The 288,358-nt window shown below is 43.2% G+C and overlaps 3 protein-coding genes across 5 annotated transcripts; 2 read left to right on the top strand and 1 right to left on the bottom strand.

The window, feature by feature from the left end:
- The first annotated feature begins 63,960 nt into the window (after window positions 1-63,960).
- On the top strand, window positions 63,961-124,599 carry DLL4 (delta like canonical Notch ligand 4). The gene is made up of 11 exons (XM_077819986.1): window positions 63,961-64,014; window positions 64,135-64,398; window positions 64,990-65,047; window positions 66,215-66,484; window positions 67,933-67,993; window positions 68,076-68,206; window positions 69,752-69,921; window positions 72,807-73,026; window positions 73,622-74,330; window positions 75,129-75,237; window positions 124,492-124,599. Exons 1-11 carry the CDS (start codon window positions 63,961-63,963, stop codon window positions 124,597-124,599), a joined length of 2,154 nt encoding a protein of 717 aa, XP_077676112.1.
- Window positions 124,600-132,852: 8,253 nt separating this feature from the next.
- CHAC1 (ChaC glutathione specific gamma-glutamylcyclotransferase 1) lies at window positions 132,853-136,073 on the top strand. Its single transcript, XM_077820270.1, has 3 exons — window positions 132,853-133,121; window positions 133,634-133,669; window positions 134,593-136,073. The coding sequence occupies exons 1-3, from the start codon at window positions 132,918-132,920 to the stop codon at window positions 134,995-134,997; spliced, it is 645 nt and encodes a 214-aa protein (XP_077676396.1). The 5' UTR covers window positions 132,853-132,917; the 3' UTR covers window positions 134,998-136,073.
- A 17,715-nt stretch (window positions 136,074-153,788) lies between these two features.
- Window positions 153,789-284,959, bottom strand: INO80 (INO80 complex ATPase subunit). Of its 3 annotated transcripts, XM_077818869.1 has the most exons (37): window positions 284,721-284,959; window positions 259,491-259,676; window positions 256,639-256,805; window positions 256,446-256,513; window positions 253,605-253,643; window positions 252,851-253,012; window positions 245,942-246,062; window positions 244,389-244,603; window positions 239,729-239,782; window positions 236,906-237,109; window positions 235,216-235,411; window positions 234,933-235,000; window positions 234,375-234,584; window positions 233,619-233,699; window positions 232,546-232,641; window positions 229,360-229,419; window positions 228,743-228,885; window positions 227,099-227,183; window positions 226,265-226,382; window positions 225,109-225,194; window positions 222,308-222,475; window positions 221,724-221,857; window positions 219,164-219,231; window positions 217,136-217,229; window positions 215,091-215,268; window positions 206,097-206,237; window positions 197,832-198,057; window positions 185,022-185,149; window positions 170,552-170,646; window positions 168,138-168,210; window positions 162,813-162,971; window positions 161,417-161,519; window positions 160,731-160,819; window positions 159,445-159,600; window positions 158,028-158,187; window positions 156,962-157,177; window positions 153,789-155,859 (listed from the first exon to the last, which is right to left on the bottom strand). In XM_077818869.1, exons 2-37 carry the CDS (start codon window positions 259,631-259,633, stop codon window positions 155,642-155,644), a joined length of 4,722 nt encoding a protein of 1,573 aa, XP_077674995.1. In that variant the 5' UTR covers window positions 259,634-259,676; window positions 284,721-284,959; the 3' UTR covers window positions 153,789-155,641. The 3 variants fall into 3 exon arrangements, with proteins under 3 accessions (XP_077674995.1, XP_077674997.1, XP_077674996.1); XM_077818871.1 differs by lacking the exon at window positions 206,097-206,237; XM_077818870.1 differs by lacking the exon at window positions 253,605-253,643.
- Window positions 284,960-288,358: the final 3,399 nt, after the last annotated feature.

The following is a 288,358-nucleotide window of genomic DNA, read 5'->3' as shown; positions in this document are numbered from 1 at the left end:
AATGGGGTCTTAGGTTCTGAAAGAGAATCTGCATTTCAGCTAAGTTCTCTGATGCAGCTGAAAAAATTAGCAGACAAAATTTGTATCTTAGCCTCAATGTGTGTCTGTCTTGGGCTTGCTTATTGTTGTTTTCAGTTGCATCTGTTGGTGCAAATAAACTGTGGTGTTATATACATTTTTTGCTATAGTTTTAAAAGTGCAAAGTTCGCTAGTTCCAAATCCTAACTCAGCCAACTCTGTCCAATGCCACACCAGCCAGTGTGTCTGGTAGCCCAGTTCTGGTTCTGACAGACCCATGTGAATATGTGAGTACCCAATCTTTGCATGACACATGACCTGGAGAAAAAGGGGCTTTGTTTGAATCCAATTCTTTTTGAATTTCTGCATACCCATGCAAGTGGTTCAAATAAACATTTGTGAGGTGGTTTGGGGTTTTTTGGTTTTTGTTTTGTTTATTATCAAGTTTTGATGGGTTTGCAGAGCTCTCAATATAATGCTTTATATTCCTAAGGAACAAATTCTGCCATCCTTACTCACACTGAGTAGTACTGAACTCCATAAGTTGTCTCACTGAAATGAATAGGACTATTTGCAGAGTAACGTGCTATTCTATGTAAGGGTGGCAGAATCAGGCTCAAAATGTACACACATACACATCTAACTAATCTCACCTTTTAATTCTTAGACATACCAGTCCTTGTTTCAGTATCTCCATTCAGTGAATGGGACTGGTATCTCTCTTAGTGGGAGCTGCCATTTTGATGACACAGCATGGTGTTTCCCACAGGAGTCCCAGTTTGATGATGCAACATGGGAGTGAATAAATTTTCATGATCTACAAGTCTTGAATCTGGGTCTGCAAGAGCAGCCATGCTCCAACCCTCCATTTGGCAGCCTGCTGACACTTGCTTACCTGGGACCCATGAAGTCCAGCCCCAGTTTGAGGCTCCTCCCCTGCAGTTCCGTTGGCAGAGTCCCAGAGCAACTGATTGGCCTGCTGGCCCCACTTCAACCAGCAGCAGGAACAGGAAGCTGTCTGAACAACGAGGCTCTACCCTGTTCTGGACTGTGTGCCTTGAGCTGCCTGCTCCTGCTTTCTTGGCATCCTGACCTGGCGTGACTCCAGGTATCTGATTTGTGTTTCTGCCCTCCAGTTTGTCTCCTGACTCTGTCATCCTGGTATCCTAACCTTGCTGATTCCTGTCTTGGGACTAAGAAAAGGAGGACTTGTGGCACCTTAGAGACTAACAAATTTATTTGAGCATCGCAAAAAGAAAAGGAGGACTTGTGGCACCTTAGAGACTAACAAATTTATTTGAGCACAAGGTGCCACAAGTCCTCCTTTTCTTTTTGCGGATACAGACTAACACAGCTGCTACTCTGAAACCGGTCTTGGGTCTGCAGACTCCAGCTCTGAGTGCTAGATCTGGCTGCCCATGACCCAGCCATGACATGAATGGGATTTCTCACTGGAAATCATTGGGATGAATAAGTTTCACAGTTGTTATATAGTCTGTATTTATAATGTGGTTGGTAATTTGATAGACTGTTAAAATAACCCCAGTGTTTCTTAAAAGCCAGTTCTAGAGCTTACCTGGGAGAAGCCAAAACTGGCAGAGTGGATAATACAGAAGAAGCTGAAATCAGAGTTAGATGGGCCTTATCCGTGAGGCTCTTAATTATAGTAGTGCTATAGGCTGATCCGGCATTCCTTGCACACGCAGCATTCCCAGTGAAGGCAGGGAAAATGCGGGGAATGGCAGACATGGAAAATCAGCCTCATTTCTCCCCCTCTCTTTTAGATAACTTTTTCCCCTCTCAAAATATCACATTAACAACAAGACCGTCTTAGGCAACCATGCTTTGTGTATCCAAAGGTCACACAACCATGCGCTTTTCTGTTACTGGTTTTAGTGGTTAAGAACACACATGACTCGGTGGTTGCTTAACTGACCATGGGAGAGGGGAAGAGAGAAGCAGACACAACTCAGGTAGCCTGAGAAAACTATCCCTAGTTTGAGCTACTATTTCAGGTCTAATATTGTTGGTCTCCAGAGAATATCACTGGAGATTAACATACTGTGTGATGTCTTATGGAGCCTATAGTAGTTACCCTTCTCATGGAACCCAATTTACTGTACTGTGTGCTCTTCTTGGGGAGCATTATAAAATCTATCTTCTCCATCTTGGGGAATCATATTTACTGTAAGGTATTCTCTTCTTGGGGAGCTTTCTGTACTGTACATACTTCTTCTTGGAAAGGTCTCCTGTAATATAGGCTCTTTGGGTCAGGTTCCCAGGTCTGGACATCGTTCCCCAGTAAAGCTTGAGACCGTTTCAGCAGCAGCACATCTCTCCTGTGGGAGACAGAGGGCTCCACACCATTCAAGCGTGATCTTGCCATCTAGAATGGGAGTGGCACTGATGACCTCCCAAGAGAGTTTGGTACTTCTTGACCTAAAAGGAGGCTGCCAAAACAAGGATGCTTCACACTGGGTGTGTGTTAATGGGAAAGGGAAGTGAACCCAGAAAATTAAGCAGGTCTTTGGCATTCTGAGAGACACAACAAAGGTCTGTACTGAGCCCAGTGCTGTTCAACATATTCACAAAGGAGTAAACAGGGAGGTGGCAAAGTTTTCAGACAATACTAAATTATTTGAGATAGTTGGTCCAAAGCAGACGGCAAAGAGTTACAAAGGGATCTCACAGAACTGGATGAGTAAGCAACACAATGGCAGATGAAATTCAATGTTGACAGATGCAAAATAATGCACATTGGAAAACAATCCCAATGATACATACAAAATGATGGTGTCTAAATTAGCTGTTACCAATCAAGAAAGAGATATTGGAGTCATCATGGATAGTTCTCTAAAAACATCTACTCAATGTGCAGCAGCAGTCAAAAACACTACCAGAATATTAGGAACCACTAGGAAAGGTTAGTTAATAAAACAGAAAATACCAGAATGCCACTATATAAATTCATTGTACACCCGCACCTTGAACACTGCATGTAGTTCGGGTTGCCTCATCTCAAAAAAGATGTATTAGAATTGGAAAAAATACAGAGAAGGGCAGCAAAAATTATGAGGGGTATGGAACAGCTTCCATCTGAGATGAGATTAAAAAGACTGGGACTGTTCAGTTTGGAAAAGAGACAACTGAGGGGAGATATGATAGAGGTCTAGAAAATCATGAATGGTGTGGCGAAAGTCAATAAGGACATTTTATTTACCCCTTCAAATACCACACAAACCTGTGGTCACCCAATAAAATTAGTAGGCAGCAGGTTTAAAACAAACAGAAGGAAGTACTTCTTCACACAACGCACAGTCAACTGTGGAACTCATTGCCAGGGGATGTTTTTAAGGCTAAAGTAACTGGGTTCAAAAAAGAATTAGATAACTTCATGGAGGATAGGTCCATCAATAGCCATTAACCAAGGTGATCAGGGACACAACCCCATGCTCTGGGTGACCCTAAACCTCTGATTGCCAGAAGCTTGGACTAGACGACAATTGCCCTTTTCTGTTTATTCCCTTTGAAGTGTCTGGCACCAACCACTGTTGAATGATAGGATACTGGGCTAGATGGCCCATTGGTCTGACCCAGTATGGTTGCTCTTATGTAGGGGAAGCTATTATGAGATGTATAAGACAGACGATAATGTCTTTATGATAGGGCCAAATCGTTAAATGGTTACTCAGGCAAAATTCCTACTAAAGTCAGTGGCAGCTGTGAGTGCTTAGCATCTCTGAAGATCATGCCATTTAGGCTCTGATCCAGCTCCCTTCAAAGTTAATAGGAACCTTCCCATTGTTTTCAATGGGAACTGGGTCAGGCCATTATTTAGGCATCTAACTTTAGTGTCAGGCCATTATTTAGGCATCTAACTTTAGTCATGCAATTTTGAAAATGTTGGCCTGGCAGTACACATTTAAAATACATGGCTGCCTCTGTATTGTTGTTATTATTTCTGTAATTGTAATGTACTTAGTACAGTGCAGAACATGGAGGAGATGTGGTCTCTGACCCAAAGAACTTACAATCTTGTTGTAGCAACCAGGCAAGGTACTAACAAACTTCAACAGGATTTTATTTTTAAAGTAGAAACCTCTTTACCAAGCGGCTGCTGCACCCTCAGTAGCTCTCACTCCGTCTCCTCAACTTCCTCCCCCCGTTCCTGTTTCCTGTCCTTTCAGACTCCCAACAGCCACTGCTCCCAATTCTAATAATTACAAGCAGCATCTAAACACCACATTCCCTCCTCTCTTAAGAAACTCTCCCAATTAAAATAAACATTGTTGTTCTAACCACAGGAACAAATATGAAACAAGACACTATACTGTTGGCAGAAATATTACACTGAAAACACTGTAGATACTACATAAGAGAGTCTCTAGTCCAGACAGGTGGTCCTCTGGGTCTGACAGGCCGACTCTCAAGCCCCGGTTCCAGTGCAATGTCTTGTTGTGTTGATACTACAGTGAAGTCATCCAATGCAGACTGGGTGTTGGCATAATCTCCTCTTGGTGCATAAGCAGGTGCAAGATAAGAAGCATTCCATACCCGCCCATCAGAAAGTCGATAGGTGTAAGGTCTCTTCTTCTCTATGATTTTAAGAGGAGCTGTGAATTTATGGTCCTCTTTGCGTAAAATTCCAGGTTTTTGTATTCTAACGAAGGAACCACACAGAAACTTTGGTTCCTTAGCACCCCGCCACTTGTCTGTGAAAGCCTTATACTTTACTTGCTTCGGTTCAACGGTTTTTCTCACATCATCCTCGGTTGGGGCATCAGCTCATGCCTTTAATAATCCAGCAATGTTCAGTTTAGTATTCATCTGTTTCCCATGCAGTAACTCTGTGGGTGATCTGTGCATTGTGGGATGTCATGTTGCCCAGTATGCTTGCAAGAAATCAGTAGTGAAGGTTATCCACAATCGCCCTTCCAGTTTAGCCATTTGCAAACTCTCTTTCAAACGTCTGTTAAATGGTTCAATTTCCCTATTGGCTTGAGGGTAATATAGGGATGACCTTCTTTGTAAAATGCTTCTCTCTGCTAGAAAAGTTTCAAACTCCAGGGAACTAAACTGACTACAATTATCTGAAACCAGTTCTTTGGGGTTACCTTCCCTGCTAAAAACTGAAGAGAGGAACTTAATTACTGTAGCAGAAGAGATTTGCGGTGTAAACGCTACCTCAGGCCATTTACTGAAATAGTCTATTAAAGTGATGGCATAACTGCAGTCACTTGGAGCAGTATCAAAGGGTCCTACAATGTCAATCACCACTTTTTCCCATGCAGATTCAGGAAGAGGAACAGGCTGTAATGGAGGGGTACATGTCACTGCTGTCTTATCATGCATTTGGCAAGTGACACTGGATTTTATGAGTGCTTCAGTGTGAGAGTCCATCCCTGGCCACCAATACAGATCCCGTAGTCGTTGTTTGGATCTGACAATTCCTTGATTAGTATCGTGTGCCAGCTGTATGAGTTTTGACTGTAATTCTTTTGGCACAAGTAGCTGGTGTGTACCTCATAACACACAGCCATCAAGCAAAGAAAGTTCATCCCGAACTCTAAAATAAGGCAGCAAAACTGGGTGAAGGTTTTTAGGGTTACTGGGCCATCTCTTTATCAGAAATTCCCATAGTTTTTGTTGAATTGGACATGCTGAACAAGCAGCTTGAAATTGTTCTTTTGTAACTGCAGTAAGAGTGCTTGTAATAAGCACAACTACTACATCCCCATCCTCCGATGGACAATCTGGTGAAGGCAAAGGCAGGCGAGAAAGGCAATCAGTAACCACATTTTGGTTTCCAGGATTATATTCTAGTTCATAATTGAAAGAGAGTAGTCTTGCAGACCATCTAGCAATACGATATCCTGCTCTTCCCAGTCCTTTCACGGTGAGCAACGTTGTCAAAGGGCTGTGGTCTGTGGCCCCACAGATAAGTTCTCCATTTTTCAGTAGCCCAGACACAAGCAAGTGCATCTTTTTTGACTGTAGAATATTTCCTCTCAGCATTACTTAGTGTCCTTGGAGCAAATGCAACAGTCCTCTCTGTGTTGTCCTCCTGAAGTTGTGTGAGGACAGCCCCAAGTCCATAATCAGAAGCATCAGTAGTTACAATTGTGGGCAATGCAGGAGTGAATAGTGCAAGTACTGGATTATGTACAATCAAGTCTTTCACCATTTCGAAACTAGCTTGTGCATCCATTGTCCACACTAAGGTTGAACTTCTCAGTAGTAATTATCATAACGGTTCAGTGACAGAAGCATAACTGGGAATGAATTTTGCATACCAGGAGGTAAGACCCAAGAAGGAACGTAAGGTTTGCACATCTGACGGAGGAGGAGCATTTGAAATTGCCAGGATAAGATCTGGATCAGGTTTTAGTCCAGCCTGTGAAATTGTATGCCCCAGAAAGGAGAGTTCAGTTTGTCTAAATTTGCATTTGGACCGATTGAGCTTGAGGCCTGCTTTGCTGATGCAGTTTAGTACAGACTGCAGGTTATTGTCATACTCCTCAGAAGTATTTCCAAACATGATAATATCATACAGATAGCGCTGAACTCCATGTTGATTCTTCAGAATTAATGACATCATTTTTTGGAAGGCACTTAGGGCAGATGAGAGACCGTATGGAACACATTTAAAATGAAAAAGTCCCTCATGTGTAATAAATGCTGTGAGGTCTCTGCTATCTTCATGCAACATAACCTGGTAGTATGTGGTCTGCAAATCAAGAGTAGAAAACATCTTTGCTCCATGAAGTTCTGCAAATACTTCTTCTATGTGAGGAAGAGGATGGCTGTCAATCACAAAAGCTTTATTTGGCTCCCTTAAGTCCACACAAAGGCGAATACCTCCACCCTTCTTCTGCGTCACTACTATAGGTGAAACCCATTCCAAGGAGTCAATCTCCTCAATAATGTCATTTTGAACAAGTTTTCTAAGTTCCTCTGAAACAGGTTCCCTGACTGAAAATGGTAAGCACTGTAACTTCTGTCATACAGGCATCACATTATTCCGCATTTTAACTTTATGCAGAAACCCATAATCACAGCCGAGTTTCTCCTCAACCTGGTGTTGGGTCCCAGCTGAAACTGGTGTGTGTACCACAAGAGTGCTTTGCTGAGGAAGATCAATTCTTCCATTAACTACTCTGAGATTTAAAGCAGCCAATAAATCTCTGCCAAGGATAGGAGTGCCTTTGTGGACAATGTAGAACTCTGAAGTTACACAGCAATCACCAAAAGTAACTATTGCTGGCAGGCAGCCATGTACTGGAATATGGTTTTTCAAATAGCACACCAAGTGAAGTTTGGTTCAGTAAGAGGCACATCTTTAAAGTAATGCAAATAGATGGAAGCAGGTAGTATAGATACTGCTGAGCCAGTGTCCAACATTAGCTGAATAGAGTGTAATTTGCCTGAGGGTATGGCGGAAATGTTTACAGTGCACTTTATTTGTTCTGGAATATGTGCAGTAGTGATTTTGTCCACGCTCAGCACAGTAACATCTGGTATTGTAACTGCCTGCACCTGTTGATTGAACTGGCTGCTGCGACATACTTTAGCAAAATGCCCAATCTTTTTGCAATGATTGCACTGAGGTACTTTTGCCGGACATGCTATGTAGCTTGCAAGGTGTTGTGGGGATCCACAGTGAAAGCATGCTTTTACTGTATTTTGAATTTGCTGATTCGGTAGTTTTCCATTAGTTTTCCTCTTGAAATCGTTTATCTGCAGCGATAGTGAACTTTTCTGCAAAGGAGTCGCAGCCTGGACTGTGCCTCCTGTATCCATGCTCAGTATTTTGGCTTCAACTGTAGCTGACTCAATCTAAGTAGCAATGGTTATTGCTTTTTCTAGTGTAAGTTGTGGTTCTAGAAGTAAGCATTCTCTTACACGAAGCATGGTTGTTTTCTCAGTGAGCTGGTCTCTAATCATCTCATCTGCCATATTCCTAAAGTCACAAGTTACAATCAGACTCCTCAGGGAAGCAGTATACCGCATTATAGTCTCCCCTGTTTTCTGCTCACGCTGGTGAAATCTGTAGAGATTAGCTACTACATTCACTTTTGGCACAAAAAAGTTCTTTAATGCAGTGAGTGCAGTCTCATATTTATCATCTGCAAGGGGAAAAGTGTAAAATATATGCTGCCCTTCTGCTCCAAGGCAGTGGATTAGCAAAGCATGCTTTCTTACTTCAGAAATCTCTGTAGCAGTGATTTCAAGCAGATAAGTCTCAAGCATATGGATCCAGGCAGTAAAAGCGATTGGAGGCTCACCTGGGCTTTGCAAAAAGGATGCAGGTGGGTTCAGAGTCAGAAGATCCATCCTTGTTGCCAAAATGTTGTAGCAACCAGGCAAGGTACTAACAAATTTCAACAGGACTTTATTTTTAAAGTGGAAGCCTCCTTACCAAGCTGCTGCTGCACCCTTGGTAGCTCTCACTCCGCTTCCTCAACTTCCCCCCGCCCCCCCAGCCGTCCTTCCTGTTTCCTGTCCTTTCAGACTCCCAACAGCCAGTGCTCCCAGTTCAAATAGTTACAAGCAGCATCTAAACACCACAGATTTAAACTAACAATTCAATACAGCCACATAAAGCACAAAGTGACCAGAAGTTGAATTTATGATGCTGCAGGGGAACATTTCTATAATATGTATACATGATGATGAAGTAGTTGATAAAACACATATGATTGATCCAAGAGACTGCCACAGCTCCATTATGAGAGCTACGCTGGAGCCACTGCAATTTGTCTTGGATACATGTTTGTTTGTTTTTAATAAAATGTTCTGGAAATAACAGAATCTGTTCAGTCAGCAATTTTTAGTCAATACATCGGACACTCCTTGTCTTTAAAAAATGCCAAAAGCCCTTGTTATCCACTCTATGGATTACAGTCTGGCTAAATTACACTTAAGCAAACAAGACGGCACAAACCCAGTGCCCGAAAGGTGGCCTTTCACATCTATTCCCCCTATACCTTGGAAGCAGTGTTGTGTTGTTTTGAATTCATGAAGCAGACTTGGCTTAAGGCCCATAACTGATTTGGATCAGAGAAGTGGCCAAAAGTTGGAATGCTTTTCCAAACCTATTTCTGGTCTTGAATGGAATCGGGAAATTCAGAAGAGCATGTAAATAAAAAATAATGTAGGGCCAGGTTCAGTCACCCTAGCTTACATGGAGCAGAACTGTAACCCTATCATCTACCCTAAGTGACATAGCTGCATTGCCTCAGGACCAGGACATGAAGCAGCCTGTGCCCCACCCTATGGGAGAGATGAACTCCACCAGCTTCCCCATCTGTCCCAGTGCTAGGATACTCATCAGCAGTGCCCACTCCCTGCCCATGCCCACCCACCCCTGCATGGGACGAGGAGGAGCAGCCTGGCAGCAGCTGCTGTCCTCTTCATGGGGGCTCCGGCAATGTAGATAGCAAGATTAAGCTCTTCATGATCCTTTCTCCCCTGCATGGGTGTGCAAGAGAAGTCATGACTGACCCCGTTGAGGAATAATGCCACAGTGCCCTTGTCCCACTGTTCAGTCTAAGTAAGAGTGGCAGAATCTGGCTCTTAAAAATAACTTCCAAATGTCGCCAAAAGCTCAGTTTGATTCTGGGAAAGGCTTTGAAGATATGCGTATGGTCTGGGAGAGGAGGGATTCTTATTTTATCTACACTGTTTCCCTTAGGAATCCTCATCCACCCCAGCAATGTTTTATAGCTGAGTGGTAAATTACTCAAACCAAGAGTTTATCCTGGAAATACAGCCAGACCCTCAGCTAAAGCAGAGCTAGCAGCTGGCATTGCTTTCATGAATGAAACATCCTAGTGAAAAAACTGTTATTTAGTCTATTAATTAGCTAGTTACATAAACTGTTTATCTTTGTTGCAGGTTTTATGCAATTTCCCTAATTTGGAAAAGTGACTCTTCAGCTGAAATGCAAATTAGTAATTCAGGTTACTGGTTAGTTACATCTGCTGTTTCATTCCTTTTCAATGAGTTTTCATGGCCAGCTCCTCTAGCATTGAGTGTGTTCTCTTGTGATGAGGAAATACGCTCTCACCCCCCACTTCAAATCTTCTTTCTTCTCTCCCTTTTTCCCTCCCATGGAGCTTCTCTTCCTAGCAGACCTTAGCAAGAGAGCCTTGATATGAAATAACACACACATGCTAGCTAACAGAGTGATGCGGGTGAGGCAGGGGATAGCCCTTAGGCATTTCAAAGATAATACAAGAAAGTAAGAGGGCACCATTTGGGCTAAAGACCTGATAAACTATGCATTAATTGTGGTCTGATATAGTGTATCACATAATTCATCTTCTCACCCTTATCCTTTGAGGATCAGTAGACTGTTGATGTTCAAAGGCCATTCTAATTTTGTGAGCTATTCGCACTGCTGTGTTTATTCATTGCTCAATAGAATCCAGTATCCTGAGTCCAGCAGTGCCCAATACCCGATGCTCCAGAACAAAATAAAGCTTTAACTACATGTTACCGATGTTATAAAATTAGCCAGGCTTTTTAAACCTGACCCTGATGTTTTCCTGTAAAAAGCCTAGCAGGTTGGCTGCTGCAGTGTATAGCTAGGAAGTGAAATTGGTAGGGCCGGGGGAGCCATAAGGAATGGAAGACTCCTGTTAAAAGCAAGAGAGCTGTAGACTTTATAGACAAAAGCAAACAGCCTCTAACTCCTTGCCCATCTTTAAACCCTGTTCATTTAAACAAATGGTCACTATAACTCATTACACAGAATCATATAAATCCTAGATGAAAAAGATCTTTAGGTCAAACTAATTTTGTTCAGGGTAGAAGAGTTCCCAGCACTAGATTTTCTGATATATCACCCAGTCAAGCTTTAAGTAACGCAAATCACAAGCCTCCCACTACTCTTCTTTGGGAACTGATCCAGAGGCCACTTGTTCATAGTTAGGAAGATTTTTTTCATATTGACTTTCAATTTTCTTTTCCTCACATGTGTCCCATTGCTCCTAGTTAACCATCCTTGTACCACTCTGAACAAGTCTTTCCCTTTCTTGGGTTTATATCCTTTAAATTCTTGGAGACAATTGTGTCCAGCCTTAGACACTGTATAGACATAATAGCTAATTATTCTTAGTTATTATAACCATCCCTCAGACAGCCTGGTTCTCCGCTCACACTGGAATAAATCAGGAGTATCTCCACCAACGCCAAGAGAAGTATACTGGTGGAAATGAGCGAGGAATCAGGGCAATATCAGTCCCTTAATCATTCTTGCTTCAATTCTTTCCAGTTAGTCAGCATTTATTGTGAATTATTATTGTTGTTGTTATAGTAACGCCTAGCACTCCTAGTCATGGACCAGGACCCCATTGTGCTAGGTGCTGTGCAAATGCCAAACAAAAAGCTAGTCTCTACCCCAGTGAGCTTACAATCTGGTATTGTGGTGCCCAGACCTGAACGCAACATTACAGTTAATTTGGGATGGAGTCAAACAGATATGCTAATTAAACACAAAATGATTTTCAAAAATGTAACTACAGAGGCTAAACAACAGCTCTACTCTATGACAGACACTTAACGACATGGCTCTTTAGCCTCGGATGATCAGCTGGGGCTGTGTTGTCTCTGCAGATATGCCTGTGTAAAGGAAGGAAAGTACTACATCAACCTCTCAGTTGCCTATGTAACCCTTCTGCCCCTCAGAGTTGGCAGCAATAAGGGCCGGGTTCAGTATCTAGGGGTTCCGTTTTAATAACACAAGGCAAAACAGGCTCGAGCCCCCACCCAGTGACCTGGGACAATTTCACAGGAGGGCAGATTTCTCCCTTGCCACACACACCCAGAAGATGCAGATGGCTAAGCCCCCAAAACCATTGGCTCCTCCATCAGCCATCCAGATAGAGGCTCTGTGCTGTTTCTCTCATTGACTCCTTCTCTAGCCCTCACAGCCCTCTGTTAGCACAATGGCAGCAGCTGTGCTGTTCTGGATTTCCTTATCACCTCTGCCCTCAGAAACCCCCTCTTTGGCCATCCCCGTTTCCCACGTCCAAGGAGCCGTTCCAGAGGTGCTTGTGCAGTGTGAGGGGAAGGAGAGACCAGTGCTGTGGAGGTGGGTCTTCACCCACCCTGCCCCCAGGGGCAGTGCTTAATTTGTGCCAGGGTTTGCCAGGGCTGAGCCCTGGCACCTCTAGGCTTGGCAGTTCATAGCCCCAGCATCTCTGGGCTTGCTGCATCAGTTATGAAAGTACAAAAATTGCCTGAGCCCCAGCATCTAATTTCTTGAGCTCCAGCACCTCTTTCATTATAAAGTAAGCACTGCCCCCAGGGCACTGACAGAGGCAGAACATGCAGCAGGACCCTTGGTACAGCATTTAACTACAAATGGATGCTCCCTTTTATTGATATTTAAGGGATGCTGAAAGGTTAAAAATCAGACATATAAGAAAAAATAACCCCTGATCTACTGTACTTATAAAGCAGGAGTCAAACCACACCATCCCAAAGAACAGCCTCCTCCTTAAGAGCTGTGTTGGCATTGCCTTCTGCCCTAATCCTCTGCCCCATCCTACGGGGGATGGGGGGTGGGGATGGGAGGGGGGGAGGTGTCAAGAGCACAGAGCAGATTCTGCAGGAGAACGCTGAGGATGTCCAGCATTAACTTCCATGGGAGTGTTCCTGAGGGCTTGCAAAGACCAGCTGTCCCTGACCAGGTCCCCCTTTCACCTAGCCTATCAGCCCCTATTCTCACCAAACCCCAACATGCATTTCCACACAAGCTAGAGCATGTGCTCATTAATTTTACAGTAAGCCGCTTCCTCATTTCCTTTGTTTATTGTAGGTGGATTTGGTGATTGTCATGTACATGTGATGCAGAGCTTGGCACCTAAGAGCAGTACATACATTAGTTTAATCATGTAGGTTACTGACGTCCAGTCGATCAGACTCAGAAGAAGAGTCAAGAAGAGTCAAGTCAAGAGTCAAGTGGCTGGGTCTCAGTTGGGATCACGTCATTTCTCTCCACTTCTCTGGGCCAAGTAAGACAATTCTGTGGAAACTGCAGTCACAGGGGCTTCCTCCAAACAGGGATAGTCTGAAATGCAAGTGTCATGTTTACAGTCACACTCCAGTGCAATGTAGCTTGGGCTCTGAGCTGCTTCCCACTGCCCAAGAGCTCTCTGGTGACTAGAACATGAGCCCCTAGGGCTTCAGAGTGTCATCCCGCACAGTTTTCCCTCCTCATGCTGTTTAACTGGAAACCTGCATCAGCTCATCCTCTGTCTCCCTTCCCAAACAAACAGGCCAATTCTTATGCATTGGCTTTTCCCCCGGCCTCAGCCTCCAGCTGCCATAGCATGGGAGTCTAAAGCAGGCAGAGGAGAAGGTAACATACTGAATGTTGGGTCTTGCAGTTTTGGGGTCTGGGGGCTCAATCTAATTCCTTTGCAGGAGGCCCCAGATTTCCTTGCACTGACCCTGCCAATGATCTTTTCTGTACCTGACACATTCCAAGATCGTGCTATTAAGGCAGCCCTGAGAAGCAGCTGATGTGGTGTCTCCGAGGTGTGTGCCACGCATTAAGAGAGTGCAGCATGAACTCCCTACCAAGGGCAGCTCTGTATGCAGGGTGGCAGAGCTATGACCCTGCTGGCTGTAGGCCTTGCTAGCCCCTTTGACGAGGCTGGTACTTGCAGGGGCACTAGCCCTGGGCTCCCTTTCCGCTCAAGATAATAGGAGCACAGCAGTTATGGATGGCCCAAGCCCAGGGACAGATGAATTGGGAACAGGCCACAATCTGACCCTCTCTCCTACAGTAACAACCACATAGTACCAGTGGTACTATGACTTCTGGCTTGGCTTCTTGCACAAGGTGGGGCACCTTTGCCAGTTGTAATAAGCATTGCCAGTTACAACAATAGGATGATTGTCTGTCGGTTAGGGCACTAGACCCTGCTTTGCACTTTCAGTGTGATACTGTGGTAATGGCAGCCCTATAAATACAATAGTTAGTTGTGCAGAGAAGCAGGGCTGCTACTTTTCCCCCCCTCCTGCTCTCCCCTCCCCCCCGCCCCGGTAGGGGCAGAGAATGGAAAAGGCTTTGATTCCACTGCCACAAAGCCTTAGCCAGCAGTGCTGAGCCACAGATATTAGCATATTACTTCCCCGTAAAGCCAGGTGGTCATCAGAGAACAAACTGTGACTCAGAATGTATCCCCACTCTGCTCCATGGGCCGAACAGTGCACACGGTCCCTTTTCTCAGGACAGATTGTGAAGTGAAACCTGTCTAGCCCTGGCTGATCTTCCAGGGGGAGTTCTCTTTCCCCATCCCTCTTTTTGTCTCCCTCCCTTTCAAAAAGTGCTCAGAACACTGATCATTTTTGTACCCCCAAAGACTGTGAAGAAAGCCACAAAAGTCATCATGTTGCAAGTTGAAGCTGACGCTGTATCCTTGCCCCATCTCCCCCACATTCAGAGTCAGAGCAACAGCTAGCCTGCACTTCTTGAATTTCTTAACCTTTATGTTATTTCAATGCACTTTTTCTTGTGTGCTGATGAGCAGGCTTGGAAAGCGACACCTCACTATGGGCCATGTGTGTAATGAGGATCCTGCCATTCTTATGCCAGGCGCTTTTCTTCCTAACAACCTGGGCAGTGCCAGTCCCTCGAAGGCATCCATTGCAGCAGGTTAAACGTTGCCATGGAGATTTCAGCAGCTCCCTCCCCTTCCCCCTTCCCCTCTTCCTTTTATAGTTTTCTGTTGATTGTAAACAGCATCCTGAGCTCAGCACGAGCTGGCACATCTTCTCCCTTTTACCAGGTCACCTGCCCGTCCAAGTTGCTTCTCAGCCTGCTGTTGCCTGGGAGAGTAGCAATGCCACCCTTTGAAAACAACCCACACGTGACCGAGGGGGGTGGTTCTTTTCATTCCTCTTTCTTTTATTGGCTTTGCCTGGCTCTTTCATAGCAGCTGCAGGAACCACACTGCCAGGAGGGAAGGGGGAGCACTGTGGAAGGAATCAGCTTTGTGGACGCAGCCCCTGAGATCTGCAGCATTTGCCTGCTTTGTTGGGCTCCATGGGGGTTAGAGGACTCCTCTCACCTCCTGTGCACTCTGCCTGGTCTCCACCCCCAGCACCCACCCCAAACAATGGGGCATACAGCAGAAACTCAGTTTCCATCATGTTCCCCTCAAGGAAAGCAAGCGACAGAAATGCCGCAAGACCCTTGTGGGGTTTTCTGCTGTCTTTTGCTCCCTTTTTTAATTTTTTTTTTTTTTAGGGAGAGGGAAGATTTGGCCCCCCCCCCAAGAGATTTATGTTTGTTGTTTTCCCCTAAAATCTACTGTCCCTCCATTGGCCGAATGTTGTGATCTCACAAGCTGCATGGCTTGCGTTTGCCCTTTCCTGAAACACCAACCATCAGCATGGCTGCCTTGTTTCACTCACCAGTCAATGCCCTTTCATCTCCATTCTGATGGGTGCCAGGGAAACTTGCATCGGGGCAGAGAAGGGAGAGAGTAAGTTAGCAAAGAGTCTTCTCTTTAGAAATTTTGGAAAAAATATATATGTTAAAGTGCTCTCTGTTTCTGCCCCAGCTACCACCTTTCCCCACCCCCCACCCCCATTTGGTACTGGTGTGACTGCTGCTGGAATACTGTGTCCCTCTGGTGACCACAATTCAAGAAAAATGTTGATAAATTGGAGAGGATTCAAAGAAGAGCCATGAGAATGATGAAAAGATTGGAAAACATGCCTTATGGTCATGGACTCAAGGAGCTCCACCTCTTTAGCTTAACAAAGAGACAGTGAAGAGAGTGACTTGATTACAGTCTGTAAGGATCTACATGGGGGACAAATATTTAATAATGGGCTCTTCAGTCTAGGAGAGAAAGAAATAACACAATCCAATGGCTGGCAACTGAAGCTAGACTAATTCAGACTAGAAATAAGTCATCACATTTTAACTGTGAGGGTAATTACCCATTGGAACAATAGCCCAAGGGTTGTGGCGGATTCTCCATCACCAGCAATTTTAAAATCGAGAATGGGTGTTTTTCTAAAAGCTCTGCTGTAGGAATTATTTTGTGTAAGTTCTATGGCCTGTGCTGGACAGGAGGTCAAATGATCACAGTGGTCCCTTCTGGCCTCAGAAGCTAAACAACTGACACTTCCATGGAAGATCACCAGAGGTCTCTCTGTTTTTGGCACTGTTGTAGGGGTCACATTTCCTCATGGTTGAACTGTTCCTGAAGAATTTCTGTAATGTAAACAAGCTTTTCTTCAAAGTCAGGCATACACTGCTGCAACATCTCATATTTCTTGTACACAATGCCAGTAAAATCCAGCACTCACTTTCAATATGAAGTCCTTAACATCCCTTCTTGCAACATCTCTGAGCAATAACAGAGCGTGCAATCCCATTACCACACACTCTTCCTAGAGTAGGCCAGGGCACTAATGGAGCTCAGACTGTGTTCCTCAAAATTCCTCTTTCCGTATCCTGTTGGGGTATATGATCTTCATCCTCAGGTTGCTACTGGCCTGCTAGGTGTCCTTGAGCAACTCACATCACCTCTCAATGCCTCAGTTTCCCCAACTGTAAAATGAGACTAACCTATTGACCCATGACCTCCTTTGTAAAGTGTTTTATGATCAGTGGTTGAAAGGTGCTTTAGTCCTTGCTGATCCCACCAGCTAGTCTTAGTCCAGGATCCTGGGAATGTTCCAGCTGAGACTTGAAATTGATGATACAGTCTGGTATTGTCTTTGATGCAATCTTGTTTATTTACAAGAAATGTACAAAGTCCTGCTTCTCCTAATGCAGAAGGACCCAAAGGCAAAAGAAGTAGTTTTGTAGCTTATGAGCCAGAATGCCCACCCCAGAACCTCTCCCTAGTTTTCTCTCAGGGTTGGTCGGTCAGACTACCTTCCCCAAATACTATTCAGCAAAACCCCTCTCCCCCCTCGGACAAAACTCCTGGGCAGGTTCACAACCCCTTTTGACTTAAGAGAGGGTGTGTGTGCTTGTGATTAACTTATCCTGACAGTTATGTTAATTGAAGGGTGCATTCACACCCAGCCTCAAAGAGCTTTATGATCCATGCAATCACCAGTACCTCTCAGCTTAACAAGCACTATATATAAAGCACATATTGTAAGTACTTTCGTTATCTAGAGGATCCCATTCGCTCAGGTTTCTCTTATAGTATCCCAGTGCCATAAAGCGGTGTGGAACCACCTCACCTCTGTCTCCTTGAGGGCATTCCAGGCATAGGCGCTGACTCCTTGGGTGCTTGAGCTCTGGAGCACCCACGGAAAAAAAATGGGTGCTCAGCACCCACAAACTGTGGCCCCGCCTGTGCTCCACCCTGAGGCCCCATCCCCGCTTGGCCTCTTTTCCCATGGCCCCAGCTATGCTGCGCCTCTTCCCCCAGGGCCCCTGCCATTCACTCCTCTCCGCCCCCCTCCCCCCATCACTCACCCTTAAGGCAGGAAGGGGCAGAAAGGAGCAAGTGACAGGTGGGTGGGACCTCTGGGGTGGAGAGGAGCAAGCTGCGGATGGGTGGGAGGAGCCTCAAGGGAGGGGGTGGAGAGGAGCAGGTGAGAGGCACTCGGGGAGGGGACACAGAGGAGCAAGCAGCAGGGGGGGCCTCTGGGGAGAGGACCAAGAGGCGCTCGGCGGGAAGGAGCGAGCAGCAGGTGGGGAGGGAGCCTCGGGGGAGGAAGCGGAGCCTTGGAGGAAGAGGCTGAGAAGGTGTGGGGCTTTGGGGAGGAGCAGGACTGGAGCACCCATGAGCAAAACCAAAAGTCAGAGCCTGTGATCCAAAGGGAGTTATGTTGTGCAGAACCTTGGTGTATTTGAAACCCGTTTACAATGGCCCAAGGCAGGAACAGCATGCAGGATTCCCCCTCTCCCTCGGCCCAGGTTCACAGCATATGGTATTATCCAAACAGCTCCCAAGAGGCCTTTATTGTGTCTAACTTGCCTTTGGCATGTGCATTTACTCACTCTGCATGTGTGACTGTGGGAACCATGCCGAGTCACAGGTGCATCTTTGCATGAAGACCTGCACTTCTGCCTGTGAAATAGTTGGCCCAGAAAGAAGCAGGAAGTGGTGACCTTATAAATCCACTATGTATGTTACATGCACCAGCTAATTTAGAAAGTACTTCTCAAGAACATGTAGAAAGCACTGCACAAAACATGACTGAACTAGAACGATGACCATGTTACAGACCCATAATGGGGACACCACTTCAAAGTGGTTTTGAATTGTGATTTGAATAGGAGGAGAGATACCCAGGGGTGAAGGAAATCAGGGCTCAGGAACTGAGCAAACAGAGTTGTGGTGGAATGTTTTTCCTGTGAGAGATTTCAAATGGATTGGAGGAGGCTATCAGCAGCCAGAACCTAGTCCAACTTCCATTATAGTGAGGCCTGTTTGACATGAGAAAATTAGGTTGGTTTAACTAAGTCGGTCAGCGGTGTGAAAAATCCACACCCAGGTGGCATAGTTAAGCCGACCTAAATCCCACTGTAGACACTGTTAGGCTGCCAAAAGAGAATCCCTCATGTTGGCATAGGTAGTGTATAAACTGAAGCACTACATTAGTGTTTTCAGTGTAGACAGGCCCTAAAGGGAAACATTTCTATTGACTTCAGTGGGAGTTAGAGCAGATCCTTCATGATCAAAAGGATTCTGATGGGTGAGTATACAGTGATAGTAATTTAGGGCCATTCCCTGAAAGCCAGGAAACTTGGTGGGTTCAGTTCACAGCATTTCTTACAGATCATCTTAATCTGGAGGCAGGCACTGGACAAAGTTTTCCTCCACTGCTGGGAGGGCTTGGGGTAGAGCCTTACGAACCTGTCAATATCTACAGAGTAACCAAGGGGAAATGCCACCAATCTCAGCTGTGCAACACCACCATACTTCCCAGACCCACATACCTCCTGGCTAGGGCCCTATCAAATTCATGGCCATGAAAATCGTGTCATGGACCGTGAAATCTGGTCTCCCCCCATGAAATCTGGTCTTTAGTGTGCTTTAACCCTATATTATACAGATTTCACAGGGGAGACCAGCCTTTCCCAAATTAGGGGTCCTGACCCAAAAGGGAGTTACAGGGGGGTCACAAGGTTATTTTAGGAGGGTCGTAGTAGTGCCACCTTTATTTCTGCGCTGCCTTCAGAGTTGGGTGGCTGGAGAGCAGCAGCTGTTGGCCAGGTGCCTAGCTCTGCAGGCAGCAGCGCAGAAGTAAGGGTGGCAATACCATACCAGGCCATCCTTACTTCTGTGCTGCTGCTGGCGGTGACTTCAGAGGTGCCTTCAGAGCTGGGCTCCAGACCAGCAGCCACCGCTCTCCAGCTGCCCAGCTCTGAAGGCAGCACCGCCGCCGCCAGCAGCGGTGCAGAAGTAAGGGTGGCAGCACTGCAACCCCCCTGTACAATAACCTTGCGACTCCCTCACAACTCCTTTTTGGGTCAGGACCCCAACAATTACAACACTGTGAAATTTCAGATTTAAATAGCTGAAATCATGAAATGTATGGTTTTTAAAATCCTATGACCGTGAAATTGACCAAAATGGACCATGAATTTGGTAGGGCCCTACTCATGGCAGTACAACTTCCTCAGCAGTCACTGCCCATTGATTCCTCGACAACGTCTGCCACTCAAAAAAACCTCAAAAAGGGATTCAGAGTGCAAAAAGAGGAGCCACTGTACAATAATATGGACAGGATCAGCATTATCTTATGTGGGATGAATGCTGCTGTGTTGGGGATTTTTTTTTATGGTGGTGGGGATGCTGCTATGGAGATGTACAATCTCACTCATTAGCTCTGCCTTCCCTACTATGGAGCCTCAACCACAGAAGAACGTCCAGAGAGGCAGATGTGGGGCACGAGGAATGGGATGACATCTCAGGCTCCTCACCCTTCCAACAAAATTTGATCCCCACAACTTCCCCCACCATACATATAATTTTTCAAAAGACACAATCTGGCCCTTAGCCAGTTATTTCCAGCTGAAGTTATAAAGCATGATCAAAATCTTACAATTAATACAGTATTTTAACACTAGCCCATGAGCAGTTTTGTGTGGAATGTGCTGTCTACAAAGAAAGAGACCAAAGCCCTATTTTCTCCAAGTAGCGTGGTGTGGTAACATGGAAAGTCAAAGTGCAGACCAATTGTAACAAGTGTTCATGACCAGAACTGCAACTGGGTTTAGACCCCTTGTGTGGTGTCTCACTGAGTGAGCTTCACTAGGTGAACACTCCTGAACTGCTCACTTTAAGTTTGATTAATTTGATCCTCCAAGCTCAGCATGAATCTCAGAGGTTCACAGAGGCTGTGCCCCTCCTAGTTTCCCCTAATCCCTTTCCACAATGAGGTCCTCCTCCACTTGCTGCTGCCCTAGAACCTCCCTTCACAGGGGCAGCACATGATGGAGGAGATAGGAAGAGGGTAAGACTGTTAATAGGCTCAAACATTTAGGAGTTGGCCAAAATAGATCCCTAAATTTTTCACGTGGGTTCATTAATACAGCTACCAATGGAAGTGGAGCATTTCTTCGAGCAAAAAGATATAGGAGGGACAGTGACACAGAATCAGCCTACACCGAGCTGAACAGTGATGCATTCTACATAGCTCCAATCCACACGGAATAATCCCAACTGCTGTTCACTGGGGAGATGAGAATAACCAATTTCAGGCAGAAGTTAAAATCAAAGGGATAAATTAAATTATAGAAATTAGAGATGGCAAAGGCCTGTTATATCATCTAGTCCATCCCCTGCCCTTACCCAATGCAGGATTGTTCCCTGCCTTGTGCACATGAAGAACAGAAAGAGAGAGAATGAGATAATATGAGTTAATTCATTTCCTGCAATCGAGCAATCCCAAGGCTCTGGTCTCATTCCCGCTTTGGCTGAAACATTCTCTGGGGCCAGTCCTTCAGTAAGTAAACACTGTGCTCTCAAGTAAGCTGTTTGTGGAACTGAAATGAGCTAGAGCTCAGCAAAGACATTAAAACAGTATTAAGAAATATTCTTGCAAATAAAACTGTATCTTACCATCACAGGAATCCACAACCCTGTTTATTCACAGACATTCTGGGAAGCAAGGTTTATTTCCAAGAATGGTCATGGAAAGGAACTTCACATTTTATGACTGTATAGACTAGACTAGCTCTTTGCATGACCATTTGCACAGGAAGTGGCCAGGTGGCCAAGGAGAAAATTGGATAAAAAAAAATCTATCATGATTATAAACAGCCATAGCTTTGTAAACAGTGAAAAGGCCTCCTTCTGTCTATGATGTTTAGGCTACTCAAACAGGGAGCAGAAACAATTCAGAGGTGGTCAGAAAATGGAGTTTTAATCTTGTTAAAAATGGAGATTTTGGGGGAGGAGGAAAATCTCAAATCGGGACAAAGCCAAAATCTTGAGATTTTTCATTAAAAAAAAAAATCACGTTGGGTCAATTGAAGTGTTTCCTTTTGATCTATGTAAAATGTTACATTTCAATTGTTGACTTTTATACACACACACACACACATTAATCTTCTTATATTGGAAAATACATTTCAAAACAAAAAATTGTTTCAAAATGAAAAATTTTAATTTAGGAAAAAAGTCAAATGTTGAGTTGACTTTTCTGGTACAATTTTTTTTTCTAAACAAAATTTCATCAGAATCAATGTGATTTTGCAGTTTTACCAAAATGGCATTTTCCAGTAGAAAACTGTTTCACTGAAAATGTTCCAGGCAGCTCTAGAAAAAGATGTTCATGTTGCCTGAAATCACCAAGTAGAACACAATGAATACTTATGGTGACCCAGTCACAATCTACCCATTGACTGAAATCCACGCAAACTATATCTTGAACCGTTGCAAGTCATGAACAAATTGGCAAAAGCATGACCTGTTTGAGAATAACTTGTGACTGGAATAAGAAGGCTAAATTCCTTGGATCAATTAGTTACAATGGCTCAGTCAACGCTTCATAGCAGATGTTACGGAAAAGGATTAAAGAACACTTCCCCAGCATCCTTTGTGTTTCCTTGCTGTAACTGCCTGGGGCAGTGAATTTCTCCTCTCATCCTTGTTAAAATGCTGCTCTGATGAAGACAGGTGGGATTTCTTCACTATTCTACATGCATAACTAAGTTTAATTTACAAAACAACAAGTACCTACTTGGCGCATGTTCACACTCACACAGCTAGTTCACATGCACACATGCATAGCTGGTTCACGCACATGTGCAGTGCTAGTTCACTGGTACACACTTGCCTGGCTGGTACACAAAACAACTTCAGCCACAACTTGGGCAGCAAATATGAAAGTGTAGTCCCATACTGGACAACAACATGCAAAAAAATGTTTGCAGCATGTGCAACATCTTATAAACAGGGCCATAAGAAAAACAAACAAATACACATTGTTTTATCTAGGTCACAAGTTAACACACCATGTACTTTCCTTTCTGAAAGAAGAAAAAAAGAACCTTTATACACACTGAAATATACTTGATCAGTATTTCCTGGACTATTTGTGAAGCGATCTGTGGTTTTAAGGGGATTTTTGTTGCTTCCGTGGCCAAGATTTTCTTTCTGCTTGATCCTGCAGGAAAGTCACAATCCAGCAGCTGCAAACACTACACCATTAAAATTTATGTGATATATGAACTCACCATTATGACTTTGCGGCAAGAGAAGAAGGGCTGAAAAGAAGCTTGCACTTAAACAGAACCATCTGTATAATCAAGGAGATCTGAGGTTCCTTCCATGTCCTCCATTTTAACCTTCTAGATCCTGCTTTGTAGCCACAAGTCTTCCAGTAGAGGAGTGGACAGGTCTCCACAGGGAACCCATTAACACTGTTGTTCTTGACTGGCTAAAGCGGTAATACTCATCCTGTGTCTCAGACACACACACAGCTGTGTGAAGTCCTATGAAAAGTTTTCATGAAGTAGATGGTTTTGACTGAAGCTCCTCTTGCTCTGTTTTGTCTCAGAGTGAGCAGAGAGCTGATCATAGATATGAGCCACACACTACCAGACATATGCATGGTATGGCTGCTACAACTGAACAAAAGAACTGGGGAATATAGCCCCTAAAGCAGCTATAAGGGAAATCATAATACCTAGTTCTTATCTAGCACTTTTCATCCATAGATCTCAAAGGGCTTTGTGAAAGGAGGTCAGCATCATTATCCAGATTTTTCAGATGGGGAAACTGAGGCACAGAAGTGAAATGACTCACCCAAGGTCACCCAGCAGGCCTGTGACAGAACCCAGGTCTCCTGAGTCCTAGTCCAGTGGTCTATCAGGCCACACGGTTACCCCACTTCTGCCCCTGCGGCTGAATGGCACTACAGAGAGTCACAAAATCATGTCCTGACTTTGTGATTTGCATCAGGGCATTCATTGCATGGATATTTGTAGCCACTGTGGTATGACAGGACACACATCACCATGCAATGTTAGGGTCAGAGATGAACCAGATCCCAGATATGACACCTGTCCCCAGAGCTTTGGGAATGTTGGGATCCAGCTCCTGAAAGCATGGTAAAGTATCTACTACATGTTTGTGGAGTGAGCTAGGGGATTAGTTGAAAGAGGTTTCCTTTTAACCAAAAGGAGAGGGAAAGATGTGATGCTCCCAAGGAAGAGAGAACCCATACTCCACATCAACTAACACTGGAGCATTCATTTAAATGTACTTATAGGCATTTCTACAGCATTCACCATCATATTATTTGAACACCGCTCAGACATTACCAAGTTTCCTCACAATAACCCAGAGAGGCAGGCAAGAACCAACATCCCTATTATACAAAAGATGACACTGGGACACAAAGAGGCTAACTGACTCATCCAAAGCCACGTGCTAAGGACAGAGCTGGGGACAAAAACCAGATCTCCTACCACCTCATCCTGTACCTCAAAATCATCCCTATTCCCTTGCAGTCACCTTCATTCCAGCACTTCACCCTGTCCCTGGGGAGAGGGACTCCCAGTGCTGGGGGGCACACTGTGGCTGCCAGCTTGGCAGCATGGCTGACCCAGCCCTGCACCCAGCGGACCGTCACACCTCTTGTCTTGTCACCAGGGTAACATACGTATAGGATGTTTCATCATTTCCCAGCTCTGTTTCAGGGCTCACATCTAAACCGCACCAGAACCCTTTGGGTTTCCTTCTGATTCGTATGTGCCTGAGGTGCTCCCTGTAGAGGTTTCCCTAGTGTTTAACAGAATGGCTTGTTTGTCTGTGGAAGCGTCCTGTCACTTTACAGAGTGCTTAGCTACTGTTTGGTTTAGGGATGGGAAATTGGTCCAGGAGAAATCTGTTAGGCTTTCACCTCTGTCAGGGTTCCCTCCCCACTCTGACTTCTGGGGTACAGATGTGGGGACCCGCATGAAAGACCCCCTAAGCTTATTTCTACCAGCTTAGGTTAAAAACTTCCCCAAGGCACAAATTCTTTCTTGTCCTTGGATGGTACTGCTGCCACCACCAAGTGAGTTACACAAAGATTCTGGAAAAGGACCACCTGGAGTTCCTGTTTCCCAAAATATCCCCCCAAGCTCCTTCACCCCCTTTCCTGGGGAGGCTTGAGAATAATATACCAACCAAATAGGTAAACAAGGTGAGCACAGACCAGACCCTTGGGTTTTTAGGACACTAAAACCAATCAGATTCTTAAAAGCAGAACTTTATTATAAAGAAAAAAGTAAAAGAAGCACTTCTGTAAAATCAGGATGGAAGGTAATTTTACAGGGTAATAAGATTTAAAACACAGAGGATTCCCCTCTAGGCAAAACTTTAAAGTTACAAAACATAGGAATAAACCTCCCTCTTAGTGTAGGGAAAATTCAGAAGCTAAAACAAAAGATTATCTAACGCGTTTCCTTGCTATTACTTACAATTTTTGTAATCTTAGATGCTTATTCCAGGTAGGGTTTTAGGCGAGGTTTTTTTCCTGCCTCGTCCCTCTCTCTTTCCTGAGAGAGCACAACAAAGAATTTATTTTTAATTCCCCCTAAAGCGTGGGATGCAGGGCATTATACATACATAGTGGATATACCCAACTGCAGATTGCTGTAGCTTCAATGCTCAATAGCCAGAGCTGCAAGTCAAGGCTGCACTTTGCCAGCAAGAATTCCCATTGCTGCTCTGTGCAGTTCCTGCAAAGTTGGGAAAACGGAAAAGAAAATTAGAACAAAATGAACAGGTTGCTATAAAAACAAGGAGCCACAAGCCCTGTTGTCTCAGAAGTCCAGCTGGCAGTCTTTTCTTCAAAGAAAGAGGAAAAGAGCTACATTCCCTGATGGAGGCAGTTTACTGGGGTCAGGTGGCATGTGCAGACCTCTAATATTAGATCTTGGTGCCAAGAAAAATATCTTAGCTGAGCATTCTCTCTGTTGTTGGTGGGCAGGACAGCCCAGCATTTCCTCCAGATTGGCGGGTGCATCGATGGATAGGAAAGTTTGTTGTATTTGGATCCTCTCTCGTGCCCATGTATAAAAGGTTTTTGGTTCACTGTGTGAAGCTTACCAGCCAGCCACATACTGTAATACAAATGATCTTTGCTGAGGGCTGCCTAGATTAATTCTTAAATTAGTGCATTCCACACTATGAAGGCAGAACACTCACAGTGGTCTGAAATCAAATGGGGTTTCCTACAAACTTTGAAGTAGCGGTCCTTGAACCCTCCAGAGCCATGAAACCAACCTAATTTTAAGCCCTGTTTTGAGTGAAGAGACTGTGAAGCTTTCTGACTTGTGGTAGGCACAGTTTTCTCATGTGTCTAGAGGCAGCCCTTCCTTGAGGTGTGAAGAGATTGCCTTATGTTGGTTAGCAGAGACCCCCCTGTAGGCTGTTTAAGAACAACTTCTAGAGACTGCAAAAGCAGAACTATCCAGGCCTTAGCTAGAAGGATGATGGCTAGATGAGTGGAAGGGGTTAAAGCAAAAGAAAGGTAAATAAATTAGAGGGATGCGGAGAACTCTAGGGATTAGAGGAATATGAAGGACCACTTCTACCCAGGAAAGAGACAATTAACATAGAGCAAGCCAATAGGCTTGGAACTTAACTTATCAGTTATAGCAAGGCAAGTGGTAGTAACCAGGACATGGGCAGTCATGCCCGGGGCTAGAGCAGGAGCCAGACACCAGGAACTGGAGCCAAGGGCTAGGAGCCAGAGTCAGATGCCAGCTGCCAGAGCTGAAGTCAGAAAGTAGAGCTCAGGATCAGGACCATGTTACCTGGAATAAGGCAAGGCTGGGAACAAGCAGGCACAGAAACTCTCACAGCCATAGGCAAATGCTTTAAGCAGCCATTGAACAGCTGCTCCCTGCTGGGTTTATGAGCTGGCCTGCTGACTCTTCCAACCAATCAGGCAGTGTAGCCAATCAGGCAGTTCATTAGGTTGCCCAATAAGAGTGTTTGTAACCTTGAAAACCAAAAGAATTTGGTATCTACAAATGCAGGAATCAGGAATGAGCTACAGTTTAAGACAAATAAATATAGGGCCTTTCCTCTTAGGCACTCCTATTGCACCTTGAGGAAGGGCTGGCCCTAGACACACGAGGAAACTACGATCCTCTGAGGCTGATCCAGTCTGTTATTTTTAGCTATGCTATTTTTAGCTATGCTAGCTAGAATAAAGCTGGTGTGGGTATGTCTACACAAGCTGCAATCACACCTCCAATTGCAGTGTAGACGTACCCTGAGTCTCAGTCCAGCCCCTTAACCACAAGATCATCCTTCCTCCAGTTTCAAGGGTTTTGATTAAATTAAATGGAGGAACAAATGAGACAGGATCAAATTAAGTGGAACAACATGTACAGTAGCAACTTCTTCTAACGGATGCCAAGTATTGTCTTCAAAAAAGAAGCACTGCCTTGGCTATAGTGATATTAAATGGTGATGGACCTCTTCCTATGCTCTTCACTCATGCAATATTCCTAATAGTGCCAATGACCATTTTTTCTGAACAAGTAAATCAAGGTTCGGATCCACCTTTAGTAATTTTTCCATCCCATGGTGCCCTGGATCTTGAACCTTCCCCCTTTCCGTCCGTCTCTCTTTCTAAATATTTCCTTCAAACACACTTTCAAGAAGCCTATCATCTTTAATAACCAAGAAGCTCTGTTATATTTTTAGTTTAAACAAACAAAATAATACTCTATCACCCTGTGTTAACTTCATCTTCTGGTCACCCAGTGCAATTTGTGTCTGAACTTCGCTGTGTACTTGGGGCCTGATCTAATAAACATCTGTGAAGTCACGGGTTTTTTGTTTGTTTTTTTCATTGACTTTAGTGGACTTTGTATCATGACCTTATGTTGTAAATGCCATGGGACAGAATTTAGTCTCTTGTATATAATACCAAGCTGCTAAAAATAATAATAAATAATCATATCCAATACAAATATTCTACATCCACTGCTATTCACTCTTGCCAGTTACTATTTATAAAATAGGTAAGTAGATAAACAATAATACTGATAATGAGATGAATATTGATGCATCTGAATACAAGTAATGATTCTGATATGATCATTTTCATAATCCTAGTGCTTATCTTTTGTATCCCATTGACTTATTCATGGGTAACAGGATGTGCTGGAGAAATACCTTGAATTGCAGGTAGAGAAGGCTGTGCTGTGGATATCAAGGAAGGGGCTGGGGAGGGAAAGGAGCCAATCAAACAAACACTAAACCATTCCCGCCTGAGTCCAGATGCTATGTTCACCATAATCAGCAGTGTGGAAATCTCATTAGTACAACAGTGCTATCCACACTATAGCTTGCTTGCTCTTTGGTAATAGACTTTAACCTCCATAAAAGGTTTGCTTTTATTGGCTCCCAGCTCATCTCATTTGGGCAAGTGGAGAAATTGTAAAGAAACCTGTTTCCTTCTTGAGATGCTCTTTAATGTGTTTCTTTCTACTGAATATGTACTTTCTATTTTTTTTATGATGTTTTGGTTTAATGTTGCATTTCCGCTAATGTGTCAGTGTATGTCACATCAGTGTATGTTACTGCTAAACAAACTTCAGTGCCTGTATATTGCTCTAATGTCGTTAGTTCCAAGCAGTGCAATGGCTGTCATCACCATAACACTAGATACTACTGCACCTAGATATGGGGATGGCTGGTCTTCTACAGGTTAGATAGGTAACTTCTATGGTCCCTAAGGCCCACATGCAGTAAAGCACTTAAAATGGCCACCCTCTCATTATTTTGTCCACCCACTAGGCCTAATGCCCCACACATCAATTCTGGATCATTAATTTCCAGACCCCTATTGCCATGTTTACCAGGCCTGATCTACCGTGGGCTATGAGTTTCAGCAGTTCTGCTTGGACTAGTTCAGCCCATCGCCCTTTCACACCTTTTCCCATCAACTTAAGTGCTTTGCTGGATGAGGACCTAAGTGAACAAAACTTCCACTGAGCTTATTCCACTGCAACACAGATTTTGGCCTGTAAATAGTGTCGGAGGTGCTCGTTATTAAAGATACGACCTTACCAGATACTCACCTTCATTCTTTAGTGAGGTCTTCAGGAGCAACCTGAAGGATTGACCAGCTCACACAACCTGTTTATTGGACTTAACCAGGAGCTGCTCTATTTCTTCTATATAGACCTGCCAGGAGAATTTCTCTATAAAAACACATTTCCTAGCTCCAGCTCAGTAGCTAATCCCTGACCATGCAATTTAAAAACAAACAACGTACACAATTCAGCACAGGGGATGCTCTCTTTAAATCTCTTTGTGGCTGTGTTTTTAGTGGAGCCATATATACAGCCACAGGCTCTCAGAACAGAATTAATGCATTGCTCAAACAAATAGAAAAACAGCACTACCTGATTCAAACAGCCCCATAAATAAGAATGGGCACTGAGCAGAGATTGGGGAGAGGGGAATTCAGATTTAGCTTCACACTTCACATCTTGAGTCTCTCACTCCCCCACCCCCAATGGGCTGAACTGGAGAACCAAATTCCAACAACACCAGTCTTTGGGGAAGTTCAGATCTGGATCCAAATAATAATACTCAGTGCTTTAAGGAATAAGCCCCTCCACGGAAACCCCCCGTGAAGCAAAGCCCATGAGAGCAGTTCTACTGAACTGAGTGTGGGTGAACCATAACCAGGGGTGGGCAACCCCTTTGCAATGCAGTACCCTGCTTTGTGCAGGCCCCCTGTACAGCAGGGCATAGAGGATAGGGCATGGGGGGAGATGTACTGCTGCAGGAATTCTCTTCTCCCCCACAATAGGGGAAAGGGTGCATAGATATGCTGCGTTCTATCTGACAGGAGACATTTCCTCACTTACCTCTCGAGCCTGACTAATGAGTTTCCTAGCTGGCCCAGCTACTTGGTACATTATATGCTCATCCCTAGATCTCAAAGCACTTTACTAAGGAAAGTAAGAATTAACCTCCTTTTACAAACTGGGTGACTAAGACATAGAGAGGTTAACAAACATGTGGCTTGCCCAAGACCACACAGCAAGTTACATAGCAGAGATAGGACTAAAACCCAGAGCCCTGGTTCTCCATTGCCTTGCACCTTGTATTATCTACGTGAGGGTGGACTAGAACACTACCATTCAGACTGTATAGAGATTTGCATTCACTTTGGAAAGGAGTAAATGATACCACAAAGTGCAAGGCAGTGGCAAATCAGCACACAGGTGTGTTATCTCCCAGTAATGCGCTCAAGGTACTAGCTACCCCTCTGCAGATCTGAATTTCATGACTTGAACCCATTTCTAAATAAATAAAGGTCTGAGCCCGGACATTTGAATGAGATTTAACATTAGGGCTGGATGCACTTGACTCTCTTGTAGAAGCTTATTTGTATTTTTTTAACTGACCCATTGTCCCACTATCACAATATAAAATAGAGATTTTTCACAAAAGTTATTGTTACCCCTATTCTGCAGCCACCAATACATTGTGCAGCGGAAATTTAGCCCACACAATTTTTTCACAAACCCACAGAATTCTATTAGATAAGAAACCACAAGCAAGGCAAAAACAACAAGAGAAAATTCAATTCAAGGTTTGCCCCAGGATGGACGTCTTGCTACGATAAATTAAGGTGTTTTCCATTATTAAAAATAAACAAAGCAACGAAAGTGAACCATGTCACCATTCATATACTTAAAAAACATCTTTAATCTGCTTGGGAAAATCTTTTTTCCCCCCTAACAGGAAAAAATATTAGTTGTCCCGATAACAAGCAAAACAAAATCAACTAAAGGGCATCAAGAGACTTCCTGAAATTGAAAAAAAAACAATGTTTCATGTTACGAGTTAAAAAAAAGCATACACAGCAGAGCAGAAGGATTCTTCCAGCGTTCTACAGGTCGCTTCTGGTTTCAGGAACATGAGGAGGAACCATGCAAATTTAGGAACCTTTTTTTTTTAAAAACCTTGCAGCATTTTATAGCTGTCTTTTCCCAGACTTGAAAAAACGCATGAAACCGCTTGCCTTTTTGGGGGCCTGATATTATCACCGCAGGTTAGCCATTAATAGATGGTTCTTAACATAGCAAAACCAACAAAACCTGGCAACATTTGGGCTCCCTGAGGCTGAACTAGCAGGACTGTTGCCAATGAGGCTGGAGATTCATTGGCAGAGCTGAGTGGGGCCTAGTAGTGGACTAGGAAGGATTTGGAGTAGCTGATCAAAAGTGAAATGCATAGGTGGAGCTGTGCATGCAAGGAAGTTTGCACAGCCTCTGACCATGCTACACCTGGCTCCGAGCCAGTGCTATTAAACCTTCATTTTCATGGACTCACAAATGTCATCTACAAATGTCAGATTAAGACAACTGTGGCCATGGCATACACTCATTACCCGTTAATGTCTTTTGGCTACCCATGTATAGAGAAGCATGGAAAGTATTAACCCTGGCTACTAGCAGTTACTACAGCTGAACGAATAATTCACAATGAATAATGTATCTGATTAATTGAGTCTCTTGCAGCTTCTAGATATTTTGGGTACCCTCAGATTTATTTGTTTCAGAATGTATTCAGCAACAATCTTTTCATTTTTTTTTACTCTGTGGATTGATCACAAATATGCTTCAGACCTTTCTGAAGTGGGAGGCATTTGCATGTCACCAGAGCGAGTTGTGAAAATGCCACTGAGGTACCATCTAGTAGCTCTGGTGCTTTCTGCATACCTAGTCACTTTCGCTAATACAATATCCTTCTGTTCAAAAGGGTAGTTTCCAGAACACATGAACTGTACCTCAGAGGGAACTACAAGGATCTTGTTTCATTGAGAGTAGCATGTGACTTCAGCAGCTCTCTGTTTTTAATGTGTAATGTTTCAGTTCTGTGCATGTTTTGATGCTTTCCCCATCTCTTGAAGGGCAGGCTTGCTCCCACTCTTCCTCCTTCACCAGACACTGCAGTGCCAAGTGTCCACACACACAGTATCTCAAAACACTTCACAAACCCCTGAGGTGACATTCACCTTTGTGCAGGGACAGCACAAGACTTACGTGTGAATCACTTAATTCCCATTTAAGCCCTATTTTGGCCCATTGCATAGACATGAAACGGATACCAGTAGTGCAGTGACTAGGCAGACAAATGGAGCAGTGCGATGGGAACCAGACATTTTACCTCTGGATTCTTCTCTAGTCTCGGATTCGTATACTGTATCCAATCAAGTGCTAGTTCCTCCAAGTTAATTATCTTGAGTAATAACTTACATAGCGCCTTCCAGTCAACAATCTCGAAGCATTTTACAACTATGAAAAAATTATACCTCAACTACTAGGTGTGGTATTACTATTTATACCAATTTTACAGATAGCCAAACTGAGACACTGAGCAATTAATTGAGTTGCTCTACAAGCCTACACAGCAAGGACACAGAAGTCATCACACCAGTTCCCTTACTGTAACCACTAGACAACACTTCCTTTCCAGCTCTTGGTTTTCACTACTGGAATTACAGTGTACGGCACCTTGCATCTGATTAAGTGGGTTCTAGCCCACGAAAGCTTATGCCCAAATAAATGTGTTAGTCTTTAAGGTGCCACAAGGGCTCCTCTTTTTTTTTTTTTTAGTGTACAGCACGTGATAGTGCACGTTAGACAACTGGCGAACTTCTACCCTCAATTATACTGGTGCAACCCCACTGAGGTCCATAGGGTTGAAGTGATGTAACAGTGAAGAGTTGGCTGGGTAGAAATCATATTGTTTCATAGATTCCAAGGCCAGAAGGGACCACTGTGATCATCTAGTCTGACTTCCTGTACAACACAGGCCATAGAACTTCCCCCAAAATTATTCCTACAGCATATATTTTAAAATTGTCAGTGATGGAGACTCCACTTGGTAAATTGTTCCAGTGGTTAATTACTCTCATGGTTAAAAATGTACACCTATTTCCAGTCTGAATTTGTCTAGCTTCAATTTCCAGCCATTGGATTGTGTTATACCTGTCTCTGCTGGATTGAAGAGCCCATCGTTAAATATTTATTCTCCATGTAGATACTTATAGACTGTGATCAAGTCACCCCTTAATCTTCTCTTTGTTAAACTAAATAGATTGAGCTCCTGGAGTCTATCACTATACAACATGTTTTCTAATCCTCTAATCATTCTCGTGGCTCTTCTCTGAACCCTCTCCAATTCAAATCTCTGCAAAACATTGATCTGCAAAATAAAAGTCTAATAAATATTCCTTGTATACAGTTTAACTTATTTAGTTCATCATGCAAAGCCGCAGGTGTCCTAATGAATCAAAATTTATTTACAAGCACGTACTATATCCAGAGGGCATACTTAATAAAACACAGTATGTAAATAATCACACTTTATAGTCAGTTATTATTTGTTATCATTAGAGATGAGCCATAAAATTCCCAGCAAAAAAAAATGTACATAATGAATTTAGCTTCCTTTTTCTGCTGATGGGATATCCATGAGCAGATCATTTCCCTTGTTTTTATTCTTCATACAGAAGTGCTTGATGATTTTTTGGTGTCATTTTTTGATGATTCTTTTTGAACTCTGTGGACTGATAATGAACCATTCTCTGTATTTGATATTGGCTGTTTAAGTTGTGTAGCTTAGTTGTGATTGGTCAGAAAAGTCATATGGTATTGTTACGGTCACTGATTGGATGAGTGCACAAGCACTTCTAGTGTGAATACACACACTTACAAATTTAAAAACCATTTTCTGCAACTACTCACACATACCATTTCTAAATGCGCTTTCTGTAAAAATGTGTGTCAAAAAACCTCTGCTGAGTGAATGCTAACAGAAAGCAAACACAAGAGGGGCTGTAGCATGACCCAGTTCATTTAAAAATCCAGACAGATATTTGCTGGAAATTGGTTGCAGTGTTTGCCCTGCTCAGGTTATTGTTATGAAATATAATTGATATGAATGTCTGGGGTTATCTCGCCTGATTGTATCAGCAAAGTATGGTATCACTCACTAATTACTTTTAATGTGATTTTAGCAGGAGGGCACTGGATGCTGGAGAACAGAGTTGTCTTTTAAAATACAGCAAAACACTGTCTTATTATAAATTAAACTCCAGACTAGGAGCAGCTAAAATTCTTAATGGCTAACTTTGAGCAGGTAGCATTTTACCATTGAACAAGTAAAAATTCAAATTTTGTTTCTTATGATCATCTTACCCATCAAAGCAGCATTTTTCTAAAAAATCATTTTGTTGCCCTAATGAGCATTTAAATCATAAAATAGCTGGCTGCCTGGAGTTCACTCACCACCTGCTTTTCCTTGTTTTGTTTTCTAGCCACTAATTACTGAGCAGAGTCAATTCCTAATGAGGCAGTTTGATTTCCTGTTTTTCATACTTCTTGGGCCACTTAAAGAGCCAGTCCAACATAAAAGGAATCTTTTGTAAACAGATTTTAAATGAATTATAACAACCTTGGTGGTTGTTGCTGTGTATGTGCGTCTGAGTTTTCCACGGCTGTATTTCTCGTGTAATTCTTCAGCACCAAACAAACCCCTTCCCCGCACACACACACACACAACTCTCTTATTCTCGATCAGGAAATTGTAGCCACAGAAACACTGTGTCTGGAGCTGAGGAGGAAAGGATGATGATGTCATAAATAATTGGATTGTGAGAAAAGATGGAGCACAAATAAGGAGGGAAATATTCTGACGTCGGTCTTAAAAGCAGGAAGATAAACACTTGTTGGGTATAGTACATACTAGCTTCCAAAGGGATATGTAGGAAGAAGAGCAGTGTTTAGGGCCCCTGAGAAAAAAATATAGATGATGCCAATAAAGTCCTTGGGCCCTATTCTAAATCCACAGGATATGAGTAACTTCTGCTGCATTCGTAATTTAGGGCCCTCTATATACCTGTACAAAAATTCCAGTGGCTCTATAGATCCACTGCAACCCCTTGAATACATGACAGCTCAGTTTACTTATATTTATTAATCCACTCTCTTGTCACTTCCTACCATGCTCTGCCCCCATGTTCCCCTGCTGCTGTGAGCTGCAAGTCCTGGTTCAAGTGGTCTTTGCCATCAAGGCACTCATCGCCTTTGTTTGGCCTAAGGCTGGTGGACCTAACTAGACAAATAAAGCTAGAAATGCAATAAGGCATGGGCAGTGATGTGGTGTATGACCATGGGTATATCATTTCACCGCTCTGAGACTGAGTCTCCAGGGCAATGGCAAGAGATGTAGTCACTCGCACCTGTGCAAAATGGGGGTAAAATGCTACCGCATCAGAAGGCTCCACATATACCAGTGATAGCATCTTGCACCCTCTTTGCTCGAGTGCAAATGACGGCACAAGGTGCAAGGCCATGAAGAATCAGGTTCCCCTGCATTTCAGTTTCTCTGTCTGTCAAACTACTGAGCTCAATTCTCCTTGCATCTAAGCTCTGGGGAGTGGGAGGGCCATCAGGAAACCAGCTATGGCTCCTTGATTCCCAGCATGAGTTAAAGCAGGCTAGTGGCTGCTTAAATTTATGGCACCGGTGTAAAGTCCCAAAAAGCCTCTCTACACCTTCACCCCACAACCTCTCCAGCCCCCAGCACACCTCCTGTGCTGGGAATGGGCAGCTGGTGCAGAGAATGGCTGTACCACTTTAACACCAGTGGGGAGTTCACCTCCCCCTGGAGAATTCTCCGCTGTCCACTTACCACTAGAAGCCAGCCACTTTGCATTGCCTGAGCAACGTAAAATGGCCAAAGCACAACTAAGAATCTGGCCTATTATTCTGATGTATTTGAATAACAGCACCATGGAGGGACCCCTATCAAGGAACAGGGTCCCATTGTGCTGGGCCACTCTACAGCTATATGGTAGAAAGACACTCCCTGCCCCTGAGAGTTGGTAATCGAAATGAATGGGGTTACACCACTGTAACACGCTGTGCTCTTGGCATCAGCCAGCACTAGGTTTATAGTGTGCAGACTGCCCATGAAATTCATTGAAAAAACTTGTGCCGGAAACGTATCAAATGCCAGTGCTGTATCTCCAAAACTAAATTGTGCATAAGCTGGGGAGAGCTGCATTCCAACCCCACCCAAACCATAAAGCTGAGAAAACTTCAGTGGACTCCAGCCTGCAGAGTATTATTATTATGACAGGGTTTTCCTCTCAGGATTCAGACTCTCACTAAATGGTGGGAAAAAGGGTTTTAAACAACCTCCAGTCTCCACATGACAAAGTGACTGCCCGTTCCTACAATCATCTCAACAGAATAGACGGAATAAGCTATTGTCTGTGCTCCAGGCTCAGCCACTGCAATGGCACTTGATTGGTCCAGGAAGTAGAAGAACAAAAAGGTCATTGAATAAAAGAAGAACAATACTTTTCATGAAACAAATGAGCGTTTGCTAATTTATAACATGTTTGGTTTGGGTATCATATACATCATAATGATGTAATTAGTAAATGTCATTTTCTGGAGAGGGAGAGATCAGCAAACCCTTTAATTATGGGAATTTCCTGATCCCGCCTGGAGCCTCTGTACTGCAGGGACATCATAGAGACGCTGCATTTCACTACTAATTAGAATAGGTCTGAACCAGAACACAGTTCCTGCACTCCAGAATGTTGGGACCTACACCAGCAAAAAGACAAGGTTCACTCATGGGTGACACGAGGCTTAGTGGAAGGCTCAATTATTATTATTCAAGGTTTAATGCAATAAAGGTGCTAGCAGTGAGCCTGGTTAAGGACACTCTTGCATTTTCCATTCCTGATGCTTGCACTCTGCCTGTATGTTCTTTGCACTCTTAGTGAGCCTTTAATATCCAAATCTGGTTTTGAATTTTGCAGATGGCCCTTGTCTTTGTGAACCAAAGACTTGAAACAGAGGCTGAAGCAAACCCCCAAATCTGAACGTCCCCAGACTCTGAAAGTTCATGTCTGGATCTGAACACTGGGGCTGGTCCCTTTGTTTATAAGGGGCAGAATCAAAAGCCCAGATCAAAACGTACCTGAGGTTTGGGGATGTTTAGATTTAGATCTAAACTTTTGCAGCTTGTGCACAGCTTTGCTGGAAACATTAATGCCCAGAAAGTTTTCAACTCGAGATCCCAGTATACCTGATGCATTAGGACTGTGTGCTATTAACTCAGTAAAACAAGACCAGCCTCCTACCTCAAATCTTTTCTAGAACGAAACATGAACTTCAACTGTTTGAGGTTCTGAAAGTCTTAGTTAAGACACCACATACAATCTGTTTCAAGTTCACACACTTCTTCACTCACAAGAATGGCTGCTCTTAAGATATGTCGCACGCGAATGAATGTCCAAAGTACTAAAGATCTCACAAGGCAGACTTTTTCTCACAAAATTTCATTCCAGTTGGCACAGGGCCATCTTTTGGGCCCCTTGAAACCAGGAGGCACAGCTCCTTCAGCCCACTGCCAGAGTCAAGGGAACTAGAAATGCAAAGAACACTGGCATACTTTTCTTGGGAAAAGCAGGCTTGAAAATATAAGATGAACTATAAACTGTTCTCATTCCATCACTAGGAGCATCGGCTGGGCCCCAGCTGTGCGGGAGGCTGAGGAGGACATGAACGTTGCACACACATGCATACTTTTTATGTAAAGTGTGTCAGTTACCTTTGAAAGTATCCCAAATAATCAGTTCTCTATCCTTGCCCCAGATCCTTAGGCCAGTCCCATCCCTAGTGCTGTGATAATGATGGGCAAGAATCATTTGTGTTTGGGTGAAGAGGAGGCACAGTGAAAAAATTGTTTTAGAGGACTGCCAAAAAGGCTAGGGTCAGACCCACTTTTGCCATTCGAGTCCCAAACAGGAGACTGACTGAAGCCAGCTGCCTGGCCTCCGACATGCCCATAGCCCCTCCTCCAGTCTTTCGCCTTGCTTCCCAGGCAAAATGTTACCTGGTCACATCTTTCTCCTGGCTCTCAGGTTACAAAGGGTACCACCTATTGCTTATGTGCAGGCAACTGGGCAGCCTCTCCTGCCCCCGAGAGCCTTGGCAAAAGTCACACACCCTTATTCCCACCACATAGGCTTTGGTGCAATACCCAGGGAAACTGAGGCACACACAGTATTCATGCAAAACAGTAAGATTCACATGGAACATAACAAGGGGGTAAATACCACTTTGTCACAGAAGCCTTGGGAATTCCTTCTACTTCCCCGTTTGTCACCCCATGCCTCTTGTGAAAGAGCCTGCACCAGGCTGATATATGCTTCTGGACAAGGAGCTCCCTCTGCAGCCTGATGACACCACATGTGGACTGGCCTGAGGGCAATAGCTCAAGAGCAATATGGAGTCTTCATAGACCATCAGACCCAGCTGAAAGCTGCAAAGGGGCTGTAAACATGATGTGAGGGAGAGTGGAGCTGTGATATAGAAAGTCATTTCTCATGTGAAAAATCCAGTAAACAGATTTATGAAATGAAACCACCCCTGACAATGACCAGCTCATTCTCTGGGCTGTGTGATAAATAAGCTATATAAGTTCATGATTGCTCCTTTGCAGAAATTACTCAGATGCATGTGAAACAATAACATGATCCGGAAAAACTTCCTTGATCCTTTTCACTGTGACTTTGTTCTCTATGGCAAATGAACTCACAGCCTATGTGTAAACTCAGTTGAGATACCAAAGGGTCCGTGAGCTATAACCCTTCTGTCAGTAATGGACTTGTTAGAGCTGGAAATGCTCAACTTTTAGGGAATTTTATCTCCGCTTTGTGTAAAGGCAGCACACCTCTAAAAGTGACATTCTTCCCCCAGGAAATACCCTTACACTCTCCTTTCACTCCATAATGAAATGGCTGAAGTGTATATCGTTTAATTCACACCCTTTGCTTCCCTTTATTTGAAATGCCTTTCTGCTGCCAATGTTTCTATCTTTTATGAAGACTAATCTAGCAATGCCCACATTTGCAAACAGCTCCAGAGGAAATGTGTTCAATGAATAACCTTGAGGTGACACAACTGAATCCTCCCATGTCCCGGCTCAGTAAGGTATGTAAGCATGTGCCTAATTTTAAAAACTTGAAGAGGAAACGTTAGTCAAGTCACCCGGGATGTTAACTGCTCTTTTCAAAAAGTGAAATGGGACCATTAACTGAGATCATCTCACGGGGTGATTATGTAGCTGGAAGTTCACCATTTCCCCAAGAGAATGGCACCTCTAGATCCAGTCTGTGGCACATATAGCTTGAAACTGTTCTGCTTTTTCCTCTGTGCACTGTACCTTTAAATCTCTGGAACTCTGCCTTTGTGCAGAAAGCAGTTATTTTGTTCTCAGAGTTGCTCTACTCTACAGAGGAGCCTCAGATATGTGCTCCCTCATGGAACCTTTCCTTTTGTTCTTGTCATTGTTTTAATCTAAAATAAAATCCGCTCAGGCTGATATGGTTGTTCTCATGGCAGAACATGACACTGTGTCACTACAGTAGGAAAATGATCTTTGGTGGGCCAGGTTGAAAATTGTTTGGACATTAGTGTAAACAAAGCCAGACTGTTTTCAGCACTCATTACAGAGAGCATGCTAGAACTCTCCTGGAACAAGATGTCTAGTGTGCTTTCCATAATGGGTGTTAAAAATGGTTCAGCTCTTTCTACGCTTGGCCTGGTCTATACCTAAAAGGTAGGTTGACTTAGCAACGGTCACTCAGGGCTGTGAAAAATTTTGCACCCTGTGCAATGTAGTTAGGTCAACCTAACCTCTACTGTAGACACCACTAGGTCAATGGAAGAATTCTTCCATCAACCTAGCTACTACCTCTTGAGGGGATGGAATTACTACAGTGATGAAAAACCCCTTCTGTTGCTGTGGCTAAACCGATGGCAGTCTGGCTAAACCGATGTAGCTGCAGAGCCACAGCCATGCCGCTACAGTGCTTGTAGTGTAGACAATACCCTAAGACTCTGATCCTGCAACTTCGGGCACACGGGCAGAATGTACCACCAGTGCGGAACCTCTGATGTCAGTGCGGCTCTGTGAAGACACAGCAATTCCACTGCACACAAGAAATTGTAAGAACAGAGCCTCAGATTCCTTACTTTTATAGTTTAAAGACTTCATTTAGTCTCCAGATTTGGTACAGCAACTCTTCAAAAAACAACTGCATTTTCTGTGTACTCTTAAAGAACATGACAGTCAGTCTCGCACACATACAGCCTGCTGCTATCAGCCCCAGAGCAGACCAGGATTTGGGTGAACTCTTGGGATCCATCCAGTTCCCTTTAAGGACTTACGTGCATGCACCTGTCTTAATATCATACAGTGAACAGTCTGCATACCACATGCAGGACGTCGTGATCAAAAATAGAAGAAAGAAGATCTTAAGGAAGGAAGGCCACTTACTTACTTACCTCAGTGATCATCTGTGTATCCGGTGTTCCTGTTCCCGATCCTGTGTTCCTACTCCTCCTCCCTGTCGACATCTGCGTCTCCCCTGTGCCCGAGAGGTGGTACTGTAATTACCCGTACTCATTTCCTCAGTTTCCCTTGCAATTATAATGAGGGTTTTGGGACTCTGGGTTTCATAACCATATAATACCTGTTAACAACCAAGTCATTATTTACTATTGTTTACTAGTTTAGTTGGTGTCTTTGCCTTATTATATCACCTGTTGCTGTAATAAATGTTATCTTTTTGGGATCCTTATCCTGCCTACGTTTTCATTCACTACTAAACACCGTTGAATAGATGCGGATGGGGGGTAGTACTTGCAGATAGCCCTTCTTCTGACAAACAATTTTAGTTGTAATCTGTCTCAGGTTAACACCTCTAACTTAAAACATCAATGTCACACAGGCTTCGAAGGTCACACCCTAACTCATCTTTACAATCTCTATCTCATAAGCTAAGTAGTTAAACTTAAACTGGAAAAGTTTTAATGTTATTATTACTAGAAGTTGCCAGAGGCTGATGGACATGAGAAGTGACACCCACCACACCATAGATCTAGGCACTTACATACTGGTCCCCTAAGAAGTGAGAAGAGTCAGGCTATATTGGAGCTTGGGGGAGCAAACCAAAGTATGGAGGGGAACAAAGAGAGTGAGCCAAAGTCTGTGTGGAAGTGGGAGTGAGTGGTGGTGATCTAGGAGGAAGGGGCAGGACACAGGAGTTTGAAGGAGACATAGGATGTTGCTGCCATGAGGGGGGGAGTGACTATGGCAGTGGGTGTCGGGGTGAGCACAGGAGAAGGCAAAGGCAGTGCAGCAATGCTACATTGCTGCCTCCCCACCAGACAGACCTCCTGTGGCTCTCCTCTGGGAAAGGAATCCTTTGCTCTGAAACCATAGAAGTACTGTGGCAAGCTCTCCTCTTCCACAGTCTGATGGGTCACCAGCTCCTTATACACCAGCCAGCCCAAGAAGCAGGCTACAGCACCCAGGTACTGTTTCACAGTTGATTCACCTTCACAACAAAATCACTATCTCTTCCCACATCCAACCACCCCCAATACACAAATACCACAAGCTTCACTATGACATTGACTTGCTCAGAGGTAAGAACATGCTATACTCTCACAGTGAAAGTGCATTCGTCAAAGGTAACCTCCTCTCTCTGAGACTGTAGTTAAGCTTGTGGATTTGAGTGTGATTGAGAGGAACTGAAGGGGTGCATTGTGGGTAGCTGTGGGTTGGAAGCAAAAGGAAGTCTGCAGAGGGGGTGAAGAAACTGTGATTGCCTGTGGATGTTATGATGTTTGGGTGGGAGATGAAGCTCGTTCTGGGTGGTAATACACACTACACTGGTACAGTCCTTGATTTATTTACTGATTGAATTTGTAGAAAAAGCACCGGAGCAACCTTAACCTTAAGGTAACATAGATTTTGGGAAACGACCATATAATTTGTCCTCATGTGCAATATTTATTTCACTTCCTGCCTAGAAAATGCCACTGCTCTAAAACAATGGTCTCTCCTCTACATGGGAATTTGCCTCACACTAGGATCTGACATTTCTATTAGATGAGTTCTCCAGAGCCGGGACTTTTTTTTTTTTTTTTGCAGGGTGTCTGTTTTTAAAAAGGGCCTGTTCAGCGAGGCACCTCTCTGAATCATTGTGGTAGAAGGAAAGGGAGCTGGGGAGAGCAGCAAAAGAAAATAGCAAACAAAGTGAGGGAAGAGGAGGGCAAAGAAAGAGAATGGGAGAGAGGACAGCATGGAGTGGGAACATCAAAGAGGGGGAAAGGAGAAGAAACATCATGGAAAGGACCGGGGGAGAGAGAACCCCAAAGGAAAACAGGGGGAGGTAAAGCAAGAGGTAAGAATCAAACAAACAGAGAAAGAGGATAAGATAGAAGGAGGCTGGGGAGAGGGATGAGGACACAGACCAGGAAAGGGATGCTGTTCTTCTGGCTTCTCAAACATAAGGATAGTTTTGCAATGAGAGAAACACAGAGAGAGGACGAAAACAGGCTAGATATAAAGGAGCAGTAAAAAAAAGGTGTGGAAGATAAGACATGACACCCACCAACACCTTTGGGCTAGTGACATTTCTCATATGTATACATCTCCCATCCTGCATTTCAATGCGTTCCTCTGAAAAACCTCCTGCAAGTTCTGCTCATTTGGGGCAGGGGGGAGGGAGGTGATGGCAGAATGTGATTACAAATGGGACGTGGGCCAACTTGCTTCTTTCCATTGGGTGTGTAACTAGGTTAATGTCAGGACAGGTATTTTTAAATCCTGTACATGACAGCAGAAGTTTAGATATATAGATAGATAGCCTGTCAGACATGAAATTGACCATATTTCTCCTGAACTGCGTAGGTGATATTTGACTGTACAGCTATAAAGAAACATATGTAAATTTAAAAAAAATTCTGGCAGGTAGATGAATAAAAACTCTTTTGAGGGCAAATAGGGTGCAGAAGCTCCAGGAACCCACAGCCACAGCCTGTGGATAAAGCACTGGACAGGGTCCCAGGAGAGCTGGGATCTAGTCCCAGCCCTGCCACTGATTTGCTGATGGACTTTTGACAAGCACCTCCAACTTCCCATGCCTCAGTTTCATCCTCTATAAAATGGGGTTAATAATACAGACCTCCTTTACAAAGTGCTTTGAGATCTATAGGTGAAAAGGGCTATATAAGGGTTAGGTACAACCTGGGAGGCCCAAGGTCCATTGTTTTTTTTCACATTTCTATCAAAAATTCTGACTTGCTATTTGAGACATGCCACTTGCTCCCCATTCCAAGAAGAAACATGGAATGTGTTAAAGCAGCGGTGGGCAACCTGTGACCTGTGGGCCGCAGGTTGCCCATCACTGAGTTAGCAGCAGCAATCCAACCCCAATGAGGTGGAATTGCATCCCCTAACAAAATACTGCAGCATTCTTCAGAAATGTCTCCCAACCCTTCAACCATTATTATGCATTGTAGGACCACAGTACTTCTCCGTGGGCTTGAGCCAAAGTCAGCTGGAGCAAATGGGGGCCTTTCCACTGATGTCAGTGAGCTTTGAGTCAGGCCCTGGAAGAGCCATCCAATGGCAACACATCTGACATGTTAAGGAAAGGCCTTGATAAATTCCAAAGGGAATCTCATCCAGTGTGTCAGATGGGAAGATGGTGACTGCAATTTTGGCAAGGAAGGTACAGGCAAGGAAAGTGGTAGAGAAAAGTTCTTCAGGGTTCAGGCAGGGATGAAAATGGCCGCAAGGCTAAACAAAAAAACCCTGGATAGATTATAGATTCATAGATTCCCAGGCCAGAAGGTACCATTATGATAATCTAGACTGACCTCCTATACAACACAGGCCAGAGAATTTCACTCAGTGATTCCTGCATCAAGCTCATACCTTCTGGTTGAGCTAGGGCGTGTCTGAGGCTGTGTTACAGTCATTGAATCTGAGCAGCACTCCAGGCACTGTGCCAACCCAGGGCAGAGATCTGAAGTTAAAAAAAGCCAGCATAGTGTTCCAATCTGCCTCTGTCAAAGGCAGATTTTATTTTACAAGAGGTAATGGACTCAATCTGCAGCAAGGGAGATTTAGGGTAGATATTAGGAAAATTTTCCTAACTATAAAGTGTGACAAAGTCAGACCTGGCAGTTATATGAGAGTGGAGGAAGGAAGGTATCTCAACCCTAGAATGGTAAAGGCCCTTTTCCCTATGATCGGATGGTTGACTAAAGACACCAGAGTCCAATTAAGGGCTTCCTGTGACCTTTAACCCTCTCCCCTTTCTGCTATATGAGTGATAGGCAGGAGAAATGAGAGACCAGCTGCAGCAGGGTTAGGGGTAGCAGGAAGAAAAGGTGTCTTCTGGCTGCCCGGCTGCCCTCCTCTCTAGAGGGGAAGCAACCCAGCTAACGGCTTGTTTGGGGAAGAACTAACATACAGAACCCACCCTAATAAGGTAACACCCTGGAGAGTGGGGCAGGGAAATGTATTCCCTTTTTGTGCTAGGCATTTGGTTTTTTTATTTGGCTGAAGAGTACTAATTGGGCCTACCCTGTGTTCCACTTTGTAAATATTAAAAAATAAACCGGGGGGGAAGACCCCTCTGGAGTCAGACTCACTCCTTCTAGGTTCCCCCATTCCCAGAGGTATAGATTCTGGAACAAGGGGCAGCATCCCCTGGTTTGAAGTGGTTTCCATTATATACAGGCTTTAGAGTTTGGTTCGATGGCTCTCAGCACCCCCACTATAAAAATTGTTCCAGCGCCCCTGCCCAGAGGGAGGAATGGTGAGGCCAACAAGGTGAAAGAAGTGCCTTGCCACAAAGGATAGTTCAGGCCTGGAACAGGCTTCCAGGGGAGGTTGTGGAATCCCATCATTGGAGGTTTTTAATAGGTTGGACAAACACTTGTCAGGGATAGTCTAGATATATTTGGTTCTGCCTCAGTGCAGGGGACTGGACTAGATGACCTCTTGAGGTCCCTTCCAGACCTACATTTCTGTGTCTTTTAGGAAAGTAAATACATGGTAGCCCATACCAGACAAGTATGAGTATTGCTACTTTCTCTCTTTTGCCTCTCCTGCAGCTTGCGGCTGAATGGTGGGTTTGTGACATTAGAGACAAGTCACCCCCTTCTTCCTTGCCATCATATTGCCAACCTTTGTGAAGAACTTTGAGCTCCTCAGATAATGAGTGCTGTAAAAGAGCTAAGTAGTATTACTGAAGATGTATACATGGTGATGGAGGTTGGTATATAGGTTTTGGTATTAATAACAAATAGCAATCCAGTGATAGGAATTGCAGGCAGACAGCATGCTAACAAATGATCAAATTTCTATTAGCTTTTGCCAATTCCTGACTGATCAACATAACTTTCTGATTTTTTGGAATAAGACTCATAAATTGAGAGGAAGGGGGATCACTGTCCGAGTTGGGTAATACACACACACACACACACACACACACAGCATTTCCAGGTAGTAAAGAGTTCACTTCTCTCAGAACTTTCAAATTAATATCTTCCATGATTTGTGAGCTGCTTTCCTATGAGGAACTGGCACAAATGAACGGTTGTTAACTCATCTCCACAGAGATGGTCTCTTTGCCAGCAGGAATGCAAGTAGGGTTGTACACTCCAGAACGCAAGAGATTTTTACCGGGTATGGGGTACCGGAAAGACTTGGGGAGGCTAGCCATCCCCTCTGGAGGAGGGGTAGAGCTGCACTCTGCTCCTTAAAGGAGCAGAACTCGGCTAGGTAGGACATTCATTCTGTATATGAGTTTAACAGCACAATTCATATGCTGACAAACTTAAACAAAGCCTTTGTTTAAGTTTGTTAGCATATGTATTGTGCTGTGAAGTTGGTCAGGAGTCCTCAAGAGGGGACGGGTGGGGGGGATGGAAGGTGTTTAAACACTGTTTTTGATTCCTGCTCAAGCCTCTGGACTATGAACATATACTGATGGGAGCATTCGAACCAAGGGACTGAGGACTTTAAGGTAATCTGGAGCCTTCATATTTCCTTGATCCTTTGCAGACGGACTTATGAGTTGGATATGGTACAGAGACTGTTCTAGCCTCATTGATTGCTGATTTCTCCCTTGCAGCGGACAAAGATCAGATATCTGATGACTTTCTCACATGAGTCAGCAGCCTTTGATACCTGTGGTATAAGCAACATAACTCTTGCGTGAATGGTTTTGTTCTTTCCTCTCCAAATGTCAAAGCTTGTTCCCATTGAACTCAATTGCAAAACTCCTTTTGATCTCAATGGGAACAGGATTTGGCCCCAAGAGATCAGAGAATGTGATTTTGATCAATTGCTTATCTGTCCAGAGACAGTTCTCATGCATGTTCTGCCAGGCTGATTTTGATTGCCCCTCCTGTATGTCATGTTGAGGAAAATCATAAAACAATTTGGGCTGTAGTTCTATCAAGATGCACCTGGCACACACAGCTCTATGCCTCTTTTCCATCAAACCCAGATGGCGCAGCATCTTTGCTTTCCTAGTGCCTGGCGGAGAGCAATACTTAGGCCTTGTCTACACTGCCACTTTACTGCGCTGAAACTTTCTCACTCAGAGGTGTAGACAGTGCACCAGCACTGGGAGCCGCACTCCCAGCACTGGTAGCTACTCACCTCGTGGGGGTGGATTTTTTTAACACAATACTAAAGCGCTTCCTGCCAGCTGAAGTTTAGAGGACTCGTGACACAAGATACAGCTTTTCTGAGTTTGGGTGTTGGCAAAGGAGAGTTTTGGAAGCTACTTAGGCACACAGTTGGGACCAGTTATAAAGCATGGAAGCCTTGACCAGCTCTCAGTTACACCCATATAAATAAGTTGCATTTCCACAGAAGCCAATGGACCAGAGCAAAACTGCTGTGAGTAAGATCAGCTGTGGCATGTGATCATGGGTTTTTAGCAGATACTGCAGCTGATTCCCAACCATGCCTTTCAAAATAGCAACAGTCCCTGAGCATCAATAATATTTTTTCATTTTTAAACTGAAATGACAACGTTTGGTATTTAATCTATATATGCCCCAAAACTCAAATGTAGTATTTTCAGCAACAGCCTCTTTTTTGCTAAAAAATGTCCTTCTCCTTAAGTGTCCTGTTTTGATGGTGTTTTGTAGCAGGGCTATAATTAATTTGTGTATGGTTCCATGTGTGAAGTCCTTGTAATTGTCTTTGCTAACAGACTTTGAAGCATTGCTCAAACAGAGTTAATTTTAAAGATTAATGGGAAAAAATCAATTAAAAAAATGTGACTTTCAATTATTCATATGTCAGATAGCTGTGCACAAGAGCTGTTTATAGCCAGAGCTAAAGACTTGTGTTGAGAACTGGTATACATTGATGTACAAATGAAGAGGCAAAAGTTTGGGTTTCAAGTCATGACACTAGAGAGAGAGCAGACAAGATCCCATTTAGGTTTCACAAGATATTGTATGTCTCTGTGTTAAAGCTCATTTATTAAATAGTTTAGAATAAAGTGGAGAGAAACATGCACACCAAAGAAGAAATTAATTTCATAGGGCATACACGGGGGGTCTGGGCGTTGACTGGGTTTTTTTATTGTTTGTTTGTTTTTAAGATGTTTAAGGCCTAAAAAAAAAATTATGATCAAGTCTGACCTCCTGCATAACACAGGAATTTGCTTGAGATCCTTATTTGTGAATATAAGTCACTGAGTTTTGGGCATCAAGGACACTTTGGAAGCCTTTCTAATCAGGGAGCATTGGTCACCCTTTCTCCTCAATCCCTATCTCCTTGCTCTTTGTATATTGGTTTCAGTGTTCCCTAGTTAGGGTGACTCAGTCCTTTCCTCTTGCCCTTGTCACTTCCAGATGCCAAAATCAGCTGACAGCACCTCCTGTTTGTCATTGACAAGTGGTACTGTTTCTGGCCAAATGGCTCCTGTCCACATCTTTTTATTCCCTCTGTCTCAGCCTCTCCTCTCCTGCTTTCTGCCTGTCTCTCTCTCTGCACTCATCTTCTCATAGAATATCAGGGTTGAAAGGGACCTCAGGAGGTCATCTAGTCCAACCCCCATGCTCAAAGCAGGACCAATCCCCAATTTTTGCCCCAGATTCCTAAGTGGCCCCTCAGGGATTGAACTCACAACCCTAGGTTTAGCAGGCCAATGCTCAAACAACTGAGCAATCCCTCCCGCCTTTACTATCTCCCTCATTGTCTCTCACCTCCTTTTTTCTCCACCTCAGTACATTCTTGTCTTTCCTCCTCTTCCTCCATTCCCACCGCCCTCTCTCCCCCAGGTTTTAGACAGTAAGTTATTTGGGGCAGAGACCGTCAGTTGTAGATGACTGTACAGTGCCTAGCCCAATGTATGATCTCACTTGGGGCCTCCTGGCATTACTGCAGTACAAATAATAAAACAATTTTCTCTCTTTTTTTCTTCTCAGCCCCATTGTCTCTATTCTCTGTGCCTGTCTCATCCTGCCAGTGCCCTAGCTGCTGAAATGAGTCAACGGACAAAATACATCCTGCCACGGGGAAGTCCCTGCATCTGGGCTTAACCCATGGCCTCCTGACACTGACTGACTTGAGCTATGCCATCCAGCTGAGTCCCTTCAGCATGACACATCAGCAGGACAAAGCCGACGGACGGATAGCAAAGGTTTCAGCGATATTGCCTAGAATACCTCTGTAGATATAAAAGAAGCCTGATCCGGAGGCTAGAGCACTAGGTTAAAGATTGGTTTCAGAGTAACAGCCGTGTTAGTCTGTATTCGCAAAAAGAAAAGGAGGACTTGTGGCACTGGTTAGTCTCTAAGGTGCCACAAGTACTCCTTTTCTTTTCAGGTTAAAGATTGGAATTCTAGTTCCTGCAATGCCACAGACTTCCAAGTCACTTAGAGGCTCTGTGCCTCAGTTTCCCACCTGTAAAATGGGGATAATAGCAATTCCTTACCTCATCAGTGTATTGTGAGGATAAATATAATAAAGTCTGTGAAGCTGTCAGATGCTGTGATAATGGGAGCTATATAAGTACCTGAGGGAGATGGATTCCCTATTCTTATCCACTAACAACAGTAATATCTCTAAAACCACAAACAACTTTTAAAACACACCCACTGCAAAAAGTGTTTGGTGGGTTATAGGGCTCCTGGAAGCTTTACCATATGTGCGCCAATCGACTCTGTCCGCTCACATCAGGAATAACCCAACAGGAAAGCAAACAAGTAGTGCACTACAGCCTTATCTGTAGTAAGGTTCTGTCTTCTAAAATTTTCCATCAGTGCTATTCCCAGTCCAGCTTCACTGATGACAGCAACTGTGGGAGTGCTAGTGTATGCAGGGCATCATCAACCAGTGTTGACTGGTTCATGATCAACCAATCAAACACCAACAGTGGTGTTTTAACCTCCATGTAATGGAGGTCTGCTCTGAGAAAGGTCAGATAACACAATGGTTAACACACAGCTAACAGCACCAAGACTGTTGCAGCATCCCCACTGTTACTACGCTGTAAGGTGGTAGCTGTGGTGGTAAATGATGCAGCCAGAAATACTGTAAAACTGGAAATAGGCCTTAATTCTCATTATATTTGTTGATTTGAAAAATTAGCAAAAATATCATTAACCATGATTGTTTCTAGCAAAAGGCTGGAAGCAACATTCAACAGCAGAGGACAGCTGAAAATGTGGCCAACCTCTTTTGCAGCAAAATAAGCCAGCATTATAATAAGCATTTGTACAGAATTGTATGCAGAGTGACTTTGTCATACAGTTCATCATTAAGAGGCACTCATTTTCTAGTTTTGTACCTGCATGAGGTCATGCGTCCCAGCTTGGTGAGACACCCCAAAGACTTTCCACCACCTTTGTGTGAATTTTGGGCACTGAAAGCTGAAGAGTTTTCTGGATCTTAGACAATAAAGCCAGTGGATGTCTAAAGTGTTCAGTATCTTGGCATCTGACCAGCAAAACATTCATGTAAAACTGAATGCCAGGAAATCTGCCTTCTGTCCTTAAACTGATTATTCAATGGTGCACTATGAGATCTCCTAATAAATTAATAAAACCCAAAAATATTTCAGAAGCCTAATGATCCACCACCATATCCATTAGTGGACATTCTAAACTTATAAATGGGGTGATGGGTACTCTTTACAAGCTATTAGGAGTCAGAGGTTGTGCCATATATAATTTGAAAGGTGATTTCCTCTAGATTTTCAACAAAGTTTCAGATTTTACTAGAGATAGTAACACTATCAAGGTCTCAACACCCACAAAGTCGGGGGGTATTTGAAATATGAACCTAAAATGTGAATTTTGCAAATGGCCCCATCCTGTATAATGGCCAAATTCTTTCAGGTATTCAAGCTCTAGAACCCATCTTTAGGCTTGACCAGTTACTTCAGTTCAGATATTCTGGTGAAGCCATAGAGAGAGTGAAGGAGATCTACAGTGGAGGTAAAGTGAGGCCGTGAGAGATGATCCGTGAGAATGTTTTTCTTGCTAATTTCGGTGGTTTTTTACTAATTTTATATCAAGACTTTTGTTTACACTGCAATTGAGTGACCTTTGAGTCTGTCTCCAGTAGAGTCAACCAAGAATTAACCAAGGCACTGGACTAGGCGATTGGGTTTGAGAGACCTGACTTCTATTCCTAGTTCTACCATTGCATGACCTTGGGCAAATCACTTCACCTTTCTCCTTGGGAAAGAGGTTCTCTTCTCTTACTATGGGTATGTACATGACCTAACAGAATGGGTCCCTGATCTCAGTTGAGCCTCCAATTTCCTGTCTTCTGCAGTTGGCCTGGTGACATAAGGAGGATGGATCTGGATGGTCACACAGTTTACCAGTGCTTAGTATAAACAATGTCATAGTTACCAGGATGCTAGTTGACAACAGAATTCCAGATCCCCACATTCTGTGTGTGCACTGTCAGCACAGGTCAATGTGAAAGGAAAGAAAAGTCTGACTTGGTGATCCTGTGGTCACATAGTTCGAGAAATTGCTGTGTAAGTTTAGCAGACTCTTCCAGTCCATGGGCTTGTGGCCCCGGTAGGCTCAGTCAGAGCTGGAAATACTTTGTTGTACCAACAAATTCAACACACGATGCTTTTTGATATGCTAGGGTTTTGCATCTTTTGTCACTGCTGGGTGCAGTTATTACTGTACATTCACTTACTGAGCCACTACCTGCTTTCTTTAGTCTATCAAATTATTTGACAAAACTTGCAATATCTTGTTTAAAGAACATACCTGGGAGACTGGATGGGTCAGAGGCCTGGTAATGAAATGTAGAATCTTATACCTCCAGCTCTAGTATGAATCCAACCCAAGTTGGTAGTGCCTGAAAATTGCTACCATCTGCTGGGTATTCAGTGGTCTGTGTGAAGTGAGTTTGATCATCTCATGCCACAGGTGTCCACAGCACAAAATTCATCAGTACTGTTGACACTAAACTGGCCCCTGGGGTAACAGTCTCACCAGTGAGGCTAAGAGTTGACTGGACTAGTGGACACTGAGCAGCCCTTTCGTACCTAGATGTGGTCCCTGCTGAGAGATCAGGCACACTGACTAGGCACAGCTTATACTGCTACAGCTCATGCTGTACCTTGTCTGTGGGGAGATAGAAGACTCCCATCTCTTAGAACACAGTTCTCACCGGCCTAATGCTTCTAGCATTGCTATATAGTCGACATGAAGGCTCTGCATATTTTTTTCTGTACACAATGTATATATATTTTCTTCCCTCGTGGTGCAGGATTTAAGCCCCGGATACCGACATCAGTCACTGGAGTGAATGTTCATTTCCAGTTAATTGTAATGTTAATTACAGCGACAGTTTATTCCTTTGCACCCTAAAAAACAATGGGTTTCAGAGTAACAGCCGTGTTAGTCTGTATTTGCAAAAAGAAAAGGAGTACTTGTGGCACCTTAGAGACTAACCAATTTATTTGAGCATAAGCTTTCGTGAGCTACAGCTCACTTCATCGGATGCATACTGTGGACGGTGTAGAAGATCTTTTTATACACACAAAGCATTTTTTCATGCTTTGTGTATATAAAAAGATCTGCTACACTTTCCACAGTATGCATCTGATGAAGTGAGCTGTAGCTCACGAAAGCTTATGCTCAAATAAATTGGTTAGTCTCTAAGGTGCCACAAGTACTCCTTTTCTTTTTGCTAAAAAAACAATGTGCACAAAGGGCAAATCCAGCCCTTCCTCTGTGACTTGAGTAGGGCCCTTATAGAGCAGATCCAATAGAGTGCACAAAGGCTGCTCTGCACTAGCTCCCTGCACAGCAGCACAAACACATGGACAAAAAGCAGAGGCAAAGATGGGCCGAGGGAGGGGAGGGGAGGAAGCGGGGCATTGGATACACTGCTGCATTGATCATCCCAACCATAGGAGGAGGGGCGGGCTTTGTAAAGACCCACAGAGGCTAGTTCAGTCATTGTGCATCAGGTTTCATTGTTTTATTTATTTCATTTTCCTGAGCAATGCATTAGATATTTAGTTTCCTCTTACAGGGCTGATTCTAAAATAAAAAGGAAAACATTGTCATGTGAAAATGTCATCATGTCATGACGCAAAATCTCCATCAAGGTTGTCTCATGGGCCCCAGAAGATACCAAAGAACATCCACAAGCAATGTTTTCAGGCTGTGGGATCACCTTCTTAAAATAAGGACAACCCCAGAAATAATGGAACTGGTAGCAGTCCTAGTTCACGTCTCTCTTGAGTGACTCCATCTGGCCAATTGTTTCTGATGGATTATTAAGATGGCTGCTCCTTATTATAAATCATAAGAACAGCTGTACTTGGTCAGCCCAATAGTCCATCTAGCTCAGTATCCTGTCTTCTGACAATGGCCAGTACCAGATGCTTCAGAGGGAATGAACAGAATAGGGCACTTAAAGTGATCCACTCCCTGTCATCTAGTCCTATATTTTGGCAGTCAGAGGTTTAGGGATGCCTTGAGGATGGCGTTGCATCCCGGACCATCTTGGCTAATACCCATTGATGCACCTATCCTCCATGACCTTATCTAATTCTGTTTTGAATCCTGTTATGGTTTTGCCCTTCACAACATCTCCTGGCAATGAGTTCCACAGGTCAACTGTGCATTGTGTGAAGAAATACTTCTGTTTGTTTTAAACCTACTGTCTGTTAATTTCATTGGGTGACCCCTGATTTGCATGTTGTGTAGGAATAAATAACACTTCCCCATTCACTTTCTCCACACCAGTCATGATTTTATGGACCTCTATCATAACCCCCCCTTAGTCATCTCTTTTCTAAGTTAAACAGTCCCAGTCTTTTTAATCTCTCCTCATACGGAAGCTGTTCCATACTGCTAGTCATTTTTCTTGCCCTTCTCTGTACCTTGTCCATTTTTAATATATCTTATTTAAAATAGAGCAACCAGAACTGCATGCAATATGCAAGGTGTAAGCATAGCATGGATTTATGAAATGGCATTATGATATTTTCTGTTTTATTATCTATCTTCTCTCTCTCATTTTGGCTGTTGGTGGATCTACTTCCAATGCAAAGATTGTAACAAGTGCAGACACACACAAATATTCAATGACATTTTAAACCCCTGCACTATCACTTTTTGGCAATGTAGGGAAATGGAAAGTTACAAAAACACCTTGGTCCAAATTCTCCTCTGGCATAAGCAGGTGCAACACTATTGACTCCAACTGAGCTGTGCCTGCTTTTGCCAACAGTGAATTTGGCCTCCAAATTTCATCAGGAAATCAGTCCCAGGTGCCCAGCAGCTGCTGATTCTAATGGCTTGGCTACCCACAAGGCACAGGGAATGAAAGAGTACAGCAAAATCCCTGCAAAACCATGCCAGGCACCAATACATCTTCTAACCTGTAGTCCAGCGTATGAGTCTTATGAGTGTGGACAATATCAGAGATATATTGTGGACCCTCATTATGTGAGGGTCCCAGGCACTGTCTCCTTCAATACTCTGCTATATTTGACTGACTGAAGCTTGTTCAGTGCTATTTCGCTCCCCTCATTTGTATCCAAAGTTATGGCTGCTCAGAATGGCATCAGCTTGTTCTTTGTTCTGTATGATGGTGACAATGATATTCCAGCTGTTCTGGTGATGGGCCAAAATGTTCTTTGTGAATTAGTTCACTACCTTGCTCGTGATCATGTCCCATTTGGGCAGCATGTGTGGTGTTCGTGCAAAATTTGTGCATGGCTAACTTTGGGGGTTTTCTTGAGAAGGGTTTGAAGCCTTCTTTTATTAGAGATGAAACCTGAGCTCTAAATTTGACTCTGGAATCAAACTATCTCACATTTTCAGTGGGGTTGGAATAGTGGTATGTCGGGGGTGGGGGGGAGGGAATCAAACATACCTACATGACTTTCCCATAGACTTTCCCACTGACTTTCAATAAACTCAGGCTCCTACGTGTCCTGCTTTTGCAAAATTTACCCCACATCGATACTGAATCATAGAAAGATGAATTCCACACGTGTAGCTGAGAAAATAGATAGATAAGATTTTTGGATTTATTTCTTTGTATAAATTTCTTTAGATTAAAAATAATAAAGATGCCTTTCCAGCGTGCTGGGCATCCTAACTGAAATAATTGACACTAAATACAATTAAATGACATCTCAGCAGCATTAAAGTGAGTGGAACTCTTGACAACCAGCCACCAACCTCCCTTCATCGGCCAGCCAGCACACCCTCACCCTCGCCCTCCCTGTACTCCCTACTTGTGTTGGTTTCACTTGCTTGATAGCATAGCTAGATAGAGCTGTCTTTACCTATTAAGTAGCTTTGTCTTTCATCTCCACCTGAGTAAACTGGAGGGAACATCCTACATCCTTTTGTTAATCATCCCTTCAACATAATTCAGTCTGATTTTCACAGGTATGGGACGCCCTGCACAGACAATGCCAAGCTAAGCGGGTCTGCCTATAGGACCGGACTGTAGGACAGAGCTGCTTTCTGGGGGTAAACAAACAAGTGCCCGCTTCTTCTGCTCTTAATAATGTCAGCCGGCGGCACCCTTCACGGCAGCGTCCAGAACCCCCCAGCTCGGTTAATCCTGCTGCCCAGCGAGCCTTCCTTGCGCTGCATTGGCTCTGGCGGTGGTTGCAGCCGCTGGAGCAAGGCTGCACTCAGGAGCCGCCTAATAATCCCGAATCTGGGAGTGGGAAAAGGTCAGAGAAAGCCTCTGAGCTGCGGGGGACAGCCCCCCAGAAACAGCCACGGGGGGAGGGTGGCTGGGTTCTCCGCCAAACAGGATCACCAGCGCCGGGCTTTGCGGGGAGCGAGGTCCGCACCACCCGGGGCATTGCTGCTTCCCCGTTACCAGCAAACTGCACCAACCCATAAATCTTGCTGCCGCAAGCTGCCTCCGAGGATGTCAAAGGAAAGCTCCGCTCGCGGTTCAGAAGGCTCCAGTCCCCTGTGGGCAGGGTTAACAAATGCAGGGAACACATCGCGTATCTAACATGCCAACCTTTGGCAGCATGTCCTGGCGTTGGGGGGGGGGGGATCTATGCTTTGGTGGCGATATTGGCAAAGGAAAACAAGAACGACGGGTCACCCAGTCATTATTTAGGGACAGATTGCGAGCCCCTTGCTCATACTGGCCAGCAGTTACACACACCCGGGTAGTTCCACTGATTTCGCGTGTGTCTGTGTACACACGCACGTACACTGGACTTCTTAATTCCGTTTCCTTAAATCATGCAAAGTATCGGTCGTTATTAAAAACACACAAACACATGAATTGCCCAGCGATCGTAACCCGAAAACCAGAGATCAAAGTTGCTTAGACGGATGATTCCTTCTCCTTTAGCTCATCAGTGTCATAGAGTTTCGTGCACACACGCAGTGATGAGTTGTACTAGTCCAGCCATGGGAAAGGCACTTTACAGCCCCCACAGCGTTCAGAGAGCGAATATGATTGAAGGAAAGGGACCGTGAGGATGAAGCTCTCTGTTGTGTTAGCCTTTCAATGAAAAAGCCCATTTTTGGCACCGACTTTATATCCTGCGGTATCTGGCTACGGATTTCTCTTGATTAAGAGTCCCTCTTTTCAGCTGTAAACACCGCTGGGTAGTTGATGGTGGGGGCTGTGGTTTGAGGTAGGGGTGGGGGGAGGGGTAAAGGTTTGGAACTGCTGTGGCATCTGGCATGAAAAAATGTTCCGGGAAGCTGTTACATTAAATTGTAAATCGATTTATTGAATGGCAGGTGTTAGCTACAAACAGATGGAGAACATAAAGGCATAAGTAGGCATTTGTATGGAAAAGAAGCCATCGATTTGGAGCCAAAGATTCAATGGTAATCGTTATACCATTTAATAGAAATGTTCTTATTTTATAGGTTAAGCTCTGAATAACAATAGGTGAATTGACACACCCACGTGTTGTAACTAAGCCCAGCCCGAGTTATACCCCTTGGCACGAGAGAGCTGTTTCAATTGTTAGAATTGTCTTGCCGAATTTATATCTAGACGGATCGCTTTCTTCCAGCGGGCACTTTGGGGGTGCGCTATTTGTACCTATCACGTTATCAGCTAGAGTAGAAGGCACCAGGGCTCGAGTCCTGATAAGCGGATCGAGCCCCACGTCTGCAGGTGCGAGGTAGGGGAAGCGACAGCCGGTGAAATGCAGTCTAAACTTCCCATTCAGAGGCTGGTCACATCCTCCGTCCGTGTGATATTTACATGCCTTGCTTGCTGTTAGACACAGATCGGAATAAAAAACACAGCAACTCAAGCTGGGATGGCTTTAAAGGGGATAAGTGGCAAGTGTTAAAGGAAAGCTGGCTCCTCTTCTAAGGTTTGCTGTGCTCCCTGCAGCTGCCGGGTCTGCAGGTGCCCTTTGTGCCTCCTTCCCTTGCTGCTGCTGCCTGGTGTCTGCATGCCAGGCTGGGCTGGGCCTTGTTGTCCCAGTTGGCACGTGGCGTGCTTGGCTGGCTCGTGGCAGCTCCCCTGGAGCAGATGAGGCACGCGCCGTCCTCATTACAATGAGAATGGACAGAATGGAGGAGCCATGTGGTAGCAACAGTTTGCAAATCTCCCCTCCTTCTGTGCAAATCAGGAAACATTTCCAAACATTTGTACCCCAAATCGACCACATTAACACCCCTCGGAGCTGCTCTCCCCGGAGACATGCTCTGTGCTATGGACATTTAGACTGAAACAAAACAAGCAAGTGGGACTTTTCCCCCCGTCCCTCGGTGTATGTCAGCACTGAATAGATGTGTAACTTTCTAACTAAGGGGTTTAAAAGCCATTAGGGAATCCGGCTCACAAAGTGAATCTGTGCACATGGAACTTGGTGTGTGAGCACTGAATAGATGGGCAACTTTCTAACTAAGGATTTAAAAAGAGATCAGGAGAGCCAAACCACAAAATGAATGGGGGCATAGGAGAAAGAGAGACTGTTACCAAGAAAAACATTCAAGGTACATGACAAAATCTAATCTTCATAGGGAGGGGGTGCTGTATTAGATCATTATGACTAATTTGATTAACCACTGCTGAAAGAGGCTGCTTGGAAATAGTTTATTCCTTCAGATGTTGCAGAAACCTACAAAAATGGTATTTACACAAGTTATTAGAAAAGTATACTCTGTGCACCTGTTTACATCATTTACCTGTATAACCTTAACAGTCTGTCTGCCTCACTGCTTACTCACTAATGGACCTGCCTCTAATTACCCAGGTGAAACAGAAATAAATTATTGTAGGAAATAAATGTTAAGTAGATTTCTAAATTTCAAAAAATATATATTTTTAAACGTAACTGTTACATAGAAAGATTTTACAATTCTGGCAGGAGATCGTCATGTCCTACTTATCCATTATTTAGAGAAAATGTTGTACTAGTTTAGATAGCAAGTAATTCAATTTAGGCAAGGAAATGTATGTATTAGTCTGATTCTGACTTTTTCCATGGATAACCCCCACTTTCTTTGGGAAGAGATTGAAAATACTAACGATGTGTTAATTTATGTAGGGTCTGGTACTTTGGGTTAGCACTTTTCACCTTTGGAGAGCTGGGTTCAGAAGCCTAGTACGAGTGAAAAAGAGTTTGGTCTAAAACTAGTCCCAGACTGAACACATCAGAAATAAACACACAATTTTTGTATAGTTTTTTCTCAGGAGATTCGGAGGACTGGCGGAGCATCAATGTTGCAAATCAGATATGTAATGCAATGCCAGATTTTGCCTTCGGTTACACCTGTGCACCTTCTTTTGCAGCAGCTCGGTTTGGCTCTCGTCAGAGACTGGATACTGAACTAGATAGACCACTGATCTGGTATGGCACTTCCTATGTTCCTAGAGGGAACTTCAATAAAATCCATGAGGTTGCAGAGGGGTAACCAAGGGCAGACTGTGTCCCTGGAAGCATTTTCCAACCACATTCTGCTAGGGTTAACCACTCCCTTTCCCCCATACAATCCCATTGAGCTCAATGATGTACGTATGGGCGGTACAACAGGGCAGAACGTGGTTCTAGGTGAGGACGTTTGCAAAGCACTTGCCACTAGGCAGGTTCCTGGATCAAGACAGTGGTTTGAGTCCTGCACTCTCATAAGCATTAAATCTGCTCAAACATGGTGAAAAATGTGGAAAGCCTACATCCCCAGCGTACAGTGAAGTGGAGCAGTTGGACCTCTGGACTCAGTTGTGCCTTTTTTCTTAAAATGTGTGGTACCATAGAGTATCAAGGTTTAAGCAGCACGTTGTTTATTTCTGTATGGAATACTGGTCAATATAGTTGACACTCTCAAAGTCGCACTGAGATTCAAGCAGCCCACGTGAGATATGACGTAATTAATCTAAAGTTTGGTAGTCCGGGATATATAATAAAGAAGATTATGGCAGCACAATACGAATTTTGGTGGTCCACATAATGTGCAGTGAGAGTTGGGGGGAATGAAGGTTAGTAAACAATGTCTAGTCTAATACTGCTCTTACTTTCCACCTTTTATGTCATTTTTCCACTTCTTTTTCAGTCTCTCTCTCTCTCTCTCTTTTCTTCCGCTCCTTCCCCTCTCTTGTCTGTCCCTCTCCTCTTCTTTTTCCCGAAGGATCTCCCAAGCTAGTCCAGTAGATGAAGAGGAGACAATGCTCATGAAACTAACTTGGATAATCATACTATTCAATACACTTATACCAGTTTCTCTGAAAATTAGCAAAGGAAAAATGCAGACTTGGAATTCACATGGTCTCTCCATCTCATGCCAGAAGCAAATTCTGATGGGTCATGCATCCTAGAAAAGCAAAGACAAAACAAGCTCTTATCATGGCTACCCTAACCCTACCTGGTTATAACAGTACACGTTGGTGATATCACAAATTCGTCGGGTTTTGTTTTTCAAAATAATAAAAGGCCTTGCCCCATATTAATTATTGTTTTGTCAATTTTGGCTCAGAGGTTAAAAAATTCACCTGAAACCCCGAGATAATTATAAAGTATATAGCCGAAAACAAATAATACTGATCGGGTAATTCAGAATACTGGTACTGAGAAACATAATTTCTCACATCTAGGGCAGTGGTGTAAATTCTGCTGAGCGATCACAATGAAGAGGCCAGTAGTAGCCAGTGCCCAATAGTGACTAGAAGCTGTTTTTAATGGTTATTCACTGACCTATGTGAAATGAGTTGCTGAAAGAGTCTACATTACATAACACACCGAATCAGTTGGCATCATTGTCAGAGTCAGCACTGTACTACTGAAATGCCACTTAAACCCTCAACACAGGGCTTAACCTGGACTTAAATGATGCACAGGCCTTAGGCTTTCGTCAAAACAGAGGTGAATTTCCCCCAGAGAGAGAGAGAGAGAGAGAAGGAGGAGATGGAAACTGAACACAAAGATCCTTGGGGATGAGAAGGGTAGCCTGGGTAAAATTACATTACGTTTCTCTCCCATTACTATGATTACTTGTTCTGTGAATAGAAAATTTGAGCAGTCTGGTACCTTTCACCAGTACTAGATCAATTAAAAGAACAACAATAATTGTTTTGTAGGGTAAATGCATTTGGCCTGGCAACTAATATCCCAAGTTTGAAATTCATCTGATATAAAATGGCAGCTACTAAACTTTTAAAAGTATAACATTAGTGAACAGTGCTCTAAAACGGTGAATAGCTGAACATGCTGGATGCTGGAGCAGGACGTTAAAGACTGGTTACTCCGCCGAGCTTTAAAAATAATTAACGGTTGTACTTCGAAAGTTTTTTATATAGTGCCTGTCACAGAAGGATCTAAACGGTAAATTTAATCCGATTGGTTCCACTGGGATTTAATAGTTTACAAAACATTATATCCTTACGTAAACACCTACCCATGTATTGTGTAAATAACAAGCCAATTATGAAAATTAGTAAAAATAATGTGCATAATGTAGTTTCCTATATGCGTTGTAGCTATTTAGCAAAGTAAACATATCTGGCATTTCAAAGGGCTTTCCCCTCACCGTATTAAATGGCTCCAATTTCTTTGCATAAAAACACTGTCTGCAAAAATCTTTTTTTTTTTTTAAATTAAGGCCTCGAGCCTACAAACACTTACAGCATAATTAACTTCAGTGGGACTTCTGCTTAAAATCAAGCATGAGTGTAAATCTTGGAGGGATAGGAACTTCGATTTTTTTTTAAAATAAATACATACATTTGGGAGATGAAAAGAAATCCAAAATCCCTTCTTATCCATTTGCCTAGTCTCGAGCTTTTTAAGGGCTTGAGCAATAGATTGGAGAAAGTGGGGGAGGAATAATCCACCTGAGATGAAAAATGGCATTCAACGACCAAAGTTATAAACCTCTGAAATCAGAGTTTCTAAAAAGCGGAGACCAACCTATAAGGGTGCTATGAAAGATACCGTATAATGCACTCTAAAATGACTTAAGAATGCGTGTTAATAGGTATGCAGAAGACAAACAATTAGATAAAACTCTGCTTCTCACCTGCACTCTGTAAACTTTTAGTCCCAGCTGCTCGATACTATTAATGCAGCTTTTTTATCTAAACTTTTTTGTCAACATGCAGCAGGTGGTCTATTATATTTCGCATGTATTATTTTATGACAACCTCGTTTATGGCTGCAATCACAATAATCCCTGGCGTTTAGGGAGGATTTTACATCTGTTTTGTACCAAACAGGATTCCTGAAAATATTTATTTTGTGGGGACACTCGGGAAATATGAGCAATTCCCGTTTCTGGCAGTTGGAGAGAAATGAGGGAAAGGGTTGAAACTAAAAACAGTGGCGCGCTAAGTAGGTAAAGACAGACCAGTTACATTTCAGGGGACTGGAAAGTACACTCCCATCACAATATTTTGATCAATGCAGGGAAGCTGATGCCTAAAGCATTCAGATTCAATGTGAAATTCTATCTGCAAAGGTGCACGTTGGGAGGATTTCAGGGAGCTTTGGCGGGGCTGTGAAAAGAAGAGATCAGCTTGTCTTGCTTTAACCTACATTAGCTCAGAAGAATAGACCGAGTCCATATGGTAGATGCTGCCTGTGGATCTTCAGCACCAATGCGATGCCCTGTTCCTACACGCCGTCCTGCTTGTGCCAGATGGTGCCTGGGCCAAGTGGCCATGCGTGGGGTGGCTCTGGTTAGCCTAATAAACCTCCAATACAAGTCAAAAATCAAAACACACACATACTAACATCTGCTAGAGCCTGCAGTACCCAGCTAGCCTTTCAATAGTGAATTAAAGAGCCCCACAGCCCTTCTGTTCCCCTAGGTTAGGCACTCATTACCATTTATCAAGCACTGATGTTATCTGGCCTCTCATTTTATTTAGTACCGAAGCTATTAGCATCAGATTTGATTTTGACAGTTGAAGCTGCTTCTGGCGAAGCGGAGCGCTGCTGGTCAGATCGCTGCAGAATTCCGCGTTCATCAGGCGCCGGCACATTCCTCCTTCCGAGTTGTTTACTAGGCAAGTTCATCCGGAGAGACAAAGGCTTGCCTTCTTGCAGCCCCTCTTACGTGCCTATGTAAGATACCTGGTATATATCTCATCACAAATACGTCCTCCCTTTGCTTTGAGGTGCCTGATCAAACACCCTCCTGTAATCCTTGCACCATACCATAGCCAGAGAGTCCTTAGAGGATTAGAGTGTACACAAGGGGTTAAGGACAAAAAAGGAGAAAGTCGGTCTATAGTTCGCTCAAGCTGTAGGAGAAAGCAGCAGCTGGACCACGCTCGACTGGGGACGAGAAGAGAACAACAGTCTTAGATGCTACAGGTGCATGTAAAGCGGCTCCACTCCTGCAGGGCTAGTCCTTCTACTCGGGGATGTTTGTGCTGAATCATTCCGGCCTTAATTCAAGATTCGAATTTCAGCGTGTCTTTATTTTCAGTAGCCGAATCGAAACGCAGGAGAAGTTTACGCCCGTTTTTGAGGCGAGCAATTTTTCAGCACCCACCTGGATGCCGGAATTACAAATACAGTTCTGTCCATTCAAGGCAATTCAGCAACTCTCGGTTGCAGCTGGGCACGTCTAAATTGACGATTTGCCCCCCCCCCTGAAGATTTGTAATGTAGCAATGATATTTCTTCACAAAAGTTCTATCCCCCCGCTCCCCGACGTTTGCTGTTCCGAGTCCCAAAGCTCTTCTAAAAACAAGTGACTTGATGGAAATCTAAGAATGAGGTTAAATGATCATCTCAGTTTAGGTCGTATTCGCACATCTATATATCGGTTTCCTCGCATCAAAATAAGCGAGGTTCCGAGCTTTTCAGAGAGAGTGGATTTGGGAGTTCGAGTTGTATTGAAACACCTTTGTGTAAAAGTGTATCACCGATGGATAGAACATTTTTCAAATGATTGGACCAACTGGTTGTTATACAGGTGATCTGCAGCAGAAAGGGTTATAGCCTTATGAGCTAGGCCGCGGTGTAAAGGTGGCAAGACCTCATTATCATACAGCTGAAGGTTTATCTTCCCCCAACCCCCCTCCTTTTAACAAGCTGAAATAAAAAGCCACATGAAAGGCCCTCTCTGTGCTTGGCTTTAATGAGGGACACGCGACCCAACAATAAGCACACATTGCAATCAGGCGGCTTTACTGGCACAAGCCAGCCTTACAACTAGCAGGGTACACTCTTAGACCAAGAATAGCCACTAAAAATCCGTTTTACAAACTCTATAATGATTTGCTGGGTTTGTCCCCAAAGTAATCCAAGTCGATCTTACAGTTTCCCAGTTCCAGTTTGATTTAACTTTCCCTGAAGGTCTCCCTCACCTGAGTTTATCTTGTCAACATGGATGTGGCCGTGGGCAAACGGATTGCAGGCTTTTGAAGCAAAATGGCTTGCTTGGTTTTGTAACCGATTTGCCAGCATTGTGACCTGTTACAGGACCCTCCTTTAAACGGTTAGGCAGAAATTAAAGACATAACCAAATTGCTTTTGAGAGAGCAAATGAGAATGTGGATGTAGGTTTGTGCTTGTTTTTTTCTGCTCCCTCTCTTGACTGTCTTTAGTGAATTTCCTTCATTGTGATTAAAAATAACTAAAAGAGCGAATTCAGATGCCCAGAGGGCGTCAGCACGTGTACCTCAAGATTAACATGTGTGATCCAGGAGCACAGGGAACCGCAAAATTGCAGGAGTTTATTGCCGTGACAAAACTCTACAGTTTCAATTTCTTATACGCCCGATTTTGGTTTTACTTTCTACCTGCTATCACCACAAGTAGGCAAGGCAGGTAACTTCCTCACGAAAGGGCTGTACTACTTCCTGCAATGATTGTCTCTAGCGATCACGTGTCTCTGGAAGGAATTTGAAGCTGAATGGCGATAGCGTAAAATAAAAACCACATTTTTCACATTTTAGAATTCAGTGTTTGGATACTTTTGAAAGCTTATCTCCTTGGAAAAGCGTCTGATTTTCGAGGGACCTCTCCCAGTGTGAGTGCTGTAAATATCTCAACAGATGCTTGGCTTGTTAATAATCAGCTCGACTCCTTGGTGGTCAGCACGGCAGTAGCAGCAGCAGGGAATTAATTCTGGATATGAGGGCTCTCCACAACATTTGGTTCTTTTTCCAGAAAGGAAAGATGGAAAAGGGGGAGGGATCGCCCGTGAGTCTGACTGACAGTTTACATAATGAGCTTGCGAGGACAAGAGGCAACTATATAAAAGAGCTCGAAGGGAAGCAAGTTTTCCATTTACTGAGCGCTGTTAGCTCCGGTGAAGGAGGAGCGGTTCAACACTAAACACTCCCCCTGTGCGTCTCTCACCAAATCCACTCGGCTTTGGAGTTTATAAAGGCGACTAAAGCAATCACAGTTTGGTCGTTGGCTGCAGGATTAATTCCCAGAGGGGGATGGTTTAAACACCTGGATTATACCTTCCATTTTCTGCTGGTGCTTGGGGAATAATTGGAAGGACAGGGTGTTCTAGGTGAATTGCTGTGACGACTTTTTGTCTCAAGGAAGAAGCATTTTCTTGGTCCAATTGAGGAATACCGGAGGAAAATTAAACCCAATTCCCACTGTGAAGCCTTGAATAACAGGAGGATGGCAGCTTTGCGCATCTTTGGCTTGACGTTTCTGTTAATGATTTTGCAGCAGGTAATCACGCATTGAAAAAAAAGGGGGTCCTAAATGTAATTGGGTGATGGAAGCCAGTTGTATGGCAAAACCTGGGGTAAGCGCTGATGTGGCTCTTTTGTATGTCTCCTCTTTGTGCAGAGGGTATCCGGCTCTGGCGTCTTCCAACTGGAGCTGCACGAGTTTGCGAATAGCCAGGGGTCCCTGGCTAGCGGAAAACCCTGTTCGCCCCACTGTAGGACCTTTTTTCGCGTCTGTCTGAAGCATTTTCAGGCCGTGGTCTCTCCGGGTTCCTGTACTTTCGGCAGCATTGTCACCCCAGTCCTGGGAGTAAACTCCTTCAGCGTCAAAGAAACGGAGAGATTTGGAAGCCCCATTAAGTTACCCTTTAACTTCACCTGGCCGGTAAGATCCCACCTTAAACATGATTTAAATTGTATGGAGGGGAGATAAAAGGTTAAACAGAGTGCGCTGTTAATTTATAGTGAAAACAAACTACTTTCGTCCTTAGATTTATTTCCATAACTTCCTTTTCAAGAAGAAAGAGATGGAATAATGCATCCAGTCTATAAGGCAGTTAGATGTCAGTATTACTTAAAGGAAGAGAGATGTAAATACTCGCAAGCTGGGAAAATTTGCATTCAACAAAACTCGTGGGGCGGGGGAGGGGTTGAGAGTACCCTTCCGACCAACAAAACAGAAATAAAATGCCCTTGTCAGTGAAAGACAAGAGAAACGTTTTCCCAAGAGATGAAAACAGCTCTAAGGAAGCTCCATTTCATTGACTCGGACAAAGTAATGCTATCTGCAATTAGATTAATTAAAATGTATATCTCCGACCTGGCAGCGCTACGGTTTCCTGGTTTCACCCAATTGTTTCAGCTGCAAGGAAGACTCTGTGACAGACCAAAACCTTTTCGGATCAATCTAACTCAAGATCTCGCTTGTCTTAAATTCTGTATCTTCCAGTCACTTATGTTTTGTTTCCATTTGCAGGGAACTTTCTCACTGATCATTGAAGCCTGGCATGCTCCTGCAAATTACCTTCCAGAAGGTGAATATGACACTGCACTTAGCAATCACGAGGGGGCGACCGTTTCCTAAAATTCGGTGCTTGTCTGTAAACTAATCCGAAATAGTTAACCTGTCAACGTCACTAGAAAAGTTTTAAAGTAAACTAAATTGACCTTATTGAATTCCGATGTTTATACTATAATCTCGATGCTAGCTTTATCCTACAATCGGGAGCTATTCCCTAAATGATATCCATCAGGTTTGCTTTGATTTTGTCCCCTACCTAATCTCCAACACAATTGCGTTTCCTCCAGTTTATTTTTGGCGTGGGAAAGAAAGGAGCTCTTTGGTGAGAAAACTACAAGGCTGCCAAAAAGTCATGACTGCCTTTTCCTGTATTTTACACCTTTTTCAAATTCCGCCCTTTGGAAAAGGAATAATGGCTTTGGGATGTTTTTCTGACATAGAGGAAAAGGATATTTCAACAGCACAACTGTTCTCACTTTGAAAAGCTTTCTGCAAAGCCTCTTAAGTTCATGGTTAATAATCGTTGATACTGGAGACAAAAAAAAGCTTATGCTCAAATAAATTGGTTAGTCTCTAAGGTGCCACAAGTACTCCTTTTCTTTTTGCGAATACAGACTAACACGGCTGTTACTCTGAAAACTGGAGACAATAGCTGCAGTGCTGTTCCTGAACTCCACACTGGTGTGCTTTACATTAGCACATTGTGCCTTTTTTCCCCTATCGCATGCAAACAAATAGCAGACTGCACCGAGCTTCTTTGAAATTGTCCCTCCAGTTATTATCCCTTTATCTGACGTAGACAATAAGTAATGTTTATTTGTTGCTATGAATAATGCACTGTTTCCGGGCCCGACCCTGGTCCTTATTTCATTTAAATGGAAAAATAGTAATGTTATCACTGGGACCAGGATCGGTGCCATTACACTGAGAAAGTAACATGCATTATTTAGTTTTTAGAAATCTTTAACATTTTGCTAGTTAGCCGAGGGGGTGTCACTAGCTGCGTTGAGCAGTTTGTGGGTGGCACTGGCTGGGGATCGGAAGGCACTGTGGGATGTAGCACAGAGTCAGGGTAGATCACTGGGATGGCAATGAGATGCGTTGTGGGATGCAGTGTGGGGGAGCTGGAGGGGGCTGTATCGGGCAGCAGCACTGAGCCCGAGCTGTGTGTGTGCCGCAGGCTCCCACGCCCCGGCCGAGGAGTGGCTGATCAGTCAGGTGGCGATCCAGCGGCCGCTGGCCGTGGGCGAGAACTGGTCCCAGGACGTGCAGAGCAGCTCGCAGACCCAGCTGCGCTTCTCCTACCGGGTGATCTGCAGCGAGCACTACTACGGGGACAGCTGCTCCCGCCTCTGCAAGCGCCGCGACGACCCCTTCGGTCACTACGTGTGCGAGCCGGACGGCAGCCTGGCCTGCCTGCCGGGCTGGACCGGCGAGTACTGCACCGAGCGTAAGTGACACCGCCCGCCCGCCGCTAGCCCCCGGGCCCGGTCGCCACCACCCGCCGCTCGGGGCAGGGGGATCCCGGCACGCCCCTCCCCTGGAATCCTGTCACCCCACCTGAAGGGCGGGGCTGTGCGCGGGCAGCCGCGGCCGCCTCGCGCCCGTTGCCTGGCTGCCCAGCGGTGGTGGAGCTGAAAGCGGCGCGTGCCAGCGCCTGGGGGCGGGGAAGGTGGTTAGTTTTTGTCCTCGAGCCGCGAGCGCTGCAGGGAGTAAAGGGCGGGCGCGCGTGGCGCGCGCAGCAGAAGCCAGCGGGCTGCGAGCTCGGAGCCCGCGGCGCTGCCGTGTGCCGTCGCCACAGGGAGTAGTGGCGTGGCGGCCCTCGCGGGGCGGGGGCGAGCGCGTGGGCCGCCCGTGTCGCCTTCCCCCAACCCTGGGCTACCCCTCCCCCCACCCCCGCGCAGCCTCCTCCCAGCCGCGTACCCTCTGGGGCCGCTGATTCATCTCCCAGGGCGGCCATCCGCGCGCCCTCCCTCCTGCTGAGCGGCTTTGCCAATGCCGGCCCCGCACACCGGGGAAACCCGCGGGCGCCTCTTTCCAGCGGCCAGCCCGCCCCGCTCTGACTGGGGAAGCGGGGTGATCCTGCCAAGCCTCGCTAACCCAGTGCAGGGAGAGCCTAGTGAAGACAGGTGTAGCTCGCAGACGTGCTAGCGGGGCTAGGAGCTAAAGAGGAGGGTTGCTCTCGCTGCGCTGCCTTGTCTTCACGAGGACTTCCCATCCGGCCCCCTGGCCATGCCTTCGCGCTAGCAGCTGGTGAGAACAAACCCTTTTTTCCTAGCTGTAGCCAAGGCCTAACAGGTCCTGTCCGCCACGCCATTTACACAGTTCAATAGTAGAGCTACACCGAGCCCGGCCTCCCACTGACCCCTAAGCTCACAGCCCTGGAAAGAAAAAGACATTCTGCCCAGTGAGGCCTTGCCTACATTGGCTTCCCTCCTCCCCCTCCAAACTTTCAGCTTCTTGGTACTTCTGGTGCAATTCCGCCGGTGGCAGCAATGACGACAAGATACCAGCGTTTTAAGCACTGTCTCATCTATATTCTGAGTTGAAATGACAGCAGCTTGCCTATGCTCCTTCTTTCACCACTGCTACCCCCAGAGGAGAGGCATCAGCGGTAGTGCACTAGTGCCACCCCCTCCTGTTTTTTCTCAAGCTTAGAAAAGCAGGAGGCTCTGTTTGTTGTGTAAATAGAAAAACTAAAGGACACCTCTGTTCATAGCAAATGCTGGGTTTCTCTGGTTCACTTCTTCCTGCTCCAAAGATGTCTGTGATCTGAATTTTTAAATTAAAGTTTTAAAGTATGTTGTAGGTTTCAAGATATTTTTTTAATTTTTTTAAAAGTGTAAACTATACTGCCAGATGTATTTAAACCTTTGGGGTTGTTGTTGTTTTTTATAGCCATCTGTCTGGCTGGCTGTACTGAGCAAAATGGATACTGCAACAAGCCAGGAGAATGCATGTGAGTAGATGATGATCTCAACCTGAACTTGACAGCAACTTTAACCTTTTATTGTAATTAACGTTTTAATTATTTTTTCTAGCTGTCGCCCTGGTTGGCAAGGCCGTTATTGTGATGAGTGCATTCCTCATATAGGCTGCCGCCATGGGACTTGTAAAACACAGTGGCAATGTATATGTGATGAAGGCTGGGGTGGCCTCTTCTGTGACCAAGGTTAGTTTGTGTATTTCATGGTACTGAGCTAAGAAGTGTAAAGGCTTGTCTACAAACATTTAATTCGCTGCAAGCTGAGGAATGAATCTACCCCCCTGTCCGTCCGTCTGTTCTCCCCCCCCCCCCCCGCGGGTTCGCAGACTAACTTTTTCAAAGGATTAGAGCAGAGTGCTCTAACCAACTGTTAATGTGCCTCAGCAGGGTGCATATGGACAGTTACTCCACAGCAGGTTAGCTAGTGCAGGATAGATTCACACCCTACCTTGCCTTAAACTAATTGTTTGTGTATTTGAGCCCTAACCCAGAGCATCTGGAGTAAATCTCTTCCAGTGAAATGTCAATAGGCAACAATTTGTTGAACGTCTCTCTCATACTTTATACTTTCAGTATACATGAAAACATAAATGAACTTTTTTTTGGTAATTGTGGCTTTTTCTTTAAAAACTGGTTGAAATGCTGAATATGCAGTCTTTTTTCTTGTTCAAACAAGAACTGTAAGTTCAGCTATTTATTAGTAGAAATAAAGCAGTTTACTAACTCCAACAGAAGTAAACACCACCATTTGAGCCTTCCTTATTTTAACACATGAGGAAGTAAACTCGTGATGAGTTTGAGGTGTATGAGAAAAATCATAGAGCAAGACTGAAAAGCAGAGGTTCTGTTTTAAGGGATACCAGACCATTTTATTTGCTCACCCATTGAATCTCTGAACTTTAGCCAACTGAGTGCGTCCTCAAGGCCATAGTTATATTGTTGAAACTGAGATCATAAACTACGGTCGTGAAACAATGCAAATAGCTGCAGAGATGGTTGTGATACGGTTAGGTTAAGTGTGATTAAGTAGGAAAAGCAGAATTTTTGTACACGTATCTATTAGCCACCTGCATCCTAATTACTTCATTATATTTATACCACTTACAAAGATTTCCTACTTGTGTTCTATGGACTTATGTTTTTAACCCCATCTCTCAATTAAAAAAAACCCAAACATGGTATACATTTAGACAATTTATACCAGTGTCACTCTCAACAACATGCATATGGTAAATAAATAAACCCTCTCTCTTAGGTAGTTTTAAGTCTCTGAGTTTAAAGATTCACCTTTTTAGGCCCTTCTGCAATATGCCAAAGAGCACACCTATTTAAGGCAAGGCTTATTGTTAAGTTTGTCAAGGCATGTGTTGTCTTTCACAGGATGTATACTTTTCAACTTGATAAGTGCACATCTAAATCCCGTTAAGGCTAATGGGTTTATACACACACAGTGGGGAGAGTATACTAAGGCACTTATACAGTTAAAGTTTTGCCAGGTCTTCCACATTTCAGAGCTTAGATATACTGTGATGGGAGAAATAACAGATTTATTGGTGATTTGGAGAGTTAAGTAATCTGCGTTCATTCTGCGGACAACAAAATGATAGACCTCTTAGCTGAAACTATTTTTTTCCTGTCTAAAACGTCCATTTTCACTTTTTGTGCTGTCCTATTTTGACAAATGAGTGGGTTCTATTAGGTTGTCAAAATCTCTAACATTTGTCTTTGCAGATCTCAACTACTGCACCCACCATAAACCATGCAAAAATGGAGCCACTTGTCTGAACACTGGCCAAGGCAGTTACACATGTTCATGCAAACCTGGTTTCACTGGTGTTGACTGCGAACATGAAATCAGTGAGTGTGACAGCAACCCCTGTAGGAATGGTGGTAGTTGCACGGTAAGAGCTAATTTTAAATGGGAAGTCAGTCTGTGAAACAAGCACAAGTATACCTTTTAAAAAATGGCTTGTAACAACACAATGGGAATCTGATAGTTGACAGGTCCATTACTAAAACTCTGATATCATACTGAACCCTTTCCTGGAAGTGTCAGGGGAGGAAGTTTACTATAGGAAGAGCTGGAGTACTAGTGGCACCTTAGAGACTAACAAATTTATTTGAGCATAAGCTTTCGTGAGCTACAGCTCACTTCATCGGATGCAAGGAAGAGATGTATTGCCTATATTAAAACTAGTCAACTGAGCTTTAGGTTGCTGGGGAGGTTATTATGAAATCCATGCAAGATGCTGGCCCAGTAAGAGAATAGATATCAAAAATAAACTTCCTCAAACCAAAATGCACACAGAAATGCACTAAAACCTTTCTAGCCATCAATAAAGGAGTAAACCTGCATTACACTAGAGTACAATATCATACAATATGAAGCTGATTTATTAAAACTTCTGTACAACAAGCTTATGCATTTTAGAGTGTTCTGCTGTCTAGTATTTCAATATATTTGCAGAACCATTCACTCGTTAATTTGAAAAAGAACAATAGATCATGGATATCAAATGTGCTCTGTATCTTCTGCCTGAAGCCAGTGCATTAAGCCCCTCTGTTCACCCCCAAAGGCTCACAAGGATCACGCTCAGAAATAGCAGAGGGTTTCATTATGGTTTACAGGTGGGTTTTTTCACAGAGTAGCAAAATAGGTCCTCACCAGAAATGAGCTGCCATGCAGAAGATGAATGGGCAGCTTGCAACTGTGTTATGAGATACACACAGTGCAGGCCTAAGAGGGCCTAGGGGATCCGATTAAATAAACAGTAGTAAAGTTATAAGTGTCTTTGTTTAGCTGGCCATTTGGATCCCTGCAGTTGCACCTGTTCTGCTTGACTAATTCAGTGACTACCCCTGCTCTGAACGTGGCTGTGGATAAAAATCAATTATTTAAAAAAAAAATCTTATATAACTGCATGTTTTTAAAAATGCATGTTGTGTTTATATAAATGCTTTTTGAGGAAAAAACCTATCTAAAGATCATTTTAATTAGGATACATTATAGCTCAAAGATATCTCATCATGGAATAGGGATTATTAATTCTATAGTATGAGACAATATGTTCATGTAATGTTTAAGAAAAGTGTTGTAAATTAGTCCCAATAATTCATGGATTAGGGACCCAATCTTATGGGGTTCCAGGGGCTTCTGTATAGATTATTTAGGTTAATCTTTCTGTCTACCCACTTGGACTCAGTGTTCAGTCTAGAAGATACCATCAGAGATGCTTAGTTTTGCAGTTCTCAAACTGTGGATTTGTGTCTCCAGAGATAACATGCTTGTTAACAGCAAAAATGTTTTTAAATAAATATATAGAGGTGAGAAATAACAGACCTCAACCCTATTGTCCCTCTGCAAATTTGTGTACACCGAGTCAATCCCTTACCTCTCTCTAAAAGTGCAAAGTTTCAGAAAGTTCAATGAATAGAAGATTGTTGGGGGCAGAATAGATCTGTACAAGGAGAAGAAGTCTGGAGATAAATGTGGGAAGGGAGGCACAAGCAGTAGAAACAAAAGTGAAACTGTCTGAGCAGCATATTCCATAAATCCTGAAGTCTTTCTGAGTGTAGCCCTCATTGATTTGAGTTCTACCATACTATTCTCTCACTAGAAGGGAAAACCTATAATGGCAGCAGGCCATAAAAGAGACCCAGTCTGGGAATAAGAACCATTCAAGAAATATATGTTTGATGATGATGATTTAAAGAAAGTCACACCAGTGAACTGGTGGAAGTCACTTAAGCACTTGGGTTCAGAGACTGTTGAAGTGATAATCTCACTTTTAACAGCAGTAGCTTCTTCTGCCAGTGTAGAAAGAATATTTTCTTCCTTTGAACTAATTCATTCCAAATTGAGAAATTGTCTGGGACCTGGAAAAGCAGGAAAGCTTGTTTTTCTTTTCCAAATTATGAACAAATAGGAAAATGAAGGTGAAGATGACTGAGTTAGCTGCAGAAGCCAGTATTTTAAGTTTATCATGTTGACCTGGCTAATATAGTAGATTTAATCTATTTAAATACATATTTCATTTACCTATTTTAGTTAAAAACAATTTTAACAAAAACAAACCTGATTTTTAAAAACTTGAATGTTTAACTAAATTCAAAAATTCATATGTTTGTTTTGTTAAAATATTATATGTTTGCTGTTGAAGAAAAAAATCCAGAATACATAACATTGTTGTTTAGTTAAATAAAACAGTTTAAATGTCTGATGTTCTCCTCCTAATACAGCATGGCAAGAAAATCCTCCAATTATTAATGATAATTTACCTCCCAAAGACTTCATAAATATCTGCTTCAATTACCTTTGGTAAATGAAATAACCAACCAATCATTCATTTTCTGATATAGCTGTAAAACTAACCTGAATAGTTTTCAAAATAAATCACTTCAAAAATGTATAGTGTGTACCTTCTAAAAATGAAATCTACATCTATCTCCAAGTTGTAAAGAATATGTATTAAGGTTATAACAACCAACAAGAATGCACATTTATGTAGAAATCCACGATTAAATCGAGCCTTCCTGATTAGTGATTTAAATCAATTTGATTTAAATCAATTCCACCCTGCTGTCTAGTGACTTAATCCCTCTGAGTCCCATCTGCATTTTTTTCCTATAAACGCTTCACTGGCTGCAGAGAACAATACATTCCCATCAGGTAGAGGAGGAGGGATGGAAGAAAGTTTGCTGTTGATCAACAGAGGATACCTGAGAATAACTGCCTTTGAATAGAGTCAAATAGTAGAAGTCCAATGTTAAATTTTTAATTTTGCAGGATATGGAGAATGGTTACCATTGCCTATGCCCTCCTGGATACTATGGTGCTCACTGTGAGCACAGTGCTTTGACTTGTGTTGACTCACCTTGTTTTAATGGTGGTACATGCTTGGAAAAGGACCAAGGGGCCAGCTATACTTGCCGTTGCCCTCTCGGCTTTACAGGATCTAACTGTGAAAAGAAAGTGGACAAATGCACAAGTAACCCTTGTGCAAATGGTAAGTCTTCCCATCACGAGATCCTGTCTATCTCTGTATCCTTCACACTTTCAGTGCTAAAGTGATGGAAATCTTTAATTTGATCTCTAATCCTTCCTCTGTGCTATCAGCCTACCCTTCCCATTATATATTCACTTCCTACCCTGGCCTCTCAGAAGGAACCGACATTGTTATGTTGTACATAAATTACCAGTGCATTAGAGATTGCAGGAGATTTATCAAGGGAAGGAGGAAAGGGGAGAAGTATGCAGACTAAATTAAACTATCTATATATTAAAGGGACAAGGTGAGTGAGGTAATATCTTGTATTGGACCAACTTCTTTTGTTGAGAGATTTCGTCACCTACCTTTTCTCTCTATTATCCTGGGACCAATGTGGCTACAACAACATTGCATACATTATATTAAAGGGACATGATTATAAATCAGAGTAGCTTGATTAGGCACCTTGTAGAGCTTTAAAAAAATGCATGTTGTGTTTATATAAAACTCTTTCCCACCTGTTGCAGTAATATGAATTGCTTACAGAGGAAGTGACTTAGTGTTCAGGATTAAGTCCATTGCTGACTAAACTTTTTATTGTATTTTTTCCCAGGTGGTCATTGCTTTGATTTGGGTCAACTCCGTGTGTGTCGCTGCCGCACTGGTTTCTCTGGTCAGAAGTGTGAGATAAACATCAACGAGTGTGCCAGGAATCCATGTTCCAATGGGGGCTCTTGTCATGACCTGATCAATGACTATACCTGCACCTGCTTGCCAGGCTACACTGGTAGGAACTGTGACATTAAAACCAGAGATGAATGTGCCTCTGGGCCATGCCAGAATGGGGCCACGTGCTACGGTGGACTTTATAATGCTAACTTTCTTTGCAACTGTCCTTATGGCTTCATGGGCAGCCGTTGTGAGTTCCCAGTTTATACAGTGCCCGTTCCATATCCTCCTAAACCGGTTCCCTGGATAGCTATATCCATGGGTGTGGGACTGGTGGCTTTGCTTGTATTATTCTGCATGATAGCTATGGTCATCAGACAGATGCGGAGGCACCCAGAGCAGGACTTGGAGACAATGAACAATCTGTCTGATTTCCAGAAGGACAACCTTATTCCAGCTTCCCAGCTCAAAAACACCAATAAAAATAAAGACTTAGAGGTGGACTGTGGGCTGGAAAAATCAAACTACAAACCTAAGAACCATATACTGGACTATAACCTGGTAAAGGATCTGACCAGCAGAGGGACACAGGAAGATAAATATTATAAAAGTGAAAAGTGTTTAGGAGAGAAGCCTCCCCTCCGATTATACAGGTAAGAGTGCAGTTTTCCCTGACTGCTGTTAAGCTGCATCTGTCCAAGGTGCATATGAGAGAAAAGGCAGTTTTTCATTCAGGGAGCAGAAGTAGGGGGGAAAAAATAGATAGGTGGGGAATCTTCAGGTTGGAGCATGAGTTTCACTGTGCATGGGAATCTTTAACTGTGCCTGTCAATTAAACTCTGTTTCTGCCCAGGATGTGGCCAGCATGTGTAATGGAGTGGATTGCCGTCAGTCCACTCATGAAAATAAGTAGTTTCTTTCCTTCCCAACTAAATGGTGGAGAGATAAGAACAGATCTTTGCTTTATTAAGATCTCAATATAGATTAGGGCAACCCTCTCAAGAACGTCCTGTTTTGTGGGCGTGGGGAGGTTGGAATAAGAATAGAGGTATTCTAGCCAAAGGGAAAAAAAGACGGGTTTCCATTGGTTCAGTCTTTTGATATATGTACAGATCTCTCACTTGTGATTTCACATGTGATTTAAATGCTGCATTGTAATGCTGACATTGCAGGAAATGAAAAGGGACAGGAGATGGAGCTGAGTAGTAAATTATTAGGGCACGGTGGAAGTGTAGCAGGACAGTACTGAATCGTCTTTTCAATTGTAACCTCCTACTCACTGTAGAGAACACTTGATTATGGGTATTACCTCATCTTTTTACCCATCTTGCCCTTCCCATTCATCCTCTACCTTCCTATTTCTCCTATGGATATTTCTAGAATACTTTTATAAGGGATTTTATTATCTTCAGAGTCCTTAGATTTTTACTTTGTCTCTGTGTCTCCCTTAGTGAAAAGCCAGAATGTAGAATATCAGCAATATGTTCTCCGAGAGATTCTATGTACCAGTCTGTCTTTGTGATAACAGAGGAGCGGAACGAGTGTGTCATAGCCACAGAGGTAAGTGCACAGTTCCCTAAGCTCCTATCTAGGCAGTCATTGATTCAGAGTGACAGAGGAAGTCATACTTCAGAACTGAAGTCTGAGAGGGTGGCAGTTGTATTGCAGGGATTTCAAGCACCCTCTGGTTTTCATCTATACTATGATCAAAGGCTATGATTGGTGGTCCACCAGTGGTACATGGAACTCTTTCTGGTGGCCCACAGGAGCACCAGAACAAACAGAAAATCCAGAAGGGAGATATGGGAGGTAATCTCCTAACTTATTTCTTTCAGAGGTGCTGACTCAGAAGTGAAGTCAGTTGGAGCTGAGGGTGCCCAGCACTACTGAAAATCAGATCATAAAAGTTTAATGAGTGGAGGTAGTGGGGCAGTGGTAAATAAGATTCTTATATACATGGTCCACAAAATGAAAAAGTGATAAATCCTAGGACATAGATATAAAGCTAGGAGAGTCCCTCCAACAGCAAGAGGACATAAGAGAATAATCCATGGGTGGTATCTGTTCTATGGGAACACTAATATAGCCATGGAGTTCCGTCAATAGATGTAAGATAGCTGAATAAGCACCAGGAAGAGTACTGTGAGGCCTGGTCTAAAGTACCGCTTAAGTCAATGTAAGTCATGTCACTCGGGTGTGGAAAAAGCACCCCCCTGGGCGACGTAGCTTACTTCAACCTAATGCGCTGTCTACACAGCACTATGTCAACAGGAAGACGCTCTCCCACCGACTTACTTACCTTCCGCCACTTGAGGAGGTGGAGTACAGCCATCAACGTATCGCATCTTCACAAGATCTGCTAAATTGATGCTACTGCATCAATCGCAGCAGTGCCGGTTTTGCATGCTAGTGTAGACAAGTCAGGGAAGGGCACTTAAATCCCTTGCCACACAGGATCCCATTACTTGTGTAGATTTTGATGTGTTATCTGAGAGGCCAGGGGACAATACAGAAACGGATCTTTAGAGGAAGAGTTCAGCATGGGGTAGTGTTGAGAATTTAAACAAAAGCTGTCAAGGAACTGAATATTTATTAAGGAACTAACAACCATTTGGAAAAAAGGTCCAATGAGAAGTTAAGGGCAATTTAATGCCAACTGGTGGCTTTCTTATCTGAAGAAATACCTTGAACTGAGTTTGCTCTAGTTCTACTTTTCTGCCTATGTGCCCAGTTTAGTACTGTAGTTTGAGGACCCAGAGGAGGAGAAATCTACTGTGGCATTAACACTCAGTACAACAGAATTCTAGCTCCTCTAACATTCCTACTTAAAAGGCAAGCTGAAAAATAGTGGGAATGCAAATAAATCAGATAAAATAGAAAGCTTATGGCTAATGGAAGGAATTTTCAAAGGCACATATGGCAGTTAGGTGCCTAATTCCTACTAACAATCAGTGGGAATTAGGCCCTACTTGCTATATGTGCCTTTGAAAATCTCCCCTAATGTTTTCAGACCTGGCTGCCTAAAGTTAAGCTCTTAAATCCATATTTGGCATTTTAAATAAAAGTGGTCTGGTTTTCAAGGGTGCTGCTTGATGATTCTTAGCACTTTCAAAAGTCGGACAAATCTGGGTTTGGAAGCCTGACTTTAGGCTTTGAAAATTGGGAAATTTTAACCTAAATTACCTTGCATTCAAACTAGATAATTCACCTGTAGAAAGTGAGGCTACTTGAAATAGGGCAGAGCTGCTAGCTAGTGATTCTCTGACCTGCGAGACAGCCTCAACCCCTGGGTAATGATTATTAAGCTGCAGAAACCTCTGGCTTAAATTAATTTGATTTGGATGTACTTGGTTTTTTGATTTGCTTGTTTTATTTTAAATCTACAATATTCTACACATGGTGCCGCCTTCTCAATCCTTTTTAAAATTATTTTATTTCCTGACAGGTATAAGACTGAAGGGTCAGTTTGTATGCACCTCAGATTTGGTGATGCCAGGAGATGGACATTTCTGTTGCATTGTTTACAATTCAAAACTGGATTGGACTTTTTTTTAATTATATGCAACTTGCTGCTCTCAGAAGGAGGATGGAACTGGGTGAACTGGACAGACTGTGAATTTACCGAAAGATGCAATACACCTTTTTGGTTTTTAGTGTCCTTGTTTCACATTTGATACAAGGAATTTAATTCTCTATAGAAGAGGGAGGGGGCAGAGGAGAGAAGAATGAAAAATGTTATTTTGACTAGCTTTTTTTATGATATTGCGGCCAGTTCCTCCTGGACAGACCTGTGGCTTTCCAAACTCTAACTCTGAGAGATTCCAGTTGGAGCAGAAGGCACTTGACTATCACTTATATGTGCAGATGTTGCCGTGGGAAACACGCATGAAGAAAAAGATACATTGCTATACAGATATTGGATATAGAGTAAATAAGATTCTTAGGTTTAAAAGTGCCTAAAGCATGTCAGAATCTAGGGAGCCCAAACAGAGACTTGACTGCTTTCTTTTGCAGTACCTGACCAGTATTGGGCAGGGGTGGTTGACTCTTCCTGCTGCTCATTTATTTACATCTTCTTGTCTCCAGCTGCATTTATTTCAGGCAATTTAACGGGTATGGGAAAGGGGGATACTGAATTTACGTTTCTCTCACTTGGTGTTGCTTTGGAGAACTTTGGACTTGAGCAGTAATTTGGGACACAGTTCCATCCCTGAAATGATAGAGGACTCTTCAACTTTAAACTGCTGAGAAGGGGGTGGTGTAATGAATGAATGTTGGCTCTTTCCCCTTGGTATGTGGAGAGACATAATACCAGCCCTAACTGAAAGCCTTACAAATGCGTTTCAACTCAATCAGCTACTGGACCCTACACATGCTGAGCTATCTCAGCTCTTTCATGCCCTTTGCACTACCAATGATTGTGAATAGAAGTGAATTTTTTTCTTCTGACAACTTTTTTTTTGGCAAGGACTTGGGATTTTGTGTTATGATTCTGAATCAGGTGCCACCTTCAACTGCAAATAGTCTCAAAGTCCTAGCTGTTACTTTTCAAAGGAGGGGGAGGGGTTTATTTCCCTATTCTTTACTTCCCTGTTGTAGAAACCACCCCTCCTCTCCCTACACACACAGTCCTTTCATTCCTGTTCCACATGCCCAACAGAGAAGCAGCGTCTGAGAGGCCCTCTTTAAGGACAGACTCATAATAGAATTTGAAGGCTCTAAGCTGGTCCTCTTTGTTTCACTCCGACCCGCAGCAACAGGGAAATGGGGAAGCTACTCCTTGAATGCAGAGGTGCAGTTCTGAACTGGTAGGTTCACTGCACATAGACTCATATATATATACAGCAATAATATTTGACAGCCAAGTGGAAAGTGCTGTGACATACTGTAGTGATGAGAAAACTGTGAGGTGGGGCGGAATGAGGAAACAAGATCTCATACAAGGCAACCTGGGACTATGCTATCTACTACTGTTCCTGACCTTGTAAATCCTAGTATTGGACTAGACCATCTGCTGCCTTGAACTGTGCAGGCAAGGTCCTGTCCTAATGTCCACTACTGACTTCTGCTCTGACCACAGAGATCATTTTGAAGATGACCTTCAGAAATCAATAATATGGATTTTAGTTTGTCTGTTTGTAGTTTATTTTGAAGTCTAGTATTTCAGTAATTTAAAAAAATCAGAAGCACTGAACTTTCTACGTTTTATAACATTATTTTGTATATAATGTATATTTATAATCAAACCAGAAATGTAAATATGTTTATTACTTCTCATGTAATGTTTTTAATGTGATAAAGTTTGAATTTTATTTTTTTTTTCAAACAATGAAAATACCTTCCTGCTACTATGAAGTTTATGTCGTTTGTCTTTTTACCACTCAGGTTTCATGATCCTTTGATATACAGGGTAACTCCTTGTCCCAGAAGCAAGTTTGACTGTCAGCTCTCCACAGCCGCCCCAAATTTACATCTTACGCAGACTTGCTATTATCCCTCTTGGACTATTAACTGACATCAGAGAGGTTGTACTGTAGTATGGAACTGAACTGACAGAAAAGTTGCTATTGTGCATTAACTCTAAGCGTTTACATCCCCATACAAACTTCTTATGGATTTTATGTGCTTATAAAGTCGTAAAATTAACTCCTTGGTAAGGTTTGCAGTGCACTTATGGGGTAAGAATTAATGAGGATAGGTCAATCTCACATTTCTTTCAAAAACTCTTTGAGTAAAGACCAAATCTTGTCCTCTGCAGTTTATTCTTGCATAGCATCCACAAGTTTGGACGTGAAGAATTTATTCCTGCTAGTTCAATTGGGAGTAGGTTTGTCCCTCCCCTGCAGAGTTTCATGCCCCCTTCTCCCAACAACATCACACATCTCCTGCGACCTGTATTGGGGGCCTCTGCTTCTATGTGGTATACTTCCCAGATCCTTCTGCTCCAAAAGCATCACTATCCTCTTAGGATATCCTAATACCCCAAGGCCCTCTCAGAGGAAGCTTCAGCAAGCAGTGGAGGGAACTCCTGTAAGATAATGCTGACCGGGTTAGAGGCCTTTGAACATACATTATATAAAATTTACATGTAGGCAACTGAATCTCTTACTGTAGCATATAAGTTTGGCAGTAGTGAATCTATACTGGGTGCATAAACAAAAATTGTAACAGCAAAAACAGGAAAAAGTTGTTCCTCAGTTATAAGTGCCAAAAAGCATGTTAAATTTTATTCCAAATGACTGTTTAAAATATATGTTTTTAAACTACAACACATAGTATCACAGAATTTTTACCATTATTAAACCACTACAAGTAACACTTCCTAAAACAAATAAAGAAAGACCCTTAATGTATAGCAATGCTATTACTGAGTGGTTTGATTGTGTCTCCTGCTCTTCAGTTCCTTGCTTAGTAAAAGTAGCTTTTAAACCCTAATCAATTTCCTTGGCTACCACTTAAAAACATTCAAGATGGAAAACAGAAATAAAAAGCTCTCTCCTATCCCCAAACAAATATTCACCTTGTAGAGCAAATTATGAAAAACAAGCCATTGACAAAAAGCTGAGCAGATGCTCTCGGCTTGCAGCCCTTCATTGGCAATGTGAAATAAACCCAACAGATGCCTCTCTTAATTGAACACACGGATTACATACACACATGCACTCTGTCCTGTTTAAAACAAAACACACACAAAATCAAACAGGAAAATAGCCAGAGAGCTCTTCCTACAGCACTAGGCAAGCAGCAATGCAAAGACAAACAAGACCTAGTTTTGCCGGCTCAAAACGAAACAGGAAATAATATCTGTAGGCTGGAGGGAGCTGAATCCATTAAAACCCATGGAACAGATTATGTAGCTCCGTGGTAAAGTAGGCACAGCACATGCTTTTGTGTGTACCCACATAGGAGAGATGAAAAAGACATGCATCAGATCACAAGGAAAATTGTGTATACATGTTGGAGATACTACCACACAACAGAGTAGATCACAGATCCTACACAGGTAAGACAGGTGTGGTGTATGTATCCACAATAGACAAGAAGGAAAAAAATACATGTGAATCCATGCACATGTACACATCCCAGAAACATTACCAAAAACTGAAAACATGGACTGAATACACAATATGACCAGGATTTAACCTGATGTCTTTGGCCAAAAGTTCACCACCCCTACCGTGACCTTGCGTAATTTGGGACACAGTTCCATCCCTGAAACGATAGACAACTATCAGAGAGTGCTGTGCCTGGGCTGTTTACTTCCCAGTCACTAAGACATGGCTGCATCATAGCAGTGTTGCATGTCATTCATGAGGCACTTTGAGATGCTTCAGGATGAAAGCTCTATATCAGTGGTTCTCAATCTTCATTGCACTGTGACTCCATTCTGATAACAAAAATTACTATATTATGACCCCAGGATGGGGGACCGAAGCCTGAGCTCGCCTGAGCCCTGCCATCTTGGAGGAGGGGGGCTAAAACCGAACCCCAAGGGCTTCAGCCCCAGGCGTGGGGCCTGTAACATGAGCCCTGCCACTCAGGGCTGAAGCCCTCAGGTTTCAGGCCCGGGCAGTGGGGCTTGGGCTTCAGCATTTACCCTGGGCCCCGGGCTTCAGCTTTGGCTCTGGGCCCTAGCAAGTCTAACACCGGCCTGGCGACGCCATGAAAACAGGGTTGTGACTCACTTCGGGGTCCCGACGCACAGTCTGAGACTCACTGCTCTATATGAATATAAAATATTCTCAGGAGCACAGAGAAAGCACCAGTACCATAGGTGCAGTGATGTAACTAGTTTTAGGTTTGCCTGATTCATATGGTGAAGCTTCATTTAACAAACGTACATTTTTCAAACTAAATGTAATAGCCCTATGGACTAGAGAGAGCAAATTCATCCTGGGTATTACTCCAGGATCACCAACTACAGTGAGCTGTGGATTTCTCCCAAGGCTTATATCTAAACTTGTCAGCTTCTAGTTTTAAAAGACTGCAAGTATACATAGAAAACATAAGAAAAATATACTCTTTTGGTACCAAAAAGAACACTTTGACACTGTCAGTTTTGACACTGTCAGGCCAACTGATTTCAGCGGGGCTCCACGCAGTGTAGGAGTCTGTTTGAATGGATCCAGTTTCAGGATCTGGCCTTATCTCTGAAAATAGCTGGTATGTAAGGGAAACAAATGCTGGGAAATACCTCTAACTACGACGGTGCTAATGGTGCTGTTACAATATGCAGCAGCCCTGCATTCATTCAAATGGATGCAGGACAATTTACTTAATGTGTCAAGGAGGGGGACACACAAAAATGATGTACCTAAAATTGGATAAAGGGGATTTTTGGAGACGCTTCTACTGGATGCAATGTATGGAGGTAATAAAATTGAACCTTGTGCCTCAAAGTGCTATTGCGGGAGATAAGGATGACTATTGAGCAACTGCCACAATCTAACATATGAACATATCACTAAAAAAATAATCACTTTTCAAATGCTATTGTTATTATTGCTTAATGTATTTTTGTTTGCTTGGTTAAGGGAGACGTGGAAAGTGATTAACGATACCCATGCCATAAGGGTTATACTGAAAGCTGGCAAAGGGTATATGTTCGTCGGCCTCCCCTTATCTAGTCTGATCAATAAATATGTATTGGTTTTACATAAAAGATAAGATACTCCCAATGTATTTTGCTCAGAATCCAAATGCCAGATGTGAATATGTGACATAACTCAGTGGCCCTTTGCCATCGTCCGTGTTTTCACAGCCTGAATTTTTATAACCCATCCAGAGTCTCAAAAGTAAAATGGACACAACTGTAAATAAAGATTTTCCCCTTCCTCCCTGTCTCAGTTTCACTTTCGCTTACCAACATCTAACAAAGTGTTCAAAAGTCCGGAGACCCTGAGGGCAGATTGCTGTCTGGAGTACTGAGGTCCTCCTATGATCAGCTTTGTGCCTCCTTTGATGTTATTCCCTGGCCTTGGAACAGCATCCCACCTTTTGTCTAGGCACCACCCTCCTTCGCATCTATAAAACCACTCTATTAATCCTCCTAATATTGTCCCTTCCTTTCCCCACCTACGCTGTTGCCCTGTAGTTTTTGGTCTGTCACACTGTAAGCACTGCAGGGCAGGAACGTTTCCACGTCTCCCTAATGCCACACACTCAACTTGGTTAAGGAGATCAGAATGTCCCTTCCTTCCTCACCCCCTTATTCTCTGTCAGCCACCATCAACCCCGGGGAGGGGTTTTACTCCAGGTGGAAAGCTCAGACCTTCCTACATCTTTGCCAGACAGCTCTTGGGAAATGTGATGAATGAGAAGGACACAAAGCTGCTGTGTTTAGGAGGATCATTCAAGTTATTCTGGCAGGGTGAAATTCACTTCTTTGCAATAGCCTTTGCAGCACCAAGTCTGTACTCTAGTAAGCATTATTTTGAAGATTTATGTGGCGTTTAGGCCTTGTATAGACTGCTAGCAAAGGACTGAATTTTACCTATTGGTAAGAGGAATCCAAACAAACTAGAAACATCACTTAAAAAAAAATTGCGCTTGAAAATAAATCCTGACTCTTGGATCTCAATCCCACTTTCCTCTCTGCACCTCTGATTGGGTCATATAGGGTTCCTAAGTAATATATCAGCATCACTCATGGTGAAAGAGGAAAGAGCAGGAGACTGGAGGCAAGTACAGTGGCTAACACCTTGAGAAAATATAACCGAGACAGAGAGAATCTCTGGACAACTTTATCTGACCAAATGCACCAGACCTGAAAGCACTTAATTACCTCCTGCACCGGCTCACTGCAATTTTAATAGCTTTAACAGATCAGAGCTGATTTAGCCTATTCTCCCAAAAGCCTGATGACTTCATGCCAGTCCTACACTGAGTCCAAAACTACAGCACAATGGAACAAAGGCCATGCTAATTGTCAAATGATACCTGCTTTCAATTTAGCTGGGAAGATTTTATTTATTTATTTATGTATTTATTTAAACTCCAAATGGTTCTGTCCAACACCTTTTAGAGATTGAGAGGAAAACCAAACCAAAAGCTCTCTCCTCTATGTGAAGGAACTGGAAGAAAGTTGTAATAGCTAGATCCTGATTTTATTCCCATTGAAAATAATTGGGAAACTCCTGTCACTTTAATGGGGACTGGGATGGACTCTTATTCTGGAATTGCTGCATTACTCAGAAGTAGCAAATACTCAGTAGCAAATGCGATACTGAGATAAAGCAATTTTTCCTTCTGAAAACAATGTGTGCATATGATCAGTCTCCTCAACAGCTCCAACCACTATTAGTGGAATATGACTGATGAAGGCACACTGGGTGCCTAGCAAATGTCAGACTCTAGTTTTAAAACTACCCAGTGTGATCATCACCACTTCGAAGCTGTCATTTCCACGGTATATGTAGGTGATTGATAAGTGTGTAACAGGACATTCTCCTTCTCTAGTGCCAGTGGTGCATACAAGGGCCAAATTCTGATGCTCTGACAACCAGTAGTACCTTTCTCTGGGAGCCGTCTTATTGAAGCGCAGTTCTTGCTGGCTCGATTTTAACTGTGTTGATTGTATTTTTAATAAATTGCCAGGGTGCTCAGCTTGTAAGACCAACATCCTTTGTGGTTTTACAAATCAACTCAACTTTTATCGAACAGTTTTGATTATTAACAATAATCATCATCGTGATGTTTATTATGGTAGTGCTTAAGGACCAACCAAGAATGGATCTCCATTGTGCTAGGCACCGTACAAACACAGAGTAGCACACAATTCCTGAGATTGGACACACAAGGTATGTGAACACTGCAGCAAGGAAATGAGTCTCCCAGCCAAGGTAGATTGACTCATGCTAGCTCAGCTAGAGATAACACACTAAAAATAGCAGTGTGGACATTGCAGTTCGCGTGGTAACTTGGGCTGTCAAGCCCACCCAACTCCCTGGGTCTGACCTCAGGTACATAGCCCAAGTCTCCACCAGAGCTGCAACATCCACAATGCTATTTTTAGCATGCTAGCTCAAGCCAAGCTAGTGTGAATCTGTCTACCTGGGCTGGGAGGTGGGCTCTCAGCTGTAGTGTGAACATACATTTAGGTCATGTGAGCTTAGCTCCTAAAGCTATGAAACTTTCCTGAAGGTACTCCGCAATTCTCTGCCGAAGGTTCCTTGGCAGAGCTGCTTTGCTTCTTCCCCCATTGTAGGAAACTTTGCCATGCCAACTGGCAATTACTTCTGCAGGAACTAAAGCAGCACACAGGGGAGCAGTATACGGACCCGGTCTGAAGCCGCACTCAAGCAGGATGTGCACCCTAGCATCCTTGGTTATGCTCAGTAGGGAGAAACCAGCTTCGATCGCCCCCACCTATGGAAAATGGTGCCAGTATTCAAAATAGTGTCCCCAGGTGCTTGTACTGATCCCCTTCTGAAACCACCCAGACCCTCTGTCCCATTTTGCACCTTCCTCTCTGGGCCAAACTCACCATGTTTAGTGCTCTTGCCAGGCTGCATGCTCACCAAGGGAAATTGAGTAAGAAATGGATGTAACTTTTATGATTCAAGGCTGTGAGTACACTCACAATACTGACTCTGTGTATTGTTTCTTTTGCTTCTGTAGATGAGCCCTTAAAAGTCAGCTCCTACACACCAACGGAGCACCTCCGTCAGATAAAGAGGCAAACAAGGAGTAAGGAGGACATATTTCGAGAAGTACTGCAATCGTCTGATCATGCAGTTAGCGAGCACAGAGTGTGGAGAGAGACAATAAATGAAAAACTAAAAATGGAGAGCCAGGAGAGGAGACAGGGGTAGGAGCAGATCGTAAAGCTCATGGAGGATCAAGCAGAGATGCTAAGGCCCTTGATTGCACTGCAGTCGGAACACATCCATGTTCATCTTCCTCTGCAGCCCATAAAGAACTGTGTTCCACGCCCTCCCCAAACTCCCGCCATGCATTCTCTGCATGTTCCCGGCCCATTGCAGTACTCCCTGCACTCCACCCCTACAGACATGTTCCATAAGGACTGCTGGACTTACACGCAACTGTGAGAGCCTCATTTGAGAGAGTGCTGTTCAGTGTCATGTACCTTGTAAGAAACGGAAATCTGTGTATTGCTGTTTAATAAAAATTTAGTCTTAGAAATACAAGGATTCTTTGGGTCCTACACATGGTGGTTGCAGCAGAAATTCATATATAGTGGCAATCAAGCAGAAATCATTACAAGGGTCATTCAAGGTGGTAAGTAAACAATGTCTGGCTGAATGCATTACAGAAAGACATTACTGGGGCTCACTGTCAAAATGCTGCTTCCAAGCCTCCCTGATTGAAATAGCCCCTCACTGAACCACTCTAATAGCCCTGATATCTGGCTGGTCAAAAATCAGCCACCAGGTGCTCCACCCCTGGGGACACTTTTCCCCCTTGGCTTCACAAATGTTATGCAGAGCACAGCAGGCTCCTATGACCATGGGAATATTTTCCTCACTGAGGGCTAATCTGCCAAAAAGACAACACCAGCTACCCTTTCATCGCCAAATGCACTTTCAACAGTCATTCTGCACCTGCTGAACCTGTTGTTGAAGCGCTCCTTGCTGCAGTCAAGCTTTCCGGTGTATGGCTTCATGAGCCCTGGAGTAAGGGGTAGGCTGGGTCTCCCAGGATCACTATGGGCATTTCAGCATCCCCTTGTGATGGGTTTGGTCACAGAGACCCCCTTGGGACTGTCACCTGATGTGCTGAAACTACCTCTGAGCCCATTTTCTTTGCCAGCTTGGGGCTCCAGAACCCTGTCTTGTTGAGCCAGACATCCTTGCCTGCTGCAACACAGACCCAGGGTCTGAACCACGCCCCCAAAGCTGCAGACTTAATTGAAAACAGCTCAGCAAGTACTCCTGTCTCCAGCACCCAGACACCCAGCTCCCAATGGGATCCAAACCCCAAATAAATCCGTTTTACTCTGTGTAAAGCTTATACAGGGTAAACTCATAAATTGTCTTCCCTCTATAACACTGAGAGAGAGAGATGCACAGCTGTTTGCTCCCTCAGGTATTAATCACTTACTCTGGATTAGTTAATAAACAAAAGTGATTTTATTAAGTATAAAAAGCAGGATTTAAGTGGTTCCAAGTAATAGACAGACAGAACAAAGTAAGTTATCAAGCAAAATAAAACAAAACACACAAGTTTAAGCCTAATACATTAAGAAATTGAATACAGGTAAATCTCACCCTTAGAGATGTTCCAATAAGCTTCTTTCACAGACTAGACTTCTTCCTAGTGTGGGCCCAATCCTTTCCCCAGGTACAGTCCTTGTTAGTTCCAGCTAAGGTGGTAACTAAGGGATTTCTCATGACCGGCAGCCCCCTTTGTTCTGTTCCACCCCCTTTTATAGCTTTGGCACAAGGCGGGAATCTTTTCTCTTTGGATCCCCACCCCTCCTTCTAAATGGAAAAAAAAAAGCTTTAAGATGGATTCCAGTACCTGGAGACATGGTCACATGCCCTGTGAGACCCCAAGCCTCCATTCTTCCCAGCCTGACTCTCAGGAATGCAGGAAGGTTTGCAAGTAAACAGAGCCATTTACAATCAATTGTTCTAGTCCACGGGAGCCATGAAGATTCTAAACCACCATTAATGGCCCACACTTTGCATAATTACAATAGGACTTCAGAGTTATACTTCATATTTCTAGTTTTAAATACAAAAATGATACATACATACAACTAGGATGAACACACTCAGTAGATTATAAGCTTTGTAATGATGCCTTACAAGAGACCTTTTGCATGAAGCATATTCCAGTTACGCTAATGAGTGTGAATATAATATATTTCCGTAAAACATATGGAGTGCAACGTCACACCCCTATTGGAATCTTTTGGTCTAGAAAAAGTCCCTGCATGCAGCTTTCTATACAGGTCAGTGTTCCTGAAGGTGCATGCGTCATGCACCTTCCCTGATCATCATACATTGATGTCGGTGAAATGACTCCAGTGATCCACCAGCGCCTGTAATACCACAAGGAAGTAGCCCTTTCTCTTTATGTACTCCGTTGCAAGGTGGTCTGGGGCTAAAATAGGGATATGCATGCCATCTATCATCCTGCTGCCATTAGGGAATCCCATTGCTGCAAAGCCATCTGCTATTTCCCTCACAATACCCAGAGTCACAGTCCTTCGTAGCAAGAGACATTAATGGCTCTACACACTTGCATCGCTACAACCCCCATCGTTGACTTCCCAACTTCAAACTGATTTGCGACTGACTGGTAGCAGTCTGGAGTTGCCAGCTTCCACACAGCTATCGCCACAAGCTTCTCCACCATGAGGGCAGCTCTCATTTTGGTGTCCTTGCATCCCAGGGCAGGGGTGAGCTCCGTACATAGTTCCAGGAAGTTCAGCCGCCGCTGCTTGCCATCCTATACCTGTGTCATGACCCAACCCCTTCACTCAGTGCTTGTTTCCTGAGCCCAACAGTGACAGTCCACTGTGTACAGCTGCTCCATGAATGCCAACATCAAGCGGGGCAGGCACTACAGATATATTTTCAGATTCACAGCTCATGAAATACTGCAGGATCGGCCGCGTTGTGTTGATAACACTCATCCCAAGACTGGAGAGTAGTGCAGGATCCATGCTTTCAGGCAGAGATGGCAGGCACAAAGTTTACAGGGGCAGTTGAAAAATGGCGTGAAACATAGTCAGAAGCCTATGGAATGATGGGACAGAAAAACTGCATCATGGGACAGCAAGCCTGCCCCTGTCATGAACTGCCATCCATTCTCAGAACTCCTAGTAGCAGAAGGTGGTGATTTGCACAGTGAGATAGATACCCATAATGCACTGCTCTCTCTGTCAGTGCTAGAGCACCAACTGTGGACACGCTCCGCCGACACAAGGAACGTTGTGTTAACATGCACAAGAGATGTAATTACAGTGGTTTAGGCTAGTTGACATAACTTAAGTTGACTTAACTCTGTAGTGTAGACATGGCCTAAGAGTGTCAGAACTAAATACGAGGTTGAACAGAGAGGTTAGCAAAAGTAGTTCGCACATATTCAAAGGGACCATACAAGGTGAAGTGGCCCATTAACATCCCTGTAGTCATAGGATTAAGGGGGGGTGGGGAGTTAGTGGTTACAGATTGTTGTAATAAACCATAAATCCAGTGTCTCTGTTCAGTCCATGATTTTTAGTATCTTACAGAGTCATTAATTTAAGCTCCTAGGCTCATCTTTTGAGAGCATCGTGCAGGTTTCCTCTGAGGAAGAGGACAGAGGTCAGATATGGATTGATCACTTTGTGAAAAAAGCGTTCACCCACAAGAAATGTGGTGTTTTTGTCTTGTATCATTTTCCTACATGAGTTTATTCCAGAGCATAATGATTGTCTGGTTTCACACACATAGTTGCTAGCGGGGCATTTAGTGCACTAGATGAGGTTCTGCAAGGGTGTTACCATAGTTACCAGCCTTAGAGTTGCTCATGCCAAGCCACTGGCCAGGTGGCCTGGACATGAGGAGGGAGCAGGGCCTTGTCAGATGCTCATCTGATGCTCCTGGAAGTTGGTTTGCAGAATCAGACCCCCAAAGTTCTCACTTTCTAGAGTCCATTTTTATAGGAATTTCTTCCTATGCCAGTCTGTGGGAATTGCTTCATCATGCTGTTGCTGAATCAATCAGCATGTGGCACATTCCTGACGGCTCCGTGCTGCCAGATGTTATCTTGTTCTTTGGTTCTCCCATTCTTGAGGCTGTTGGGTGGATTCCAGTCTGCCCTCCGGGGGTCCTCTGGTTATTTCCACTTGATGCCTTCTTCAGCCGATGGACACTGGATTCTTAGGCTGGCACCTCCCTGATCATTCAGTTATTATCCACACCAAGCATCCATCCACATTCATCCTCTATCTCTATTTTAATCACAATTGTTAACAAAGCAAGATGAATACAACAAAAGGGCGGGGAGTCTCTGGGTGCTGTTTCTGTTGTTACAGAGTATTGCTTTGAGTCTCTCTCTCTGTGAGGAGTAGTTGTTACAAAGAATTGCTTTGAGAACAGACTCTGTCTTAGAATGTACTAACACAATTAGCAGCTTGCAAGTTTCACACATAGAGGGAGAGACACAGTACCAAAAACCAAGAGACCTCTTAATTAGTAATACCCTGGAATTTAAACTATGGGGAATCAAACTCATTTGTGATTTTAATACAGAACTTCTTTAATATGATCCAACAGGGTGGCATGTGACAACTAAGGATGTGTAGTCAGAGGGGGGTTTATTTCTGTTTTGAAGCATGTTCTCTCCAAGTATTTGGGTGGCCCATTCCATGATGCAATCTACTTCTCTGGTAGAGTGTCCTTGTCTGGTAAGAGCAGTTTTGAATGTGTTATGGTGTACATCCCAGAATTTCTCCTCTGAGCATATTCTATGGTATCTGAGTTCCTAGCTGTAGATAACAGATTTCTTGGTGTGTTTGGGGTGGTTGTCGAAGTTGTGGTGGAAATCTATGAGGAAGTTTAAGTCATCCCTACAGAAGATGAAAATATCATTGATGTTGCTCAGGTGCATCATTGGTTTCGTGGTGCATTTGTCTAGAAATTCTTCTTTAAGGTGGCCCATGAAGAGGTTGGCATATTGCGGAGCCATTCTAGTACCCCTGGCTGTTCCCATGGTTTGGACAAAATTCAAAGATCCATGAGTCCTACATATGGTTATTACAACATGTGGTGTACCTCATCCAGTACACTAAATGCCCCAACAACAATTATGTGGGTGAAATCAGACGATCCCTAAGCTCTTGAATAAACTCACACAGGAAAATGATACAAGACAAAAACACCATATCACCTGTAGTTGAACACTTTTCACAAAGCAATCATTCTGTATCTGAGCTATCAGTCCTTATCCTCAAAGGAAAGGTGCACACCTTCAGAATACAAACCTGGGAGCTTAAATTCATAACTTTGCTAGACATTAAAAATCACAGTGTTAATAAAGACAGTGGATTACAACAATCTGTAACCAACTAACCCTCCATCTTTGTCCTGTGACTACAAGAGTGTTAACTGGCCACTTCACCTTGAATGGTCCCTTAGAATGTGCGCTACTTATGCTAAACTGTTTGACCTTGTATTTAGCTGTGACTCTTGGAGTACATTTCCCAGACCTGAAGAAGCACACTGTGTAGCTCAAAAGCTTGTCTCTCTCACCAACAGAAGTTGGTCCAATAAAATATATTACCTCACCCTCCTTGTCTCTCTAATATCCTGGGACCAACATGTCTACAGTATCACTGCATACTGCGTTGGCAAACATTCCTGCCAATAAACCCGTATGCTAGTTGGAAGATTCACAGAAAGTGAACACAAGAGGGGCCAAAGCAAATTTATTTATAAATCCAAACAAATATTTGTGATAATTTTGAAAGTATTGTCCCCATTATAATCTTTCCTTTCATCTCATCCCTCTTGCTCCTTGTGTTCCACCACATCCTCTCCTCTAATTGTCCCCCTTTTCTCCTCTCACTCTTAGCTGCTTTCAAGCAGTGGCCTAGGCTTGGAGCAGCCTCCACCTCTCAGGTACCACACAGCCTTTCTTGCTTCCTTCAGACCTACTCCTTTCATCCAACTTTGCTAAATTGATCTTCACACTGGTAATTGTATTTGCTTGAGTTTTCTCATGAGCACTTTCAGGTGGGGGCCGGTCTTTTTTTAAGTTCTCTGAAGCACTGTGTACACTTATGCCCCTATGTAAAGGATAAACAACAATAATACAGAGCAGCATGTTAGAAGGAGGGTGCACTTATACCCAGGAAGAGGTATATAAGCTCTTGTACTAATGGTCTGGGAGCATTGGGCAGGGGACTCAAAGTGGCCCTCTTCATCTTTCACAGAGATGGTTTACATGATTTGGGAGGCCCTCGTACGCCTTCTCCTTACAAGTTCCTCAGAGGAAGAATTGCCTAGTGGTTATATTATGGCAGTTCGGGGATCTACTCTCGGTTCTGCAATTGACTTGCTCTGTTAATTGGGATAAGGTCATTCAAGAGTTGTATTTTCAAATGGGCTTAAGGGAATTAGGTGCTCAACTTCCACTGAAAGATAGTTGGAGCTGGGTGCCTAATTCCCATTTGTGCCTTTGAAAAAAATCTCCTTTAATCACTCTCTGTCCCAGTTTCCCCACCTGTAAAATTGAAGTAATGGGTTATCTGCTTCAGAGGGGAATTTTGAGGATTGGTGGTTTAATATTTGTAAATTTCTTTCAGATTCTCTGGTGAAAGATGCTATAGAAGTGCAAATTATTTACTGTCATCTTATTGTTTAAATAATAGTTCTGGGTAAATAGTATCTGGGTAAATAAAATACTGGAGCTGAAGTACTTGGAGACACAATTGTCCCCTCCTCCTTAATTCATGGTGAGGAAGAATTTTCCTTAAGTTTCAGCCCAAAGCAGGGAGATCTCATTGTGTTATAATCCTTGCTTCCTGTTTGTTACCTAATGACATCATTTCCTGTTTCCTGTCTGATTATAAGCCTGCCAACTGTTTTTCTCAAACATTAACCAACTTCCCATCGCCCCCCTTTCTTTTTAAACAAAAATACCATAATAAATATCACTGTAACCGGAGGCCCTGACAGAACACTGCTCTACCAATTAACCTTTCCACTGCTAGAATGCCTGGCACCACCGCTACTCAGCCAGCTACAACCTTAGAGAATCAAACCAACACTGAATGACCATCATTTTATTTAAGGCTTGGTGCTTAGTGGATCTTAAGCTTCATATGCTTTATCAATTTTTAATTTCCCTGTTTGCACAGCACCGCAGCATCGTGCACAACTCACAAGAAGACAGGCACCTTATTAATGAGTTAACCATCTCACTCTGGCAAATAAGCTCAAAGAACATTACCTCCAGGGTGAAGAGGTGCAGAGGCATTGGGGATTCAAGCACTAACACTTTGCAAAAGAAGTGGCCTTTACACCCTGATCCTACAAACATGCATGTGGGTAATTTCACACATCTGAGTAACCCTACTGGGAACTCTTGCATGCATAAAGTTACTCATGCACATTGGTGTTTGCAAGATCGGGTCTTCCAAGAGGAATTTGAAGGAGAGAGGGAAGGGAGCTTGGTGCAAGGGAAGAGGGAAGCTGATCCCAGTTTGCAACCTCACTGTCTAAAAATGCATTTCCCCTCTTCCCCCCACCCCCAAGTAGCCAAACCTTGGAGCACCCACAGGCTTTAGAGCTGCCCATTTTTGAGAAAACCTGGATTTGTGCTGGAAATGGCGCACCTTGATTATCATGCACATTGTAGGGAGAGTGGTCACTTTGGATGAACTATTACCAGCAGGAGAGTGAGTTTGTGTGTGTGGTTTTTGAAAAAAAAAAAGGGGGGGGAGTGAGAAAACCTGGATTTGTGCTGGAAATGGCCCACCTTGATTATCATACACATTGTAAAGAGAGTGGTCACTTTGGATGGGCTATTACCAGCAGGAGAGTGAGTTTTGGGGGGAGGGGGCGGAGGGTGAGAAAACCTGGATTTGTGCTGGAAATGGCCCAACTTTATTATCATACACATTGTAAGGAGAGTGATCACTTTAGATAAGCTATTACCAGCAGGAGAGTGGGGAGGGAGGAGGTATTGTTTCATGGTCTCTGTGTATATAATGTCTTCTGCAGTTTCCACAGTATGCATCCGATGAAGTGAGCTGTAGCTCACAAAAGCTTATGCTCAAATAAATTGGTTAGTCTCTAAGGTGCCACAAGTACTCCTTTTCTCATTGCTCAATAGTAACCCCACCCAACCATGCTCCAAAAACCGCACCTTGTTGTCTGTCTTATCCCAACATTAAGGGAAATGGGTTTAAGGTAAAGTAAAAAGTGGTGCAGATTCTCAGGACTCCATCTGGGGGTGCAACAGCAGAATTTTCCTTCCAGATTAAACTTGTGTTAGGGGGCTAAAAAAGTGTCCCGTATATTTTTTCAACCAAAGTAAACATTCAGTAAGGTGTCTTGGAATTAACTGCTTGATAAGGACGGCCAGCAAACACAGACTCCCCTGAGACTGCTAGTGTCCACGCTGCCATGCCAACAGACCCATACCAAGCAGCAGTTTGAAGTTCATGGTTTCTGAAAAGCCCAACACACAGGGAGCATGGATACTTCTGAATTCCCAGCCATCCCAAATGATCAGCATCTGGCTGAGAAATTGCAGCCCAGCTGTTAACAAGAAAAAAGGACTTAGACTTTGCTATTACTACTAATAAATAATTATTATAATGGTTGCTGCCTTTGTTAGTTATTTTATATCAATGTATTATATTTGTTTATTTGCATATAAGCAACATTTGTTTACTCAAAACAATTTTATATTAAAAAGGTTTATTTGGTACGTGGCTCGGTAGAGCTGCAGCACACATTCTGATTTCATATCGATTCTGATTGCAAGTTACAATAAAAGCACACCCCATAGACATTGTGAAACTAGCAGCCCCATCAGGGTTTGTACTAAGGTGAGTTTCCTCTGCAAACATGCACCAATAGAGGGCGCTACTGGAACACATATGAAATGCTAGCATATACCCAGTTTTGGGCATTCCTAGCTAATTGCCTTGAGTGGAGAGAGCTCTGAGCATCTACTTTCAGCTGTATGAGCTGCTCTTACGCAACTCCCCAATTCCTTCCAATCAGCCATACTCAGTCCAGCCTACAGAGAAAAACTTCTTCAGCGTGTTATTTTTGCCACAGCCCAGAATACATATGAATCATGTGCCAGACCCTGTGTTCCAAGCACACCACAACTTTTCGCTGACTTTACTAGAAGTGAGATTCACAGTACTGCCAACCCCAACAGTTCAAAAATCATGAATCAGACCCCAAAAAAATCGAGATTGGCCTAAAAATCACGAGATTCTTACAGTTCACCTTCTGATTTTTGATCTGCCCTTGCCTACTCCCAGTGTATGCGTGACTAGCATAGTACTCCCTACACTTGCATATTTATTGAAAGGAAGAGGATTTGGGCTCCTGCTGCAGAGCCCTCACAATAATGCAAAGAGGAACATCATGCAAGGAGCTTCACAAAACTTTGCTCCCTCCTCTCCGCAAAGTAAATGAATGCCCCAGACCTTTTGTGGTCCTACTATTGCCTCATATCCTGCTGCTCTCCTGCAGGAAGCCCTCACTCAGGATTGGGGGGATGCAGAGGAAGATGACGGAACCTTAACTCTGCCTCGCTCCTGGCCAGAAGCAGCACTAGTGCCCAGTGCAGGAAGGAAAACGCTGGGGAAATGAGAAGGAGGTGCTGGTGGAAGCTGAGCAATCAGGGCAGTACTGCTCCAAGTAGCTGCCAGGGGAGGCAACGTACAGCCACAGCAGAGGAGATGTACTGAAGTGTCTCCCCAAAACAGTGTGCACCCCAGGGCAGTGGAAAGAGGTGAGGGATGGAGGGCTGAGCCAGAGCCGTGGGATGAGGTGGGAAGAGGCAGAGAAGCTTACCTGACAGCTGGAGGCAAGGCCAGGCCACTCGAGACTGACAGCAATTTCTAAGTAAAATTAAGCCTGACATGATCTCAGGCTAGAACTCTCAAAAGTCAGCTGGAAAAAAAATCTTGACTTTTGAGAGTTCTGTTATGAGATCTTGGGTCAGGCTTAACTGTAGAAACTGGATCTCTTGCTGTTAATCCGCGAGAGTTGGCATGTCTGGGTTCACAAGGACTGTGGGATTATACTTTTGAGGACCAATCTTCACAACTAGTTAATAAGCATTATACGGAGGGGAGGAAGAGAAGATATCAGGCCAAATTCTCTGAACTGACTCTTCTGCCCCCAGTGCAGCTTGGATTGTATGAGCAAAAATAAAAATGTGTGTTACTATTCTATTTATTAGACAGCCATCATCAGTGATCTAGGCAGCTGTTACATAGAGAGAGAGCACAGTTTTCATTCCTAGGTGTCTTAATTTAGGGTCCTAAGCCATATTTAAGTAGCTACATATAAGTAGCCTGATTTCCAGAAGTTCTCAGTGTGACAGATAAGGCAATTTCCTGCAATAACCTGGACAAACCTTACTGAATTAAGTTAGATCTTACTGTATGAAGATTATATATTCCTGTGGGCCAGTGATGGTATGTAATTCTGTGGGGGAGGGAAACCACAGCCCTCAAAAAGCGGTGAGGGGTGGTTAGACAAATTCACTCAAGCTGTAAGAGCTGCCAAGAGGCAGCACCACCTGGAGAGACCTACATATACTGGCTCAAACTAGATTCTCCAGAGACCAGCAGACAAAGAAAAGACTTTAGGATAAATAGCCTGAGTTTAAACTGTCTTACCGTCTTTGTTCTGATCCAGCAAACCAACAGGCCCCTCTGTCCAAGGCAAAGGGGTGAAAGGACAGACACCAACCAGAACCCTTGTGGAGATTGTGGGGCTGATCTCTGTTAAGCTTATTAAGGTGTGTGTGGATTCTCTTATTGTTTTTAATGTTTTGATGGAAAACTGAGGTATCAACAAACCTAACATTTTTGTGGAAAGTGCTTATCTCAAATAGTTTGGATTTTTCATCAGAAAACCAAAAAAACCCTGACTATTTTCCCTTTCAAAGTTTCTGATGGAACGCCCAATTTTGACCAGCTCTACTAATGACAGGTAAACTTATCTCATATAATGTCAATCCCACTTGCATGATGTGGTCTTGAAAGCTTGACTCAAACATTGTTCGTGTTCTGCTTAGGTGAGAGGACAAAACAGGAGCAAACAGGGTGGGGAGAAAATCCAGTGGAAAAAATGCAGCAAAAAATTGAAGTCAGAGCGAAAGAGAAAGCTACCTCCTGAGAGTCTTTGAAAAAGTGCCGCTAAAGGTATGGAAAAATCCAAAGAGCACAATAAATGTAGTTTATGGCCCTAATTCAGAAAGGTATTCAGCACACAGAGCTAATTTTAAACATAGGAGTAGTTTCATTAACTTTAATGAAACTACTCCCAAGTTTAAAATAAGACATTTGTTTTAGTACCTTGCTGATTCTGTCATACACCAACACTCACTTAAAGCAGCTTAGCTTCTGTCCTTAACACGTAGCACAGGCTTCCCTTCAAAGAGCCAATTATGAGGTTGGGCTGGGCTTGCTAATGAACTCTTTTTAAATTTCAGGAAGAATGGTTGATGAACTTTGTCATACTCTCTAGAGTCGCAGACAACTCAGGTCTGACTGTGCCAATCTCAGGTCAGATGGTCAGAAAACAGGGAAGACACCTCAAACTGGTGGTGTCCCCTGTAATTAGATTTCACCAAACCAGTAACAATTGTGCACTCCTGAATCACCACACCAGTCTTACCATGGAGTCACAGACAGTCCCCTTAGGCACTCCAGTCTATCCTGCTACCCAGACTAACTGGATTTAGTGATAATGGTCACATAAACTAAAAATCACACCACATCAGGTTACTCCCAATTCCAAAGGGTCACTTACCCCAGATCAGCTGGTACTTTGGATCTCATACCAAAGACTATAATAGATAATTGGCTGTTAGCAAACTAAAGATTTATTAGCTAAGAAAAGAAATGAGTTATTGAGAGGTTAAAGCAGGTAAATACATTAACAGGTGAGTCAAAGTTTGTAAATCCAAAATGGTAGCAGATATGATGTAATCTGACTGTTAGTTTCCCAGTAGTCATTTCATGGAACCCATGTTTCTGGGGATCTCCACTTTGCATTTGGTGTCTTCCCTGTAAGAGCCCAAACAATCAGAGATAAAGGATATTCCTTTGAAACAGTACTTATAGCTTCCTCTACAAACAATAACCCGATAAGTGGTTTTTACTCACACAACAACCAATTGCTTTGAAGTTAGCACTCTTCTTCATTACATTTCCAAGGCTTCAGTTGCATTTGATGATTAATTTTAATTAAAGGGATATACACAATGTAAAAGGTAATGTAACAGCGAACAACAACTCTTCATTCGTTTTCATGAAGTTTACACATCACATACAGTCTCATCTTAAAACTAACACACACTTTTGATCGACAAGGGTTAACTAATTACAGGAATATACCTAAAGTTATGCAATAGCAATCAACATGTTATAGGTAAGTGAAGGCAATACCATTAACATGTGCTTTGAACTAAACTAATACACAAGTGAATTGGCCTGATTATGGTACCTTTGGGCACTCCTTTGATTTCTATTAGCATATGAGTTAATTAGCCTGCAGCCCGGTCCTGAGCTGGCACCTGGGTAGACAGTGTCACAGAACTCAAGCACTTTTCTTACAAATTCCAAAACCAGTGGGAAATATCTGCAAGCTCCCAACCCCAGCCCTTATCCATTCCTACTTAAAATTAGTTCTTTTTTCTTTTAAAAAAAATCAGATTTAGCACATTAAACAGTGGTGCCAACTCTCATGATTTTATTGTGAGTCTTATAATAGTTGGTGTTTTTCTTAAAGTCCAAGCTCCTAGAGTCATGTAAATACATGAGAATCTCAACTTCATCTAGGAAACAGTACATTTCTAGCCCTCATGGTTGCAGAGGAAAACCATGGAAATGTGACCCCCTAGAGTTCAAAAACCAGAAGGCAAATCAAAATAACCAAAATGTATTTTAAAAAAAACTTGTCCCCCCCGACTCATGATTTTTGAACGTTTTGGGGTTTGTCATGCTGATCCACAAACTCAAGACCACAGAGCAGTCACAAAAACAGCACCTTTACTGTCTCTGCAAGCGTAAGACTCCAGCAGTCCACACTCTAACCAACTCTTGAATCTGGAGCATGGGATAATACATAGGGAATAAGCAGCTCAGTAAGCATCTTGGACTGTATCTAAAATAAAGATTATCATCAAAGGGTGAAATTCACCTATGGGAGAACCAGTGCCATCCCCTCTTCAGCACTTCAGCCCTGTAATGGGGCTGCCATAGGGTGCCACAAGAGATAAGGATTCCTCTGCAGCTACTGCCAGGGCACAAGAGAGGTTCCTTCCTAAGCCTGCACAGAGAGCAGCAATTAAGGTGAAGCAGGAGGGGGCCTCCAGAATCTCTGTCGCAGGGTCCAGAACCACCAAGGGAATAAAGGGGGCCTGAACACCAAAGAATATGTTGTTGAGTCAACAGATTGTATACGATCTTGTGTATAAAAATATGTTGAGTAAGGTCTTTTATGAAAGCTTGTAATGCTCTAAACTGAGTAATCATTATGAATAAGACTGTGTCGGTCACAGAGGTCATGGATTATGTGGCTTTCCGTGACTTCTGCAGCGGCCAATGTGGCTGGTTCTGGGGCTGCCCAAGCAGATCAGGCAGCCCCTGGGTCAGTTGCATCGGCCGCTACTGGGGCATTTTGGATACGGGAGGGGGCTTGGGCAGTGCTTACCTTGCGGGGGAGGGGGGAGCTCCCCAAAAGCAACCAGCACGTCCTCTAGCTCCTAGGTGGAGGGGATGGGGGCTCTGTGCCTACCTGCCTGGAGGCACCACTCCTGCAGCTCCCATTGGCTGCAGTTCCTGGCCAATGGGAGCTGCACAGCCAGAGCTTGTGGCGAGGGTGCAAAGCTTGTGGCAGGGACGCAGAGCCCCCCTGGCCTTCTGGTCCCCAGGAGCTGCAGGGACACGCGGAGCCGGGTAGGGAGCCTGCTAGCCCAGCCAACCCTCCCCTTCTCCCCTGCCCCCTTCCCCCCCGCCCAGCACAGGTCCCAGGCCACACAGCCACTGCCCATGACCCCAGAACACCCATGGTGCTCCCTGACTGCCCCCCACAGAGCACCCCAGCCCAAGTTTTAGTCAGGGGTATAGTACAAATCATGGACAGGTCAGGGGCTATGAATTTTTGTTTACTGCCTATGACCTGGCCATGACTTTTACTAAAAATACCTGTGACTAAAATGTAGCCTTAATTATGAGTTATATATACAGGCTGTGGTCATGAGTTTGTGTCTTCATAACAAGTTTTACCTCCATCTCACAGCAAGCGGTGGGCAATCAGGCAGGGAGGGGCTGCCTTCCCAACCAGACCAGGCTAGCTCCAAACACCTAGCATTGTATGACCCAGGAAAGACAAAGAATAGCCCATTAGGGTTAACAGGAAGACCTACAGGATACTCCTACACTGCAATTAAAGATCCAAGGCAGCAAGTCTCAGAGCCCAGGGACAACTGCCTCAGGCTTCTGGGGCTAAAAATTGCAGTGTAGACATTCCCGCTTGGGCAAAAGCCCAAGCTCTGAAACTCAGCAAGAGGGGAAGTCCTCAGAGCCTGGGGCTCCAGCCCAAGCCCAAATATCTACACTGCTATTTTTAGCCCCACAGCCCAAGCTCCATGAGCCCAAGTCAGTTGACCCAGGCTCTGAGACTCGCTGCTGCTGCAGGTTTTTTATTGCAGTGTAGACATACCCGGAGACATCCCGGCTAGAATTCCCCTACCCTGAATAATCCTGAGTTACCCTGCAAGGGAAGGAAAGGAGGGGCAGAGCCCTTTTAAAAAGGAGGCTTGAAACTGAGGTCTTCATCCAGAACCAAAGAGACAGGTGTCTGTGAAACGCTCGATTGCCTCTATGGCGGGGCTGGGGGGTATGCTGGGCATCTGTTCAGAGGCCATGGGTAACTTGGATTAGAAAAGTGAGTTTATCGAATGTGAAAGAGTAAAGCCCAAGTTTGCTTCTTTGTTTTCTGTGTAACTTGCCTGCATTTGCTTTCCCTTACTATTTAGTCTTTGAATTGTTTGTTTAATAGAAAACCCCCCCTTTTGTTTGTTTTTACCCCAAGCACATCTCTGGTGTGCAAACTGTGCAGAGTGTGTGTGCAAAAGTGAACTGATAACGGGGCTGGTTTCATACCCTCGGGGGGGGGGGGGGGGGGAGGACAAACCAGAGTGGGGAAAAGTCCAAATACCTGGTGCTTAAGTCCTCAGGGTGGAGGGATTTAGGGATACGCAGGAGTGGAAGGGCTGTCTGTGGAAGGAATAACTAGGCTGGTGAAAGCTGAGGTAAGACACTGATGGCTGTGAGCTGGCTACTGGCATCAGTGCTCTGAGCCATAGCATTAGAACTCCCCAGCTTACAGGGCAGGCAGTACTGCTCTAGGTGATCCCAGAACATCACAGCAACATTCTCATAAGCAAACTAGGGAAGTACAGTCTAGGTGAAATGACTTTCAGCCAGTTATGCACCCACCCAACTTATAGACTGGTACCTACTCTTTTAAAACAATGGTTCACTGTTAAACTGGAAGGACATATCCAGTGGGATCCCACAAGGGTTTGTCCTGGGTCCAGCACCACTCCATATTTTCACTAACCCATGGATGAAGGAGTAGTGACTATGCTTATAAAATTTTCAGATGGCACCAAGCTGGGAGGGTTTATAAGCATCTTAGTAAACTGGAGAACTTGTGTGAAGTCAACAAGATGAAATTTTGTAAATACAGGTGCAAAGTACTACACTTAGGAAGGAAAAATCAAATGCACAACTACAAAACGGGAAATAACTGGCTAGACAGCAGTACTGCAGAAAAGGATCTGTGGGTTGTAGTGGATCACAAATTGAATATGAGTCAACAGTAAAAGCCTGTTTCCAGGAAGGCAAACATCCTTCTGGAATGTAACAGGAGTGTCCTCTGGAAGACACAGCAGGCAATTGTTCCACGCTACTCAGCACTGGTGAAGCCTCAGCTGGGGTACTGTATCTAGTTTTGGGCACCACACTTTAAGGAAGTTGTGAACGAATCGGAGAGTCCAATGAGAACAAAAATGATAAGAGCTTTAGAAAGAATGGTCCATGAGGAAAAGTTGAAAGCATTGTGCATCTTTAGTCTACACTACAGAAGAGAAGGCAGAGGGGGGACTGGATAGCAGTCTTCACCTGTTCTCTTTATAACAGCGCTAACTTATTTGATCAGTTGCTCTCCCTGTCTACCAAAGGTAGGAAGAACTGATCAGCTTAATTTGCAGCAAGGAAGATTTGGGGTAGATATTAGTAAAGACTTTCTAACTATAAGGATAGTTAAATATTGAAACAGGTTACCTAAGGAGGTGGTGGCATATCTGTTGGAGGCTTTTAAGAACAGGTTAGATAAATTCCCGTCAGGGATGGCCTAGGTTTACTTAATCCTGCCTCATCATAGAAGGATGGGGGTGAGGAGAGGGAGGGTGGAACTAGATGACCTCTTCAGGCCCCATCCAGTCTTAGACCTTGTGTTCATAAATATGGGTTAATAAAAACAATAGGTCACGTGAAGCTAACTGGAGGTTGGTTTGTTTTTTTTAATAAACCGAGTGACACATGAAACGCTGTTGGTTTTTAATATGGCATTAAGCATGATGATTTCAAAGGGGTTTTGTAACAATCTTGGAAGAGAATGTTGTGGGTTGGAAGTCTAACTGGCGAGCTAAGTAGACCCTACTTCTGCCCCTGCATGCTCACTTCCGCTTTTGTTTGGCCTTGTATAAATGAATCTGTAAAATGTTCCATAGTCTGCATCTGCAAGAAGAACATTAAAAGCCAGCAGTGATCTTGGTGGTTTAAGAGTCATGGAACTCAAGAGCCATGGCTAGTCTTAGGTCATGGGGGGGCCCTATGTATATCACTACAGGAACACTAAAATTGTCTAGCCATTAAGGCACCGGGCTGGGACTCAGGGAAGCTGGGTTCAAGTCCTAGCCCTACTACAGTGTGATGGGCCAGTCACTTAAACTCCTTGCTCCTCCTCTACAAATGAAATAATAGCACATCTGTTCTCTCACCCTTTGGCTGACTTGTTCATTTACATTGCAAACTAGCCAGGATAGGGGCTGGCTCTGACAGTTTAGTATTGGTTGTCTTTGGGAATAGAATTGTCTCATGAGTTGTATGTGGTCATTGGGACACCCTGTATTGTGCATTTAGGGGGTACATGTAGTCATTGTGAATGCTGTGCCTTTGCTGCAGGCGCCAGAACTGTAGCCTGTCATTGAGTGGACAGCTGTGTGGTGTATTTTAAATTGCATGTAACTCCCCCAGAGTCTGTGAGAGCTGGAGAGATTTACTACCTCAGACCCCAGCAGAGCAGAAGGATTTGTTTCCTCAGAGCCTATCAGATATGGGGAAATCTATAACCCACAGTCTGCCAGGGTTGTCATTAGAAGTACAGCTCTGTTGTGCAGAAGTTTTGTGTATTTTCATTCAGAATCCTGTGGTACTGTTGTCTATTCAGGGATTGTATCCTGCTCAGATGTGGCACTAGGTGAGAGACACTACCAAACTTTCTGCTGTCATCTACAACCACCAAAAAGGAAGTCAAGGGCATCTAATGCCTTTAGACTATGTCGCACCCTGTCTCATTTCTTCCACCTTTACACTCAGCTCACAATCAAATGAGAACACCCAGGGCCAGCTGTGCTGCCAGTCTCTGCCCTCAGAGATCCCTCTTACAGACCAAGGAACTAACCCCCAGCCTGCTTTACCCCGGTCCATGCACACCCTGTTCTCTCCTTCACAGTAGCTAGCTTGATGGATCAATGCTTTCATTGCAAACCCTTCCCCACAAAGGATGAGGTGTGGGCAGTGCAGGGCTTCATAATAGTTGAATAAATGAAAGTTCACCATGTTTAAACACAGGACGGCAATTACACATCCTGACTCCATTAGTGTCCGCAAATTGGGTGGTGGAGGGCAATCCCAAAGGGGGAAGTTGTGTGCATGTTGCTTAACAGTATATATAAATACCTGATGCTTCAGAGGAATTCCACACAGGTCCATGGTACACCTGTCTAATAGAACTATATACAAGGGGGAAATTTCCTTCCTGAGCACCGCAGGAGATCACCCTGTGCCCAGAAGCATGGTGGCTAATGTTCTTGGTAGCTTTGACCTAGTTATTCATAGTTGTATAACCATCTAATTCTGAATACTGCTGAGCTATTTGTCCTAGTGAAATGCTATGGCAATGAATTCCATAGACTTGCTGTGACTGCATAAGGAATCATTTCCTTTGATCTGCTAATGTTGCTACCTTTCATTTCAATAGAGTCAGACCAAAACTAGGGCCAAACTGTCGAAATAGGCATCCCAGATTTGTTTTCATTAAACTCTGCAGCATTTTATACACAGCTCATGTCTCCTCTTACTCTCCTCCTTCCTATGTACAAAACATGTAACAGTCCTCACTGCACAGGATCACTGTGTGGCACACACCCAAATCTGGATCTACAGTATAGAGGAAGCATGGGCTAATGGTTAAAGCAAAGGGCGGGGGTCAAGAGACCTGGGTCTCTATTCTGGGGTCTCGCACTAGTTTTACACTAGTGCAACTCCACTAGCTACAGTGGTGTGATAAGGAGTAACTCCATTGAAAGTGAATGTAGTCAGGTACCTTCCTTCCCTCTCCCTATTCCTGGTTCTGTAATGGTCTCTGTGTGAGACTCTGGCTAAGTCACTCCCCTTTTCTGTACCTCAAATCTTCCATTTGTAGAACTGGGATACCATCACCTACTTCACATAGGATTAAAAAAAAAAAAAAGCTACAGACAAGGAAGCACTTCTCTATCTTCAGTTTCCACGCTCTGTTTTGCTCACAGGGTGTGTTTGCAGCCATCTAGTAATTGCACAAATAACTAATCCTACTCATGTTTTCCTGATGTATTGCCACAGATCCCCAGTCCAGCACAGAGTGACTGAGCTGGTTCTTCCTTCTTCTGGCCTCCAGCACAGACTGACTGAGCTGGTACGTGCTACCTTTGCCAGAAAGTTGTGGACCCAGTGATGAAAGATGTGGAGGGAATGCCAACAGGACCAAACTAGGACAGTTGAATAGACAAGAAGTTGAAAAATAATTCACTGACATCATGTAGGGCCAAATCCATACCTTGTGCATCGCCACTGACTTCAATGGAATTAGCATCTGGATGAATTGTCCAGAGGATCAACTTTTCCAAACACGACCTGAGAGTCTCACACAAGATGCACATTTGTATATGCAGCTGCATCAGGGTTGAGTATTGCATGCACAGTCATTCACAGTAGCCGTGCAAGTGGGAGAAACATATGTGCAGCCATGCCTGAAAATCTGGTCCACTGTCTCCTTTATGGAGAAAGGAGGCTACATTTTCACCAATGTTCATTTTCCAGAATGGGGGCTACCTAAGGATAGGATGGAATCCCTTGTTCAGCCCTGTTAAGTAAGCCAAGGAGAGTCTCTTGAATAAGCCCAGAATGAATTTCACCCTTCAACTCATAATGAAGAACCGTATTGTTATATTATAGTACCATCCTTGATCAAGATCAAGGCCCTGTGGTGCTGGCCACTGTATAGACACACATACAGTTCCTATCTCAAGGAGCTTATGTATTATGAATTAGTAGTAATGTATACGGGGAGGCAATGTAGTTTAGTGGATAGAAAACTAGACTGGGTTTTAGGAGACGTGGATCCTAGTCCCAGCTTTGCTGCTTGGTGACCTTGAGGAAGTCACTTCATTTCTCTGCCTTAGCTTCCTCATCTGTAAAATGTGGATAATGATACTGACCTCCTTTGTAAAGAGCATTTACCTCTATTGATGGAAAGTGCTGCGTAAGAACTTGGTATTATTAATTATTATTCCAGGAAAATTCTACTACCCTCGCTCATATTGAATAGTACTTTACTCTGCGTGATCTCATTAAAATCAAGGGGACTACTCATGAAATAAGCTTACTAGTCAATATAAGGAAGGGTGGCAGAATCTGGCCTTCTGTTTTTAGTGGTTATTATTTATTACAGCTCCTTAACTGTGGATGATTTACAACATAACTAAAAGACAGATCCCTTCTCTAAGAGGCTTACAATTTAGCATAGACACAGCACAATTGGTGACAAGGATGGGACAGGTAAAGTAAATGAGGTTTGCAACAGTGAAGGACCCTGATGTAAGCTTCTGATATGAACACCTCATATTTTTTTTTTTTTCTAACAAAACATATTCCAGGTCAGTAACTGAAGGAGAAGAGAGGCTTGAGCATGGATAGGAAGGAGCCAAGTAAGGATGCCTGGCTCATAGGATCAAGGAGGCTATTCTGGGCATGGGGCCAAGTGACAAAAGGGGCTGAGATGCTAATCAGAGAGATCAGGTGAGCCCTCCTTGGTCTTTTTTTAAACCGCTCACCCTGAGTCTTTGCCAGGAAGTTCCTACCAACTCATGTCCCACCTCTGTCAGGCTCAGGTAGTTTAGAATGTCCTCATCTTGGGATACTCACCTACTGAAAGGTGCAGAGAAAATGATGTGCTTAATTAGATGAGACCTTTTCATTCCTGATGGAAGTTAAGTGACACTTCTTTGTGTGTGGGCTGCAAACATAATTGTTCTTTACTAGAACTGTAGAGAGCCCAGTACATCTGCACCGGGGGAATCCCAGCAGAGGACAAGGAGTTGATTTTGTGTTTTAATTTTCTTGTGTTTCCTCTAGAAAAGAGGGAAAGAAAAGACAAGCAGGGCTCTGACAGATCCAGATTCAGTGGCTGGAACCAGGCCAACATTCCTTTTCCTTAGGACTTCCCAGGCGATCTCATTGCTGGTGCACTACAGCCTGATGCAAATCTATTGCCATGGTGTCACTAGTACTATTTTTCTAATGAGCAGTATGACAAGCTACCATGACCTTTCCATTCAGGTGCAGGGGCAGCGAGTTATATCTCCATGGGGTGCCTTAGCACCAGCAATATTCAGAGCCCAGGGGCCCAGCTCCACCAATATTTGGGGCCAGGTGTGTGTCATCCATCCCCGCCTCCCCCCCCCCCCCCGGGGCCTCCTCTTGCTGCCCCCGGCCCTCGCCCTGCACCTCCCCAGGCCCTGGAGCAGAGCGTCCCTGCCGGTGCCTCTTCTGTGCAGCTCCATGCTGCCTCCCTACAATAACTGCTGTTGCAGGGTCCTAGTGCCCACCATCTCCACTGCCAGGGCACACTGACTGAGCCTGCCCTTCTACCTCAGACCCTTCCCTTTTCCGGCGGGACCCTCCACCAGCACAGGGGGCCCCCCCACGCCCTCAGTCACCACTCCTGCCCCATATTGGGCAAGGAGGCGGCCCCATCCCTCACCCCCAGTGAGGCTACAGTCAGGGGCAACAGCAGTGGAGGAGGCGCACGCAGCACCCACCGGCACCCACCAAGGAGGAGGCGAGGGAGATTCCTGGACCTGAGGGGCCCTAGGAGCACATGCAGTGACAGTGGTGGGGGTGAGTGTACTGCTGGGGGGGCAGGAAAGGGGGCTCCTCCTCCAGAGCTTGCTGCTGCTGGCAGGGAAAGGGCGGTGGGGGGGGGGCAGAGTCCTTTCTGGCCCTGGTCCCAGAGCAGCCTGCCTGCACCCCAAACACATCCCCAGCCCTGCCCCACTCCTGAGCCCCCTCCAACACCACAAACCTCTCATCTCCAGCCCCAGACAGAGCCTTCACCCCCTACACACCTACTCTTGCCCTGAGCCCCTCCCAAACCCCTCATCTGCAGCCACAGCCCTCACCCCTGCACCTCCTCCCTCTGCACCCCTGCCCCAGCCTAGGGCCTGCACCCCAGACCTCCTCCCCCACCCAAACTCCCTCACAGAGCCTTGGGCAGGTGGGGGGTGGAGTTTGGGCAGGGCGGGTTCTGGGTACCACCAAAATTTCTACAAACCTGCCACCCCTGTTCAGGTGCTATACATCCATTTCTCAGTCAATGCATTACATATGGGATGCATCACATATAACTCAGAGTATTGCACTCATGTGACTCCACTGGGAACAGTATAGTTTCTTCTGATTCCTTTGGCTTTTAACACCCTTCATAACAGTCATCATCCAGTACATTAGTAGCCACAATACATTCAACACTGTTCAAAATAAAAACAAATTTCCTTCATGGACAAAAATGGGTGAAGTTTCATGGAAGTTTTACTTCCCACAGTGAGGGCTGCACAGAGGTCAAGAGAGGTGTGGCCTAGTGGCTGGAGCAAGGGCCTGAAAGGGAAGAACTCAAGCATTTTAACTGCAGCTCTGACACTAATTCCCACTGTAGCCTTAGGCATGTCACTTAACCTCTGTTTTCCTCCATCTTTAAAATGGAAACAACACTCACCTATTTCTCAGGGATGTTGTCAAGGCTAATTCCCCACTCTGGCACTTGAAGGGCAGAAGGTGGGGGCCCGCAAGGATTCTAAAAATTAATACTGGCCACTCCAGGCTTGTAACCTTGGGAGTTTAATACAGGTTTTCTGACCTTGGATTGGTAGATGCTGCCACCACCCAAGTGCAGAACCCCTTTGAGAGCCCAGGAAGCCACACTTGGGAATTCCTTCCTGTGGGGTAGCCTGAAGCCCTTTCACACACACCCCCGCCTCCTCCAGGGAAAAGCTGAGAAGAAAAAAAAAATCAGTTGTTGTCACCAGCTAATTAAGCCACATGTGCACAAACCTCTTAAGACACAAAAATCCAATTCTGTTCTTAAAAAAGGTAAATTTTATTAATAAAAAAGAAAATACACATCTGGGAACTTAGGCTATTGCTAAATTTTAAAAGATCAACTACAAAGATTAAAAGCATTAAGAATAGCTTTCTTGAGGCCTAGCTTAAAGGTTACAAACGAAACAAAAGCACCTGGGGTTAGCACAGAGGAATCCACAAGCCATAACAAAATAAAAGAGAAAAACCTAATCACGTCTTCCTAAACATTTCCTGATCTACTTACATATCTGGGTTTTAAATGAGTAGTTTCTAGTTTTGATACTGAGGATTTTTTCATACCTGGCCCAAGCTTCTTACAGCATAGCTCTGCCCTGTTCACTTCTCTAAGGGAGAACAACAGGCAGACAAAAGGGGAGTCTTTGTTTCCAATTAAAAAGTTCTAGCCTTCCCATTGGCTCTTTAGGCCAGGTGCCCACTCACTTCCTTTTACCTATGCACAGCAGAGAGACTTTTTAACCCTTTACACGTAGAGCAATTAGAGTACAGCTACTAAGAGGAATTTTATAGCTACTGGCTGGCTAGCTGCCCATAAAAGGGAGTTTCCCCACCACCCCCTTCATTTATCACAGATGTAGTTAAAATTAGTTAGAGCAAGGAAAGTCCCAAGTATTATTAGGATTGGAAGAGATCAATACAATGCCAGAACAACAATGGTGGAAGTGGCTCAGAGTCAATGCCACAGCATGGACAAAGTCCGGATTCCATGCTCACTTTTGGCCGAATTCATACGACTTTTATGGAATATCAATATTAATTTCAAACACCCCACTGTCAGCCCCGTTACTTCCCTTTGCATCATGTGTCTTGTTGAGCGTGATGGGGATAAATGGTTCTGCCGTTCCAGGTCCTCAGAAATGTGAGAGGGGTCATATGGCTTGATGGAGGGACTTGTAAAGGAACTAACTAACAAAAGAAAAGAGCCCTTGTGTTGAGTAGTAAACAAGCACTATTCACTTGCTGTGCTCTCAGAGGGTCTCCAGGTAAGACACTAGGCAATTACATATCTCCTGTTGATCTAATTTTTCTCACCTGAAGGCACCATAACAGAATCGGATAGATTTGTTCATACAAGTAGCCCACTGGCTTTGTCAGTCTGTGGGATACTTGTAAGTAGCTAAACCATTAATTTTATCAAAGGGCACTGAGCTGGTTTCCCATCAAGCTGTCTGGAGTGGCTCATGAATGTGAGTACCAATCTCAGGGCAGAATGTTACAAACCGGGGCACAAACTCCAAACTGGTTGTGTGGTCTATACTTAGATTTCACCAACCAAGCAGCAAGTGTAAACTCCTCAAGCACTATAACAGACTTGACATGGAGTCATAGACAGTCCTCTTAGGCACTCCTCTGTCTTGCTACCCAGGCAAACCTACCTTTGTGATGAATGGTCCATTACACCCAAAGTCATCACAACCGACATTCAGATTACTCCCAAAGGACCAATCACTTACCTCAGGTCAATTGCACCTCAGATCCTATGCCAAAGACTATGCTTGTAGCCAATTCCATAATAAATTAAGTAGAGATTTATTAAGTAAGAAAAATGAGTTATTTACAAGGTTAAAGCTGGTAAACACACACACACACACACACACACACACACACACACAAATGAGTTACTATTTTGGAAACTAAGACTAATACAAGCTGCTGTACTATGCAAGCTCTGTGTGTCCTTTAGGGCTAACCCAGGCCAAAGCACTGGGGAACTCTTGCTTACAAATCTTCACCCCTCAGTTCAAACAGCATAGAGACCCAGTTTCTTCTTGTCAGGGATTTTTATTACCTTCTCCCAGAGTTCAAACTGATGGGACAAGTCCCCCTGCATGTCTCCTCTTCATGGGTGTGGGGAGAACACTCAAACTCTTTTGTCCTCTGATGTTCCACAATGGCTTGTCGAGTGTCTATGAGCCTTCTTTTGTTGGGCAGATGACATTTCTTGTGGAAAACTAGTATTTTACACTTGGTAATGCTTCTCTCCTGTCTGTGGGGGTTTATAGTTTCAGAGCAAACAGTAAAATACTACCTTATAACATGGGATACAGGTATTATAAGTGAAGTGAATGCAGGCAGCAACTCACAAGCATATCAAAGTCTAAACACATTTTTAGAAATCTAATACCTATTTTAACAATGCTAACACATTGGTGTGTCAGACTGGTTTCCAGCTATGCATTTGTCAGTGATTTGTTAGGCCGAGAGGCCTTGGCATGAGCTGGCACCTGGTCTGCCAGCATCACATCCCCATCTTCACTACACTTAACTCAGAAACCTACACAGAATCTTTCCTGTTCGTTTATTTTTGACTGTTAGATGTAGATCTGTCCCAGAATTGTTTCTTGGGTTGCAAGCATTTGGGATTGCTGCAATAATCCTTCCTTGTTAGTCGAGATACAGGATACACTGGACTTGGAAGTGAAGTGCCACCTATCAGGCAGTGGTGCTGAAACTAAGGGTTCTGCCGCAACCCCAGCTTGAAGTAGTAATAACAAACACCAAATACATGGTTTCCATCATCAGCATCCCCACTATAAATATTATTCCAGCACCCCTGGTATTAGGCACCTATCATACCCCGCATGAAGGGTGAGGCGCTGAGCTTGTATTTGGCTTGATCTTCCCTCACAGGAAAAGATCAGATACACCAACCAGCAAGCTGGCTGAGCCTTGAGTGGCTAGAACTGGTCTAGTTTCTTTTGCCCTGTGACTCCTGGGGCAGTCTTATTTCCACTGTTCTGCAGCTTGATGCAATTCTGTGGCCATGTTGATTCACAGGCTTATAGATTCTAAGGCCAGAATGGACCATTGTGATAATCTAGTCTGACTTTCTATATAACACGGGCCAGAGAACTTCTCCAAAATAATTCCTAGAGTAGATCTTTTAGAAAAGACAGGTTTCAGAGTAGCAGCTGTGTTAGTCTGTATCCGCAAAAAGAAAAGGAGTACTTGTGGCACCTTAGAGACTAACAAATTTATTTGAGCATAAGCTTTTGTGAGCTACAGCTCACTTCATCGGATGCCTTCAGAGGAAAATACAGTGGGGAGATTTATATACACAGAGAACATGAAACAATGGGTGTTACCATACACACTATAACGAGAGTGATCAGGTAAGGTGAGCTATTACCAGCAGGAAATAGTTTTACTTTGTGTAATGACCCATCCACTCCCAGTCTTTATTCAAGCCTAAGTTAATTGTATCCAGTTTACAGATTAATTCCAATTCAGCAGTCTCTCGTTGGAGTCTGTTTTTGAAGTTCTTCTGTTGAAGAATTGCCACTTTTAGAGATTGAAGTGTTCTCTGACTGGTTTTTGAATGTTATAGTTCTTGACGTCTAATTGGTGTCCATTTATTCTTTTAGGTAGAGAAAAGACACCCAATCTTGATTTAAAAATTGCCAATGATTAAGAATCCACTACAAATCTTGGTAACTTGTTCCAATAATTAATTATCCTCACTGTTAAAAATGTACACCTTATTTCCAGTCTGACTTTGTCAAGTTTCAACTTCCAACCATTGGATTGTGTTATGCCTTTCTCCGATAGACTGAAGAACCCATTATCAAACATTTTGTTCCCCAGGTACATACTTTTTAGACTGTAACCAAGTCACCCCTTAACCTTCTTTCTGTTAAGCTAAACAGATAGACTCACGGAGCTCAATCACCATAAGGCATGTTCTGTAATCCTTTAATCATTCTCATGGCTCTTCTCTGAACCCTCTCCAATTTATCAACATCCTTCTGTATTTGGATTCACTATTCCAGCAGCGGTCACACCTGTGCCAAGTACAGAGGTAAAATAACCTCTCTGCTCCTACTTGAGATTCCCCTTTATGCATCCAAGGATGGCATTAGCTCAGAGGTGGGCAAACTACGGCCCACGGGCCACTTCTGGCCCGCAGAACTGTCCTGGCCGGCCGTTGAGCTCCTGGCCCAGGAGGCTGTCCTCCCTTCCGCACCACCATGCGGCACAATGCTCTGGGTGGCGGGGCTGCAAAGTCCGGCCTGACCCAGTGCTCTGTGCTGCGCAGCGTAGCTGCTCTCCTGGTGCAGCCGCACCGCCAGCCACCAGTGCTCCAGGCAGCACGGTAAGGGGGCAGGGAGTGGGGGTTGGATAGAGGGCAGGGGAGTTCAGGGGGTGGTCAGGGGCATGTATAGGGGTCAGGGCGGTCAGAGGGTGGGGAACTGGGGGCACAGCCTCCCCTAACCAGCCCTCCATACAATTTCAGAAACCCAATGCAGCCCTCAGGCCAAAAAGTTTGCCCACCCCTGCATTAGCTCTTTTGGCTACAGTATCATACTGGGAGTTCATGTCCAACTGATTATCCACCATAACCCCCAAGTCTTTTTCAGAGTCCCTGCTTCACAGGATAGAGGTATTGTCTACATTCTTTGTTCCTAGATGTTTAACTTTATATTGTCAGATTAGAACTTATATCATTTGCTTGTGTCCCGTTTACCGAGCAATCCAGGTTCCTCTGTATCAATATGATCCGTGTTCATTATTTCTCATTTCCCCAACTTGTGTGTCACCTGCAAACTTTAGCAGTGATGATTTTTGTGTTTTCTTCCAGGTCATCGATAAACATTTTAAATAGTCTAGGGGCCAAGAAGCAATCCCTGGGGGAGCCCACTAAAAATACATCCATTCAGTGATGATTCTCTGTTTACATTTACATTTTGAGACCTATCAGTTAGACAGCTTTTAATCCAGTTAGTGTGTGCCATGTTCATTTACATTGTTCTAGTTTTTTGTAATCAAAGTGTCATGTGGTACCAAGTCAAATGCCTTACAGAAGTCTAAGTATTACAACACTATTACCTTATCTACCCAACTTGTAATCGTGAAAAAAGTCAGATGGGTTTGACAAGTTCTATTTTCCATAAACCCAAGCTGAATGGCGTTAATTAGATCAACCTCCTTTAGTGCTTTACTCATTGAGTCACTAGTGTGTCATCACTGCCATGACATGATGACCCTTCCTCTCAGGTGCCACACTTCTCTCTCAGTACATTCCAGCATGAGCATTATGCAATATATTATGGATATTACATGTTCACATCATGACACCAGTTTTCCATTATGAACAGTCCAATTTCTGATTCCCTGGGTTATTAACACATTCATCCTCCAGGAGTACATCTCTCACCAAAGCTCACTCAGAAACAGTTCTAAGGTATACATGGGGAAAATGGCTGAAAGATTGCCATGGAATTCTATTATGACCATCTCTGGGAACAAAGCATTTCTGCCTGCAGAATTTCTGGCCACGTGAGATCAAGTGGGGCTCAAGCCTGATGGTCTTGAGAACAAGGTATAAAACATACACCTTTTTGATGCCCCTCCCCAGGATCAATGCTTATTTAAAATATATTCTACATACACAAGGTCACTCTGACCTGAAGGAAGAGAGAGAGAGAACACTACCATTTTGCTCAGCACATAGCTACAACAACAAAAGTGATATATAAAGCCCTAGGGTTAGATGGGCAGATTTGGGTAGGTTCTTATACCATGTCCATCACAACCTTGAGCCATACCACCCAGGGTTTCTCTTTTGCCCTGAAATTTATTCAAGCACCTCCCCCTACATGTATTTACCTACCCACCATCACATCCATCCCTTCCCAGCCCACTCTTCCATTGCCAAGCCATTCCCAACAGCTCACAGCTCAGTTATCCACCCTCATCTATTACCCCTCCAAAATCAGACTTCCCCTGCTCATAGCCACTGCCCTCTTAGATTTTTTGTGAGGTGAGGGAAAGGATAAGGGCCTAATTCCCAGCTCTGTGCTATTCTGACAGTACATAGAGGTTTGAAAGTTGGCTTACCTAGCCAATTAAGGGGTAAGAAGAATATTTGGTTGATAGAGAGCTGGCGTAATGGCTCTATATAACCTCCTACTGCTAGTAAACAGGGGAGGGCACACCAGAAGGGGGAGAAAGGGTTTAGCCAGGACATCCCTTCACCCAGGGATAAGATTGCCACCTGGCCAGTTTTTGACTGGCCTGGCTGGTTTTCCTAGTACTTCACCATGTGCGGGTCAGAAGCAGTAATTTGCCAGGGTTGTTGCTCTGTGGCCATGCACGCAGCAATCTTAATTAGCGTTTGTGTACATCATGGCTGGGAGTGTGCCATGGCTGTCTGGCGGGCACCCAGGTCCCACTCTGTGTGCATGCAGCATTCCAGGGGCAGATATAGCCAGTGAGGAAACAGCACCCTAGTCCCACCCCCAAACCCATCCAAGTCTCACAGAACTTTCCAAGAGCTGAGCCTCTCCCCAGGGTTCTCCAAGCCCTAGGATTTTGCTTTACCCACAGACCAGCCCTGCCTCCCCTGGGATCTGCTCCCACCCATCAAACAGCTGGTTTTTCTGTGCTTCAGAAGGGGCAGCACTACCCAGAGACTTGTGGCTGCTGAAATAGCCCCTTGGGCATCAGAGTGAAACCCGGCACACCCCACACACCCCACCAGCCCCCGAAGCGGGGAAAAGCAGAGGTGGGTTAGAGCCACACTACTTTTACTCCCCCTTACCCAGCTACACCTTGTGTAGCTTATATTGTGGCTGAGGATCTAGCCCAAAATGTCTAAAGTCACAGGTAGTTTTTAATGCTGGACTCAGTGCTTTCCTGACTAGGGGCCAGAGACCCAGATTTGCAGAGGTATTTAGGCATTGCTATCCTCAGTATCGCAAGTCTCACAGATTTAGGAGCTTATGGGGTTGTCTTCACACACAGTGCTGCAGCTGCACCGCTGTTATGCTTTGGTAAAGATGCTACTGTGTTGACGGGAGAGCTTCTTCCGTCAGTGTAATTAACCCACCTCCCTGAGAGGCAGTAGCTAGGTCGATAGGAGAAGCTCTCCCATTGACGTAGCACTGTCCATGCAGGGGGTTAGGTCAGTATAGCTGTCTCTCAGGGGTATGGATTTTTTACACCCCTGAATGATGTAGTTATACTAATATAGGGCTGTAGTGTAGACCTGGCCTATGCCTCTTTTTAAAAAAGGGAGTAGGAGACAGAACCCCTTCTGAAAGTTAGACTTCGGCCTGGTCTTCACTGCAGATCTGTATTAGTACATTGCTCAGGGTGTGAAAAATCCACACCCCTGAGCGATGCAGTTAAACAAACCTATCCCCTCAGGGAAGACATGCTAGTTCGGTGGGAGAATTCTCCCATCAACCTAGTTACCGCCTGCCGAGGAGGTAGATTACATATGCCAACAGGAGAACCCCTCCTGTCAGTGTAGATAGTGCCTTCAATGAAGCACTACAGCAGTGGTGCTGTAGAGTTTTAAGTGTAGACAAATCCTTAGGCATTGCAAGGCTGAGTAACTGCAACACCTAAATACCTACAAAAACTTGGGCTTTAACCACTTGCTTGATTTTTAAGCATATGCTTATGTCTGGCTTCAATGGTATGTCAGTGGGTGCCTAAGTGATGTTCCGAATAGAGACCTTTGACTTCCATGACCCAGCTTTAGTGAAATCTCAGCTCTTGTCATTTTTGTTTGGTTGGTTTTGGGTGGGCGGTGCACCACGCTGGCTTTGTCATAACATTCCACAAAACCAACCCACAAGCTGGTGTCACCATCAGTCCACATTCAAAGAAACGTAATTAGAACATAAACAAAAGATTTTGGCCTCAGCCTCCGGTTGCTAGCCCTAGACTTTAGGGTTAAGGCTCCACCAAACAATTCCCCAGCTAGCATGCCTCCATCCCTAGCCCCAACACCCCCACCCTGCATTCCAAACTAGTTCCCTGCTGAGACCACAACACTTTTGGCAATGGCAGAGGGCTGTGGGATTTTTGGCTCATGAGTCTACAGTGTAAAAATGGATGAGAAGCGTGACCCCTTCAGAAAGGGGCTCGTTGGAAGATGAGAGCATTTCTGTCTGCCTTTACTGGGAGCTTTACCTGAGAAAGGACTGCAGGGTTTGGACATCTTACTAGAAAGAGTCCAATTTATTACACCAGAAAGAGGGTAGACAACCCACACATTAAAGCCTATAATGAGCATCTGTTGCCTCCCACAGGTGTTTGTGAAGCTTAGTTAGTGTGCAAGAATCTTGAAGGAAAGGCGCTGTACAAGCGCACAGGATTAATCATCCCCCCCAGGGCTTGGAGGATAGTGGCTCACATCTCTTTTTGAAGTCAGAGTGGTATTTTATAACAGGCACAGGCAGCCGGAGGCGGGAGCCCTTGCTCAGAAGAACAATCTGTACCAAGCTGGGTTTCACACTGGAAGTGATTCCAAGGCAGACTTCAGATGAGAGGTGTAAAGTGGAGCATCCAGCATCGATGGGGCTGCAATGAGCTTATCTTTTCCCTCATGTGGGGAGGAAAAAATACCAAGCAAGAAGTTGACTAAGCCAGACTTCATGCTTGGCACTCGGCCAGTAGGACTGCCTGGGCCGTTTGATTGGCAGCACTCTCCAGCCTGATGTAATCCTGAGGCCACGTGTCTCACTGGTACCAGAGAATAGCACAGTGATGATCTGTCTGCTCACATATTACCTGCCAGTGGGATCATTATGTAATAGTACAAATATCACATGTTCATATTGTGACTCGGATATTCCATTGTGAATGGTACAGCCACTTGATAACCATCATCCTCCAGAACATGTGCTATCAAAGCACACGCAGGAATGGTCCATAAAGAAAACTAGTATTTCCTTTGCAAGCTATGTGCAAAGTTTCACAGGGGAGGGCTGGGGAATTTCCCAGAGTCAGTGCTGCACAGGACATGATGGAATCCACATGTATCATGTGAACCAAGGATCTCTTGGGCACACCCCAAAGCAAATCCACAATAGGTGCTTTTAACATGCAACTAGCCCAATCAATCCCTCCCCTCTGAGATGGCGGGGAGGGGAGGGGGACAACTGCTACTGTTGCAATTTAGAAAGGCGTTCTTTACAAGCCCTTTTCCTGTGTTGTACTAGTTACCGCGGGCCCTGTTCTCCATTGCTGTACACTTTGTGTCCTTAGTTACACCTTCAAGGGACCTCAGGGAGCTGAAATCAAACTCATTTATCATAGGCCACCTCACAGCCATCAGATTGTAACTTTAGTCACTAGCACCCTGGATCATTTTGCTGACAATTAGCTAGCTACTATGCAATGCACTTCCAATCCCAAGAGTTAACTACTGCCCTGATCAGAAGGGCAATAGACTGTCCCCTGAAAAAGTTTCCTTGTATCAGGGGCGGGGGAGAAGACGACAGACTCTGCAGCTGTCATTTCATATGAACCATCTGCAAGGCTATGAAACACTCTGAAAATAATCTTCACTTTATTCAGCAACAGCCATCGCTTTACCTTCTCCCACCTGCAATCATTCAATCCAAAGCCTACATGAGGTCTTTTCAGTTCATATCTTTACAGCTAAAAAGGTGAATTCATAGCTGAATAACTGTATTTGTCCTTCAGTTCTTGATTGGGTGGGAAAAGAACATGCAGCTGTGTGACAGGGTGCTGTGCTCTGCAGTTGGCCAGCACCTCCTCCTGGCCATTCTGGGGGTTAGCTTCAGGAGGCTGATACCCTCTCCCACAGTTGAATACCATCTCTGTCCTTCTTTCTCAGTCTGCAGCACCTCTCTTGCTTCACAAGTTGCTGCCACTTCTTTGCAACTTGGCCCTCTGGCCAGGCCATTATACATGTTTTCCCCATCCACAGTACAAAGGTCCTTCTTCTACAATCCTAAGCAATCTTCCCATTCTCTGCCTCATAGTGCCACTTCCTCAGCAACTGGCAGGTGAGCCCAGGCCTGCCCTCTACTTCAAGTTCTGGCTCAGGGACCCTCTAATCAGGAGCCAAGGTCTTCTCCCTCCTAGACCTTACTGCCTTTCCCTGAGCCCTTTCCTTGCCATTTGGCACTCCCCCTCTCTTCGTCTGCCAGCCTCCCAACTTCCTCCTCCCAGGGAGTAACTGGGGGCTACGTGTCTCTACAGCCACCAAACACTCCTTCCTTCTCCCAGGGAATGACTGCAGGCTTTCCCAGCAGCTCCCTCTGCTTCCCATTTCCTGGCTTTATAAATCCAGCTTGTTTCTCCTCCTCAGCTAGGCTCCCTCACTCAGTCAGGGGATTGCTTAGTCATGTGATTCTCCTCAACTGTGCCCTGTCTGGTTAATTAGCCCCTTCTCAGTCTGCATTAACCCTTTCAGGGCAAGTGTGGGATGAACACCCCGCCACAGGCTGATAGAAAAATCCTTCCCATTTAGTGTCTCTCACTCAGCCAAGGTACAGTGTAGTGATACTGCTAGAATTACACTTCCAAACCCATTATATCCAGCCCACACCACCTTCCAGGGAAGGGCAGGGGTGTGAGTGTGTGTTTAACTTGATGCAATCTTTTCCCTACGGAGAAGGCAGGGGAAAGCGAAGTAGAAAATGACAACCAGATTTAGTATCTGTAACCAAGCCCATATTGTTCTTTCCCTACCATGCCCTGGGTTATGTCAGTACCAGCATTTTGCAGTCTGATGCAAACACATGCCTGTTTACATTTCCGGTACCATTTTCCAATGAACACTATGACATGCCATGATGATCCTTACATTTCTGTCTTAATGCACTTCAGCACGATCATTACAGAACATACTACGTCCACATGGTCATACGGAGAGTTTGGTGCAGAGACAAAAATATACGGAGGATGCAACTAAAGTTTCATAGAAGTTTTATTTACCAGGCTGGGAACCACACAGAGGATGCACTGAGATAGTGTCACAGGGTTGGCAGTGTAACAAGAAGTGCTCCATTCTGTTTATATTGAAATAAAATGGATGTGCTTTTAAAGACATTTTGCTCACAAATTCCACAGCTGCAAATGGGAACTTGTGCTTTCTATTTCCTCATTCCACACTGCCGGTGAGGGGCATTCCTTCATAATTAAACTAAAGAGATTTGATTTTGGAGTGGTTCACATTAGTTAACATAAGGAAGACATGTTGATTTACTTGAAAACAAAGCTCCCCCTCAATAACATCACAAGAACAAACTTGGAGACTCATAGACAACACATCTGTGATTACTGCAGCTGTTAAAGTCTCAGAACCTCTCTCATTACAGGTATTAGATCTTCTAAACCATAAATAAATGGGCTTTCACTTGTATTTGAAAACAAACTCCCCAAAGGATATCGCAACTCCTGAATTCTATCTACTGAGACATAGACATACCCAATATCAGGACATAAGAGTCAACCCAGTGAGCACATGCTTAGAGCACATGTTTAGAGCTCAAAAGTTTTTCACTGAAGGCACAAATTCCAAAGCCTTCTTTAAGGAATGAGAGAGAAAGCAGGTGTTTGTACAACCTGGATCCAAAGAGGAAACATGTCACCCATGTTCCACTTGGAGACCCTGGCAAGTTACCTATCCTTTAAGCCCTTCCCACAGAGTTTCACACACTTGGTTACAGTTTCATGTCAGTTTTAGGATCAAATGAGGGTCCCCCTGCCTGTTCAGGCTGACCATTTATACCAAGAGCCCTTTCTTTGTTTGCTGGGCCTCTTGAACCTATTCTGAACCTGTATAGGCAATTCCCGGGGGCGTGGGAGAATTCCCCAGAGTTGTTTACCTGTCCCAGAATTTGAATTAATTACACCACACAGATTTTAGTTCCTGGTGGAAGTTCAGTGACCATTCCCCATGGAGCTATAATACAGTCCCTAATGCACACAGATATCAAAGCGTATACAAGCATAGGTATAATCCCAGTGCCTACGATAGCATCTGGCATACCTCAGTCTAACAGTCTTTTGACATTTCCACACTTCCAACATTGCACATCTGTCACATCCTTATTCCTTTATATATGCTACATAAAACCAAAAACAATTTGATAGCTTAAAGTTCTGAATCCTATCTGTAGTCACTTAGGATCCCTTGACCCTTAACCTGTATCTTCCCAGATTATCTGCAGAATTTGTTACACTCGAGTTAGCTGACAAAATATTGAACACATTGGGTACTGCATCCAGCTACTCACTCGTGTTCCTTCCAGCACAGTCAAATGTTATAAAGCAAGCAAGACATGGGATAGTTTATGCAAACAATGAAGGGTGTGGTAAGGTACAGGTGAAGGGATCCTATGAAGGAGCAGCTTCCCTCTGCTGTCTGGATGGTTATGTGCCTCAGTTTCCCAGCAGTTGTCTACAGTCTCCTTGTGGTGGCTCAATGACTTAGTGCTTTAGCCCTCTGATCAAAGCAAAAGTCCAACCCTACACAACAAATTTTCTCCCCTTCGTGCAGGGGAGGTTCTTTGCCTGCGCCGGCGTCTTGACCATTTCGCTTTCTGGCAGAGGCTTGTGGGCTGACACACTAATCTCCCAGCACTAAATAAAACAGCCAGGCAGTTGTGGACCCTGCTTGCCAGGGGCACTTATACAGACTGCCAACAGAAAAGCAATAGTACTAACAAAACAAAGGCAGCCACTACTACCAACAGTCGCTACAATTATGCAGAACTGTACGCTACACTCCTACTCACACCCAGCTTTCTCCCCCTTACTGCCTCCCCTTTATATTTCCCCTGCTCCCTCTAGCAGGTCAGGGTTAATTGTCTACCATTAGGGACTGGGACATGGGCAATCACAGTGGTTGGAGCAGGAGTCAGTAGCCAGGAATAGGCATCCAGGGTCAGAGCCAGACTTAGAGGCCAGAGCCAAGGGTCAGAGCTAGTCAGACATTAGGGATCAGAACATGATTATCTGTAGCACGGCAAGACAGAAGGTATCATAACCATGGGCAAATGCTTTGACCATCAACCAGCTAATACCCACCTGCTGCAGTCTTCAGAGCAGGTCTGCTGATCCTCTCAGCCAATCGGAGGGTTAGGCCAATCAAGCAGCTCAGCTGGGGCCCAGATGTACTCATTAGACTGCTTGGAGTAAGGGAGCAGGTGAGCAGTCTAGCTGCAGGTCCTTACCCCTGACATCTGCTGCATTAACCCTTTGAGGGCTGAGCTTGCACCCCATCATAAGGCCTTTGCCACTTAGCTGCAGCTCCGCCCTCCAGGTGGCACAGATGAGGTATGGGAGAGCTGAGGCCCTCCCTCCACTCTGGGCTCAGGAAACAACTGTCTCCATTACTTAAATACTCCAGCTTCACTTTCCCCTAGGCCACTGCTTATGTTGCTCATCTCTTCCTGGACCTTCCTCAGGTCTCTCTAGCCAAGCCACTCATGTGTCCATCCCCAGCTCGTTCCCTACAAGGAACCACCCCAGCACCCGTAGAACTTTCCCAGCTTGCTGTTGCTCAGCGACACTGCTGCTGACCCTCCCCAGAACTTGCTTGAGCTCATTGCCAGTCCTTCTGTAGGGGAACTTTCTTTATTTTTCGATTTTTACAGTTATCCCCACGTAGCCATCTTGGATTTCCCTTCGTTGTTGTTGGGAATCCATGTTTGGTGCCCTTCTTCCCCAGCCTTTGGTGCCCTTTTTGCTAAAGGCAGGGAAAGAGGCAGGCCATGTGACTAGTAATCTGCCTAGTAACAGTCCAGCCCGCCAGTCACACAGGGCTGCCCATCTGAGAGGCAGACAGGTATCACACAAAGGGTTGCTGGGGTAGGGTACATACCTGCATGCGACGATAGCAGTCCATCTGCTGTCCTTTGGTTCCAGTTCACACACGGACATGTGACGGCGTGGGGAGGAAGGTCTGCAAAGAGAAGAACAGAATTGTCAGCTTACCTGTCTGGAGGTCCCAGCCTCAGGAGCCTGCTGTCACGGCCTGCGTCTAGTGCTCCGTCCTATCATGTCGGTGGGCGTCTGTAACCAAGCTGCAAGATATGGTAAAGAGACATCTAGGCTCCGATCACTTGTCCTGTATATAGTTCTGGGTCAGGGCTTTAAGCCCCTGGTTGTTACAAGGACTGAAGCCAAAGCCTGAGGGTTTCAGCCCTGAGTGTTGGGACTCAAGTTACAGGCCCCCTGCCTGGGGCTGAAGCCCTTGGGCTTCAGCTTTTCCAAACGCCCACTCCCACGCCCTGGGTCAGTGGGGCTCGGCCTTTGGCTCAGGCTTCAGTCCCCCTCCTGGGGTCGTGTGGTAATTTTTATTGTCAGAAGTTGGTCGCAGTACAATGAAGCTTGAGAACCCCTGGCTTAGAAGATCCAATATCTGTCACGAGAAATGTTCTGTGGCTCTAAGAGCAGAAATAATTGTAGACATGTTGCACCAGATCCTCAGCTGGTGTAAATTGACATAGCTTCACTGAAGTCAATGGAGCTAGGACAATTGACACCAGCTGCGGATCTGGCCTATTATCCTAATTGCCCATACAGGCCAGTTAGTTTTAGTGATGTTACTAGAATGGAGTGTTCTAATTTTCAAATAAGTCAACATGTGGCCTTCTTTAAATTAACTAAGACAAATCACTTCAAAATCAACCAGCTCTTCAGTTCATTATGAAGAAATTACACTCAGGAACTGTAGAGTGAAAACATATAAAGCACAAGTTCCCATTTTCATTCACAGAACCTGTGATTTCCAGAACTGCTCAAACCCATATAGATAAGGCCTCTGAGAGTGCCAGGATATGATCAGTGCCCGGAAGAGATGATCAGTCAGATACAGTAAGCACTAGGACACAGGTGTAGTCTGGCTGACTGAGAAATAACAGTTCCAGGACAGAGTAACTATCATTATGTGGCCAGAGCAACACTGGCATGTCCAAGTAGTCCATGGCCTATAGAAGCAGTGCTGAAACTGCATTGATTCCTGGGTGTGAGAGAGGGGGGAAGAAAATCGTGGAAAAAGTACAACGATCGGGACATTTTTTGTATAGAAGCGAACAACCTCCAAGAGAACTTTAGATGATTTCCAGGTAAAACACTGAGATGTCAGTGACTGTTTGACACAAGGGATTGCTAATAGATTACATGGAGTTTTTCATTATTAGATCACCAGTCAGTTTCAGGTTAGGTTAGAGGTGATTATAATTAATTACTAGCTGAAGGCGAGTCACATGATCTATGTTGGTCTCAGGCCAGTTCTTGGACCCACACGCAATATCACAAAAACTACACACTCCGCTGTCACTAATTAGTACCCCTATTAGCAGTATCAATGAACAGACTCAAGGCTGGCTGCATCAGCAGTCTCAACTCCCCTCTCACTCTTATGGGTAGATCCCGCAAGTTATTAATTATTTATTATTTGTAGTGTGCTAACAGCCCACAAGGCATCATTAAGATGGAAGCACAGTGCCAGGACAGCATGGGAAGCCTGCCTCGCTGCTTTGGGCATTGGTCACCGGGGCTGTCAATCAGCACGTTACACTAGCACTACTGTTGCTACAGTTGGTTTAGAAAAAGACGCTGGGACATCACTAGTGAACCTTTGCCCTTTCTTTTTATTGTTCCCCCCTCAGGACAGAGTAACATTGATTCAAATGTATTTGACTGTACACCTAAGTCAAAATTGCCAATGAACGTCTATTCCCTTTGGATGTAGCCCACATGCCCCACCCTTCCCCACTTCATTTTATATCATCCAATCCTTTATTCAGAAGCCTTGGCAATATCTTTCCCGCTTGGTTTGTTTAAACTAACCAAATGCAGATGGTTTATAGCAATTTGTATTTGTCCTGTCCATATTCAGGTCTGAAGAGTATTGGTTGCTGCTGTAAGAATTGCACTGAGTCTGTCTCACTAGACAGGTTTCAGAGTAGCAGCCGTGTTAGTCTGTATTCACAAAAAGAAAAGGAGTACTCGTGGCACCTTAGAGACTAACAAATTTATTTGAGCATAAGCTTTGAAGTGAGCTGTAGCTCACGAAAGCTTATGCTCAAATAAATTTGTTAGTCTCTAAGGTGCCACAAGTTCTCCTTTTCTTTTTGTCTCACTAGAGACAGTGAGCCAGCTCCTTGGCTGGTGGAAATCAGTGTAGCTTTACCATAATCAATGGAGTGATGCCAATTTACATCACGTGCGGCTCTGGCCCAGTGCATGAAGCACTGTTGGAACCTCTCAAGGTCCCTTCCAGCCCTACATTTGTATGATTCTGTGAATCACTTCCAAATCCAGTGTAGCCACTGAAGCCGGAGGGTAGGGGAGGGAAGTAAATGTGTGTTGAAATTCTCTCCTCTCTTCCCTGCAGAGAAGGAAAGCCATGCCAAGCAGAGTGGATGGAAATGGGCCAATGTTTCTCCTGTCTTAGGACTCCCTGTGCTATCTCACTGTCAACGATTTCTGTACAGTACAATCCCTTTCTCAGTAACAAGAACACCTCTTCCAATCCATGCACATCCACGGCTTGTCGAGATATATTTTTACAGGCCTGAAATTCGAGCTGAAGATAATTATTTCTGTTACAATCTGTTCCTGTGCATCATACGAGACCTGTTTGTGGTGCTCTTGCTCTGCAGCCATTCACTGCTGCACTGAATCCTAGCCAGTGTCGGTACTTATACATCAGTCACCTGAGAGTAACAAACAGAATGTTTGCCCTGAGGGAGCACTGTGTTTACCGCTAAATATAAACCAGGTCTTTTTTTCTCCTATAGCCTGAGAAAACCAGTTTCAGGCTGCAAAACCTAAATTTTTCTCCTTAAATGTCAGTGAGCCTGAGATTGGATGTGTTTTAATTCTTCCACTGTTAACATATCAATGCCATTCCTTTCCATTAGTTGCTTGACTGGCAATAATAAACTGCCAGATTTCTACAGTCTTCCATCTCCTTTATCCCCTTCTGTTTTATTCCTGTATGTGCATCCATCTCCTCAACACTCCACGACATCATTGTCCCCATATCCTCCCTTCGCACCTGCCTGTTTATCTGGGCATCTATAACATCCATGTGCTTTAGCTTGGAGGTCTGCTCTCCCTGCAATATGAACATATAAGCATTAGTAATACTAATGTTAATAGCCATTGCCATTCACACATGCACAGAGAAGAGGCCAGATCTCCTTGTCTTTTTCCAGATTGGTTCCTTGGCATCTATTTGATTTATTCCTGCACACGTATCTCTCCTCTTAGCACAATGAGAGAATATAAACTGCTATATAGTTAAGAGGTATAACTGGTGGTGATGATAGGCTATCCAGTCAAGTCTGCTCCACCAGGGGAAAAAAAAAGTGTGGGGGAGAGTAGGAAGGACTGGCAGGGACTGTGACACTTGAGAGAGCAGTCTTGAGAATTGCTGGTGCAGATAACCACAGCACGCTCTCTGCATTGGCTAAGAACTGGCCAGAGCTGGGGAACCTGCTGAGCAGACAGCTCAGACAGCGGCCCATCAGCAAAGGGGGAGACCCAGCTCAGTCAGGGTAGGCTGAGCCCAGTAAAGGAAGATTGCTTCTGCGGGGAGGTTCCCATGAGATGATGCACAGCAGAGGTAAGATTTGTAGGTATTGGTGAAGAGGGTCTGGGGAGTGGAACACTGCAGGGAGCCAGCATGCAGAAGCCCTGAGTTGAGGGCTGTGTGGGAGAAGAGTTGCAACAAGCATGGAGGTGGCCGAGGTGTGGAGCCACTGAAATAGGTGTACAGGACTTGAAGAAGAGGGCCTGTTAATACTGATGTACATGGCCTGGAAAGTGGGGCCCTGGAATAGGGGAAAAGGAACTGAGAAATGAAATAGGTGCTGAGGCTGACTCTTGGGTAGGCAGCCTAAAGTGGGGATGGAGACCTGCTTCATTTTAACATGTCTTACTTTGGGGGTTGGAGAATGTTGTTACTTATATTAAAATTATGTCAGGGCTTCAATGAACTCTAAGAGGGACAATATTCCTTTCCAAGGTGGGAAGGTGACTGTTGGTCTGAACCTTGGTGGAGAAGATGAGCAACTTCGTCAGCCCTGGGGCCTGTAGGGGAAACTGAGGCATGACTTGCCTTTATTGGTACAGTTGGCCTATGTAATGCCTAATTCATAATAGTTTCCAAGCACCAAACTGGATTTTAACACTCCCTCTGCTTCACTTAAGATCATTACTCCAGACCTTGGCTGATATTGGAGGCTTTTGCTTCACTTAGTAGTTAATATTAACTGCTTAATGATTAAACACAGCCAGTTAATGATCTTGACTGAAGTTAAACTGAAATTACCTGTGGCAGGTAAAATCCAGGATAAGAGACTTTGCAAATAAATTCACATTTTTTCTCTTGTGCCTCCATTGCCCACACTCATACACCCATCAGCATGGAGAAGAGAAGTAGTCTGACAATGGAAGACTTGTCTGCAAAACTAACCTGTTCTCCAGTTTGTAGTACTGACTGAGCACCTAGCTTCACTATGTCCGGCAATTAATCATCCATTCCTGGGTTAGAGTCTATTGCATGTGTGTGACCAGGCTGGAGAACAAGGAGAGCTAAGTGACAGCTCCAGCCTCCTTCCCTCCGCATTCCAATGTTCATTTCTTGCTCCCCCTTAAATAAGACAATAGACTCTTGTCATCTTACAACCTCTGTTGGGAAACACACAGGGCCAGATTGTAAACCCTATATACTGGTGAGCAGCTATCTATACAAATAGTTACAATAGGACTCCTCATGTGAGCAACTGCTTATCATTGCAAGTAAGGGGCTCCCAATCTGGCCAACAATGTTCATCAGCTGTTGCGAAACACCAGATGTGGAATCCCCACACAGAGAAGGAGTGTGTTCTTGTTGTAGATCACAGCAAAGCCTTGATTTCTTCAATCTCCTCCCAAGACTTTGCCAATTGTCAATCTGTACTTACCATGGAACTTAAAATAGTGCCAATATGGCAAAATATCTGCACACAGACACAGAGAAATGAATGCTCACACTTGTCCGTCTCTTGTACTTGTTCTTTTCTCAGTGAGAAATGCAGCTCCCATTCAGAGACCCCTCCCACGTTTTGGGCCCGATCAGCACCTCTAGCTCCCATTGGAATTGCCAGGGCTCTGTACACCTCAGGATTAGGAGAGTGGGCTTTTCAATTATACTGCCATCTCCACTTTTCCAGATGTGAAGAACATGTTCAGTAGGATGGAATGGAGATATTTATCTCAGGGCTTAAAGCATACAGTGTGGGCCTAGAAGTCCTCAGATGGACAGGTCTGCTGTACTTCAGGGCCTCAGCTTCTACAAGCGTAAAAGGAGAACATCAGTACAGGAACTCAGATTGCTGCAATAGGGTGAATTAGGTTTTCCAATCCCTGACTACTACTAAAATCTCCATTATGGGGGCAAGACAAACCTGACAATTATGAGAAGACTATTTCACTGAGGCCCCAATGCAGGCAGGTGTTGAAAAGATGATTTGCTCTCTTGGGGAGCACTGATGTTGCTTAAACCATTGTCACGGCAAAATCAATCAAAATCTCTTCTACAGCCTGCTCAGTAGCAGAAATTCATTCCATTTGTATGCAGCATACAACAAAGCATTAAAGCCCCTGCCTCCATATCCCTTGCTCACCTGCAGCTATCTAAATGGGCACCACATCCAATTTTGCACATAGGCGCCACCTTCTGAGGGTTGACCTCTGCCAGGTTGTCACTCCAAGTACTTAAAGCTAAGTGGGAAAAAAAATCACAGTTTGTTTCATGGAAGAATGTTGACTCACAATTCTCAATCACAAATTCTTTGGGCAACTCTTTTCCTCACAGAACTCACCTGAGGGCCATGCATTCACCACCACACAGCTGTGGATAAGGTGCCTGCTGGAGGTCTGAAGAATTTTGCATGGGCGTTCAGGCAATGTTACATATTCTGTGGCATTGTCACAATATTATGAATGTTCCGAAACAAATCATTGAGAAAACAAATGGAATTTGGGACCAGGGTTTAAATTAAGTCCGAATGCACCAGGGCATCAGACAAGTCCGTGTAGTGGATAGAACCCTGGACAGGGACTTGAAAGAGCAGGGTTCTATTCCTGACTTGGCTCCTGGCCTGCTTGGTGACCGTAGTCAATTCATATCACTGCTCTGTACCTCAGTTTCCCTGTCTGTAAAATGAGGATAATTAGGCTTATCGACTCTGTAAGGCATTGTGAGATTTACTGATGAAAAGAGCTAGGTTTGTCTTTAGGGGCCCTACTAATTTCACTAAAATTTTTGCTTTCTTTGAGATAAATGTCAAACTCGTATGACTGCATAGAAACTTTCTGAATTTGAAGTGGTTTTCTGTTTACATGAGGCTGTAGATGCAGAATGGAACACAGGCACCTATCGCATAACCTCAGTCGCGCTAAGAGCAAGCTGCAGAGCTCCCATTCATTTAAACAGATTGTTAATACCAAGGCTACTGAATGTTGCCAATTTGTAATCAACCAGTTTTAATGAGGTTAGAATTTATTCAGTAATTAAAGAGCGTAAGTAAGCTTGATTGGATTCATGAATATAATTAGTTAATTAGACAGCGCATAACAAAAAGAGAGAGACATCACCACAATCTGTGAAAACCCATTGCTGGACAGTTTAGCTTGCATTATTTGTCTGGTCCTAGTTTTAAATTTGGATTTACAAATTAACCTTCCTAGAGCCAGTCCTGTTTACGATTTCAGTCTTATTCCTTCCTCTTTTTCCCATACAGACATTTGTTATTAACTTATATCTTTTCGGTAAGTCCATCAAAATTTTGTTAACATAAGCATATGTATTTGTTTGTTAATATAGTACATCACTGAAAATATGTATTCCGAGCAGGCTAGCATTTTCTCTTCTTAGCATGACTCCCAGAGCATCAGGGGCAAGTCTGGCCTATAGATCAACGTGATAATTTCATTGTCAGCATTTTAAATTATTTTACTTCTGATCGGTTTATCAGAATCACACAGCTAATATGCTTATTCAAGATGGCTGGATATCAGAGATGCTGAACATGTAAATTGCTTTTAGATCATTGCAGGGTTTTTCACCAGGGTGTGTTCCTGTGCTTGGTCTAGTTCAGTTTTAAATGTTGCAAACCCTGGTACTTCAAACAATTCCCTTAGGACACTATTCCTATATAATTAATCCAATACTGACTACTCCTATCCTATTAATCTAACAATAGAATATCTTAATCTCAGTTGTGCTCTCTAAGTGCTACTGTAATAAAGTTGATAATTATTTAATTCACCTGGCACTGTCTCTCATTCAATCCCCTCTGCCCAGCACTTCCCCCAGCCCAGCCCAGCCACACTCTCCACCCTATTCCATTAAACCAGTACTGCTCCCATCCTAGCCCCTCTCTCCCAGTGTTATTCATTTATCTTGCAGTAGCCCCAGTCAGGAACAGGGACCCATTGTGCCAGAAGATCTGTATAAAACACATAGTCCTTGCCCTAGAGATTGTACAGTTTAGTCTGAGATCAAACATATCAACTCTGTGACAAACAATAGGAGAGGAGGGGTCGGAGGAGGAGGTATCAGTAATAAGACTATGTAATTAAATGATTTAACAGTTTGGAAGTTCAAACCATTTATTTTGATAGACCTGCTTCTTTACATCTTAACCCCAGATCCGTACTGTATTCTATCCCTTCCCACTACTACTATCTAGATAGTATCAGGGGGTAGCCATGTTAGTCTGTATCCACAAAAACAACAAGGAGTCCGGTGGCACCTTAAAGATTAACAGATTTATTTGAGCATAAGCTTTCGTGGGCTAGAACCCACTTCATCGGATGCATGGAGTGAAAATTACAGATGCAGGCATTATTATACTGACCCATGAAGAGAAGGGAGTTACCTCACAAGTGGAGAACCAGTGTTGACAGGACCAATTTGATCAGGGTGGATGTAGTCCACTCCCAATAATAGATGAGGAGGTGTCAATTCCAGGAGAGGCAAAGCTGCTTTTGTAATGAGCCAGCCACTCCCAGTCCCTATTCAGGCCCAAATTAATGATGTTAAATTTGCAAATGAACTTTAGTTCTGCTGTTTCTCTTTGAAATCTGTTTCTGAAGTTTTTTTGTTCAAGTATAGCTACTTCTAAATCTGTTATAGAATGTCCAGGAAGATTGAAGTGTTCTCCTACTGGCTTTTGTGTGTTACCATTCCTGATGTCCGATTTGTGTCCATTTATTCTTTTACGTAGGGACTTTCCAGTTTGGCCAATGTACATGGCAGAGGGCCAATGTACATTGCTGGCACATGATGGCATATAAAACATTAGTAGACGTGCAAGTGAATGAGCCCCTGATGGTGTGGCTGATGTGGTTGGGTCCTCTGATGGTGTCACTAGAGTAGATATGGGGACAGAGTAGGCAATGAGGTTTGCTACAGGGATTGATTCCTGGGTTAGTGTTTCTGTGGTGTGGTGTGTAATTGCTGGTGAGTATTTGCTTCAGGTTGGGGGGCTGTCTGTAAGCGAGGACTGGCCTGCCTCCCAAAATCTGGGAGAGTGAGGGATCATTTTCCAGGATAGGTTGTAGATCACTGATAATGTGCTGGAGAAGTTTTAGCTGGGGGCTATACGTGATGGCCAGTGGTGTTCTGTTGTTTTCCTTGTTGGGCCTGTCCTGTAGTAGGTGATTTCTGGGTACCTGTCTCGCTCTGTCAATCTGTTTCCTCATTTCCACAGGTGGATATTGTAGTTTTAAGAATGCTTGATAAAGATCTTGTATGTGTTTGTCTCTGTCTGAGGGATTGGAGCAAATTCAGCTGTATATTAGGGCTTGGCTGTAGACAATTGATCATGTGATGTGTTCTGAATGGAAGCTGGAGGCATGTAGGTAAGTATAGCGGTCAGTAGGTTTCCAGTATAGGGTGGTGTTTATGTGACCTTATTTGCACTGTAGTGTCCAGGAAGTGGATCTCTTGTGTGGACTGGTCCAGGCTAAGGTTGATGGTGGGGTGGAAATTGTTGAAATCCAGTTGGAATTCTTCAAGGGCCTCCTTCCCGTGGGTCCATATGATGTCATAAATATAGCGCAAGTAGAGGAGGGGCGCTAGGGGACAAGAGATGAGGAAGCATTGTTCTAAGTCAGCCATAAAAATGTTGGCATACTGTGGGGCCATGCGGGTACCCATAGCAGTGCCACTGACTTGAAGGTATAAGTTGTCCCCAAATCTGAAATGGTTGTGGGTGAGGACACAGTCACAAAGTTCAGCCACCAGGTGTGCCGTGGCCTCATCAGGGATCCTGTTCTTGACAGCTTGTAGTCCATCCTCATTTGGAATATTGGTGTAAAGAGCTTCTACATCCATGGTAGCCAGGATGGTGTTTTCAGGAAGATCACCAATGCATTGTGTTTTCCTCAGGAAGTCGGTGGTGTCTTGAAGATAGCTAGGACTGCTGGTAGCGTAGGGTCTGAGGAGGGAGTTTAAATAGCCAGATAATCCTGCTGTAAATGTGCCGATGCCTGAGATGATGGAACGTCCAGGGTTTCCAGATTTATGGATCTTAGGTAGCAAATAGAATACCCCTGGTCGGGGCTCTGGGGCTGTGTCCATGTGGGGATTTGTTCCCGTGCTGTAGCAGGGAGTTTCTTGAGCAGCTGGTGTAGTTTCTTTTAGTACTCCTCATTGGGATCAGAGAGAGGATAGTGGCATGTAGACTGTGGTGTTGGAGAGTTGCCTGGCAGCCGCCTGTTCATAATCCGACCTGTTCATTATGACTATACCACCTCCTTTGTCAGACCCTTTGATTATAATGTCAGAGTTGTTTCTGAGCCTGTGGATGGCATTGCGTTCTGTGCGGCTGAGGTTATGGGGCAAGTGATGCTGTTTGTTCACAATTTCAGCCTGTGCACGTCTGCGGAAACACTCTATGTAGAAGTCCAGTCTGTCATTTCGACCGTCAGGAGGAGTCCATGCAGAATTCTTCTTCTTGTAGTTTTGGTAGGAGGGTTCCTGTGGGTCAGTGCACTGTTCAGTGGTGTGTTGAAAATATTCCTTGAGTTGAAGATGACGAAAGTAGGCTTCCAGATCACCACAGAACTGCATCATGTTCGTGGGAGTGGTGGGGCAGACAGAGAGTCCCTGAGATAGGACAGACTCTTCCACCGGGCTAAGTGTGTGGTTGGATAGATTAACAATATTGTTAGGTGAGTTGAGGGTACCACTGTTGTAGCGCCCTGTGGCATGTAGGAGTTTGAGATAGTTTATTGTCCTTTTTCCGCAGATGCCCATGAAAGCTTATGCCCAAATAAATCTGTTAGTCTTTAAGGTGCCATCGGACTCCTTACTCGCTAGCTACTTACATTCCCCCCCATCAGTGTAACCTCACTATTTAGCTTAGGCTGTGGCCTAGGGAAGCACGATTGTGCCCATTTCAGAGAGTGAGGGACAGAGAGAGGCACTGAACTCGGCTGTGGGGCTTGGCCCGGTCCAGGCTCTCAGCGTTCCACGAGACGTCCTTTTTCCTACTGACCCACATCTCTGCCGCCCCGCCCAGCCCCTGGCCATGCCCTGGCTACCTGATGCAATCAGCCGCCGGCTTTGCTCTTCGCACGGCCCGCCGAAAGATCCCCGGTCAGTTGCATCATCCCGGATTGATACAGGAGTCAGCATTCGACCAATCAGCGAGCGAGCTCTGCCGGGACTGACGGCCCTTCCTCCCAATCACAGTTCCGCATGGAGGCAACGGACCGGAGCCGGGGCCGCTGATTGGAGGCGGCGACAAGGTGCCCCTTTCTCGCGCCCGTCACGGACAGGTGGGCGGAGCTTGCCGGCGGGCTGGGGTTTAAAGCGCTGGGGCGGCCGGCGTTCCGCTCAGTGCCCGGCCGCCCGGTCCCGCCGTCTGAGGCACCTGCCGGGGAGAGCCGACCCCGCCGTGTTCGCGCCCCGCCCCTGCGCTGGGGCTGCCCCGGTGCACCCGCCTCGGGAGCCTGCTGCTGCACCCGCCTCGCCGCCAGCGGCCCCGGCCCCCGACCCCGCCGCCTGGGCTCCTGCAGCGGGGCGATGAAGCGGGACCCGCCGCCCGCCGAGCGCCAGGCGCAGGAGGAGGATGCTGGGGAGCAGAAAACGCCCCTCTGGATCTTCGGCTACGGCTCCCTGGTGTGGAGACCCGACTTCGAGTTCAGCTCCAGGAAGGTGGGCTTCATCCGCGGCTACAGCCGCCGCTTCTGGCAGGGAGACACCTTCCACCGCGGCAACGAGAAGATGGTAAAGGGGGATCGGGCCCCGGCTGCGGGGGGCGGGGATCGGGCCCCGGGAGGGGAGAAGGTGGGTAACCCTGGTGGTGAATCTCTCTCTCTCCTTGCCCTGGCCATGGAGGTGGCCAATCAAAGCCACCCCTTGGCACCTACCTGCCCTTGGTGCCTGGATGGGATGGGCCACTTACCCCTGTTGGAAGGGGTAAGTGGCCCTTGATACTGATAAAAGCACCTGCCCAAGCTCTCTCTCCAGGATTCAGCTCCACATCTAATAATCTTGGAAAAAATCTGCTTCCCTCCCACCCTGCTGTGCCTCCTGGCACAACCCATACCCTGTCTGAAGCTGGTGCCATCATTATGGTGCTGGGTGGCCTGCAGCTGCTGCTGTCTCATGAGCCTGCAGTGTAGCGGTGGTACCTGGAGCTGCGGTGGGTGTCAGTAGGGCTGTATCACCCTAGCCTGCCTGTACTGGTGACTTGGTACTTGATCTGGTTTCTAAAATGATATTTCTCTCCTGTGTAGCCTGGCCGTGTGGTTACCCTCCAGGAGGATTATGATGTAAGTATCTACATCTAGCATTTATTTATTTATACATACATACATACACCTATAGCTGCTACTATTCAGGTTTATTATATGGCTTTAGGTGGATTACTCCCATAGTAATGACACTAGACTATTTCAGTAGCTAATCAACATCTCCATCATTAACGACATGGCAATGGTAGCCCCTTGGCAACTGTATCTGATAATAATGGTATAATAACCCTGGGAAACTGTTTTGTGGGTTGGTATAAATCAATATGATGGCCTTACTGGAGTTCTTATTTTTTTTTATTGACACTCCTTTGGGCTGACTGCATTAGTCAGCAAACTCAGCTGGAAGTGAAGGAATTGCAGACACTACTTTAGACCATTCAGCCAAAGAAGGTTTAGAGTTAAAACTAGAGACCTGACAAATGAAATGAAATGGGATATGATGTGCCAAATTCATCACCCATATACTCACACTCACTTTAGTGCTTTTCACCAGGAATTAATCTGGTCCCTCGTCCTGCAAGATGAAAGTGAACACTAGGTTTACCCCTCCAGAATAAGCTAGTCAAAAGGTAGAGACCCTTTTTGCCCTGTGAAAGAGTACTAGGCTGCTGGGAGTGTTCTGGGGCCAGTTTCTCTTATTTCAATGGCATACAGCAAGAGCTGAATTTTGCACTTTAAGTGACTTTGAAAGACAGAGGTGACTATTCCTTGTTGCCTTCTTGGAGAGCAGAAGAGGGAGACCATATCTTCCTCCATCCCTTCCTCCATCAGTTGTGTGGTCCCTTCTCAGATGCCTGATGGTCTTTTCAGGCCTTGTTCCCATTGTTTAACTAGACAGGGTGACCATGCATCCTGAAACAAAAGGTTTTGTGTATAGGAAATGCTGGTGCATTTGTTGCAGATACAATGCAACAGCAAATAATCTTCACTTGTAATTTCAGGCATGCACGTGGGGTGTTGCCTATGAAGTCCGTGGAGAGCAGATTGCTGCATCACTCCAGTACTTGAACATGCGAGAAGCAGTCCTGGGGGGCTATGACACTAAACTAGTGAAGTTCCACCCCCAGGATAAAGAGGCTGACGAACCCATCTTGGCCCTAGTTTACATTGCTACACCCCAGAACCCCACCTACCTTGGCCCAGCGTCTGAAGAGGACATTGCAGCCCAGATCATTGTCTCAAGCGGTCGCTCTGGACACAACATAGAGTATCTGCTGCGACTGGCAGACTTCATGCGCTACTTTTGTCCCAAGGTGGAGGACGAACACTTGTTTTCCATTGAGGAGGCCCTCATTTCCATCCTGCCCTGTCTATGCCAGGCTGAGAATCCCTCAGTGGAAGTGTGAACATCGTGAAGGGTTGAAAGGGGGGACGTCTTCATTTCAAAATGTCAAATGAAGACATGGGGGGAGGAAGGAAAACAAGGACCAAATACATTGGACTGGGGGAGACCTGAGCAAGTAACTGGGGGTGGGGAAACTGCTACAAGCATACTTGAGCTGCCACTCCCCACCTGTAGAAACATGGTGGCCATTCCTGGTCTCCTGGCTGGGTGGGAGGATCTTGACTGCTTGGTGAGTTTGCACTGTAAGGTTTGGTTCCGTGGCAGTCAGATGTGAAGAGTGTGGTGTTCACCCCTCTCCTTTCAGAGAGAGGATGCTGGCCTCTTCAGTGTACTTTTATTTTGGACACCAGTTGAGCTGGACTTGACTGCAGTGTTGTTTCACAGTATAACGGTCACTGTACCTCAGACTGGCAAAGCTGCTTATACGGTGGTGGGGACAAGAGCATGCTTGGTATCAAATGAGACCTCCTCTTTCTTCCCTCTCCCACCTCCAGTACAGTGACCTGACTCTTTAAAGTATAATGCCGGGGCTCCTGTGCAATATAAAATTAATTTGCCTCTATAGGTTCTTATGAGCCCTACCTCCTTATATATGTCTCAAAGGGACAGAACCAATGCACTTACTTTTGCAACTTGAAGATGTATGTATTGTAATGTGTAGTAATATATATTTCCTTAAGAGGGGGAACGTCCCTCTGCTGGTGTAGAGGCTCATGCCCTGCAGTGCAGGGTGTGGCACAAAGGCATGAGCCCCTTACCAGACCTTGAGTTTACATGTGGAGAAAAAGCTGTCCTGAGAGTGTTGAGCGGGGAGAAGGAAGCTGATGAAGCACTAAAGCCTAAACTCATCAGCTTCACCTGTCAAGTTCCCTGCTGTTAAATAGTGTATGTGACAGAGCTGCTGCTAGTGCAAGGTCTGGTTGAATCCCTCTCGAGAACAGACTCTTGACAACATGGACTAGTCTTGTTTTTTAAACAGTTTCTCCATGATGGGGGAGAGGAAACGTTTGCCTGACATGTTACTGTGGCTTGCGTATATGAGGAAGTAAAATTGTATTGTGCCCAGTAATAAAACCAACTGACACTAAAATGAAAAACAAACCTGATGGATTCTTTTAAGCAGCACAGTTTATGCATTTTTTTGTGGGGGTGGATTAAAAGCTAACGGCCCACACCGAGAGAATACCCGGCACACAAGTGACTCCACTACTCATTTTCCCTGGTGCAGGGCACTAGAACAAGCAGTTTTCCTCCAGTCCTAGCTCTGGGGTGGAGAAGGCTGTACAGCTCCCATCATCACCCTGTTACTGTATCTTATCGATGTCAGAGTGATGAGAAGTTCCCATTCTGCTGGAGGGCTTTCACTGTTTCACAAGATTCTGACAGGATGTCACACTTTCTTGATCTAAAAGGTCCGCATCCCAATTTTGACCTGTGGCACTTTGAGTAAAGAAAGCCTGAGGCCTGTAATACTCACTACATCCCCCAGCTAATGTGACATGCCTGGTCCAAACCACCCCAGCTGCCCTTTTTGGGTATCTCAAGAACCAAACTGAAAATAGCTAGGTGGAGTCAGACAGGGGACTGTGCCATTTGTGTGCTATCAGTTTAGCCATTTCCTCCCTCTTTCCCAGAGGCTGCCTCCTCTGCCTACTCACACCTTACTGCCTTTTTCTATCATGTTGCTTGTAGGGGAAGCAGTGTTGCCTAGGGGCTAGAAAACTGGACTGGGACTCAGAAGACCTCTATTCTCAGCTCCTCCACTGACCTGTTGTGTGACCTTGGGCAAGTCACGCCACTCCTCTGTGACTCAGTTTTCCTATCTGAGATAACGATACTTACCTGGTTTGAAAAGTGCCATCTGAGCTAGGCATGATTATACCTAGAACAGCTTCCTTCCTCCATTACCCCTAGACTTTCTTCTTCAAGCCCCCTCCTACACACTCACTTCTAGTAGATTGCCTCCCACTGCTTAACAATCCTCTCCTATCTACGTTAGGAACAAATTAAACTCTACAAAGTGTTTGTCAAGTCTAAATAATACCACACAAGTCACATGATTTTGATCCATCCCCCTTTCTCCATCCTCTGATGAGATGATAAACTCTTCACTGGAGGGAACTTGGTCCTGCTTCACTGTTGCCTTACAACACAACAGTAGCATTTTATACCCACTTTACACTGCTATAACTAACTATATAAGGTTCAGGAAACCAGTTAATCTGCCTCTTCCTCTTCACATATAAATCGCCATACACATCTATGGTACTGTTCCCACAAGGCCAGAGTATGAAGGGGGGAAACAAATTCAGACAGGAAAAGGGTTAAGAGGAGACAAAAGAGATAAAAAAATCTGGTTCTTCAACCTTAGACTATCATCTAATTTCCAGCTGACCGCCACCTAAAAGCTGGGAGCTGGTCTATACCAGCAAACTTCATGCCCATCATTCACCATCTGTACAATTCCAACATTGGTAGCAGACATAGAAATGGTCATGTAGGTCAGGCTCAGGATTTGTTTGTTTTTACCGTGTCACCTACCCCTAGTCTGGGTTAGAAGACATGGTCGTAAAAGTACCTGAACTGCACCGGTGATGAATTACAGGTATGAAGTTTGCTAGATTAGATGCAGCCTTGAGGGACTTGGAAAGGGTTTATGTTGCTTGCCATGGGAAATGGAAGGAGGGTTGAAGTACTTGTTTCTGGATTGCAGTAGCCTAGTGGTGCAAGAAAGGGAAGAGGTGCAAGAGCACCAGAGATCTGTGGTGGGGGACTGAGGTTCTTTGTCTGGGTGGAAAGGTTCGGTGGCCTAGTGGTGGGGAGGGTCAGTCTTCCTTGAGAGATATTTAAGCAGCTGGAAAGTGGGTGTATGTTACAATTGAGGCAGTTCTGAGAGTTCACCATAGTATGAATTGTCTCTTTCTGGCATTTGCTCCCAGTGATGGAACTGGCAAACCGTTCATTTTGTAGCTGTATCAGCAGTCCATGTACAGCTGTTCATATCTGGCACACACATGATTCCACTTGTGTTTGCTAGCCTGCCAGCTAGCTGGGGGACAAATTTTGTTGTTGGTTTAATCACTTACAGGTGTTTCACAGGCAGAGAAAAGGTAAAAATGTACCATAGGTATCTATCATGCCAGCCACGCTCAACCACTAGAGATGTGTATTCTGGCTTTTGTGCATATCCTAGAAAGTGGTCCACATACTTTATAATAAACTCAATGTGGTCAACAATGGCTGAACCAAACAGAGCTTTTCCAGCTGTAGCCATGGCACTAGCAGCATTCGGTATATACAGTCGATGGTAGGCACCTCATAATGAGAATAGTATTTTCTGTCACAGTCACGTATTCCATTCCTACTACCTTAAAATAGGAGCCTGACATCTGTACACCAACAACAATAGTAGTAAGACTGACTCACAAACTGCTGCATGAATCAGTCAAAGCAGTACATGTAGAAGCTGTTCCATATTATACTGAAAAGCTCTTAAATACGCAATTACATACAAACCCATCAATTTTACACAAATCACGTACATTTGCAAGTAAAATAAAAAGACCAGAATAGCACCAGCAGCAGCCAACATGTTACAAAATCCCATCACAAGCCATCCCAGGAACTGATCCAATTTATGAGTGAAAGGATGTAGGTGGTGGTTTGCTTTAACTCACTTCATACTAAATTCCAGTTTCCATCTGCTGACAGGTCAACATCCTGCCTCCCAAAGTTACAGGAAAATTAAGGAACGGACAGGGTTTTAATTTTGGGGTTGTTTTAAGTTTAGTTTTCTATTTTGAGCAATGTGCATTCTCTTGAAATGTGTTGAACTGAGTGCCACTAAGTCTGAAACTTTCTCTATAAATCATCTAACATGTTCAGTATGGACAGTAGATATGCACAGTTCCGCACACATCACTCTGCCAATGTGCCTTTAACCTTAACACTGACACACCAAGCTCATTTTCCAAGCTCATTTAATTCTTGGACATCTCAGCAGAGCAGCCAAACAAAGGTTGTGTGGTTTTAATGATGTTGACATTTATCCATTAGGAGCTGCAGTGTTGCAACAATAGCTAAAAGCCTGTAATTCCAATCTAAGCCCAGTTTCGACACACATACCCCTATCTTTAGTCACAAACAGAAGAACTCCCCTTTTAGCCTCAAGTTTTGAATGCCTCAAGTCTTATGCCAGAGGAGAATATTCTTGGGAAGTCTGAGGCCACTAAAATACATTTGTGAATTAAGGGTCTTCAGATAAAAGTTATACATGGAAATACATTTTATACAGAATGAATGATTAACCAGAGGAACTGACTGCCACAAGATATCATGGAATCCAAGAGTTTAGCAGGCTTCAAAAAAGGATTCAATAGCTCAGACATAGGTTAGGGGTTTGGTACAGGAGTGGGTGGGTGAGATTCTGTGGCCTGCATTGTGCAGGAGGTCAGACTAGATGATCATAATGGTCCCTTCTGACGTTAGAGACTATGATTCTATGAGTCTATATGGATAATGAGAATATCTACAGTTGTTGTAGGTAGAATATAATATGTATGGGATGGAGACTCATGTTCAGGGCATAAAATAATCACTGACCAGATTAAAAAACATAAAATCATAGAATCATAGAGTATCAGGGTTGGAAGGGACCTCAGGAGGTCATCTAGTCCAACCCCCTACTTAAAGCAGGACCGATCCCCAACTAAATCATCCCAGCCAGGGCTTTGTCAAGCCTGATCTTAAAAACTTCTAGGGAAGGAGATTCCACCATCCTATGTGGGCATGTTACTCCTTTTTATTGTCATACACAAGAGAGACTCCTTTTTATCATCTAGGTATTTATATGTCCCTCATTACTGTAGTATCTGAGTGCCTTCCATACATGTCCATTAAAGAGTGCCCTCCTCCAAAATATTTCGTACTGGATTGTCTGACACAGATAGTGGGCTAGATGGATCACAGGCTTGATCCAGTATGGCAATTCCTATCTTTCACCCCGCTCCTGTATCCCACAACCACCCTTACCTTTTCATGCCCTTCTAATACAGCCACATAAACTCCTCCGCCTTCCACACTACAAGAAGGATGTGGAAAAATTGGAAAGAGTCCAGCGGAGGGCAACAAAAATGATTAGGGGACTAGAACACATGAGTTATGAGGAGAGGCTGAGGGAACTGGGGATGTTTAGTCTACAGAAGAGAAGAATGAGGGGGGTTGTGGTAGCTGCTTTCAACTACCTGAAAGGGGGTTCCAAAGAGGATGGCTCTAGACTGTTCTAGTGGTAGGAGATGACAGAACAAGGAGTAATGGTCTCAAGTTGCAGTGGGGGAGATTTAGGTTGGATATTAGGAAAAACTTTTCACTAGGAGGGTGGTGAAACACTGGAATGCATTACCTAGGGAGGTGGTGGAATCTCCTTCCTTAGAAGTTTTTAAGGTCAGGCTTGACAAAGCCCTGGCTGGGATGATTTAGTTGGGGATTGGTCCTTCTTTGAGCAGGGGGTTGGACTAGATGACCTCTTGAGGTACCTTCCAACCCGGATATTCTATGATTCTATGATTCCTGCAAAAATAGGTATGAACTCAAGCTGATTGCATAAACATCGTCTACTCAGTCACTGATTCCTCTCACAATGAGCCACCTACTCTGTTCCACCCCTTACCGAGATCAAAGACACTCTAGCCCCATTCCTATATTTCCCGTTATTCAAGAGACTTTTTCTACATCTGACCTTCTATGTATGGCCTTTTGTGATAATTGGGCTGACAAATTTACCCTAATTATGAGCTCAAGTGTAAAGAATATATGAAAGTTCATAAGATGTTACAATATCCTATAACAACAAATGCTGATGGAAAGTAAGTCAAATTGTTTTCAGTAATGAATGTTATGAACAGGTGCAAGAGAACCAGAGAGAGAGACTAAATTAGTCCAGACAAAAGAGGCTGCCACATTGATGAGACTCAAGGACTCCCTTTAAATCATGCTTGGTTAAAAACAGATGTGGCACCAGATATTAATAAACCAAAATTGGTGTCAGATATTAGGCCTAATTGATGGACAAAATAATGAGGGGATGGGCTATTCCACCCACCATTCCCTTTGGGGGTCCTCAAAGAAAGAGACTTTGTGGGAAAAATAGAGAAGAACAGACAGAGGCCACTGGAGCAAGCTTCACCATCATGGCCGTTAGCCCCACTGTTTCCTGAGATCCCGGACCTTCGTCACCCTGAGAAATGTCCTGACCGGACCAGGGCCAGAGAGAGGGACCCAGATAGACATCACCACCTCTACCAGCACCAGCTAAATCCCAACCACCACCTGGGATGAAATGGGATTTGACTTCATCAGCAACAGCCACTCCATCACATCTCAACTAACTTCTTCTCTTTTCCCCAAAAGGGCAGGTATTACTATCTTTCATACCATCTTCTAAGAGACTGTCAGACGTGGGTTCTTTTCCTTCTAAAACTCTCCAGCTAAAGGGAAAGGGAACAAGAGATGTTGTTAAAATGAAAGCCTTATTTAATGGTTACATTTCAAATGCTTTAACTGTTTTTCCTTCTTTCCTGTATCTTTAATAAAGGTTAAAAATATGTTTAATGGTGTGTTTGCCATGGAACTAAGCAAGCTGAGGTCTCTGTGTACCAAACCCTGGACTTTGTTTAATACTGTTTAATGCTGGATAGTGACTGGGTTATATTAACACCTTTGGCCCATTTATTCATCTAAATGAATACAACCAGCCCCCAAACAAACCAAACTCTCACTATATTCTCCACGAAACTTGTTGACACATCCAGGGTTGATCTGGGGCCCAACCATTTATACACAACTAGATATCAGCTATGACTTCTGTCTAATGTACAAACGTATCTACCAATCACAGAGTGTTGTACCACATTCTTCAAAACAAACTCTGTTCCACATAACTATGCTGTGTTCCACATAAAGGACAAAGTCTGCAAATATTTGAAACATGCGACAGAGGCATAAGAATGCATCACTTTAGCAGGGTGAAGGAGAAGCGTTAAGGCTGTTTTTGGAGCCTTAACTGAATTTCCAGATTTTTAAATTTGCCTAAATGTAACTTCAGCTTTGAATTTCCCGCCTTTCAAACATCTTAAAAAAACCCAACCCTTAACATTCTAAGTTTTTGTTTTAAAACAGGCATAAGGTGGTAAAGATATATCCGCTAACTGTATTGTTGCTGAGTAGTTGTTTTTCTGGAAACATCTCATTCCAGTGCTTCCTGTGCCTGTACTGCTAGCTAGTCTCTTCTCTACCTCCTCATGTTCCAGAAGGACATTGCATATCATGAGGTGCCTCAGAACCCAAATGAATACATCACCCCACAAACCATCCAAGCTAGGCTCATACAACACGGTCTGCCCTTTGCGGTGTCTAGTTCCTCTCAGTCATACCTGCTCCACTCCTCTACCCGAACTCCCATTGGAGTCAGTGGGAGCTTTGCTCACACAGAGGAGCATGGGATCAGAACCTAGGAAGGTTAAAGATGTGCAAAGAGATTCTATTCAGTCTGGAGGCAAATCCTACCCCCTTCTCTGTGGCTTCAGAGGGCCTTTCTCCAGCAGAACTGGTGCTGCCCGAGTGTGCAGGTGAGGGCACACTCCCTGCATGCAGTGGAGCCAAGCCCTGCACGGCTCCATGAACAGAGTGGGGGAAAAGACAGGATAGGGATCAGTGGAACCACAAATATAGGTCATTGCCCCAGATAGTCACCCCACTATCGCTCACCAGCCTTTGGGTTTCCTTGCCTCCAGTCTGGCTGCGTTGCCTATGTGAAAATCCTCATTGGTTTGTCTTGGTGCTATAGAAATATTAGAAAATTAAGAATCACAATATTTGAGTAATGTTTTACAAGGGCTTTAAGGCTTTTTGGGAGTGGGCGGTGGAAGGGGTACATGGAAGTGGGCATTCTAGAGAATGCAGTGGAAGTTCTACATGCTTTATTTAAAAATCCCTCCTCCTTCCCCCCCCATTTTTGGATGTGTTTTAATCTCTCCCCAGCATCCTTTTCATCCTGTCCACTGTACCAGCCAACCTGATGTGCTTTTATGCTTTTGAATTCCTGAGACACAGCCAGTACCTTGAACTCTGAAGAATGACACTGAAATAATGTGAAAGGTCAGTGAAATCCAAAGATAGGGAGGTGCTGAACAGCCAGAGCTGACCTCCAACTCCATTCCCAGGCCATCTTGAACTGTTCTGGGGATATGGAGACAAAGACCTCTCTCTCATCTGCCCTCCCTTTTATTCATCTTTTTGCCTCCTTCCTCACTGTTCTCCATTCCCACGTTCCAAGAACACAAAGAGCCAAATTCATCCCTGGTGAATTTTAAATAAAATCAGGGGAATTCCACCAGGATCAGTTTGGGCCACTGTTGCCAGTCTTGCAGTTTAGGACAAACCTGAATAGTTGTTGGCATTTAAAGCCCACATCACAGAGAGCTTGAGGAAATGGGAGGATTTTAAACTAAACTGCTCAAAGACTGGTCTGAACGGGAAGCTACAGAGCTACAGAATGTCTGCTTTGCCTGTGCAAGGAAACTGGGTATGTCAGTGTTTGGGGGCACCTAGACTTTTTCAAACCATCTGTACTTGAGGGGGATGTAAAAGTAGAATTCTTAAATGGGTGAAGCGTGTGTGTGAAAAAGGTTAAAAACCTCATTGGTGTTAGCCGGTGCTATACTATTAAAACAGAACTAAAGTCATCCATATTCATAGTAATACTTTGCACCTATGGCACTTTTAACCTGCAATGTGCTTTACAAATCTGCACAGAACCCTTGAGAACGAAGTAAATAACAGATGAAGATGCTGCAGCGGAGAGGATAAGTGACTTGGCTAAGTCAGTATCAGAGCTGGAATTCATTCGTTCGTGGCTCTCCGTCCTCTATTCAAACCACTACATCACCATTCTGCTCTGAACCAGAGGCATGGCTGGATCCATCTACACTACAATTATCTTTTGGAAGCAGTTCACGACCCTCCCATCTAACCCAGTTACAACAAACACTATTATATGTCCTCAAAGCAGCTCTCGCCCGCAGCTGCTAAGTAGTGTTTGAAATGTGTTTAATGTTAAATTTAAAACGCTTCTTTTCTCCTAGTCTAGATAAGGTCTAACTGGTTCCAATTCAGCTGAAAGTTGCACAATAGATATGGCATTAGTTCTCAGGGGAGGAAGTGAATGTTGCCCCTCTTTCAGAGAATGCTGAGGAAGTTCTGTCTTAAACTGTGAAATCCCATAAATTGTTTGTGGATGTGTTTACATTACCTCTCTTGACTTCTAGTAATCATCTTGTGCCAGCCACTGTGGTATGTGTTTACACTTTCAGAGGCCCTAAAAAAAGCCAGTATTATAAATAACATGCTCAGTATTGCAGTTGAAATTATGTGAAAGGTCAGTGAAACTCAAAGCCAGGGAGGTGTCGTTTACAGCGAACTGAGGACAACCACCTTGTCCCCACCTCACCTTGAATTGTTCTGGGGACCAGAAAACAGACAGCACTCATTGAAATGATCTACAAGGGAAACAGTTGTTATACTGAGGTGCTCTCTCCCCCAGAGAATTGGCCCTAAGGTATATTTTTAGCAGCTGGTTAAGACTGAGGCTACACAGAATTTTTCCTTTTGGGACAGGAAGATTGGGACAAAGACCCACGGGGGTGGAAGAGGACTGGGATTGGATAAGGAGCCCAGGGAGAAGACTGGGAGCCAATGTGCATGAAGGGAAACAAGCAGAGGTGATGACTGGAGGCCAGGGGGAGGTGAGAGAGAGATTGGATGAGGAGCCAGGAGGGGGAACAGGGAGTGACTAATCAAGGAGAATGGGACTGTAAGTGATAGGAGACAGACTGGGGGTGATGGGGAGCAGCTGGTTAAACAGACAGGGATGAGAAGCCTGACAATTGGAGACTGGGATGGCAAGAAGAGTGGGACTGGGATGAGGAGCTGGGGGTGGGAAGAGACAGGACCAGAACAGAGACAAGTTGGAGGGGATGGGACAGAAGGAGTCAGGCTTGAGGAGAGAACAGACAGAAGGATCTGTGCCTACTACAGCACATTCATGGAACACAAAACTCCTGAGTATCACTGTTCCTCTGCTATCATCAAATATCTGTGCAACCCACAGGCAAAGTGTACGTCTCATCCCTCCAGTGCTGGTCCACCTATTGAATGACAGCCTACTTTCAGTTACTCCATTAGCTTGAGTGGCAGATGTCTATGCCCTAGATCTAAGGTCCTACCCTGATGACCACCCATGTTGGTGGCAATATGATGCTACATGATGGATTTTCTGTTGTTTCACAGTTGGCTTTAAATAAAACAAAACAACCCTAGGATATTGCAACCTTAACTTTTTAATGCAAGTTTTCTGTGTGTGTAAAGTCAAGTGTGCAAAGTTAGGAAATGCCAGAGTTAGGGTTGCCTGTGCACCATTAATTCAGCCCCCTTGTGCATACATTTTATGAGCTAGTCTTTAATTAGGTGACCATAGACTATTTTTTCCACAGGCTCTCTTTTAACATATATATATTGTGACAGGGTCAGGCCAGATGGCTACAGGAGAGTGACAGAAGGCAGATATATTAGCCCCAGGTTAAGTAGGTCCCTTTTCCCTGGGTAAGGTAATAGGGAAGGTTCCAGAACAATCAGGAACCTTCTGGAGACAATTAAGACTGACAGGCTGATTAGAACACCTGCAGCCAATCAAGAAGCTTCGAGAATCAATTAAGGCAGGCTAATCAGGGCACTTGGGTTTAAAAAGGAGCTCACTTCAGTTTGTGGTGTGCGTGTGAGGAGCTGGGAGCAAGAGACGCTAGGAGCTGAGAGTGAGAACACGGACTGTTGGAGGACTGAGGAGTACAAGCATTATCAGACACCAGGAGGAAGGTCCTATGGTGAGAATAAAGAAGGTGTTGGGAGGAGGCCATGGGGAAGTAGCCCAGGGAGTTGTAGCTGTCGCACAGCTGTTCCAGGAAGCATTCTAGACAGCTGCATTCCACAGGGCCCTGGGCTGGAACTCGGAGTAGAGGGCGGGCCCGGGTTCCCCCCAAACCTCCCAACTCCTGGTCGGATACAGGAGGAGTTGACCTGGACTGTGGGTTCACGAAAATGGCCAAACTGAGGGCTGCTGTGAGCTCCAAGGTGAGCAAATCCGCCAATAAGTGCAAGACCCACCAAGGTAGAGGAGGAACTTTGTCACTATATATATATATATAGTGCCTATATAGCGCGAAGCACTCTGAAGTATTAGATTCTAGGTGTCTCAAATTGGGCACCAAAAATTAATGGATACTCAAATCTCTCTGTGCTTCTATTTCCCACGTATAAAATGGGGGAAAGAGCACCCCCTCTTCCTACAGGGATGTTGTGAAGATAAATTAATGTTTGTGAAGCCCTCAGATACTAGCGATGAGCCCCACAGAAATGCCTATGAAAAAATGAATTCTGTAGTCAGAGCAATGTTTAAATAATGTGCAGTAAATAAGGTCTGGGGTCTCACATTGAACAACTGAGGAAAAATACTTGAATGGTTGCTCGTTAAATGGCACCATCCATTCTGTGCACCGAATCAGGCAAGTGGTCTGTGGGAAAAATAGGATGTGATTTTGTAATTAAAGGTTCACATAGATGCATATGTACAAGGCAGCTTAGTTAAGATTCCACAAGAAACCCTTATTCTGGCATTTCCTAACTTCTGAGTGCTTGACTTTGAAACTTCATAATGTTCTTTCTAACAGTTTTGTGTGTATAATAATCTCTATATTTACCCCACTTTTCATGGTACAACTGAACTTCCTACAATATTTGTGTGGTCAAATTAATGTTAATTTTGGCAAAGGAAACATTTTAAAACAAGTTCTTTTTAACATATCCTCTCAGTTTATATTGATTTCTCAAGTTCCTCTAATTAAAGAAACGTGGTTGCTGGCAATTCCAAACTACCCACATACATTTATTCCCATAACATCTCAGACACAAGCCATGGTTTAAATTGTAACATTTAAACAACACTGTTTCTTCATTCATTAACTATTATATCTCTGGAAGGAAGAGCTGGATCTGTCAAGTTCTGCTGGCTACTTCCATATTCCAATTCTACTAGCCCATCCACAGCTCAGCACGGAGACCATCGGGATGTCAGGGAGAGACACTGGACAAAAGAGGCATGGGGGACAGACAGGGCTCAGAAGGGGACAGCAGAGAAGCAGATCTTGGCACCACACAATAATTGTGTGCCAAGACCTGCTCTATATTTTTTTGACCCCCCCGAGGCACTAATACTCTAGCTCAAAGACTCTGTCTTACTAAGCCAGAGTACTGGTGCCTCAGAGGGTCAAAAAAATATAGAGAGTTACAGGGAACCTTAGGTACTTTTGAAAATCCACCCACAGTCTGCAATTCCAGACATCACAATGCCAGACAGACGTCACCCTGGAGAAAGAATTCAGAGAAGAGCAACAAAAATTATTAAAAAGATAGAAGGATTCATTTGTGAGAACAGATTAACAGAATTAAATGTTCACTTGGCCAAATTATGACTAAGAGTAAAGACACAATAATTGTAAACACATTGCGAACACTGAAGAGTGGAGAACTGTTTAGGGTGGTCCATTAGAGTATCAGTGTATTATACATATCTGTAAATGATTATAAATTATGTACTGCATAGGGCTATTGTGAAGTTTAACTGTAGCTTGAAAAACACTGAGATCCATGGATGAGGGATGCTACAGTTTTAAAGTAGCAGTAATATACTTAGTCTGTGATCCGCTCTAGATCCAGTTCCTTGCAAGGCAGATGACTCTGCCTGCGATTCTGAGCCAGAAGACCCTCTCCTAGTTGACCAAGACGGTGCTGTGCCCCGTGGTGCCGAGTGGCCTTGCCTCAATGCGGACCGGTGTCTCTAAGGAGGATGGTACCACGACAAGTAATGGTGCCGCCATGGGAAGCGTTGTTGTGATAGAGAGTGGCACCTCAACGACAAGCGGTGCCAAGATTGCGAGTGGCGCTGGGGCAGAGAGTGGGGATCGGTGCCTGGAGCGTGACTGGTGCCAGGAATGAGACTGGCGCTGGGACTGTAACTGGCATCTAGGCGAGCTGCTGTGTTACTGTGGTGATTGTGGTCTCAGTGCTGAGTCTCCTGATGATGAGCAGGATGGAGAACGGTGCCTCGCCATCATTGCGGACTTGCCCAGGACTGGTGCTCGTCCTCTTGTGGCTGGAACCTGCAGCGTCTGGTTTATCCCCTGCAGGCCTCGGTTCAGGGACAGTGGTGCTAGGACAGCCAAGAGGTTTTGCGCCGCCTCATAAGCCTCTGGCGTCGACGGTGCTGTGAGGGTCGTGTCCCCTTCTTGTCTCACCCTGTGGGGAGCCTCTCAGTGCTGGACTCAACCGTTTCCCTGCTGGGGCCGGAGTCAATGGGGCCAGTTCAGTCGCCTCCGACTGAGAGTGGTCTGCCACAGATCACACTCTCTCAACAGTCTTTCTTGAGGGGGAATGTGCCTGATCAGACTTCTTCGACCGCTTCTTCGGCGCCTGTGATGGGGTTGGTGCCGCAGCCTTGGGCTCCGGAGAAGCGTGCCGGTGCTTGGAGGATTGTGCTGGGGATCCCAAGCCATGTTGGGTGTCCTGAAAGGACGCCGGCACACTCCTGGGAGAGGAGGTGCTCAGTACGGGGTCCAGTTGCCGCTCTGAAGTGGGACAGAGTGCCACCTCCATAAGAAGGCACTTCAGTTGATCGTCTCTCTCTTTTCTGCTCCTCATTTTGAAGTTCCCAGAGATCCGGCACTTATCCTGAATCTGACCCTCTTCCAAGCACTTTAAACAGCTCTTGTGAGGGTCATTAATTGGCATGTGCTTACAGCACACTGCACACTGTTGAAGCCCTGGGACCGAGGCATGCCCCGGGGCCAGGCGGGATACCGCCTCCCCCCCCACCCCAGGGCAGAGCAGGTGCTCACTGACTATTATCCACTAAGTATCACTATACTTATGCTAACGAACTATTTACAGCTATCTACAATCTACTTACAGGAAGAAGACTACTATTGGAATCACTTGCTAAGGAAGAGATAGGAGCGTTCCAGCGACCACCATGGACGGAAAGAAGGAACTGAGGAGGGGGTGGGCCGGCAGGTGCCCATATACCGTGCCATAGAGTCGACCCGACGGATACCACTAGGGGAAAATAGTCTTCCAGTGATGGTCACGCAATGCGCGCGCACCAATATGGAAATGGACACAAGCAACACTCGAAGAGTAAGACTCTTGAAAAGCAAAACCAGCATCTTCCTAAGGTTTGGGACACAGAGAAAGCTGCGGGCTAGAGGTATGGAGAGAGGGCCCCTCCCTGTGAGATGCCAGGGATTTTTTAAAAATAGATTATGCCCTCCAAGTAAAACACACAGAGGTGAAGGTCAGATGTGGAGGCAGCGTCTGTCCAGTAAGACACACAATGGAGTAACTGGGAGTGAATTAAGTGTATAGATGACTTTTCCCCAAGCAAGGCACCCCTCTAATGCAATCTGAGAACAAAATAACCAGCTTCAGGTTACGAATATGGAAATGGGAATAAGCTCGACTTTAGCCTCATCCTACGCAAAAACATTGTATAACAGTCCAAAGCAACAGTAATAGTTTCAAACTGGTTCTCCTAGTCTCTGGCTAAAAATAAAGGCACCTCTGGTTTTTGGAAAGGTCAGTGAGGACTGTTCATGGTAACAATACCTGCAAGCTACACATACATTTGGGTTTAGTATAATTCATTCTGTTTCCATAACCTTGAGATGGAAGCAGGTTTTACTAAACCTTTTGTTTTAACAATGCAGGCAGACAAAGCCGAAGTATCATTCCTGTCAATCCAAAGCCCTGAAGGCAATGTAGGGATCCTGAATGGTGGTGTAACACTTATGAGGAAGGTTGAAGGAAGGACTGTTGCTTGTAAACAGATGTCACAACGATAGGAAGTCACTGTACATGCCAAGTAGCTTCGAAGCCAGAAGATTGCTCATCCCAAACTTGCTACTGTTGTCTTGTGCCATTTGAAAGGTGCTAACGGTGTAGATGTAAAAAGAACGAGGAGTACTTGTGGCACCTCAGAGACTAACAAATTTATTTGAGCATAAGCTTTCGTGGACTAAAGCCCACTTCATTAGATGCATGCAGTGGAAAATACAGTAGGAAGAGATATATATAGGCTAAAGTCGAGCTTATTCCCATTTCCATATTCGTAACCTGTTTTGTTCTCAGATTGCATATATACACACACACACACAGAGCATGAAAAAATGGGGGTTACCAACTCTAACAAGACTAATAGATTAAGGTGGGCTATTATCAGCAGGAGAAAAAAACTTTTGTGGTGATAATCAGGATGGCAAATTTCAAACAGTTGACAGGAAGGTGTGAATAACAGTAGAGGGAAAATTAGCCTTGTAGCCCCATCATGGAGGAAAACAACAAAGCTTTTAGGCTGTAGTGAGAAGGAGCCTATCTGTACAGGAATTCAAGAGCACAGGGCTGTTTTGCTTGAAGAATTTCCCTTCCCACCCCATATCACCCCATCCTTTCAGCCACAATGGATGATCCCCATCAGTCAAGGGGAGAGGGAACTGTTATTTCATACCTGAACACTGAAACATTTCCTCTCGCCTGAATGCAAACTCATAGCCTCACACACCCCAGAAAAGAACATTATGTAAGTAAAGTCTAACATCAAATGAGTTGGAAGCTTCATCTGCTTTGGAATGATTGTATTGCTACAAGGAAGAGGAGAGGTGGGAATTAAGTTAGAGGTAGGATGAGGCTAGAGAGAGCCCAGAACACAACCTTTTGCATTTCTTATTTTCAGAGGACATTTGTCAAGAAGGCTTTCTGGAGGAGCATTCCAAGGTGCTGCAAGAAAGAGGAAGGTTGTAATTTGGAACATAGGACTTACCATATTGGTTCAAACAATTGGGCTATTAAGTCCGGTATCTTGCCAATAGCTGATGCTTCCAAAGGAGATGAATTCTTCTCCCCAACACTATTCCCCATTCACAACGACAACAAAAAAAATCTTTCCCAACTTCCGCAGGTGATCAGGTTATGCCCTTAAACATGAGAAGTAATTAGCCTTATCCTAGCAGTGCAGTATAAATCTAGTGAAGTTAAGGAATTAAGTAGCTCCCAGGTCAAATCCCTTTTAGAATATCTTGTTCAATATTTAGCAGACCAGTATAACTGAGATGATCTAGCCCTTGAATAGCTACTGAGAAGGACAAGACACTTGATCCAGGATTGAGAGCAAAGAGTTGGTGCACAGGCTGCAAACTCTAAATCTAGATGCCCTAAAGCAGGAGTTCTCAAACTTCATTACACCATGACCCCCCTCTGACAACAAAAATTACTACATGACCCCAGGAGGAGGGACCAAAGCCTGAGACTGGATGAGCCCTCCTGCCCGGGGGGGGGGGGGGGTGAGAGGAGAGAGAGCAAAGTCAGCCCCACCGCCCCAGGCAGGGACCTGTAACCTGAGCCGTACCACCCAGAACGGAAGCCTTCTGGCTTTGACTCCGGGCGCTGGAGCTTGGACTTTGACCCTGGGCCCCAGTAAATCTAAGCCAGCCCTGATCAGTTTTCAGTACAATCCTTCATAGAAGTGAGAGGTGGAAGAGTCTTCAGGCAGGTCTACACTTAAGTGCAGCTGTGCTGATGCAGCATTTTAAGTGAAGACATGCCTATGCTGACAGGAGAGCTTCTCCCATTGGCATAGTTAATCCACCTCCACAAGAGATGGTAGCTGTGGAGAAGCTCTCCCGCCAACATAGCGCTGTCTACCCCGGAGCTTAGGTTGGTATGACTACGTTACTCAGCGGCATGGATTTTTCACACCTCTGAGCGACGTAGTTATACCGATATAGGTCTGTAGAGTAGAGCTAGTGGAGGTCGTCCTGTCTATCTCCCTGCCTATGAAGGGAGGGAGACAGATAATTGTTCCCTGCTATACATCTTCTAGAGTTTGCACAGCCTACTTTAAATGTCCCAAGCAATTAGGCTTCCATCACCTTCCCTGACACAGCATGACAGGTCATTGAGAATTTAAAAAAAAATTAATTTGACTACATCAAATCTAGTACCCTCACTTTAAGCCATTGTAGATTAAATTATAATAAATCTTTGCAATCTCCTCCTATATGCAAGGTTTTGCTCATACTGATACTATTTTCTTCACCCGGCTGTGGCATTATTTCAATATCTGGCATAACTTTCTAGCAGTTTAAAAATAAAAAAATGCATATAACAAGCCCTTGACAACTCCATTTGAAAATTGGAGTGAAATAACTATATGGGCTGAAGCACTGAAAAAGGAATCAACCAGGTTGAACTAAAACACCATTTTCCAGAAACGAGATCTCTGACCTTCCTTTGAATAAATCCATCTGCTACAGTAACTCCTCACTTAAAGTCGTTCCGGTTAACGTCGTTTCGTTGCTGATCAATGAGAGAACACGCCTGTTTAAAGTTGTGCAATGCTCCCTTATAATGTCCTTTGGCAGCCGCCTGCTTTGTCCACTGCTTGCAGGAAGAGGAGCCGGTTGCAGCGAGCTGGTGGGAGCTTGGAACCAGGGAGGACCGGCAGCCCCCTATCAGCTCCCCTAAGTTCCCTGTGCGGTAGCCGCCCAGCAGGCTATCAATTGCCGGGCAGTTCAGCTGTCCCTCCCCCCACTGCCATGCGCTGCTCCTGCCCCCTGACTTGGAGCTGCTCCCCGGAGCCTCCTGCTTGCTGTGCAAGTGGGGGTGGGGGTTGAGGAGGGCTAATGTCAGGGTGTCCCTGTCCCCCCTGCTCCTACACCCGATTACCCCATTTCCATACGGCGGGGGGCAACGACAGGGCTCAGGACGGAGGGAGCTTCCTGGCAGCAGCTTCTGTCTCAACTTGCTGATCTACTTAAAAAGGCTGTGTACTTAGAGTGGGGTCAGCGTACTTAAAGGGGCAATGTGCATCTCTCTCTCTCTCACACACACACACACACACGGTGTGTGTGTGTCTGTCTGCCATGTGGTCTCCCCTCCCTCCATTCGTGCTACCTTGTAGAGTGTGAGGCTACATTAACAACAATGGGTTAACCCTTGAGGGCTCAAGCTGATTGTTAGCTCATCATTCAGCAGTAAGGCATCCCCTGGGAAATATCCCACCCTCTGACTTCACCACCTCAACCAAGCTTCACAATCAACATCGCAGTGTACAGTATTAAACTGTTTAAAACTTACACTCTGTGTGTGTGTGTATATATATATATTCTATGAAAATATATATATATACACACACACAGAGTATATTATAGTCTTTTGTCTGGTGAAAAAAATTTCCCTGGAACCTAACCCCCGGTATTTACATTAATTCTTATGGGGAAATTGGATTCGCTTAACATCGTTTCGCTTAAAGTTGCATTTTTCAGAAACATAACGACAACATAAAGCGAGGAGTTACTGTAGCTTGTAGTGTACTGTACATGTTCTCTCTGCACTGCAAATAGTAGGTGGCTTAGTTATATAAAATGTACATATCCAGTAAATTAATTGGACAACAACAGTGGAAAATAATTAGAGTGCACTACTGCTCCGAGGGTAGAACACACAGACCTCCTGATTCCGAAGCCTATGCACACTTACACATCCCCACAGACGTACACTCACTCCCACACACCTCACTCCCTCACCTCACCCCATCCCATTCATACGGCTACATGGTACAAACCACAGAGACTCTGATTTACATAAAATTATCTCACTGCATTTATTTAAGATTTTCTTCTCCAATTAGTAAAAGAAAGATGTGTCTCTTTTTATACATATATACAAGTTCAGTTATAAAAATAGACAGCACATTCAAAGAGAAAAAAGGCTTGGCATTTTTCTGATTCCCTCTAAATATCATTATATACATGTGAATATGAGGGGAAGGGGGAAGTCTTCATGATTTAATTTAAGTGACACCTCCCCCCAATTATCCCCTACAAATCTGTTTAAAAATCAATCTAACTAAACTCAGTTCTGCTATTTTCAGGTGTGCAAATTTGAGGCAGAGCCCACAAGAAGCACTTGCTTCACACTGCGAGATGCCAGGCAAGGGGTTTGGTGATGAAAAAAAAAAATCATCATCTGCTGTCACAGCAGAGACCTGTAACTCATAACTTGTCGTCCCCCCCCCCCCCTCGGGATGAAAGTGCCCCAGTAGTATAACCATTTGATTTCAATGAGCCTGCCAGGAGAACTGCTCCTCCCCCACCCCACCTTTGTCTCAGTGCAATGCAGACAACGCTTACAGCCAAGTGAGGGGCTCTAGAGAGGTTTGTGCATTTAGGATGGGGAAAGAGAAATCTGAGAGAATGAGGACACAGAGTGGCACTGACAACACTCCTGTTCTCTTTAATGGCTTCTATAAGTCTTATGGGGCTTGGCTATTAGTGCCTGCACATTGTAATGCACTCAGCCAAGCTGCTGAGTAAGACCATTACTGACAAATGGGAAACATGCTGAAAGAACATACTGTGTAGGTGGCTTGGAATGGGGGACTTCATTTTTCCCAGGGAGTTGACTGGCACACTCTTTGTTTCAGTAAAGCTCCCCGTTGCTCCCTTTGTGGCATGGCAAGCTGCGGTACCCAAAGGCAATGTCAACAAGTTCTGCTATTGCACAATGAGAGGAATAGCAGTGAACTTCTCCCCCCCTACACATCAGCATTCCCTCTTCTTGAAACATACACAAGCAAAGCCTGATGGTTCCTACATCTTTAAGAGCTCAGCATAGCTCAGAATGAGAGAGATCATAGTGAATGCTCAATGCTAACAGACCTGGGCTTTGAAATGTAAACCAGTTACTTGCAGCTTCTTTTTCTCTGTGAAGCAGACACAGCAACATTAAATAGGCATTCTCTGGCCAAGTGTGTGGTTCCAGCTACTGCCAGATGTTTACAACAGATTCAAAAGCATAGCACTGACAAGAGTCCAGACTCTGGAAACTGTGTGAGATTTCTTTCCCGTAGCCTTGAAATCAAGGTCTTCAGATAATCCTTCATAGAATCCCTAGATTCACTACTGATTCACACTAGAGAAGCCAGACTATTCAACCACCCAGCTCCCCTGGATGGGCACACCCTCAAATGCACTGTCAGGTCCTCAGTGCAGAGGGTTTCTCTGACTTCACAGAATACCCTCCAAGTTCAGATAGTGATTTCTTAGAATAAGAATGGAGCTGAACTCCATCTGAAGCTGAAAGAAGAGGAAGGACAGTACACTGGTGTGTCCACAAACACAAATAGCTGCAGGATCTCTCTCACAGCACACTTGTAGGATGTGTCAGTAAATCTTAATTGAAAAACTAATCTGAAACGTTCTCAGTTAACCCCACTCCTTATCCATACTCCTCACAGAATCTGCAAAAGTAATTTTTTTGGATACACGTAATCAAAGTGCTCACGTAAACCACCCATCCCCATTGTGCTGTGATTTTCTTTTCACATACGTGTGGGATGGCAACAGGCATTTCTCTGCATGCCTTCTGCTGGCAGGGTGGGCTACTTTGAAAGCCAATACGGTTAAGGTAAGCTCCAGAGCTCAAATTTACTACCGCCCACCCGAGGTGTGGGCTCCTTTGCTTTGTTTCCGAACTGGGGTTTCTGGTATCATAGTGCTCGTCACATTTAAGCTTTTTGGGGTCCCACAAACACTGTTGCCTTTGCTCAAGGGGGAACTCAAAGGAGAAGAGGCGCTTGAAGGTCCAAAGTCTGCAAGTCCAGAAGGCCGAATTATTGATGTCTGGAGAGGGCTGCTTGCAGACATACCTAGCAACAGGGTAAAAAAAAAAGATTCCACGTGAACACACCATTCACACACTGTGGCTTGTCAGCAACACACAACATTTAACTTCTATGACTTGCGTTTACGATATAGGAATATATTAATGGACCCTTAATTCATGCTCTTTAATCCAACTAGCTTTCACTGACTACCTGATGCTTATGAATTCTCTGAGCCTGTTGATCACATAAGGAAGAGAGGTCTAAGAGGGAGCCATAGCCCATCTGGTATACACCACTTCGCCAGGTCCTCAGCAAGTGTGAATCACTGTGGCACCAACTGATTTCAATGGAGTTATGTCAATTCAAACAGCTGAAGTTCTGGCTCTAAGGCTATAGCTACAGGGCGACCACGTGACAACCGCAAAGAACAGTCAGTAACAGCCATGTTTCAGTGGCAAGCAGCGCTGTCCACTCTGACTGAACAAAATCCCATTTCACTGAGGCTTGTCTACACTACTGTGCAGGGTCCATCTAAGATACGCAACTTTAGCTACGTGACTAGCGTAGCTGAAGTCAACGTACTTAGATCTACTTACCGCGGTGTCTTCACTGCGGTAAGTCAACAGCTAACGCTCTCCCGTCTACTCCGCTTGCGCTTCTTGTTCTGGTGGAGTACTGGAGTCGATGGGAGAGCGCTCAGCAGTTGGATTTATTGCATCTATACTAGACATGATAAATTGACCACCGCTGGATTGATTGCTGCCCGCCGATCCGGCGGGTAGTGTAGACAAGCCCTGAGAGAGATAGAATGTGTGAGGAAGGAAATGCATGAAGTGCTACGTAATCCAAGAACAAGCAAGATTTCTGCCTATAATACATAAGAGCAAAGACCTAGACGGGATTTAGAGGCAGTGCTCCCAGTCTCTTACTTCCCCTGCACTGGGGTGGTGGAACTTGCTGTATTATCACAATGTTATGACATCATATTACATGCCATTCAGTACAGCTACATGACTGAATCGCAATGAGAAAGAACACAAGACTCTAGAGATACTGTAATACAACTCCTGTTCCCTGGCAGGATATCTGAAAAGTCTTACATCAAAATATGGTTTAATTTGCTCTATGTAACAGACTCCCTTACCTTTGGACACACTGTACCCATATGCTGCATATGCTGCTGCAGAGGCCGCCGCTGCCCCTGCTTTGGCGCCTGCCATTGCAGCAGCACTTCCTGCTGTTGACTTCCGGCTCCGGCCTTTCCCTGTGCCTTTGGATCCACTGCCTGAACCTTTAGGGCGACCCCGGCTTCTACCTGAATTACCTCTCCCTGTGACAGGTGTATCTTGGATTGAAATTCCTTAAACAACGAAGGAGGAGATGAAAATATTAGTTGTTGTAATACACAAGGTGACTCATGAGCTAAATTCAACTTCACACATACCTGATATCTACATCAGCCTGCTAGTAACTAAACCATCAACCCCCAAGAAAAAACAAATACGCAAGTTTTGTTCCTCAATTTTCTCTAATTAGTCACACCTCACTAACTCAAATTAGCTGTCATGACTGTGAGCCCCGCTCCTAAATCCAGGGGAGAACTCTCCTTTAACATCTCAGTGTTTAAAAACACTCTTATTTGGAGATACTCTGGCTCTTCCATTTGCTATCTGTAAATTAACCCATCAAAAACTAGGGCTATAATTATTCTGGAATCTAGAATTATGTCTAGCTAATGTCATGCAATTACAGTGGGCTCAATCATGCAACAGAAAGGTAGGCAATACAGAACCTGTCCCTGGGCTCCACAGTGAGCTCCGGGAAAAGCTTAGACATATAACTGAATGGTCCTGTGGAGGATTCTACTTCTTTACACAGCTGTCTAGCAATAGCAATGAGCTTTGCAGATATGTACACATTGCAAAAAGGGGAATGGACCTTTGCATCACAGGAGCAAACAATACTTGTATTAAATATCATGGGAATGGTAAAGCGTGATGGATGATTGAATACAGCAGTAGATGAAACTATCTGCCAAAGTTGAAAAAAATTCATAATGAGAAGGAACTCTTTTTCTTAGACCTTTTCACCCCTCACTAAATCCTACAAGGTAGGTGTAAAGTGGGGGTAAAACAGCTATACTATGTAGATATACAAAGTCCAGGCTTGACTACTCCTTGTAAGTATTATGGTAAGTGAAGAGTACTGACCATTCATGGTATCTGAGACTGAGCCAGTGATGGAAGCAGGAGAGTTTGTGGCCCTCGACTGTGGTGCTGAAGAGGCTGGATCATCCACAATCACCAGCATGTCACTGCTGCTTTCATCAGGAGGGATAGACCCCATATGCAACTCACTGCTGATGGAGATCTAGACAGCACAGAGACAAAACTTATTTACATCAGCTTATTTACAGCAAGGGGAAAAGCATACTAAGAACTTCAGAAAAGGTGCAACTAGATTGATTTTACTCCCAGGCAATTAAATGACAGCTAGCCTGGGCTCTCTCTCAATGCAAGACTGAAAACACAATATATAACCTGTCTCACCACACCATGTCCTCTACTTACACACAGTGCAAAATTAAATTCTCTCTCCAGCCCATGTTTAATGTTCAACTCTGAACTAAAATATATGCTAACTTTAAAAATGGGAAATTCAGGGATTTGGCAGAGATCCAAAGAGAACCTTTATTTCCTCTTCATTCACTTGTTGATTCCCATGCAGATTACCCTCAGGAGAGCACCCACTTCAGAAGGAGAAAGGTTGAGAATCCTGTTCTCTGCTCAACCACTACTGCTAATCAAAATCTTTTAGTAATGAGTGAAGGATCTTAATTAACTCAACCTTGTATAAAAGCAATAATATTTATTTAGTACTATAGAACATGGCTCTTTAAAAACATGAAGGAAGACAAGATCTGTCCTGTGAGGTATGTGTTTAAATTACAGAACACAACAATGAAGGATCAGAAGCACATGAGGGAGAAGAAAGAGCTCTAGGAGAGACTAGTGCTGCATGATTACACAAAGAAACTGAGCTTTGAGGAGGTATTTGAAGGAAGAGAGGGAAGTTGCTTGGTTCACAAAAAGAGGGACTGTTGCAGGCATGGGAAGTGGTGATAAGAAAAAAGACACAAAATCACAAATATGAAGAGAACATAAAGAAGAGGAGGGAGAGTAGGGTGAGCAGATAGCAACTGTAAAAAAACGGGACGGGGGTGGGGGTAATTGGTGCCTATATAAGAAAAAAGCCCTCAAAATCGGGACATCTGATCACCCTCAAGGGGAGGGTAGACGGAAACAAGCTGGAATGCAAGCAGGAGTGGAGCTATGCAGAGTCTGAAGGTAAAGAGGAAGGGCTTGTCATAGAAAGAGACAGGAAGTCAGTGAAAGAGACACAATGATTAAGTTTGAGGTGACATCATCAGAGCAGCAGAAGGGGAAAATTATTTTAGCTTCTACATTTTAGATAGACTGGTTTGAACTCTATGGGTCAATATTAGGTTTAGACATCTCTGGTTCCCTAATAGTACACAGGTTCCACACTAGCTAGAGGGCAGAAAGCAAGAGTCCTAAAGACCACGAGACTAAGGTGGCATAGGAGATGGTTCAAAGACCGTCTTACCTCACTGAACGGGCTGGGCATGGCAGAGTCTACGCTAATGAACGAGTCATCCCCATCAGCAGAAAGGTTGGAGTTATCAGCAGAGGGAACAAATGGGATCACCAGGTTCATGCCTTCTTTCCTTCTCTTGCCATCCAACTCATCTTCCTTTTTCTTCTGCAGATAAGCAAAACAAACCGATAATACAGGGACTGAAAACACATTAAGGAAGAAGAAATGGGGCAAGTAAACTGGGAAGCCCACCATGCAGTGCAATATAACAAGATAAAGGCCATGCATGGCATTTACCAATAAGGCGTTCGGGGATTTTTTTTTTGGAGGACATGGCACCAGATGCATCAGGAGCTCCTATATTAGATTTAGTAAGGTTTTTTAAAATGGCTTGAATGACTTATCAGCATTTCCGCTACAGAAGAGTTAGAGCAGGGGTTCTCAAACTGAGGGTTGGGACCCCTCAGGGGGTCGTGAAGCTATTGTGTGGGGGTCACCAGGGGGCAGCCTCCAACCCAAACCCCGCTTTGCCTCTAGCATTTATAATGGTGTTAAATATATAAAAAAGAGTTTTTAATTCATAAGGGGGGGGGGGTCGCACCCAGAGGCTTGCTATGTGAAAGGGGTCACCAGTACAAAAGTTTGAGAATCACTGAATTAGAGGATTTTGATTTCAATTTTTTGTTAAAAAGTGAGCATGAAATGCTTTCTTATAAACACTGATTATCCAATTTCCAGTATCTTAAATTCAGACTATGCAAATCCGAAGAGCCAGCAAATGAAATTCTGATTTTACAAATTTCTGTTTCCCCTCTCATTAAGCCATTCAGATAGTGAGATTTTACTGGTATCGGGTATTGAATTTATGTTCCATTTGTACACTCCCAGAACAAAATCTGATAAGATGACAGCACCAATAAGCCTCTGATTTATGAACTATGAAAACAGAAAAGTATTATGCCATTTAGTTCTTTAAACTAGGGGGTTCCAAATTGCTCTGTGGATCACTGGTGGTTCAGAGAGCTGTATAAACGCATAGCGTTTCATTATTTACAAGCTGCAAGTTGCATTAAAAGGCAGATAAAGATAAAGTAAAAGATACATTACATATTTTCCTAATATTACTTTTATATGTAAGCAATTGCTGTAGTTGCCACAGGGCTGTTACATAATAGGGAATGGGAGAAGAGGATGTCCATGAGATCATCTTTGTATTAAAACTTGGTCCATACTATGTAATAGTGTGAGAACCCCTGCTTGAAACCTTTCAGGCTCTTCTCCTTGCATCCAAGTACCTTTTCAGCATACTTCTCCCTCTTTCGTTTACGCTCTTTCACACGATTTGTCTCCTCCTGCTGCCGCTTCTCCTCCTGACGCTGACGCACTGTCAGGAAACAAAGGTAGCAAAAGCATAATGTAAGAATCAGTTTCTCAAAGCTATTTCCTATCCCTGTATAAATATTCTTTATCTCACAAAAGACTCCGGTTCTCGAAAAAGCCTTGGATAAAACTCAGCAATATTACAGTAACACACTGAAAGTCCCTAAAGAGTAATGCTAGATTCAAACTCCCTGAAATCAGAAAAGTAAAAGCCTTATTGGGAAACTCTTCTCTCAAGTGGTATTAAAATGTGCATCTATATTGTACATCCAAACGTGTGCTGAAATATAAAGTTCTTATTAGCATTTATTTGGAATAACCTTCATAATTCTGCCAAAGCTTGGTCATTCATGAATAATGTGGTGATCCTAAAAAAGCGACAGTAAAGACTTTATACCGCACCATCACATACCTCACTCTCATTTTACTCAATAGTGATATGAAATGAGCTGGAACTAAAAACAACTAGTGATACAAAATAAGCCAGGAAAAAGAAAGGGTTATCTACAGTGCGTGTGTTTGTAGGGGATGAGAGGAAAGATTTCTAAACCAGTGAAGCACAGGACAGAAGGAGAAGGAAAACAATGTGCACTGCACATACATTTCTTCTCAAGTTCCTCATCATCCAGCAGAAGGCTGACCACTTCTTTGGGTTTCAAGGTGTCTGGTTTGAAATTGCCACCTGAAATCACCATCCGCTGGATCTAAAAGTAAAGAAAATATAAACAGAGGAACCATGAGCTATTTTCTTTTCTCTTTACTAAATACTAACCAGGAAAAGGTGCTAGTTAAAAGGGTGAAAGTCAGGAAAAAAGGTTGTGATTATTCTATCCTGATAAACTCAGCAGCAAAATTTAACCCAGTACTGAACAAATATTAATTAATAATCCTCAGCCTCCCTGTGAGGTAGGTAAGTATTACTATCCCTATTTTTCAAATGACTTATGTGGGAGGCTGTGTGGTTTACGGTTTTAGGAGGCCTGGGTTCTAAACCCTAGATTTGACAACAATTCAGTGTGTACATGACCAAGTCCCTTAACCTCTCTGGGTGGATCTACACTGGCAAAAATCAGATGCACAAGTCATCACGGGTGGTAATAACTGTGGAAGCTATAGTATAAAAAGATCAGAAGTATTTGTCAACTGTCAAAGAGGACAGCCACCTCCCGACACACTCAGTGTTAGGCAGCCCTAATCTGCCTAGATTAGCCCTAATCTGCACAGGAGAAAACATACACTGATTCAGGGTGGGCAATGTGGATGCACTCAATTAGCAATGCATCAATTGCTGCAATACATCCAACCAAAGCACAGTTGATTGAAGGCTCTAATGTAGTCAAAGTCTAATCCAGAGGAAAGATGTTACAATTCCTGAGCCCTGTCGGCAACAGAACTTTCAATGCTGCTACCGCTAATAATGGTTAATTGTGCACCCAATTTTTGTAAGTATATAAAGGTGTTGTGAGGCTTAAGGTTTTAAAGCATTTACTACTTGATTCTGCAAGATGCTGAACACTTTTGGGAATTTTCATATCTTAAATACACCCTGTCTGGTTTTTGCCAAAACTTTCTGAAAAAATTTTACATATATTTAATAAGATAAGATCACATATTTGAAATTGTAGGAAGATTGGTTTAGTTTTGCAGAATTTAGTGGTGGGTGTGCCACGATGGTTTTGTCTACGCCAGAAAAACTGGAATTCCTAGATTAACAACAGCGTAAGCTTTAGTTTAAACTGGGCTCAGGCATTTTCAGCAAGAACAGTGGGTTTTTTTTAACCACATGACACAATACCACCTGGGCTCTGTCTACATTACACAGTGCAGCTACCCTGTTACAATATGGATACTATTTTTTTCCCCTGTAGCATAGAGATACCCATGTGGGTATCTATATGTTTGAAGAGACTATTCTACTTCTCAGAGCAATTCCACAGCTGAACTCTCTGCTATCTACTCTACCCCACTCATGTTCCAAATGGCTTCTTCATTCCTACCTCACTCTTCTCTTTTGCCCTCTGCAAGATGCGCTCCTCAATGGTGCCTTTACAAATCAACCGGTAAACAGTGACCTGTTTCGTCTGACCCAGTCTGTGTGCCCGGTCCATGGCCTGCTGGTCCACTGTTGGATTCCAGTCACTGTCGTAGAAAATTACCTGCATAGGAACATCAGAGAAGTACATACAGGCTTAAAATGACTAGAATTTGCATTTAAATGTATGTATTGAGAAAAGAAAATAACCTGCCACTGTGGGAACTTTATTCTGCTATACTTGCTAACTGCAGACTAAAGTCCCACAAAGCCTTCCATGGTACAGGATTGTAAAATCTTTTGCACTGCCCTTCAGGTGCTTCCAAATTGGTGATTACCATTAGTGTTTGGAATCCTATGGAACAACTGAGGAAGTCCTATCTACCTTGATATATTTTTCTTGGATGAACAGATTTCTAAAGTTTATTACAATGCAAAAAATAAGAGTTGTCTGGGACCATCTACATTATAAAACCCATTTTTAGAGGCTGTGTGATTTGCTTGCAAAAAATTCATTCTAAGTGAGCTGTTCATGTAAAGGGTTTCTGTACAAGTAAGGAGAGTGATCACTTTAGATAAGCTATTACCAACAGGAGAGTGGGTTTGTTGCGGGGTGTGTGTGTGTGTGGGGGAGAATGGATTTGTGCTGGAAATGGCCCACCTTGATTATCATAAATATTGTAAGGAGAGTGATCACTTTACATAAGCTATTACCAGCAGGAGAGTGGGGTGGGGGGGAGAGAAAACCTTTTGTAGTAATAATCACCCATTTTTTCATGGTTTGTGTGTATAAAAACATCTTCTGTATTTTCCACAGTATGCATCCGATGAAGTGAGCTGTAGCTCACGAAAGCTTATGCTCAAATAAATTGGTTAGTCTCTAAGGTGCCACAAGTACTCCTTTTCTTTGTACAAGAACAATTTCTTCTCTCTAATCAGAAAAAAAACTCTTTTGGTGCTCATATCACAAACATCCACTGCCATCTTAAATTTATATTCCATTTTTATCCCAAAATACTTTACATACATATACCATACAAAACAGAAATTAAAAAAACATTAAGATTGAAAAGTGAAGCACTCCAAACATTAAGGAAACCCAGAACTAACGTAGCTTATGCAAGACCGCAGAAGCTCTCCTATTTTTCTTCAGATAAAAGAGTCTCGGCTGGTTTTTCAACCCTACTGCTACAACAGCTGTTTCAGTTTAAGGCACTTCCATATGAAATTGATTCTTCTTTTAGAATCCTTACTGCTTCATAAATGGTCTGTTGATGTGTCTACGTTTCATGGACTGGTCTTGTTCTTATCCAATTACCTTATTGACGCTGACACATACAAGAAGAGACCTGGCTGTTTTCTGAATTTATACTGGAATCCTTTTCTGCATGGAGTGTTTCAGTTCTCCCTTGCTGTAATCAGGAATCTGATGCAGGCTGAGTGCTAGGATCACCTATTTCTCCATGGTATTGAAGTATTTGTGGGCAAATGACCTGACCTGGGAGTCAGCTTCTGGTTTCTCCTAATTGGAAAACTCCCAATCTCATGGGGCAAGGTACCCAAGGAGGATTCTGACTTCATGAAGTAGTTTCCTGAGTGTTTTCTTTGCTATCCCGGTCTTATTAGATTTTCAGCCATCTCATTCAAAAGAAAAGTACTGGTGAACTCTGAGAGGGAAGAGCAGTGACTTTAACTGCTTTCTTTTTGGTCATTTTAAAGTTACTCTTGGCTTTTTCTAATATAATTGTTAGTTGATGGGGCCTCACATGGAACCCTTATCTTGTAGGGGCAGTGCCCGCCCTCTGACCCATTAATATAACCATCCAACTGCACCGGGGGGCGCAAGGGAATTGGAAGAGTTCTTTCACAGGAACAGGAAGACCAGAAATGCTGACCAAGCAAGTAACTGCAGGTACAGAAGTGGAAGGTTTGCTTCCCCATATATCTACTATAAGAGAGGAGCCCCATAATAATTTTCCCTTGTAGGAGGAAGGTTTGTCTTGCTTGCCAGTCTTCTTGTTTTTCTTTGAAAAGTGCATGTACTACTGTTGGTCTTCTGATGCTCACTTGAGAGCCATGCTGAATCTGGGAGCAATGCTTTCTTCCTGATTATCAGGTTTGGGGGCTGACGCGGATTGCATGGCTCTCTGTTGTTGAAGAGTTTGGCCCTTATCTAGAGACCAAAGATGTTACAGGGATACAACATATTTAAGGTTATGCAGAGCCCTATAAATATGGGGTACCTAAGAGTACAAGAGACTTTTTGGGCTCTAGGAGAAGGGGTCCCCTGTACTGTGCACTTTCTGCTTGTGCCATCCTCTTGCACTGGCTAGTTGCAGAATTCCCTAGATAGAGAAAACACCTCTATGCTGTGAGGGAAGGTGGTGAGAGAAAACAAAGAATAGCCTAAAGATGGGAGAGGGGGGGAAGTACTCAAAGAATTTCAGCGGGCTTTTGATTTAAAATAGTGGAGAGAGCAGGCGCTCCGGAACTGGCTGTCTCTTAGGTGGGAGCAGAAACATCTGGCACAAAGTTGCCTATCAAGGTTTGCCCAGAACACTAGCAGTAGCTACCATCATCCAAGTAGCGGAAAAGATTTGACCAACATGTAAAGGGTAAATGGATTTGTACATTTAGAGGAGTAAAGATGACTATTTAGAGAAAGTATTTTGTATATCAAAATATAGTTGCCCTAATTCAAATTCAGAAGACAGTATCTTCAGTAAACCCAAAAGAAAAGCAGATTAAATGGACTAAAAAAAGCCAGGCAAGAAGTCCTCGTTTTCAAGTCATGTGAAGCTATTTCATCTTCTGTTGATATATAGCCTCTTCTTTGGCCTTTGAAATATGCAAAGGATGTGGCAACTTTGGAATCTCCCAAATAAATCCATAGTGTAACAGAATAAAGTTGGAGAAAATCTAGGTTAATCATTCTTAATTTCACAGTGCAAGCCCTTTCATGTTTTAGAAGAACAACACTATAACCGTAGCAAGAGAGTATTCTATCAGCAAAGATACAATTTGGTCATAGAGGTCACGGATTCTATGACTAACAGACCTCCCTGACTTCTTCAGCTCAGACGGTCAACTCCAGCCCCAGGCAGCCGTGGGGCTCGGGCTGTCAGCTCCCGGTGGCGGTGGGGCTTGGGCTGTCAGCGCCCCAGCCCTCTCGGGCTTCGACCTCCTCCCCCACCATATTCTGATTTTGTAGTACATTTTTACCATGACTGTTCCAAGAATTTTTGCTTAATTTTATCATGACAAAAAACCTTATCCGTATCTACCTATAAATCTCAAAATTCCAGTTCAAAATACCCCAAATTAAGAAATATACTGGTTATACCAAACAACGTGAAAGTCTATGACATCTATCCATCTTTGTTTGTACAGGTAACCCTGTGGGTGCTTGCTTTGTTCTCATTTCTTTAAGAGGCTGGAAATGGGGACAGACTGGTTGAAAAAGGGAGAGGGCATGGAGATTTTAGGTTCAGAAGCCTGCTGCCTTTCTGAGACCAAGAGCCACAGTCTTACTTGCTGTCAAATCTAAGCATACACAAACTAAAAAGATTACAAGCATTGGAATAGATCAATGATTCATATGGTCCAATATCCTGTCTCAGTAATTAATGACAGATGCTTCAACAGAAGATACCTCTCCCCTGCCATTCACCTACATAATTGGGCAATATTATACCATGGGTAGGTGGAAGAAGAAATGTTTTTCTGACCTTGGCTGGTGGTGATCTAAACTTCTGAAGCATTAGGGTAGGAAATCTTTGTAGTTCTTACCCTCAGTAATTTATAATTGTGTTCTTATTCTTTTTTTTTTTGGAAACTTAAGATCCTGTAGCAGCAAATTCCATTGGTTACTTATAATATAAAAATATAGTTCCTTTCATCCATTTAAAATGTAATGCCTTTAATAATTTCAATTCCATGCATTATTTACTAAAGTTAGTCTCAAACAGATACTTAACAGACATTATAAAACTTAAGTTTATCAGACTGAAAGACTAAACAAAAGATAAAACATCAAAACAAGTTTTTAATATATTTCATTGAAAAAATGCTGTACAGCCATGCAAGTCCCAACTGTTGCTTGGAAGGATCAAAGTGTGCTCACTATGTTAATTAAAGTGACCACCGTGCTTATTTCTTTGTTTACTTATTATACATTCTTTTTTAAATCCTATTAACCTTACCTGGGTGCTGGATTTTGGCAAGATTCTCAGTTATAGTGGCTATTTGACACCTGAAATGTCTTTCTGTACATATACTTGGAGGGAAAAAGCCCCAGTAATAATTCCATTTTCTTTGATTTATCATGTAAGTTGTATAGCACCTTTTAGAAGATATTCAGTCTATTCCCTCTTGAATGCCAACATTATGTCTCTTCTATTCTACTTCTCTTTTAGCAGTGTATGCTTATTGAACTAATTTTTATCATCTCAGAAAAAAGGCAACTGAAACTCAACAACTGCCAATTTTAAAGTCCTAAAAGGAGAATTAAAGTGATCCAGCAGCAGTTCACACACAGCCACCTGATATGGTGTAGACATGAAATGGAAAGTTGACCCATTATTCTTAAATTGTATTGCCAGAGTTGTACTAATCTACTGACAGATTCAACAAGTACTACAGCTTGGCTTATTGGCTGCTCTGCCCATTCTCTGACTTCACAAATGCTTTCAAAATGGACAGACCTGTAATAATTTTGCTGAGGTATGTTACCATATTCCTTTACTACTGAAGCTTAAGTTTAAACTGCCCAGCGGTAAAGTACAATCCATTGTGAAAATGTATTATCTACTATTTGTAAGCTCCCAGTGTCATTCAGTTACATTCCAGGTTCACCCGTAAAGCAGACATTAAAAACTCTTAGGGGTAGGGTTGTCTCCAAGATCTCACAAAGCCAATGCTGTAGGTCGGCAATTGTCTACAAACTGTTCCTTTATTTCTCATACACGCAACAAACTGCAGTAATGTTTCCCAGATATGAGTGGAATCAATAAGATAACGCAGTTTTGTGATAAGAATGGTGGTATTAAAAACTAACCATGGCTGAGACAGCTCAGAGTTTCACACAGACAGGCAAGACTATCAGTTTTGCTACAGAATGGAGAAAGAGAAAGGTAGGGAAGCTTGAGAGAAAAGGATGTTTGGGATATGTGAAGGCAGGATAAAGCAACAGAACAGTTACAACTGAAATTAACCAAAATACCAGCAAGCTAACTAACCTACAGACATAAGTCTTGAGATCTGGTGTTACTATACTAAACTATCCACCTACCGTATCTGCAGCTGTGAGGTTAATACCCAATCCTCCAGCTCTTGTGCTTAACAGGAACACAAAGATATCATTCCTGCAGACAGGAAGAGAAAAAAAAAATCTGCTTAGTTTATGATGCCATCATTACAAACATTACACTATATAACGAGCTAGAAAAGCCCCCCCAAGAGGTTTTTATAGGTATTTAGGCACCTAACTCCCATTGGATGGTCTGAGAAAAAGGGGTGAGTGGAGACAGACAGAAAGAAAGGGAGTTAAAATACAGTTCAGTGCTCACTATAAATATCTACTGGTAAAGAATAAAGGGAGAGGAACTCAGAAAATATTACATAGATAAAAAATTGTTCCTAAATGGAATGTTTTCTTCAAGGTCCCAACAAATTGTTCCTTTTATTAAAAAAATAAAATAAAATCTGATTTTCCAACTGTCTCAGCTCATACTGTTATAGCAGCATGATAGAAAAAGGTAATATCTGGTCGCCTGAGCATAAATCTAGGATCTAAGAGCTCCTGAATTCTGGCCCTAGCTGTGACACTGACCTTGAGCTACAAACTACAGTCTGTTTTCTTCATTTGCCTTATCTGTAAAATGCAGATAACATTATCTATTTCGCAAGAATGTTGTGGGGCTACAGTAGTGAATTATTGTAAAATATTTTGAAGCTGAATGACTATTTATGTGATATCAATAATAGGATGATGCATGAAATCTGCAGTTTTGAAAGGTCCAAATATCCTTTTCTGGAAAAGTCACAGGGAAGGGAGAAAGGGGGGATTTTACTATAGAACTTATGAATGTATCATAGTTCTATAGTTGTGTGTTAACAGTGTCCTGCCAGGACATCCTGCAGAACAGCCTTTAGTCTCAGTCAGACTTTTTCCTGGACTTATTCCTCACAAATAAATACTGCACAAGCGGAATTTAAATTGCTTTTTATAGGAATTCTTGTTTAGACTGGCTGACCTTTATATCAAAGGGATTTCTAGCTGAAATGATTATTTTTCTTTATAGATGTTCATTAATAAAAATAATTTGCTAAACTTGTCATAGGAAGAAGTGTTAAAATTCTAGAGAGGAGATCATAACCAGTTGGAAACCTGTTTTGACCGCTGGAATCAATTAAATATTAGGTAGTGTATTTTCATCTCACTTTGCTTTAAGGTTTGCACACGTTCGCCCTTTTCAAATATTCCTGCTCAGGGGGGCTTACCTAATAGACACTACATAGCACACAATCCTTCTAAGTCCTTCTGCCTCAAAGGCATTGATGCTTGGTTTTATTTTCAAAACCCAAGAGTTCACATGCTCCACCTTCAAAAGTGCAATTCCACTCTGACAAGGCCAGCACAAAGACCATCCTGTACTCTAGAACCTGTATTTTTATCCCTTGGAAGATGCAAAACAACAGTATTTTATAAATCCTATTGCTGTGAAAGGATAGTGATCTTGTTCTCAATGGCTAACAATTCATTCACAAGGGTGTTTTACCAATAAACATCACATCATCTCAGACTGTGGACTATCTGTTACAGCAACATCTTAGCAAGTTACATCCCATGACTACATGAGGGAACTTGAGTTAGTAAACATAAATACAGATAGTCGGTATAACTTGCATTGATGGAGATGAAGTTGTGCAACAATATGTAACCCTGTAATAAGGTGAGGTAGACTCCATATCCCTTCTTTTTGTGCTAGTGTAACCTAAGAGGACTGGTTTAGAAACTTTGCTTCATTACAATGGACTGGTCCTACATAATTCAGTTCCTATAGTTTAACATCAAAATTGGTAAGTAGAGGCCTACTGCCTAAAAGAATATATAGTTTATTTCTTTTGCCCTTCTATGAAACATACTGCACTTAAGAGAACGAGGCCTATTTTGAAAGCTCAAAATCACATCTGTGATTTCAATTTAACTCTCAGAATGTCACTCCACAGAACATATAGTACTCCACATACCACCATTTCATTCCCACTGGGATTCTCTATAGACAAGGCCATATTCAAGACAAGTAAGGACAGATTTTCTTGTACTGGAGAGTTGCTTTGTGCTACTCTATTTCACAGCATCTTAGCTTCAGCCCTGTGGAGCTCCTAAGCACCACAGGACTAGAAATCCCGGTTAACCAAATACCATGTATCTGAAGGTGTCACATGTTCAGTGAGACTTTCAGTTAATCAGGGTTAACTTGAAATTAAAAACAAACAAACAAAAATAGAGACAAAAATAAAAAGCATGGAACTTCCACGATGTTAGCTAAACTTCACTGGTCAATCAGACTGATTTCCATTACATCTTCCTTTCCCTCCATATATACATTTTCTATTTAGTATGTAAGCCTTTTGAGACAGGGACTTAGTTTACTTAACATTTCTCAAATGCGTAATCCATTGCTTTTATAAATAGATTACCTGTTCTGAAAGTCAGCTACCATGTCCCTTCTCTCAGAGATCTTTGAAGAACCATCCAATCTCATGTAGGTATGTTTCCTGTAAACCATGTACTCCTGCAAAGCACGGAAAAAAAATATTGAGTCAGTGTCATGAAGTCATTTAATCCTGACTCCTCAAACAGAAGACACCAGCGACGGAAGTTATACTAATGAAAAGATTTAAAAAAAAAAAAAAAAAAAATCAGAATGCGCCTGGTACAGGGACGCTATCAACTTAAAAAAAATCTTAAAATGATTAAAACTGATGTTTAAAAATCCAATTTACTTTTTGCCATTTGTACCATTTGTTTATTTTCTGCATTTCACTCAAGTTGGGCAAAGACAAATGAAGTTAGCTTAACTTTTGTTCATTACCATTTCATTTTCAGGATCGTATTGGTTTGGTAACGGACACTGCCTAAGAGTATCTGTTTATTCAAAAAAAAAGTTTCCAATGCATTCGTTTTTTAAAGAGAAAAGGATCATGAACAAGGTCTGGTCTTATGGTTTGGTAAAAGCTTATTATTACTAAATCTAATTTTTGGATGAAATTTTGAGCTGACAGTATGTCTTTAAATGACCCCGCTCTCATTAGACCAACAAGATATCCCCAATCATTATGCATAAAACCTGCTGGTGCTTTGAAAAACAAAGATTGACTTCAGGTAGCCACCAACATCTAACGGTCAGATATTAATCCAGTTTCCAGTTACGGCCTATTATCTTCCTCCTAGATACGTATCTGAGAAAGTAGTGTTCACCCAGCTTTCTCAGTATTTACTCCTCCCCCACATACACAATCTGCTAAACAGCTTTTGAAACTAACTAGCCTATAGCAACAGCCTTCCATTTATCCATGGCCTCCTACTGTTCACAGTGTCGCTCTTTTCCCTCATCATCCTGATTGTACCAACTTCTTCAAATATCTCGAACATTTTGCTTGTATCTTTGGCTCTCACCCTAGCTCTACATGTGTCTTTGTTGCCATTCATCGTGCAACTCCTCCACCAAAACGAGCACTTTATCCAACCCATCAAGCTGTGTTCACTGGCCCCCTATTCATCACTTTCATTCCATTCCCACTGTACTGTCTCATCTCTCAGTGCAATATTAGGGTTTTCATTTGTTGGTTTGTTTTTTCCTTATGACATTCAGATTTCTCTTGTTTAGCCCTGGTGAAGACACCTCTGCCCTTTATCCATCTCTCTCTCTCTCTAATCAATGCCTGGAAAAACCTCACTTTTTGCTAGATGACTGTCTCGCAGCTTTATGAAAAGCAAGGTGAACACTCACCTTCTTAACTCTGACTGGAAAATTTGGTATCTAAACTTTTCTAGTGTTAACTTCAGGACCCGTCAGAGTAATATGCCGTGCCTTGATCTGTGTAGATCTCAGAGGCAGTTTAGCTTTGTTGCTAGGAAACTGGGTTTAAGCCATGCCTCCTCACTTTCTCACTAGAAAAGCACTTCCAAAGCTAAAGAAACATTTAGGTGAATTAATTAATAATGAAAAAAAAATCATATTCAAACACCTGTCCCACCTCCACTCTCGGTTGTGTAGATATGCCGTAGTTGTAGTGCTGTCTGACTGTGCTAGGAAGTATACTCCCTTGAAGCTGGCACTTGACCCTTAGAAAGACCAGCTTCCCTACCCTTAACATAAACCGATTCTTTCTTTAACTTGGATCCCATACTCCCTGAGCTATACAGTGTAATTGCTCTCCCCATCTTGAGACTTGCATTAGACATCAATATTTGAGGGTCTGGTAGCCAAAACAGGGAGTGCCTTTCAGTATGACCTGGTCTATGCTTGAAGTGTGCATCAAGAGGAGACAACATTGCCTCTGCATCACGTCAGATAAGGAGTTTCAGATCCCTAGCAGGAATTTCTGTAGGTCTCTTGGAGCCTTGTCCATGGCACGATATCTATGCAAGAGACATCCAGACTCAGAATTTGAAGGCAAAGTGGTATCATTAACAGTGGATTGCTGTGATTCTTTTTACAAAGATCTAGATTTTGGGTAATCTATCTCATTATGCAGACACTTTGACCACAGCAGTATGTATTGCCTCTCCCAGATGGAGATTTTATTAAATGGACGGTGTGAGCTCCTCAGATTTACTGTAAATTTGTGCACTTAGATCATCTCCAAAGATTGATCTGTTGCTTTGCAACAAGCTGTTCTGGATGATGACCTTTTTAAAATGCTGTCCACAAAAGGGATATAGTTGTGTCCCCTAGGATACCAGTGTCACTAGTTTGATTACCAATATCTTCAGGAAGTCACTGGGGGTGGAAAATAAGCTAAATGGTGTAGGCCTGGCTTGACATAAGTAATTGGACACGGATGAGGCCTCATTTTTTGGGAGACAGGATTAGTGAGGTAAATGGATCAGCAAACTGGAAACAGAATGTGGGAAAATTTTGCAAGGTGTACCCCAAAGCAGATCTCTGAATCGGCTGGAGATAACATCAGTCCTGGTTTGCAACTCTCAAGTGCCTCATCAAAAATCTCTCTTGGTTCGCAGGTGAGGTTCAGTAGCTGTGGTTGAAGCAGAAGGTGCAAGGTCTCTTGACCATTCCATTTTCTGACATTTGCAAGGTGGCTCACAAAAGCACTGGTGAAAGGAAGATTGCGGTAAAGACCTCTGTTTGTAGAGCTGTTTATGGCATTTTCTCTTCGGGGCCAGCGCATATATATTCAGGGAGCTGAGGGTTTCCCTAGAGTCTTTCAAGGAGTGCAAAGATTCATCTGTCTTCTCATTGAAAAGATTAAAGGGTAAGTCTTAAACAGTGTTTTGGACTTCCCTGGGAAATCCCGAAGAGTGCAGCCAGGATTCCCACCACATCACAGTGGCATCCGCCCTAGTTTTGATGCCGTATCTGCCACATTGGCTGCATCAACCACAGCTTGTAATGAGGTTTGGTGACTAGTTTGCCCTTGTCAGTAACGGCTTGAAATTGAGTCCTGTCTTCCTAAGATAACTTGTCCCTAAAGTCCAGGAACTTTAGAGTAATTTGAGAAATCATATTTGGCAAGAAGGGCCTTATAGTTTGAGATGCTAAACTGAAGGCTGGTAGATGTATACACCCTTCTTCCTTATATGCAAGAGTGGCCCTTCTATGTTGTTGTTTGGATCTTTCTATGGCTGCCTGGATCACCCAGGAGTAAAGGGCAGGGTGGGTAAACAAGATCTCCCCGCTGGGACAAAAGTACCGCTTTTCTGTACTCTTGGGGATAGGGTCAAAGGTAGTCAGCATGTGCCATACTGACCTTGCCAGTTTTAATATGCAGGAATGCAACCCAACAGGAACCCATAGGCTGAGAGAGATCCAGGAGCATGTGTTGAGAGTCCTGGATCTCCTCTAAGAAGATATGGGAGCTCTTCCATCACTCTCTGTAACAACTCTTGAAATTGTCCGATTGTCTGGCTTGCAAGTGAGGCTGGGGCAACAGCCTCATCAGGTAATGAGGATAATATTCCTGTTGGTACCGGATAGTCTTCCTTCTATTCCACAGGGGGAGACTTTGGTAGACCCTTTGAAGGAGAGGGGTGGTAAGACTCCCTGTTGGGCAGCACAGATTCCAGGTACCGTGACCCTAATAAGGCCAGTATGAGGGCTCAAAAATAGGTTGCAACAGTCCCTAAGGCATTGGGTACCACCAGTCCTAAGGAGGAGGTCCCTGTTTGTTGTGGCTGAGACTGGTTATAGGAGACTCTCGAGCCTGTCTGGGCTGATCTTTCTAAGTAGAGGTGAAGCTGGTTCCACTGGTACATCTGATCTCCCAAGAATGAGAAAGTCAGATCTGGCTCCATTGTGCTGTTGGTCCTGTTGAGGGGACACAGCAGCTAGTGGAGAAGACAGGAGATAAACTTCTTCCAGAGTCCTCAATTGCCACTGGCGTTAGAATCTCTCTCACGAGTATCAGTCTTGATAACAAGGGAAACTGTGGGTCCAGGAGGAGGAAGATATCCTTCCAAGTGGTATAAGTCACTAGCCCCTTTGGCAGTTGTGTTTTGTTACTCCATTTTGCTGGAGTAGGTATAGACAGTTGTTCCTTACAGTGCCGTGATGGTACTGTCAGTGAATGAGTCTTCGACCTGGTGGTTTTCAACGGTACCCAGTACCTCAGGTCCCAGTGTTTCATTTTAGTTTGTACTGCAGTTAGTGTTGAAGTTGATGCGGAGGCTGGTACTAAAGGATCCTTGCTCCTATGTGCCTTCTGATCCTACCCATGAGACTTAGGGGGCCTAAATCCTTGTGGCTTGGGTGTGAAGGCTCACCCGACTTGGATGGGGTATGGGAGTGTTTTCTCCTCTTAGAAGGTGCGGATCTGTTTGTGAGAGGGCCCAGATGAAGAGTTTTTCCCTCTACTCTTCTCCACTCTGGAGTCTGACATAGTACTGGGGAGGTGCACTCCTTGATGATTCTGGCTGATGTACAGGTAGCGTCTCCCAAGACTGGGTCTGACTTGGACCTCACTGCACGCTCTATAAGGTGTTTCCAAAGCTGGAGTTCTCACAACTGCTGAGTTTGGATGGGAAAAGAGTGGCAAATAGTGTACTTAATATGAGCTTCTCTGAGACAGTAGAGGCAGTGCTGGTGGTCATCATTGATGAAAAATGGACAGGAGATGCAATTTTTGAAGCCCTGGGCATTATCTTTTTGAAGTATCCTGGGCATTATCTAAGTCCAGAGCTTATCCTTTCTGCTTTTCCTGTAAATTTTCAAGTGTACGCATTATTCTTAGGGTTTTTTTTCGTTAGTGTTTTGATAGTTCCCCAGTTAGTTAGTGTTTTCTATTAATTACATTTTATTCAATAATCTCATCATTTCAAATACACAAGTTTAACAAACCATTTTTTTCTAAAATCTTTTTATTCTCATTTCACCCATACCTCATTTGGTGTCCTTGGTGCTCCCCTGAATTTTGTATTTTGGGTAAATATCTGAACATAGCAACAGACTGCAAAGCACTTAGGAGATAATTCTAACGCAAAGAAACTATACAAAACTAAATGGTAGTTGTAAACTAGTACACCAGCTCCTCTATTGTGACTGAGGGAGAGGCCTAATGACAACCAAGTATTCAAGCTCCCCTAAAATGGAGATCTAAAAAAGCACAATAGTGATGAAGAAAATCAGCATTCCACACCAAGACCCATATAATGATTCAGAAAGTCACAACAATACTGAGCAGAGTACCCCAGCTGAAACAAGACAAGGCAAATACAGCAACTATACCAAAGGGTCCAAGGAGTACACTGCGATACTTACCAAACGGTGATTCAACCTCTTTAACCAAGTACAGACTGGTATATTTTGTTTTTTATAGTAAAACAGAAGCTGGTGACTAATCCTATGGGGATACCTATATTAAACCCACTTGAAAATCCTCCTGCTAATCTTGTTTTGCCAAGAATGTCAGCATGATTGCAAGGGTATTAATCCAGGAAAATATTTAAAACTATTCTGGTTGCAGAAAGTCTGTTCACTGAAGCAACAAAGAAGTCAAGCCACTTCCATCTCCTCCTCCGCTCTATCCACTGGGACCTACAGGGACATCAGGATACTAGAGAAAGTTTTAGATACTCCTCAAGCAAACTGATTTAAACAAAACATAAAAATGCCAAAAATGCAGAACAAGCTAGATCTAACGCAGCAACGAATCACACACACACCACCCCACTGCCCATAGTAGGCTTTTCTGATGGCAGACAGCTGAGGAGCGAGAGGAATACTGAAAAATGTCTCATGTTTTCTGCCTACAAATCCCACTTACACCTAGGTTACAAAAAGAAAAGGAGTACTTTGGGGCACCTTAGAGACTAACCAATTTATTTGAGCATAAGCTTTCGTGAGCTACAGCTGTAGCTCACGAAAGCTTATGCTCAAATAAATTGGTTAGTCTCTAAGGTGCCACAAGTACTCCTTTTCTTTTTGCCAATACAGACTAACACGGCTGTTACTCTGAAACCTGTCACCTAGGTTACAGTACAGTGGGATCCTGGGTTATATTCTGAGACATTTTATTCCTTATAACTCAGGGGTTCTCAAACTTCATTTACACCGTGACCCTCTTCTGACAACGAAAATTACTACATGACTTCAGGAGGGCGGACTGAAGCCTGAGCCTGCCTGAGCCCCACTGCCCCAGGCTGATGGGCCAGGACTAAAGTCAAAGCCCAGGGCTTCAGCCCCAGGCAGGGGGCCTATAACCTGAGCCCCGCTACCCAGGGCTGAAGCCATAGGGCTTTGGCTTCTGCCCTGGGCCCCAGCAAGTTAACGCCAGTCCTGGCGACTCCATTAAAATGGGGTTACAACCCACCCTGGGGTCCTGACCTACAGTTTGAGAACTGGAACTGAGCTGCACAGGGTGCGGTTTTCCATACCCAGAAGTTATAATGCTGTATATTCACTGGCTACTAAGTTTTGGATTTCTAAAGCAAGTAATTTAACTGACTATAGCTTTTAGTTTTTATTGTACATAAGGGCAGATACTGATAGTCCCCACTATATTCTCCCTGCCTATAAAAGGTAGAAAGACAATCCTTTCCTGTTCTGTGCTCTCGTTTCTTCCTTTCCCCACTACAGCCATTACTGGTCCCATAGGCACTGACTCTGTGGGTGCTCTGGGGCTGGAGCTCCCACAGGGGGGGAAAATGGTGGGTGCGCAGCACACACCGACAGCCCCCAGTCAGTCCTTCCCCACTTCCCCCAGTGCCTCCCACCCCCCAGCGGTCCCGCAGATCAGCACCTCCCCTCTCTCCCTGTGCCTCCTGCCCACCCCTAACAGCTGTTTCATGGCATGCAGGAGGCTGGGAGGGAGGAGCGAGGACGTGGCATGCTTGGGAGAGGGGGCGGAACTGGGCAGGAAGAGATGGGGTGGGGATGAAACAGCGGTAGAGTGACCAGATGTCCTGATTTTATAGAGACAGTCCCGACATTCGGGGCTTTTTCTTATATAGGTGTCTATTAACCCCCATCCTCTGTCCTGATTTTTCACACTTGCTATCCGGTCACCCTAAGTGGGGGCAGGAAGAGGTGGGGTGGGGGTGGGGCCTTGGGGGAAGGGGTGGAGTGGAGTCAGGGCTTGGGGCAGAGCAGTCGTAGGCGCCGACTTTCCAAAGAGCCGGGGAGTGCTCGACCCCCAGCTCTTTGGAAAGTTGGTGATGTGACTGGGTCCCAGGGAAAAGCAAACTGTGAAGTGCTGAGGAAAATTTGCAGACTCACTCTAATAATGCTTCTTCCCTGATGCAAAGGCTATAGGTAGATTTAAGCTTGTTTTTCTCATAGAGACTCCTGCAAGGAGAATCTATACATACCTGTCTCTATTATTAGGTAACTGTGCTTCACACCCCTTCCTTATTTAATGTGAACAACTTGGCTTTGCAATCCCTATTTGGTGTTGTCAGAAACAAAAATGCCCTTCCACATTCCTAAACATTCCACCCCTCCCTTTCAGCAGATATTATCAAACACCACAGCACAAAAATCAATGCCCACAGGACAGGAAAGTGGGGGAGAAAGAAGAGAAGCTAAAAGCCAATTTAAGCAGGCTGTCAGAAATGCCCTACAGCTTCTTGGCTGAGCATATGTTGCACACTCCTCACTAAATCTATCAGAACACACCCAGTGCCTGGGCTCTCAAGTCGTACCTCTATCTTCTCTATAGGCAGTTGTGGGAGTCAACGTTTATCAATGGATTAAGAAATAACTAGGGCTGACAAGCGATTAAAAATATTAATTGCGCAATTAATCGCATGATTAATCGCACTTAAATAATAATAGAGTACCATTTATTTAAATATTTTTGGATGTTTTCTAAATTTTCAAATATATTGATTTCAATTACAACACGGAATACGAAGTGTGCAGTGCTCACTTTGTATTTATTTTTATTACAAGTATTTGCACTGTAAAAAAAACAAAAGAAACAGTTTTTTTCAATTCACCTAATACAAATAATGTAATGCAATCTCTTTATCATGAAAATTGATCTTACAAATGTAGAATTATGTACAAAAAATCCCTGAATCCAAAAATAAAACAATGTAAAATTTTAGAGCCTGCAAGTCCACTTAGTCCTACTTTTTGTTCAGCCAATTGCTCAGACAAACAAGTTTGTTTACATTTGCAGGAGATAATGCTGCCCACCTCTTGTTTACAATGTTACTTGAAAGTGAGAACAGGTGTTCTGATGGCACTGCTGTAGCCGGCATCGCAAGATATTTTCATGACAGATATGCTAAAGATTCATATGTCCCTTTATGCTTCAATCACCATTCCAGTGGGCATGCATCCATGCTCATGACGGATTCTGCTCGATAACCGTCCAAAGCAGTGTGGACCGATGCATGCTCATTTTCATTATCTGAGTCAGACACCACCACAGAAGATTGATTTTGTTTTTTGGTTATTCAGGTTCTGTAGTTTCTGCATCTGAGTGTTGCTCTTTTAAGACTTCTGAAAACATGCTCCGCACCTCATCCCTCTCAGATTTTGGAAGGCACTTCCGATTCTTAAACCGTGGGTCGAATACTATACCTATCTTTAGAAATCTCACATTGGTACCTTCTTTGCGTTTTGTGAAATCTGCAGCGAAAATGTCCTTAAAATGAATATGTGCTGGGTCATCATCCGAAACTTCTATAACATGAAATATATGGCAGAATGTGGGTAAAACAGAGCAGGGGACATACAATTCTCCCCCAAGGAGTTCAGTCACAAATTTAATTAACTCATTTTTTTTAACAAGCATCATCAGCATGGAAGCATGTCCTCTGGAATGGTGGCTGAAGCATGAAGGGGCAGACGAATGTTTAGCACATCTGGCACGTAAACAGCTTGCAATGCTGGCTACAAAAGTGTCATGCAAACGCCTGTTCTCACTTTCTGGTGACATTGTAAATAAGGAGAGGGCAGCATTATCTCCTGTAAATGCAAACAAACTTGTTTGTCTTAGCGACTGGCTGACCAAGAAGTAGAACTGAGTGGACTTGTACGCTCTGAAGTTTTACTTTGTTTTGTTTTTGAGTGCAGTTATGTAACAAAAATTTTTTTTAAAAAAATCTACATTTGTAAATTGCACTTTCACAGCAAAGAGAATGCACTATAGTACCTGTATGAGGTGAACTGAAAAATACTATTTGTTTTGTTTATCATTTTACAGTGCAAATATTTGTAATACAAATAATATACACTTTGATTTCAACTACAACACAGAATACAATATATGTGAAAATGTAGAAAAACATCCCAAATATTTAATAAATTTCAATTGGTATTCTATTGTTTAACAGTGCAATTAAAACTGCAATTAATTGCTATTAATTTTTTTTGAGTTAATCGCGTGAGTTAACTGCGATTAATTGACAGCCCTAGAAACAACAGAGGAAAATAGGTAGCTAGCAAAACCTCCCTCCTGCTAAAACTAGGCCCTTCTGAACAAGACTTTAGTTGTATCCTTAGGAAGAAATGTTGCTCATACCCAGAAGACTGTAGCTGTTGATTGGACTCTCAGCCTATCTGTGAGTCACAGTCCAAAGACTGTAGAACTGCTGGTGGATTCCTCTAACAGTATGAAAGCTGTACATATACAGCAGTGACCCACATTAGTATGTCATGAACATGATAACATGGTTTAAAATTACTACATTGGCTATGTCTACATTATGAGTGAGGGGTGAATCCCAGCTCGAGTACACATACAAGTGCTAACTGCAAGTAGCACAGACAGTAGCAGCACGGCTTAGCCATGCTGAGCACAAGCCTGCCTGAATCGTGTGGATATGTACTTAACATGGCTGCCACTGCCAGTGCAACCACAGCTTCACTATTTATACTCCCACTAGTTCTCATCAAGCTAGCATGACTATGTGTAAACGAGCTACGAATCACACCCCAGCTCGTAGTGTAGACAAAGCCATTATGTCTATATGCAGAATCTGTCAATATACAGAGAGCAAAAACGGCATCGAAAGAACATTTATTTTCTAAAATGAACCCACATAAGTCAGGGAACTCAGTTTACGATAAAACCTGCACTAACTAGATACAACAGGGAGTTCTACTAGCCTGCTAAAGTAGTGCTCCACTGTGCTTAGGTACTGGACTTAGGGATTGTCTACACAAAGAGTTATTCATTTTAAATTAGTGGCACCACTTCACATAATTGCTATTTATCTATCTTGGGTTTTATACTGCCATCTATCACTGCAGTATTTGAGTCCTTCCCTGTAAAATCAATAGTAACAGAGAAGCCCCTTAGCGGACTTCATAGAGTCTCTGGCATTTCTCTTTTGGGGCAAAAACTTTGGTTGGGGGTAGGTTATTTTTTCTTTAAGATTTCATTAGTTTCTATAATTGCTATATCTGCTCTGGTTATATGTCAAATTAACATTTAAGCCCTTTAGCCACTGTTTATTGTGGATATTACCTGTAATTAGCTTTATGCTTTTGAAATAAACAGAACAGTAAAAATATGAGCTAGGAGGAATCATCAGATCTGCATTATTTATCCCCCCCATACACACTTTTTTCTTTTCTTTTAAAGTATGTTGAACACTATATTTGCACTTTAATTATGGTTTCTCATCTTAAAATGTTCTTGATTGATACATTCTTTAATTTTATCTTATATTTTACCTTTGTCAAAATATTTTGCAATATTCAGTGAACCAGAGAAGCAGCAATAAACTGCTACTATTATTAACGCTAAGTGGTACTTCTCTAGTGCCTTTCATCCAAGAATATCCAAGCATTTTTCGAACATTTAATAAACAACAATAAGTAAGCAGCAGCAGATATAGAATATTTAACATTTCCAAAGTGCTGTGTAAACATTAAATAAGTCTTTCAACCCCTCTAAGTGGTAGGTGTAGTGGGAAGACATAAGCTCTTGTATCAGAAGCCTGGTATGAGGCAGGACATGCTCACAGAATCTGGCAACAGGGTTAATCTTGCAAAAATACACATTGCTCAGAAGTGCTAAGCACAGAAGACTCACGCAAACACATCCCAGTATTAAGTAGTACCAGAACATCCTGATATTAAGGATGGTACAAAAAACATTCCCCAAGGATAACAGGAACACACTGACTCCTTCTAAAAGATAAGGTCAGGATAACAGTATGTAATAAAGATGTTTTGATCAAACCAACATGTACAAGGTGATAACTAGCCACCATGTCAGGGGGAAGTGAGCTGTAGCTCACGAAAGCTCATGCTCAAATAAATTGGTTAGTCTCTAAGGTGCCACAAGTACTCCTTTTCTTTTTGCGAATACAGACTAACACGGCTGTTACTCTGAAAACTAACTTGTTTGTATCAGGGAATAAAGATGTATGTCAGAGGGAGTATCTTTGTCCAGCCCAGGGGGGAATGGAAAGTCCCGCCATTCACTGAGCTAGTCCATTGTCATGGGCATACATATCTTAGTATCCTCATAGAGTCTGCCAGGTGCTATTACCATGCTTTGTCAACAATAAACCTGGCCTGGTACCTTCGTACTTTAAGGGCTCTTGTGGTCATTGGGCAGTTTGCTCAAGGTCTGATGTGCCAGCTGTCTGCGCAGAGCTGGGGCAGCACACAGGGAGAACACACACACGCAGCCAAACATCTAACCACACTAGGTAAGTGTTTTCCCCATCTTTGTAGATAGGGAACTTAAAGCACTAAGGGTACATCTACACCTTTAGGAGAAACTGGACACAATTTTCCACTAGTGGTAGAGCTGTAGTGTAGAAGCTGTAGTGTAAAGAAGTCAAACATTTTTTACCACCCTGTCATCTAAACTTACAGACAAGCTTAAACAAGTTACTTGCCTATGGTCACGGAGCAAATCAGTTGTACAACTAGGAATAGTATCCACAACTGATTCTCAGCCCCTGCTTTAACCGAAGTGTATTTCTGTAAGTTCATTAAGCTTTTTCTTTCACTAGCAGCGAAGACACCACTATTACAAAACTGTTCTAAATAAGGGCACTTGACTTTTTCTACACTGATGTGAAGTGCAGAACCCTCTATTTAACTGTAATTTACATTTACAGAGACACAATCAAGGCTGAGAAGCCCAATGTTTTATGTATCTTTACATCATTATTCGTTTTTTCAATAGTTTTTCTGAACCATAAATATCTGCTCCCTAAAGCGTGGGCTGGAACACTGAAAAAATAATCATCTTCTCTGATGAGTGATTGTCAACGAAGCCACACCCATGCTGGGACAGCACATGATAGTCCATGGAATTCCACATTCACACACCATCCCACTGCTCTACCTATCTGCACAGTTATTGGTAGAGGACAAAATAGTGACACATATGAGTATTAAACCTTCTAAGTCTTCAGAAAACTAAACTTTGCCTATTTCATTATCATATCCACTAATTAGAAGAGAGCTGGCAGGCAAAGGTGGGTAAAGAGAATAAATGTGCATGTTCCTGTTACCACATATGCACTCTCAGAACAAAAAATTTGGTGCATCTACCAGCCTTGGTGCATCTAATTGAACTTGTGCATTTTGATTCATCCCACATCCGAAATGCTTTTGCATGGTGGATTCATAACACTCCATCAACCCAACACCAAGCTTTCACATACACACTTCCTCTACGCCCTTCTGGATTAAGGCGGCAAGTAATGTCCTCTATTCTCCAAACAAAGACTATGTTGCTCAGTGCTCCAGTATGCAAAGGGAGAAGTAATGCAGGTGTAGATGCCAGAACTGCTAAGAGCCTCTTATTGAGAAGGAGAGTCAGACAGCAGGCCAGACTACTGCACAAGTGAACCAATTACTCACTTGAGGTAGAAGGTATATCCCTGGAGCTTTTCCTTTTTCAGGTGGATTGAAAAGACCTGGGAAATTATGGGACTTGCATTTGAGAACATGTTTTATAGAGAGGGGTGTTGGGTTTGCTGTTCCCTGGCATCAAGGAAGGTAGATCCACATTTTACAAAAATATTTGTGGAGAAGTCTTGGCTACCACCGGGAGAAGAAAACACCCCAATGTGCAGTCCAGTCCCTTCCTTTGGTAAAGCGAGGATCAAAGGGCTCAGAGCAGCATTGACATAGTTTCTGAGAGAATTTTCTTGCAAATGGAGCACTTGTTGGGCTTTGGTTTGCTCAGCACAAGTTTCTCTGACATGATAGAGGAAGAGGACAAACAAAGAGATCTTGACAGGCGGACCTGTTTGGGGAACAGAGCCCTGGAAAATGTTGGTTCCCTGAGGGAGAGGAGAGATCACAGGGGAAAATTTGCTCACTGGTGCTCCACAACAAAATTTAAAAGCTAGAATGCTAACAGACAAGATGAGAGCTCTTAATTGCCACTTTCTTTGACTTCTGAGGTATAATCTGGAGTGTGGACAGCCTTTAATGCCTGGGGACAAGACTGAACTACGTCCAGTATTGCAAGAGGAGACGCAGGCTGGGGAATTGGCCAAGATCCAGAAAGGCAGCCTTATATCCCTCTGTCATTTGGAAATGTGTGATCATCTCATAGCAGCAGAAATACAGCTCAGCATGCAGATGGCTACCGAGCCTCCTGTCAGCTGTACTCCCAGTAGACTCCAGAATTTGTGACCTATACACAATGTTGATTCAGCCTTTGCACATTTTTAAGTCCTGAAAATACTTTCCTGGCTATCTTGACTAGATGGCAGAGATACTGTAGCATATAAAATGTTATTTAATAACCACCACCTGCACTTATGGAAGGCTACCTCAATGATCACCGGACCCTGATGTTCCAGCAGTACTGAAATTTCACTGCCTCATACGTTTTTCGTATTTGCCAGCCACACTACTCAGTCTGAAAACTTCACCCTCAGCCACACACACTCCAGTGGTCTTTTGAAACCTCGAAGCCATTTCGTACCTAGCATGCATCGCGGCCACTATCTTTCTACTGGGAGAGTACTGCAAAATCACAAAAGCTATTAATGCTGATCCTTAATTGAAAGGGAGGGGTTGGCACTGATGGACACGATGCATCCCTTCTTCTAGGGGATGCCTGTGCTGTTTTGGCAGGACTCATATACCCTGCAGCCACAGAGACAGGGTATTGAGAAGTGATCTCATTTCCCACACGGCAGTTAAGAGCTCTACCAATAGGCCACCTGGTTTATGATCATGGTTCTCACCCATACCTCCTCTAAGACAGATTCTTCTCACCTACCCAAGAAACTAATCCAATGGAAATTTCAATTCTGAGGCAGGGACTGAAGATATTTCAACAATGAGTTCCAACTTCATCCTTGGCCATTATCTTCCCCCTTTCATACTTCATCTACACTCATCATTAATGTCCATTAAACCTCTGTATGAGAATGTGTTTCCTGGGTGGCCCTATAATAATTGTATGCCATATTTGCCTAATCCAAATTACAATTAATGTATCAAAAGAGCTAGATTTCAAATCAGTGTCTTCAGAATCCACCACCTACCTCCAGCAAGTCAATCATCCGTGTCATCTGAGAGTAAATAAGAACTCTGTGTCCTTGAGATTTCAGCCGTGTCAACAGAAGGTCAAGAGCATAAAGCTTCCCACTGTCTGTGATCAGGCTCTCTTTGTCTGAGAAGGAGAGGGTGAGAAAAAAGTGAGTAAAAAGCTGAAACAGATGCATGAAACAAGCTAACAAAGGATTTATTTCTGAAACTTCGTAGTGTTTCACTGCAGTATCATTTCCTAAAGTGACTGGGGGAGCTGCAAGCTCCCTTCTGGCCAGCATGTCTAACCTCATTGTTTATAGTAACTTTTGCTGGTTTGGGCTGGAACTGGCGTATAAGAGCTCCCCAACCTGGGAATCACGTCCACACAAATAAGACATGGTCCTGTTTAGATAGCCACATCCCACTGTCAAGGCCTCTCTCTTAGTATCACCGGGGACTATGTCCACACTAGTATAATAAGGAATCTCTTCATGTTATACCACACAGATAACAAAGTTCTGTCTTTTGGACATCTGCTATTGCCATCCTCCGAGGTTTGGTTATATTATACATATTACTGATGCATGCACAAGACCAACAGTATTACCAGTACACAGAAACAAGTTTGGTTCATTGTGAAACAAAACATCCTTCACACACTGCCTGGATTCCCTCCTCATTTCTAGTTTTCTTTTTGTTTTTAAGAGCGGTTTCCAGCTGACAATCTTTAAGACACTTTAAATATAATTTTTCATATCCTCTCTCCTTCAGCACTGCAGCAGCAGTTTGGGCAGGAAGGAGTTTCTGTTTGCAGATTCTGTGCATAAGCAATGTACTACCACTGAAAAGGAGACAGGAGGAGGGAAATGGTGGTGGTGGAGAAATTTCCTCAAAAATTCTCAGCTAGAAAGATCACAGATGACTTTATCCTTTTGATGTCTGAATCCTAGGCCTATAATCAGGATGGAATGTGATAACTGCAGATAATTCAGGTTGTAGCAGAGTCCTGAGATTTTGAGAATATATTTTCCTATTAACTAGCAGGTACCCTCCCACCCACCCGCCTTTTTTTTTTTTTTTTTGCAGACTTGTCAATGTATAGATTAGACCAGAAGTGATGGGCTAACATAACAGACTTCTGTAAGGCATTTAACTTCGTACAGCATAACATTCTGATTAAAAATAGCAATATAAAAAAAAAAATCACGGTAGCACATATTAAATTGATTACAGACTGGTTAACTGATAGATCTAAATAAGAAATAAATAAATAAATAAATAAATGAGGACTCATCCAAGGGGAATGTTTCTAATAGAGTCCTGTAAAGATCTGTTCTTGGTCCAATGCTATTCAATATGCTTATCAATAATATGATATGGAAGAAAATATAAAATCATTTATGACAAAGTCTACAGTTAGCACAAAATTATTAGTGGTAAGTAATAAGGACAGGTCAATTATACAGAGTGAGCTGGAAAACCTGCCTTACGGTGAGAGATGCTAGAAGCTTAATTTATTTGTTTATCCAGGAGAAATCTAAGAGGTGATTTAGTCGTCTGTGACCCATGCCCCATGCTACAGAGGAAGGCAAAAAACCTCCAGGGCCTCTTCCAATCTGCCCTGGAGGAAAATTCCTTCCTGACCCCATATATGGCGATCAGCTAAACCGTGAGCATATGGGCAAGATTCACCAGCCAGATACCCAGGAAAGAGTTTTCTGTAGTAACTCAGATCCCACCCCATCTAACATCCCATCACAGGCCATTAGGCCTATTTACCATGAATATTTAAAGATCAATTAATTACCAAAATCATGTTATTCCATCATACCATCTCCTCCATAAACTTATCGAGTTTAATCTTAAAGCCAGATAGGTCTTTTGTCCCCACTGCTTCCTTTGGAAGGCTATTCCAAAACTTCACTCCTCTGATGGTTAGAAACCTTCGTCTAATTTCAAGTCTAAACTTCCCAATGACAGTTTATATCCATTTGTTCTTGTTTCCACATTGGTACTGAGCTTAAATCTCCAGTATTTATCTTAAATCTTAAACCTCTCCCTCTCCGGTATTTATCCCTCTGATATATTTATAGAGAGCAATCATATCTCCCCATAACCTTCTTTTAGTTAGGCTAAACAAGCCAAGCTCCTTGAGTCTCCTTTCATAAGACAAGTTTTCCATTCCTCAGATCATCCTAGTAACCCTTCTCTGTACCTGTTCCAGTTTGAATTCATCCTTCTTAAACATGGGAGACCAGAACTACACACAGTATTCCAGGTGAGGTCTCACCAGTGCCTTGTATAATGGAACTAAAACCTCCTTATCTCTACTGGAAACACCTTGCCTGATGCATCCCAAGACTGCATTAGCTTTTTTCACGGCCGTATCACATTGGCGGCTCATAGTCATCCTATGATCAACCAATACTCCAAGGCCCTTCTCCTCCTCCGTTACTTCTAATTGATGCGTCCCCAGCCTATAACTAAAATTCTTGTTATTAATCCCTAAATGCATAACCCTACACTTCTCACTATTAAATTTCATCCTATTACTATTACTCCAGTTTACAAGGTCATCCAGATCCTCCTGTATGATATCCTGGTCCTTCTCTAAATTGGCAATACCTCCCAGCTTTGTATCATCCGCAAACTTTATGAGCACACTCCCACTTTTTGTGCCGAGATCAGTAATAAAGAGATTAAATAAGACTGGTCCCAAAACTGATCTCTGAGGAACGCCACTGGTAACCTCCCTCCAGCCTGACAGTTCACCTTTCAGTAGGACCCGCTGTAGTCTCCCTGTTAACCAATTCCTTATCCACCTTTCAATTTTCCTATTGATCCCCATCTTATCCAATTTAACTAATAATTCCCCATGTGGCACCATATCAAACACCTTACTGAAATCTAGGTAAATTAGATCCACTGCGTTTCCTTTGTCTAAAAAATCAGTTACTTTCTCAAAGAAGGAGATCAGGTTGGTTTGGCATGATCTACCTTTGGTAAAACCATGTTGTATTTTGTCCCATTTACCATTGACTTCAATGTCCTTAACTACTTTTTCCTTCAAAATTTTTTCCAAGACCTTGCATACTACAGATGTCAAACTAACAGGCCTGTAGTTACCCGGATCACGTTTTTTCCCTTCTTAAAAATAGGAACTATGTTAGCAATTCTCCAATCATACGGTACAACCCCTGAGTTTACAGATTCATTAAAATTCTTGCTAATGGGCTTGCAATTTCATGTGCCAATTCCTTTAATATTCTTGGATGAAGATTATCTGGACCCCCCAATTTAGTCCCATTAAGCTGTTTGAGTTTTGCTTCTACTTCAGATATGGTAATATCTACCTCCATATCCTCATTCCCATTTGTCATGCTATCATTATCCCTAAGATCCTCTTTAGCCTTACTAAAGACTGAGGCAAAGTATTTGTTTAGATATTGGGCCATGCGTAGATTATTCTTGACCTCCTCTCCATCCTCAGTGGTTAACGGTCCCACTTCTTCTTTCTTTGTTTTCTTCTTATTTATATGACTATAGAACCTTTTACTATTGGTTTTAATTCCCTTTGCAAGGTCCAACTCTACTTGACTTTTAGCCTGTCTCACTTTATCCCTACATAATCTGACCTCAATAAGGTAGCTTTCCTTGCTGGTCCCTCCCATCTTCCACTCCCTGTATGCTTTCTGCTTTTTCTTAATCACTTCTCTGAGATGCTTGCTCATCCAGTTTGGTCTACAACTCCTGCCTATGAATTTTTTCCCTTTTCTTGGGATGCAGGCTTCCGATAGCTTCTGCAGCTTTGATTTAAAGTAATCCCAGGCCTCCTCTGCCTTTAGATCCATAAGTTCTTCAGTCCAATCCACTTCCCTAACTAATTTCCTTAATTTTTGAAAGTCAGCCCTTTTGAAATCAAAAACCCTAGTTGCACATTTATTTTTGTTAATCCTTCCGTTCAGTTTGAACTGAATTAGCTCATGATCACTTGAACCAAGATTATCCCCTACAACCATTTCTTCTACGAGGTCCTCACTACTCACCAAAACCAAATCTAAAACAGCATCCCCTCTAGTCGGTTCAGCAACTACTTGATGAAGGAATCCATCAGCTATCGCATCTAGGAAAATCTAAGCCCTATTATTATTGCTAGCACTCGTCCTCCAGTCTATATCTGGGAAGTTAACGTCTCCCAAGATCACGCAGTTTCCATTAGTATTTACTTCATTAAAAACATTTAAAAGGGCTCTATCCATATCCAAATTAGATCCCGGCGGTCTATAGCACACCCGAAGCACTATCCCAGGGGAGGCTCTAATACTTTTCTTCCCCAATGTAATTTTTGCCCAGACAGACTCTGTCTTATCCATTCCATCGCTTCTTATTTCTTTACATTCTACCTCATCATTGATATGCAACGCTACTCCATCACCTTTACCTTTATTTCGGTCTTTCCTAAACAGCATATACCCTTCAATACCTGCAGTCCAGTCACGACTACTATTCCACCATGTTTCTGTTATCCCTATAATATCTGGTTTCACTTCCTGCACCAGTAGCATACCCTTCTATTCTCTGGATCAGTTATTATAAGGTAAGTAACTTCTTTTTTGAGTGCTGGTCCCTAGGCATATTCTACTGTGGGTGAGTACTGCTGAGAAGCAGTACTCAAGTAGGAGGAAGGTGCGAGGATGCAGGTGACAGAGTCATCTGAATACTGCTGTCCCAAAGGATGTGTCAGCAGAGGAGTCCTGTATTAGAGCATCATGTCTTGTGACTGTATAGATGGAACTCCATGTAGCTCCTTTGCAAATGTAAAGTAAAGATACTCCCTGCAGCAGTGCACTGATGTTACTTGTGTTCTTGTAGAATGAGCCTTTACTCCATATAGGGTAGGACAGCTGGTAGCTGAGTAGGATACAGCCAGAAATCCATTTAGAGATATCCCTAGTGAGAGAAGGTCCCAGTGATGGGGAAAATTGAGGCTCGGGAAGAGAAAAACATCTTCTGGTGTAATATAAGTCTCTGTCCTCCCCAGAGCAGGTGGAGGTGGGTGCTCCCCCAGGCAGGGAATCTAACTTATTAAAATTACAGTAAAAGCTGTTTTATCTGGCACTTCACCAACCAGAAAGATCTATAAACTGGCATTTCTGATCTTCATTGAAATTCCGGTTTATAGTCTGATTGGCGGGGGGCGGGCAAGGGGTTGCAGCGCAGGAGGGGATGCGGAGCGCGGGCTCTGGGAGGGAGTTTGGGTGTGGGAGGGGGCTCAGGGCACAGAGTTGGGGCGCGGGAGGGGGTGCCGGATCCTGAAGGTGCTCAACCTTGGCGGCTCCCCGCAAGCCACAACTTGTTCCAGCTGCTCCTAGGCGGAGGCATGGTAGGCGGCTCCGCGCACTGCCCCTGCCCCACCCCGAGTGCTAGCTCCACAGCTCCCATTGGTTGGGAACCACAGCCAATGGGAGCTGCGGGGGTGGTGCCTGTGGGCAAAGGCAGCGCACAGAGCTGCCTGCCACACCTCCACCTAGGAGCAGCCGGGACAGGTCGCCACTTGCGGGGAGCCGCCAGAGTTGAGTCCCCCCCAGATCTGGCACCTGCCTGTACCCCCTCCCATGCCCCAACCCCCTGCCCCAAGCCCCCTCCCACAACCAAGCTCCTTCCCAGAGCCCGCACCTCACAACCCCTCCCACACCCCAATCCCCAGCCCTGCACCCCCTCCCACACCCAAACTCCCTCCCTCTTAGTTAACCAGCACTTATGAGCACCCCTATTCCCACAACATGCTGGATAAAACAGATTTTACTGTATTAAGAATGAAGCACAAAACACAGTAAAGGCAAACTATGAAATATTTACAGATCGAAGAATAACGAAGAAACCGTTCTGGACACTGGGAGATTCTGACTTAACCACACAGTGGTAATAAGGAACGGGAGAGGTGGTTGAGCTGCTCTGCCCTTTATACCCTTAGAAGCATGAGGAGAACAAGGGCACATGTATAGACCAACCGACACTGCTTGTAAGAATTCTCTGACTCCACGCGCATGAAGTGCACGTGCACCCACAGTGGAATACACATCGGGACCAGCACAAGAAGAAGACAGACAGTTCAAGACCTGAATTTAGGCACTCAGATGTTTTCCAGCTGCAAATGATGGCATTAGTAACCTCTAAAACAGAGCACAGCCACCTTAACAGTGTTAGTAATTTCATCAACTCTCTTAAGAAAAACAGAACCCTGAACTCAGGCTTTGGCAGGTAAGTGACAGATGAAATGCTTTAAGAGCCATTTGGTTTAAGTTGATATATTTGGGATCTTTAAAAAAGGTATAAATTTACTTTCAAATGAAGACCCATTTAATTTGGCTCTTCTTCCGGTTGCTAGCTTTCCACTGCAGGATGAATTAAATTATTTAGCTTCATTAGTTATGAAACATTAAGACTTTAGAAATGATAAAAAGCTGATGTGGTTGTTAACTATCAGTGGGATGAGTATGAGAGGAAGAAGTGAAATAACAAGTAGTGGTTGTTCAAATGTAAAATCTGTCTAGTCAGTTTGCCAAAAGAAATTATGCTGAGACAAGCAACACAACTAAAGGATTCCGTTGTAGTGCTTAGGAAGAACTTTTGGCATGGTTCAAAAGGCAAAATACTACTGCTTTTCTTCTGCAATCTCTTAACAAGTGTGAATAGGGGATTAAGTTTTGGTAACTGGAAACATTAGATGCCTCATCACTGATTCCAACCATCTCCCCTTTAATGGTTCATTATATTTTAAACAATTACAAACAACTGGATGCATACTGGGAGTGAAGGACAACTTATCATCAGATATCCCTTGACTCTGAGTCGGGTGAGAAGGAGGTCACACTGTCACAAAAATAATCTGTTGATCCCGATCTTTGCCTAATCTCTTGGCATACAGAACAAACTAAACTACGGAGAATTTAGGCAGAGATCCCTCAAGGAATGCAACCAACCGGAAAGCAAGAAACACGTATCAAAGGGAATATTTTTATACTGGAAGAGAAAATTGGTTTGTTTTAATTTTGTGTGTTGCGGTGTCCTCCTATCTTGACAATATTGATTATTTAAAACTCAATAATTTCTGTATGTTTAAAGATCGCCACCTAGTGTTCAAGAAGCATCACAGACTGCTTCTGCAAAGCCATGATCAGGCACATACCCTCTCCACCTATATGTTATCCCCAATAGAAAGCAACATTGTGTAGTTTACTAGAATAGAGTTTAAAAGATTTTCTCTCCCTACCCACTTTCTCCCACTGTTTTTACTTTCCCCCTTATCCCCTGTGGAAAAAAGTTTTTTAAAAAAGTGAGTGGAATTTCTCCAAAATTTTGAAAAAAAAATTTTTTTTCCAAAATTTGAAACTGTAAAAATTTTGATTTTTAAATTTCATCATAAAATTTTAACTAAAGTGATTTTTTCCAGCTCAAAATGTCGTCACTGACATTTTATTTTTCATTAAAAAAAAGTCAACCAGTCCTATGACTTACAGATTGCACTGTGCCCAACAACAAATTCTTTATTACTATATAAAGTGGAGGAGGAAAAAGCAGTCAGTCCTGTAATCAACAACAGCAGGAAAGGGGCTGCGGACCTAATGGTGCCTCTTCAGTCAACAGAAAAAAAAAAAAAACTACCAACCAGCCAGGCAGGGGATGGACTGAAGCTGGCTGAGAGGGGGTGCTATAGATACTACTGCCTGTGGAAAACAGATAGTCACTAATGATTATGACTCAGAATAACCTCAGTGAGAGTTCTGGCTGATGACTGTGGCCGGACACATGGACCCCTGGGGAATTAGAAAATGCCCCTCTGGATATATAAAAATATAGAAGAAAGAGAGATAACGAGTCTGGATTCTAGTGACCCTCCCCCCGGGCAGTCTGCAGAGCACAATGGGGTCAATAAGAAGCTAGCTGGCTCTCACAGTAAACAGCCAGTGCTTTTTATCGATGCTAAAAGGACTCAGACGCTTCCTGCCATTTAATCCAGGACCATTTTTCTTTCAAAGAACAGGAAAAGCCTCAAGAGATTCCCACAGTGATCGCAACTACGTCTGCTGCCAGGGGTAGTGGGAATTCAGTCTCAGAGAGAGATGGGGACAGGGTTAAGAGATAGAAGCTGCTTCAGTACCTACTTATTTTAGAGCTTTGCACCCATAGTTCCATTTTACATTCACTGGGCTTTATCCTTGCATCAAATTGCTTCTTCGGTGCTTCATTATTCACTTTCCATAATGACTTGGATCATACCTGCATCCATACATACACCCTACTCCCCTGTCCCTGCATCTATGTCCCTTCTCAGCGCTCAAACTTAAACCTACTCTATTTCTCACTTAACCAACATCCGCTTGCTTAACCCAGTTTCGGTATACACTTCCTCAAGCACCCACCCATATGCTTAACCTTGCACCTGCATCATTCACCATATAGTTACTTACAAGTGCACACCCACAAGATTCCTGTGTATTGTTATTCAAACAATATTTAATTCCAAACTTTTTCTTTTATAAACTTTTTCAAGTGGCAGAATGAGATATCAAGATTTTTTCAGAACACATCCTCATCTTTCGGGGTCCACCTCAGCCACAAAACTTTCTTACACTCATGCACCTCTCCTTTCATGCCCCCCACCTACTTTACCCCAACACTTTTATCCCTCCCATATTCTTTTAGCTGCAGTTATGATGTTGCACTCTATAAGATTTTATGAAAATATGCTAATGAGCGTGACTATAATGTAACTGGAATATGCTTCATGAAGAAGGTCTCTTGTAAGGTATCATTACAAAGCTTATAATCTACTGAGTGTGGTCATCCTATTTGTACGTATGTATCATTCTTGTATGTGAAACTAGAAATATGAAATATAACTCTGAGGGCCTATTGTAATTATGCAAAGTGTGGGCCATTAATGGTGGTTTGGAACCTTGATGGCTCCCATCAACCAGGACAACTGACTGTGGATGACTCTGTTTGCTTGCACGCCTTCCTGTGAGTCAGGCTGGGAGGAATGAAGGCTTGGGGTCTCACAGGACACGTCACCTGGTACTGAAATCCATCTTAAACCAGGTGCTTTTCCATTTAGAAGGAGGGGTGGGGACCCAAAGAGACAAAAGATTCCTGCCTTGTGCCAAAGCTATATAAGGAGGTGGAACAGAACAAAGGGGACTGCAATCATGAGAAATCCCCTAGCTAGCACCTGAACTCGAACAAGGGCTGTACAGGGGAAAGGATTGTGCCCAGACTAGGAAGGCGTCCAGTCTGTGATAGAAACTTACTAGAACATCTCTGAGGGTGAGATTTAATCTGTAATCACTTTTTTACTGTATTAGGCTTAGATTTGTGTGTTCTATTTTATTTTGCTTGGTAATTCACTTTGTTCTGTCTGTCATTACTTGGAACCACTTAAATCTAATTTTTTGTATTTAATAAAATCACTTTTTACTTATTAACTAACCCAGAATATGTATTAATACCGGGGGGGGGGGAGGTGTGGGGGGAGAGAGGGAAGGGGAGAATAGCTGTGCATATCTCTCTATCAGTGTTACAGAGGGCGAACAAATTGTGAGTTTATCCTGTACAAGCTTTATACAGGGTAAAATGGATTTATTTGGGGTTTGGACCCCACTGGGAGCTGGGTACCTGAGTGTTGGAGACAGGAACACTTCTTAAGCTGTTTTCAGTTAAGCCTGCAGCATTTGCGGGACGTGTTTCAGACCTGGGTCTGCGTTTGTAGCAGGCAAGCGTGTCTGGCTCAAACCAGGCAGGGCACTGGAGTCCCAAGCTGGCAGGGAAAGCGGGCTCAGAGGTAGTCTCAGCACATCAGTTGGCAATTCCCAAGGGGATTTCTGTGTTCCAACCCGTCACAGCAGTAATTAACCTTTTGATTTTGTATAATTGCTGGAGACCAAACGTGTAAGAGTTCACCACACTGTATAAATCAGATTAATCTGAAACTATCTCAGCAGGTATGTTAGCCCCACTTAATAGTGTGTGAGCGTGCACACATACATCCACACACACATATCCCTCTGATAACCTGTCTTCAATTCCCCTATGAGAAATCTTAGTAAACCAGAAAGCAGCAAGCAAAAACCATTTTCCTTTTACCCTGTTCATGTCCCCCTCCAAAGATCCTTGACCCAAAAAGGTCTTGGGAACAAGCTAGCAATCTGTCAGCGTGAGCTGTTTTTCCTCTTGATTATCTCTTAAATCTCTAGCTCTTCATGCAGGCCACTATTCAGGACCATCCTTCTGCAAAGTGACAGTATACCCAGCTACTGAATGTCACTGTGGTACCGGTAATCAAACTGGGAGCTAGTTACCTATGCTCAGAATTATGGGCTAATCAAGAGGATCAAAATGAAGGCTGAGATTGCTTTATTATTGCAGTGACATCTTTCCTCCCCTGGCCCCAGAATTTAAGCAAGTCTGCCATGTTGCAAACACAGATTTTTCCAGTCCAAATCCAGTGAATCATCCCCCCGCTCGCCTCTGCTTCTCAGGCCATTTTACCCTATATTTGGTACCCCAAATCCTGCCTTTTCTTTGCAGACTGCTGCAAGTATAATGTTTATCCTCTAGTTCAGAGGACTGGCAAACAGACCTCCTAGACCAATACCACAGTGTCTCAGTGGACTTGCTCACAGGAGGCACTTGTGAAATGAGTGTCTATCCACCAATCTCTAAAGAGTCTTCTGTTCTGGAGCAGTGATGGAAGAATTTTTGAATATGTGCCTAGCAGGAGGACAGGGGACAAGGGGAGGGGCAAAACAGAAAGCCCTAGTATTGTGGTCTAGCAATCAAAAACATCTCTTTATAGCCTAAAATGCTGGTTGAGTTACAGGGCTGGCCTAAGGGAAAATGGCACCCTGGCAGAACTTGCATTTTGGTTCCCCTGGCCCCTGTGGGCGTGGTGCCCCCTCATTGCCCCTGGCCCCCATGGGCTCCCCAGGCTCCCCTCCCTCCCTTCGCCCCAAAGACCTGCTGTCCCTCCTGCGCCCCTAATCCCAGCACCCCCTTTGCTCCTAAGCCCTGCATCCCCCTCCTGCACCCATGGAAAGTGACCTGGATGCACGAAGCAGCTGGCATTGCTGCTCGTTCCCCCCTAGACTGCTGCTCCTTTGCCCCGCACACCCCTAGAAGACTGGGGGGTGGGGGGGGGAGGCCGAGGAGCAACATATGGGCTCCCTGCAGCCAGGTCACTTTCCCCACATGGGCTGCGAAAGGAGAGGGCATGAGAGCAGCAGCTCCTGATGCCTCACAGCCCAGGTGGGGAAAGTGACCTGAATGCAGAGAGCCCTGGTGTGTGTGCGCGGGGTGACTCCGTGAGGGAGACTGTGTGTAAGAGTGTGTGTGAGTAAAAACAGCTAACAAAAGCCAAAACTGGCCAAAACACCAGCCATATGCTGCTCCCACTAAAACAGAAATATCCCACTATCTCATCCTTCACGTTTCTCATATGAACGACTAGGGCTGGAATTAAATTTTGGTATGAAATTGGGGGAAATTTAAAAACTGTTTAAAACATTTTAAAAATAAAAAATATGAAAAACTTTAATACATTTTATTTACAGTGTCACTATGCATACTAATCTTGCTAGTCCTCCCCCACAGACAGAGAGGCACCAAGGCTAGGATCAGGACCAGCTGTGCCCCCAAAAGACTAGGCCAACTCTCCAAATCGGACCAAACCCACATCCTTACCCAACCCGAACTGGACCGAACCCCCTGAACTGGACCTGACCCACATCCCTCCCCAGACTGAACTGGACCCAACCCACATCCCTGCCTAGACCAGGGGCACTGGTGGGGGGGATGGGGCAGGAGGAACTGGGGGAGGTTCAGTCTCCCCCAGGGGTGCTGGTGAGGGGCAGGGGGCACTGGGTCTCCCCCAGGGATGCTGGTGGGGAGATGGGGCAAAGGGACTAGTTGCTCCACGGGGCCCGGGCCAAGGGGGCTTACCTGGAGCAAGGAGCACCCACTGGTTGGGGTGTCCGTCCACTGGGTGCTGGTGCCGCCTACTGCCCAACATGGTCCAGGACCCCCACACTCCCTGGCCTCTGATTTCGAATAATGGTGGGGCTGGGGCAAGCTGCATGTGCAGCACCCTCCCACCAGTGCTGCCCCAGGCCTGACAGGGACCTGGGAGCCCAGGGAGGAGGCGGGAGCTACACCACTTGGGAGCCCAAGAGTCCAAGGCACGCAGCAGCCAGAAACCCCGGGCCTGCCGCCAAGCCTCTCCCTACCCCCGCTCACTCCACCAAGTGGTACGGGCCTCTGGGGGGAGGAGGTGAGGCCGGAGCAGAGCCGCAGCGGCTGAGGGCTCCTCTCCACCCCCGTCACTGGAAGGAGCTCTCATCTGACTGCTGGCGGGCTGACAGGAGCAAAGGGGGGGGGAAGGGACAGGGAGGAGGGGGCAGCCCTGGGCCCAGTGGCCAAGAGGGGCTGGGCTGGGTGGAGAGGAACCACTGCCGCAACCGCTTGGCTGCAGCATGCAAGTGGAGCTCCGGGCCAGGCCAGTGCACGGTGCCCTCTTTGGCAGGCTGCCCTAGGCAGCCACCCCACCCAAAGGCCGGCCCTGTTGAGTTAAGCACCAGAAGAGGTTGTGTTAAACTAGCTCTCCCCCCACTGGCTGCTTTGCTTCAGAAAACGTATGGGTAGAAATCAGAGCACTTTAAGAAGTTAAAGGGATACTTTTTCACTCAAAGGAAAAAAAACAGATGACTTTATTTTCCTAGTCCCATTAATCTATTCCACTATAGAAATTTAGAAAGGAATTAGAAACTCACCTGGTATTCTGATGAAAGACCAGCCATTCTGAGGCCTGACCCCCAACAACCCTCCCGGATACTCTGGGAAGAACTGGGAGCATCGTTTCAGGCAATCAGCTGCTAGTTCGGGTGCCCCATTCAATATACACTGCTTTGCTTCAAGACTTCCTCCTTCCTTAAATGCCCTATGTTCATACTCTGCACTTTTATCATTGCAGTAGAAATCCAGAGGCACTGCTATTACCTATGAGTAAACACAAGTAAACTAATGAATACATACACTCACATTTTCCCTCTATTCACAAAAAAAGTCTTCAGTTAAATTAGTTTCCAGAGGGACAAGATTTAAAAGCAAAAGTCATTATGTTAATATACAAATGGTAATACCATCTTAAACTGATTTAAAATAATGAGAGCTGGAAAAAAAGTGCCCAGTCAATGCTCAGGCATGAACTATTGTCCTTCTGCTAATCTGTACTTTGACTTGCATTTAGTGCCAACAGTTGCAAGACGGAGGGCAAAACTAAGATAAAGTAATGTGCACTGTCACTGTATAGCTCATTTCATCTATGTTTGGTTGGAATTCTTCACTCTCTAGTAGTTCCTACTTGTCGGAGTCCAGCTTTGCACAACTCCCTCAACTTCTCCCCTACCCTAGAAGGCTACTGCATTTCAGCAGGGACCTATGTATAGTTGAAATACTGAAGACGTGGAAATCAGGAAAGAAAAATGTAAAAAGGGGGAAAGAAGACACAGTTTGGTAGTCTTTCAGAGGCAGCACTTGGCAATGATGGGCCAGACAAATATTAATACAAGATTTCAGTATCTAAGATGAGTAGGGGGTTTATCTTATGTTTTTTAGCTAGTCATTCTGTGCATCCCTTTCCTCACTGACTGTTTTCAGTATGCTCTCTCCAGCTACATAGAATAGTCTTTTGCCAACACAGGAACCCAGGCTTTATATCATAACTAGCTATCTTGGACCATCTCCATCATTTTAATCTTTGCTGCTATCTGGATGGAGAGTAGAAGGGACTGGTTAGCCAAACAGCTGTGTGTTCAGATGGCTGAAAGTCCCTTGATAAAGTGTCTGCTCCAGTAGACAAAGCTGCCTTTTGTATCATCTATAGTATTCTCTTATCTCTCCTCACCAGGCTAGCAGGCAACTCTGAGGTGCCATCCTGTGCAGCAGATAACTACTCAGAACAAATACATTTTAACAGCTCCCTAATGAAGGAGTTAAGATGGATGCAAGAAGCAATGGGAAAGACAGGAAGTGCTGTGCCATGTAATCCCAGATGTTCTCATCCATTTTTACCTAGGACTGTTGAAAAATAGGGTTCTACTCCCCTCTGATAGTTTCCTTTTCTCTCTCCATTTCCCCAAAGTGATGAAAACAGAAGGAATTGTGGGAAAAGTATGACACATCACACACATACAACTGCTCTAGTGGGATGCTCTATAGACCTCTCAATAACAGTTAGAGCATAAAATCCAAAGCAGATGGAGCAAATACATCACTTTCTTTTACAAGCCTAAAATTAAAGCACCAAATCACCATTTAACATGCAGTATTTTACAAGAAGGGGTACACTGCCAACTTCCTCTTCTCCTTTCTGAGTGTAAGTCTGCTTTGGGACAAGCACTCTGGGGGAAAGACTCTGCAAAAGCTCTTTATATTCCATTTCCTACAAAGATGATAGAGGAAGTTTTGATATGCTTTCAAGAGACCTGGAAAGGTGCTTTGAATTCATTTACCTCAACAGCTTCAAAACAATGAAAGCTAAATTGCAAATTTCAATGCATATTATTAAATTAATTCCCTAAGATGAGAGAAAAGTTATTTACTGATAATGGTGTGTTTGTAGTTTTCTTCTCTAATCCAGGAAACAAGTATGTCATCACTTCAGAGAACACAGTGTTATACACGAGAAGCAGGATGTAGAAAATTGATGTTATTTATGCACATGTATGAAAACTAGGAATTCTCTCCCCAATTTCCAGCAGTTAGGGTAGATCCAGACCAGTTAAATCAAGGTAAAAGGAATTAGAGCCTGCATCTACACCAGGGGAAAGACTGTGGCTAACCTTTACCTATCTTCAACCTCTTTTCCTTATATTGATAAAACCTTGTTTCCCAAATGGAAGGTTTTCTTTGCAACCATAAGGACTAGAGGTTTTTTTTTTTAAATGAATGCTTAGATTCTGGCACACAATTATGGTACAAATTCAAACAGAAAAACAAGTAGTGCAGCAATTTGTGTATTTCAGCATGCACAAGGTCTGACTTATTCACGGACTAAAAATGGCTTTGAGCCTACTTGTTTTCATAGTGCAAACAGACGTACACTGCAGCTGCAGCTCTTCCAAGAGCAAAGGAATAGGAATTTGGGAAGGTGGAACAGGATGTTAGGATTGCACTTTAGACCAATCTGAAATCAGTAACGGATACTAGAACAGTTAATACACTGAGGACTCAGAATACCATCAATATGAAAAAATAAAATTAATCAAAACCAAAAGGCAGGGTTGAGCACTTAGCACTGATTCAAAGATGATTTGCTACAGTACACTGCCATCTGCAGTCAAAGCAAGAGACTGTATTTAGTGCAAGGCAGCAAGGTTTCTCATGATGAATGAATTTCAGACTCCTCTGCCTGAACACAGACCCCACAGTAATAGTGGCAAAAATGTACCCAGGGGCCTGTCTTTCCCCTTTGTTAAGGGCATTGTTTACCCTCAAGCTGTAGTTCATATTTCTACATTGAACAAACCTGAGTTGGAACAGAGAAGAATATTCCGTACAGCAGTGATGCCCAAACTTTTTAGCTTTTACCACTTGGAAGGTGCTTGAAGGGCCAGCACTTTACTCAAAATAGAGCAATCTGTAGCCACTTTCATATTCAATAAAGAAGTGTGACCTTTGTAGTAGGTCCTAGCATGCAATTCATTATGGCTGCTGAACTCAAGATGGGAAGTTTTGTTCCAGGAACCCTAATTTCCTCAGGCTACACATCTGTATGGAAAAAATGAGAGTGACTCTGAGGGCTGCACTTGCGTCACATCTGATCCTAAAGGAAGAGCTATTAGGAGAGAATGCCAAGGGAACTCTGCATGCCTGAGGTGTCCAAAAGCACTCTCTATATTAACAGGAAAGAACCTTCACCTGTAGGAAGTGTGCACATGTAAAGGTTATTAATATCTTAGGCAATAATTGGGGCAATCTGAGTTAGTCATGACAGCACCAAACACTTATAAGACATTATCCAAAAACATCTACATGTTCTTCAAGAAAAAAGAAATCATACAAAGTGCTGAGGAACCTGTAAAAGGAAGGGAAAGAAAAGAAAGACAAATAATACTAATGGAAAAGTTTCATATATGCGCACATACCTCTCCCTCACTGTCAGGTCTGTTCTTGTGGTGCTACATGTAATGAAAGGCAGATAGTCCCTGAGTCCAACTCCAAATTCTCATGTTTATTAATGCATGCTATCAAATTGTATTAGTGCAGCAATCATGGATTAGATCAGTAAGACGACACTCTGTTTTGAGGTAATCTACATATATCATCTTTAACTCAACAGTTATACAGTATAAAATCAGTGCTAGTTTAAGGAATACTTTCTCTATTTTCATGCAAAGTTGAATATGTTGAATATGTTGTAGGATTTTTAAATCACCTATCATTGTGATATTTGGAATCCATACAGGGGTTTATCAAACTCTTAAACTGAAGTGAACAATACATAATGCTCTGGGCTGATTTCATGAGCCCATTAAAAGTAAGAACATGAGACACACATGTACCCTTCAAATGACCTTCGTGTTTTAGGCCTCTCTCTGATTCAGTATAACGGCTTGCAAATGCATAAAAATTATACTCTGTCACAACCTTAACCATCATCTACAAACAATCCCATCCCTGTCTCTTGCTCCATTAACTTCCCACACCTCATCATAGCTCAGCACCAACAGCGGGACATTCTTTCTGGAAGCATTTGGGCTCATTCTGCTGTTTAAAGACTTGTAAATTCTTGCCAACAGTTTATAACAAGCATGAAACTCTTAAATTTTCACTTCCCAGGAAAACAAAGCCCTGTCTCCACTTAATCCTTTCTATGTAGTAGCCAAGCCAAACTAAGGCCAGACAATTTCCCCATTTACAAGTGTTATGACAAAATAAACTGCAGACACTATTTTCCCCCACCTGCCCAATCCTGGATCAGCATATCAATTCCTGAGCTGAGCTTTTAACCATGCTCCACTCACATTGACCTGCAGTACAGAAAATACACATATACCTTCATAGATGACACAACTTATTTATGGAGGTCAGTGAAGAGCCCCTATGCTGTAGAGTTGACATAAGTAATTCTAGGGAGATCAGTGTTTCATTCACATCTATTTTCAGCTGTCTGTCCGGTCTTGAACAATGTGATGTTAGGACCAGGAACGATATCCCCCATTCTGCAAGGCCTAGTCAGATTCTTGGCCTCACAATCAGAGCAGATGAGCTCATTCCAGGAGGTGCCAAGGAGAAGCAAACAGGCCATGAGTGTAGACAGCTATTTGCCATCTTCCTTTCCCTAGATGCCAATGTATAATTACACACACATCCAGCTTTAGTCAAGCCCACTGATAAATCCAGCAATAACACAAACACAGATTAGGAATGGAACATTTGGGTGGCTTGGTGATAAGAGTCTTCTGCTCCCAGTCTGTTTCTCTATGATTATTGCTGTTATTGCTTCTCCATCAGCGACGGGGATTTATTGGTCTGCTATTGAGTCAAAGTAAACAGTAGACATCAGGCTTGGGAGCGTAGGCTAATTGGAAGCAGATGTCCTCACCTGAGGCTCCTCTGCAGCTAACCTTCCAGTTCCTTTAGGGTAGGGTTCTTTTTTTTGAGAGCAGGTGGTTGACTGGACTTCTCGAGCTACATATGATAACCTAAGAAGGTGTTTCATACCCATAAACACAGTTATTGCTAGCAAGAGAGTGAAAGCTTTTCACATTTTATTGGATCATAAAATAAAGGGAATATAAGGTAAAAGAATGCCACGTGAGTCATTTCCCGTAGATTTGGAGTTTCTTCTCATTCAGCCTGTTTCTTATTCTCCATGTTCAGTTTGCCGCCCCCCGCCCTTTTTGGGGGGGGCGGGGGAGGTGAAGCCGAGGATGATGGATTACATAGTTCAAAAAAGACAAAAAGTCTAAGGTGCCAATCCTGCTGTTTGGCTAAGTGCTCCTGCTTGGTGCTGAGCACCCACAACTCTCTTTGACTGCACTGTAACTGCACAATGTGCTCAGCAGCTTGCTAGATCACGCCCTGGCAAAGCGACCTCATTCTTATCCATCATCATCGTATCTGTGCTATGGAGTCTAACATGGTGTAGTTAGCGCACACCACATGCTTTTCTCACTTTATGCTGTTTCTCAAAAACTGCACCTTTACCCTGGCAACTGGGAGAAGCAGGATTCAGTGGCTCACCTTTTATTAAAAAACAATGTGTCAAAAACTCCTTATGAAAACGGTATGCATGCATGGTTGGGAATTAATAAACAGATAACTGAATCTCTAGAGTGCCACAATAAAAAGAATAATTTACAGAGTAAAAATGGATTTCATGCAGTATTATTGTGATAGCCTGTACCTCATATGACACCCTGTACTCCATGTTCACCACTTTTATATAGTTATGATGTATTTTGTACAAAATGTGCCTTGTGAGGTATCATTTGAAAACCCATAATCTGCTAAGCATTGTTGTCCTGTTAAAATGTGTGCACCAACATTGAATATTGAGCTATAAGATTTTGCTATATGTTTGTTACTGAAACATTTTGTAATTCTGGGGAATGCCCACAGACTAGCTCCCCAGTGTTAACAAAGGACTGACCACAGGTGTTAGAAAACTACTAGCTAATGAAGCAACCATTCACCATTAGGTGGGACTGTAAACAAGAGATTTGCATGTCATCCCTTACATATGCAGAAGGTGGTTGAACAAGAAATTTACAATTCACCTGGCAGATTGAATCTCACGTACCCCTTCGAATCTCACATACCCCACAGACTGCAACCAGCAGGGGGTAAGGGGCCCTCGGGAGAAGAATCCTCAAAGAGAGGAGAGTATAAAATAAGACATAATGGCTTCCCCATGACTCTATTCCCACACCTCGACACATGGAACCAAAATCATTTGGAAGACAGAGAGAAGCACCATTGAACTGTGGGAGGGGTGGCCCCAGGCTGGAAGGAGACAGCCTATGAAATGTATTGCAGCTTATGGTGAAACAATATGTTTTGCTTTTAGAACTATTAGCTTTGGTAAAGTTTAGGAAATAGCTTGCATTTTTATTTTTTATTTCTTTCATAACCATTTCTGACTTGTATGCCTTTATCACTTAAAATCTATCTTTTTCTAGTTAATAAACTTGTTTCATTGTTTATCTAAGCCTGTGTGCTTTTGGTTGAATTGTCTGGAGAATCTCTATTCAGGTTAACAAAGGCTGTTGCATAGTCATTACTCTGTGATAGAATGATGGACTTATAATGAGCTTACACTGTCCAAGGGGGCCTTGAACAGCATAAGATGCACATTTCTGGGGTGTCAGGGACTGACGGATTTGTGGGTGTGGCCCTACATCTGTTCATGAGTTGCTGGGAGTAACTTTGTTGGGTGTGCCTTTACATAGTAATGGATGTGTGAGCAGTGCTTGGAGAGGCTGCTTTTCACTAGCAGAGCAGAATAAGAGTTCTGGTCTGGAAAATTAAGGTGACACAGCAATTCAGTGGTTCAGCTTGCACTCTGGGACTATGGGCTAGTCTACACTGGCAATGGTTGTGGTGCAGCGCTGGGAGACAGTTCTCCCAGCGCTCTAAAAAAAACGCACCACAATGAGAGGCATGGCTCCCAGTGCTGGTGCACTGTTTACACTGGCGCTTTACAGTGCTGAAACTTGCTGCGCTCAAGGGCGCGTTTTTTCATTGTAAATTGCCAGTGTAGTCAAGCCCTATGTCTACACTACAGACCTTACAGCAGCACAGCTGTACCGTTACAGCAGCACCGCTGTAAGGTCTCCTCTGTAGCCACTCTATTGCCAGAGCGGTGGTAGCTACAATTCTTCCATCAACCTAGCACTGCCTATGCTGGGGGTTAGGTTGGTATAGTTACGTCTCTAAGGGGGTGTGGATTTTTCACACTCCTGAAAGATGTAGCTATACAGATGTAAGTTCCTAGCGTTGACCAACACTTAGACAAAAACCCATCCCACCCTCCAACAAATCTCCCTTCCCACTAAACAAAAAAGAAAAAAAAAAAAAAGCTCACTGAAGACAACAGCCAGCTCCAATCCTCTTTAAATAACTCACTACTCTAAGCCTGAATGTTAGTTTTACAGCTTTTGGAATTAAGAGAGCGGTTGAAATCAAGAGACATATTATTGGAAGAGACTACCCATATTGCAGAAAAACAGCATATTACTGGCCAGATATACTGCTAGAGTATTTGGGCTGAATTTCAGAAAGGGAACATGCATCTTTCATTTTGTAAAAATACATATCCAATCTTCACAGCACTACATAATGAACCAAATTCAAAGGTGATCAAAGGTGGTACAAGTTACACACTGACTAAGGGGCATAGCAGCAGCACTAACAGAAAAACAAAATGGTTATGAAAGTTTGGAGTCTGATAGGCCAATTAACCTTGCATCTTCCTTTGGTTGCTTTTGCTACTACAACCTTGCCCTTCCTCCTCCTGGGTAAAAAAGTTACAAAAAGAAGTTCTATAGAATTTAATACCAAAAGATATGCTTATTATAGTTCTTTTTAAAACCAACCAACCAATGGAATTTAATAGAGAATTCTATCCCTACTACAGCATTCCATAAAATGGTTTAAAAAACCCCCCACACTAGAAAGGGTATCATTTGCTATAGCTGTTTTGGGGGTAATGTCTATAAAAGTCTGTTATATTCCTATAGAACTACATTGGAGTCAATCCTATTAATAAATTCTCTAGGACTTGACCAAATGAAATTAATACCATTTATCTCAAAATTTGGGCCAATATTAGAGATATTTCTTGCCACATAACATCGGTACAGGTAGAGATTTGAAAATTTTGTGGAGACAGGATATAGGAACACTTTTTTTAAGTGCACAAAAGGATATTTTCAAAGACAATGGTACTGTACAAACATCATAGCAGCTTCATAAATAGTTACAAGAAGGAATAGATTCCCTCACTGTAATATCATCTTTGCAGGACTTACCCGTGGGCTGGCTATGCACAGGAAGGATGGCAATTCAGTGACCTGGCAGCACCGGACTGATGAGGTAGCTGATCTCCTTCGATGTATGACATGGTCTGAATAGCCAGTAACTGTTTTACAGTGGCTACTGAACACAAGGTTCTAAAAATTAAATTAAGTAAAGAGTTAATTCAATCAAGAAGGGAATCCTTTTTAGTTGTTTATCCCTGTGTCAGAAAGAATGATAATGAACAATCACAAAAGAATTTCCTTGGGAACAGGGATCTTTACATAGCTTCTGTAATGTTAGTGCACAGAATTCTCAGTGCCTCCATTTGCAACTGCCATTTTCAATTAGAAAAGGAGACTCTGCCCAGCTGCCACTTCTCCCCCTCTTGACATATATTTTGGAATTGGACACACTGTTTTGCCTCCTCAGCACTTTTTCACCTTAGCTTTTAATGGCAGGAAAGCAAATACATATTCCAGTAAGGATGACTCTCCCTCACACTCCTCAAAGGCACACCCTATGTGGATAGAAAGAACCTTAGCAGGAGAGAGCTCTACAAGGACATCAGAGGTGAACAGATTGTTATATTTCCACTATTTACAACCCTTTTCTAATCCTTTTTTCCTCTTTCCATGCAAAATTGCTCTTGAATTTATCATTGATGGCCTGAGGGTGCTGGCACTTAGGGTGTATATCCCATTGCCAGAATTGTGGTGCCCACATAGCGGCAGATCCCTCATTTTACAAAGGATACTTCTGGCATCATGAAAGTAGATGGAGCCAAAACTGTGGGGTCTGGGATGGCACTACAGTTTAAAGAAAGAAAAGCCACTCAATATGCTCTGGTCCTCAAGGAAAACAATGAAAAACCATCTACTTCAGAACAATTTTGCTTGCTTATTTTAGTTTCTGTCCCTTTCCCTTTGTCTTTATTACCATACATATCTGTATCAAAATATGACTTATGTGATCTAGAGATGAATACACTCCTGATGCTTACTCTTTATCTGAACTTCTAATCTGATCACAATTAGTTGCTGTGGGATAATTATGATGTCAAAAATGGGAGATAATTTTGTGGGGACACTAGCAGCAGGAGCAGATGAACTAAGGAACATATATCTTTTATTTTCATAGAATCAAAGGATTTGTTGTAGGGAGTCAGACCCCTAGTTCATTAAGCTCTGTAAGTAGCAACCATTACCTGATGCTTCAGAGAAGGACAACCCAAAATATACACATCCTATAATGCCTCTAAATCAATTGTGTGACAGTTAATATAGGGAGAAATTTCTTTCTGATCCATAGATCTATGCTCTGTAATGAAAACTGAAGGGAAAAAATCTGACACCAACAGAAATGTTTCTACATGGTACTGCAGAACTTCCATGAGGTATCAGCTGGATTCTGCCACTTTACAGTCCAAGCAAACACAAGAACTAAATACTGTAGTTGAAAATACTGTAGTTGTAACTGCAAGACAAAAAAATATTCTCATGGCTCAATAACTTAAAACTCTCAAAAACAATGAAGGTAACTGTCTTCATGGTCAATCTATGCTAGTAGCCCTTCTGTCACCCCAGATCTCCAAGTACACTCAATCAGCCCCACCTGTGAAAGCAGTGTTGCAGCTGCTATCAGTCTAGCTCCAGGCCTTGAGCTGGCACTAAGCAAATTCATACATCCTGACTCAATTCCTGCCCCTCAATCTGACTGAGTCCAGACTGGATTGATTCTTCTTTTACGTAATTTGAACAGGGTCAGGAATTTCTCAGCAAGTTCTTTGACAGCAAGCATTGGAATACTGGCTGCAGCTCTGGCTGTTGCACGTTTTTGTTTTTTATTTCCTAGAGAGAGAGTTGGGGATGAGGTGGTGGGAAACTGGAATTTCTCTCCACGCAAAGCCTGGAACGTAGGATATTGTATTGCAACAATTAGCTAAAAAAATATTAATTCCCCTGATACACACTTTCCACAGGACATCTTCACTGTTTGAGTCTCCGTTGGGCACTGATATAAAAAAGCAAGCCATGTTGGCTTCAGCCCAATTAGAAACAGGAAAAAACAAAGGAAAGACTAAGACGGTATCTCAAATAAGGAAAACCAAATTATATTTTGTATGCATGTGTACAAAGAACATTAAGAGACTTTCAATACAGAGTCTACTTCTCTATGTTATCTGTACACAAATTATGAGACAGTCTCAAGAGAAGTGTCCCTGTTTGAATTCCATGACGTGCTGCCATTAAATATTTATGATTGGAGCAGGTAGTAGATATATCAGACACAGTGGAAAACTAGCTTCCCATCAGATTCACATACATGGGAAGGAACTGAGTAAGGTTACAGGACATGGCATAGATACAACTCTAGGATGGATCACATACCCTTGTGCAACTAAGCCAAGAACAAAGCGCGCGGGGGGGGGGGGGAGGGGAGGATTTGTCACAAAGCAAGAATTAAAGTACCTGTCACAAGGGTGCAGTCACCAAGCGTGCTATAAAAGCATTCTTTCTGCTGGAAAACGGACTGCAAAACAGATATGGGACACAGGCTTCCTGCAGTCTCACTAAACTTTACTGCGTTCCCAGCCTTCTCAAACACAAATGAGGAAACGAAAGGTGCTGTCTCCCACTATATCATATTAGCATACATTATATTTATAATATATATTGTTCTGAAAAGGAGATGTGAGAGAACCTGCCCAACCACACACACATTAAAAGTAGTTATAATTTCAGTGCTAACATAAGCAAGGTCACTCAAGACAGCATTAAACTGTTTCCTTAATCCCAAGAGGGATATTTAAGAGATTCTGGATTATCTTTGTACTTTGACAGATTATGTTTATATTTCACGCTTTTAATTGGAAGTGTTGACCTGAAGCACGAGAGAAAAGACTTTCCATGTTTATGCTGTTTTCTTTTTTTCTGTGTGGTTTCCTATGTGCTCTTATCTGGTTTAAGCCTGCAAGCAGACCCAAGGAGCATGAAAACGTCTCAAGCGGGTTTGCAATAAGAAAGTGACTTGGTATTTTTCCAGTACACACATAACTGAAATAAGGCACAACTGAGTAACAGCTTATTCTTTACCAGCTATTTTGATTTTGCATGGCTGACAGAAATGAAATTTAGATGTCTGTAAACTGCACAGATAGGGACTCTGAAACCACATAGGAAGTGCAGATATACAGTAATGCGTGTGTCCTAAAGACCCACTTTAATTATTATTACCATATTTTAAACTAATTGCAGCCAGGCCCCAAGTTGCAACATACTCTAGCTGAGAGGAATGGACAAAACTCTCAAGAGCCTTTCAGCCCTAGAGTCAAGCTTCCTCTAGATCTACCAAAGGTAACACAAGCACCCTCTGTTGTACACACTACTGGACTTCCCACCCTGGCTGGGTCAGCTTTGCCTGGAGGAACTGCTGACTACAACACTCACAACACCTGGACCAATAGTGACATGTGACTGCATCTTTGCCATGAAAACAGAGGTGATCTGGAGAAGGGGATGATATTTATGTCTTGCCAGGTTCTAGTACAAAAGGGACTGTATTATTCTCAACACAGTAATATTAATGGGAGTAACAAGTAACAGCTACATGATCACACTATCAAGAGAATACACCTTGAATTCAACACCAAAATGCACTTGTTTTCTGCACTTTCCATTTAGCTGAGACATCCACTTTTATTTATTTTTAAATATGTATGTAACCCAATCCAAACCCAACCCATACTTCAGGACGGACACCCACCATTTTAGATCCAGGTTTTGTTCATAGCTTTTCCACTTACGCAAATATGAATACTAACCTTTTTAAGTATACACAACTCAATTCATACTATGAACTGCTATCCTCTGCAAGGCAGTTTTCGAATAATCAATTTATCAACAACTGGAGGCTACTCACTTGTATGGGCCACTGACTTTGGGCTGGCCACAATCAAGCCAAGAGAAAATAATATTGCTGAAGCCTAAAAATTCAAGTGTACAGATGATTACATAGGAGGCCCTACTCCCAATAATATCTGATTTCTCTGGTACATAGAAAAATGTTTATAGACATATTAGTCCACTACATTATCTATATCAATTATATCTGTGTCAGTTATATCTTTGTAAAAGTAACTGGTATTTCAGCTCATCTACAAAAAGAGTTACTTGCCCAGGTGTGTACTGTCTTGTCACCCTTTACTGTGATAGGCTTTCAAAGCCTCTAGGTTTTTATAAAGCACACAGTGAGAACCAGGGAGAGTTTCCCCCCTCTCCTTCTCAAGTGCAATGTCACCTCATGGTTTATGAGACTAGTACTAACATGCAGTCCATAGCAGGCTGTGCAGGGTTCCAGAAAATGTACTTCAGCCAAAACCCCACACAGGAATCTCATAGGAGAAGCGCAGACATTTCATCGAACCAGACATGAATCATGGTCTAAACTCCAGCACAGCCAGAGTTAACTGGCGTATGCACATGGTTGCCCAGCTGTTTTTGTTTGACTGAAAATTAGAGGGGCTTATTTTTCTTGGCTTTTCTGATAATGCTACAAACTATGACACACCAAGCCCAAGATTGGTTTTCTACCTGTTACGCATCTTCAATTTCAACTTCCCTTTCAACTAAATTCTGGCTACCTGTTTCTGTCCACACAGATATTGTCTCCTTTCCCTCTCCAAAATTCACATTCAGAGAAATTAGACGTGCCCAAACAAGACCCCACTGCTTCAGAAAAGGTCTCCCTCCCTGCAGATAAGCTAGGTGCTACTCAATGAATGATCTGTCTTTTGTGAATTTGATTCTTCATTTTAACACAGGATCAATTATCAAAACTCAAGGTACACTGTATATTTCCAAAAGTTGATATTTTTAATCATAAAGAGACATTCATTCCGGCAAAAGGTGGGAAAAGAAACTGACTTTTTATTGTGCACTAATACACTAATATTGTGCACTAACAGATCTGGGTTCCATCTGATCAGCCGAAGAAACAAATTCCAGAGTTGAAAGACATACCACTGAGGATAGCTAACTACCAACCCCCAGACATTTAAGATTCAGACACTGTTAGTCTGAGATCTCTGTTCATCCCAAAGACTGCAGCAGCAGCATATGAGAGTGCAGGGGGAAAAAAGCAATCTCTTGGACAGCCAGGACCCAAGCCATAATGGGCTTTGCACCTTAGAACTACAAACTAATTTCTTCTGGTTGTTTTCTAACTTTCTTCACTCTTCAGTCCCCTTTGAAATACTTTACATTCTGTAGGCTCTGTCCGCTCTCTCACCTTACCCAACACTACAGCTTCCAGGGTTTGTGCGCCATCTTCTATATGGCAATTCAACTGAGCCACAGCCCACAGCTCCCGAGACTCATGCAGTTACTCTGCTTAGTTTTTCAATAGATTTTATCCCATGTCTCCTGAGCTCATGTGCAGAATCCACTTCCGGCAACCAGCTACTCAAGTTGTATTGCTTTAAGGACATTTGTGAGATTCTAAATGAACTCATAGCCCTTTCATTTTCTCTGGCTTCTATAGCACTTGGACTTGAAAGTACAAGTAACAATCAACATTCAGCACATTTTGCTCTTGAGCATGACTGGCTTCTCATTTGACTAGTTATGAGAAAAAGTTATTGTATGGAATGCCAAAAAGCAAAACTTGGTCCTGTGACAGCATTTCCAAGCTTGAGAGGGTGAGGGAAGAAGGGCTGACGGCTACAAAATTTTGGAAACTCGATTTTTGCATTAAGTCCAACAGGAACTCAGTTTATATTTAATATAAAGTAAAACACATTCAGCAGCTTTTATCTGGAAATGCACAGATAATGCAAAAAACAACTTTAAGGATCCCAAGCTATGTAGTGGTTCAAGCTAAGGACAGAAAGCCAGGAAAAACTTTGGCTTAGAAACATGAACTGTGATCTGATTCACTATATGGTTCTGGGTTTTGAGAATCTGGCCTAGTTGAAAAGTTGGATAAAACTGGAACCTCACAATGAGACTGCAGCTGAGCTGTCCTGAGTAATTACAAAAATAAAACACCCAATATGCCTGCACTATAAAACCTATTAACACTGACTTCATTATAGGATTGAAATGTCACCCTAATTAATCAAAGAGAAAATATTCACAGGAAGAAGTGGGAAAAAAAGCTCAACAGGAAGAACAAACCAGAAAAGTAGTTAAGTGTATCCTGCCAAGTAAAGGGAATCGAGTTGATGATCAGACAGACACTTTCACTCTCCAACCACTGTGATCCTATGTCAATACTGTCAATCATGCTATGAAGAAGCTTGTCCAGGTAAATAAAGATAGTACTTTTGACTGGTTAGTGCTCCCTAATTGCAGATTGATTGTGGTGGACAGAATGCATACCAGTTGTGAATGAGAGCACATCCAGCAGAACAAAGAAGAGAGTCCAACTCACTCAGTAAGGCAAATATATATCAGACTGCCCAATGTCTTCAGCAAGAACCATCAGTTTCCCCTACTGACATCTTCCACTGTCTGCAAGGAGTGCATTACTGACCTGTCCTGTCCAGAAAAGCAGCACTTGATCTAAAGCCAGCCCTAAGACTCAAAAAATTGAGTTGGCTTAAAAATCATGACTGATATATATACATAGTCTCTCTCACACACACACACAAACACACGGAATTTGGGGTTCTTTTTATTTGCCTCATGGTTTTTGAGGGCAAGATTTTCAAAGGCACAAAGGGGAGTCATATGCTCAACTCTCACAGATTTCCAGTGAAAACTGAGCAACTAACTCCCCTTGCTCAAATAAATTGGTTAGTCTCTAAGGTGCCACTAGTACTCCTTTTCTTTTTGCGAATACAGACTAACACGGCTGCTACTCTGAAATCTAACTCCCCTTTGTGCCTTTGAAAATCTCCCCTGAGCCACTTGGATTTTTCAAGATTTTCTCCACAGCAAAGGGAGCTAAAAATTTACATATTTTCAAATAAAGCTGTGGCTTTAAGAAAAAAACAACTAATACTGTGAGACTTGTGATAACGTGGCAAGAATTGGCAACACTGCACTTATAACACTCTGGTATCCACCCCAGCCCCCTTTACACATTATTCCAGTCACTGAGTCCACAGATGCTTGCAATAGTTAAAGTTTGAAAAAACAGCAGGGAGAGCTTAAAAGTCACACAAGCACTGGAGATGGTAGCTCCTAGGCACTTGGCATCTTCCTCACAAAAAGAGCAGTAACTCTGTATTAAAGTATCACTCCCTCCCACACAGCACATGGCTCCAGCACATCCTGTCTATGTTCTTCCTGCCCTCACTCACACAAAAAATCCATCCTACCTACTCCCATAACCCAAAAGAGATTTGGGGATTATCATCCAATATTCCAGAATAAGGCACATTCCATTCCATAAATTCAGACATGAGCCACTCCAACTCCCCCAAATTATTCACATGGAAGTGAATAAGTGAAAGTCCAGATACAAAATATTTAGGGCTAGATTCACACTTGCCAAACTGTACTCACAATACTGGAAGGAGATGCGGGTGGCACAGGTGGTATTAAACCACCTCTCTATTTCCCTAATCATGGGATTGGCAAGCAGGTACTAGTCCATGTGCAAGACTGAACAGCCCTAAACCTGCTCTACCTTATGACAGATGCTTATGGTCTCATAGGGCTGTTTCAGCAGCTATGGATCAGGCAGCTGTAATAGCTTCCTGGCCATGACCCTTGTGTCAGGCTTGGGAAGGGGTAGGGGCACAGGGCCAGTATGTTGACCTTTTATCACATGAGGATTCACCTGTGCTGAATAATCCCCAAGTAGCTAGTTAAGCCTAGTTTTTGGTACAATGCAGATTTAAATGGCCAGAAAATCTGAAATTTAACCAAAAGCAAGTGCCAGGTACATGGGCTCAAATTACTGATCTGCACTGCTACATAGATTGCTTGTACTATTGTTGATGAGTCTATATTGCCCAATACTGCACCACAATGTAGCATACAGCCCCAGAATCAGGCCAGCGATATCACTACAATCCTAACCACAAAGCACGCGAGAAAAAAGAATAAATATATCTTGTGGTCGCTATGCGTTAGACATTTCAGGTGCAGCCTGGACTGCTGTGTGAGTACTAGAAGTAGCACGTCATTACATGTAGGAGATACAGCTTAAGAGCAATATCAGGGTTCCCTAATCCCCCAGATCAGCAGCATGGCCACTTTTCTCTGCAAGTGACCTGCATCTCACAATAGCATCAGAGTTTGCCATTCTCAGTCTACAGCTTGGCGACAGCATCATATTATATGTAACAGACATGAGCCGAGGAACAGCAATGCACTCCCCACCAGGCAAGGTTGTGCTGTTTCTTTTCCCTCAAGTCTCCCTCTGACACCCTGCCCCAAGCACAAACACTCTGATTTTCTTCAACCGCCATTTTTGTTGTTGAGTGCAAAAAAGTTACCCTCTGGTCAATGGCTGAGTATAGCATACAAAAGGGTTACTAAAATGTGGGTATTTATTTATTATGCTCCCATTGCCTGGGTACATTACACAATTTAAAAAGGAAACATCAACTGTGAGGCCTGCACTGGCTGCAGGGACCTCTCTTTACCCTTCCCCCCCATTCAGCCATCACTAAGGGGAAAACTTTCCAAAGACTTTACCCAAGATCAAAGATCAAGCTGAAACTTGGTTGAAGAGACGAGCCTTGCACTGGGCACTAAAAGTCAGCTAATCTGCACTCTGATGCAGATATATTTATTTAATTTTCTTAATACACTACGTATGGTATATAAAAATACGTTGAAAGACTAAAGTCCACTTTACTGATCTTAACTTTTCTTAGGGAGTGGTATATAATTAACTGTCATACTGCACCCATCATAAAAGGAAGCTTATTTCCATGTCAATCCTTCCATGTGTTTTAGAAGGATGGAAGGGTTCTCCCTGTTTCCCCTTCACTACAGCCTGCTAGTATTTACTGAATGGAGGATCTGCATGTCTTTGGAAATTTTCCTTACCTGCAGAAAAGTGCAGCTGTGCAGGTTGGGAAGAGAGAACGGAAAATTGACTCCCAGCAAGAAATCTTTATTCCCCAGACATTGAGTCCTCTGTGGGTGCTCCCCTTCTGGATCTGTCCAGGAGCGCAAGTGATGGAGCCTGTAGGAGGCTTTCAGAGACAGGAAAAGAGCTAACCATCTGAAATAAACAATAGTAAATGCACTTATTCACTGCTCTGTGGAGGGGGCTGAAATAGATACACCAGGACTGTGGTTGGCATGTCTTATTCCTTTAACATTTCATTTTTACAGTATCTGGCTTCGGGGAAACAGGGTTTTTTTTTCCCCCAATCCAATTTCCAATTTAACTATTTCTCATTTTTACTAGTACTTTTCTCTGACTTCTCCACAAGCACCTGCACATATAGATACTCATGGTAAGAAGAATGTACAGAGCTACACAAAGATCTATGTGAACTTTGTCACTTCAGAAGAAAAAGTCTTAACACGTTACTGAACCACAGAACAGAAGTGACTGGTCCAATAATCTCAACCATGAAATCTAGAACACTTACATATTACCTAAGCAAGATATCTAGATTATACTGCCCTCATTTTTATGTTGAATTTTCTTTCAGTTAACAGCATGGTACTAATCCATTTTGCAAAAAATGCTCACTTCAAAATTTTAAGATTTAGAATTTTCATTTTATATAATACTATGGAGGAGGGTGTTAATTTAAGCAGGCTTGGCAGGGTTTGATTTAAATTGATAGATGTCTGTAGAAATCCATTTCAGCTGACACACTGAAATCGACCCCAAAATATCCAACAGTAACAGCAGGAACGAGTGCAGCCCCTTGGCACCATGCACCTGCAGAGACCAAATGTCACTGGCCCTGTGGCAGCACAGGAAGCCCTCTGCAGCCCAGCTCTTTCACTCCCATGACAGTGGGGCTGCAGAGGGCTCCCTGCATTGCTGGAGGGCTGAAACAGGTGTACGTAAGGCTGCAGTACTAGCAGGCAGAGAAAAGACCTCCAGCCAGGATTGCAAGGAGGAGAAGAAGCCTCCAAATGTGAAGGAGGCCACCCTGGCGCTGAATTGCTCTGTCACTGGGCAGGAATCATTCACCAGCAGGCTCAAGCCCCAATGGCAAGGGGCTTGTCCTCCTTCTTGGGGCCCTGGTCATGGGGTCTCTGCTCTGCCTTGCCAGGACCACAGCTTCCTCAGCATCTCTTGTGTCTGAAGGGATCAGGTGTCACCAGCCCAGCAGCCACCCAGGGAGCCCTCCGCAGCTCCACTCTCCCAGTCCCGCTCAGTCAATCACCAGCCCAGAATGTGGGAGCCATCCCTCAGCTGCAGGGTACCCCCTGACCCCAGGCTAGGGGCTCCTCATCCTCCTCGCAGCCCTGACTGGGTGCCTTGGTGGGTTGCACTGCCCTGCTGTCAGTGCCAGAAAACCGCTGTAGCCCCGCTGTCTACGACAGTGGCGTTCACAGTGCAAATCCAGCATGGAGTCCTTCATGGTTAAAAGTCTATCAACCTGCAAGTGTGCCTTGGAGAATCATTCCATGCTGTGATTGGCACACTTGGAAGGAAGGCAACAGTAACTTCAGTTGAAGTATAGCCAATATTATGGCCCAGGGTAATTCTCTATGAATTTTAAAATATACAAAGAGAGAAGAAAAAAATTAATAAAAACAGAGAGGTAGTGTGGTCTATGGAAGTCTGGATTTTATTCTTGCCTTGGCTCTGCCACTGCCCTGCTGTGACACCATGGGCAAATCTTTTCCTTCACGCCCTTTGCCTGTCTTGTCTATTTAGAGCGTAAACTCTTTAGGGTACAGACTGTCTTTCTCACTGTGTGTTCACAAAATGCCTAACACAACAGGCCTTTTATCTCGGTTGATGCCTCTAGACACTACTATAATACAAATTAATAATAAATGATAGCTCATCATAGCCCAAGAATATGCAAGTTTATTACAGAAATACTGATTAAACTGCACATACTTTTCCTCTAAGTTTCTTTATAAAATTAAATGAATAGAATTACTTTCCTCACCTGGCTAAATGTCCCTGATTCATGAGGTTTGCCATTTCTGCTGGAGACATATCAATAAATCGGAGGAAAGAAAAACAACTTTCTTCCTTGGCACCTAAGATCACAAAAATGTCAAAGTTAAGGCTGACACCTGTTGCAGGTCCACATACAGGAGACAATCAGCACACATGACCAGTCCGGGTGAATTCTGATCCCAAGGTTTTAGACATCCAAATGCCTTATTACAAAAAGAATGTGAAATGATACAGGAACTCTCACTGTTACCTATCTCTGTAGAGCAGTGGTTCTCAAACTTATTTGATCGGGCTCCCCTTCTTTGTGTTTGTAGTAGTTTACATCCCCCTCTCCTACCACACAAGTACATATGTGGATATATGTGACGGTGGTGCTTCACTTGAGTCAGGTTTGGCTTGTTTTTCACTTGAAGTGTTTATTTTTCTTGTTGCACGAATGAGCCAACGATCCATTGTAATAAAAGCAAAAGCAAAACTGTGATTGTGGTCCATACTTACAATTAAATTTGCACATCTTGTCATAGCAAACAGATTAATGGACAGATGGCGACAACTTTGTATAATGCTATGCAAGCTTAACAAATCAGTCAAAATGCACAGCACCATCTGAGGCCCTTATATGTCTGTAGGAATCAACTTTGCTAGTTATTCATTGCTATGGGTACAATGTGTGCAATAATTCGCCCCCCCCCCCCAAAAAAAAACTTGTCATGCCCCCAGAATACATTCCGCACCCCCAACCCTGGGGGGCCCATCACCCAGTTTGAGAACCTCTGCTTTAGAGGATGCTAAAGGTTTCACCTTGATTGCTATTCCCTGAATTTAAGTCACTGCTTCTGGGCCAGACAAGAGGAGGAATATTAAAGATGTAGGAAGGGGTACACTCATTTAGTTTCATATTCTTACCATATTTAACTCTCCACCATCATTACATTTTTCTATTCAGTTAATGCAAAAATCTATCTCCCTGAAGATTTATCAAGCCAAAACTAATTAACAGATACAGAGCAGCCAACGGGATATGCAAAAGAGCTGTACAGACAGCACCCGATCACCCATGAAGCCCACATCCCTGTGGCTGTGCAAAGTCCTTCTGACTTCAATGGAACGCCACACAGATTAAGGGGTCCACACTAACAGATTTTGATGCAGGAATAGAGCCTTAAGTGTGCTCCTGCTCCTCTTCCAAAATCTACCCTCTCTTTCGGCAAGTTAATTACCAGGTTCTCTCTTACTAGCACAGTTAGTAATAGCAATTTTAAATGGAATACTACATCAAATGTACAAAGCTTGTTTAGTTTTCTGTTCAACTGGTCACTAATTTGGATCCAGCAGTCTCTCAGTTTAATTCAGGTCCATACACATTGCCCATACACATTGTCCATTCTCCTACTCATCCATAGGAAAGAGGAACATGTAGCTTGGTGTACTATAGAAATTGTACTAAAATGCTCCTGAGGTTTCACTAGATTGAATCTACGAAGCATTCACAAACCCCAAACTAGTGTACAAAAGCTGTATTAATTCTTTTAAACTGGACTAAAAGGGCAAGAGATATGAGCAGAAGAACGTTGACGCTAAATAGAGCTCTTTTAGATTATCCTTCTATCTTGCCTTTTATTAATCAACTGAAATAAGCTTCAGAGTAGCAGCTGTGTTAGTCTGTATCCGCAAAAAGAAAAGGAGTACTTGTGGCACCTTAGAGACTAACAAATTTATTTGAGCATAAGCTTTCTGAGCTACAGCTCACTTCATCAAAGCTTATGCTCAAATAAATTTGTTAGTCTCTAAGGTGCCACAAGTACTCCTTTTCTTTTTGTGAAATAAGCTTGTTGACTTCATGTCAAGTATTAAGGTTGAAAGGTTCTAATGAATTGTGATCAGAGAGGCACAGAATCTATAGTCCTAGGGAGAAGTTAATCTACACCAATTCTCCCTCCAAACAAGACAGCTTGCATCATCATACTGCAGTGTGCTAGCCACCTTAACTGCTTCCCCAGGGAAGTAAACCTACCCTTCCTATGGAAAAGAGACTGCTGGATGTGGTCCGGAGCGAATGGCGAAAGTAAAACCCGTAACCACCTGAAAATGAACAGAACAAAATAAAAAATAAGAAAGTGGTAATTTAGTTCACATTCAGTCAAGAAGTCAGAAGTACTAAGCTCTGACCCCAAACTACAGAATGACTTTCAGTTACAGTATCACAGTTTCACTCGCCTCTTGCTGTCAAGGAGTTTACAGAATTTGATTCTTCATGTTAAGAAACCTGATCCTCTGGTTTTCCAGTATTGCATGATAATTAATTAATGAAAAGCAGCAGCCACAATGTATTTTACTTAATTTAACCATGAGTCAGAACATCATTTCTGGATTGCTTTTCATATTGGGAAAGAGTGCTGATCCTATTCTTTACTATAAAATAATGGTTTATGCGATACACTGCTCTGCGCATTTCTCATGATTGAATAAGATAAAGATTAAGCAGGCGTTGCCATAAACAGAGCAACCAGCAGACTACACTCGAACAGCTCTCTTCCATCTGGTGTAAGCTATTACTAGCTGTCAAGGCACTGGAAGATGCTCACAACTTATCATGTTACACTTAATCAACACTGACAGCTTCCTTACATATGAAAAGCCATTCAAGGGAAACCAGGTTCCTCCAGTATTCTACTGAAGCTTAATTCCATTACACATCATCAGCAGAAAAAGGAGAGAGTATAAATTGCTTTGTCTTACTTTTCCTGAGGGCTTGTCTACACTTACAGCACTACAGAGGTGCAGCTCCATGGCTGTAGTGCTTAGTGAAGACACTACCTACGTGCTGACGGCTCTCCTGTTGGCGTAAGTACCCCACCTCCCCAAGAAACTGTAGTTATGTCGACAGGAGAACTTCTCCCAGTGACATAGTGCTGTTTACACTGGGGGTTAGATCAAAATAACTACGTTGCTCAGGGGTTTGGATTTTCCACACCCCTGAGTGACGCAGTTATACAGACATAAGTTTGTAGTATAGACCAGCACTGATCTGCTTGTTCAGTTAAAGGATTATTTGATGACTATGGCTCTGCTATGAGAGAACACTGAATATTGGATGTGTAACAGCTAAATAAAATGAAAGAAAACAGGGAAGCCACCACTTGGCTAGCTCTATTTAAAAACCTCAGGGAATGGGGTTAATCAGAATTTATAGATTCATACACATTACAAGACCAGAAGGGATAACTGATCATCTAGGCTGACATCCTGTAAAACACAGGCCATATAACTTCCTTGAAATATTTCCTGTTTGAACTAAAGCACATATTTTAGAAAAACATCCAATCTTGATTTTAAAATTGCCTGTGATGGAGAATCCACCACAACCCTTGTTAAATTGTTCCAAAGATTAATTATCTTCATTGTTAAAAACGTACACCTTATATCTATGAATCTGTCTAGCTTCAGCTTCCAGCCATCAGTTCTGGTTATACCTTTGTTCAACTGAAGAGCTTTTTATCAAGTATTTGTTCCCCACATAGGTACTTATGAACTGTGATTAAGTCACCCCTTAGCCTTCTCTTTGTTAAACTGACTATCACTATAAGGTATGTTTTCCACTCCTTTGATCGTTCTCATGGCTCTTCTTTGAACTCTCTTCAATGTATCAACATTCTTCTTGATGTGTGGGCACCAGAACTGGACACACTATTCCAGCAGAGGCAACACCAGTGCCAAATGCAGGGGTAATATAACTTTTCTATTCCTACTTGAGATTTCCTTGTTTATGCATCCACGGATTGCGTCAACCCTATTGGTCACAGCATCACACTGGGAGCTCATGTTTGGCTGATTATCCACCATAACTCTCAAGTCATTTACAAAGCTACAGTTAAGTCTGAATAACATTATAAAAACACTGTAAAGTACTTCAACAGTTTCACTTGTCATCTAGTAGCAGGTGCCACAAGAAGCAGGTGAGCGACAAGCCAGTAGGGACAGAGTGCTGTGGACCCATGTTAGGGAAGAACCGTCTCACACTAGTCTTTAGTGACAGCTCACTCATACATCTCTCTAAAGGCATTAAATGGCTCCAGAGGGAGCTGCAATTAGCCCTCCTCAGCAAGGAGGGCAGGCCAACAAGCGGAGTTTTGAAGGTAACTGGAGGACAAGAAAAAAACAAAGGTAGACCTTACAACACAGCCTCAAAATAACAGTGCACAAAATGCAGAGATGTGCCATAACACAAAGGAACATGCTAACACATAATTTAGAATACAAATACCCACTTAAACAATGCTACATATCCATTCATGCATGTATCCCCCCAGCAAGAGAGTGAGAGAAAACGATATACAACTCAATCCAGCCCTATCAGTAAAATTGCAATGTTGTGTAGGCTACTGACTATTTCAGTCTCTGGCTAAAAGCTTTACCAGCTCCGTTTTGTCTAAAATCAAAATTTTGGGAGACTGACTGACAAGCCCCATAAAACCCTTGCAGAATCACAACAGCACAAAAGAGGGAGAGCCAGTATTTTAAGAGACGAAATCAAAGATGCTGAAGAAGTTGAAGGGAAGGTTGAATTGGCTTGCCTGTCCCGCGAGTGATTAAAGACCCTGATCTGTCCATGACGGTAGATGAACTTTGAAATCTGGTATGGCTTTAGGGAGATGTGAAATGGAGACCAAGTTTCTTGTCGTTCAAACAGCTCTGGGTGATTACACACCTGGGTAAGAAAAGGAGGATGTCAGCTACTTGGGTGGGGAAAAAAAAAATAGAAATCTAATCATATGCAGCATTTTCCAGCCCAATGTTTAGAAAAATTGCTCGCTCAAACCATGGAACCGGTGAGCACACAACAACAACTATTTGACAGAGCGTCCATCTTAGTTTAGATACCAGATAATCTTATTTCCTGACCACGTTATTGCTATTGCCTCTTCTTCCCCAAGTGAATGATTTCCTCAGTGATGAATGGGGACCCAATTAGCAGACACATGCACTGTATGGCAGGGACTCTGCTTTATTGTATATATTAGAACTGCTGGTCTCAAGTTACACTGCGTCGGGGCATAACTGAGGGCTGCATGCAATCGACCAGCCCAGGTTAGGAAGTATTTTTTTGCTATGGTGTTTCCAAGATGGCTGATGATTATACATTTTTTGCTGACCTTACCTTCCTGAACTGCATGACTAGATTCATGAGGCTACTAGTGGTGTTCTGTGCTTGCTGGGTAGTGCCCATGGAGGACTGCAGCAGGTCATCAATAGAGATTTTGTTCTTTAGAGCTTGGTACAGCAGTTTCTGCCTGGTGGTCTGCTGGCAGTACATGAGAATCTCAATCTGCAAAACAGTAATGGGATTATAGTCCTATTCTGTACCTAAACAGAGAAATACCAGATCAAGATTCAGTATATATAGGCCTTGTAGGATCATATCATAGAAAAAGCACAAAGGTATTTAAGGCACCTAAAGATGCAAATAGGCACCTCGTGGATTTTTAATGGTGCCTAGGCACGTAACTCCCATTGATTTTAGGTGCGTTTGAATATCCTGCTATGTGCCTACCTGCATCTTTAGGCACCTTTGAAACTGTGGCCCAGGACCCGTACTATGGTAAAGTCATGTCACCAAGCAGCTGTTCTCAACCCAGGGGTCACAAATCAGGTGCCAGTCGTCATGATCATCCTGGCCATCCCATATTACCATATATGGGGTGGTGTTCAGTATGGAAAAGGCACTGTCAGAGCAAAGAATCATCCCGTAAGCCCTTGTCTGCTTCATCAACGTCTCCAGCAAGCCCCTGTCGCTCCCCTGGCTCTGACCATGGAGAACATTCTGAGGAAGTGAGAAACATCACAGAGGAGAAGGAATGGGACCCATGGATCCAGGCCCTACACAGCTCCACCTGCCAATTCTACTTAGTAAAAGGAGGGCGTATGAATGCTGGAGAATACTGTAGCTCTGTAGTGGCTCCACTGTACTCCATGGGATGGGGGAGATGATTCCCTTCTGTGCCGAACTCCTTAACACACAGCCTAGTTACTCTGGATGTGAACTGGGACCAGGATTAGTCCCTTACTAAACCAAGGCTTGGCCTACACTATGTAAGGGTGAACCAGCCACATCGCTCATGGGTGTGAAAATCCACACTCCCAAAAAACGTAGTTAAGCCTACCTAACACCCAACGTAGACAGCGCTAGGTTGATGGAAGAATTCTTCTGTTGACCTAGCTATCGTCTCTCAGGGAGGTGGATTACCTACACCAATGGGAGAAACCCTCCAATCGGGATAAGTACTGCCTATATTTGAAACGTTACAGCCGCGCAGCTGCAACATTTCAGGTGTAGACAAGACCTAAAAGTTGGTCTATACACAAACTTGCACCAAAATAACTAAATCAATTGTAACTAACACCTTTTGTTATTTTGGTGCAAGGCTATGTGTGGACACTAGTTTCTGTTTAAGAGTGCACCATATCGACAGTTGGTTTGTTTTTTTAAATGGACTAGCTGTTCATATACAGCGCTGACTTATTTTCAGATACTAAACTGCATTAAAAGAAACTAGAGACAATATCTAATAATTCCCTGTGATGGGGTGTTCACCCCACACAAGGCAGAGCAGGTTAAAATAGGACAATGAACCATTTAGGCTGCACCTGGAAGAAAGCAAGAGACTGATAAAGGCTAATTGATGACATTCTGCTGGGAAGGAGCAGGCTGAGGCTGCATAAAGGGATGAAACGGAGAACAGAAGGGGGCTGTAGGGGAAGTAGTCTGCAGTCACTCCTTAGGTGAAAGAAGGTTTGTCTGGGGCTACAGAGTTTGGATTGATGGAAGTAGTTTACAGTTATGCCCTGGGGGAGGCAGTTTGGGCTGGTAAACTGCGATGGCAGAAGACAGAAAAGAAAAGTAGGAAGGAGTCCAGGGAAATAGCAACAGATCCTGTGAGCAAGCAAACAGTAGTTACTGGACACAGGGTGCTCGGGCTGGAACCTGGAGTAGCGAGCAGGCATGGAGAAAGGGCATGGGACCTTGGACCGGAAAATTGTCTGGAATGGCATGCGGACAGCTGAGCCAACAGCACTCTGTGATACCCCAGAAGGGGAGGGCTATACAGTGACCTGGCTGGAGGACCAACCCACAAAGGAGGAGCACCGCAAGTCCTGGAGAGTGAGGGGGGACACGGTGTGAACAACTGTTGGAAGGAGGGCATCAGATATGAATGGAGCTAATCCCCAGACGTGGCCACAATGAGGCACCTCAACAGTGAGTGAACCCCATTTTCTTTATAGTCAATTGCTATAATTACCACAGTGATATTATATAATTTGGAATGGTGGGATGGCATCCATAAGACAATCTCTGTATGTATATGTGGTCGACACTATGGACAATTTTGAGAACCTCTGCTCTAAGGTATATCAAATCACTGCAGTTTTACTTAGGAGCATTTTTAAAGGAAGATAAAGAGGTGGTGGGGAGACCAGGCAATGAGGAAGGAAAATTACAGAGCATTAAAAACAAGGAATAGTCAACATGTATTTATTTTATTCTTTTTAAAGACACTAGCTAATTCTCATATCGTTGAGAGGATCTTGCCTTTAGTGCTCTGTGGGCTCTTGTTTCTTCTAGATATTTCAATGCTGTATTAGTCCCCTTCAGTTCATGTACTGACTTTTCCATTAGCTTACTCGGGTTTAAGGATCGTTTGTTTACAGTCTTTGGATTAATGGTTTTACTTGTAGATGAGGAGGTCATTAATGGGCTCTTGTAAGTTCTCCAGTTAAATACAGGTGTGATCTAATAGGAATGTGCTAGCAAAAGTGAAAGGGATGTGAATGGGTGATTTTTTCTGATCTTTCAGTCAGCTGTAGATAAACAGATCCACATATGAACTAAAAACCTGAGAAGGGAAGCACTGAAAGTAAGCCAGATGCAGAGCTTGCTTTCCAAATTATTTTATTTCGCACCTTGTCTGACAGCTCATTTTCCACATCCTTCTTGATTCTTCTCAACATGAAAGGCTTCAGGATCATGTGCAAGCGGGACAGCTGGTCTGAAATGCCAGGGAGAAAACATGATTACTGCCCCAATGGCCAGAAACTATATCATGTCCAGTTGCTTCTCAAACCCTTCTTGCTCACCCAGTTCCCTTCAGGCATGTCACAGGATTGATCTGTCTGCACTGAAATTGGTTCTTTTATAAGCACATTGAGACAGGCTGATAACTCCATGAATCCCTAAATCTCTCCCTCAGGCAATGCATTTCTATAGCATAGTATGTATTACAATCCGATGAGCAGAACTCTGTGGACGTACAATTATCATCTAATTTCTATTAAAAGGTAAAGACCATACTTGATCATGCAGCTCGTTCAATACTATTAGGATATAAAGCTAGTCATCACTAACAGTTGGCATATTTCTCCCAGAGTCAGACTTGAACCAACACAGTGCTAAAGGGCACTGTGCCATTGCAGATGTGCAGTCTTTTGGATGAGAAGTAAAACTGAAGTTCAGACCCTCCACTGATAATTAAAGAACACATGGCACTTTTCATAAACGTAAGGGTTTAACTCTGATATTCTGGCCCAATTCAAAAGCATGCAGTTATATTCTGCCTACCTAAACTCCCCCCAGTTGTTGGTATTTTAGGCTTCACTTCACCTAAAACCTCTAGTGTAGTGTTACTGAAATAGAATAGTTGTCTTTCCACTAAAAAGGTGGCTGCTATTCAGTGGTCAGTGGTACAATCTCCGTACCATACACGGCCTACAAAACACGTAGGAGTCCTTCATGATAAAAGCTGTATAAGTGTACAATATTTTAAATATCATTCCTCATTCATTTAGAATAGGGGAGGAAATGGAGGCAGCAAATATGAGGCAAATCTGATTCACCCTGTGAGTAGCTTTTCTTTCTATATAAGAAGCAAGATGTCTCTGTCTCTGACAACAACATCTGTACTGCAGAATTCCCAGCCCAAATGACAATCAGAGCCACTTCACTCGCCTCTCTGTATTGGAACGGCAGATTCCACATATGCAACCGTTAGAGTTGAGGTGAACCCATAGGCAGCTAGAGCAGGCAAACTGGAAACTGAGGCCTACTGTGATTAGTACTCACTCTCATCGATGGCAGATTTGTTCTCTGCATGGCTCTCTATGTCCTTAGAAAACCATTCGTTGAACTCCTCATGGGAATCAAACAGTGTTGGCATGATAAAGTGCAGCAGAGCCCACAGCTATAAAGGAGCGGCAAAGAGGCAGTGAATCAGTGAAAGCCATCCCCATTCTAGACAGGATGATCATGAATCTCAACCTATTGCAGAGCATTATGGGCCAAGTCACACCAAATGACAGTGTGTTCTGCCAAGCTCAGCAGACTAAATTAGTGGTGGTCTCATCTTCCTTTCACAATGGACAGAAGCCAGATACGTGCAACTTTTCAAACCAATGTCAGGGCATGGTTCCAAGTAAAGAGCAATAACTTCACCATGCTGAAGAAAATGGCACAGAAGTAATATTTTCCTCATCCCATGATTTAGGGATGACTGAGTATCAGCAACCTTCAATCGTACTTCTTCCCTAATGAGTAGGATATGGCCACATTATCCCTTTTGAATCTGATCTCAGTTATTGCTCACAGCATGGTATGGAGAAAAACCCCCAAGTATACACATAAGCACATAGGAGTACTACAATTCTCTCACTATTTTTTATGTCTTTGGATAAATTACTCTTTTGAACAAAAAGAAAAGAGTACTTGTGGCACCTTAGAGACTAACCAATTTATTTGAGCATAAGCTTTGCTGTAGCTCACGAAAGCTTATGCTCAAATAAATTGGTTAGTCTCTAAGGTGCCACAAGTACTCCTTTTCTTTTTGCGAATACAGACTAACACAGCTGTTACTCTGAAACCTTTTGAACAAAAATCAGCTCTTGCTGGCCTCCTGCTTACCTCAGCCATGGTGTTCTGGATGGGGGTCCCAGTCAACAAAAGTCGATTTCGGCATTGGAATTGTAGTAGGATTTTCCAGCGGACACTGACCAACAAAAATGTTTTAAAAAATGAACCACAGTAAAAACAGTAAGAAAGGAGAGCAATTAAATTTACATTTTAGGACCAACCATTTTTCAGACCCATTCCTGGCATGATTTTCTTTAAGAAGCCACTGGGTAACATTGACAAGAGTATAAATACTCTCCCTTTGCCCCATTGGGAGATTTGGTTCTTATGGGAGGTCATAAAGAGATTAGCACTGTTTATCTTACACACAACAGATGTATTTTTATTTACTTTGTAACACCTCAGTGTTTGGCTATCAGTAAAGGCCAGTCACTAGAGTATTCATCCCCTCAAGATAGCAAATAGGTACCCCAAGTAAATGGTGACATACACTTTTTGCACAGTTACAAAGTTAAATTTACAGGCCATTATGTAAGGGGAGTTGAATTGTATGTTATAGCCCTCTTAGAATGGGAAATTCCTGAAGAGGCTAGCTCATGAATGTGCATAAGCCTGGCTCTGGGGCTGTCACACATTTAGAAAAGAAACACCGATGTATATGAGTAGCAATTTTTGGAGAAAAAGTTAGGAAAAAGCAATTAAAGAAGAAAAGACAGACAGACGGCACCTTACTAAATAAACAAACAATACACAGGAGCTGAGAACAGACAGGAACCACCATGGGCATCAACCTTATAATAAGGAAGCCTGGATAGGGTTGCTGGGCTATACTGCAATCTGCAGGTTTTATGGGGCCCTGATTCCTGATTGGGACCCTTAGGTGCTACTAAATACAAATAAATAATGCTGTATTTAACGGATATGTTAGCATTATATGGCTGTTAATGAACACAGACCACTCAGTATCTAAGAATGTCTTTGCTGGGGGCTGAGGTGGAGGACTGTTACAAATATTTCACACCATTTTTTTGCCACAACCCCCTCCCCACCCCCACTCCTATCCTACAGTTACTTTGTAATTACACTTTGCATGTTTGGTACATATGACCAAATACCAAGCCATTCAAATCCATGGAGATGGAGCCATATAAACACCTCGCACAGTACAGTCAGGTACTTCGAAAGGTAGCTTTTACTTATAAATGGTAACTTCCTTCCATCAAAAACGTCACATACAGTAAGTTCAAGGATGTGAATACTAAGTTCCCCAAAGGTATGCAGTTATGTCGACTGGGGTAGCAGCCTACTTGTTTAATTTTTGCACATAGTAGTGTTCAGCACTAACTTGATCTTTATTCCTTTTGGGAAGGGAAAGAAGAGAGCCTTGCTCTTCTCCTAGGTGACATTAGAACTTGTTAATCCTTCTTCAGCCAAAATGACTGTTGTAATGGGACCTTGAGAGGGGGAAGGGAGAAACTGAGGTTCCCTGCTGGGTGCCTTAAAAACATGTGCGTAATAGAATGCAATGTCATAAGGATTCTTTACTTTTCTGCCAGTTCCTGAGGCAATTTAACCTTTCTTTCAAATTTTAACTCATCAACTTATGTATTCCTGGTGTTTTCCCAACTCTCTCTTCTCTACCAACTCAAAAGATTCCTGGGCAAGAGAGGACTTTGTTTCTGCTACAAGTATTACCTGGAGCTACTCTTGAGTGCCTGTGCCTCATCCAGCACCATATACTGCCACTTCACTCGCTGGAAATACTTCACATCCTGGACCACCAGCTGATAACTAGTGATCACCACATGGAAAGGTGCATCCTGAGTGTACAACGTCTTCTATAACCACAAAATGAAAGACACATATCTGGATCATGTAAACACATTGGAATGAAGAGTCTGTTCATCTGTACTGGGGTCTCATACTTCCATTCAATAATCTTCTAGCACCATTATACTTTCCTTTCCCTAATTTGGTATTTTTTTTTAAAAATGAGTTGGGTTATTAAAGCACCATCAGCAATGCCAGACACTGAAGTCCTCTGCTTTATTTGCAGAATGCAGTAGCTTTGACTGAATTCTAGTACGCCCTACATTGTTACGCCCTACATTGTTACACCCTACATCGTTACCCAGAACAGGGCAGTCCTTTCACTTTATTTATATAAATAAAAAAAAGGTGAAGCAGACGGGGATGAAGAAGATAGAACTCTATGTTTACTCATTCTTTTGCTTTGTAGAACATATCAGCAGTTTCTGTTTTACTCTGTAAAAGCAAAAGTGAGGGTAAAAGGACAGGGACACTGACGTTACCTGACTCCAGAATTTCCTGATCACTTTTCTGTCATGGGGATTTCCCCAATATGGTAGCACCTAGAACAAGTCAAAAGTACAAAAGTTATTTTCAAATATTGATATACCTGAATTAAAACTGTAAATGTCATGTTCTCCATAGTAAAGCAAAATAAACCTCAGAGAGTGGCACACCCCACCACCAAAACAACCAAAGGGAAATCACCAAAGAAGGTCTTTCTTAACCCAGAGGAAACATGAAAGCATTTAAATATACTGAAGGAACAGAATCTTCCAAACAAAAGCCTCAAGCAGCTTAGTTCCTCAAGGAGAAAGAGAATCCCTTAATAGCCCCAAAGCAGCTGTGGCCTTTTCCAGTCAGACCTTTCAAGAAAATAATACTGATATTCTTTCAGTTCACTGTAGAAGGAAGTTTGCCCATGGCTGTTAGCCAATTTAGCAACTTACTCTTGGACATCCCTGAATGATCAGCGGCTCCCTTAGTATTTAATTCCCCTCTTCACTGGCACAATTATTGTTGTGCTTCAAAGCTATGCCTCAATATTTTACTATGGGCTAAAAGTAAAGTAATGCCTACCGGACTGCCTCAAGGAAGAAATAAAATAGCAAGCACAACAGCCTCAGAATTCTATTAATTCTTTTAGAACTCAGGATCCTGCTGAGCCATTTCCCATGTAGGGAGATCTGAGCTCAGCAGTTAGCTCCACAGCAATTCAGAGTAACTAGTTACTGCCATCTGTTGTCCGATATGGGAACTGCACAGAATTGGTATTGAGCATAAAAGGATACTGGTTTCTGAGGCACAGAAGAAAACAAACAAAACCACATACACAACTCTGCCTAAACAGCTTCCTGGCCCCTGTGTGATGATCCCTAGTTTCTACAGCTCTCACAGAAGTCCCTGTGGTTGGCATTTAACTAAGTTAAATGCTGAATGTTCTTTCTGCCATTTTGAAAAAAGATCGCAGATGTCAGATTATACAGAACTAGATCTGCATTTTATTTTAGGAATTATACCATAGCCCTGAAGGAATTCAGCACCTATGTTTCAATGTAGGCATATTAACTACATAGTTATGTATGATCAGAAGCAGATCATGAACTCTTTGTGGCTGGAAAAGTTTTATGATTTTTATTGTGTATATTTTACAACTTTTAAAAATTATGAACATTTGAAAAACTAACTTTTTAAAAAATTGTTTTGTTCCACGGATGAGGAAAATGGCATCTTAAAAAAAAACAAAAACAAAAAAACCCCAGCCAATCTAAAGACAAAAATAGTCAATTTAAAATTACTTCTACAATGCCAGAAAAAGAAGCCAGTTTTTCCCACATATAAAACTGATCCATACCTCTTTACCTATATGCCACATTCACATTCAGACATCAGTGAAATACATCAAAATTACTTGTCTTTAGCCTCAGCTGGATGTCCTTTCCAACTGTCCACTCTCTTTGTAAATTCTTAATTCTTCTAGTATTTTCCCTCTTCGTTGAACCCAAGTGTCCAATCACCTCAAGAATCACCACCCTTGGCTAATTTAACTACTTCAGAAAAATTGACCAGGAGATGACTAAAACTAAATAATCTTATTACACTTTTCACATACACGAATCTCAATTTCTTTTATCACCTTAGCTGCCTTATGTGGTATACTCTCCATTTTAGCAGTGTCTTTCTTCAAATAGGATGACCCACACTGAACATGATACTGCAAATGTGGCCTAATCAGTGATTTGCATAAAAAGCTACTCAATATAAGCCAACAATTTTTAGCACCGCTGCACACTGGGCCAACAATTTAAATAGTAGTTCAAATAATACTCCCAGATCCCTCCTTTACAATATTAATTAACACTAGGCATTCAGACTATTAAATTTGGAAGTATTTGTTCTCAGGTGCACCACTTTACTCCTAAACACCCTGCATTTTATTCTTTATCTTATTTTTTTTTATAAAGAACTGCACTTACATTTATAGTTTTCTAATAAGCCTCTTGCTACTGGAGATACTGGTTACTTAAAAATATTTGATGATGACTCAGATATTTGATCTATAATCTTCTATTGCCTGTAGCTGTAACTCATACCTACCTGGGTGCTTTGTCCATCTGTTTTATTCACATACTTCCTTAGCACTCAGTGATACTCCGACTGTGGCTCTTTAATGCGTCTACTGAATCTCTTTGCAGCTCTCTCTCTATATATATATACACACACTAAATATTTCCCATCATTCACACTATGATGGCTCTTTTGGATAATGCTGATCGCTCATTTGGCTTCATCAGTAATCTCATTTTCCTCCAATTTATCTTTTGCAAGACTCAAATATTCTCCATGGATATACTGTTAATAGTTTATTTTGCGGCAGTTCCTTATTTCTCATATTTTTCATCCTCCAATATGTTTAAAGAACGTGTTTATTTTATCTTAATATATGCAGCTATTTGTGCTTCATTACTCTCCTTGTTTATTGAATAATTTTTATTTATTTTCGCTTAACGATGCTGAAGTTTTGCCTCCCTCTAAATTTTTAGAGCTGTTTCAGTTCACAATTAAACCATCTGTCACTCAGACACGGATTTTGAACAACCCACAACAAACCACTAATCCTACAGACAATGCAGAAGATTCAGAAATCACTCTCTTGCCTGGCATTGTGGCACAATCATAACTGTGTCATCTCCATGGATATGTCACTGCAGAATCTAAATGCTTTGCTGATAAGGTGCTTTTTTAGAAACATCTGCCCCAAAATGAAAATACAGAGGCTCCCCAACTTACGCAATTGTTCCGTTCCAGAATGCCTTGTGTAACTCAAATTTTTTGTAAGTCAGAAACGTATACCTGACCATTACGGGAAGGGGGCGGTGAACAACCACCCCAACCAACTCCTATTTCTAGTTTACGGAACTTTTTCCGTAAGTGCGGATTTGTGTAACTCGGGTCTTTGCGTAACCTGGGGAGTGTCTGTAATGGAATTCAAGTGATAGGAACTCAAGTTCTGAACAACAGAATGTTCCAGAAGAGCAGGTCAGGGACAAGATCACAGAATCATGTCCCTCACATCCTCTCAAACGTCGAGCTGATCAGATCACCCAGATGTGACAAAGAGCTGAAGGGAGTGAGGAAGTTAGTTTTCTAAGCCAAAAGGAATAGTCTCCTGAATATATGTTTGTTACCTTAAATCTAGGAACAAATCTGGCAAACTCCTGATGCCAGTTGTTGAGTGTAGAGGCAGGTGAAATAATTAAAAAAGGTCCCCAGATGTTCTCTCTCTGGTATAGGAAAAAACAAATTAACTGGAGGGAAACAGGAACAGTTTCATGCAGCATTATGACAAATTAAGGACAAGGGCTTCATGAGAGGGAAGTATACAGATCATAATAAAGCTTCCTATCAACACAGCAGGGTGATGCACAGCTAGATTCAGCAGATTAAACATTTAGTGTGGCCTCCTTTCAAATCCACAATGTTGCTCTGCAAACAGCCAATGGATGTGTGACCACTAAATTCAACTGTGACCGCTCTCTCACTTTCTGAAAATTACTATTTGCTCATTGCTACTGCCACTTACCCAGGGCTCAATGCATCTGCCACTTTGGCAAGCAAAAGATCTAAGGTGGCATGGAAACCTGAGCTTCCTCACATAGCAGCACATTCATGTTGGTGAACAAGGAATTCTAGGCCTACTGACACAGGGTCCAATCATGAGCTGGCCTACACAAGGGAGTAAGGGAGAGTAAAGTCCAGTGTGGGCTTCCAGAATCATGACTCACAACACAATGGGGAGAACAGCCTCTCTGGGAAGCTAGTTTCCCTTCCACACAAAAGAGAGAAGCACAGAAGACAGATTTACTATGTTCCTTACTGCAAAGAGCAGTGGGAAGTAGGAATTCTTGCTTAATGACTTCAAAAAGCAGAACTCAAGTTGCCCTCCTACTGATGTGTTCATGTCTTACAAATCAATGGACAGATAAAACTGCATCATGTTCTCTCCCTGGGTCTTTATCCTTTCTTTTTATAAAAGACTTCAGCTTAAATCAAAGGGAGTTGATCTCTGGATGCCAAGTATGCATATTCCGTATGCATATTCTCTTTTTAAAGTTGCATCTTTAGAAGGAAATGCACACTGAAAGGAAATAGTCCATCAGGCATCCATCTTAAGGCATTCAATTAATCAACTAGAACCCAGTTCAATCACGTTAAGTATGTGTCTTCCACCAGGTACACAGGTCACAAAGAATCCACTTACCTCAGCCAGGTGTGCTAGCAGAGCGATACTCTGGACTGTTTTACCCAGACCCATTTCATCTGCAAGAATTCCATTGATGCCCTGCAAAAAACCCACATGGAAATACCTCGACCTCACTTTTCCATAACACATGTAGGGCTATCAGAACACATGCCATCAAAGGGACCAAAGTGAAGTCAGGCAGCCCTGTTTATAATCCATAGGAAACCTCCCACATCTTCTTCCCCCAGTGATTCTATGAACCGGTAATCTCTTCCTTCCACCGCTTCAGCCATTTCCCAACCTGACTTTTTCCCTCAGCACGCCTGCAATTTGCAATCTAATTTAAAGCATGTTTGCGTTCAAATGCAAGGCTGTCTCCAGTTTACAGACTGAGCTAGGCATTAAAGAACAACAATGTACATAAACTCTCCATTTTTCTGTCTAGTTTTGGTGAGGGTGCATAAATATGCAAATGAAAAATCTAGAGGCCAATACCACATGCAATTTTATCTTATTAGTTCTTTAAAAAGTCGGGGATACTTGTTTGGTGGAGCTACACAATATTCTCTTCTCTTCTGCAGAAAGACAGGCAGTATATATACATATGACGGATGAGACTGAGGAGTTTCTACACCTCAAAAAAGATCTTTTGATCTGGAATAGAGACCAGGGGCCAAATGTAGTCCTGGTATAACTGCACTGGCTACCATGGAATTACACCAGGATTGAATTTGTCCCTGGAAGTGTAAATGGCTGCAAGAAGGACTAGCATACCTGCTCATACAGGTTGGCCAGCCAATTCATGCCTTTCAGCTGGTACCCCTTCAGTTTACCATTGAAAATGGTAGGCTGTGGAATGTCCTCTCCAGCCCGGATAGATGGGTTTGCTAGGCTGTAGCTCTCTCCGAAGCCAGTGCCAGACTTGTTAGCAGCCCGTAGAGCAGCTGCCCGACTCTCCTTTGCATCTTCATCAAATGACCTGGTCTAAACAAGGGGAAAATTTGGGTAAGATACAGGATGCAAACTAATACAAGAAATTCATTGGGAAAAGGTCTCTCATCCTTCACATGCCAACACATATGGTCCCCTTCAAAGCAATGGATAACACGGCTGTCCCTGTAGCTTGATTATACACTTTATTTTCATCCAATTCTCTGCCCTCCAGTTTCCCAGATATTCACAAATGAACAGGGCAACAATCAAATTAGAAGAAGCTTAGCATCCATAATTAAAATAGGTGACTTGAAAGATCACTATAGAAAATCCCGGTTCTAGTGGCTCTTCAATTTACTCCACTTCCCCTTCCATCTCAAGCACCCAAGCAATACACACCCGAGCCTGGTGAATTTGGTAAGCGTCTTCTGCGTTCTTCAGAGCCTGGGCCTTGTAGTAGTTACTATCTGAAAAAAATATCACCACATTAAAACACATCAGTTAACCATATTACAGTACCACCTCAAATTAAGACATGGATAAATTCCAATGATTTACAGAAGGGCTTCTTCACATAATATTCCAAGCACAGAAGCCCCTAGGTCTGTATCACTCTCTGCATACAGTAACCATCATCTCCAATGGTTCCTATGGCCTGCTGGAATTTTGTTTCTAGCCTTACCATAATCCTCCTGGGTAATGTTGACCACCACCCCGCCACCAATATCAATCTGCCTTTGGGTAGAGCTGTCTTCCAGTTTGCGCAGGATTTCTTCCTGTATTCCATCATGTCCAATATCTCGTTTGCGACTCATGAAATGGGCATATAACTCGGTCTGGGTGATCAGGAAATTAAGTTTTCGCTGCTGTCTCTTAGCCTGAGACAAGAGAATTTATTTTTAAAAAAATAGGGCAGGGGGAAATGAAATGAGGTTTAATGTTTAAAGAAGAGAAAAAGACAAAGACATGCAAGCAAGTTATAAGTTTCAACCTTTTTTAACCCTGTTATATATAAACAATCTAAATTTTTATATTGCAGTCATCACCATGGTATCAGAGTGCTGGAATACTGGTTGCACACTAACACTCATCATACAAATACCTATATTGAAATGTACAGTGGTTATGAGCTTAGTTTCTCTTAGCACAGTAAGCTATGACCAGGAACACCAAGACCTGGGGAAAAGCAGCTTAGCAATTTTCTTTGCAATGTAAAAATTAGGTAGGAGTGTCCAGGTGGCTGAAAAACTGCATGTCCAACTAAAAGTTTTCATACATGTTTAAGTCACAGTAATTAACTCTGTGGTAACTGTTTCACCATTCACTCACTCACAAGAGAGAATAATGATGGAGCTAACAAACAAAATGCATCTTCAGCTAAAACAGCACCAGGGAGAGAAGTTAGGAATGAGGCGGAATGCTCAGTGTTCAACAAGATTCTGTTGTATAAATTCCTTTTTTTAGATCTGGCTATACAACTGCTGTGGTAAAGCTAGCGTATTAATGAAAAACAGCAGAAAGGCTTCACAAAATGCTTGGGAGATGGGATGGATGCAGAATACACTATAAATAAAGGCATGATTTGATCTGAACACATGACTGGGAATCAGGAACTCCAGAGTTCTAATTCCAGCTCTATCACTGACTTCCTTTGTAATTTTGGGCAGACTGATTTATTTTTATGTCCCAGGCTCCTTCACCTGCAAGTAAGGATGAAGAGAACATAAATCCTCACAAAACTCCAGTAAAATAGCTAATTTTGCCTGAATTCATCGCTGAACTGCTCCTGGGGTACTCCCTGAGCAGGTCATCTGATTGCTTTGTGAACCCTTTGCACTGGCATCACAAAGACAAAGAGACCACAGAACAATTATCAATTGGGTCCTCGATTGCTCTTACGTGTTCTGAAGATAAATTCCATATGTTTTATTATGCTCTATACATAACTTAAGATAAAATAAGCCTAACACACCAGTGAATTGAAAAATAGCCTGATTTCTGAACTTGGGGAAGAATCAGAGTTACAATCACTAAAAGATCATCCTCTAGAAATAGAGAGCACTGAGCACTATGTGCAAGTCAGACACATTACATCTCACTAGTCACACCCTCTTTATCTAACATTATGATCTGTAACTGTAATTCTTGCAATTTGAAGGTTCTGGCTATAGCTAATTTGTCAGAGGATTCTGGTAAATCCTTTTAAGATACAGTGGAAGAAAATCTCTGGAAGATCATTGAAAGGAAGAACAGTTGGTAAATTTGATTGTCAAGGTTTAAAGACCCTGACTATTGTGCTTGTTCCTGTCTCTTCAGCTCCATGCTCTAGCTCTTGCCAGATTAATTTTCAGCAGTCTGTGTTTTGGCCCTACCTCTCTCATCTCCTCATCCAGTTTGCGCTGCTCCAAAGCCTCCTTCTCAGCTCGTTTGCGGTGTTCTTTTTCCACCTTCTCATACTTCTTCCAGTAGAGAAGCATTTCCTTGGTGAGGCGACGTGCCCGTGGTAGAGTCTCCTTGCAGTTCTTCTGGGCCTGGATAGCAGCTCGACGCACTTCCCTCATGCACTGATGGGCCAGCTGGGGTGAAGAGGTAGGGTTCAGGGACAGAGAAAAAAAGATTTAAAATCACCATCACCAAAAGGCAACATTTAGGTGTTGCAAGGCTGTAAATTCCTACAACCAAGGCTGACTCTCCAAAAACCTCTGATGCTGTGCTTATTTATAAAGCTTTTATTTATTTATTTATTTTGGGGTGGGAGTGGGGTACAAGAGAAGAAAAGAGCTTCCATAAGGCTCCACAGATATATTATCAAACAAAACATTCCTTACAAAGCCCAACATTAAAAACGTCAAGGTTGAATGGTTAAGCACTCAAAGGGGATGGTGGTTTCTGGCTAAGGCACTGGAATGGGACTCAGGAGATCTGATTTTGAACAATAGCTCTGCCACACACTTCTTGCATAACTGTGGGCAAGTTACATAGACCTTGCCCGCACCACACTTTACGTCTCTCACTGTTACCAAGAGTGAGGCTGCACCAATGGTAGCAATAGTGTGTTAGTGTAAAGTGGCCATTGGCTTTTTAACTCCTCTGCTGTCCATGCCTACACCTGCTTTAGATATGCATTATGATAGTCTTTAATTACATGATCACATACTATTTATAATTTATACAGTATATTATCACACAATTATTCCTACAACTTTAAATAAATGTGTACCATATTGTATTTTTTCATTCTATTATGCTAACTTCCTTGTCATCATGGTCCTGTAAATCTCTGCTGGCTTAGACAGTGTGTTAAGTTCTTTTTTTCCTAATGTATGTATTTTAATAACATGTAGGACACATTTTCTTTTCAACTAGCAGCAAAGTCTTCCTTTGGTTCAAGTCAAGGGATAAGGCAATCAAGTATAAAGCTAATTTAGCTACACATGTAGGTGGGCCTACACGTAGCAGATATTTTACAAAATTACTCTATGTAGTACACTAAGTCTGTAGTGTGTTCTGTAAATAATGCTTACTGTGTATTTTTCATATAAAGTCTTCAATGGAGTGTCTATCTAGTATCACAAAATGACACATGTAGCTTCTTAATACTATATATCTAAGGTTACAGAAAAAGTATATGTTGTTGTTCTGCATTATTTGAGAATTGTGCGCACAAATAGGTAATTAAATGCTGTATTTTAGTGCGCATGCATATTTATATACACACACACACACACACACGGGGCAGAGTTAAGGATGTATGTGCAACCTTACCTTACCTTTGGCATTTCCTGACTTTTGAGAGCTCAGTCCTGAAGCCTTAATTTCTATTAATTGGTATGTGGGTATGGCTGTGTGTTTTGAAGAAAACAGAGCACAGCTTCACTCTCCAGAGCTTTGCAGCTCTGCAGGCTGGCAAATGGTAGACAACAGCTGCTGTAAATATTGTAATCTCTAACTACTCATCCACATACCACCAGAACACCCTGTCCCATGTACTTTAGTAAGCATGCTGGAAAGAACCTGCCTGTTGTAAAGCTCCTAAAATGCACAGGAGATGCCACCTCTCCCGAATATCTTATAAATGTACCCAGAAACCCCTCCCTCAATCTATTCACACTTTATAAAGTCAGTGGGAGTCCTTCCCCCATCTCTAGTTGTTCCTACTGATTCACAGCAATATATTTCACTACACTTCTCACTAGCTAATTAAGTTAGCTTCGCACTTCCTTAGATGTGCACCTCATAATCTCAGAGAAAAATTTTACTGCACATGCTGAGAAAGCGATCATCAAATGCTCTTTAAAAATAACTTTCCGTACTACAAACAGGGGCACTTCTCATCTGCTGAGCCAAAAGATTTAAGAATATTTATTAATAAATTTGTTTTGGAATCACCTATACAGAAATCTGCTCAATTGTTAGGCTCTGATCCTACACACATTTATGCACATGCTTAACTTTACTACCACGAGTAGCTCCATCAATTTCAATGGGATTACTCACAGTAGTAAAGTTAAGCATGTGAATAACTATGTGCAGGATCAGACCTTAGTTAAAAAAAAAGTCAATAAAGTGATCTATAATGGAGTCAGTTTATTGTCTCAAAGAACAGCGAACTAAAAATTCTCAAAGTAGCTCTTACCACCAAAAATAAAACAGATCCAAATCTCCAAAAATCCATGTTTTATTTTTTTAAAGTGCATCTATTGCTTATGGAACACAGCACACAGACAGACCTGGAGTGTGAAGATCTCCATCTAAAGGATGGATGTAGAATTGACAGTGGCTGTGCAAGTACAATATTCCCAATACGACCCCGCAAAAGTGATCCAATTCCAATCCGGAGAGACTACCTATAATTGTTGGTGATGTGAACATCTGCTCACCCGGGTCCTGATCAAAAGCCCACCAAAGTCAATGGGAGCTTTCAATTTACTTCAATGACCCTTGGATCAAGCCCAAAGAGCTGGACTGAAATCACCAACAGCAAATAGTCATATTCCTACTTATAAATGGATAAGTTAAAAACTGGAGAGAGAGGAAGAGGATCTGTAATGAAAACAACAAATTATGTGCTACCATAATTGCTATATTAGCAATGACTTAAAGATATGCCAATGACTTAAGAAGAGACAACAGGAACATGCAAATTTTTTTTGCACAAGATATAATATGAAAACATAAAGCTTAACCACCCTTACCTTTTTGCTGTTGGTTAGAAAAAGATTGCGTGCTGAAGCTTTTTGCTTGTATGCCTAAAACAAGACAAAATTTCATATGCCCATTAATTAAGGGATTATGGTTTGATAATGTTTTATAAGGTAATTATCCATTTTTTAAACACCATACACACACAAACTTAAAGCACTATATAACTGCATTACAATACAGTCTTCAATTATATAATCATAAACATTATGGGGATTTCTGCCTTCCTCAGAAGTATTAGAATGGCTTTCATCCTGGCAACTGGAGGCACACTCATGTATTGCAACGGTTAAAGGAAACATGTAAAACAAACTTAAAAAACAGTACAATTCAGCTGTCCCACTAACCCTCTTTTCACGATAGACTCCTTGCTTACTATTTCATGTATAGTTTCAGGCATCCTGAGACCAGGTCCTCTGCCTCTGCAGATGATTTAGTTGGGCACCCCAACCTGTCTTTGAGGCATGTGTGAGAAGTGTCATTGTTGGGAAGAGGGCAAAGAATGGTACCCCTTTTGATACACTCTTTGGGTCCAGCCACAAAGTGCGTTCTTGCTCAACTTGAGGCAGGACAGTGACTCTTGTTCATATGATATTGGATAGCAAGTACACTGAACTCTTCCACATTTGCAAGGACAGACAGTTACATCTAGTAGCATCACATGCCAATATATGGCCTAGCAGCTCCAGATATGCATGCACCGTCATTGTTGGATTTGATTTTAGGTTGTTTGTCATTGACTGGAGAGACCAAAACCTGTCTTCTGGGAGATAAGCTCTTGCCGATCATGAGTTGATCAAAACTCCTATGAATTCTATCATCTGTGATGGTGTAAGAAAAGATTTCTTGCAGTTCAGAAGGTATCCTAGCTGGGAAAACAGGGAAAGGTCGTACTCTAGGCTGTTGCTCCTGCTGTGACTTGCCTCTGATCAGCCAGTCGTCCAGGTATGAGAAGTCATGGATACCCTTTCTCCTTAAATGTGCTGCCACCCCTGCCAGGCATTTTGTGAAAATTCTTAGTGCTGGAGAGCCAAAGGACAGCACCCTGTACTGGTAATGGTTGGATTCTACTGTGATTAGGTACTTCCTGTGGGCCAGATGGATAGTTATTCAGACTTATGCAAGCTGAGAGCCACAAACCAGTCCTGAGCTTCAAGAGATGGAATGACGGAGGCAAAAAGTTACCATCCTGAGCCCGAGATGGCATATGTATCTAAGTCTTCTAGGTCTAGGATAGACCCTGCCTCCTTTCTTCTTCAGGATAAGAAAATACCAGAAAAAGAAGCCTCTTCCCCAGAAAACTGGTGGGCACTTCCTCTATGGTTCCTAGATGAAGTAACAAAACCACTTCCGCTTGTAACAAGGGTCCCTAAAGAGGGATGGGAAAGGAGCAAAGAATGGAACTGGATGGGGTAGCCAAGGGTGATGATCTCTAGTATCTGTCTGTCCGATGTTACGGCATGAATGAAGTTAGACGGCTTCTGAAGGTCATGATTTCAGGACTGGATCTGATGGGCTCTCAAAAGCCTTGTCAAATTTGTTGACGTATGGTACGAGAGGGGTGCCTTGCCAAGGAAAAGGAAGGCTGACTATCTCTGCAGGACGAGGCTTTTTCTGGCAAGATACTCAGGATGTCTGGAATGGTTAAGACCTTTTGCCTCAACTGGGGTTAAGGGCACTACAGTTTGCAGTCTGATGTTAGGGTGTAAATCCTTAGGGAGAGCAAGATGGCTTTAAAGTCTTAATGAGTGTAGAGCACTGTCCATTCACTCGTTAAATAATTCCATGCCTTCAAAAGGCAGGTCCTCAGTCTTGGGCTGTACTTCCCTAGGGATCCCTGCCCCCTGAAGACACAATGTTCTGTGCATTGTCACCACTGTGGCCATAGATCTACCATGGTGTCAGAGCGTCCACTGCAATCTGGAGAATGATCTTGGCCACCAATTGGCCCTCCTTGATTATTACTCTGAGCTCTTCCCTGTTGTCGGACAGGATCTTAGACAGGAAAGGCATTACTCTATTCCACATCAAAAAGATTCTTATTTGGCCAGGAGGGCCTGGCAATTTGCCACTTGCAGTTGCAGGGAGGCAGAGGAGTAAGATTTCCTCTCCAATAGATTAAGCCTTTTTGATCCTTGCCTTTGGGAGCACTCTTGTTCAATTTTGATTTTTCCTTTATCATCAAGACTATTAAGCAGCTAGGAGTAGGATGGGTGTAAATTACACAAACCCTTTTTGAGGGACCTGGTACTGCTTCTCTATTCACTTTACAATAGCTGTTATCATGGCCAATTTTTGCCACAGGGCTTTAGAAGGGTCATGCAGCCCTTCATTTATGGGGAACGTGATTCTGGCTGGACCAGAAGGTGTCAAAATATCAAACAATTTAGGAGATTTCTCCGGTATGACAGGTGCCTATATTTCCCAGAGTCTCTGTGACTCTCCTAAGCAGCTCTGGAATGAACTGAAGTCATCTGGGTGCCAGTATCCATGCCAAAGACACTGCTTCATTGCATGATGAAATTGAGAGGTCCTTAGGTGGTGAGACAGGACACTGGTGTTGCTCTGCCCCCACATCTGGTTCTTCCTAGTTCTTTCCAGGTGTCACCAGTGGTCTGGCCAGGGATACTACTCGGAAGAGCAATCTTTTCCTTTTCCTGAAATGAGTTGGAAACCTGCTTTAAGAGGCATATGAAAGTGGACCTCAGTAAGCCCAATACGGCCACAGTGGAATACTATACTACATATGGGTATGGCTGTCTTATCTGGTATTGAGTAGTCCAATGCCACTCCTGACAAGACGGCAGCTGAGCCCGGTAGGGAGAACCAGCTAGTTGTTCAATAATGTCACAAGGATCTCAGAGGAGAAGGTCCTCTGGCTCAACTGAGATGAGAACATATGCCCCGGTGATGGAGAGGTGGAATAAGTATCCTTTAGGGGTGACACCAAGGTATATAGCGCCAAGATACCAGGCTCTGCACTGGTACTGGTGAATGCCTCGGACGATCCTAGTTCTTCCAGTGTACTTCACACAACCCTGGTTCAGCTGTAGGTTTCGACACTGAAAGGTGCACTGCTAGAATTGGAGTGGTGCCTTCTCAATGCCAAACAGGGTTTGGTGGTTCCCTCTCCTGAGGTTTTAGTGGTCTGTCTTTGTGCAAAGTCACTGACTTCCAAGCTAGGGTCTTTGCCCTCATGTTTGGAGCAGTCTGTTTCAGTGCTGGACTTCAGTACCAGAGGTGTCTGTAGTGCCAGTGGAGACTCCTTCAGTGCCTAGACCAGTTCCAGGTCTTCTCTCAGTGCCTCCTTCTCAGCGATGGTGTCACATGTGTCCTAGATGGGGTCCTGGAGGAAGCTGGCTTGTCTGATACCAAGACTCTGCCCATCTCTTCACGATCTGAAGGATCCAAGTGATGGAATTTCAACCACACATCCCATATTTTTTATAAGAATGCACAAATCAACAGGTACACCAAGCATATGCTTGGGATTCTCCCAAACAAGAGGCACCCATTGTGGCTGTCTTAGAACAGAATTAGTCTATCAGAGAAAGGACAGGCTTGAGCCCCCAGATTTCAAACTTGCCATGCTGAGGGGCTCTGTAAAGGGGTGAAGGGCTTATACAGACTGGGTCTCACCATCTGTACTCAGTACAGATGAGTAAATATTGTGCAGAGCAGTCGTAAGTCAGGTGGATCAGAAGAGTTCTGAACAGTTTTTGAAGACTTACTTGGAGCTCACCAGATTCTGTCTTGCTGCTATCGGCAAGGGAACTGAGGGAAGGTCATAGCCACCCCAGCCTTCATATGGAACACAAGGAGGCACAGGGCTCATGAACGGCCCCAACGGACATTGCTATTCAAAAGACTCCAATCTTGCACAGTGAGATCCACTCAGACACATACTTGAAGAAGCAGGCACAGTTCTCTCTGCACATTATGGCTAAAATTGTCCCTCTTTATCTCCCCAATCTCACCTGAGTTGCAGTTGCTACAAAGTTTAGATCAATTAGTGTGTTATTACAAAATACTAAAAAAGTATAAGTATAAAACAAGACTCCCTGAAAAAAATTTTTAACTATAAAAGTCTCCATTTGGCCCTGGCCGGTTAGTTTTGTTAAGCAAGCACACTTCAATACAAGTTGTACAAGGTTCTCTAAAAGACCCTTCAACCAGTGTTCTATTGAATACTACTTTAAATAATTTTTCTTCACTGTAAAGGTAGTGTGATTGAGTGCTCTTTGTATGATGACTCATTTTTTCTTTAACTGTTGAGCAGCAGCTAAGCCAGTTCAGAGAGAAGCCTTGCTTCACACGTTATTTTCTGAACAACCCATCGATCGCTCCCTCCTCTCCTACACTTCTGCCTTTGTCTCCATTCTCCTCTTCTCTAGCCTTTTCTTTGTTTCTGTGGAATGCTCCCCCTCCTCTTTGCAGTGATTATATATCTACTTAAAATTAAATGAAAACTTTAAAAAAAAAACAGAAGTTGGAAGAGCACCTCACTCACCAACATAGCAACAGATGGAGTATGGAATATTATTGTGATATCTGGTGATCCACAGAAAGCTCTCAGACTGCATTCTGACTTCCTGATTCCTCAAACCTTCTCTGCCTTGGCATCCCCCATTCAATGCCATTGGCCAAGCTCACCTTTGGTAGCTCCTTTTTGACAATGCTAAGCCACACTTTCCGTCGGCGGGCATTCAGTTGTTCGATGGTCAAGTGCTTCTTCTTGGACCCTGGTGGTGGTGCATCATGAGAAAACTTAGCAAAAACTTTGGTCTGGTGATGGTGGCGTCTTGGTGACTCTTCTGAGGAGAGTTCTTCATCCCGTCTCCTCTTTTTTTTCACCTTTTTCAACTTGGCTGCATGGGAACAATTGGCACAAGATCAGTTTCTTTTCCTGTCATTTGTGATCCTCCACATCAACTCCTATGTCCTCCCTTGCCCTGCTTTCCTAGCCACTTTATATCTAACAACAAACGGGACCAGCAAAAACGGAACTGGTCCAGGAGTAACTTTATGTTCATCCCATTTTGGGCCCACCCATACATAACACTAGCTACCTTTTCATTACTTAGCCATTAGACAGGAAAAATCTGATATTGCAAGGTGATGAGAACTCGATACTCCTCTCCCCAGGGAAACATGCCTGTACAGTTAAAATACTTGGAAGCTGGTATGTTTTTCTGCCCTTGAGTGAAGCTCTAGTCACAGACATTTAAAAAAAAAACAAAACAAGATCAGCATTCAGTATAAGTCTCAAACCAAGCTGTTGGTCATTTGAAAGAGATGTCTAGTTATATTTAGTACAGATACCATGTGTTCAGAGGAAACTAACAGACACTAGGATCGGATAATTAACAAGTAAGCTGCAGAGATTCTGCAAAGCCAAGTACACTGTAAGTTTCTGAGAGAAAAACATATGTAGCTAGAAGGATGTGCAGGAGGATAAGGAAGGAAGGAAGGAAGGCCAAAATAACCTTCTTGAACATAGATCAGGCTTTCAGTACTTGCACTAGGCAGAATCCACTTTGCATTGATAATTCATAACCTTCTCTTCCTGTTTCCGCCCAGATTTCTAGCTGCTGTCAGCTCAGTCAAGAAAGGAAACTGTGTTTCCTGAAAAACATGCATCTGAGAAACTTTAGCTGAGAGTTGTCAGAAGTAGATCTATTTTAATTCACCCCAGACAGCAGTTTCCTAACACATCCCTCCACTTTCCAGACTGTGGTCTCAGTCCCCATAATTCCTTGTTTGGAAGGATCATACTTATAAGGAGAACTATCCAGGTATGTGGCAACTTCTTGTGCTTTTCAAGCATTTGCTATATTTGCCAGAAAACCGAGTACCAGAACCACAGTATGCAATGATATCTGTTGATTCCAAAACATTATTGAGTAATGAAATAGGTTGTAGGGTGATTAGCTCTAGAGTGACAGAGACAGGCATAGTCTAGTTGTCAGAGACCAAGACTAGGAAGCAGGAACTCCAAATTTCTAATCCCAGTTTTCCTATCAACTCTCTCTGGGGGGAGCGGATAAGCCACAGCCTATGTCTTGGGCTCTTTCTAGAAAATGTTATATTGCCTACCTACCTACCATCAGTGGTATTGAAGATTAATGTTTATTAGTAAGTGGAAATACAATATGACAAGTCTAATCACACAAACTCCAGTTAGTAACACAGGGTGGTTACCTCACCTTTTAATTTTTTTTCATCTTTGAACTTCTTTTTCTTGGGCCCTAGGAGATGGCGCTGTTGCTCATAGTAGGGATCATGTGTGGAGAGTAGCCCTGCACTGTAGTACTGATATTGCTGCAACTGAAGCAGAAGTAAACAATTAAGCAACATAACTGCTAGCAGATATAGATGAGTAAACAAATTCAAATATTGTCCATGAAGAAAAGTTTGAAAAATGTGTACTCCTCCATATTTAAAACTGAACTGGATTAAGATAAGGTGCCCAAAGTAAAGCCACTCGCCAGATTTGGTTCCCAAAGCTCTACAAAGTGAATTGCAGCCTTCTCACTACAGTAATATGTAAGAAGTGTCTGTACAGCCTACAGATCTCAGCATACAATGCCCCAACTAAATTCAAATATCCATCTGCTTGGCTCCAATTAGAACACTGCATGTTAGAACCTATATTGTTACTATAGGCCACATTCCCATTTTATAGCTGAAATCTGCTCTACTTTATGCAAAGCAGGCATAGCCATCAGACTCCTAACCAAGTTGCTAATAGGGTGCTCAAAAAGCTGCACTAAATTAAAGCATAGACACTATAAGAACATGTCTAGGGCCCCACCTCCTGCAGTCACATGATGAAGTCAGAATCGCTGTTTTCGTTTTTTTTAAAAAGTAATGTTTCTAACATTCAGGTTTGCAAAGAGTGAAAATATGGCCAGTGTAGCCAATGCAGTGTTGTCTGTCAAGACTATACACAGGCTCCCAAAGAGGGAGAAAGCCATGTACAGCCCCATGCCCATCACCAGAGCAGACTAGGAACCTGCTCGCTTGGGGGGGGAGGGGACAACTACTACCACTGCTGTATCGTGAGAGGGGTAGGAGTCACCACTACCATCAAGGTAAGAGGGGGTCTTCCTGGCTGTCCTGAGTGTGATGGAGAAAAGAGAGGGCCTCTGAGGTGTACCCCCAGACACCAAGGAATGGGCAGGATGCTCCTGCTTCCTCTGGTGCATTCTGGGTAGGAAGGGAATCACAGCCACCACAGCATCTCTCAGCAGCCAGGGAAAGGGGAGGCTCTGTCTTTGCAGCTCCCAGCTGGCCAGTATTAGTGAGAGTCATTGCAATTGCTCCTAGTACTGAGCCTGAGTAACCAGACACTACTGCTTCTCTCTTGGGTAAAGGAAGGACCTGAGGTCAACCCATCCTCAATCTCTCTAGAGAAAAAATAGAAGAGGGAATGGGAAGGCTGCACTCATACGTTTGGGTGGCAGCCAGGGCAGGTATTCCTACAAATGGGTGCTCCCCACTCCTCTGGGCACCAACCCAGTAGAGGACTAAGTGTGTGTGGTGGAGATTTCAATGGTGCCACTCCATCATAGCTCTGTTAGGGTAGCAACAGCGGGAGCCTAACACATAGAGTCCTATGCTGAGGTGGCATGAAGGGACCACATACACAGAATCCTCTACAAGAATGGGTGGGGGCCAATTCCTCCCTCCTCTGAGACAGACTCCAACCCACTTGAAGGCAGGTGTTTACTTGTTATCATCATACAATTACTATAATTGACAGATGAGAGGTGGGGAAAAAACAAAAGCTCTATTTTTCCAGTTTGCATACTTTGTGCATTAGATAGCATTTTGTGTGAAGTCATTCCTACCTAGTCAATCAATGTCCTTAGGTGTTTGTGTGGGTGTTTCACACAGCAATTTGAAGAAAACATTTTAAAAAAATAGGGAAACAACTGCAGTGCCATAAATGCTGCCTGAGAAACCACAGGGCAGATGTAGTACCTGAAATTATTTTTAATAATTTTTTTTTAATTGAAGTGGATAGCATCCCTTTAAGCATGAAGAGGGTACAGCATCTGGTTTTTAATAATCTAATCCAGAAATTACATCATTTCCATGACTCTCCAGACAACAACATAAGTAGAGTGTCCATAAATCAGGCTAGGAAAAGAGTGTTAAAAGCAATTACTCCAAGTACAGTGAAACCCCGCTATAACGTCATAATTGGGGTCCAAAATATTATATCGCGATAAATGCGGGATCGCTTTATAGCGGGGTTACAAAAATTTACCATTTCAAGCCGGTCAGTTTAAGTCTTGTAAAAAAAAACCAAAAAACGGTTATCCCAGCGTGTTTGAAACACAAAAGTAGTAATTTAATTACATGTACATGAAAGAAACATGTGAAATCGACTATACTAATCATTGCGCAGAGTGCAAAGTCAATCTGGTTGCAGGACTCCATAATTTTAAATTTCATCACTTCTAAAAAAAGCTATCTAGTGTGGTCTGCTTATTTGCCACGGACTGTTGGCTTCTAGCAAAGTCAAGAATGCTTTTGAGTTGGAGGATTTTGATGCTGTCCACATCTTGAGTTTCCAGCCACCTCAAACTGGCTTCTAGGTGCTTTACTGCCTTGGACACTTTTGGTGGGGGAGTTAAGGTGCCATCATCATCATCGTCGTCATTAGCGCCACTGGTTTCGGGCTCTGTTGTGGTGCAGCTTCATTCTTTCCGCTGACATTTGCAACAAGTACATCATCTCACATGTGTCCATATTTGGGGCAGATGTCATCTGCTGAAAACCAGTTGAGGATATCATGATGATTATGCTCATATTCTCTGAGTGCTTCTTCGGCTAAACGTACATCGTCTTCAATGAATCTTGTAAATTCAGGCTCGTCGTCGTGACCTTCATCGTGCGTAGATGACGGAAAAGTTGGACCAAGACCCTATATCCAGCATTGTTCAATGCAACGTGCAGAGATAGCAGCCCAGAAATGGGAACTCCTTCTGAGCGAACCTGGACAAACTATTGGTACAAGGCTGAATCTAGGCGTTCACCTTTTTACGCTATAAACCAGTTTCCTCTTCAAGAATGCAGGGTAGGCTACGGAGCTTTTCTTCTTTTTTCTACCCTCACAGGGTGGACTTGCTAATTCCTAGATCTCTAGCAAGCTGAGTTTGTTGTTTGCCCTTCTTTAGTTGATCCAGGGCGTACAATTTCTCTTGGGCAGAAAACGACTTGCATTTGCAAACTGGCGTATACATAACGGTAAAATATTTTTTAAAATATAGGAAATTAATAACAAGTTAACAGGCAAACACCATACACACGTACAACCCGAGAACTAAGTGCAATGGGCCTGCAATGGCCACGAGTCACTTTATCCTGTAAGACCGGAAGAACGCGGTTTATTTATAAATGTCGTAAAAAAAGTATTCTGGCAAAACACGAACAGTATTATGGCCTTAAAGGGGAGCCAGCTTATGATCGTGTTACATCCGAATTTGTGTTATCGCGGGGCGCGTTATTGCGAGGTTTGACTGTACAACTAACTAATATTCAGGTTGTCAAACAAAAAAAGTATATATAGTTGACAGAACATTTTCAGTTGTCAAAAATCATAGAATATCAGGGTTGGAAGGGACCTCTGGAGGTCATCTAGTCCAACCCCCTGCTCAAAGAAGGACCAATCCCCAACTAAATCATCCCAGCCAGGGCTTTGTCAAGCCTGACCTTGAAAACTTCTAAGGAAGGAGATACCACCACCTCGCTAGGTAACCCATTCCAGTGCTTCACCACCCTCCTAGTGAAAAAGTTTTTCCTAACATCCAACCTAAACCTCCCATACTGCCACTTGAGACCATTACTCCTTGTTCTGTAATCTGGTACCACTGAGAACAGTCTAGATCCATCCTCTCTGGAATCCCCTTTCAGGTAGTTGAAAGCAGCTATCAAATCCCCCCTCATTCTTCTCTTCTGCAGGCTAAACAATCCCAGTTCCCTCAGCCTCTCCTCGTAAGTCATGTGCTCCAGCCCCCTAATCATTTTTGTTGCCCTCTGCTGGACTCTTTCCAATTTTTCCACATCCTTCTTGTGGTGTGGGGCCCAAAACTGGACACAGTACTCCAGTTGAGGCCTCATCAATATCGAATAGAGGGGAATGATCACTTCCCTCGATCTGCTGGCAATGCCCCTACTTATACAGCCCAAAATGCCATTAGCCTTCTTGGCAACAAGGGCATGCTTTTGACTCATACCCAGCTTCTCGTCCACTGTAACCCCTAGGTCCTTTTCTGCAGAACTGCTGCCTAGCCATTCGGTCCCTAGTCTGTAGCAGTGCATGGGATTTTTCCGTCTTAAGTGCAGGACTCTGCACTTGTCTTTGTTGAACCTCATCAGATTTCTTTTGGCCCAATCCTCCAATTTGTCTAGATCCCTCTGTATCCTATCCCTACCCTCCACCATATCTACCACTCCTCCCAGTTTAGCATCATCTGCAAACTTGCTGAAGGTGCAGTCCACGCCATCCTCCAGATCATTAAAGAAGATATTGAACAAAACCGGCCCCAGGACCGACCCTTGGGGCACACCACTTGACACCAGCTGCCAACTAGACATGGAGCCATTGGTCACTACCCATTGAGCCCGACGATCTAGCCAGCTTTCTATCCACCTTATAGTCCATTCATCCAGCCCATAGTACTTTAACTTGCTGGCAAGAATACTGTGGGAGACCGTGCATCCGATGAAGTGAGCTGTAGCTCACGAAAACTTATGCTCAAATAAATTTGTTAGTTTCTAAGGTGGCACAAGTACTCCTTTTCCTTTTGCGTATCAAAAGCTTTGCTAAAATCAAAGAATAATACATCCACTGCTTTCCCCTCATCCATAGAGCCAGTTATCTCATCATAGAAGGCAATTAGGTTAGTCAGACATGACTTGCCCTTGGTGAATCCATGCTGACTGTTCCTGAACACTTTCCTCTCCTCTGAGTGCTTCAAAATTGATTCCTTGAGGACCTGCTCCATGATTTTTCCAAGGACTGAGGTGAGGCTGACGGGCCTGCAGTTCCCCGGATCCTCCTCCTTCCCTTTTTTAAAGATGGGCATTACATTAGCCTTTTTCCAGTCTTCCGGGATCTCCCCTGATCGCCATGAGTTTTCAAAGATAATGGCCAATAGCTCTGCAATCACATCGGCCAACTCCTTTAGCACCCTCAGATGCAGTGCATCCGGTCCCATGAACCTGTGCTCATCCAGCTTTTCTAAATAGTCTCTAAAATCAGCACTTCTGAAGTACCAGTCACCATAATAACTAAGTGGTGTACACAAATTTCAGATACAGGGAAATCTCTGTCCTACTCTCTAGTTTAGTTGACATTTTACTTCTGAACACACTGGCAGATTAATCTTCTGCTCCAGTTAACTGGCAAGTTTTTGGAGAAGTAGTGAGACTTCCAGCACAAAAATAAACTTGTAACAGAAGTCTTTTGTATGCATGTTCTCTCTTCCTCCTTGGGGACAAACTACCGAATATTGTGGGTGTTTCAGCTGAATGGTACCTTGAACTGCAGTCTGAAAATAACAACTAGCGTAATCAGCCTTCATTTTTTTAAAAAGGCCTAACAGTTGTGTTCTATATTGCACTTTCAAGAATATGAATGCATGCAGAGTTAAATTGGGGCCTCTTCCCAAAATGGAATATGTGATTTGTAAAAAAGTGGCTTGCCTCTTAAAGGTTAGAGGTGTGAGGCCAGCCAACCCTAGTTACTAAACAGGGATCATCTGATTTCCCTATAAAAGGCAGCAGGAAGCTGAAGGACGGATTCTCAGGGAAGAGAGACTGTTCCCAGCTAAAGGTCACTGTAGAAGAACTTCATGCAAATAAAATCAGACTCTAAGATCAGCTGCTGTCACTGGAGGGCTGCTCTCATTAGACTTATGAAAGTCTGTGTGGAGTACATTTAAGAAGCTCCTTGTAGGGGGGAAAACTGAGCCAAGGGACTGCTTGCCAGGCTCCCCTGAGGCCACAAGGGGGTGCAGGGAGGAGGCCATTCACTGACAAGATTGCACTGAATGAACAGGGACAGAGAAAACTGGACAGAAGCAATGAGAAGGGTGGGAAAATCATCTATTTCTCCACCCATGTGGTGGAATTGACAAGTAAATTGAAGTGAGACCACCAATTTTCATTTCAGACTCTGGCCCAGCACTATGGTTTGTCAGTATGTAATGGGGAATACAGGGAGTGTTCACCTCCACACACTTTCTACTGCAATTCAAATAGAAGCAAAACAGTTTGGGCAACATCCATTTAACCTAAGAAAGGATGGAATGTTGGAATCAGAAGGGTCCATAACAGTTGGGGAGATCTAAAAGTGCAGTGACAGCAGCAGGATCCCCTCTTCTCCCAAAAGGGGGAGAGAAAGAGGGACAGTTAGTGAGGGAAAGTTATAGGGATTTGTAAGTGCGTGAGGAGAACAGTGTCTGGAATGTGAAAAGGAAAGTGAAGAAAGGAAAAAGACTGAGAAAAATGAAAAGCCAACAAAACCAGGAGAAAGAAAAAAGAGGAGGAGGGGGAGGACAGAAACCTCTGCTGAAAAAGTAGAGTGCTCATGACTATTCTCTTATTGCAAAGAGGCTGTGTGTGGGCCATGAATTGCTGCATGTGGTTTAAATATACCATTTCAACCTTAACTGCTGCAGCTAGCTATACCAAAATGTATCCCTTAACACCACACTTCTCACACTTGCTGAGTTAATTCTGGTCTCAGGACACTAGTTAGCTCTGGCGAGGAGGTACATGGGTTTGGGGTAAGGAGAGATACCACCGGTGCATTGGTGTTTGTGTAATGTTGAGGGATTCTCAGAATAGGGGATTCTAGAATGTAAGGTCAGCAGCTTGCCCATTGGCCTGTAAACTAAATTACGTTTGTTTGGACCAAGTTTTAGGTTGTCCTGGGGTGCTGCACAATAGGATGTTTTCCTAGTCTGCCAGAGACTACACTCAGTTCTGTAAGCAAGTTTAAGATCAATTAAAATATTGCACCATATTTAAAAAAAAAAAAAAGGGGGAGGGGGGAGTCAAAAATTCATGAGAAATGTGTCACATTCTGGGGATTTTACCTCTTTGTCCTTGCTGTATTTACTTTGATGCAGTTTCTTATACTTGTGCAATCGCAGCATATTATGAAGCTCCTCCCTGCTAAGAGAAAACTCCTCCTCCTCCTCTCCATCCTCATCACTTGGTGAATCCGTGTCACTGGAGTCATCACTCAGGAGGATGCTCTGGCAAGAGTGAAAGCATCTCTAGTTTTACAACAGCACACCTCACAGTGAATTTTTTACTTAGGCAGAATTCCTGCAGTTGTTTACCCAATTAAGTACTGCAGAACTGGCCCAACTGCAGTAATTACCATTCATACAGTGCTTCCTAATTGAAATCACCAAGAAGCATTTCCATGCAAAACACAAATAGTTTTCTTAGTCTGTCCTAAGAAATGGAATGCCTCATATGCAGCCAAAGCAGCAATTTCTACACCATTCCCTTTAGTTATACGACTGATTCTAATTCCTTTTCTTGTATTATTTGATTTTAAAGGGACACTTGATTAAACTGAAGGGGTAGTAAATGGCAAGCATTTTTTCTTTCAAGTGTTCAGGTTATCCTGCACATCTTAGTGCTGCAACAGATCAGAAATACCACAGCTGGATTCACAAAAGGATATAGTAAATTTATTACTGTAACAAAGCTAAAAATTCTATATGGAATTTAACCTCATGATTCTGGACAAAAGAGGAGCAATGATGAAAGAGAGACAGGAATCTGACACACACACACACACCCCACCCCTCACCACATATTGCACTACATCATTACCTTATTGGGATTTCTGCTTCTCTCTGAAGACACTGGCAACTACCAAAAGCAAGATATCAAATTTGATGAACCTGCAACCTGAGCCACTATGACAAGTTTTCAGGAGAGCATTCCTGAAAGGCCAAGCACAATACTCTAAGGGAAACATTCTCTCTTTTTATACAAAGCCAGAAGAGCCTTTGAGGCCATACACAGTGAGGTACAAGTTATGTCATGTCCTAAAACTACTTTACCTTCACTGGGGATCAGCTCCAGAAGAAAGGAGCATAAAGCCATCAATTCCTGCCACTCTTCTTTCCCATTCAGACCTGGAGCAATGAATTGGGCCTGAAATGTGTTTCATTTATTTGACCACAGCTCATTGTAATTTGGACATGGTAGTAGGTATATTTCATGTTTTTGAACACACACCTCTCATTTAAACAAACCAAAAATACACTGAGTATCATCAGTTCAGTCACTATTTTAGCATACAGAGGAGACTAAGACTCTGATCCAAGGAGACCATAACTGCATTCTGTGCTATATAGGTTCTCATACCATACATTACCATAGCATCAGAGAGCCTTCCAGTAGTGCATTAAGCAACGTGACTAACATCAGTCATGTGTGGTAATTCTCTCACTCACTCTCCCCCCAAGGACAGAACTGAGTGTAGAATGTACAGCTTTGTTTTGGTAGCATTTGTTTTGGTTTTTTTTAAAATCTAAATAAAAGCTGTCCTTCCCCTTAATAATACAGAAACTAACAAAGCTTTCTGAAAAGTAGTCAGATTTTACATTGAACTAATGAAGAGGGTGCAGTGAACAAATGAGAAGAGACCAAGAAAGTGCAAGACCTACTCCTGGGGGCATTCTGTGCCAAAAAATTAAAAATTAACGCCAAAAAATTAAAAATTCTGCAAATTTTATTTGTTAAAATAACACTACGTAATCACACCAGTTTCAATTATTTTGCTAATTTATTTCAAAATATCTGTAAGCAAATATGTCTGTAACAATACAGACACACACAAAAATTCCCCCAGGAGTAGAGAGTTAAAGAAACCACTATGACAATTCAGTTCCTGTTTCTCTACCCCCACGCCCCACTAGAGCCTAGCCAGGGATGGAGGGGGGGGGGGGGGGGAACAGACAGCCACAACCCCTCCTGCCCCTCGAACCCACCTGCAGAGCTACCCCTAGCCAATACACCCGAACCCCCTCCTCCCCAGAACCCAACCACCCCCCCCACCCAGATTACCCGTCCCCCCGAGCCCATGGATCCAGAGAGAGAAACAGCCTGATGCTTGGTCCCAGACTTGCAAGGAATTTCCTGCACACTGCCCTCTCCTTCCCTCAGGGCATGCCAGGAACCCCCTAGCTCCCTCTCCCTCCCCCCAGCAGGGTCTTCTATGTGCAAGCTGGGCTCTACCAAGTCCAACAACCCCCCTAGTAGCAACTAGCAGCACGGCAGCCCATTTCTATGGGGGAAAGGAATTTTTGTGCACACGTCAAGTTTCTGCAAAATTCTGCATTGCACAGTGGTGCAGAATTCCCCCAGGAGTAAATAGCAAACTAAAATTTTTCATGACATCACTTTTCCTCTTTTCACAGCTCCACAACACATTCTCACACCCCCGCACAGTTAAACAACTTCACAATACTATGTTCTGTCCCCAGTAAGAGGGTACTGCATTTTCTTCCTAAAACTGCTCTGCAGTACAATATTCCTAATTTTAGGCTGTATCCAGTGAGCCCTCGGTACAGGTGAAGAGCAAGGGTTACAAAAGTGGCTTTAAAATACCTTGACATTCCCCCAATCCTGAAGCTGAGAGCATACCAGTCTGGTCCCTGATATGACTTACAGCAGCCTTTACACTGCTCTAGTTTGTGACAGCTGCCAATGGCCTTAGGGGTTATTCTGGTAGCCAGGAGTTGCTGAGACATATGGGAGCCCTAGCCTTGCTCTATTTCCAACAGCCACAAATCCTGTGCTAGTGACCAGGAGGGGGATTGTGTATAACTGTTATATGGCTCAATGCCACGTGAAGATTTGCCTTGATGGAGCAGAGGGAGTTGTCATGTGGCTGCAATTGCCAATTTTAGTACATCACCAAGCAATCCTAATGAATAAGGAACACCAGGAACTAGACTTTCAATAACACATTATTTTGTCTTTACAAGGAAGGGGTAAAATGAAATGAATCACTGAGAGGCTTACTGTCAGAGGAAACGTTTAGTGCACTACATTTGATCGGCTGTTTGTGAGGGAGGGGCAAGGAAGAGGGTTGGAGCAGTCTATTCACCTTGGCTTCACTCCACACCTGCCCCTCTTATTCTCTTTTCCCCGCCCCCTTCACCGCTCCATTTCCTTTTTCTTTCCATTTAGCTTTTCTCTCTTAAGTAAACCCACCAAAAAAATAAATTAAAAAAAAGAAAAAGTGGAACTAACATGACATTGGCTGCCATCACTTTGTTCACTCTGCTTATTCACTCCCTTTCCCCCACCATATCTGTCTTGTCTATTTAGACCATAAACTCTTGAGGGCTCGGAATGTCTCCTACTCTATGTTTGTACAGTGCCTAGAACAATGGTCCCCCATTCTTGGTTGGCCCTTAGGCACTGCCATAATAAATATATTAATAATACACAAGTTAATAAATGGATGTGCCATATTTTGATCAGTGTTTACTAGCAGGTTCAAGTTCGTTTTTTTTTTAAGCATTCAGTGTTTCATAAGAACGCTAAGGAATACCACCACACAATCACTTTTGTTTCCCCAGTCAAGGTAGAATACCCCTAGAGATTACACCACAATAGTTATTGATCACAGCTTCCCTTCACCTCCAGTACTCTTACCTTCAGCCACTTTCTGCTTTTCTTCAGTTTGGAAAAGTTATACAAACTCCCTTTTTCTGACTTTGGCTCTGTTTAAAGAGGACATTTTATTTGATTATGAAGTAAGTGAATTTAAAGAAAAAAACCTATAAATATAAACAAAGAAACCACCTTACCCCATAGCAAGCAGGAATTCAATCTGATGCACACTCACCTGGCTGCAGTATTCCATTGAGGGAATGTGTGTTTAACATCCCAGAATTTCCTGTTCCAGAAGATTCCCCAAGCAATGAATTTGGGGGCTCTTCCTTAATTTGCATCAGGGAATCCCCAGACTGTGGCAGCAAAGGATTGTCATCCAATCCATCCTCGCTTTCATCACTGCAATAGGACACACAAAAATATGATCACAGCAGGAGAGGAAAACACTCATAACTAGGGGCAAGGACACCCATAAAAGACATTATAGAAAATGCAATTTTCCTGTGTGGCACTTGTCCTGGAGATTAGGAACTAGGGATTGGAAAGGTCTCAAACTGTCTGCAACAATTATACAATATGAAGCACTGCTTAATGTTAACTTCTTACATGAATCTGTCAACTGCTCTGTAATTTGATAGTATCATAAAACTTTTAATAAAATGGTGTAGTGATTTAAAAATATAAATGCAAAGCAAATGTAGTAATAATTTTGCCTTATTATTTTCCAGGGAGAAGGCTCTTGGGAAATAGGAAAATGAGTCTAGAGCAACATTACATGGAAAATTTTGGAAGAGGAGGTAATAGAAGAGAGTCAGGTAATTGATCTAGGTCTTATGGATGGCCCTCTACTTCAAAGACCATTTAAGCAATCTGATATAGTGGAGTCTGATATCCTTTATGGAATCTGTATTAAAGGGCATTACAAGTCACTACTCTTTACCTGCTGTATGTATTATATAGACAAATGTGTTCATCTCTTTGCTGGAAATGTATGGTCCTCAAGTACTGTATTAACTGATAAACCAAGACAGTGCACATATTGTCCTGTGACTCTGCCCACTTTAACCCCTGTCCTAAATCATCAGGAAGACCATGGCACCTGACCTCTCCCTTAGCCTTTGCCAACCAGCCACAAGTATTCCCTGGATTGAGAGGGCTTTACAGAGCACAGCAAGGCTCCCCTGGACTGCATAAATGGGAGTGCTGACTTGGAGATGTGCAGTGTACAAAGTGACAGGGTTGGGTATGGAGGAGTAAGGTACTGTTATAGTCCTAGGTCTTAGTGTTATCGCTTCAAAGCCAAAGTTAAGGTTCAGATCAGTGCCACTCAGCCTAAGCAACCAACTGAGCGGGTCGGTCATTCAGCTTCTCACTCACTGAGCATGTCCTTGGGGAGCATGAATTGAGTAAGAACTTGAGCCTTGAGATAAGCCTGGGCACAGGTTCCTTTGTCTCAGCTCCTTGCCCACATCTCAGAACTATGTAGCTGTGTCATGTATAGAACACGTCCATTCTCAGTTCCCCATGTTTCTCAATGCCGTGTACTTGTAGCATGACCATTCTCAATTACTCACCCAGTTTCGCTGATGTGTGCGATTCTAGAACACTCTGAAAATTAAAAGCAGGTCACTGGGGGGAAGGTCTTTATCTTAGGAACTCCTTGGCCAGGTATGACTCAAATCTGCCATATCTACTAGCCTGTGACATAACTATTTTCAAGGCAATCTGCCTAGACACACATTTAGAACACACTGAAAAGTAAAAGCAAGCCTAGTTAAGGGCTGTATCTTAGAAAACTCTTGACCCAGTGACTCCAAATTTACACCACAAACTGTAATCCAGGTCCTCTACTGGCACACTAAATTTTAAACCAATCTGGATGTGCCTGTAAATTACACAACCGTTTGAAAAATCAACTTGAAATTGATGTGTTTTGGTTCTATCCTCCATCCCAGATTTGACTACCAATAGTTGTAAACCCCTTTACAGAACCAGAAAAAGTCTAAATTTTTGAAATACTGCCGTATAGATAATTCTCTGTGGCAGTCACTAGCTGAAATAATGAGAAATCCACTGTTATCAGTTTCATGGGGATCCTTCCTGTATTTTTCCCCCAGCTCAGGGGGGGCAGGGGGAGGACTCAGAACAGAAATTTTTTTAAAAGTGGGTCATTTTGAAGGGGAGTCTGTAACTTGACCCACTGGAGCAAATAATCCCAGATTCACACCATTAACTCTACCCCTGCCCTGATATTTCATGGAAGTTTTCAAGGCAATCTGTCTATAAATATTCATATGCATTTTAGAGCACTCTGAAAAATGAGATCTTGAACAGAAAGGTCTGCTCACCTTTAGCTATGGCATTGCTACTGCTCTTCAGTAATAACAACAGAAGAAATCATAAAAGCAGTAAATGGTGATTAAAAAAAGTCTATTCCTTTTTATATTTTCCTATGGGTAACCAATTTTTTGACCCCCCAAAACCTCTTATCTCATATCAATTTCCATATCCAAAATTCATATAGAAAATGAAATTTGTCTGAATGAAACATTTTACCAAGGATGCTAATGGACACTTTACTAAAGTCATGTTTGGCTTGTACAAGTAATAATACTTGACGCTTACATGGCACTTCTCACTGGAAGATCTCAACATGTTTTACAAAGATGATACTGGTATGTTGGTTTGCTTGCTTGTTTGTTTTTTTTAAGAGAAGATTTTTGTTTCTTAATAGTTCTATTTGTTTCCTACCACACAATTCTGTGTCTGACAACAGCACTGAGATGTTACAAATGATTAAGGGCCAATTCTCTTCAAAACTAATTTAAGATTTAATAAACTAAGCCTACTTTTTAGTAAAAGCTGACAAAAAGAATTCTTGACCATTATATCTGGGCTAACAATGAGCCAAGTAACCAATCTATGTGAGGTAAAAAGACCAGAGAACAAAAATCCTTGAAAAAGCAGGATTTATACTGTGCAAGTGGTTACTAACCCCTTACAATGGGGGTTGCCTGGAAACAATACTATACAATGTCTCTTTTCTGGGTGTTCCCAACCTAAAACAGGATAGGTTTTTGGTACCTGGATATACTCCTGTTGAAGATGGTGGATGTCTGTCGTAGAAACTGATCCAATCGCAGAGCTCTCTCCAGACATTGCAGATAGAGGGGCTTCGCCAGCTCTGTGGAGCTGCCATCCTCCCTGGCACCCAGCTCCGAGGCCATAGAACAAATCTCTCCTCATGCACAGATGCTTCCAAACACACAGCTGGGTGAGAACAAAATGCACCCATTATCTCACTTACCAGGGACTGAAGAGAAGGAATTAAGTGCACTGGCAGAACGTATTGTATATTATTTTATAGAACCCCAAAAGAAGCTAAGCACTTCATAGAAGACAGAGAAAAACAGGGTTCCTGATCAAAAGAGCTTATAATCTAGAGATTTCTGAAGTAACCAAAAGATTAACCAGAGAACAATGCAAAGTTGGAGTGACTGGGGATGTGAAACAGGTTTCCCAAAAACATTCCAAACAAATCAAATTGACAAAACTGTCTGGGAACAAAAAACTCTAAGCAATAAGAAATAAAAGAACAATAAAGTTGTTGCTCTTTTCTGTAGTGCACCCTCATTCTTGTTACAAACAGGTCGAACTGCTGGAACCTAGATATTAGAAACACAGAAGGTTGACTTTTATTAAGTATTGGGTTCTGGAGACACTAATACGGGGTGTGGCGTCAGGAGAGCCCATTCTCTACGTTAATTTTGTTGTGGACTTCACGACCATGTGTGGTCTTGGACAAGTCACTTCACCACTCTTCCTCAGTCTGCATCGTAAAATGGGAAAAGTAATATATAGCTACCTCACAAAATTGTTATGGGGATTCATTAATGTTTCTACAGCACTTTAAATATGGCAATAACTTTTTAATAAGAGATTATTTCAAGCACACTGGTCAACCAATTGCCAGAAATAAGAGTTTCAAAACAAGCCAGCAGTTATGCTATTCTAGTGTTGCTATATCATTGATCACTTTTATCCCCAGCTCATAAAACTCCTGTTCCTCTAGTTGGCTAGCCGACAAGCACCTTATTTCAATATATGGTCACCAAGAATAGGACTACAAAATTCTGGGCATATTAAATTACACAACTTTGTATACGTATATCAGCTGCAAAATCTGTGTTAATGCAATACTAAGGTTGCACAGTTAAAAAATAACAGGAAATGCACAAACTAGGATTTTAACAGCAATGTTAACTTGGCCAAATAAGTTCTCTATATTTTCCTATAGGCATTTATGGTCTATTTTCAGAGAGACTGAGCCTGACCTAGTATAACAATGCCTTATATCAAATAATATTGAGTTAGGAATACAGGAAGTACAAAGAATCCAACTGATGAAAGAAAGAATCATGTACTGAAACATTCACCATTATTAAAGGAAACAAGCTGAACTTTGAATGAAATGGGCAGCCACATATATCATACGAACCACATACCTGTAACCCAGAAATTAAAAAAAGTTAGAGAAAACTTTTTTCAGTTGAATCTTATATAAGGTGTTCTGGAAGAGAAAAGAATCACAAAAACCAACATGGGAGACTAACTTTTTGAGTGGACCCCCTTAAGTTCACAATTGAAACTAGAATGTATTTTTTCCTCATGCATATCTTTTTGTAAAAAACTATTACTTTTATAGTGCCACAAGGTGTGCTTGATATTTGGTTTACAAACATACAACAAATTCTTGCCCAAAACAGCTTACAGTCTAAAATTAGACTATTGCTCCTTTTGCTATATTTAGTATCAACTGTTGCCTATGTATTTCTTTGCGTATGTATTTTTAAAAAATAATCCAAATTCCTTTCTTACCCAGCCCATTTTGTAACGTTAGTGAAAGCTCCTGGGTTCTTTAACACTAATCCAAATAGACTTTTTGCTTCAAGCTATTCTTCATTTATCTTCAGGATTTTAGGTTCTCCAAAGAAAGCCTGAAATATTTATGTTGCTGAAGTTATTCAAGGTAAATAAATGTTGAGCAGACTTTGAGAATGTCTCTACTACAACCTTATCAATTGTTCTTTTGTTTTCTTCTGTTACAAATACAGGCATAATGGTCAGGACAGTGTAGGAAGATTATTTTTGAACACACAATTGGTTTTATTTCCAAATTCAAAGAAGTTACTGTGCATATGAGAGCTACTTATGCCCTATGTGTAGGGCCCTACCAATTTCATGGTAGTGAAAAAACGTGTCACCGACTGTGAAATAAGCCCTTTCCTGTTAAATCTGATTTCCCTCTTGCTGCTGGGCTGGTAGGGACAGGACTGGTCCTTCCCCGCAGGGCAGCTCTCCCAGGCAGATCAGCCCTACCTTGGAGTGCTTTCCCCTGCTGCAGGAAGCTCCAGCCCCAGAGGTTCCTGCAGCTGGAGGAGACTTGTGGAGGTGGATCCAATATTCCCCTGCTGCTGGGAGTGCCCCAGCTCCTAGCTAGGAGTCCCTGCTGGGCTGGGGAGGGACAGGACTTGTTCTTCCCTTGCATGGCAGCTCTGGGGCGGGAGGCAGGAAGGGGGCAGATCAGATCCACTTCCAGGTACCTTTTGGGTTGAGACCCCCAGTTACAACACTGTGAAATTTCAGATGTAAATAGCTGAAAACGTGAAATTGACCAACTTTAAAACTGTCTGGCCATGAAATTGATCAAAATGGACCAGGAATTTGGTAGGGCCCTACCTACGTGATAATGATGTTCAGTTGCAAATAAATTTGTTCAGCTTGAGATTTTGTTTCTTGGGAAGCACCATAAATCAGCTGTTGGAGAGTTTTATAGTTTCTTTGCCAAGATCAATTGCCTTCTAAATAATTCTTATGGTTTGTGTCATATGTGTAATAACAATTTCTCAAAAGGTATCCTTGAATGCCACAAAACTTGAAAGGAGATTTCCTCCATTGTCATTTGTGTCAAGATATTGCTACATTTTTTCAATGACTGAAGTGAACAAATGTGTTTTATTTTTCACTTGTGCATTTAGTCAAGGGTCTGGGTCTTCAGGCACATCATCTGAAATGAGTACTGTACCCATTTTTGGCATTGATCCTGCAAGGACTTAGTACAGATTTGTAGATTTTAAGGCCAGAAAGGATTTCTGAGATTACATAGTCTGACCTCCTGCATAACATAGGCCACAAGACTTCCCTGAACTGAATTCTACTTCAAATTCAATGGGTGTGGTTGAACTAGAGCATATCTTTTAGAAAAATATGCAGTCTTGATTTAAAAATTTCCAGAGATGGAGAATCCACCAAAACCCTTGGTATATGGTTCCAATGGTTAATTACCACAACTATTTAAAAATTGCATCTGATTTCTAATCTGAATTTGTTTAGCTTCAACTTCCAGACACTGTTACATCTTTGTCTGCTAAACTGAAGATCCCTCTATTATCACATTTCTGTTCTCCAGGTAAGTATTTATAAACTGATCAAATCATCCCTTAAGCATCTCTGATAAACTAAACAGACTGAGCTCCTTAAATCTCTCACTATAAAGGCATGTTTTCTAATCCTTTAATCAATCTTGTGGCTCTTCTCTGAACCCTGTCCAATTTATCAACATCCTTCTTGAATTGGAGACACCAGAACTGGACACAGTAACTCAGTAGCAGTTCCGCCAGTGCCAAACACAGAGGTAATATAATCTCCTTACTCTCTGATATTAACCGTTTTTGCATCCAAGGATCACATTCACATTGGGAGCTCATGTTCAGCTGATTATCCACCATGAGCCTCTAAGTCTTTTTCAGAGTCATTCCTTCCCAAGACAGAGCCCCATCCCTCAAGTATGGCCTACACAAGGTGGATAAAAATCAATTTTTTTAAATTTAAATCTGATTTTTTTGATAAAATGCTTTTTGAGGAAAAACCTATCCAAAGATAGTTTTAATTAAGATACATTATAGCTCAAAGATATCTCATCATGGAATAGGGATTATAAATTCTAATTCTATAGTATGAGACAATATATTCATGTAATGTTTAAGAAAAGCTCTGTAAATTAGTTCCAATAGTTAATGGATTAGGGACCCAATCTTATAGGGTTCCAGGGGCTTCTGTATAGGTTATTTAGGTTAATCTTTCTGTCTACCAAATGGGACTCAGTGCTCAGTCTAGAAGATACCATCAGAGATGCTTAGTTTTGCAGTTCTCCGATTTGGGTCTCCCGAGATAACATGCTTATTAACAGCAAAAATGTTTTTAAGTAAATAAATATATAGAGATGAGAAATAACAGACCTCAACTCTACTGCCCCTCTGCAAATTTGTGTACACAGAATCAATCCCTTACCTCTCTCTAAAAGTTCAAAGTTTCAAAAAGTTCAATGAATAGAAGATTGTTGGGGAGGAATAGATCTGGACAAGGAGAAGAAGTCTGGACATAAATGTGAGAAGCGAGGGACATATCCTTGGTTTTGTTAAAATATTTGCCATTGAAGAAAAAAATCCAGAATACTTAACATTGTTGTTTTAGTTAAATAAAACAATTTAAATGTCTGTCTGGTGATGTTCTCCTCCTAATACAGCCTGGTAAGAAAATCCTCCAAATATTAATGATTAACCCTTTGAATTGGGGATAGTTCACCTCCCAATGACTTCATAAATATCTGCTTCAATTACCTTTGGTAAATGAAATGACCAAACAATCATTCATTTTCTGATATAGCTGTAAAATTCATCTGAAAAGTTTTCAAAATAAATCACTGTTTAAAAATGTATAGTGTGTACCTTCTAAAAATGAAACCTACATCTATCTGAGTTGTGAAGAATATGTATTTAGGTTATAACAACCAACAAGAATGCACTTTTATGTAGAAAACCATGATTAAATTGAGTCTTCCTGACTAGTGATTTAAATCAATTTGATTTAAATCAAATCCACCCTGGGCCTACATATATAGAAATTAACAATATGACCTTACATTTGGCTGTATAGAAACATGTTTGCTTGACTCCAGTTTATCAGACGATCTAGATTATTCTGTATCAGTGACCTGTCCTCTTCATTATTTACCACTCCCCCGATTTTTTGTCATAGTGAAATTTAAGCAGTAATGATTTTATGTTTTATTCCAGATCGCTGAGAAAAGTCTTAAATAGCGGAGGGACAAGAACTGATTTCTGTTGGACCTGGCTAGAAAGACACCCACTCCATTATTCCCTATTTACAATTACATTTTGAAAAATACACAAGTTTTAATCCATCTAGTGTGTACCATGCTGATTTTGTATAGTTTTAGTTTTGTAATCAAAATGTTGTGTGGTACCAAGTTAAATGACTTACAGAAGTCTAAATATATTTCATCAACCCAATTACCTTTATCAACCTAAATTGTAATTTCATTATCTTATAAGGGCAAGTCATGCCTGACTAACCTAATTGCCTTCTATGATGAGATAACTGGCTCTGTGGATGAGGGGAAAGTAGTGGATGTGTTATTCCTTGACTTTAGCAAAGCTTTTGATATGGTCTCCCACAGTACTCTTGCCAGCAAGTTAAAGAAGTATGGGCTGGATGAACGGATTATAAGGTGGATAGAAAGCTAACTAGATCGTCGGGCTCAATGGGTAGTACTGGAGGGTAAGGATAGGATACAGAGGGACCTAGACAAATTAGAGGATTGGGCCAAAAGAAATCTGATGAGGTTCAACAAGAACAAGTTCAGAGTCCTGCACTTAGGACGGAAGAATCCCATGTACCACTATGGGACCAAATGGCTAGGCAGCAGTTCTGCAGAAAAGGACCTAGGGGTTACAGTGGATGAGAAGCTGGGTATGAGTCAACAGCGTGCCCTTGTTGCCAAGAAAGCCAATGGCATTTTGGGCTGTATAAGTAGGGACATTGCTAGCAGATCGAGGGAAGTGATCATTCCCCTCTATTCGATATTGATGAGGCCTCATCTGGAGTACTGTGTCCAGTTTTGGGCCACACACTACAAGAAGGATGTGGAAAAATTGGAAAGAGTCCAGCGGAGGGCAACAAAAATGATTAGGGGGCTGGAGCACATGACTTACGAAGAGAGGCCGAGAGAACTGGGATTATTTAGTCTGCAGAAGAGAAGAATGAGGGGGGATTTGATAGCTGCTTTCAACTACCTGAAGGGGGGTTCCAAAGAGGATGGATCTAGACTGTTCTCAGTGGTACCAGATTACAGAGCAAGGAGTAATGGTCTCAAATGGCAGTACAGGAGGTTTAGGTTGGATGTTAGGAAAAACTTTTTCACTAGAAGGGTGGTGAAGCACTGGAATGGGTTACCGAGGGAGGTGGTAGAATCTCTTTCCTTAGAGGTTTTTAAGGTCAGACTTGACAAAGCCCTGGCTGGGATGATTTAGTTGGGGATTGGTCCTTCTTTGAGCAGGGGGTTGGACTAGGTGACCTCCTGAGGTCCCTTCCAACCCTGATATTCTATGATTCTATATCTTGTCTCTCCCACCAACAGAAATTGGTCCAATAAAAAATATCACCCACCTTGTCTCTTGAAGATATCAAGTTAGTTTGACAAGGTCTATTTTCCATAAACCCATACTGACTGGCATTAATTAACCTCCTTTATTTCTTTATTAAATCTAGCCCTGTATCAGCAATGCCATTACTTTGCCAAGGATCAATGTCAGGGTGACAGACCTATAATTATCCAGATCATCCTGTTACTCTTTCTAAGTATTGGTACATTAGGGGTTTTTTTTCCCAGTCCTCTGGAACTTCTCCAGTGTTCATATACTTATTAAATTAATTAACAGTCCAGAGAGCTTCTCAGCCAGCTCTTTTAAAACTCCTGGATGCAAGTTACCCAGACCAGATGATTTTAAAATGTCTAACTTGAACAGTTATTGTTTAATATCCCCCTTAGTTACCGTTGCAGTGGGAAGTATATCATCACCAGGATACGAATACATCATCCAACTTTTTCCCAAATATAGATAATAACTTTAAACTCATACATACTTTTAGCAGGATCAGAGCCTCAGAAACTAAATATTTTGAGGCTTTTTCAGCCTTTATGAAAATCAAACTTATTCCAGATGAGGAATCATGAACTTTGGAAAGCAGATTCTTTACTTTTTGGGTTTAACAGCCACCAGACATCAACTACATTATTTCCCATAAGGACAGAATTGAAGATTTTAGATTTTTTGCTAATCTGTAAATTGGGGGAATTTCATCGAACCCAAATTTTAAACACAGCACTAAAGTCTCCTCCCATAAATAATTTATTTGTGTGGTGGGAACAATTAGTAAATAAATCTGACAGAAAACAGATATATTTAGAGGGGCATACATACACCAAATATTAAGATTCCCAGGCAGTATGCCAGAATGCAAGAGAGAAAATTCCTCTCTGGTCTTCAAAAAACTGTAATAACCACAAAGGGTAACTTTTATTAACATAGTAACTTCCTTTTGATGGGTGTATTGTTGGATACATCAAATACTTGTCCCACCCAAACATTTTTTTCCCCCATTTAATTGTGTTCTGAAGTATATAGATGCATTTCTTGAGTTAGGGTAATACCCACTTCCACACTTGAGACAGAAGAGAACTCTCTTATATTTTATTAGGTGGTAAATGACATTTATATTCCACTTACAGGATTTGTATGAAAACAAGTGGAAGGTTGCATTATATTTAATCTATTTATGCAAGGCATTCTTATCTAAATAAGCTTTACATATAATGTTGGTTGCTAGAATATCCTTCTCAATTCAGTTATACTGGGTAATCAATATCTTGTCTCTGAATAACTAAATAAAACTTCTGAATTTAACACACGTTCTTAAACATACTAAAACTCTGCTGAGGACAAATTCATTAAACCATTTTTACAGTCATACTGTGGACAGAACAAAGGGCCAATCATGGAAATTTTTTTTTTTTTTAAACTTACACAATATACTCATAGTGGTTCTCAACTCATTGACAGTGATAAAATAATGTCCTAAAAATCTCTGCCTCTTAGAAATATAGTTGGGTGTAAAGAGAGAGGGGAAAGGGTTGAGATTTGCAAGTGCTACAAAATTTGCTTATTGTGTTTAATGTTAACGATGGCAAAATCTGAATGTCATTTACACTTTTTTATTTGGTTATTACATATTAATAGTGTAAAATATGCCCGCAAGTGAAAGCGGTAAACTTCATTCATCCCTATATCACAGTTTTAGTCAGACGTAGAGATCAGCAGTAGAACTGTAAGAAAAGGATACCAAGCCCTGGTCTACACTAGGACTTTAGGTCGAATTTAGCAGCATTAAATCGACGTAAACCTGCACCCGTCCACACAATGAAGCCCTTTATTTCGACTTAAAGGGCTCTTAAAATCGATTTCCTTACTCCACCCCTGACAAGTGGATTAGCACTTAAATCGGCCTTGCCGGCTCGAATTTGGGGTACTGTGGACACAATTCGACGGTATTGGCCTCCGGGAGCTATCCCAGAGTGCTCCATTTTGACTGCTCTGGACAGCACTCTCAACTCAGATGCACTGGCCAGGTAGACAGGAAAAGAACCGCGAACTTTTGAATCTCATTTCCTGTTTGGCCAGCGTGGCAAGCTGCAGGTGACCACACAGAGCTTATCAGCAGAGGTGACCATGATGGGGTCCCAGAATCGCAAAAGAGCTCCAGCATGGACCGAACGGAAGGTACGGGATCTGATCGCTGTATGGGGAGAGGAATCCGTGCTATCAGAACTCCATTCCAGTTTTCGAAATGCCAAAACCTTTGTCAAAATCTCCCAGGGCATGAAGGACAGAGGCCATAACAGGGACCCGAAGCAGTGCCGCGTGAAACTGAAGGAGCTGAGGCAAGCCTACCAGAAAACCAGAGAGGCGAACGGCCGCTCCGGGTCAGAGCCCCAAACATGCCGCTTCTATGATGAGCTGCATGCCATTTTAGGGGGTTCAGCCACCACTACCCCAGCCGTGTTGTTTGACTCCTTCAATGGAGATGGAGGCAATACGGAAGCAGGTTTTGGGGACAAAGAAGATGATGATGATGATGATGAGGTTGTAGGTAGCTCACAGCAAGCAAGCGGAGAAATCGGTTTTCCCGACAGCCAGGAACTGTTTCTCACCCTGGACCTGGAGCCAGTACCCCCCGAACCCACCCAAGGCTGCCTCCTGGACCCAGCAGGCAGAGAACGGACCTCCGGCGAGTGTACCTTTTAAAATACTATACATGGTTTAAAAGCAAGCATGTGAAAGGATTACTTTGCCCTGGCATTCGCGGCTCTCCTGGATATACTCCCAAAGCCTTTGCAAAAGGTTTCTGGGGAGGGCAGCCTTATTGCGTCCTTCATGGTAAGACACTTTACCACTCCAGGCCAGTAACACGTACTCGGGAATCATTGTACAACAAAGCATTGAAGTGTATGTTTGCTGGCGTTCAAACAACATCCGTTCTTTATCTCTCTGTGTTATCCTCAGAAGAGTGAGATATAATTCATGGTCACCTGGTTGAAATAGAGTGCTTTTCTTCAGGGGACACTCAGAGGAGCCCATTCCTGCTGGGCTGTTTGCCTGTGGCTGAACAGAAATGTTCCCCGCTGTTAGCCACAGGGAGGGGGGAGGGTTGAGGGGGTAGCCACACGGTGGGGGGAGGCAAAATGCGACCTTGTAATGAAAGCACATGTGCTATGTATGTAATGTTAACAGCAAGGTTTACCCTGAAAGAGTGTAGCTACTGTTTTATAAAATGTGTCTTTTTAAATACCGCTGTCCCTTTTTCTTTTCTCCACCAGCTGCATGCGTTTCAATGATCACAGGATCTTCTCCTTCCCAGAGGAGAGTGAAGATTAGAAAGAAAAAAAAACGCACTCGAGATGAAATGTTCTCCAAGCTCATGCTGTCCTCCCACACTGATAGAGCACAGACGAATGCGTGGAGGCAAATAATGTTAGAGTGCAGGAAAGCACAAAATGACCGGGAGGAGAGGTGGCGGGCTGAAGAGAGTAAGTGGCGGGCTGAAGAGAGGGCTGAAGCTCAAATGTGGCGGCAGCGTGATGAGAGGAGGCAGGATTCAATGCTGAGGCTGCTGCAGGACCAAACCAGTATGCTCCAGTGTATGGTTGAGCTGCAGCAAAGGCAGCTGGAGCACAGACTGCCACTACAGCCCCTGTGTAACCAACCGCCCTCCTCACCAAGTTCCATAGCCTCCACACCCAGACGCCCAAGAACGTGGTGGGGGGGCCACCGGCCAACCAGCCACTCCGCCACAGAGGATTGCCCAAAAAAAAGAAGGCTGGCATTCAATAAATTTTAAAGTTGTAAACTTTTAAAGTGCTGTGTGGCATTTTCCTTCCCTCCTCCACCACCCCTCCTGGGCTACCTTGGTAGTCATCCCCCTATTTGTGTGATGAATGAATAAAGAATGCATGAATGTGAGGCAACAATGACTTTATTGCCTCTGCAAGCGGTGATCGAAGGGAGGAGGGGAGGGTGGTTAGCTTACAGGGAAGTAGAATGAACCAAGGGGCGGAGAAACAAACAGAACTTTCACACCGTAGCCTGGCCAGTCATGAAACTGGTTTTCAAAGCTTCTCTGATGCGTACCGCGCCCTCCTGTGTTCTTCTAACCGCCCTGGTGTCTGGCTGCGCATAACTAGCATCCAGGCAATTTGCCTCAACCTCCCACCCCGCCATAAACGTCTCCCCCTTACTCTCACAGATATTGTGGAGCACACAGCAAGCAGTAATAACAGTGGGAATATTGGTTTCGCTGAGGTCTAAGTGAGTCAGTAAACTGCGCCAGCGTGCCTTTAAACGTCCAAATGCACATTCTACCACCATTCTGCACTTGCTCAGCCTGTAGTTGAACAGCTCCTGACTACTGTCCAGGCTGCCTGTGTACGGCTTCATGAGCCATGGCATTAAGGGGTAGGCTGGGTCCCCAAGGATAACTATAGGCATTTCAACGTCCCCAAAGGTTATTTTCTGGCCTGGGAATAAAGTCCCTTCCTGCAGCTTTTGAAACAGACCAGAGTTCCTGAAGATGCGAGCGTCATGTACCTTTCCCAGCCATCCCACGTTGATGTTGGTGAAACGTCCCTTGTGATCCACCAGTGCTTGCAGCACTACTGAAAAGTACCCCTTGCGGTTTATGTACTCGGCGGCTTGGTGCTCCGGTGCCAAGATAGGGATATGGGTTCCGTCTATGGCCCCACCACAGTTAGGGAATCCCATTGCAGCAAAGCCATCCACTATGACCTGCACATTTCCCAGGGTCACTACCCTTGTTATCAGCAGATCTTTGATTGCGTGGGCTACTTGCATCACAGCAGCCCCAACAGTAGATTTGCCCACTCCAAATTGATTCCCAACTGACCGGTAGCTGTCTGGCGTTGCAAGCTTCCACAGGGCTATCGCCACTCGCTTCTTGACTGTGAGGGCTGCTCTCATCTTGGTATTCATGCGCCTCAGGGCAGGGGAAAGCAAGTCACAAAGTTCCATGAAAGTGCCCTTACGCATGCGAAAGTTTCGCAGCCACTGGGAATTGTCCCAGACCTGCAACACTATGCGGTCCCACCAGTCTGTGCTTGTTTCCCGAGCCCGGAATCGGCGTTCCACAGCATGAACCTGCCCCATTAGCACCATGATACATCCATTGGCAGGGCCCATGCTTTCAGAGAAATCTGTGTCCATGTCCTGATCACTCACGTGACCGCGCTGACGTCGCCTCCTCGCCCAGTATCGCTTTGCCAGGTTCTGGTACTGCATATACTGCTGGATAATGCGTGTGGTGTTTAATGTGCTCCTAATTGCCAAAGTGAGCTGAGCGGCCTCCATGCTTGCCTTGGTATGGCGTCCGCACAGAAAAAAGGCGCGGAACGATTGTCTGCCGTTGCTCTGATGGAGGGAGGGGCGACTGACGACACGGCTTACAGGGTTACCTTCAGGGAGCTAAAATCAACAAAGGGGGTGGCTTTACATCAAGGAGTATTTCAGGCAGGACTTCACGGAGGGTTCCAATAAGAAATGGTGCACCTAAGTTATTGTTCTTATTGGAACAAGGAGGTTAGCCTGGCCTCTGATTGATACATGGCTAGATTTATCTCGCTGCACCTTCTCTGTGAGTGACTGCAGTGTGACCTAGAGGAATGAGTCCCCTCGACAGGGGAGGGGGGGAAGCAAATGAGTACAAAACAAATCTGGTCTATTTCTTGTTTTGATCCACTCCATCTATCTTTTACATCTTTGGCTGGCAGCAGACGGTGCAGAAGGACTGCATGCCATCCACATCTCATGGCTGCTCGGCAGAAGATGGTACAGTACGACTGCTAGCCATCCTCATCTCTTGCCTGCCCGGCAGAAGATGGTACAGTACGACTGCTAGCAATCCATATTGCCTGCCTGCTCACCATAAGACGGTTCAATAGGACTGACTGCAGGACTAAAGAGAATGACCTGGTCAAGTCACTCCAAATTTAGTCCCTGCGCCCATGTCTGCCCAGGCGCTCCCAGCCGACGTGGCCAGGAGCACCTCGGACATGACGATGATGGCTACCAGTCGTATTGTACCGTCTGCTGCCAGAAGGCAATGGGTTGCTGCTACTGTGTAGCAATGCCATACCGCATTTGCCAGCACCCAGGAGACATACGGTGACGGTCACCTGAGCGGGCTCCATGCTTGCCGTGGTATGGCGTCTGCACAGGTAACTCAGGAAAAAAGGCGCGAAAAGATTGTCTGCCCTTGCTTTCACGGAGGGAGGGAGGGAGAGAACAGGGGCCTGACGATATGTACCCAGAACCACCCGCAACAATGTTTTAGCCCCATCAGGCATTGGGATCTCAACCCAGAATTCCAATGGGCAGCGGAGACTGCGGGAACTGTGGGATAGCTACCCACAGTGCAACACTCCGGAAGTCGACTCTAGCCATGGTACTGTGGAAGCGCTCCGCCGAGTTAATGCACTTAATGCACTTAGAGCATTTTCTGTGGGGACACACACACTCGAATATATAAAACCGATTTCTAAAAAAACCGACTTCTATAAATTCGACCTTACTCCGTAGTGTAGACATACCCTAAGAAAGCTGCCTTGAACAATCTATAAGAGAAGTATCTGAATGGTAGCTGATATTATTACCCCCCAAGGACTTCTTGATGCCAACTGGCATAAGGTTAACAGGAATCCCCTGGGTTTGGTATTTGGAGAACTAGAATGTAAAGAGTATCATGTGAGGTCTCTAATGAAAGATTGCATGACTCAAGTCATCAAAATCATTACAAAAATGCATGTATGGATGTTGTATAAGGATTTACATATATAAATACTGAAAATTCTGTTCTTAAGATCTGTGTCTAGGGCTGGGCACAAGCAAATGTAAAAAGCAGGTTCTCTTTCAAACAAGCAATGTTTCTCTATATGTCTGCTTACACATAAATTAAGTATTATATGGTTCACAATGGACCTCCACTCACAAATCTGAACTGAATGCCAATGAAGGATGGTGAAATCTTCAGAGAGAGGAAATTAACAGGCAGAGGTAAACAGCAGGTGTTATCCTGTTTAGGAGTAATACAATTAACTTTTGAAACTATATTTGGTGTACAGAGGAACGCCCGCCATACTCCATCAGTCTGAGAAGACAAGCTCTCAGCAGGCTTGATTTTATGAGAAAGGGTCTCGATCAAACTGGTGGAAAATGCTGGAGAGAATTTTGGGTGAGATAAGCTTCTTTACACAGGAAGATAACTTGTTAGTTAGGTTTAGGCTTTAGAATGTGTGCTGTGATGTTGTTTTATGTTACCATTTGATCCCATCTCTCATACTGGTTTTTATTTGAATCTACAACCTTTCTTTATTCTTAATAATTTTAAATTCTTTCCTTTTGCTTTATAACTGAAGTCAAGCACTGTGCATATTATAGGAGTGGTGCTCCAAGGTAAAACTGGTGAACTGCGATACACCGTTCCATTGGAAATAGAGGATCTGGGATTTCTGTGGGTATCCACTGATCGGGACTGGATACCACAGAAGGACACTTTGAAGGGAGTCGGGGGCATTTGTCATCAACCTGCAAGGCAAAGACAAGTCTGATGCACCCCAGAGGAGAGTGCTTGAGTGACTAACAGGGTGATTGTGTTAGGGAACTAACACTTACTGGGTACAGACAAGACTCCCTCGCTCTGGAGGCAGGTGGTAACAAGCTGACTCACAGCTCTGGGTATCCCAAGAAGCGTCACAGATATAGGCCCCCTTAATTAGTACAGTCTGTAGGCTACATGGAAATTAAAGACGTCTCTCAATTAGAAGTATTATAATGTTTCCTATTAACATATCAAAGATAAACATAACACAGAAATAAGTAAAAATATTGAAATATCTTTCACCTAAATAATATTGCTATTTAAAGTATATATCTGCATTAATTTTCACAAAAAGGTGCCTTAACACTTTGAGTTACATATTTCTTAAGCCTGTTTAAAAACCGCTGTGGAAGCTCTGAAATTTGCAAATTTGTATTCCTTTAAAGATCTTTAGGGTTGCTGGATACAAAGTAATACATATCTAAAACCATAATCTCTGAACAGTTTTCTTGCTGGATTGAATGCTGTTCTCTGTCACTGCAAATAGGGAGAAATCTCTTATGCAAATTACAGTTTTTTGCATTTGAGAAAGTAAAATGTCTTTAAAATTATGTAGGTAGACAGTTGCAAATTGGGGGTAACAGTCATTTCTTGCACACTTGGCATCCGACAGGCTCTTATTTTTAGACTTAGTCCTTTTTGTCAATCTGGTAATTTTTTTGAACCATCGAGAAATAATGCTTGTTTGATCAGGGTTCTCCACTCCTTCCAGGAGATTCAAGATATGAGTACTTTTCCTTTTTTTAAAATGTCTTCAGTCTCATCCACATCAGTAACTAGGCGACACTATTCAAGGAGCCACAGACAGCCATCTATTATTTTTGGTCTGTTTCAGATGGCAATAGAATGTGTTCCCCTGTTAGACAATTCTGAAATCCATTTATTCCATCAGCTAGTTGGTCTAAAGAGGACTGGAGAGACATTTTGATTTCTGAAAACTTACCATCCATTACTTACCAACACCTGTCAGGGATGGTCTAGATAATTCTTAGTCCTGCCTTGAGTGCAGGAGACTGGACTAGATAACCTCTCGAGGTCCCTTCCAGTTCTATGATTCTATGATTACTGTGGGAAAGTTTGGGTGATTTATCTTGGTGCCCTGATGGCTAGATTTTGCCCAGTAAATGGCTCCACCATCTTGATTTTCTTTCTGATTTGCTCCAACGCTTTAGTAAGTTTTAATATCAAATTTAGCAGGTGGTCTGTCTTAGTTCTAAAAAAAAAAAAACTATTCCACAGTTGTTCAGGAAGTTATTTTTGCGGTTTTTTTGGTTGGAGTGCTGAAGGTTGGCATTTGAAATAAGGATAATAAAAAGATTCAATCAAGAGCTCACAGAGTAACTACCTGGCTGTGTCATATTAATGTTGATAAATGCAAAGTAATGCACATTGGAAAGCATAATCCCAACTATATATATAAAATGATGGGGTCTAAATTAGCTGTTACCACTCAAGAAAAATCTTGGAGTCACTGCGGATAGTTCTCTTAAACCATCCACTCCATGTGCAGTGGCAATAAAAAAAAAAGCTAACAGAATGCTGGGAATAATTAAGAAAGGGATAGATAATAGGACAGAAAATATCATGTTGCCTCTATATAAATCTATGGTACGCCCACATCTTGAATACTGTGTGCAGATGTGGCCGTCCCATCTCAAAAAAGATATACTGGAATTGGAAATGGTTCAGAAAAAGGCAATAAAAATTATTAGGGGTATGCAACGGCTTCTGTATGAGGAGAGATTAATAAGACTGGGACTTTTCAGCTTGGAAAAGAGACGGCTAAGGGGAGATATGATTGAAGTCTAGAAAATCATGACTGGTGTAGAGAAAGTAGATAAGGAAGTGTTCTTTACTACTTCTCATAACACAAGAACTAGGGGTCAGCAAATGAAATTCATAGGCAGCAGGTTTAAAACAAATAAAAGAAAGTATTTCTTCACACAATGCACAGTCAACCTGAGGAACTCCTTGCCAGAGGATGTTGTGAAGGCCAAGACCATGACAGGGTTCAAAAAAGAACTAGATAAATTCATGGAGGATAGGTCCATCAATGGCTATTAGCCAGGATGGGCAGGAATGGTGTCCCTAGCCTCTGTTTGCCAGAAGCTGGGAATGAGCGACAGGGGATGGATCATTTGTTGATTACCTGTTCTGTTCATTTCCTCTGGGGCACCTGGCACTGGCCACTGTCGGAAGACAGGATACTAAGCTAGATGGACCTTTGGTCTGACCCAGTAGGGCCAGCCTTACGTGACCCTCTATATTACTAAAGGCAAACGTGAAGTTATGCCAATGGGTGTAGAGTTCTAACCACCTTCAAGTTGGGTAGGAGTAACCTCGATTAACCTTCATCAAGATACACTGAGAAATACTTAAGGTTTAAGCTATTTTTTTTTTTTTTTAAGTATTTTGCCCACAGATGTTTCTTTTAGATCACTATTTAGTTGAACTATAATTTAGGTGTGGGGTTTTTTGTTTGCTTTTTTTTCAGTCTGCCTATTACAATGACTAGTCAGTCAACAAACAGCACTAGAGGAGAACTCTCCAAGGACATATTCGGAAAGCCACTAGTTATGTTTTATATTAAGGGCTTCCAAGGTTTTGGCATTTATTTCCACTAAACAGCAGCAAACATATTGCCTTCTAGAAGCACAGAGAAAGATCAGCTTTAAAACACTGGGTTTTCCAGTTTAAACAAATATTTGCTGGCTATTGCTGACTTTGATTTCAACATGCTTTTACAATAAAAGTCCATTTAAACCAGAAGCCCTATATATGACATATAATTTTTAAGTTGTGTACGTTTCACTTCAAAAACAGAGAACATTTTTATGTATGTCTGGTTGCAACAGTGGATCTTTCTTCAAGATTCTTGCCTTACATTTTTTCCCATGCCTCAGAACCTCTACATCCTAGCTGAAGCCCACAGGATTGTTGTTTTCTCCTCCTTTGCATTTAATACTGAGGCCAAATGGTGTGATAACCCACCAACCTGCTGGTGAAAGGTTGACTAGGCTTCCTTTGGAAACCATTAACACTATCCTCTAATCAGCTAGAGAGCTCATTATTGAGCAGGGTGAATTAAAAATCACGATTTTTTTAAAAAAACAACAAAATATATTTTTATTTCAAACATTTTTATTATGTTGCTAGTTCTTTATTTTCTTCCCATTTTATAGTCTCTGACTGCTCAAGTGGATATTTTGTACTTGTTTTTATTTTTTTAATTAGTTTTCAAATTCTTAGTAGAATTTCAGATTTTGCAGGATTTTCTACTGAGAAGTTTTACACTTAAAATATTCATCTGTGCTGAAAATGACAAGTCCAGGGCCTCACTAACATCCTTTACTGTGAGAACACAAATGCAAAACACAAAGCTGAAAGCAAATAGCTTGTGGTATATTTGCAACCTACATCACGTTCTGATATACTTCCACAAGTCAAGAAAGTTGAAATGTTCCATCAGCATTGGCAGTTTGAAGTCAATGGGACCTTTGCTCTTAGGTCACTTAAGTACTTTGAAATATCCATCCTTACATGCCTAAATATGGAGTCTTACCTTAGAAGTCCAATTTTGATAATTTTGGCCTGTGTTTAAAAAAAGTTCACAATAACTTTGCTAATATATTGAACCTCGGTTAACACTGAACCACTACAAAGACTTCATGCCACTAAAAGAAAAGTTGAATAAAAATACAACTGAATCCCTTATGCTGCAAACACTTATGTACATGTTAGTTTTGAGCACGAGTAGTCCACTGAAGTCAACGGTACTATTCATGCAAATAAAATTACATATCTGCTTAAGCATTTGCAGGATCAGGGCCTTCACTTTCAATATTTTCTTGTATGCCTAATAGTTTAATCAAACTCATATAGGATACCCTACCAGTTGTGCTATTTAAAAAACAAACCCCAAACAGCATTACTGATTTAGTTCACTATCAATTTAAATCTAAAGTCGTAATACCATACACTTTCATGTTAGCATTACAAAGCTTCAATTTGTTTCAAATCAATTTTTTTCAAGTGATTAAAATTATGGTTTGAATCACTTTACCCTGCTAATGACAAAAAAGGAACTCCTCCAAGGCAGAATAGGCCATATCTCTGACATGTTTGCATAGCTCTGCTGGCCTGGGGGAAGGAAAAGAGAGAGGCAGACAGCAGTACTAAGTCCCTGTCTACAGTAGTAAGTTGTATTACTTAAACTATACTGTACAGTGAAAATGGTACAATCCTCCACAGTGTGGACAAAGTTATTCCCAGACAAGAAGGGGAATAAACTATACCATTAGTAGGAAGTGTTATTTACTCCTTCTCATAACACACAAACTAGGGGTCAACAAATGAAATTAATAGGCAGCAGGTTTAAAACAAGTAAAAGGAAGTATTTCTTCACACAACATACAGTCAACATGTGGAACTCTGTGCCAGAGGATGTTGTGAAGGCCAAGACTATAACAGAGTTAAAAAAAACAAAAACTAACTACGTTCTGTTTGCCAGAAGCTGGGAATGAATGACAGGGGACGTATCACTCAATGATTACCTGTTCTGTTCATTTCCTCTGGGGCACCTGGCATTGGTCACTGTCGGAAGACAGGATACTGGGCTAGATGGACCTCTGGTCTGACTCATTATGACCATTCTTATGTTCAGTATAATCAGAGGTAAAAGTAAGCCGGTACAGCATGCTGGCCATACCAGGGTGGATCGGCTGCCCCAGGTGCAATTTAAAGGAAATGCAGCTCCCAGCAGCAGCTGGAGCCCCCGGCCCTTTAAATTGCTGCCAGAGCCCCACTGCCGGAACCCTGGGGTAGCGGCAGCGGGGCTGGGGCGGCGATTTAAAGGGCCCAGGGCAGTAGTGGCGGCTGAGCCCTGGGCCCTTTAAATCGTTCCCAGAGCCCTGCTGCTGCTTCCCCAGGGCTCCGGGGACAATTTAAAGGGCCCGGGACAGTAGTGGCAGCCAGAGCCTCGTCCCCGGAGCCCTGCTACCAGAGCCCTGGGGAAGCGGCGGCGGGGCTCTGGGGACGATTTAAAGGGCCCCGGGGCTCTTCTTCCCCCAGGGAGGGGGAAGGAGGCACTTGCTGGTACAGGGTGGGCTGGGGCTGGCACTGGCTCTGACCTCCCCCAGGCCCGCCCCTTCCTCCTGAGGCCTCGCCCCTTCCAGGGACCAGAGCTGGCCCCAGCCCAGCCCCATACTGGTAAGTCCCTAGACTTACTTTCACCCCTGAGTATAATATACCTTAATATCAGTATAACTGTGTCCACATTGGGCTTTTCCCAGTATAACTTTTTTTTAAAAATGCAAGAGTCATACCCTAATTGAAATAGGTATGGTACTAAAACATTCATAGATAAGGCCTAAGAATGGAACCCAGAACAACAAGACGACAATCTATCAGGTCTCCACAGTTCCTTCACACTTCTGTCACTATTTTCTCCCCTCATCCAACCCTTCATGTTTTGCATTCTAACTAAGAGCTGTTACAAGAGTTTTTCCAGAGCCAAAGAATCCCAGACAAATTGTATTTCTCTCCACTCTCTAAGAGATACATTTCATTTTTCTTTTTCCAGGAAAATTCTCCATTGTGACATATAAAACATAACATCAGAATGGTGCAAGAAATAGCATCAACAGCAACAATGTTCCCAAGGTAAGCATCCAATTTAAAAACAAACATACACAAAGAGGCTGAAGGCCACGTCCACACCAGAAACTTTTGCCAGTATAAATTATGCCAATTAAGAATGCAATATATAGATATATTTTTTTTTTACTGTTTTTAACCAACAAAAGCCCTAGTGCAGATGCAGTTATACCAGACTGCTTTAGCCAGCACAGCTTAATTTGCTTGGGTAACTAGAGGGCTTTTGCTGGTATAAGTTATGTCTACAGTAGGAGGGTTTGCCAATATAGCCATGCAGGTAAACCCTCATTTACACTTGGGGGAATTCCTGTACCACGTGAGCAGAATTTTTTTATGAGCAGAAAATACATTCTGTCTTTTGCCCACCAGGGGCCACTGTGGCACCAGAACAGCCAGCACGGCTGACTGGCAATAAAAGCCAGCAGCTGGCTGCATTCATAACAGCACCCTGCCCAAAGAGCCAGGTTAGCAGGCACGGGATATGGTGGGGGAAGACAGAGTAGGGCACACAGGGCTACTGGAGGGTCACAGAATGGGGTTCAGAAGGGCTAGTGGAAGGAACAGACTGGGGCAGGGGCTCAGGAGCCAGTAGAGTGACAGCATTAAGCCAGAGGCTAAATGGAAAAGGGACTGCAGGGCCACACAGGGACGGGGGAAGATGTGTCTGACTGAATGGGAAAGGCTAGGCATCAGCCAGGGTTCACCAACAACCCACACCCTCCCCACAAAAAAGACTGTTTGATACTTTTCTCACCCACACCCAGCTCCCACGAGGTTCGCTCCCAAGCTCCTTCCCTCTCCCTCAGCTCATCCATTATCCCTGACACTCCACGCCTTCGCACTGCTTCGGAGGGGTGCAAGAAATGTTTCTGTAGTGTAGTTTAAATGAACTATTCAAAGTTCTGTACTGATTTATCTAGTAAGGAATTTTCTGTATTGTTACAGACATACTTGCTGACAAGTATTTTGAAACAAATTATCAAAATAACTGAAAGTGGTGTGATTATATGTGTTATTTTGACAAAATTTCCAGAATTTTAAAATACCGTGCACAGAATTTTTAATTTTTTGGTGCAGAATTCCACCCAGGAGTACTTCGTAGCATACACTAGGCCTTAGTAAACCAAGTGTAGTCCCCATTTATTCTTTTTTCTGGGGAAATATTTCTCAGTATAACTTCAGGGTAACAAGCGAGTACATTTATTAACAAAAGATTGCAGGCAGGCAAAGAAAATTTAATTTTACGAACCTATAAATTTCAGTCCCCATTAATGTTAAGCCTGAATAAATACAAATTACTTTGACTACCTGCGTACATATACCTGGGGGGGAGGGGGGGGAAGCATTTGCGACCCTTTTCAATTTAGGATAAAAAAAAAAAAAGAGCGATCGTTTCTTTGCCTTCTCTGATTGATGGCCCTCATAGCTGAATTTACACTATTATCTTTTTATAGTACATTTCCTTTTGCTACATTACTTTTTTTGCATTTTTTTCCAAGAAGGAAATTAAGTGGGATGAAGATCAATTACATTCTGTTAGCTATTTTGAATAATGGGTTCATTATTATTGCACCCAAATATCCCAATCAGGGTTGGGGTCCTACAGATTATAAAAAGGAATTACAAACATGTATGACAGTTTTATTGGAAACATACACACAAGTGGATAAGAGAAAACCCTTAATACATATGCATATACCCAATAAACAGAAAAGTCTGACAGTACTTCCAGCAACACAGATACCACCTTTAACTATGTAAACCGCAGACTAGAAAAGTGACTTGGAGAAATCAAGCAATGCAATTGACTATATACTTGTTCAATAAGGGGCAAATCCAGCTCTAGAGGGCAGGGGACTGGATTTCTGGAGCCCCTGCACAAAGACTCACACACATTCTGTGCCCCCTGAAGCACCTGTCTACAGGGGCTTCACGTGCACTTGCCACACAGTGAGAATTAAGTTGCATGTTGAGGGTAATTCAGGACATCTGTTGTTAACCTGGTACACCAGCCTTTCCCTCTGCATAGCTGGAGTACAATTCCAACCTGGAGGTATTTTCAACCCCAGTTTGGAATATTGGCTGTGGAACATTAGAGGAGAGAAGATCTTTCTTCTGCCAGTCCCTAAGGAGATTTCCAGCACACAGGCTTGCCAGGCTGTATGCTTGGTATAGAATTTATACAGTATAACCAAGTGTGTAAGAACTTGTTCCCCCAATTACTAGACAATGTTAAAATACTGCCTTGCAAACATAAATGAGACACAGGGAACACATTGGCAAAAAGCGAGTTAAAGAAAACCTTTCTATAAACCTTGAGAACAAGCTCACATTGCAGTCCATTTCTTGTTTTTTCATTACATATTGATCCGAGAACGTTTTTAGTTTCAAGATATTGTTTATGAATAAGGCTAAGATTTTGTCATGGGTATTTTTAGTAAAAGTCACGGACAGGTCACAGCCAATAATGAAAAATTCACGGAAGCCTGTGACCTGTCCCTGACTTTTACTAAAAATATCCAGGATAAAATAAGGAGCCTGGGCAGCTGCGGGTGGACTGTGAACTCCAGGGTCCCCCTCCACTGGCAGCTCCAGACTCTGGGGGTTCCCCCTGCCAACACGGAGGCTGGGAGCTCTGGGGTCCCTCCTGCCCGAGAGCGGTGAGGTCCCTCCTGTCGCCCACAGAGGCGGAGAGCTGCGGGGGTCCCGTGCCGCCCGGAGAGCGACGGGGATCACCCCACCGCCCGTGGCGGTCAGGAGCAGCGGGTGTCCCCCCTGCCGCCTGTGGTGGCCTGGAGCTGCAGGAGGTGCACCTGCTGGCAGGGGACCCTGCAGCTCCCAGCCAGGGCTGGCTGAAGTCACAGAGGTCTCTGTAACTAAATCGCAGTCTTATTTATGAAGAATACACTAGAACAGTGATTCTAAAGTGCAGCACATGACCGCATGCAGCCACCAGGAACTTTATGTGTGGCCATCACTACTGGAAGAGAGAGAAACATTGAACAATTCCCGTTCAACAGCCTTTTGAAACAAACAAAAGTTCATTGACATTTACAACTACTTTACTACAAAAAGAAGCGTGAGAATTGTTACAATTTTTTTAAATGTATATAGTTAATAAAAACCCATGTAACATTTGTAGTATTAATAGTACATATTATTCTTCACACTTGATTATTTTATTTACAAGACACTTCCAAATAATCACATGACAAAATATTATATTAATGACAGTTTAAACTGCCAAAAATGCAGCCACAATGAATTTGCTGTCACTATGTTTGTCCACAGTAAAAATTCATTTGTGAACCACTACATTAGCACATGAAGAATTTGTTACTGCATAAACTAAAGAAAAAAATGTATTTAACGTTGGTGGATGTACAGCCACATGACAGTAATGTTTAAACAGTATTAATATAGTTTTGTTCAAATTAAGGAAATATAAACTGTTAAAATTTTAAAAGAATATCCATAAAAAACAGTTTTAGTATAAAATAGCACAACATTATTCACATATCCATGTGCATGCAAAGGGAAAATGGCATAACTGAGATGAAAATTTATTATATAGGATCATATTAGTAAGATAAAGATTGCTGTACTATTGAGAAATATTATACGATCACATAGAGATTGTATGGTAACGTACTCTTGCAAGGAAGCAGAATTAAGTTTGATCAATGAGTCTTAATTCAACATTTTCTGACTTGTGCACTTACCTGCATAAGCAAAATATTTAACTTTATTTTATTTTAACTTAATGTGTTACCTTTTAATCAACAAAGACTCTAAATATGCACGGAGTACCTCATAAACCAACCTCTGTGCCCACCCAACGCATAAGTGCAGGGACCCATCTACATGAAGCTCATTGCAGGATTAGGATTTTAAGAATTATGTCGCATATTTACATTATACAGAAAATTCATAACCACCACTGCCCAGTACAGGACATTGTGGGAGCCAATGTAAAGCTGATTTTACAAACATGTCAGAATCCTTTAATTCTTAAGATACTGAAACTGGAATACTCAGATCTGATGATTTGACAAAATTTGGTGAAACTTGATTCAGCTGCACAGTAAAATAAAATGCATATATACATTTCAATATGCACATCTTGCCAAACACCCCATACTCCTCCAAGATACAAGAACAAATATCTAAGATCTAAAATAAAAAGAGTATTGAAATTTGACATCTGAATGATAAATGAAAGATTACTTGATGACATGCAAAATGTACAAATATGATTCACATCATCAGTGATGTCAAAAGGACAGTTACAGCTCCCCCTTGCTGCCCATGACAAAAGTAGCTACAGCGTGCGGGTGAACGAATTGGACGTTGCACAGTTGGTGTTTGGTGGATTATATTTAGTCTGACAGTTGTGGCTCTGTCTCTATGGAGCTGTGTGTTTGGGATGGATTTACATTCTATAGTCAAGAACAGCAGTAGAGAAGTTTTCACCAGCAACCATAATTATAATAATCAAATCATAGATACTTGTTTACTGGAGATCATTAACCAAACACACAAACTTAATCCCCTCTCTGCATCTACTGTCCTAACAGCAAGATTTCAGGAAAAGTTATGAGTGACTAAACTCAGGATATAAGTATTTATCCCGTCTTTAACAATACTGTTTTCTATCTGCAAACACAACTGTATATATAGAAGCATTACCTTGTGCAACAGCAAACGTCAGTGTGCCACTTTGCTGGTAATGCATGTTACAAGTATACATACGACACATGTCCCAGCTCTTTTAGCCATGCAACGGCAAGCACCATTGTGCAATACGATTCCTTGATCTTATAGGTACAGATATGAAACAGCCCCCAGTCCTTGTTTTTGAGCAACATTATTGCATCTGGGTGCTACAAGTGCCATTAGGAGACATGGCACTGATTATCACTTTCATGGGACAATACTGGAGATGCGTATGAGATTCAGGTGTGCCACGCACCCTGACTCCCTCCGCTGGGCAGCAGCAAGTAATCTGCATGCAAGATTACTGCACGTGTGCTCCAGGTACCAGCCCGACCCGCAGAGCCGGCTGTCACCCCCCCGTGTGACACGGTTACGCGTGTGCATGACAAGTGTGAGTACACCTCACACCCGGCTGCCGCGTCGTGCAGCGCCCGGGCACGTGGGCCTTCCTGGTACAAGCTGGGACACATCGCCCCGGCGAGCTCCACAGCCCAGCCCAGCCCAACGCACACGCCCCTCCCCCCGCTCGAGGGGCAGCTCCTCCAGGGTCCGGGGGGCCCGAAGCGGTCTCCAGAGCCAACCGTGCCCGGGGGGCCCTCCCCCCGCGCTGATATCGGGGTGTGTCCCCGGGGAGGGAGAGAAGAGACCTGCCCCTTTAAGAAGAGACCCGGCTGCTGCGGCCACTGCTTGGGGGGGGAGGTGGGGGAGAAGCTGCGGCCTGGCCGGGCCCTGCAGCCGCCTCTAGGCGCTCTCCGCCCCGGGCGAGCGTGCCCTTGCCCGGCCGCCGCTGTAGCTCACCTGGGTGGCGGGCCCGGCTGCGGCGCGGGAGCGGCGGGGGGCTGGGGGTGTCTCCTGGGCTGGCTCCCCCGCTCTCTCCACCCGGCCTCTCGCCCTGCGCTGCCTGGGCTGGCTCAGCCTGTCTCCTGCCGCGGGGCCCTCTCAGCTCCTGCCTCGCCAAGATGGCGGCCGCGCTGCTGCTGAGGAGGAGGAGGCGGCGGCTGCGGGCGCTGGGACGGCGGCGGCGGCCACTTTCGCTCACTGAGAGGAGAGGAGCAGGGACACGGGGAGCCATGGCGGGGGGGAGGAGAGGCGCCATGGCCAGGCCTAAACAATCGAGCCCCGCACGCCCACCCGTTACCCCGAACCCCACCCCGCAACCGCCGGCCCGCGCGTAAGGTGGCTTCTGCCGCACAGCCCCCGCGTCCACACCCCGGGGCCGCCCCCCACACATTTGTCGCGCGGGGTCCGCGCTCATCGATGCGCTCCTTGGTCCGATTGGTAGAGCCTGGCAATGACGAAAATTGCCGAAGGGATTCGGCCAAGGTGGTCGGGGTGAGACAGCAAATCTCGCGTGAGGGAGGAGGAAACCCTCGCGATGGTTAGGATCAGGAGGGGCGGGGTCTGATAGTCGGAAGGGGCGTGTGTTTGTGGCTGGCCAGGCTTGGTGGGTGCGCGTGGAGCGGGTGAGGGACCTAGTGGGGCCTCTCCGCTGCAGGCCACGGCAGCAAGGCCTCTGTGAGACTCCTACGTCTCCCCAGGGTGCCCCAAGGCACAGGCAGCAGCCACCTGCCAGCACCCCCCCACTGTGACAAGGCGCAAGCAAGTGGTCAAGGGGCAGTTGCAGTAGTCCAACTGGAGCACCCTCCCATCGGGCAGGCAGCAACGATGAGCGGGTTAAGTGACTGCTGATTTCCCCCCCAGCTGTGCAACTGCACCTTGCTCCATGCTCATCTCTTCCTGGATGTGGTGGAGGCACAGAGTGGGGTCCTTCTGCATGCAAGAGATACGCACCCCTTACCTGGGCACAGGATTTCCCTCCTGAATAAGACCATAATGGGCAGGACTGAGAGCTGCAAGATGCACACCAAAGTGCCAGGGCAACTTGCTAGCCTCACAGCTGTGGAGAATTAGTAGTAGTAGAAAATATATTTTGAAAGCACTCAAAAGCCTGATCTGGTGCCCCATTGTGCTGGGTAATATATAAATAAAGAGACAATCTGTGCCATGAAGAATGACTTCTCCATGTTTTATCACCAGTGTCAATCCAGAGGGATCACCACCAAGTTGAGAAGCAGCTCAGTCTTCAGGCCCATTCAATCCGTGGCCTCTGCTATTGAAGCAACCAGTACATGTGCTAATGGGGGTATTTGCAATGTAGACATTTGGCTATGGAGACCTGGACTGAGACCAATCACTCACTCACTCATGTGTAAACTATCAAAACCCATCAAGGAGTTTAATTCACAACTATCAGAACTGGACATGAACGCTAGACCAGAAGTTCAAGATTTTATATCTTGTTACTAATCCTTTGAGTAATCAAGTCTCCTAGAAATGTATTGTGATAGATTTTGAGATATATAGGTAGGAGCTTGGTGTGAGGCAAGATGGATAGTAGGAAGAGCCAGGTGACAAGTTGGGGTAGCAGTAGTGGGACATAAGCAGGCATCACTGTTCCCTCTAAGCTGTGCGCGTTTCCGTGTGCACACAGATCCTAAACCCCGTGCACACAACAAAACACTATGCACACAAAAATTTGCACAGAAGAATGTTTTTGCACACACGTCCTGTCAAAAAATAGAGGGAACATTGGCAGGGATCCCAGTTTTCTGTGATAAAACCTCCAAAATTCTCGGATAAAAAAACATTAAAATCTGCATTTTTCTACAATTAAAATTAAATGCTGAACTTTAGTTTTTCTAGCCATAATATATATAGGTATCGGTTGAACACAATGTTTTATTGATATATTTCCAATTGTTAAGCTAGTTCAAAACCTACCAGTGCCATCAATCATAATAAAATACAATTAATAGAATGATCCAGTCACAGTGCATTGTTTCTTTAATGTTGTCAATGGCTGCGCTGTTTTAGGTCTTTTGTTTTCATTTCTTTTAATTCAGTTTATGTTTAGCGCTTTCCATGTGTTCTACAAGTGACTGCCTTCAAACATAATCTATAGCTTTGCTGCATACAGTAGAGAAAAGCATATCACCATCAATGTGAAATTTGTCCTTTACAACCTCAGTGACACAATGTTAAGGGGTGATTTTTAGTGTTCGGCTTCTTTCCATAATTTTAACTATGTCTAGAGGTTGAAGTGAAATTTGAGATGCATTAAAACATGAACTCCTACACACCACTGAGTAACCTCTATACACCAGAAGCAGTTTATTGGAGTATGTTTAGCTATGTAAATTTAAAGCGCATTCAAAAATCAACCACAAAGGGGGAAGTTTGTGTGTACTGAGTAAGTGACACCAGTACTTTCGGTAAAATTCAGTTAATAGCTAATGTTTTTATTTTTTTACAAAATGCAAAAACTAAAGATACTCTGTAAAAATGTAAATTCTGCATTTTTCTGTGGCAAATGGATTTCTAGAATCCCTGGACAAGACACTGCAGCTGAGCTCCTTTATTACTGCTACTCGGAAGCCAGGATGGTCTCTGCACTAGAGTAAGCACACATTTTAGTGCCTTTTCAGAAGAAAGCAGACCAGCTGTACTATCATCTTGTAGTGGGCCTACTTGCAACTAATCATATCTGCAATACATATTCCCTGTACTCCTTTCCCATCCATTCTACACCACCTTCAGTCCTTCCTTACTGTATGCCAAAATGAAGGATCTGGTCTCACAACTGGGCCACTCAACTGCTTCAGGAATGATTGGTTGCTTCAGGAATTGTCATCATCAGAGGCAAAGGATATCCTGAAGTGACTAGTAAACAATTAATTAATTCAACTCAGGATTTTGAGCAGGAAGAATGCAGGTTATGCTAAAATATGTACAGACCACATTCAAAATATTCTGTACACAAGAGTGACCAACAGCTGCAGTAGTCACATTACTTTAGGATTTTCTAATTAATTCATGGTTGCCATGATCTCAAGTAAGTCCACAGAGGGATCACAAACCACATTCTATGTTTTTATACCAGGCTTGTTGCCATGATACTGAACTCCTTACAGGTTTTTGATGTATTTATTTTAAACAAAGTATCTTATACTAAGTATTAAGCAGCTCTAATAAACATGAATTGAATGTAACTTAAGAAACAATTTTATTTGTGACTATGCTATAGAGCGCACCTATGAGTTTCTCTAACAAGGTGCTTCTACCTTTAATATATGGCCCTACTACTTAGAAAGACCCAAGCCAAGGGTTTGAGCTAACCTTCAACAAAGGTTTCAGAGTAGCAGCCGTGTTAGTCTGTATGCGCAAAAAGAAAAGGAGGACTTGTGGCACCTTAGAGACTAACCAATTTATTTGAGCATAAGCTTTCGTGAGCATCCGATGAAGTGAGCTGTAGCTCACAAAAGCTTATGCTCAAATAAATTGGTTAGTCTCTAAGATGCCACAAATACTCCTTTTTCTTCAACAAAGATACTCTGCTTTTTATCTTCTTTAAAATCGTGGGTAGTGAGGGCTGCAGC

This window comes from Eretmochelys imbricata, chromosome 6 (assembly GCF_965152235.1).
Source record: "Eretmochelys imbricata isolate rEreImb1 chromosome 6, rEreImb1.hap1, whole genome shotgun sequence".
NCBI lineage: Eukaryota > Metazoa > Chordata > Testudines > Cheloniidae > Eretmochelys > Eretmochelys imbricata.
The sequence above is the reverse complement of the archived record's forward strand: the minus strand, read 5'-3'. Positions and strand labels throughout refer to the sequence as shown.

What these genes read in the sequence shown, in the direction of transcription:
- DLL4 (XM_077819986.1), top strand. Translation starts at nt 63,961, where the DNA reads ATGGCAGCTTTGCGCATCTTTGGCTTGACGTTTCTGTTAATGATTTTG. An exon ending in TGCAAATTACCTTCCAGAAG is followed by an intron (nt 65,048 to 66,214) that starts GTGAATATGACA and finishes TGTGTGCCGCAG; the next exon opens with GCTCCCACGCCCCGGCCGAG. An exon ending in CCTCCCCTCCGATTATACAG is followed by an intron (nt 74,331 to 75,128) that starts GTAAGAGTGCAG and finishes TGTCTCCCTTAG; the next exon opens with TGAAAAGCCAGAATGTAGAA.
- CHAC1 (XM_077820270.1), top strand. Translation starts at nt 132,918, where the DNA reads ATGAAGCGGGACCCGCCGCCCGCCGAGCGCCAGGCGCAGGAGGAGGAT. An exon ending in ACCGCGGCAACGAGAAGATG is followed by an intron (nt 133,122 to 133,633) that starts GTAAAGGGGGAT and finishes TCTCCTGTGTAG; the next exon opens with CCTGGCCGTGTGGTTACCCT. An exon ending in CCCTCCAGGAGGATTATGAT is followed by an intron (nt 133,670 to 134,592) that starts GTAAGTATCTAC and finishes TTGTAATTTCAG; the next exon opens with GCATGCACGTGGGGTGTTGC.
- INO80 (XM_077818869.1), bottom strand. Translation starts at nt 259,633, where the DNA reads ATGGCCTCGGAGCTGGGTGCCAGGGAGGATGGCAGCTCCACAGAGCTG. An exon ending in TCAAAAAGGAGCTACCAAAG is followed by an intron (nt 239,783 to 244,388) that starts GTGAGCTTGGCC and finishes GTCTTGTTTTAG; the next exon opens with GCATACAAGCAAAAAGCTTC. An exon ending in TCAGGAAATTCTGGAGTCAG is followed by an intron (nt 228,886 to 229,359) that starts GTAACGTCAGTG and finishes TTGTGGTTATAG; the next exon opens with AAGACGTTGTACACTCAGGA.